Here is a 263,834-nt window from a genome sequence, read left to right as displayed (position 1 = left end):
TGTGTGTGTGTGTGCGTGTGTGTGTGTTGTGTGTGTGTGTGTGTGTGTGTGTGTCAGATATCAGCTAGAAAGAGAAGAAAGCCCAGGATACCCCAGTCAACACATTTTCTGCAGTTACTAAAACACAGCCTACTTCTCTCTCCCCAAAGCTAAATGGATACAGGAAGCCTGAGGTTAATGCATTCAACCCTGCTGCAACCACCTGTTTTTATAACAAACAGATAGTATTATTAAAGGTCCCATGGCATGAAAATTTCACTTTATGAGGTTTTTTTAACATTAATATGAATTCCCCCAGCCTGCCTATAGTCCCCCAGTGGCTAGAAATGGTGATAGGTGTAAACCGAGCCCTGGGTATGCTGCTCTGCCTTTGAGAAAATGAAAGCTCAGATGGGCCGATCTGGAATCTTGCTCCTTATGAGGTCATAAGGAGCAAGGTTACCTCCCCTTTCTCTGCTTTGCCCGCCCAGAGAATTTGGCCCACCCATGAGAGAGAGACATCATGGCTTTCAAACGAGCAAAGTGGCAGTTGGTCAAGGCCACACCCCCACCTTCCACCTCCCCTCCCCCCCTCTCCTCCTCAATAGCTACAGACACAGAAACATACTAAGGAAAGCTCATTGTGGGACTGGCTCTAGTGGCTGTAATTCTGCACTAAGGCAGAATTTCGGGAAAGAGTCTTCAGATACAGTATTAGGGGACCACTAAGGCCTATATAAAAGCATCCAAAGAGCACCTGTCATGGGACCTTTAAAAGCCAACGATCTAAATTAGGCAGATATATTAAATGTCTGCAGTGCCTGGTAATCCCTCTTGGTGCTGTTCTGGAACCAGGCGGTGAAGCTGCCTGTCAGGATGCTCTCTATGGTGCAGGTGTAGAAAGTCTTTTGCACCTTGAGGGGCAGCCTGAAGTCAAGAGACGCTGATGGGCTTTTTTCACCAAGGTGCTGACGCGACAGGACCACGGTAAATCTATCTGGTATCTGAAGCTGTCCACCCCCTCCACTGTGGTCTTGTTGATCCCGAGAGGTTGGTAGTTTCTCTCCTGCTTCTTCCCATAGTCCACTTTCAGCTCCTTAGTGTTGCTGACATTGACATTGTATGGAAATAGGGAAAGCAACCATTGCTAATAATTCATAGTATAGCTAGTCATTTAAAAAAAAGCTGAATATACCAAAGGGGAGAGAGAGGGGGAATGACAGCAAAGGGCCACAGGGCGGAATTGAACCTGCAGCAGCTGCGTCGAGGAGTAAACCTCTATATATGGGTGCCTGCTCTACCAGGTGAGCTACCCAGGCGCCCTAGCTAGTCATTTTTAATTTTGCAGTATTTTTCCTATTATAGATGATAGAAGAGTGTTTGAGTGTGATTCAGAATGTAGGCAGTAATGCAGTGCTGTACTGAGCCCATTTTTCAATGATCATTCTAAAGCCCAAAAGCTTTCAAAATAAGACCATATTTTAATATAATTCTAGAGAGTCTACAGTCATGCTTGTGGCTCTGTGAGGCTGCACTTTGAGGTAAATGCTAATGTCAGCATGCGGACATGCTCACAAGGACAATGCTAACATGCTAATGTTCAGCAAGTTAAGTCTTTACCATGTTCACCATCTTAATTTAGTGTGTTAGCATGCTAGCATTTGCGAATTAGCAATAAAGACAAAGTGCAGCAGAGGATTATGGGAATGTCAGTTTTGCAGGTATTTAGTCATTAGTGTAGTATTGGACAAATTGAAACTTAGACATGATGGTAGCGCTAGATAAAAAGTTGAGGAAAAGGGATTACATGTCCTCCTGAGGTGTACATGAATGCCAACAGATTAGACATATCACTAAAAACCACAAATTCAAATTCATAGCATTCCATTCAATAGTTGAGACATTTCACCAAAAGCCAAAAATGTGCTGTGTATGAAACCAATAGACCATCGCATTTTTACACACATTACAGATGATGTTGGAAAAAGTGACATGTGAATTATACCTGATCTGTCCCAAAATGTATATATATATATATATATATATATATATATATATATATATGTATATATATATATATACAGAGCAAGTAGGAACCATTACGTTGATAGATAAAATGTTTCTGCAGTATTTTACACCAGTGACAGGGACATTATGTCGTCTCCAGCTATTAACAGATGATTCGTTTCATTATTAAAGCTAAAAAGCAGAGTGGGAACTCCTCCTCTGCTGCCATCTATTCCCCATCTCTAATAATAACCATATTCATATATCTTCTCCCTGTTAAGTAGGGTGACCAAACGTCCTCTTTTGCCCGGACATGTCCACTTTTTACGTACAGTCCGGGGCGTCCGGGGGGGTTTTATAAATTCATGAAAATGTCCGGTTTTCACTGTTTTTCATGGGACCATTAAGCGTGTACTTAAATTGACTGGCGCTTTGCACACAATGCTACGGTACTTTGTTTTGTGACATAATTCCTGAGAGGCTGCTTTGTGGGCGGCTCTGCGACGCGCACATACACAGGGACCAGAGCAGACAGCGGAGCAGCATTGCACACAAGATGCCGAAGCATTGTCTGCTAAAGATTTCCCACCGTGGTCAGAAAACACAGGGGAGACACTTTGTTTGACTCTAAAGTCGTACTTACGAAAGAGGATTAGGGCCACTGGTGAAAAATGTATTTGAGTTCAGAATTCTGACTTTATTCTCAGAATTCTGACTTTAAACTCAGAATTCTGACTTTAAACTCAGAATTCGAGAATAAAGTCAGAATTCTGAGAATAAAGTCAGAATTCTGAGTTTAAAGTCAGAATTCTGAGATTAAAGTCAGAATTCTAAAGTCAGAATTCTGAGAATAAAGTCAGAATTCTGAGATTAAAGTCAGAATTCTAAGTTTAAAGTCAGAATTCTGAGAATAAAGTCAGAATTCTGAGAATAAAGTCAGAATTCTGAGTTTAAAGTCAGAATTCTGAGAATAAAGTCAGAATTCTGTGTTTAAAGTCAGAATTCTGAGAATAAAGTCAGAATTCTGAGATTAAAGTCAGAATTCTAAGTTTAAAGTCAGAATTCTGAGAATAAAGTCAGAATTCTGAGTTTAAAGTCAGAATTCTGAGTTTAAAGTCAGAATTCTGAGTTTAAAGTCGGAATTCTGAGAATAAAGTCAGAACTCAAATACATTTTTCAACAGTGGCCCTAATCCTCTTCCGTACGTACTTGCTCGCCGCCACTCTCTCACTTAATTCTCCCTCGCTCTATCACCCACTCCCCACACACACAGACTGCCGGCTCGACACACACACCAGCGCACAAGTATTAACATCAGGCTACGGCGAAAGCTCTGCGTGGAGCCGGCGTACAACCATAAAATAACTTGTCCGGTCCAGGCGGAGTGCACCATGTGCAAAGCTGGCACATACGTTTCAGTGTCTTTATTATTTATCTTATTACACTGAAAAGGTATTAAGAGATATTTTGTTGAAGCTGGATTTTCTAACACAGAAGAGGTCATATTTACAGCATTATTTCATATTATTTATTTATTTTAAAAGAGATATTATTTTGTTACAGGTTGTTACAGATTTTATTTTATTACAGAAGTTATTTTTGCACCATTGAGGGATGTTCATTAACCGTTAATTAAGCCTGTCTGAATTTGTGTCTCGAGGTCGGGCCGAGTGTCCTCTTTTTTTGGAATCAAAATATGGTCACCCTACTGTTAAGTATGGCTGCATAATATACACTACACTCTTACACACAATTACATTCAATTATAACTTCCAATGTTAATGCAACAGCATCTCTATTCATATTTACTCTCTGATCTTTTGTCTCAGTTGTGGCTGTCTATGAAACTGACCATCATCACGTTAAAGCCTCATCACAGAACCAATGCAAGACGTCGATACAGTCTGAGGCGGCAGAATCACACTGTGAATGATTTATGAGCAGTAACTCTAGAATAGCAAACAGAATTAGAGCAGTTAGAGTAGATTTTACCACTCAGGGATTTGTAATGTACCACTATAGAGGGTCTTGTTTAATACTGGCCATGTTCTCTTGTAGGCTGTAACCTTCCTCCTTTCTACCTGCTGCTGTTTCTGCTCATTACACAATTGATGTTTTATGTTTAATCAGTAGTATCTGTGTGCTGTATGTTTGTTAACATCCAATGTCATGGTTGTGTTTTAATGTTTTGGAGAAGCCGAAGACAAATTTCCACCAAGGTGGACAGTGAAGTCTAATTTAATCTAATCTAATCATTTTACAAGCACACAAATAATAAAAAGTAATTGTACTGTGGCAATAATGAGAGTAATGTAGGTCTTATAAACACAAATCTGATTGTGGTGCCATTATGCTCTTGGTCTACGTTAAGCAGTCATGTATCACTGTCAAGTTTCACTATTTGTTTCCATTTAAGAGATTATGTTCAACCCAGCTGCATGGATTCAAAAATACATTGTGACCAACTTTAAAAAGACAGAATTGTAGCTTAGTTCTGTTATTTACTGCACAATAATTTCATTTCAGGTAGGCTAAATTAATTTTAAACCTACTGGAGGCCAGTCGAAATACATGTATAGTCTACACCTCACCAACATTTCTATACCACTAACGAGGCTCAAAATAGCACCACACTTCCACTGTAGCATAATGAGGGTCCCTACATGTAAACCGAAGCATTGAGAACTTTGTAAGTGTACAGCTTATTAAAAAGATATTTTATAAAGACAGTACCGTTCATGTATACATGCGGGCGCCATCTTGGGAAAACACTCATGACCAGTCGAACGACGAATGCCGTACTTGAGCTATGTTACTGGTTACTGGTTGCAGGGCGTTCGTCGTTCGACTGGTCATGACTGTTTTCCCAAGATGGTGTCCGCATGTATACATGAACGGTATGAAAACATATCCCAGAGAACAGTCGACTTGGTACACGTGTTATTAACCCCTAGGTTCATTTTGCGCCGGATTTCTCCTTTAAAGGGGTGATAGAATGATTATATAGGGTATTTCACACTGTTCCTTAAGGTCTCCTAATAGGGTATGTAACATTGGTTGGGCTGAAAATGGCCCAAGTGATTTTCTGTGGGCCATTAATATGGCCCTATTTTGAACAAGACATTTTCTTCCAAATATGGTATGCTCATGAATATTTAGATGAGCTGCGCGCTGATTGGTTGAGCGACCCACATACGCATACATTGGAGTCTCATATTATACACACACACACACACACACACAGTCTGTGACATGCCCAGACGCAGCTGGCTGCAGCAGCTGTAGCTGCTGTAGCCGAGACAAAATGTTTCAACACTTTCATTATAACTAGTGTAGTTGTAACGTTACCTTTGGGACATAAAAAACGGCAGATTGTGGAGCTCGTGAAGTCGATACTGTCCTACCAAATTTGCAATTAGCCATCAATTTTTGTGAAACGGCCCCTATTTGAGCTTTACATAGTTACATGGTTAAAAAAGTCTCAGAAGTGAATTTAGTGGTAAAATAGCAGATGAACAATGTATACAATTTCAGAGATCTGCGTGGCCTAGATTCAGAAGACTAGCTGACCTCAGGTCAGTTGTGTAGCCTATGTAAATGTTGGGGTGTGACAAAGACTAGAGACTAGAGCCAAATGAGGAGGAGTTGAGAAGTTGACGTCAACTTTTAGCTTTGTTGAGATTCGCAAGGTTTCAGCAGCAGTTTCAAATTGTGAGATTTGCAGAGGAAAGAGGTGTCAATGGGATTTTGAGGTTCTATGTATGTCCTATTTACCCACCAAACTGTTGTTTTTCAACTATGACAGGGTAAAATCGGTTTTGCATTCTATCACCCCATTAAATCATTCAAGGCCAATGATCCTGCAGTGACAGGCACATAATCATATGTGATATACTGCACATCTTCTTTTACATCAGAAATACCAAATTACTGCCAATAAAAGGCTCACAGTGCTTTACATCTGTTGTTTTAAACACTTAAGTGTCTGGAATCCCTTTTATGAGGAAAATCCTCTTGTGCAGAGAAAGTGATGCATTTTACATTTCTGGTTTGTTTTGCCAATAAGAAAAAATAAGTGGCTTTGTGTAGTTAGCAGCTGAATGGTGACAGAATCAAACTGACAAAACCGACTGGAAAGAATAAGAAAAATATGTCACAGCAGTTTCTACTGTTCATTATTTGGAGAGACATCAAATTAAAAATACAATATTGCAAAGCACCACCATAGGATCACCTCTTGATTCATACAGTACATGTGGAAAAAAAGGCCTTTTTCAAAGCAGCCATTTACTAATGACATGAATGTGTTCCAGTGAGCCACGGCATTGTGACTGTGAGCCAGCATGCACAATACCACAACCCTGAAACTTAAGCAGCTAAATGGAATTCAGCCATCATTAATTTTATGATCTCTGATTCTGTGAAAACTGCCTATTTTTCAGAAATCCTGCAGTGTCCTGTGGTGATATTCCACAAAGCGTAATCCATGAGAGGTCCATAACAGTTATTTTGTTGCCCTTCTGTGCATTATAATTCTATGCTCAAATTGCACACTTATAAAGAATCCAATTCAACATCGAAATTGCAATTTGGAGTAGTAGAATGGATCTTTTAATCATTCATGAACAGGGTCATCCACTGTTCCATATGTGCAAGTGGTAAAAAGGCATTCATTAAATAATTAAGCAGAAACCCAAGTGCTACACAAACAGCCAGTCCCCCACCAGTCTATATCCACGATGTTCCACTTCCAGGATTGCTCTGTTGCCGACGGAAATTCCGCCGGATTTCATTCATTTAGGCCAAATATCCGTTGCCTTGGGCTTCCTTTGTGTCGGCATTTTAAACTCGTCGATTTATGAGGACTATGGTTAACCTTTTCTCAGATCGCTGCAGGGTAAATCCAGACAGCTAGCTAGACTATCTGTCCAATCTGAGTTTTCTGTTGCACGATTAAAACAACTTTTGAACACCGTTGCTCTGGACGGCACTTAGTGCCGCCGAACACGATCATGATTGGTTTAAAGAAATGCCAATAAACCAGAGCACATTTTTTTTTCCCATCCCGGAATGCTGTGTGGGCTCGTCAGACCTTCCTCCTCAGCGCTGTGGAGGTAGGTGTAGTCGAGACTAGTCCCCCACCAATAACCCCATACAAAACACAAGATTGTGGAGCAAAAGCAGTCTGCTTGTCTGGATGTAGAGTGGCTACCAGACCAAAGCTAGACCTACTTTACACACACACACACACACACACACACACACACACACACACACACACACACACACACACACACACACACACACACACACACACACAGTGTTGTTAGAAGGTGGAAATTGTGCAAAATGTGTCTAGGACAGTTTCACTGTTCTGGGCATCCCTGTGCTGTGGACACAGAGCGTTCTCTGTTAGAAACTAGACAGGCAACCAGCCAGCATGGCAGACTGAGAATTAACTGCCAATTAACCAGTCACTCATTTTTATTTTGCTTTGACACAACGAGTGAATCTGCTAAAAGTGGTTCCTGAGTTATTCAGTCAAGTAGATTCTTTCTCATGTATACATCTTACCTTAAAGGAACACGTCAACTTATTGGGACTTAGCTTATCTCCTCACCACGGGGCTTCTCAGGTGCTGCAAGCATATCAATCCACCTAAGTAGCAGAAGTAGCAGTGCTTCGCCTTTCTGAGAATATAGTTCCCAGTTTGTATACGGTTAGAAGATGGCTGTGTCTTATGTGACGTTGTATTTGTATACGCTGTGACTATACAAATCACAACATGGAAATAGGAAAATGTTGCCGTTATTTTGTCACTTATTGTGAGCATTAGGCTAGTTGGAGCAATACGCACAGAGGTGAGAAGGGTATGTATGGACTTTTCTAACTCTGGGGGATACGGAGAATAAGCTAAAGTCCGAATAAGTCGGCATGTTCCTTTAACTTGCATAGGTTTGTAACAAGGGTGTTTTCAGGATTGATATATTAATGTTGCTTCATTACTTGCTTCTTTGATGACAGTCATTGAAACAAGCAGCCATTCAGGCTCTCGTCAAGAATGCAAGTGTAAATGAGTTGATGAACACCACACTGGCACCATGACGCCTCACATCACCCCACTGTCGTTTAGGCCTCAATGGAAGACTGGAGGGAGGAAACCCAGCCGACCAACCAGCAAATAATCCTTAACAATGAACATATTTTCTTAATTATCTGTGGAAAAACACTCTGATGTGCCTTTCATTGCTGTCCAATCTGGGTATTAGAGTGCATGATTTCCAGTCTGCTTTGCTGAGAGGAAAAAAAGATAATAATAGAAAATTGCTGTCCTTGCAAGTTATCTTCAGTCCTGTAATTGCAAGGCAGTTGGTATATGTTGGTGGTTATGAAGACGAGCTGCATCAGCAGTGCCACTGCTACATTCTGCCTGCTGACATGAGGGGACAGACATATTATTTCTATTCTGTTCTCCTTTTATTTCATTGTTGTAGTATGTTTTTATATATATATATTATTCTATTGGAGTAATTAACCAAAAATTAAATCTCATCAGTAAAGTAATTTTTAAGGGGATGCTAAGCAGGTGATACAAATTCTATACCAGGATGGGACATTACTGTGTGGTGTCTCTGTTTCTCTGTGTATTTTCTTTAAAAAGTGTTCAGAGAAGTCTCCGCTTGTTAAATGAATAATTTGACATTTTGGTATTTCTTTTTACAGTCGATCAAAGCAATAGTAGCTGTTTCTCCCCGTGTTTATGCTAAATTGAGTTAGCGGCTTCTTGCTGTAGCTTTATATTTACCACACACCCATGAGAGCGATATCGATCTTCTCATCTAGCCCACAGCAAGACAGCTAATAAGCTTATTTTGCAAACTGTTCCTTTAAATGTTCTTTCAATTCTTTTTTTTCTTCAATTTTCTAAAACATGCAAGGTTATTTTTAGTCCCTAAAACAGTCTTAGAATATTTTTCATCTCTGCTGCTTTCATTATTACTGTGTATATATAATCACTTTTTCTCACTGTGCTATTGAAGTAGACTAACCCCTATGGGTCTTCCCTTAAAGACTGAAACTAGTGGTTGTGTTGTCAGCCTCAACCGATTATTTTGAATCCCTCTCCTAGAGTCAGAGGGGAATACTGTCTGAGTCTCATGTGTCCCGCTTTATCTGGAAGAACAAGTTTCTCCTCAGATCTCTCTCCCTGCTGGGTTCAGTAGATGGCCTATATATACTGTATAATGATATCGAATCAAAGACCTCCCGCTGACAGTGCTGGATCTCACCTGGGGCTCCTCAAAAGTGTGCAATGTATATACAGTATGTGTGCGTGTGTGTGTGTGTGTGTGTGTGTGTGTGTGTGTGTGCATGCATGCGTGCATGCCTTTCAATAACTACACATTCCTCTCACCAAAAGTCTATTTAAAGCGTTGTGTGACCTTATTGCATTATACCCAGTTTATATCAGAAAGGATTATGAAGAACCAGCTTTTACAGGACATCAACAAATAAAATATCACTTATCCAGATTCTGTTCCACATTGCTAGAGGACAGTGGTGAGTCGACCGTTTACAGGCAAAGTTTCTCTATCTTTTACCTCCATCTAGTGGTGCGCAGAGGAACATGCAGTAAGGACTGACAGTCATGAGGAAGAAAAGGCCCTTGCTAGGCCAGAAGTGTTTTTATGTTGAGAGGCAATTTGGCACACACAACAAACGAAAAGTAAACAATTCAAATGATTAATCTGGTGCAGAGGTTGACGTTGAAAGGCAGAGAAACTCATATGTTTTCCCAGCTGCTTTTCCTTGATGATGCACACCATCATAAAAGTAGAGAATGTGTTATTTGTCTTAGTAATGATAGTTTTGAACTTTTCAAGCATACATAAATGAGAACAGGTGTCATTTACATCTCCCTTTGTCCACTAAGCAGTGCATATAAAGTAGACAATTATTAGTAGTAATTATGTTGAGTCTCTGTTTAGCCTAAATGTAGCATCACTATTAACACATTCCTATTGTGCATGTTTGTGTGTTATATGCTTTTGTGAGCATTGGTATCTACAGTAGATGATTGTGTCTTTGTGTGTGGGTGGTTGTGTACAAGCAGGACTCTGTGTGCCACTGTGAGCCTGAATAGAGACCATTTTCTCTTCTGCGCCAATGTTCTTTGCATGCTCCCCCCCTCCTCCTGTTTTTTCTCATCCTATCCTCTATCCCCTATCCTATTCTGTTTTCTTTTCTTCTCATCCCACCATCATGGTTGTTATGTAATGATCGGAAAATAAATACACTGCTTGTCTGTCTGATGCTGCCCCACAACAGCAATTCATTATTGAAGATTTCGCTTTTTTGTGTGACGTCATGTGTAGAGTTCAGTTTTAACAGCAAGAAAAATGGCACTCTAATATTATTGTAATGCTGTCTCCACAAGATGATAGGAGGAACAAAGGAAGGATACTTATTAATACAGGAATCCCCAACATGACAAATCAACACATGAAGACTCATTTAGTAACTTACAAACACATCACAGAAAGACTGAGAGTGTATTGGAGATACTGTCAATATAGACCATATGCCTAATTCTTTGTCATGCTTGTGTTACTCTCAAAGCAGTTGGCCAGCTGTGTCATACATATCAATGACTGACAGGCTACATTATTGATGAGAGAGATAATATACACTTGACAAGCTGTCTCATAAACTTGGCCTGAAATGAACACAAGCTATCTAAAGGCCAAATATTATACCACAAGAACAGTGGAGTTGAAGAAAGTAGAATTTTCTTTGACAAAGTTAACAACTGAGCACACATAGAAAAGCAAATTGATTTGTTAATGCTAATCCTCTTCAAAAATATATAACATAATCAAACATCATCTCTTGATGTACTCAGACACGGAGAAAATGCCAAAATTAGGATATAAAGTAAATGTTAAAAGCTTTAATATGAACCGCTTTCTCTATTTTCTGGCAATAGATCACCACTGTTTTTTCAGTATCATTATCATCACTGACATAGTCTACTGCTGACATGAAACATCCACAAAGCCACTCAGGGCAGAGACAATAATTCCAGTCAATTTCACCATGTTTAGTTAATCTACTTAAGAGATAATGAGTGGAATGGCCGTCTGGTGGAATATGAAACCATAAGGGTGTGGTGTTTAGTGGCCACCTATGTTACACAATCCACATGGCCTTATGTTGGCCCCACAAATGTCCAATATCACCATTAAAACAAAAATAGTTTCAAAATATAGGTAGATCAAAGAATTGTAAATGAGATATGTGGTCGTGTGTCATGAATCCAGCTCAGATTGCAACATGATAAAATTCAAATTCAACATGTATTGTTATTGGGCAAGCATTTCGTGCCTTACACCTGATTGGCTGCGGACCATGTCTGTCATTCATCAACCACGCCCCCGCTGCCAGCGACTTCCGCTTCTGTGTCAATCCAATACGATTCTCTACTCATATCTCTGGAATTGTCAAAACATTCATTCTGCACACACTGCCAAGGTAAGACGACATACATTTTACTTCTCTGTTTATGGTCTCCTGTTGTGTTGTCAAGGCCGCAAATATAGCTCTGCATTTTGTATACAAGGAAGGTGGCTAACTAGCTAGCATAATTAACCACCTTTTATTTTTTTTTTAGCCAGCCCGCGAATGTTAATGCTAGCTGTCAAAAAGCTGCCTGACATCCTGTCAGAGTTGGAGCTGTCAGCTTGGTGTGTGTTGTTAAGAACAAGCAGTAACGTTACCCAATGTGCCCAATGTGAGCTCAGCTAGATTTGTCAAGCTAGATCAATTGCTATTTGCTAGACAGTAGCTATGTGCTAATGTTAGCGAGCAAACAGTTCACGGTAGCATAGCATATGGGATGGGTTCTCCTCTCGCACTTCTGTAGCGAGTGGGACGCTGTTAAGTTGCCACCGAAGATTGAATTAACAACACACAGCTCGACAGTTCAATTGTATATCGATGTCTTACTACTGTTAGTCATCGGGCTCCTTCCAACGTAACGTTATTATTTGCGAGCAGCACTATAGTGAGTTATCTGGTATGCTAAGTAGTGCGACTATCGTAGTCTGTCCAAGGTGAAATGTGAGGGAGACCCATAAAGCCCCCAAAAAATAAAAAGATATGCATGTTGCAAGAAGAGCACTGTGTGAAACCCGTCAGATAACCTTGTGTAAGGGGTCACCAGCAGCACTTATCTCAGGAGAGGCGTAGGTTAAAGTAGCCTCCTATCGTGTTTAACCGCCTCAGCAAACAGTGGGAATGTTTCCCTGCCTGTTTGGCTTCCTACTGGCTCCATCACCACGTAGATCCAACTCGCAGCAGAGACTAAACAAAGCTTTGTCTTTTAATGTTGGTGTGCTGCAGGTCATTGACACCGAGGTTTGCACTGACACAGCAGGCTGTTTTATCTGCTCTCTCTATAGCCATGTCCCTCAGAGGCTGAGAGAATGTATTGCTGCTGCATCAACTGGCTTGTGATGGTGATGATGCGGGGGGAAAAGTGATTAGACTGAGAGTCTGTTCTGATACATAGCAATATCATGTTGTTAAATATAGTGAAAATATTTTGACTACCCCATGGGAACCTTGCATTACAAAACAGACAAACATGCAGACACATTTTGGGTACTGGCATAAGGAACTGATACTGAGGTACTGACACTTTACCCTGTTCCCATCAACCAGATGTTGATTATTTATCTTTTGTAGATAAATCGGTACAAATTGTTGCCAGGCTGGCAATACGTTGAATGCTTCACTGCACTTTTTTTTTTCACTGTGTTTTTATAAATTAAAACACAGTTCAGTTTTACCAAAAATGATCTTAGCAGTTGATAAACTGAAATGTAATTTGGTAGGTAATTGATCATTTAAATACAAAGAATTTTCTTGTTGTTGCTTCTATAACAACATTACAGGTATTGAGTTTGAGCAGAGCCAGATATAATACATGACATGTATTATATCTGGCTACGTTAAAACTATGTTTTATGTTATATAAATCAGAACTTTTAGTAATCTAATAGATCTAAAGATTGATTTAAAATGTTTTCCAGTCCTAGAGAAATTGCACTTAACCTTTTTTTAATTTTATTATTCTTGTTTGAAATTATTTTTTGAAAAGCCACCTGCTGATTTTATTGCTAGTGGCATTTCAACTGTTATTTTGTTATTTGTCTTTTTCCCAAAGGTGCCTTAATAACCTTCTAAATTTGTTGCTATGGTGACGGTCTCCATTGGGGAGCATCACATTGTACCAACAGACTATCTTCCACCCTGCAGAAGAGCAGAAGGAGGCTAGATAGATAGATAGATAGATAGATATTTCTGTGTTTGGCTAGTTTAAGTGTTAAATCTGTGAATATCTTAAGATATATTTCAATAATGCAATGAATATTTTTTGTGTTCTGTGGTTAAATTTAAGGGAACAGGAAAGAGATTTTGCAAGGCATGTCCTAAAAGCCAAGTTTCAACACAGTTGAGCAGTTGGGTTGTCGAGGTCAAAACACTATATAGCAGCTGTGACTCAAATAAACGTATTATGAATAACATTATGTCATTGTTTTTACTCTTACACTGAATGTTTGCTGCTTCAATCCAGATGAGTAGCCTATTGAAAAGTAATTTCTGCGACTGAAAAAGGCACGTGTTGAGGATAAGGAACCCCCCCCCCCCACCCGCGCCACAAATTGCTTTTTAAGCTGTGGGAAACACTGGAGAGGAATATTGCTGTGAGGGCAGGACCAACGCACACTTGTTTATTTGGATTTGAAATGCATTTGTGGTCTTTCAGGAAGATTTTAGAAATTCAAATTCCCATTAACGTGTGTCCTACTATCTTGTAAATCATATTTGGATGTAAAATCAGCTACTGTGTGAATCATTTAATACAAAAGGCACTAACAATTGGTCTTTTATAACATTGGGCTTCATTTTGTTTTTGTTCGTCTTATTTCTGCAGTTTGTTGCAGCATGGGGATAAGGCAAAGTTTGAGCTAATGCTAGTCCAGGCAACCATCCAGGCAACAGGGAAACAATACTGTATGTATAATTAATGATAGAGCAGGGTAACGGGGAGCCAATCAGGAGTCTGTCTCATACACAGGCATTGTATTGTTTTGCTCTGCTTTGTTTGCCACACAGTCATAGGGAGTGCTTGCTGGTCAGCAGGGAGAAAAAACGATAGATAGATACACACACACACACACACACACACACACACACACACACACACACACACACACACACACACACACACACACACACACACACACACACACACACACACACACTTACTTTCCTTAATCATCCCGAAAGAAATGTTAGGCATCCAGTATAGACAACAAACACATATACACACATACGAATAAAAGTATATCAGCGTACGTTATTATTGGCCAATATTGGTGATAATAAGTGAAATATAGTTGATCTTTTATTAATTTCCTGATGGTATTACAGATTATTTTTTTTACTACATTATTTGTCACTAGTATGCCAGGGCAATGGGGGGGGACCATGTACCGACTGCAAGAAGTGTGATTGGGCAGCCAGCTTTTTCTTTTTCTCTTCCATCTTTCCTGTTCTTGTTTACTAATAGTAAAGACAACATCAACAAGCACTCATTTAGTAAGCTGAAGAAGGGCTCGGTAATGTTCATCTATTTAGTAACACAAGACAACAAAGTGTTTCGTGATCTGCACAAAATGACTGAAAGAATGTAGACACAATTATTGTAGATAGATACTATAAAATGAAAGTGTATCTTGTCCAGAGAATTGAAAACTTCTTAAGCAATCAACAGGTTAAACCCAGATCCCTACGCAGTAATCCTCTTCAGCAGGACCACCAGAACAACTCGACACATAACGCAGAAATCCAGCTAAACCAGTCACACCCCAGCACAGTCGTGAACAATGTTGATCACAAAACTTGCTTTTGTGTGCATGCTTTTTTTAAATGTCACAGCGGTTGCGTTTAAGGGTGGATCCATAAAAGAAGTTTCAATGCAAGATGCTGAGCAGACTTTCTATCTTTAAACCTGCGTGAAAGGAAGACTCATCCTAGCAGGTTTTACTTTCCACGCAGGTATCGCAGTGCTGACTCACACTGGTGTGTGACTGTGTGAGACTGTGTGTGTGTGTGTGAGACTGTGTGTGTGAGACTGTTGTCTGTGTGTGTGTGTGTGTGAGACTGTGTGTGTGAGACTGTGTGTGTGAGACTGTGTGTGTGTGTGTGTGAGACTGTGTGTGTGCTCAGAATGAGACAGTGTTTTGTTCCCAGAGGGTTTACACTGAGTTCTAGCAGGGAGAAACATGAAGAGGACAGACTCATCAGCTCAGTCAGAAGCAGAGATACATAGCAATTTGATGAACACTTTAGGATTGTCCTCTGCACAGGGATTAAGCCTAGTTTTCAAGTAAAACAAAAGTAATTTTCTGGGAAAACCAGGTCTTGAACTATTGTCGCCTATTTTCTTATCGTCTTAGTGCCCTTAGTTTGACTCATGCATCTGTGTAGTTTTTTCTGTTTCAGAAAGAGGTTCGCCGACCAGGTGAACCTCTTGTGTGTGGTTATTTATGTTAATCAATAATTAAGTTTTGCTTCCTGGCTTATATTTCTTAAACCATTCTTATGCACAAATAAATACATTTTAAAAAGGTTTTGTCTGATTTTAGAGTACACTGGCTCAAATCTCAAGTCGTCATCATCATCATCAAGTCTTGACTTTTCATATCCTTGTATTTCTTTGACTTCTAAGTTGTTCTGGATATGAATGCATTGCTAAACTGTTAATATCATGTTTGTATGCGTATGTTTGTTTGGGTGGGAGTGGGACATTGTTTATCGCATTTTGTGATTTACTTCCTGGGCTGATGTCCTAATCCAAGGCCCAATGACTGATGCAATCTAGAGGTTGCACCAGTCTCTCTCTTATTATCTTTGGTGGACATTTTTTGAGTAAAATTAATTTTTCCCCACCCAGTATCATCCTTTTATCCCTTTTTCATGCTGTTTTGCTTCAGTGGGAAGAGAAACAAACAGATTAACTAATTGACAATGGTGCATTTTCAGCCTCTGGTAAGGAGCCCTGTTTGCAGCCAGTACTTGCTTCTCATACAAGTTTTGTAGTCTCCAGCCCTCACACTTTCTTATTTATCATTTTTTCAGCTGCACCGGTTTGTGCTTTAAGCTGATTATGCACATTATATTGCTGTTGTATTTCCATTCTGCTGAGCAGTCGTTAATGTAGCCAGCAGTGCAAGTCCTCCCTCTGCAGACCAGGTAGATGTTGTTGACCTTAGCGCTTACAAATGGCTCCAGTCAGTGGTAGTACTAGGACAAGGTTAGTCTTGTGATTAAGGTCGAGTGAAATCGATTTCATACTCGCAGTAGTTAGTATTCTTATAAAAAGTCGTTTGTGGGATATTGACATTTAAATTCTCCCTTGGTAATGGTCTTGTGATATGTGCTATCATTTCCCTCCCCTCAGGCAGCACTGATGTGTCCTAGATGATATACAGTAGTATGTGGATAATGTTTTAAAGGAGCAGCTCATGAAGAAGAGAGCTGACATTTGCTTTCTGTATTGCTGTGATACAGTATGAACCAGTTGTTTTGGTTTCCTGCCTTTTTTTTAAGGTTTTTTTTTTCCCCCACATTGTCCAGATGTTTTTTTTTTTTTAAAGAAAACAAGAGTCTTGGACATAAAATGACTCCAAAGCGGGTTTAAAAAAAAAAAATGTTTTAATGTTTCCTTTTACTATGTTGTAATTAGATTTGTTTGTTTATCAGTTTTTTGTCTCACTGGAAAATAGTGTCATTTAGTCCAGCTGCGTTTTGCTGTAGGCCTACATGACAAATGCCAGGGTTTGGCTGGTTTGTTTGCCTTTCGTTACATGTAAATGTCACCAGGTCATAGAAATATATATATATATATATATATATATATATATATATATATATATATATATATATATATATATATATATATATATATATATATAGCAATCGATTTTTGGAATTCTATGAAACAAATGCAAAAGATAAAGATGTAGCTATGAAAGCACCTGCTTGGTGGATTTTAATCAAAGGCACAGTCTCTGCAAAATCTGTACCTCAGAAAACAATGTTTAGTGAGTTTAAAGCACAGGGAAGTTACCTGAATTCTCCCCATCTTGTTGTTTAGTTTGTGCACTAAAGAAAAGAAACTAAGTGCAAAGGTTTGTGTCTGTGTTGTCATACTGCAAAGAGCAGTATGACATTTGGGGATGTTGACAACTACGCCTATATTAGTATGATGCAGACTTTATGGATACCATAGAAATGCATTGCAGTGTCTGTTTATGATACTTTAGGCATTTGGCCCTTTTTGACAAAATAGAAACAGGAACTAAACAACCTTAGGATCTGAAGTTAAGGAGTCACAATAAAACAATTGCTAGCTTGCTCATTATTCGATTCATGTCCCAATATTGATACTAGTGACAACCAGTGTTTGTAACAATCTAAATGAACGTTGTACACTAGTTGCTGTAGTCTCAAGTATGGGTGTAAGAAGAATCGATCGATACACTTGAGTATCGTGATACTTTATTTTGCAATACTGTATTGATTTTCAAAAATGCAGTATCGATTTATTTATTTCAAGGAAAAGCAACTTGTAAAAGGCAATTGTCCGTTCTGAAAAGCCAGTCGCTCGTCTGGCCAGGCAGGATTCTGTTCAGATGAGACGCGTGCTAGTTACTGAACTCCATCAATCTTTCATTTGTTTCAGGCAACTTAGAATTGAATTGTTTCCCTTTCTACAGATGATATGCTCTTGTGGTATGTGTTTCACGCTCTGCAGAGGTGTGTCACCTATTGAGGTCGGTGTGTGTGTGTGTAAAGACAAAGAAAAAGGTGTGTGCGCTGTATCATTGCTCAGCACCGGGCTCGGTCTCGCGTGGCAACAGCTTTCGTCTCTTAACATCTTTCTCCTCGTCGCTCTCTCTCGGTCTGTCTTTCTCTGGTTCTTTCTCTCTTGTCCCTGCGGCTTTGGATGTTTTTGTCAGCCCTCGGAGGACAGCGGAGACAGGCGTTGCTAGGCTAGTATCTGTACACTGGACTTGAATGAATGGAACAGTCACATTGGTAGGTTTGTATTTAAGGTTTCGAATTATTGGCAGTAAAGTTATTTGTCTTTGGAAAGTTTAACAGGAGGGTTGCTACAGTAGCAAGCGTTTGTATTACATGTTTGTTTTGAAAGGGCAAAATGACAAGACGAGGCCCATGGGGTCAGTAGAATTTGGTAGATTGAAGGCTTTACTAATAATTTGGAATGACGAATCATTTAAATATGAGGGGGGACTTTACTCTTCTCCTTAATTTCGTGGAAGCTAAACTCTGAAATCGAGAGTCTTCCAATCTTTTGTTTCTTTAGCATGACTGGTGTTGTGTATCTTTTTTTTGTTTCTACGATTGCCGTGGGCTAATCCCTAGAATAGACTGATAGTCTGATGTAAACAAATGCGAGTGAGCAGCAACAACATCATTATAATAATAAATAATAATTCTTGGCTGAAGACCAGACCAGCAAAAGATGAACTCTGTTAACATGGTCAGGTTGTAGTCAGCAGTTTTGTGTTAAATTAATTACGTGCAGGAAACACTTAGATAAAAGAATAGATAATATTGCCAAGGTGAGGCTGCGCTCACCTTCTCTGTTACTAAACGTAATCTCCACAGCCATCATGTCAGACACAGGTTACTTCTGATAAGATATTGTCCAAGTATGTAGGAGTGTGTTTGAGGTGTGTGTACGGTGCCATGTCTGTCATGGTTACATAACTGCAACATGATCGGAGAACCTATTACAGAGAGCTCTCTCTGTGTGTCTGTGTGTGTGAGTTTGTGAGATAACGTTATGTATCTGCAGTTATGGAATAGAAAAGTGGGTTGAATAAAAACACATTACCAAAATAAATATAGATTGAATTGTATTTAATTTAACTTATCTAGAGTTGTTGGTGCTAGTATAATATTCAAATAAACATTTGTTCTGCAAAAATGAGAGTAATCGAGGTTAAAATCTTAGCCAAGATTCCTTCCCAGATATTGCACGGATTCTCAGTTCCTGTTTCTTTTCAAACCTTATTATTGAGGTCTCCAGAAAACACTTTGAAGAGCAGAATCGGTTTGCCATGTTAGAAAGGCCAAGTACAGCCTGAGGGTTGTAGTTCAACCAGTGGTTGTCATACTTTTTCTCAAGGCCACATAATCAAAAGAAATTTTCTTGTGATCTTGATTAGCTTCAGGATGAGCTCATTTGCACACCAACCTTAAAAATGTGTGCGCTTGTATTTAGTTGTAAACTAAGAGCAATCTAAAACATGAGCCGGGAGTTTTAAGTCAGTGTTGTGTTGACTGCAGGGACTTGGGACGTTGTCTGCAACCTGATGCTTCCTGTTACACAAAAATAGGAATTGTGTGGTGACTCCCAGGGGTGGGTTTTGGCTCATAACAGTAAGCAGTACTTTTTCAGATTAGGTTTTATTCATTTCTCAATTAAAGAGAAAGTGTAGACGTGCTTCCAGCCTTTTTTCAGAGTTTATTTTATTTTTTTTTACTTTTTGTGTGGTAAAATCATGATGAACAAAATTTATTTTAGTATTTTAACATACTTAAAAATATGTCTTGTGTGGGACTTTAAACAATATAAGGTACAGTATGGCGTCCTTATTCTTCGTATGAATGGATCCCACAGTTCAACACTTATAGGGTTGTAAAGTGATGAGAAAATGGTGAGGCTATAATAACTCATGCAAATCAGATTTTCAGCCATGTTTGCTTTATTCACAGACCTACAGGTAGACACATAACTCGCTTTTTGTCATACAGTGCCACATGTCATGTCAGGGCTTGAGATTAATGGTTGCCCTTGGCAACCAGATTGAGTCAGTTGGCAACCGTTTCGTGGCCTCTGGTTGCCCCCTTTGGCAATCACCTGTTAAATTTTTATTTTTAAGATTATTTTTTTGAATTGCTCCAAATACAAGCAGTTTAAAACATGGCAACCGTATTGTCAATTTCGGCAACCAAAAGCTGATGCCTGGTTGCCAAGCCGCTAACCACTTTAAAAAGTTAGCGTCGAGCCCTGCATGTTCTTGACTTCTTGGAGTCCACATACCCTCGTCTACCATTTTGGTTCTAAAGATGTAGTGTGGTCAAATGGAGCCTCAGTAGCTGCTGCACAAAGGCTTAAAGAGGATTTTCAGTGCTGACTTGAAATGAATAAAATAGCTGTTTTGGCATACCAAAGGGTTTACCTCACCCTGATATTATACAACAGTCAAACTATCCACAGAATAGTAGGATATCACTACTATTTGGAGAAAATTATTCGGGGCACTTTTGTTTCCTGTTAATTTATAAGTTGTGTATGTAAATAACTGTTGGATTGACGTCTGGTTTTATAGATTCTTGTGATTTGTGTTTGAAGGACATGGGTAGAACATTGAGTGCTGAAAAACGGATGAAATATTCGCGATAAGGGTTATCACTACTGTAGGCTGAAGACTGGGAAACCTTTGACAGATACATTTTTGACACTTCTAAAGTTAAATTGTCATATTTACTACAATCTGGAGTCAAAAAGGCACTACTGAAATTGTTGAACATTTTGAGAGTGCCCTGGTCTTTGGGTTTATGAGGCCACAAGAAATATCAGGCAGTTTTGCGTAGATTCTTTTGGCTGATTTGTAATTTGCTGATAAGCAGTCAACTCCCATTTTAGATCGCTTTACTCTTTTTGATTGTTTTGTAATTGGTTAGTATAAGTGCTTGCTACAATAGTACAGTAAGAAACAGTAGGTTTTTGATTTATTATTTTATTGAGCCAACAAACCACAAGAAATAAATGCAAGGTTGGACTTTAAATGAGCTGTTGGAACAACTGAATACCAGCTTGTCGTCCATTCTGCCACCTTATCGATCGTGGACACCTTGGCCAAAGTTCATATGTGTGCTGAAGGCGTTCCCTATCACTGGCAAAGGTAGAACCTTTCCATTGTAGAAAAAGGCAGAGCGAGAGGAAGGGAAAGAGAGAACAAGCACCGTTTCCCCCCTTATACAGCATTTCACCTTCAGAAATGACAGCCTGTACAGAAGTATTTGTCTCTTAGAATTTCACTGCAGGTACGTATGTAAATATTTTATAATGCTTACAAATTAAAAAATAGTGGATTAACAGTACTATTTCCATTTAAGGATAAAGTCATTTTGAGTAAAAGAGAGAGTGCAGATGACATTCAGTGATGTCTTAATTAAGAATGATGAACAGTGATGATGATGAACAAAACTATTCTATGAATAGTTTTTTCATGACTACATGGCCATGTATATAATGTCCTAAACTACATTCAGAAGCAACTTAGAACAACATTTGATGATTGCTTTTAACCGGTATTGGAAAGAGCCAAAAGACAATAGAACTGGAGAAAAAGGTAGGAATACGGACTAACCAATGCTCAGTAACCTTATATTTTAGACATATATCGTCCTCTAGCTCCCCTTTGACATCCGTCACTATCTTTCTCGCGTTGCAAAGAAATGGAATGCAAAGTATGTTAACCCTACGACTCCCTAAAATGTAAACATGAACATGAAGCTGTGATGAGAAGGGAGACTATTGAAACTTGATCAGCAGACCAATGAGATAACAAACCACATTTTACAGGTTTTGTTATTCACTTTACGTTGAAGTGGTCAGACAAACTTGATTACTTTAAAAACATAATTTGGCAGGGAAAATCTATGCAGTCTTCATTGGACAGTTTGAAAATAAGGAAACTTAAGGGAATATGAACATATCTTTTACCATTTTTTAAATGGTAAAAGTAAAAAAAAAAAAAAGCCCACCTGCTCAATGCATCAATGTTAAGTAAATAACTGTACAAATTAGCAACCATTCACTGCTAATGTTTGACACATTTTCGATACTCATTGGTACAGACACATCTTGGTCCTAAAATCTATTCGATATCCAGCTCTAGTCCTGATGTTTAGAGGCATGTATAACTGAAGATAAAGTACACAAAGAACTGGATTTAGCTTTACATTGTGGTAGCAAGGAGACCCCTGCTTTGTGTTTGAGCTTCACTAATGAGTCAAAGTGTAAGTCAACATTTGTCATATTTGCCATGTAGGCTGTGTCATTGCGATGAAACTGTTACATGCCAATTTGGTTTCCTTGTCGTTTTACTAACCTAAGGCATGGTGGCCATAGTGGTGAGAGAGACAAATAGATGTGTCATTAATCATGGATCGTATTCTGTGTCATGGTGAAGTGGGCAGTGATACTAAACGATGACTAAGTGATAGAAATGAGGAAACAACTTTTTGTACAGCAGAACATCTGCTGGCAGCACATCCAAAAGCTATTTGAGTTTTAAGGGTGATTAATTGACTGCTCAAGCTTAACTTCACCCTGTATAATGAGTTGAGGAATTAAACTGGAATATGGCTCCACCTAGTCTGGCTTTCACCAGACCAAGTTCAATCTTTTAAGATTGAACATTAGTCTGGGGAGTCTGTTCAGTACTTTCTACTGCACTAGAGGCGTGATTAACGGGCATAGTTCAAATGACTGTACGCAATTGGATAGTCCTTCAACCAATCAGACCAACGATCCGGGTGACGTAGCAGCGACAGCGGCATCAACGGGTTGCTGGGCTTCGGTGGCCATCATGTTGAATGTAAACCAAAAGCTGCTTGGTCGCTTCTCTATCGTCATCGTGTTAAACCCGCCAATAGCGCGCTAGGTGGATAAGCCGGTTTGTGATTGGTCCCCGCAAAACGGAAGCAGGATAGAAAGATGTACAGGTTTCCAGCCTGAGCTGCAGGGCAAAATCAAATCTCCGGCAGATCGGGCTGGGTTTACCCAGTCTGGCTCCACCTTCACTGATTATCATCCTGTCCACCTTTACTCATTGACAATCTACAGAATGAGAAAGTGTCATCTATGTATAGCACTATGACATACATTGCTAGAGCCAGTTCAATCAAAGGCTGAATGTTATGTTTTAAAGATAATTTAGCCAAGTACTAAGGGGATAAATGTACTATCACTATCTTAGTTACCAATTTCTGGTCAACTACAAAGAAAAGCCTGCATAGCTTTATCATTTATAAAAATGAGACTAAGGCTGTGATCCATATTTATTTTTGTAACTTGGAGCAAACGAAACAAGCGGCCAATCAGAAACTTGTTTCACGTCATTGTCTTGCAATGAACTGAATAGCGAGAGTGGAGAGTCGTAGAGAGTACGGTGTCCAACAAGGATGTCTAAAAAACTAAGGCATTCAAGTACCGTTTAAAGAGGAAATCAATTTGTCTTCCAAGCAAATTGTTCTAACAATTGTTGCTCAATGGACATTTTCAACCTGCTGTGTTACTGCCCTGATTTTTGAGATTATGCGGTTTGGTTTCGTAAGGAACCATTTGTAACTATAATGAAATTGGAACTTTTGGAATTTGAAAATGAAAGGTCATTTGGGGTCTTGGGTTTAAAATGATGAAGAGGCCAATGTTCCAAACAGAAGGTAACAAAGACCCAGACTGTGACAATTGTGTCCCGATTATGTAACTACTGGACTAGAAAACTCTCTGTTTGCACTCAGTGGGCCATGATGGACAAGACTGTCACTCAGCCAGACTAAGCAGATTTCCAGCTGGTAGCCTAGATAGCTGGGAATTACCCTTTTGTGTCATCTGAAAACTTTCAGTGAAATAACTAATAATATGGCTAGTAGTTGAAGCTTATGATGTCAACGTCTCCTGGTCCAACCAAATTAAACCCCTCCAGGATAAAAAGCAGACTATTTGTTTAGCTCTAATATACAGAATTGTTAAATGTGGGCTAATAAATAATGTTTTCCCATTGTGTATTTTCCTTCATTCTTTTTACAGATGTTTTGTAAAAAAAATCAAGGTGTGGAGATATGTTTTTTTTTTTTTTCACAATTCTGCTTAATAGACAGACTTGATTTGTGCAAAAATACAGTTTTCTGTCACACGCCGTCAGTCAGTCCAGGACAAGTCAGTCCTGACTTTGGCTCTTTGTAACACAAGTTTCATAGTAAAACACAAGAAACTCAAAACTTTATTTTTGTCTCTACAGGTCACAAAATTGCTTCTCTCGACAAAGCTAAAGAAACAACCTGAACTCAGAAGTCACGTCAGCTGTCCATGTGCTCTCTGTGAGTCAAACAGCAGATTTGCTGGTGTCGTTCTTCTGTGGTCAAACCATCTGCAAAGAAAACGGCATCATACTTTGGGACATTCCCTGGATATTGAAAGAATATTGTGCTGTTGCCGTAGTGACTCTCCAGAGGGACCTCGATTGACAGGTCTCCCTCCAGAGGAACTCTGAGGGGTCGCCACCGAAAGGAACATGTGCTAGAAGTTATACATCTGTCCTAAACGACTGGTCGGCTTTGACTCTAGAAGATGAACAATGAGGATGAATTCTACGATGCCGTCACAGGTGGGTATGCGTGTGCATGTGCATGTGTGTCAGTCTGAAGAAAAATCTTATTGTGCTGGCTTCTATTGGATGAAGTTATTTCACAGATGGTCTAAAGATCTTAAAGAAAAGCCAAAAAGTTGCAGCAGTTTGTACTGATTTTTCTGTGCAAGTTCAAAAATAGAAAGTTCTTCCTCAGTGAGACAAATCCCTCATGCTGTTAGTAGATCATATGCCCAAGTGATATACTGTATATGTATGGATTATGTTTATTAGGATCTTATTTTTTCATCAGGAATAGAAGCACCAATTTTGCTGCAAGAGGCTGTCTGCCCTAATTAGATGGTCTGTTTTGTTAGTCTCCATCATAGAATCATAATACCATCTAATGGAACCTGACCTGCCTTAGTCTGATGAATAGTTCAATAATTCAGAGGTCTGCTTGCGGTCATAAGTAATGTCAACGACACCCTATATTAGGGATGTTAATATTTAACCATTAACTGACAAAAATAATTTTGATCAAGTCATACTATCACTTAAACAGCAATATTAAAAATTTAAAGTTTGTTGCATGGTAGAAGACTAGGCTGCTATATAATCTATTCCTTAAAGGTCCCATGGCATGAAAATTTCACAGTTTTTTAACATTAATATGAGTTCCCCCAGCCTGCCTATGGTCCCCAATTGGCTTGAAATGGTGATAGGTGCAAACCGAGCCCTGGGTATCCTGCTCTGCCTTTGAGAAAATGAAAGCTCAGATGAGCTGTTCTGGAATCTTGCTTGTTATGAGGTCATAACAAGCGAGGTTACCTCCCCTTTCTCTGCTTTGCCCGCCCAGAGAATTTGGCCAACCCATGAGAGAGAGACATCATGGCTTTCAAACGAGAAAAGTGGCAGTTGGTCAAGGCCACACCCCCACTCTCCACCTTGCCCCGCCCTCTCTCCTCCTCAATAGCTACAGACACAGAAATGGCACATACTAAGGAAAGCTCATTATGGGACTGGCTCTAGTGGCTGTAATTCTGCACCAAGGCTGAATTTCGGGAAAGAGACTTCAGATACAGTATTAGGGGACCACTAAGGTCTATATAAAAGCATCCAAAGACCACCATGTCATGGGACCTTTAACTGCTAGTTAACTTTGTAGTGCTAACATTGCACTAGCAGGTTGCGTATTACTGTAAGCTATTTTTCTCTGCTCAAAGTAAAAAATTATGAGGACTTGTGGGTTAAATCGGCCGTCCTACACACAGAGTATGCCAGGCAGACACACATCTGACCACCTCGCAGGCGGATGTGGTGGAGACGAGCTCGGACATACATACGCTCCGCGGACAGCTGCGAAATTGTGTCGGTCACGCGAACGTGCATGCGGTTCCAGGAAAGTGGCTGCATGTGTCCACGGCAATGAAGCAACATCATAACAACATAACCTAAATTTGCATCTGTATGATTGTGTTTACGTTTGTGTGTTTTTTGTATTGTATTTGCAAAAATACAGAAATAGACAGAGGAAAAAGCCATTAGTTCAGTTTGAGTGACAAAGTGATGAACTGCAGTGTGAAACTTTTATTTTATTATATCTATCAGAGAAGGGACGGAGTGGGGGTATCAGTTGGGAAAATCAGCCCAAAATCTGAATTTAGCATTCTTATATCCATCTCGAGGAACGTTGTTACAGTTTTTCTCGATTGCTAAGACACATTTCTTGAAACCCTCACCCATTTCCTCAAAACTGTAAAAACAAAACCACATTTTCAAACTATATTCACAAAATACCTGAATCTGCTGGAAAAATCAAACCATGCTTTCAGATCATTCACACAGCCACTCAACAACTAAACACTACAGCGCACTCATTAGACATTCCCTCAAAAAATGTAGAAAAGGTCCAGGGCATGTTACAGTATTTCTTTTAATTTTATTTAATATAATCATATAACACATTTTGCAATGAAAACAAAAAGTATATTACAACCTGTACAGTGAATATATTGTACACTGCAAGTAGCAGTGCAAGTAATACAGTATTGAATGTCTGAAAAGAAAACAAAATGAAAAGCACATTACAGTACACAAAATAATACTGTGAAACCGCAATATCAAAGTCAGCGAAAGATGTCATGTAATTCTGCCTCAGCATCACGTCCGTGCACTCTGAACTGGCTTACATTCTCTACAACTGGTTTGATCACCTCATTAGAAACGCGTGTACAATTTTGTGTGTGTGTAAACGATGACAACTGTGTTGTAGTTGTGTTTAACTTTGGCTGCCCGTGTTTACGCTTTTGCAGCACAAGTGCATCACAGTGTGAAATGTGTTTTAGCGAGTGAGAATGCGTTTAGGGTTTTGCCAAAAGAGTGATTGATTCGACAAATGGGTTTTGGCCTTTGGTTCAGAAAATGGGTTTTAGTGTTCTTGATTTGAATCTTTGAGTTGTATTTATGATTAATTGGTTTCAGATTTCTGCTACTGTGGAGAGATCAGACAAGTAGTCATCCCAACACCAATGGGACGCTTATATGCTAACGTTATAGTTGCCATTAGTTGTCTGATATACGTGCATTAGCTATTTACTAAATTATACGGTTGCTTTGACTCACGAGGATGTTGTACATTAGTTCTGTGTCCCTCTATGTCATCGTGATTATTTACTATGAGAGTCATAGCTTGACTAGCATTCCAGGGGTCTGACTCGCCAGACTGTGGAGAGAGGAGCTTCGAACAGATGCAGTTTGTTTGGAGAGTGTTTTGATCCTTGTCATGGTTTTGAAACTTGCTTAAACACCCAGAAGTTGGAGTGACTTCACTCATTCTGAGAAATGTTGACTTGTGATGTTAGTCAAAGCTGTACATTGGTTTGAGCAGCAATGAATCCTGGGATATGATTAGGGTTGGGTACCTTTCGCATCTTAACCAATACCACTACCGATACCAGTACCTGGAATTCGGTTCCGTTACCCAACTGCACTTTTTTCGGTACTTTCCCTCTGTAATTACAAAAAAAATATTTCAGTTGTAAAAATAATTCCAAACCTATTTACTTAGAACATTATGTTATTTATTTAGAATAATCTACACTGACAGAAATTAAACACAAATAAAACCCCCTCCCTCTCTCCTCCCAAACCCGTAAATATTCAAGTTTTATTCTTGTATTTGTACATTATTCTATTTTAGCCTGTTTTATTTTCATCATGACCGTTTTTAACTGCTCTTTAATGTTTCATGTAATGCACTATGAATTGCCTTGTTGCTGGAAGGTGCCATAGAAATAAAGTTGCCTTGCCTTGCAACCTCAGCCTGTCAGTCAGTCCCCAGGGCACGGAAACCAGCGTTGTGCCTGCTCGGAGGAAGTGTAATGTACTGCGACCGCTTTTGGCTCTCCATTAATATCATACGCTGTCTGCGTGAAGTTTTAAAAAACTGTAACCACACTTGAAACCACTTTATCGGCATCGCCATGACTCACTGACTTCAACAAAACTGCAGAGCCGACGTAGTTTGCTCCGTCCGCACCTCTGCGCGCGTGTGTGTCGGACCTCTGCTCTCTGTCAACATGCAGAGAGGACAGATAAGCTTGTGCTTACTCTCAGGTACCGAAATTAGGCACCGTTTCATTTTACGTGAACCAATACTCGGTAGTACTGACGTGATTCGGTCGGTAACGGTAAAAATACCGGGTTCGGTACCCAACCCTAGATATGATTATGAGAAAAAAGAGCATGTAAACACCATGAATGTTGGTGCCGTTGAACATTTTACTGTGGTAGAAACATTATACCAGCCTTTTGTGTCCATTCAGTAGTTTGATTGTCCATGCTGGATTGAAGGGCAGGGCAAATAAGGGTGTTGTTCTCTGTCAGCAATTATTACCATCATTGTTTTTGTACCTTTTTTTTTTTTTTTATTGACAGTTGTGTCCTTGTTTGATCTTGTTAGGCGTCTATGTTGACGCACAGTCATTGGTCGCTATTATTATATCTTATGCAGGTTGTTGTTGTTTCCATGCAGATATAAATAAATAAAGAGTGTGTGTGTGTGTTTGTGTGTCTCCCCACCTGTCTTTGTGTCATTATGATCATCTTACTAATCTGAGACAGGTGCAGACAAGGGAAGATGTATTATTCATTGGTACAAATGCACAGGGTTAGCTGTGATCAGCACCAGGTGGCTTCCATCTAGTTCTTTTTAGTTCTTTAGATATAGGTAGTAGGGCTGGGCGATATGGACCAAAAGTCATATCCCGATATATTTTGGCTGAATATCGATATACGATATATATCCCGATATTTTTTTCCGCGAATTGAGAGCAAATGTTCAGTCAAAGCCCAAATCAAATATGACATGTCACAAGTAGTTTCATAGAAACAGTTGCAAAATCAAATAAATAATAAACCGGTTTCTTCACCTGGTTCATGATTAAATGCTCAGCTGTTCAAATAACAATAAAATGTAAACCTAAATACTGTATAACAGGAGTAACTTTTTTGAAATCAAAGCTCCATAGGCTATTTGTGATTCGTTCCAAAGGTCAATTAAGCTTTTGATATTAATATAATCTACTTTGTTCAAAATGTAATGCCTCATGCCTGTAAGCCTAGGTTATAGTCCCATTCTTCCACTTGATACTGCTTCCACTTAAGTAAACTAAAAGATGAACTATCGACTACAAAACAAAGAAACTAATTAATGTGTTAATACAAAGAATATTTATTATTATCGGTTCACAGATCTGAGTCCAAACGGAAACTTCACCCTTCTGAACTAAGAGTTTCTGCTTCAAGGTGAAGTTTAAACAGACTGAAATGTCCAGGCTCATTCCTCCACTATTTATTTCTGTATGTATTTATGTGGCGTTACATGTAATTTTAACGGGCACTGAGCTCCAGATCCTGCAGCCGCAGACGGTCGCTGCCCCGCTGTAGCTTCTTTCAGTCCGCGCCCCGCCGCAAACTTAGTGGAACTTTCCGCCCGATATCGACATACAGTTCGTCCTGGACTCGTGTAAGATCCTACCGATCACCACTCTGTCTTTGGCTGGTCCGATCTGGATCAGCGAGGCGGCGCCAGCGCAGGCGAAGCTGTGTTTTTGCCCCGGGGAAGAGACGCTGCGGCCGGCCACGGGCTCTCCCGCCACCGGCCGGAGCTCAGATTGCTGGTCGAAGGCGGCATATATAATCATAAAACACATTGTCACCTGTTAAATGTTATCCATTGCGGTTTGTTCTTTTCATTTCCTCTATCGAACATAATTAAGCAGTACAAAAGTCCGGCATCTTTAGCGTTGATCTGAATGCTTCGGACCCCTGTTCCAAGATGGCGGCGGGTTTTGACGTATGTTTAGAACCTCACGGCGACATATCTATGGGAGCAAGGATCACATTTGAACTATATCGATATATGCTATATGGTCTAATTCCATATCTCATTTAAAAATATATCGATATATTTGTTTATATCGATATATCGCCCAGCCCTAATAGGTAGCCTATACTTTAATTTAATAATAATGTCCTACATTTTCTTGGTGATTTTGTTTTTTTCAGAATAAATTTATATCCTTAAATTCTATCACTTTTTACAACGTTTAGGCCTAATTGTAGAAAGCAAGACTAAATTAGCTTTCATCACAGAGCACTGGTCGCTTATATTGTCAAATTACTGTATGTGTATATTACAAATGTGTAGCCTGGGAAAACCCTGACGAACTTCCGAAAATTGGAGATTTGCTCTGCAAGTCCATCTGGCCAAGAGCCCATTCAAGCCCATTTCCAATTTTTCCAAATCGAGGCACCAATCACAACCGTTGAGGCGGGCTTTACACGATGACGATAGCGCAGCGACGGGAAGCAGCTATTTGTTTACATTCAACATGACGGCCACCGAAGCGCAGCAACCCGTTGATGCCGATGTCGCTGCTACGTCAACCGGATCGTTGGTCTGATTGGTTGAAGGACTATCCAATTGCGCCCTTTGGAAATAGGCTGTGAATGAACTTTCTCCAGACCCACTCTCAGTTACAACTGGTCTGGTGTCAACCAGGCTAACAAATGTGTGTTTTACATTACCTTTTATTATATATTTGTACACATGTACGAATAACAATTGAAGACCCCTCATTTAACTGTTAAGCCCAATTTATGGTCCTGGGTTAAATTGACGCCGTGGGTACATGAGTATGTACGTGGAGATAATGGACCCTACGCCGTAGCCTGACATACCTCTTAAAAAATGTTAATCAACAATTGTGATCGGACCGTTTGGCCGTGGCTTGGTAGCGTTGCAATTCCCCCTACTCATTTCTGGGTTCTCCTTTTCCTCAAACAACATGAAATCAAGAAGAGGGTTAACTTTTCCTGCTACAGCTTTCTGACCGTGATCAGAAAGCACAGGGGAGACACTTTGTTTCTCTCACTATGCCTCAATAGTCGGTACTTGCTCCAAAGCTAATCCCCATCGCTCTCTTGCTTGCATAGATCCCACTTTGTGATGTAAAATGTAATTTTATGCCTGCCAGCTACCAGATTTTTAGCCAAATATGAATGAAACCTTTGTACTTATAATGACTAAGTGGGTAAAGGCAAATAATAGAACAGCTAGAACTGTCTGGTAAGTTCAGAAAATGACATAACTTTACTGTAATGCAGCCTTTAAAACCAGAAAAAGGCAACACTTATGCCATATTATCACATCCAAAATTTAAGACGATATGTAGTCTCATATCCCGATATCGATAGAATATCGATATATTGCCCAGCCCTACATAAACCTTAAGTAGAAGAAAAATTATGCTATTTATTATTTCTTCTAACTCAAACTCACTGGCCTTGGCTCATTTTCTGTAAAGAACCTAAAAATAACTTATTTTCAATGACTGCACACTGTACACCCCTCCTACACATAACTATTCCATATGAGATGTTCGAGTCTACTGGACCTGAGTGTAATTATTATTATAGTGTAATAATTGTAGGTGCTATGAAACTTAACTGTGTCGTCCACCTAAATAGGCCGTGTGTGTGTGTGTGTGTGTGGGTGTGGGTGTGGGTGTGTGTGTGGGTGTCGGTGTGTGTCTGTGTGTGTGTGGGTGTGGGTGTCGGTGTGTGTGAGTGTAGTCTTTCTGCACCTGCTATTCCTGCACAAAGTTACAACATTGTTACAATTCAAGCACTTTCACCTGTTCTGATTAAGTTTTAAGAAATAAGCACCAATAATGATCAAAAATCTTGTTTCTATTTTTTTTTTTTTAACCTTTTTCATAATTGAATTTCCTTGTTTTCTCACAAAAACGAAAATGATCATATGATCATAAATGTGATCTCACAGAGGTAAATGGCAAATATGAACCATAAAATGATGTATATATCATTGGTAATTGAGCTAAAGTAAACCTCTGTTAAGTATTTTTACATAAATTGTTATGGCTGTATTGATTTAAAAGCCTAATAATGTGGTGGGTCCACCAGACCCGGGAACATTAACTGTGTAACAAAAATATGAACAACATACAAGGGTTAAGGCCCCACCTCGAATTCCCCACAATTCCACCCTGCAGCACTAAATACTCACATTCCATGTTTATGTTCTGGCTACCACCCAGGTGTAGGTCCACCCCAGCACTTTGTCTCAAACAATTACTGCTAAATCCTAAACCCCACACTGTCTAAAAATCTGCCAGTCCATACTGTAGGTGTGTCTATTTATGACTGGTGTGGTTTTGCAGTAAGGAAGTCTTTCTATGCGATATCTCGCTCTAATTTGTCATTATGTAGCTTTTTGTGTTTTGTCTGGTATCTGCTTATGCTTTGAATTTAGATTTTTAGTTTTTTCACACTGCATGAGATTGTTGGGTATATAGTGTTTATTTAATTTCCAACATTTTACTGCAACTAATGCAATATTCAAACAAGGTGCCATGGTTCCATATGGCTGCACCATGACAGTTTAATAGTTTTTAAAGTGACACATTGCTGTGTCAATGAAGAAGTTAGTCAGCATTACCAGTTACAGGCAATCAATACAATTTGCCAGTCAAACACAGGCAGGAAGTTCCTGATGCAAAACGGCATGCAAATGTATTGAATTATCTGTTACTGTTTAATAGCAAACAAAATATTAATATTTGATTCCAAGTCAACTGCCAGAAAAATCATAGAGCCCAATGTGTCTCTAGGTATTTGACTTTCTTTTTTCTGTTGCTTTTTTACTGGTGAATGAGCAGGTATTCTACACAGAACATCGGCTGTTGCAAGATTTGTTCTTAGTGTAACCTTACGTCACGTTTTCTCTCCCACAGGCCTGGATTCGGACGAGTCGTATGAAGGGGTGTCGGAGGCCAGTTACAAAGATGCGGTGGTGTTTGATGGCAGCAGTCAGAAGAACAACGGATCGGTGCCACAGGAGAATGGCATCAAGAAACACAGGTACTGCTGCATTCCTGCACCACATTCCATCTACAGTGTGTTTGTATGATTGTAGCTTCTCCAGAAACTATGTGAAGCTTCCCACTGAAACCAGTACCAGTAATGTGTTGGGCAGGGTCAAAACTCTTACTCACTGGGGTTAAAGGTTTTTTGTGACCAGCTCTGTATTTTTTCAGATTTTCAAGTCCTTTTCATTGACATTTATTCTAAACTATCCTAACTGGAAGCTGCCATTTTTACGGGCAAATTAATTGGAAGCTGTAAGTAAGCTAAAAAGAAATTTGTGGTTTTGTAAATATAGCTTACTCACAGAATGTAGACTGTGGGTATAAGCCTGCCATTTGCCGCATATTTCACGCAGCATTCCCCCCCCCCCCAACCTACATGCTGAAAATGGCAAGTTTAGATTTAATTGGTGCAATAAGGCAGGCCTGCTTTGTTCTCTTAGTCAATAGTTGTAAAGAATATGTATATAATATATTTTTTGTTTTAATCCCAGGGCTCACCTCCCCACATGCAAATGTTCCACCAAAACAAGTTCCCTCCGAACATCTGGGGCATGGCGCTGCCCAAGAAGATTGCGATTGGTTTAAAGAAATACAAAAACGCCAGAACTTTTTTTTTTTCTCCCCCCTAGAGCAGAATGATAGTATGGAACAATGGGTGCAGCCAAACCCTTCTCTAGGGCGGACACAACGCTGTGATAGGTCTGGTGAGACTAGAGTACATATTATAATCTTCATCACATGCAAAGAAAGGCTCACTGGTATTGTAAATGCTGGGTTCACAGGGAAGAGGATCTCCTGCTAAATACCTTTTTTATTCCTAGGCTTCATCACCAAAGTGTGGTATGACTTCTTCTGCTCGTGCATTGTTCCAGATGTGGAATACGATCATGTCTCTACCAGATATAGCATAAAAGAAACAAGAGAAAACGATATCGCTTTAAGTGTGATACCTGCTTTGTTGACTCATACATAAAAGCATCTGACTTATGCTGCCAAATTACTTTTGTTCAATTGCAGTGATGACAGAGAAAATTACCACTTCTCCATTCACTTCTACTAGAGCCATTCTAGGAAAGCGTGCCTCAACGTTTTCATGTGAACAAATCTAGGGTCTGTCAACAATCATCAGAATACAATGTTAGATTATGAATGGTGAATTATTTTTCTGTCTTACATTTGTCCTTTGTTTTCCATACTGCATGTAGTATTTCTGTGTCTCGAGGCCTGCAAACAGACCTGACAGGCCACAGCTTATCTACACCCTTGGATATCATTCTGACCAGTTTTAGATCAGGGGTAGAATGGACAACATGTATGATACACAGTCATTTCTTATTTTCTTTCGTTCCAGGACGTCATTACCTGCGGTCATGTTTTCTAGAAACACTATCAGTGTCTGGAGCATCCTGAAGAAATGCATCGGACTGGTAAGGGCCTGCAGATTTCAGGACGCAAATTAAATGCTGCTTTTTGTACATACAGTTTTTATTTAAACTTCTATGCCAAACTTGATTGTGTGATATGTTTAATGATTAAGTCACACTGTCTCAGTCAAGACACCAGTCCATAGTATCACATTATGTTGTTTATTACATCAACAGTTCTCTTTGTATTTGTCAGGTTCTGTGGGCCCTATCTTGCACCTGGCGCAGCGCATCGCAAGGCCCGACGCAAGTCCCTTTGCTAGTTTAAGACCGACGCAGTTGTCAATTTGCCGTCCAGCGCCCACATTGTTTAAATAGAAAATGCGCCCATCTGTGCACCCATGGGCGTGTTGGTCTTACAGGGAGGTGTGTTCAGGTGTATTCTTGGCGTATTGCTATCTTGAGGCAGCGGAAAGTGATCGCGCCATTGACCAACAAAAACCTGGTCTAAAGTCAATAACGCAGCATTTCATTGTTATTTTAACAGCGCATTAGTAAAATGCTTGTACACAGCATGTGTATATGTATATATATATGTGTATATGTAGATGTATATGTGTATATATATATATGTGTATATATGTGTATATGTAGATGTATATGTGTATATATATATATGTGTATGTATGTGTATATATATATATATATATATATATATATATATATATATATATATATATATATATATACATACATACATACATACATACAAACACACACACACACACACACACACACACACACACACACACACACACACACACACACACACACACACACACACACACACACACACACACACACACACATATATACATATATATATATATATATATATATACACACATATACACATATACATCTACATATACACATATATATATATATACACATGCTGTGTACAAGCATTTTACTAATGCGCTGTTAAAATAACAATGAAATGCTGCGTTATTGACTTTAGACCAGGTTTTTGTTGGTCAATGGCGCGATCACTTTCCGCTGCCTCAAGATAGCAATACGCCAAGAATACACCTGAACACACCTCCCTGTAAGACCAACACGCCCATGGGTGTGTGTGTGTGTGTGTGTATATATATATATATATATATATATATATATATATATATATATATATATATATATATATATATATATATATATATATATATATATATAATATACATACACATACATTACATACCTCTTGGGACAGAAGATTGAGAGACGATGGAAAATCTCTCCTTCCTGCTTAGCAAATCCACCATCATAATAGCAATGCGCCAAGGTACAAACGCGCCTGACTTTAAAAGGAAATGGGAGATGACACTTTGATTGGTTTATTGGATGTTATGTAGGGCTGCTCGACTATGGAAAAAAATATAATCACGATTATTTCGGTCAATATTGAAATCACGATAATTTAACACGATTTCTCGTTGATATTCTGGAAAGATGTTGCAATTATTGAACTTAAAAAAAACTGGAAAAAGTTCAATAAAAATACTTTTCCTATATAAACTTTATTTTTAACACAAAAAAATAAGAGTTTACTTGCAAAACGTAATGAGCTAAATAATTGGTTTTCTCGATTATTCTGTTTTTGTGATCGTTGGGAGTAGAAATCATAATCACGATTACATTTCGATTAATTGCACAGCCCTAATGTTACGCCCAAAACACACCTACGATTAATTAAGATACTACCTTTCCAACCCTTTCCAACCATGCGCCTGACACACAGACCCTTTTTTCAGTCATTAAACTAGCAAAAGTGGATATTTGCACGCCCTAAACGCACCTGCGCCAGGTGCTTCACGCCGTGCGCTCCGAGAGCTTCTAAGACATCAAAATGATTTGGAACAAGTTCTGTTTAGTCAGGGTCGAATCTAAAAATACAGACTTCATTGTTTGCCTCTCACAGGAACTCTCTAAGATCACAATGCCCATCGTCTTCAACGAGCCTCTGAGCTTCCTGCAGAGAATTACAGAATACATGGAACACACTTACCTCATCAACAGAGCCTGCTCGCTGTCCAACTCCATAGAACGCATGCAGGTCAGACACACACACACACACACACACACACACACACACACACACACACACACACACACACACACACACACACACACACACACACACACACACACACACACACACATACACAGAAGTGATAGCAATAGTGCATCTCCTTCAGTTATCATGCATGTTTTAATATTCTTTTATGAGCGCTGACCACATTCTGACACACTTAATCACTTTTTTGTGTGCAATCCAATTAGCCAAAAACTACTCAAAAAATAAATAAAACATTTCATTATACAGTACAATAAATAATGTAGCCAAAATGAGCCCCACAAATAAATCCAAGTGTTTGGTGAGAAAGGTTCAGCAATTAGGGCTTTATAAGTTAACCTAAATTAGTTTATTTCACTTGCATGTTTGACTCTGACATGCTCAGTTCATCAGTGAATGGAAACCGTTGCACTGGTGGTGTAATTAAAGAAAAGCATGAGATACATCATATAACCAAGAGTCAAGGTTATTTCATTTGGCATGGTGGCCCACACTATATCCACTGATCTCCAGTGTATTTGATCAATCAACCAACTTGCATGAGAACCCTTACACACAACCACACACTTAATGTATAAACACAGCTCCAAATGATTGATACAGTATGAGACTGTGCAATGCACATAGAAATAGAAACACACATACACACGCATATAAACATTGTCATGACTCACACACTCACTAACATGATCTGTAAATTGTTTGTCTTCAGGCAGTAGCAGCTTTTGCTGTGTCAGCAGTTGCGTCTCAGTGGGACAGAACTGGGAAACCCTTTAACCCTCTGCTGGGAGAGACCTATGAACTCACCAGGTACACACACACACACACACACACACACACACACACACACACACACACACACACGACTGCAATAACGGTATTAACAGAGGTGTTGCTGATAGCGTCATTAAGCTAAGGGACGCAAACTGGTCCTCTGGTCTCATAAACGAGTTGACAGTTCAGTCTTTTTCTTCATTGGAGTTTTACAGCAGCCAGCATCCACAATGTTGCATTGCTGCCGCCTTCTGGAACTAGTCTATTATTGTAGCATGACAATTCAGTCTGATTTCTGGCAATATCTAGGCTATTTTGTGGGGTGGGGCACGGTGTGGTTATATGGCAAGCGCTGTAACCACTCTGATGCCAAGGTGCTCCAGGGTCACCCAGTTGTAACAGTTTTCTTGTCCTCCCTCTTCTCCACTGCCTTCTACAGGGAGGATCAGGGTTTCCGGCTGGTGTCGGAGCAGGTATCCCATCATCCCCCAGTCAGTGCCTTCCATGCAGAGAGTCTGGTCGGGGACTTTGTCTTCCACGGTTCCATCTACCCCAAACTCAAGTTCTGGGGAAAGAGCGTCGAGGCTGAGCCTAAAGGAACCATCACACTAGAGCTACTCAAGTGAGTCCAAAAGCGACACTGGTGAAAATGTTTGTGTGTGGTAATATCACAGTTTTCTGGTCCAAAATCAGTTCCTCATCTTCTCTTTTCTTTCCAATGTTCTGCCTCCCCCTCTTTCTGTTTTATCCCCCTATTCCCTCCTTTCTTTCTTTTCCTCTCCAGGCACAACGAGGGGTACACATGGAGTAACCCTTTCTGCTGTGTACACAATATCATCCTTGGCAAACTATGGATAGAGCAGTATGGCACAGTGGAAATAGTCAACCACAGGTAAACTATATGTAGTGACAAAGTCCTATACTTAGCCGCTACTGGTTGCTAATTGCGATATTGTTTCTAACGTGTATAGTTTGCGTTTTGCGTCGTTTATTTTCCGCGTCCTTACAGCGTTCATTTACAGTGAATAATAAGTCATATAAAGTCCCATAACATAAGCCGAGCACAGTTAAAAACTGTTTGCTCCTCTTCTTCAATTAACAACACCTGTTTGCATCAGTACAGGAACTTAAATGACCCAACCCAGTCTAGGCCTTGACAACACAAGGCAGTATCATGCCCCCTGTGGCTTGGAGGAAAACAACTCATATGGCTCCTACACTACACATGGGGAATATAGCTTGTGATTTATTTCCTTTTTATAGCCTGTCATTTGTAGGCATAACCGACATGGTAAACCAATGGCGACCCAAACACAATGTTTTATAATTAGACACAATAATATACAAACCCCAATTCAAATGAAGTTGGGACGTTGTGTAAAACGTAAATACAAGCAGAATACAATGATTTGCAAATGCTTTTCAACCTACATTCAATTGAATACACTACAAAGACAAGATATTTAATGTTCAAACTGATCAACTGTATTGTTTTTTTGCAAATATTCACTCACTTAGAATTTGATGCCTGCAACACGTTCCAAAAAAGCTGGGACAGGGTCATGTTTACCACTGTTTTAAGTCATCTTTCCTTTTAACAACCCTCAATAAGTGTTTGGGAATGTTTATACCCAATCATGACACTCTGTTTCCAATTAACCTGTTCACCTGTGGAATGTTCCAGACAAGTATTTTTTGAGCATTCCTCAACTTTCCCAGTCTTTTGTTGGAAAACAATATAAAGTAAAATAGAGCTGCAGCCAGGAATTATTTTCATTGATTAACCTGAGGATTGTTTATTTTAGTTTATAAAATGTCAGAAAGTAGTGACAAATTCTCATCATAATTTCCTAAAGCCCAAGGTGACTGCTGCAAATTGCTTGTTTTGTCCGACAAAACTGTCCGATCAGGAACAATATTAAATTTACAATGATATAAAACAAAGAAATTCTCACTTGAGAAGTTGGAAACAGAAAATGTATTGTCATTTTTGCTTGATAAGTTACTTAAACAAATATAATTATTACTTTCGTAATAAGTTAAGTGTAATCTATGGAGTTGATTGACCTTTTATCAAGAGTGGGTGTCCTTAAGAGCAACTACAACACCACTGAGCCTCACACACACACACTCTCTCTGGGGCATCACCCATGATTGTCCAGAGTTTTGACTCCACAGTTCCTACAGAGAAAAGTGAACCACAGTCAAGAGTTCAAATAAAGCACATTAAAACACACTGTTGTATCTGTTGTCTCACGGAGCTGTTCAGCATTCCTTTCAGTCAGACGCCTTCATTTACTTTGTCACAGTGTTTACTCTGATACTTAAAGACTGCAGCTTGTTTAATCTGTGTGTCTTCCTTAGGCAAACAATCCGTTGACAACTTTTTAAACCTTTTATTTATCCAGGGAAGCTCTGCAAGGCTTTTATTATCCCTGTTTCTGTCACGCGCTGTCATATTCACAGCACAGTTGCAAAGATTCACACATGAGCTGCGAAGCCGTCAAATCACAGTCTTGCACAGTTTGCTGGCGCTGAGCTTTACTGTTGCACGGATTGGATAAGTGTCTCGCACAGAAAACAGGAAAGGCTTGATTGACATTTTCTTTTTTTCTGCACTAATTTTCAGTTCAGTTTCGCTTTCTCAAACAAAGCTAGGAAAGAGATATTAACTGGTTCTTCTTCTCTCCTCTTTTCTTCTGCAGCACTGGAGACAAGTGTGTGTTGAATTTCAAGCCCTGTGGCATGTTTGGCAAAGAGCTTCACAAAGTGGAGGGATACATCCAGGATAAGAGGTTTGAGTATGCTCTTATAGTATATTGCTATGTCACTCACAGTATGCATATTGTATTATTATATAGAATGTCAAGTTTGGAAAGTTGTTAAACTAATCTCGTTATTTTTCCTTCTCTATTTGTACCACCTCTTCCTCTCTTCCCTCTGTGCCTATCCTTTCTTCTTTTTGTTGTCCTTCTTCACTCACATGCATTCTCTTTTCCTTGGTCTGCCTCTTTTCTATAACATTTTCTTCTTCCCCATACTGTTTCTCCATTCTGCCGTCTTCTCTTGCCTTTGTCCTTTCTCTCGTTTCCTCATCTTGCCGCTCTTCCTCCCATTACACCTCTACTTTCTCTTCTCCCTTCTGTGTTCGGTCTTTCTCTCTGTCCAGTAAAAAGAAGCACTGTGTAATCTATGGAAAGTGGACCGAGTGCATGTGGAGTGTCGACCCTCAGGCCTATGAGGCCCACAAGAAGTCAGAGAGGAAAGGAGACAACAGGAAGCACAAAAATGTGAGAACAAGTTAGAAATTCTGTGAATTGACACTGGCTGTTTATTTAATCTAAAACAGGAGTGTATTGCCTTTTTTAGCAATCATTATTTCTATAATTGTTGTCTTGTGATTTTGGTGTTAGTCGCAGTTATTGGTTATTTCCTGTTGGTGTCTACAACATTCTGTGTGGTCTAATCCAGGTTAACCAACAGGCTTGTGTAGGCTGGTGCTGAGGTCTTTAGCTATCTAGATTTAGTCTGCGTGGTTATTTGTAGTGTAGCGTAATAGCTGCAACATGCGTGTAGCTGTCCTGGTGGGTTTGGAAAGACCTCTCAGACAGTGGTCTCGCACAGCGCTGCGGAGGAGGGTCCAGCTAGTCCTCACAGCATTCTGGGATGGGAGAAAAACGTGTTCTGGTTTATTGGCATGTCCTTAAACCAATCACAATCGTCTTGGGCGGCGCTAAACGCAAAATAAGCGGAAGTTAACGGACATCCGGCAGTCAAAGAGTAACATGCAGTGGAATTTCCGGCGGCAACGGACCAATCCCGGAAGTTGAACGGCGTGGATATAGACTACACAGACCGTCCCTTCTAATAAGATGGAAGCTGCAATTTAACCCTGAACATATTAACAGCAGTTACAATAAAGTGTATTCTTTCCAGGAGGAGCAGGAGGGAGCAGAGAACGATGACGCAGACGACATGCCCGACGTCCAGGAGACGGTTTCTGTTGTACCAGGAAGCACTTTGCTGTGGCGGATAGAATCCAGACCAGCACACTCTGCTGTGGTATGAAAATAAAAATGCACACCATACAGTCTGATACAAAAAGGTTTAATGGACTCACAAAAATGCAGTTAATGGGCTATTTTAATCAATGGATTTATAGCAAAAGAATGTACTTTGGGATTTTAATTACAGTGGTTGAACAGATATTATATTTTATTTATATATATATATATATATATATATATATATATATATATATATATATATATATATATATATATATATATATACATATACATACATACATACATACATACATACATACATACATACATACATACATACATACATACATACCAGATAAATGTGTCTGAATTAAGCAAACATTTATATCATAACTAAATTTACAAATGCACATTTAATTATTCCTAATTCCCTCTCTTCCTTATATAGATGTACAACTTCACCAACTTTACAATGTCTCTCAATGAGCTGGAGCCTGGCATGGAGGCTATCTTGCCCCACACAGACTGTCGCTTCAGGCCTGACATCAGAGCCATGGAGAATGGCAACATGGGTAATTTGATTTAAATTTAAATAACACCTTATCAGTGTTCAGTGGATTTCTGTTTGACTGCACACAGTGAGTTGTTTGGCAGCAATGGCCTGCAGAAACCTACCAAGATAAAAACTTGATCAGACGTTACAGCTGACTGATGGTACATATCATTCTCTCAGTAACTGAACTTTCCTGTGATGCTACATTTCTGCTGCTGAATTAAACCTCTTAAAGTATGTTGTCTTAAATGACTTCTCATGGGACACAAAGAATAAATAATAAGACAATGCTGCCACCTGCTGGGAGTCTGTGTCACTGCCTCATGTCATCTTGTGGATCTATCTAATAGTGCGTTCCATTTACCTCGGAACTCGGAAGCCGAGGCAGGGAATGACGTCACACCCGAGTTGAATGTGTTCCATTAACAAGTCGGATTTTCATTGTTTTCATAAGCTCTAGCCAGGTTAGCCGTTGTTATCAATGGCAGTTTATAACAACGCATTACGCTGTTTTTGTGCACACAAACAGCGTAACAACATTGTCCGCAGATAGAATATGGACAGCGCTGTGTGTACGACTGATTTAGTGAGACACAAATAACACAGAAGTGCTTATAACTGTACTGTTACTGCAGCTTTCACAACGGTTGATGCGCTGAGCAGCCATGTTGGATTTTTAGATCAGGGTACTCGGTGGTTGCCCGAGTTCCGAGCTCAGAAATCCGAGGTCAGGGGGCGTGTTTCCGACTTTGACCTCGGAAAATCCGAGTTCCGAGTACAAATGGAACGCAGAATATGTGAGTTATCTATAAAGAAAGATGCAAACAACTTTACTACCTCGAAATTGTAAATGTATTCTAGCACAAATCTCTTTTACTGAGCTAAATGGTACAATCCACAGTTTGTGTGTGTTGTTCTTTTGCAGATGAGGCCACTAAGGAGAAGGAGAGACTGGAGGAGAAACAGAGAGCTGCCAGAAAGGAGAGAGCCAAGGATGAGGATGAGTGGTCCACTAGGTGGGAAAAACGCATACGTTTAAGTTCAATTAAACATACAGATAGTACAAGCATAGTCTCGCTTTGCCAGACCATCCACACGCTGCGGAGCGGAGGAGGGTCTGGCTAGTCCACACAGCATTCCGGGATGGGAGAAAAACATGCTCTGGTTTATTGGCATTTCTTTAAACCAATCACAATCATCATGGGTGGCGCTAAGCTCCGCTTGGAGCCGCTGTATAATAGTTGTGCGAGAGAAAACTCAGATTGGACAGATAGTCTAGCTAGCTGTCTCAATTTACCCTGCAGAGATCTGAGGAGCAGTTAACCATAGTAAAATAAAATTCCAATTCCAAGGAAACGGAAATACATGCACCCGGCGGAATTTCCTGCGGCACCGGAGCAATCCCGGAAGTGGAACCAGTACAAACAAAATAACTATATTGTTGTGAGCTTTCACAACAACTCCTTTGTAGTTTTATATTGGATCAAACTGATCACTGAGCAAGTGAGGTGTCGTCAAAAGATTTCCAGTTTTAAGCACATTAACATCGCCATTACCGGTCAAGAGCTTTGTTAATGGGATGTGAAAGATGATAATGTTTTTGATAGTTTTGTAAAGTAGTAATGGTCAATATTCTGATTCTCAGGAACAGCCATGTAAACAGAACAGATGAACAGTCAAGGTAGATACAGTATTAACAATGCCTTGTTGCTACTGAATATTTAAAATGAAATTTGAACAGATGACTTTTGCATTTGAAGCTGATTTAAAAACCTAAAATTATCAGCTCAGGTTTTCAACATTTCTTGTCAGTTTGGCTTTTTTTTTATTTTTTATTTGCATCCTAGATTTGCAGAGATTTCATCCTTCACTTGCTGGGCATTATATGAATTAATAATACATGTTGAAGTAAACATTAATTTAATTAATTAATAATCACACAATATAAATTAAACAAGACAACAATAGCTAAACATGTCCTGTTCTTTTTGGATCGCACTGCACATTTTGGGATGCATGAAGCAGGTACTTTGTGCAGCTGTGAATCTGTGTTTGTGTCTCTCAGGTGGTTCCAGATGGGCACCAACCCATACACCAACTCCCAGGGCTGGCTTTACACCGGTGGCTACTTCAATAGGAACTACCAGGACCTACCTGATATCTACTGATAGCCCGCTAGCCTTCATCCTCCTCCTCTTCCTCCTCTAGAACCTGCAATGACCTGCCTGTCAAGACATGGAGAGAAATGTTAAGACCTACCCTGCCCGTCTTCATCTCACTGCCTTCATCATCATCCTCATCCTGATCTTTAAAGTGACCAATACACACCCAGCGCAAATTGGAAAGACTTAAAAAGAGTCCAGATGCCCGTCACTTCTCTCAAACAGCGGCCTGCTTGATGTCGATGGAGTCTTCAGGCCTTCACTTCAGTTTTGTTCTCACCATGTGTGATTTTGTCACATAACGATCAGCAAACGTTTCCCATCTCTCTGCCCCGGCATTGTTTAGAGCACAAAAATCATTTTATTCCTGACCGAACGCGGCGGCAGAGAGGTGGTACGTGTGAAACGACCGTTAACGGCCGACTAACTCACAGATCCAATCTGAATGTTTTATGTCTTTACCAATCAAACTCTCTCCTCCGAGAACCCACCTGCCAAGCCTCTGGACGGCGACATTTAAAGCATGTCAAATGTGTCATTAATGAGTAAAATATGAGTAGAAACATGAAGTAAAACATAATAATCACATAGATGGATGTGTGGACATGGACGGACATCCAGTCAACATGGAAATCAGGGAAGCGAATGCTCCTTTGACTGAAGATGAATCTTGAGGAAGTGGTTTTTTTTTTTTTTTTCGTCTTCTTTTTTTAAACACTCAAAAAATAAATATAGGTGACATTGTACTCTTTAAGGAACAAAGTTATAAAGAAATACTGTTGCTCAAGATAAATTGAATGCATGAGCTCATTACTGTCCATGTGTCATATCCCTCAAATATTTAGGCAACGTTTACACTTCGTTTTGGTTTTTAAGCAGAGTTTTGAGCCACGCAAGTGTTTTTAGCATATCTCATCAACATTCTTGTTTACTGGACATACTCCGCTTGTTATTGGTAGTTGCCATGGGAACGTTAGTAGCTTAGTCTCAGAGACCGAGACGTCATGACCTGATCAGGCGATGACACGTTGGCGGTCAGTGTTGGCGTTGCCAAAGGTCTCTGTTTGCAGCTGTTGAGACTGCAACACAACCCCCGGAGACTCCAAACCAAAACGGGCTGAGAAGTTTTTCAAATTTCTCCGGTTTAGGGGCTCTAAAAACGCCAGAGCAGTGTGAATGCGGGTGTGAATGCAGCAAAAGATATTCGTTTTTAAACCAAAACGTAGCAGTGTTAATGTAGCCTTAGTGTCCACCTTTACTCTCCCATTAACCTTCTTCTTAAGGTTTATGTAGGGCTGGGCAATATATCGATATTCTATCGATATCGGGATATGAGACTACATATCGTCTTAGATTTTGGATGTGATAATATGGCATAAGTGTTGTCTTTTCCTGGTTTTAAGGCTGCATTACAGTAAAGTTATGTCATTTTCTGAACTTACCAGACAGTTCTAGCTGTTCTATTATTTGCCTTTACCCACTTAGTCATTATATCCACATTACCGATTATTTATCTAAAATCTAAGTGTGAAGATATTTTGTTAAAGCACCAATTGTCAACCCTAGAATATCGTCGCAATATCAATATTGAGGTTTTTGGTCAAGAATATCGTCATATCTGATTTTCGCCCAGCCCCAGGTTTATGTATGGAAATAAATCAATACAACTACTAGAATACGGTTTTCATGTTAGCAGATTGGAATGTGCAGCTTGAATGAGACCAGACCTGGGATCAGGAAAAAAAACAAAACACATGCGATCTGATGTTCTCCCACACGGCAACAGATGAATGAATAGAGCATCTGAGGGGCTGAACTATTATCTTAACTTAGCCTGTAGCTTCTGTATGTCTGTAAGAATAGCTGTTGGTTTTACCTCCAGTAAAAATGGACAGTATGATTAACATGAACAATCCACAGTGAATTCACTCCGTGCTGGCTCCTAAAAGAAAATGTACAGCAGCTGGAGGTCAGGCCCAGAGTTTAAGACCCACTGAGCTGAATGTGTATATGCAGCTTGGCTAACCGTGCTGGCTGCTGGGTCATAGCTGAGCTTCACTGATATTCAAAAACGGGCTTCACACAAGTCAGAGAAAATCAGACTTTTCATTCTCCGGTTTCGTACATCTTATCATTACAAGGCTGAGTAAATTGAAGAAAATCTTTTATGTTCAAAGCAAATTTTAAGGCCCATTTCTGTTTGCCCCTACACCGGCAGGTCAGAGGTCAGGATTTGGCAGCTCACATAGGTTCAGTCTCAACCATCAGATTTAAGTGTTAATGACGCGTTCTTACAGAAGCACCCTGCTGTCTGGTTCTTCCAATCTGTTGGTCAGTGCCTGCATGTAAATCTGACCCTGGAAGACTAAATTCACTTCTACAGAGTTAAATCTCTCACCCTATGAAATGAGTCTATTAGTAAATATTAAATTCCCAGATAAGACACAACCGACACCTGTGTTAAGTAATAGTGATGCAAGCCAAAATCACAATATCACCGTAAATGTAAGTAACAATACATGCACATTCATCGTGTGAATGACTGTATAAATATGTACAGACACTTAAAGCCATACTAACTACAAGAGAGAGGATTTGCTGCGTGAGCCTTCAAGATTGACATTAATAATCTCACTCATTATAGCATGATTAAAAAAAATATATCCTTATTCATGTCAGCATAATATAATGTAACACGCAGCGTTATGTATTCTGCTGTCTGGCTGGGTTGGATTTTGGATGGATTACCGAACGGCCACGGAGGTCACCTGCAAAATGTCACAAACCCAAAACGACTACAGGCGTAAAATGACCACAAACACGTTAGTCCTTTCTGGGTGTGTGGCCTTAAAATCCCTTTAACTGTTAATTTGCTCTTGTCGGTGTGTGGCTGGTTGATATTAAAACCCTTATTTGTCTCGCATCAGGGTTTCAGTTGTTTGGTGGACTCAGCTCTCCACACACACACTCTTCACATCGCCTGCAGACCTGTTTGCACCGATGAGAACGTGACCTTTTTGATAGAAAATGACGAGTTTTAAGAGCTATTGTTGAAAAGAAAAAAAGGAAAATGATCCTCTAGGTGTCACCCCTTTAAATAACATAATGGAGAAAGTGCAACAAATCTATTGCCCCTGTATTGTATGCGATCCTCAAAAAACAAATGTTAATTTTGAATATGTTACCATTTTCCTGCAGTTTAAAAATCACGTTTTTATCAGTGCATGTAGGAGCTGTGACGTGTTTCACGAAACCAACGCCATGCACTGTTTGCACCTCAACTTTACTACATGTCTCATAGGTTATTGTAAAATAGCTTTACATCCCCTCTCAACCGGAAAAGCACACGTACATCTTCAGCCTTCTCAGCTTCAATAGTCAGATGTATCTCCAAATAATGACTTTGCCTTCTTAGTTTATCTTAAGATATTCCAAATAATGGGAAGTTATAATAACCTTTGGGGACTACACATCTTGGACCAACTTAACGTTTCATTAGTGTGTGTCATGCGTAGTGCGTCCTTTCTTCATTCCTTTGTTTTTTGTGTGTTTTTTTTAATTTATGATTATTTATGTTTGAGGTTTTATGAAATAATTTTTCTTTTTTTCTTTTGCTTATGTAGCTAATCCAAACAGCAATTTCTCTCTTTCACTTAAACATGAATCTGAACTGTTTTATAGAGGAGCACAGCGTCATTGACCATCTTAATGCTTGTACATGTTACTCGCCCATGACATCAGTCAGATTTAACTAGCCGTTGCTGTGTGCAGGTCAACTTGTCAATAATATCAATCACACAAACACTACTTGAGTTGAACTTTACACTTGTCAAATGCTACAGAAGTAAATGAACCTAAACAGGAAAAAACTATTGTTTTTGACTGTAAAGTAATGCTGGTTAACATGGAGAGGTCACATTCACCAGTGCCGATTCAGACTCGAGACTGAAGTTCTGTCATTAAACTAGATCTTTGTTGCTTTGAATGTTGGTTCTGTCTGTAAACATGTCTTCTGTTGAGTTTGACCCTCTTTCCTGGACTGTATCATGGGGTTGTCAATGTTCTCTGTGTGTATAAGTGCTGCACAAGAGTAATCACAAGCAGAATGGCATATTTTGTGCAATTGATTTATTTTTATAGTATTTAAAACAGTTTTTGGTGAGAACATTGTACCAGATGTTTTATTTGGAGGTGGGAGGGGGACTGTAAGGGTTCATAGCCAATCTGTGGACAGCTTGGTAGATTAATGAACAGGGGAAATGTCTACTAATAAAATCCTAATTTCAGTTTATGACCACGTCTCCTCCTCCTTTTTAGAATGACCTATATTAATGAACCTGTTGGCACAATACTGAGTCAAAACACACTGCATAATCAGATCGTTTTCATTATTGACTCTGGATGACTGCAGTCTTCAGTGTGACAGCTATCCAAAAAGAAAATAAACCACTAGAGTAGACTAGAAAATGCATTTCCTGCAGAAAATGCTTGTGAATGCTAAATTGCTAAAGCTAAACTGGATTAATGTCTCAAATCTGTAAGAAGAAGGTGAAGTAGTGAAAATAGTTGAAAAAGTGGATAATATGATAGTATGAATTTCATTGAAAAGACCACTAATGTAAAGTTTTTTTTTTGAAAAGCTTTGAGTGTCGGTTAAACTGAATTATTGGCTTTAAAAGTTCAATAATGCCAAAAGATGTAGAACATTGTACGGTTTGAATTTATTTTCTAGTTGAAAGTATGAATAAGTAGCGAAGAGAGAGCTGTGAGAAACATTCATGAAAATGCAGAAATATGAAACCAATTGTTTGAAAAATCTCAAATACATTGCACTGTACTGCTAAAAACCGAAGTTGAAATGTCAAACTGTCAGAGTTGGAAGCTGAACTGTATTACCTAAATAAGCTAAGAGCTGAAATACATTGCTAGAAAAGCTAAAAAGCTAAACTGTAATACAAACCCCAATTCCAATGAAGTTGGGACATTGTGTAAAATGTTAATAAAAACAATACAGTGATTTACAAATTGTTTTCAACCTATATTCAGTTGATTACACTACAAAGACAAGATATTTAACGTTCAAACTGATCAACTTTGTTTTTTTTGCAAATATTCACTCATTTTGAATTTGATGCCTGCAACACTTTCCAAGACTGGGAAAGTTGAGTAATGCTCAAAAAGCAGCTGTTTGGAACATATACTGCCATCCAACCAAAGTCTTTTTTTCAGGGACTATCTGCTTATTTCAGGGACGTCCCTGCTATTTTTCAGCAAGACAATGCCAAGCCACATTCTGCACGTGACAACGTACAACTGCGTGGCTTCATAATAAAAGAGTGCGGGTTCTAGACTGGCCTGCCTGCAGTCCAGACCTGTCTCCCATTGAAAATGAGTGGCGAGTTATTAAGAGCAAAATAAGACAACAGAGATCCCGGACTGTTGAGCAACTGAAGTCGTACATCAAGCAAGAATGGGAAAGAATTCCACCTACAACGCTTCAACAATTAGTGTCCTCAGTTCCCAAACTCTTATCGAGTGTTGTTAAAAGGAAAAGGTGATGTAACACAGTGAGTGAATATTTGCTAAAAAAAAACAACAAAAAGTTGATCAGTTTGAACATTAAATATCTTGTCTTCGTAGTGTAGTCAATTGAATGTATGTTGAAAAGAATTTGCAAATCATTGTGTTCTGTTTTTATTTGCATTTTACACAACGTCCCAACTTCACTGGAGTTGGGGTTTGGACTCTCAAAAGTGGAATCTTGGAAGTGGAATGAATTGACTGAAAAGGCTGAAAGAAGAGAATACTTTGTATTATCAGACATATCCATTGCATAGAACCAAAAAGGGGGTGCCAAATTATTATTAATTTTTGAAAGTTTTTTCATAAATTAAAGTCTTAACATGAATCCAAATATATTATTAGCAAATATAAATCCCCACTGCTTACTAACCAATAGCGAAGGTAGTCTCTAAGATAGCTACCCACAGATACAGTTCATGCTAAGCATTCACTGTGCCACATGTATGTTAAACATTAAAACATTATTTATAAAATCATGCCAACAATTTTTATGTTAATAGCTTAATGCAAAATAGTTATGTATAAAGGCTTTAGGCTGCCCTACACATTGTTGTAGGCCCAGTTTAATTTTTACTTGTATGCAATATATGTAGTAGGGGGTCCCTGCTCCATCTCTCTTTCAGTTAAGTTAAGCCCCCTGCCCTAAAGAGCTGAGAGGTGAACTACATTGTCTGAAAAGAAGGGGGCTGAACAACATTGCATTGAAAAAGCTGCAAGACGAAATGCATGAATCACTAGCATGTTCACAAAAAATAGGATAAGATAAGTTCAGGCATGGAAAATGCAGATGGTTTTAAGTTTATATATGAACTCAAGTTTACTGAAAGGTACTTTTAATGAAAGTGTAAGGTATTTGAAGTAACTTACTTTGTCAGACATAGGTTTCTTTGACATACTATACTATGCTTTTTTTTATGACTTCTTTCAACATACTATACCATGACTTTTATTATTACTTGTCGACATACTATACTATGACTTTTTTATGACTTCTTTCAACATACTTTACTATGACCCTTTATCACTTTTTTTGACAAACTATACTTTTACTTTTTTCAAAATATTATACTATGACTTTATCATGTTTTTTGACATACTATACTATGACTTTTTTCAAAATATTATACTATGACTTTTTTATGACTTGTTTTAACATACTATACCATGACTTTTATTATTACTTGTCGACATACTATACTATGACTTTTTATGACTTTTTCGACATACTATACATTTTCTTTTCTATCACTTCGTTTGACATTATATGCTATGAATTTTTGACATACTATACTATGAATTTTTTCGATATACTATACTATGACTTTTTATGACTTCTTCGACATACTGTACTATGATTTTTTTATGACTTTTTTCGACATACTATACAATTACTTTTTTATTACTTTTTTCGACATATTATAATATGATTGTTTTTCGATATACTATACCATAACTTATTTATCACTTTTTTTCCGACATACTATACTATTACTATTTTATCACTTTTTTTGCAGTACTATACTATGACTTTTTCAAAATACTATACTATGACTTTTTTATGACTTCTTTCGACATACTTTATTACTTTTTAACACTTTATTCCGAAATACTATACTATTACTTTTTTTTAACATACCATACTATGACTTTTGTATGACATTTTCGACATGATTTTTTTTTTTTAGATATACTATACTATGATTAGGTAGGACTACTTTCAACATACCTTACTATGACTTTTTTATGACTTCTTTCGACAGACTTTACTATGACTTTTTATCACTTTTTGTCGACATACTATAATTTGACTTTTTTTAACATACCATACTATGACTTTATAATGACCTTTTTCGACATACTATACCATAAGTTATTTATCACTTTTTCAAACATACTATTACTTTTTATCACTTCTTATGACATACTATACATTGACTTTTTTTGACATGCTATACTATAACTTTTGTGTGACTCTTTTCGACATACTATACTATGATTTTTTTTTTCAATCTACTATACTATGACTTTTTAGGACTTCTTTCGACATTCTATACTATGACTTTTTTATCACTTTTTTCGACATACTACAACTGGACAGCTTAGATATGAAAGGGGAGAGAGAGGGGGAAGACATGCAGGAAATTGCCACAGGTCGGATTCGAACCCCATCACTTTTTTCCTACATCCTATACTATGACTTTTTTATGACTTTTTATAACATATTATACATTGACTTTTTTGACATACTATACAATTACCTTTTTATTACTTTATTTCAATATACTATACTATTACTTTTTTTAATCACTTTTTGTCAACATACTATACCATGAATTCTTTTTATGATTTTTTTCCGGACATACTATAGTAGGACTTTTTTATGACTTCTTTCAACATACTTTAATATTTCTTTTTTATCACTTCATTCGACATACTATGACTATTTTTTTTTTTTAATCACTTTTGTCGACATACTTTAATTGGACTTTTTTCAACATACCATACTATGATTTTTTAATGCAATTGCAAATATCTAAAAATGACATGAAATAAATGATTGTATATATATGCTATTTTTCTAAAATGAATGAAACTTCAACCGGATGCAGTTAAAAAAACTAAAACAAGAGAACACAACCATTTTTTTTATTTGTCTTTTATTTATTTTTCCTGATTGAAATGTATTGTAAGGTCATAATTTGTCATTCATCACATTACATGGCATGATGCACCAGGTCTACTACACCCATTTACAGGAGGAATACACGGAAACATACACAAGGTTTTACAATGGGGAAACAGGAAGTTTAGCTCATTGCACTTACAACAGTGAATGGAACACTTTGTAATCATTTTAGGCTCTCGACCTTTTTCTGTATTTTATTTTCACCCTCTTTTCTTCATTCAGTTGGGTTATTTTATGATTACTTTTTTTCTCACGTCTCCATCATCCAAATTGCTATCTCACCCTCTTTAATTTCATCTCTCAAAAAATGATCTGTCCACCCCAAAAATTACATGGAAGCCAGAATATTTTTCCCTTTTTTTGTTTCTGATGTCATCTCATTTTACAAACACAACATGTATAGAAAATCTACACAGACCAATATGTTTTTATTTTTTTTTTTTATATCCGAATACAACTTTTTAATGAGTTTTAAACAGTCCTCACGAGCCAGCCACATATGTATACAATGCAATTTTTGTCTTTTATTATTCAAATCAACAACTGTTCTTGTTTGTTATGTAGGTTTTGTTGTTTTTATCCACACAAAGCACAGGTTTGGGCAGGGAGGCTTGCATACGCTCCAGCTTGTGTCGCTGTGTAGTGTGCAAAGGCCTCTCTCATGCCTGTGTGTGTTGTGGTATGTTTGCATGTTCGAGATTTACATGTTGTACAGAACATGTCCTTCATGGCATTTACATGTTGTTATTTGTTCAAAGCGGACTCTGGTTCTCATCTGGTATTTACACTTGGAAAAGATGGCAGCCCGTGAGGTGGGAGGTCGAAGAGGTTGAAAAGGACTAGGGATGGGTGGTCGAGGGGGAGGAGAGGGGGGAGGTGTCCAGGTCATGCACTTGTAATTGTACTTTGATGATTCATTACAGGTGAAAGATGAATAAACGCTCCCTGATGGTTTTACAGTGAAAGATGGACTTTCTTTTTTGTTTCAGCATTCTCTCTCTTTACAACCTCTCACCTATGAAACATCTTTTATATATATATATATATATATATATATATATATATATATATATATATATATATATATATAACTAATATATATATATATAACTATATATATATATATGTGTGTGTTTTAAAATCGTTCTCCGGTCCTGCTATACACAACAACCGTTGTCTGCATGACCGACAGCAAGAGCAGTGGTGACAGTTACTACACTACGAACTTTACAAGCACTGTATGCTAGCTTTTTGGTTAGGAACACACAAACATACGCAGTCCGGGTTTCCCAAAAGCATTCTAAGCTGCATTTAAATACAGTCGACTCTTTTTAAGTCTGTGGCGCTAAGAGTTTGTCATTCCCTTTTTCATGGCTGTATAGCCAGAAAAATACCTCATTCTGATACCAGATCAGTGCCACAAAGGGTCAAAAATCTAAATGTCTGACTGTGTGTGTGTAAATGCAAACTTATTGCTAAGACTCTTGATCTCGGATTCAAAGGCGACTCAAGACTTTTGAGATTTGACTTCTTTTAAACACAGATCTGATGGATGCAACCTCTCTTGGCATTGTGTCTGGAAATCTGACCCTTTGTGTTCTATTGCAAACTTTTCCAAAACATAATTTGAAAGAATAAACGAGAATTTTAGCTCCTAATATTTCACTCAACAAAACTAGTTTCTGTTTTTTGGGGGGCTTAAAGAAGCTATTTCCGAGCAGATCTCACTGCAAATTTGTTAACATCTTGATTAGAAACACAACTCTAAGTTTTAACTTTAATTTTGTCAACATTTGTGCTTCAAACACCTCTGAAAAACCAGGCTGTGGCTTGGTGATTTTGCCCACTGGTGATTGCTGTGGTCTGACCTTGCTTTCCTGGATATAGACAGACACCATGCAGAGTATAGACAGAGACCACGACTGGCTAGAGGGCAGTAACAGGATGGCTTTCTTCAGTGACCAGTATTTCAGTATAAAAGCCCTTGCTGCTATGCATATTTAAGTCACCTTCGGTGGCTGTTTTCACACAGGAGCAACAAATTTGACTTTTTTTTTTTTTTTATAGACATTTTGACACAGATCTTGTTATTTATGTCTTCATGGTGATTGCTGAATCCCTCTTGTTAACAGCAGTCATGGGAAGATCACATCTGTGTCGTAAAGTGATGGAAATTTATTGCGCCTGCATAAATGCACCCATTATTTTCTATTGTCTATTGATCATCTCAGTTGCGATGCTGCATTTAGTGTGTGCTTTCCTGAGGCAAAAGTGATTGAGGAACATTTTATTGAACATTTAAATTTTTTACAAACTTCCAAAAACATATGACATACAATAGAGGAAGTTAGTATTAATTTGGGTATAACTTCAAACTCTCTCTCTCATATTATTTGTTCTACTTTGACACTAATTTTAAGTCACTGATCTGGTGGCAGTGTACCTGGGAAGTGATCTCTCCAGGCTCGGTGCGGTTTGTCAGGGCCACGGCCAGATCCAAACCGAACCAGAATAATCACACAGCTGAATTTAACTCTACGAAGACCCAAAAAAAAGCAACAACCATGATGACCTGTAATCTTGTACATAAAATAGAGAAAGGGAAACCTATGGAAGTATATTAAAACAACAAATCAATTGACAGCACATTACCAGAAAAGTACATTTTTAACAATTGATTATTGTGGTCGTGCATAAATCCAGCGATAGATAACATCTGTATAAACATAATTTCTCACTCTGTCTATAGATTTCAAACCTAAATCTCTCTTATTTCTTCGCTCCCAGACAGCTTTCTATCCCCTCTCACTATGATAAAATAAATTCTTACATAGATAAATCATTTTATAAATGTTTCACAAAAAATATATACTGACTTCTTTTACACAGTTTCAGTGACTTGAAGTAAAGTGAAGGAGTTGTAAAGGAGTTAGGCCTACTGTGCACCTTTAAACACACATACAAACTCGCTCTCACACCAGTTAATTAAATTTAGGAATACCTTGAATAGTACTTCACTAGTAGCCTACAGCAGTATTTTTAATCAAATATAATCTATAATTTATATATTATTATCAATAATATGCATATAAATATTTGTGTTTGAACTGGCTTTGTGTTTCACTTAGATATTCTTTAAATACTTCTCTCTCTGCAAAACAACAACAAGTGCACATTCAGGTAACCGAGTTTTGGGCCTTCGTCATCTAAACCAAAAAAAAATTATAATGTATATATGTAGTCTATTTTTATATAAATCTCTGGACAACTTTTCTGTATAGTCTGTTAACCCCTGCTTGAAGCAAAACAAAAAATGATGGCCGACAGCAGATGCTTTCATGACAGCTGGGATCTTTCAGTGCTTCCTCTAACCCATTTAAAATGCATTTTATTTCCTTGTTTTTCTGGGAAATACTTATCTAATAGAACAGCAAATTGACTATTTATAGTGTAGCATCTTTTGTGAGACTTTTGTTTTTGCTCATGAACATTTTAGGTTTATTTTTATGCAGTTTTCACAACATAGACTGATTACTAATTGACCATTGACATTTTCTTGTTGAATTATATTTTTATGGCAAATTTCTACTCCATGAAACATTTAAAAAACAGTGGTGGATATGTGGCAGGACCACTGCCGTTTCCTTACTCATCCTCTCAGCTCTGATTGCCATTTCCCAGCTGTCATAAAAACATCTTTATAGAGAGACTCTTTGGCAGAGACTCCCAGTGGCGGAGGACAGGGGACCCTGAACCATGTGCCAGGTTAACACAAGTAATACAAATACCCTTCTTGCTATTTCCTAGCTTACTGGTGACCTATATTATACAAACACACAAATTCACAGAATGTCCTTATTTTGATCTATGTGGGATGCCAAAACAAAGCAAACTTGATATTAGAATAACCAAGGTGTAATACATGATTGTGACTTTTTTTTTTAATTACTTGACCCATTCGTGTATTTTCACTTCCCTTTTCCTCCTCATGTTTCTATTTTTCCAAATATGATTCATTGCATAGAAGGACTGGAGATGAGAGGTTGCCTCTTCTGCCCACCATATTTGTTGTGGTTGAACTCGTGTTTGTCTTGTTTTCTTTTCTTTTTCCACATTGGATGATAGTTGTTAAATACACGCATACAGACCCCCACACATACATACAAACATTAGGAACAGAACAATATAGAGGTGACTTTAAGGTTTTCTGCGCCGGGCGGCATGCGAAGGTTCCCAGCGAGCGTTCACACAGACAATATACAGCAGAAGTTGGTTGGTTCGTTGGCTTTGCTGAAGGCCTCGCAATGTTTGGCCCGACAGAGTGGGTTTGAGTACCGAACCGCAGATTCCACAATGCACTGCAGGAGCAACAGCAGGGAGAACACTGACCTGAGAAGTTTCCATGACAACTGACAGTCTGAGAGAGAGGTTTTCGGGGGTTGGGTTACAGGTCTGGACGCCACCGTGATAGAAAATAAAAAATAAAGGCAAGTGACTTTGTGACACAACCAAGTGTGTTACTTTTGGTTCCTCAGTCACATGAGTGCGAATTTTTTTCTCCCTTTCGTTTGACACCATTTTTGAGTGTGCTTTCACGTGTGCTGTGCACATTTGACGGAGTGAAGACACATGCGGATACACACTGATGTGTAAGGAGCTTGGTGGGGCTCCCAATAAACATCCATCTTGGAGGGTCAGAAGAATCACATTGAAACCCGAACCCCCGCAGGTGACGATGTCAAGTCCAGTTCTGCCGCGACGTGTGACTGGTCTGCTTTTCAGTGCCTCTCTGCTGCCCTGCAGTGCTTTCAGATCAGACTCCAGCTGGCTAATACAAGCAGCGTATCACTTTGATCCACCGAGTGGCTGACTGAAGACATGATGTCTCACTGTTGGTTGGAGGAGAAGATCTGGGTGGTACCAAACTGTTGTTTATAGTTGAGCTCCTGCTCTCTGATGTATTAGTACAGCAGTAGTACGTTTGGTGGTACGTTTAAGTCAGACTTGAGCAGTACATCAGTGGTAAGTAAGACAGACGGAGGCAACATGTTTCTATTTCACCAACTTTTTAAATGACACAAGATTGTGCTCTTTACTTTCTTACCTCTAAAAGTATTAATAATAAATAAGAGTCAAACAATTGACGGAGGGCATGATGAAGGTAACAAAACTATACAAAACATAAATAAAATAAAATTAATATCACAAACAATTATCAAAAACAAAGTTAATTTAAAAAATAGAAATTAATCTCACTGTGGCCAGTGGTCCAGCTGATATTACTACATAAAAAAGGGTATGATTTAAATGTGTTTACAGGGTGTAATAAAAAAAGATCCCAGTTTTACTTTAAAATAAAATATTTAAGAATGATTAAGGCAAAATTGGTAACCTGCAACATAAAAACCAGGCAATAAACAAAACTAAATTATAAAAAAATGAAGAGAACACAAGAAATGATAACCACCAACAACAACATGAGACACAGCCAAGAGCCAAATGTTGTGGAGCAGTTGGAGAAACGCCATCACCACAAGCACTGCAGGTAAATGTTGTCTTAATGGCTTTGCAATGGCTGAAAAACAACCCGACCACATACGGCTTCACTCAAAATACCAATCAAATTTATTTTTTTTTACTTAAAAAAAACAAAAGGCTCCTCCTATTCCCGTGGCCCGATTCCTGTGAGTTGCTCCGGAAATCTCTCTTCTTTGTTATTGTTTACGTCATCTAGCTAAGATGTGTTTCCCAGTGTCTTTATGGCCTCTGTTAAGTAATGATGAACAGTGTAAGGTCTTGGATATAAAGTTCCATGCATTCCAAATTCCTACTTTTTTTATAATCCACTACACTTCTTGAAAGACATGGCAAGTTGAGGATCGTGGGGCGGGGATTACAAATAAAGAATCAGCATTCAAGAAACGCGGAGAGGTGAGGAAGAGGGGGAGCAAAAGGTTTCAATAGTTCCAATCTGGAATGTAGATAGAAACAAAACGTGGAAAGAAACGCTAGCCGACACACTGGTTCTCTGTGTCAGCTATGTCGTTAGCATTGTCTTATTCATTCAACGTGACATTTAAATTAATTTCCTTCCCACCAGGTGATTAACAAGAGGTCTTTAGTACCAGAAAAACCTGCAGTACCTCAGCAAGTTTTATAAGTTTATTTTCTCCACTCTTGTTTTACTAAGAGAAGAGATAGAAAAGAGGAGAGAGGCTGGTTTGTTTCTGTTATTCCTAGTTTGAGCACAGGACTGTGAAACCAAGGATCCTAGCATGCCACCATGCCTGTGGTAAAGCTACCATGTCCTGTAAGCAGGAAGAAGCAGCTCTCATATAAATGGTGAAGTCATCAGCATAGAGAAGTAGAATTGCACCTCCCTTTTATTTCCTTCCATTGAAGCTGCAGTGTAAAATCCACATGGAGGGCTGAGGTGGTACATGGCTTCCATTGGTTCTACTCATCCTCAACGGTTGTGTAGATCTCCAGTGATGCAAGTAGGCTCCCTCTACTGGCATGGAGGAAGAGCAGCAAAACCAAAAAAAAACTTCTTGAATTTTGCTGTCATGTTTGGCTGCCAGTTGCTCTTTTGTGATGAAGGAGCGGAGATGTGTCTAATTGCTACAGGTTGGTTCTAGGACTCTGTGGTAGTTTGGTGGAGACCAATTCTTTGGCTAGGGACACTGGATAGAGGGTAGTCCTTCTAAACACGGGTGTTGGCTTGGCATGATCTGTAAAAAAAAAAAAAAAGGTAATTTAGTCAAAACTATTTAACACAACCGTTTTGATACGGTATGCTTAAAAAAGATATGTGTATATTACAGTGACAACAGTTGTCACTCCATCAAAATGACCACCTGTAACTGTTGTTCACCTTGTTTACTATATATATATATATAAAATACAGAGAGAATACATAAGACTTGAATATTTCTCATATATGAACACCATAGTTTAGTACACAGCAACTGCTGTGCTTCGAAATATTTTTAGAATAATTTATAGAATAAAAAATTGTAGCACAGGAGTTCAATAAATGAACGATGTCTGGGTGCACAAACCATTAATGTTGATAATGCATTGGGCTGACACTAGCCTCACATTGCCAGACCTTCCTCCACAGTGCTGCGAAGAAGGGTCTGGCTAGTCCACACACATTCTGGGATAGGAGAAAACGTGCTTTGGTTTATTGGCATTCTTTTAAACCAATCAGAATAGTCTTAGGCAGCACTGGACGGATAACGGTGCCTCTGCAAAAGAGCCCCGGGATGGAACTTGTTTTGGTGGATGCGTACGTTTAAAAGTTGTTTTAGTCGTGCAAGAGTAAACAGATTCAACAGATAGTCTAGCTAGCTGTCTGGATTTACCCTGCAGAGACCCCGCGGAAGGTGACGGACATCCGACCAGAAATGAGGGACATCTGGCAGAAACTCCGGCACTGAAACAATTCCGTAAATGAAACGTTGTCGATATAGACTAGGCCGACACCTATTCAATTGATAGCAACACCGAATAGAATAGGCAGGACAGGGGAGAATACACAAAATGAATGATCTGATTTAGCACTGTGAGTCTGAATATGCCAGGTTGTCTTAAAGCTGCTTGTAAGTTATATGTAGTCAAAGAATGTAGTTTGGGGTCCTGTTTTTTTGAATGCCAAAAACACTTAGGGAGCCTCTCTACTCAAATGAAGGTGAATGCTGTATAGAGTTGTAAAACTGTAAAAAATAAAGTTGGCCACTAGATGGTGGATAAGCCTAGGAAATCTATATAGTATACCGTACTGACATTTAAATCAAGTTTTGGCGAAATAAAACCATGCCTTCTCTTGAGTTTTCCCTTAAAGTCCATTTTATTTTCCAATTTATCATGTAGATCTGACAAAGATTTTGTTGAATCAACATTTTTCTGTTCAATTAAATCAGCAATGTCAATGATTTGTGTTTAGGAACCCCAAATCACGCTGGTATCTGTATGTCATGCATCTTTGTACTATATGTGAGCATCCAGTCAGTGTATTTCATTTATCCATTACAGGAAGGTTCAATCCTCAGATCTTCCTACATCTCACTACAAGGAGCAGTAATGATAGTGGAAGCAGAAGCAAGAGTAAAAAGTGTTTTTTTAGTCAAGAAAATAGTGTGAAAATCCTGTTGCAACAAAACGGTTGCAAAAAAATGGACTCAAAATGAGTGCGTTGTTTTACTAAGTATTTCAAGCATGAACCAGCTGTACCAGGCAGCGGTGTATATACTATGTGCAGTAAGGGTAAGCAGCCTCATCAACCTAAAGTCATGATAACAATAAAAATGTTTAGTACTTTGCTGCCCTTAAATGACACAAGAGTGAAGTCACTTGTATAATCTGGTACTTCAAATTTTCTGCACACCCCTGAGGTAGAGGCCTTTCATTGTTCAAACTAGTAATGCTTTAGTGTTTTTTGTCTTTGTATTGGTCAAATATAACTCATTCTGCAAACTGGGAGCTGCACACTCTTTCTTTTTCTTTCTTGTGTTTGGTCATACACCTACACCCTGCATCAGGCTAACAGGGCAAACAGAGTGAGAGAGCACCTCAGTGTATATATAGACACTGCAGTAATTAGGCCCAATGCAAAACACCTGTGTACCCCAGACACTAGCATCACCTGTGTCCTGTAAATTACATTTAAATGCAAATATGCTGCATGTTGATTTAGGTTCAGCATCCATTGCCAATGCAGGATGTAGTTTCCATTGCCTAAACCTGTAAAACTCACTGGTACACACATTTATTTAGTAATATTTGGGTGATTTGCGTGTAACTAACATTTGTAAATAACCATAAAATACACACTATTTATTAATTATTTGCCAAATGTTTTATTTTTATAACCATGTTTAAAATTATGTATCAGACCTTTAAAGCTTTGGGAGTCTATTCATATTTACCGGTTGTTTTCGCCCCCCTCCATGAACTCCTGTTTCCTAGTAGGTCCAGTATGTTTCCCAAATGAATATACACTGTATACATCTTTTTTAGAATCACTGCCTTCTGGTTTTCTCTCCCACTGTGCCTGACCCAGATTAACTGCTCCAAACATGCTGTATATTATTGTGCCCAGAACTAGACTTAATCTGGTATAGTGAACACAAAGGGCTGGTATGCAACAAGCAGCTAGCTGACTCACAGAGAGATGGAGGGAGGGGGAAAAACATCATGTGGCCAAAAGGACACACAGTATGGACACATGTTTGTGTACTGGGATTTTTTTTTTTTTTTAAGCTACAGCATATAATGGGTGGGGGAATGAAAGTAGAAATGGCAGAAACAGAGAACAAAAAAGGGGGAGATCCTTTACAGTGTAGAAGAAACAAGACAAGACGTGCAGAGAGAGAAAGCGAATGAGAAAGTGAAATTCTACAGAGAGAGGAGAGATAGCAGGAAAGTGAGAAAGTGAGAGCAAAAGAAGAAGAGGAAAAAAAGCAGTGATGTTTGACAGCAGCGGTAGAGTGTGGGAGGAGAGAGAGTCACATGAGGCACTTAGTCAGCGCATGGCTGCACAGCACACAGAAACACACAGAGTCCAGGCTCAGTACATTATCTTTTATGGCACATGTGCATGCTCTGAAATACAGCAGCAACATCAATGCCTGCTGATCTCCCCATTGTGCATCAAAAGCTTCAAAACCCACTGCACCAAGGCTAAGATTTCCAATGAAAAATAACAATAGATTTTCCTATTGCTGATTCTATTTTTACTGCCCCAACTCACAAAAAACACATCTACACCCTGTGTCAGAGCCACATGGCATGAAATGACCTGACATTCCCTCAAACCTGCCTCCTAAACATTACAATCATAGATGACTAATTTGCAATATGTTTTGTATTAGCTAATGCCTGTTCATGTTGAACGTGTCTGCAAAACATTCACTGTCAACTTATTTTATTTACTGCCCTACAAAACCTGCTCTTGGCAAATAATGCATGATTACCACTTGATGATTAGTAAGCTAACTAATGTTGTAGCAACTGTCGTAGCAACCGTGACTTAAATAGTTGACTGTAATCACACAAGGACATCACAACATTTTTCAGAGATATACAAAAGATAAATATGTGATACATTAAACCTCTACTTCTGAACCTTTATGCAACAAATACTGTATTTGTAACACTCATTAAGGTGTTGAAGCTAATTCACGTGAATAGCAAATTATAGCCAATACTCAAGCACGGTTTGACGAAGTTGGCATAACCACTTAGGAGGAGTTTTTTTCTTCATATTTTCAGTGTTGTTTATAGGATTTTGTCTCACAGATTTATATTTAGGTTGTGAGATCTTTAGGTGTTCGTCACAATAATTCTGACTTCTGTGATGTTGTTATCAACGTGAATATAAATAAACCCTTAAATATACCTTGAAGACACTGATGCTAGTTTCATTTCTGACCAGTGTTTTACATTACTTTGATACTTTGGTTCATTAAAAGAGCTACAAGCCTGATTCTGAACCTCTTTGTTTGATGTTACATTGTCAATTTACTCTAATAGGTTAAAGTCAGACAGTGGTTCATAAATCCTTGGCATGCATTTGGAAAAAATAATGACTTTTGTGGATTTATTTCTGGCCAAGCTGAATGCAGGCTTTTAAACTCTTTCAGGAGCAGGCCACAACACAACAGCTGCAAAAACACAGAAGCAGCGACAAAACTGGCTTCAGTCTGATCTGGAGGAACAAGCAACACAGGCAGCTTGTCTCCACATGATGTGCCCTGAAGACAAAGTGATACGTAAATTAAAATGGTGCTTTGTGCTCAGAGTACAAGATTTGTTTCATAAGGGGGAGATTAATATTGCTGTTGTTTTTAAAGGTGCCCTGTGGAGTTTTCTCATAAACAAACAAGTTATATTTACTCACTGACATGCATTGTGTGTATCTAACAAATGTGTTGAATATATTTCCTCATTAAACATTTGCAAAGCTAAGATTTAAAGTATAATAAATCCAGCATTGTTTACATCTAACGTGTACTAGCTTGAAGTATTCTTCTCTGCATTTGTTGGCACACTGCAGCATATATTAGCGTGCTACCAACACCCGTTGATCAGTGGGATAGTGTGACACCATTGGCAGGACTGTGTACTGCATGTGGAGGTCAAAAACTCAACAGGAGACTTCTGTCGTTTGCCACACTGATAGCCCGACGACAAATCTTGATCAGGTGGAAAGATTGTAATCCCCCAACATTTGCGCAGTGGGTAAGGGACATGCTGTATTTTATTAAATTAGAGAAAATAAGGTATTCTGTCAAGGGGTCAGCTGACAAATTTATGTTGATATGGCAACCTTTCCTTAGTCGCCTTGATGCTTTGGCCCCTGATGACTTTATGGCTGAGTGAAGATTTCGGTACGTGGCTAGCAGTGTTGGACGTGTAGTACTGAACGGTCTGCTGATTATATCATGGCATTGTTTATTGATCTTATATTTTTATATCCTGTGCTGTCCATATGCATGTTAGTGCCCCGGATATCAATGTGAATAACTTGAGTTCTGTAGATCTTGGTTTGTTTATTTTCTTTTGTTACCTTATTTTATTTATTATTTCTTTATTGTTGTTTTAATTTTTTCAATATTGCTTAAGTTGATCACCCTCTAATATTTTCATGGGTGGGGGGAGGGGGGTGGGTGTATACAAGCCCAATGTGTCCTTATGGTGAATTGTTAATTTGTTGTAACAAAACTTAAAAAAAAAAAAAACTCAACAGGAAACCTTCAATTTCTCTAAATAATTTCCTGTGTTGGTGTTTGTTCAAAGATTGTATATCAACCAATCATGTGGTACACATCTGGATCCAAACTACAGAAAAGTGTGTAACTATAACAAGTCATATAGGTTTTTAGAGCTAAATCCTTCACTTAAAAGCAATCATTTTCCACATTCTGCAAGATCATTTGATCCGGATGACGCAAAACCTACATACACATAAATTGTGGGTTTCAGTTGAGAGCTTTAGTGTCCAATGATGTTCTAAATTATGTTTTAATAGCTTATTCATCAGCCTTGAAAATAAATAATTTGTCAGTGCTAGCTAACTTTCCAGTTTTGCAGCCGATCACTTCACACAGCATTACAAAGTATAAAAGTGTAATTCTTTTAAAGTGCCTATGTTCTTTGAACATCTCCGGCTTTTAGATGCCTCCTAGTGGTAGTATTAAGAAGGACACTGTGGCATACAGCAATATGTGGGAAATAAAATCATTATTATCCTAACAGTTAAACACACACTACAAAGTAAATGTTTAGAATTTTACACTAAAAATGTACAGTGTGGTTTAAGACCACAATAAGTTAGGCAAAGTTAAAAGTAACTTACTGTCTGGCCTGCCAGAGAAAGCAGCATGTTCTCTCTGCCAGTGTGTGCTCAGGCCTGAGACATGAAGTGTCCAGAGGATTCCAGTCCTTGTTGGCTGCAAGAGGAAGCATCAGCATTATGACAAGTTTTTTTTCTTAATCGAAACATCAACCTCCTGAAACATAGTTGGACAATATTGGACCAGACATAAACTCCACTGTTTCCCAATGTGCCCACAGGATATGTTGTTAATCCCAGAGTGCTGCATAAAGTTATATGGATATATTTACCATTATTTTTGGTAGACTATTTGCAAATTATCCAACATGCGATAAAGTTAAATGTCAAAACCATAGACTGTAAATATAACGGATGGAGCGTCCGGGTCTGAAAAGTAAAGCCAATGTGGAAGTGCCTTAAACCTGCATTCAATCTAATTTCCAACAGGGGGAGACTCCACTGGTTGCAAAAATAAGTCAGTTTCTATAGAAGTCTATGGGGAAATGCCCCTACTTCTCATTAGATTTATTACCTCAGTAAATATTTTCATAATGGGTTTATGGTCTCAATTACAAGTTTTAAGTTCTTCCTTAATACAGCATGATGTTAATTTTTTCATAATGATGTTCCAGTTGTTTTTTTAAATGACAATAAAGCAGGGCATACTTTAAGGTGTGGCAACATGCTAACCTGTCAAGATAATCTTACTTGAAGGGCAATGATACAGTAGTGCTGGAAAAGCAAACAAACATGGATGCCTTATGTCAGCTTAACCCTTGTGTTGACCCGTTTTAAATTTTTGTTTTATATCAGAAAATATGGGACGTAGAAATAAGCGCTGAAAATGTGTAGAAGAAAAATGTAACAATTTAAAACGTTGGAAAAAGCAAAAACAAACTGTGAAAAAAAGGCGTCAAAAACGTTTTTTTCAAGGTTGACGGGAAGACAACACAAGGGTTAAGCCTGTTCAAGGTAATTAAACCCAACTTTAATAGATATATTGATACATTTTCAAACTGCAATGACCAACTCCCATATGACATAAGCATGCTATTGAACCAGGCTCTGGCCAAAGGCTCAAAGGTTTCTGCAACCAAACATGGATTTCAACCACTGCAGCAGCTGATTTTAATAATCTGCTGGTTGATGGTCATTAGTGAAAACAGCTGGTGAATGAAAAGCTGCAGACTGTTGGTTGGCCACAGTTCCTAGCCTGAAACTGTGGTAGAAGATACAATTACCTACTAAGACTTAAAGTGTTTGCAGGTTAAATGCAGGGGTGGAAGTAACAAAATAAAACTTTAAAAACTTTCACAAAGTTGTTTTTGTGTGTACTTACTTTTTAAAAATCTGTAATTTTACTTTTACTTAAGTACTTTTTATCACAAGTATCGTACTTTCCTAAATTTTAAGTTGCATCCATTACAGAGTAAAAACAAGAGTCACATGAGATAAATCAGCAGCTGCAGCAAAGAACAAGCTGCAGGTGTGTCTGCGGCTGAACTCTCTACACTCAGCTGACACAGATACATGTTGTAAACGTTTACGTTCATTGTCCAAGGGTCAGCCGCCAGCGGGTGGGAAGGGTGCAGAACGACGGTTGCACCCGGGTGGGGCCTAGTATTTAGGGAGCAGTACAAATGCATAACAATGCCATCAAATTAAGGATCACAGCCTTTTGGGATATGGTAAGCATTGTTGCAACTCGGCGTAGTTAACATGAGGGGTCATGTTGCTGATATTGTTCCACTAGTGTGTACGTGTAGCCACCCCCCTCCCCCCTTTCCCATCCCCCCTGCTCCTTTAAAAAATGTAATGCAATAACGTTTACTAAGAGTACATTTTATTGACCTACTTTTTACTTTTAATTGAGTAATATAAAGTACAATGTTCTAGTAATCTTTCCACCTCTGGTTAAATAACAATGTAAGTACTCACCAGTATGCTCAGCTCTCCTCTCTGTTCCCCTCTCTCTCTCTCTCTCTCTCTCTCTCTCTCTCTCCTTCCTCTCTTTCTTAGTAAAAGAAAAGCAGGGGGAATTTCACAGGTTTTTCTGGTACGGGGCCTCGTGACTCTGTCATTCGACATTTACATAGTCCTGCAAATACATAGAGACATTCAGTCAGTTTATTTAATATTATTTTTCATTTCATGTTAAAAAAACGTACTTAATTAAAGCAGCGTTGTTGCTGGACCTCAAAAACACAGCAGGTAGGTTATTTTCATATTCAGGGTAGGATTCTCCATTTAAAGAAGTCTCCCCTTATTTGAGAATGGTCTTTAAAAATGTGTTAATAAGCAAAATGCACGTCAAGCTGGAAATTGTTCACATCCCTTAATGTGGTCCATGTAAATAACATGATACAACATGGGCATTTTCACTGCACAGGCCCAATAATAAAATATATTTGAAATGTGCAGGGAGGCAAGGCTTGTCTGTCGCTGTCTTATTTTGAAAAACATCAAAACTTGACTTATTTTTGGTTTCTTGATTCCAGTCAGAAGTCCAGTCTCAAGTAAATCAAATTTCAAAGCAGTCAAGTCCACAGCTCTGGTAGTGGTAGTGTGTACAGTATATGTACTCTTGACTTAACGCCGCTACGTCACATCTATGTGTATTTAGCTGTGATAACCTGCTGTGTAAACACTCATTCTGCTTGATGTAGACAGTGCGTCATAGCAGGAATAAGTTGCCACTGTCAATATAAAATGTTCACCCTGCACATTCAGAGCAGAGCAGCTAGAGGACCACAAACAAGAAACTCAGACAGAGAAGAAAACACACAAACACTCAGACATAGACACACTGCTTTTAGGAACACACTGCCTGTTCTGAGTAAACCACTTTAAGCCACCCACTCTCTGCTGCCTATAAGAGTCAAAACACAACACGCTGTAGCTATCTGTCAACATCCCAGTAGACTTTGAACAAGCTGCATCTCAGAGATTTATTTTAATACCTAATGTTGAGATGCACTTGTTCACTGAAGGAAAAAAATAATAATTTCAGCTCCTTGTACATGAATTATTGACCAAAAATACTGCGATTGTCTGATGATTACCCTGTATCTTGTGATTCTTTTCATATGTACAGTCATGCTGTTGGGTAGATTTTATAAACTGAATTATGACTTCTGTGTTAAGGGAGTTCTACATAAAAGATCTACGAGAAGTTTATAAATAATGAAAACAATCTTCAACTCAGGGAAAAACAAGACAATAAATTAAATAGAGTTAAATGGCAAACTGATGCTTTTAAACAGCTTGAGGTAAGCTGATTTGAATGAAACAACCTCAGCTACAAGTTTTCCCATAAAATAAAAGCCCAAGTAGATAATAAATCACCTTATAGTTTCCTAGTGTGTTTTCAGTGCTGCTTCTTTTATGAAGGAGTTGTCTTGTCTTGTCTTGTCTTATTGGGATACATAGGACTTATTGGGATATGGATTCCTTATGTTTTCTTGCCTCGCAGTTTTCCTTGGATTAGGGTGGCACCTAAAAAATGGTTGCAGCTGCTGCCGTGGTCCTGCTCGGCACCCTGCTACACTCCCTGCTACACTCCCTACTATGCCCTGATCTGCTACAACTACTACTGTATTTCTAGTCATAGTTCCATTATCTCTATTGTTACTATAATTGCCACTGTTCACCATACCCCCAACCGGCAGCGGCAGATGCCCGCCTACCAAGAGCCTGGGTCTGTCCAAGGTTTCTGCCTAAAAGGACGTTTTTCCTCACCACTCGAGGTTTCTGCCTAAAAGGAAGTTTTTTTCTCGCCACTGTTGCACTACATGCTGGCACTTGGGGAAATTATTGGAATTGTTGGGTCTTTGTAAATTATAGAGTGTGGTCTAGACATGCTCTATCTGTAAAGTGTCTTGAGATAACTCTTGTTATGATTTGATATTATAAATACAATTGAATTGAATTGAATAGGAGAAAGGAACAAAGGTAAATACGTACCTTAATCTTAGCACCTCAGAATAAAGAGGTGAACTTCTTGCCAAAACCGGTGATAGCTGGAGAAAAGTGGACAAGACAAAAGAGGTTAAATATATGTTAACTCAGGGGTAAGAACAAAGCGACTTAGTAGTAAAACTCACATCTCACGAAGGTAAAATTATGTTTGCATTCTTAATGATCAAGTTAATGATGGGCAGTACATTGTAGGATGAAGGCATGTAATTTTTTTGTTTGGTTGTTGTGCAACTTGATAGCACTCTAATGAGTTACTATTAAGACGGGCTTTGCAATGTCATGGTCATTACATGGATGTGGCAGTCGTTTTGTGTCTCTTTGTAGTTGTCTAGTGTCTTGTCTCTAGTGTCACCTTTTTGTGTCTCTGGCATCATTTTTGGTCTCTCTGTAGGCATTTGTGTATCTTTGTAGTCATTTTGTATCTCTTTCTAGTCACGTTTTATCTCTTTGTAGTCACTTTTGTCTCTCTGTAGTCGTTTTGTGTCTCTGTTGTCACTTTTTGTCTCTCTGTAGTCATTTGTGTCTCTTTGTCGTTACTTTTTGTCTGTTTGTAGTTGAATTTTATCTCTTTTGTACTTCCTCAGTAGTCATTTGTGTCTTTTTGTAGTCAGTTTTTGTCTCTCTGTAGATGTTTGTCTCTTTGAAGTTGGTTTTTGTCCCTCTGTAGTCATTTTGTGTCTCTTTCTAGTCACTTTTTGTCTCTCTGTGGTCATTTTGTCTGTCTTTGTAATTACGTTTGGTCTCTCTGCAGTCATTTTGTGTCTCCTTGTAGTTTTGCTTGTCTCTGCAGTCATTTTGTGTCTATTTGTAGTCATATGGACTCTCTGTAGTCCATTGCATGTCTGTGTTTGATTGACTATCCAAAAAAAAAACGTTAACAGTCACCAGGTGCCCGGTGAACCATTGGGCCCCTGTGACCACTAGGCCAGTTCAGTAATGTATCCATGGGTTATTATTCAGGGAAAGTAATTAAGTAAAGTAACTATCTAGTTTGGAAAGTGCCTTTCTCCAAAAAGTATGAGATTATTAACATGGTGATTATTAATAGTAATAGTCATGTTTTCAACATGATTGATGTCTTTCATTATATCATGGCCCAATTACTTTTAATCACGTTTAAAGTGTGCTGTAATTAAGTGATTTGTTTGATGTACCTTCTCCCAGTTTTCCGGCTTGCTCAGCAGCAGATCCAGGGAGGATCTTGGACAACATCCCTTCTCCCTCCATGCCAGGCTGACCTGCTGCTGCACTGCCAATACCTCCTGGCCTAGGAACTGCCTTGGAGCCTGGACAGAAAAACAGAGAGATGAAGAGTTGACGACAGACTAATATGTATACAGAGGACAAGAGATGTCAGTATCTGTGCAGGTCTAATATTATGGGGCGTCTGTCTTTGTGCATATTTTTTCTTTCTTTCTTTGGTGTCAAGTGCTTTTCATAAAGATAGAAAAGATGTCTCAACCTTCAGTTGCATTAGTTGCCCTTGTTGAATCTTTCCTGCCCTGCCAGTCTACTGATTCAGCCACTTACCTCCAGCCTGTACCCCTCTTACTGATTAGGTCTCCTATGTATAGAGTTAAGTGGGCTTCCTGTGTTTAGTTGGCAGATTGTCTGTATAGATCTGCTGCTGTAGTCTTCAGTCATTACTTGAGATCTCCTCCTTGTTTGCTGTCCATCTAATTAACTTATTTACTATTAATTACTTATAAACTATTTACCAACAAACCCACATGAAAAGATAGACTGTACAGTACACAGTGATCATCAAGACTACACAGTGATATCAAAACACTGCAACAGACATTTGGACAGACAATAAGCCACATTTCATTTTTTATTGCAAACCTTCAATAACACACCCAATAAGAGTTTGAGAAGAGAAACTACAGTATGGTTAAAGTAAGGTTAACTAACTAAAAAACACATGCTTAAAGGAATAGTTCAGGTTTTTAATAAATGGCATTAAGCAGAGCGGTGCAAAAAGACATTGACGCATGCGTGCGCATGCATGCACACGCATGCATAACAAATTAATTCACGGGAAACGCATTGTTTAGCAATAGTTTAGCAAAAACAGTTGTGTTTGGATTTCCATGAGCCCACTAATGGATACAAGACACTTAGATAATGCTGCACAGGAATTTTTAGATTCAAGATTTTCAGACGTTGAATAACCTTTTTTTTGCTATCTTTCGTTCAGACTCCATCAAAGTCTGTATGCACTGATATACTTTCATTTGTCATTCCATAGAAAACCTTTTCTGGGACCATAGAGAACCTAGGGAGATGAGTATAAAATTGATATTGTTCTTGGGTGAACTATTCCTTTAAGGTAAGAGAAAGATTTATAGGCTGCATTTTCAATAAAATGCAGCAATCTCCTAAATTGACATATTCAAACATCTTTTATTGTCCAACAAATGCTCCAAAATCACAGGGGATTCAGAATATTCAGATGAATCCAGCAAATATTCATACATGAGTAGTTGTTTATTAGTAATTTTGTTTGCTTTTTTGCATCATTTGTCAGAATTGTTGCCTTTTATCTGTTGATCAAATCTGTTTGTGACTCCATGTAGGACTCGAGATCCATCCATTTACCAACCACACTGCATAAAAGACAAACTTCTTCCTGCATCAGCATTGGATTTGGGTATTTGATATGAAAGTAAAGAAACTTACTACCTACTCAACAAATTAACTTAACTGTTAACACCAAATCAACTAACTGACCAACTCACTACGTAGTGACTTTGTACACTCAGGCTGTTCTGCTGCCATGAAGTAAAACCCCTCCTGTCTGTTTTCCACTGTGGGATTATCTGCAGATTAATCTCAGATTAGATGTGACAGCACACACCAGTTACATAATACAGAGACAGTGGGCAGCAGCTGGCAGATGTGAGAGAGGTTGGAGTCTCTGTGTGATGATTATACTGTACCTATGCCTGTAAGTGGGGGCTGTGCGGCTTTTGTGGCCATGACAGGCGCTGCCTTTGCTCCAATAGCTGTTACAGGAGGCGTGTCGATTTTGGCCTGCAGAGACAGAGAGAGGGAGAGAGATGGCGAGAATGATAAGACAAAACAGCAGGAGTCCACGGAGGGAAAGCACAAAGCTAATCATTTAGTAACACAAACATCTCAGTAGTACTATACCTTTTTTTACAGTAAAACTGTGGTTGAGAAATACAGGTAACTCTTAGATATTCACAATACAGAAGACACAAATTGTGTTCTGTTGTGACATCTTACTGAATGACACTAATGATGACTGACTGAATGAATGAATGATGAGTTTCAACATCGTCAACACAGTCAACTGTCAGTTATCTACCTTTGCTTGGGGGTCCATTCAGAATTTATGATTGAAGAAAAACTAGTTGATCACATTTGCTTTCTTGTCCAGGCAAAGAATAATTTATAATAAGAATATAATAACTTTTGGAAAACATCTCCTAACAGGGGAGACATATTTCATCATTGTAATTATATTGTTGTTATTGTTAAAAAAGGGCCGATAGATAATTGCAATACACACATGAAATGGGACACTAATCACTGATCATACAAAGCAATTGATGTACAGCAGAAAATCAGAGGAAAGCTGAAAACATGTTGATTGTAAATGTAAGCTCAAAACATATTAAACAACTTTTCCCACTGGCCTTTGCTGATAGATTTTCTGTTGTTAGTCATTTTTATTTTTATTTTGGTGGAACTTCTGTCCCTGAATTAAGATAATTTTTCTCATTGTTGTATTATTTTACATAACTTTTTAACCTCTTTTACTTAACTTTTATTCCTTTATCTTCATACTGACAATTTGAATATATTAATTACATGTTTTGAGAATTTCAATCAAGGAAGGGCGTAACTTTGGGTTCAACATTGGAGGGGTTGAGATCTCCACTTTTGAGCAAAACTTTTCTGCATTGTTGTGAATTTTTCTGCAACAGTGTGTGTGTCAGGGTCCCACCGTCACCAGCACTCACTCCTCCCCCGTCACTCACTCCCCTCAGCCGCTCACAATCTCCTCAGTACTGATTACACACACCTGCATCTCATTACACCACATCATCAGTCCACCACCTGCACCTCATTAGTCCACCACCTTTATAAGCAGCACACACACATTCACGCCTTGTCTGGTCTCGATTGTATCATGACACTTAGACTCGCGCTTGCCAACTATCTGATTCTACTGAGTACTTACCTGTCGGAGATCTGCCTGTTTGTTCCTGCACTCTGTTCCTCGTGTTGGATTTTGCAATAAAACTCAACTTCACTCACCTCCAGTCTGACTCCTGGTCATTCCGTGACAGAAGACCAGACCGTCATGCAAAACCCAACGGAACCCGTGGAGAATCCAGTTCGAGACCTGTTCGCAGAGCTGGTGCAGGCGGTGCGTCAGTCACTCCTTCCTTCACCGCCTGTTAATCCACCCACCGTTCCCGAAGAGATTCTCCTCTCAGCACAGCGGCATCTACTTCCGCAAACACCCGCTGCTTTGGCTGCTGCTGCTGCCGCGGCGAGTCCCATTGCCCGACCAGCGACGTCCTCTGGAGAAGCGGAGGATTGCAGCGGCTTCCTGCTCCAAGTGTCGCTGTATTTCTAGATGCAAGCTCATCTATTCAACAACGATACGGCCCAAGTGGCTTTCGTGATCTCCCTGTTGTCGGGCCGAGCACTCCAGTGGGCCCAGTCGCTGTGGAATTCGAAGTCCCACGTGGTGACATCCCTGTCGAACTTTATTCAACACTTCAAAGAAGTTTTCGGGCAGGTGGCGGCAGATCTCACCGTTCATGACCAACTCTATCGGCTTCGCCAAGGACAATCTTCAGTGAGTACCTATGCTCTTCAGTTTCGCACTCTGGCGGCAGCTAGTGGCTGGAATCACTGCCTTCAGACATGGTCTCAACCCTGATGTCCGCCAACTAGTGGTGGTATATGATGACACGATGGGACTGGAAAGCCTTATTCAAAAGACTGTTCGTGTTTCCCAACATTTGTCTGCCTGCGAGGACTCTTGCCACTGCTGTTTCTCCTTCGCCAGCGGTGCCGACAGTCATTTCCCCAGCCACTGAGCCCATGCAGATTGATTCCAACCGTCTGTCACCTACTGAGCATCAGTGCCGTAGACGACTCAGACTCTGTCTATACTGTGGAGACAACAAACACTTCATCGGAGACTGCCCCGTTCGACCCCAGCGGTGAGTTCCATTCAACTCCCTCCAAGGATAGAAACTCTGATTCATACTCCAGTACAAGTGTTGACTGCGCGTATCTGTGTTACAGCGCAAGCCCTCATTGACTCTGGCTCAGCGGGGAACTTCATCGCCACTCCACTCCTACAAACGTTAGGGGTCCGTAAACGTCGGAGCAGTCAGGAGTTGAAAGTCCACACCATCCGCGGAAAACCGCTGGGCAAGGGACAGATTCGCCACTTCTCCCCCACACTGACGCTCCGTGTAGGCAGCATGCACTCTGAAGAAATCACGTTTATGGTACTGGAGGACTCCACTGCTGAGCTCTTCTTGGGACTGCGCCATCGACCTACAACCTGGAGCTATTCCTCTTAGGGGCCGGGTCTATCCCCTCTCCATTCCAGAACAGAGAGCCATGGAAGAGTATGTGAAGGAAGCACTTCAGCAGCAGTTCATTCGCCCGTCTACCTCTCCTGCTGCTTCCAGCTTCTTCTTTGTGGCCAAGAAGGACGGGGGTTTGAGGCCGTGCATAGACTACAGATCACTCAACTCACAAACGGTAAAGTTTAGATATCCCCTTCCTCTGGTCCCTGCTGCAGTGGAGCAGCTGCGTGGAGCTCACATCTTCACCAAACTAGACCTACGCAGTGCATACAATCTGGTCCGCATTCGTCGAGGAGACGAATGGAAGACGCCATTTGTCACACCCTCTGGACACTATGAATACCAGGTTATGCCCTTCGGACTGGCCAACGCTGCAGCTGTCTTCCAGGGGTTCATGAATGAAGTTCTCCGGGAGTTTCTCAACAAATTTGTAGTGGTCTACATAGACGACATCCTCGTCTATTCCTCCTCCCTCTCTGAACATCGACGACACGTCCGTCTGGTTCTGGGGAAACTCAGAGAATACGAACTATACCTGAAACTGGAGAAATGTGAGTTCCACACCCCCTCTGTGCAGTTCCTGGGTTACATCATTGACCAACACAGGGTCCAGATGGATCAGAGGAAGGTGGACACCATTCAAAACTGGCCTCATCCCTCTACTGTAAAGGACCTCCAGCGGTTTCTTGGATTCGGCAACTTCTATAGAAGATTCCTCAACAACTACAGTCTCATCTGCGCGCCTGACCTCAGCCCTCAAGGGGCAGCCCAAATCCCTGTCCCTGTCTCCAGAGGCCATCACCGCCTTTACACGCCTCAAGGACGCCTTTGTGACTGCCCCTATCCTGGCTCATCCCAACCCAGAACTACCCTTTGTTGTCGAGGTCGACGCGTCCTCCACCGGTGTTGGTGCGGTGCTTTCTCAGCGCCAGGGGACACCTCCCAGACTCCATCCATGTGCCTTCTTTTCCAAGAAGCTTTCCCCGGCAGAGCAGAAGTACGATATTGGAAATCGGGAGCTGCTGGCCATAAAACTGGCCCTAGATGAATGGAGGCATTGGTTGGAGGGAGCCAATCACCAGTTTGAAGTCATAACTGATCATCGTAACCTGGAATACATCAGAGGCAAAACGGTTAAATCCCCGCCAAGCTCGTTGGGCCCTCTTCTTCACTCGCTTCGACTTCCACATCACCTACCGACCAGGCAGTAAGAACGGCAAAGCGGATGCCCTCTCTCGTCTTCACCAGTCAGCATCAGAGGAGCTCCAACCTGAACCCATCCTCCCTCCAACCATGTTCGTCAGCCCAATCATCTGGGACATTGACGAGCAGATCTCTCAGGTGAACCTTCTCCATCCCGCTCCGCCGGGTGGCCCCGAAGGGCTAACCTTAGTCCCTCGTCAGTTTCGGACCACCCTACTAGACTCTGCTCACACTGCTCTGGGTTCAGGACATCCAGGTATCAGGCGCACCCTCTCGCTCCTCAGCCAACGGTACTGGTGGCCGTCTATCTCCCAGGTTGTGTCTCGGTATGTCTCAGTTTGCGCCATAACCAACACCCCCAGAAGGCTACCAGCAGGCAAGCTCATGCCACTCCCTATTCCACGGCGCCCATGGTCCCATCTTGGGATTGACTTCATGACCGATCTCCCCCGATCCAACGGCCACACCTGTATCCTTGTTGTAGTGGACAGATTCTCCAAGGGGTGTAAGCTGATTCCCCTACCCGGGCTCCCTACTGCTCTCGTGACCGCAGAGGCCCTCTTCAGCCATGTTTCGAAACTTCAGCATTCCAGAGGACATTGTATCAGACAGAGGACCGCAATTCATCTCCAGAGTTTGGCAAGCTTTCTTCAAGCTTCTCGGGGTTACAGTCAGCCTGTCTTCAGGATATCATCCCCAGACTAATGGACAAACTGAACAGAAGATTCAGGAAATTGGACTGTATCTACGGACATACTGCCACCAGAACCAGGACAGCTGGAGTCGTTTCCTCCCCTGGGCAGAATACGCCCAAAACTCCCTTCGTCAGACCACTACAGGACTCGCCCCGTTTCAGTGCATCCTGGGATACCAACCTCCTCTCTTCCCCTGGTCGGGTGAGCCCTCAGAGGTGCCTGCCGTTAACTACTGGTTCCAGAACAGTGAGAAGGTGTGGGATTCGGCTCACGTACATCTCCAACAAACAGTACGTCGGCATAAGACACAAGCAGACCGACGTCAGTCCGAAACCCCTCAATATCAACCTGGCCAAAAGGTGTGGCTTTCTACTTGGGACCTCCGCCTGCCTTGCCGTAAGCTGAGTCCTCGATACAACGGACCCGTCACTATACAGAAGCAGCTGAACGACGTCACCTACAGGCTAAACCTTCCACCTCATTACAGAATCTCACCATCATTCCATGTCTCTCTTCTAAAGCCTTTCACTGACCCTGTCTCTCCTCCTTCCGCAGACCCTGACACCGAGGTGCCTCCTCCTCCCGTTCCCGTCGACGAGGAGGCAATCTATCGAGTCCGCACCATCATGGGCTCGCGGCGGCGAGGTCCTCAGCTCGAGTACCTGGTCGACTGGGAGGACTACAGTCCTGAGGAGCGGTCGTGGGGACCACGTGACGACATCTTGGACCCCGCTCTCCTCGCCCAGTCCATGCTGACCATCCTGATCGCCCCACCCCCAGGGGTCGGGGAAGACCTCATCGCTGTGTTCGCCCCTCATCTCAGTCGTCGGGAGCCTCCTTGGGAGGGGGGGTACTGTCAGGGTCCCACCGTCACCAGCATTCACTCCTCCCCCGTCACTCACTCCCCTCAGCTGCTCACAATCTCCTCAGTACTGATTACACACACCTGCATCTCATTACACCACATCATCAGTCCACCACCTGCACCTCATTAGTCCACCACCTTTTATAAGCAACACACATTCACTCCTTGTCTGGTCTCGATTGTATCACGACACTTAGACTCGCTCTCGCCAACTATCTGATTCTACTGAGTACTTACCTGTCGGAGATCTGCCTGTTTGTTCCTGCACTCTGTTCCTCGTGTTGGATTTTGCAATAAAACTCAACTTCACTCACCTCCAGTCTGGTTCCTGGTCATTCTGTGACAGTGTGCCTTTTCTGCCTCAATTTATGGTGCAAATGTCGTTATGTATAGGAAATTAGATAATTTTTTTTTTTGGGGGGTTGTACTGGCCACCTTTGATCATTGGGGGGTTGTAACCCCCCATCCCCCCTGTAAATATGGCCCTGTGTTTTCTTTTAGTTGCGTGCTGTGGCCTCTCAGGGCCACCGTACTACGTAGGTGTTTTCTGAGTTATGATTATTTTAATTACTGTTCCAAAGGTTAAGAGTGAACTTTCATGCACACATACTTGTAGTATTCTTTTTTTTGTATGGAGCTCTGCTGTTGTCAGTGAAGTTTGGATTGAAGCACTTTAAATGACCGAAAGGCGGCGAGTAAGTACAGTGTAATTGATTGGTGTTTGTCTTAACTTCCAGTAAAAAAATTACAAATGTTGCCGCTGTAGAAGTCCCACATTTGCCTGCATCATAGCCCCATCTCATCTCTTTGTCTGAGTGGACTGGTTTGGACATTTTTATATTTGCTGAGTCACTATGAGAAGTTAGAAAGCTTTTGTGTCGCTGTGTTTCTTTCCAGCTTTGCCCTCATTTAAGGACTAAACTACAGTGGCTGCTGCACAAACAACAGAATAGCTTCAGGAAAGACGCAGACCAGACCTTTTCTGTTAGCCATCACTATAATATGTACTTATCAGTAACAAGTACATGTTACTGATAATAACATGTACTTGGATCAACATATTAAATCTCTGACCCGCACATGTTTCTTTCAGTTAAGAAACATTTCCAAAATTAGAGGAGCTGTTTCACATTCTGAGCTTGAGATGATTATTCATGCTTTTATTTCATCTCGGCTTGATTACTGCAACTCTATTTTCACCTGTCTCAGCAAATCGTCCCAGGACCGTTTACAACTAGTCCAGAATCCTGCTGCTAACCAGGTCTAGCAGGATGTCGCACATCACTCCGATTTTATACTCATTACATTGGCTTCCGATTAACTTCAGGATCAAATTTAAAGTTTTGGTTTGCATGATCAGGCTCCGGCGTATATCTCGGACCTGCTCCATTCATACACTACGAATAGGCCCCTCAGGTCTTCTAACCAGGGATTACTGGTTGTCCCACGCACCCGTTTAAAGACTAGAGGTGACCGTTCCTTTGAAGCGGTGGCTCCAAACCTGTGGAATGCTCTTCCTATTGTCTTACGTTCTGCAGTCTCTGTTGAAGCTTTTAAAAAGCAGCTGAAGACGCACTTGTTTAAATTTGCTTTTGATTCCTGTATGTAAAATGTCTTTTAATTACTTCTTTTAGTTGTATAACTTATTATGTTTTGTACAAATTTTTATCATGTGAAGCACTTTGTGACCCTGTCTGTGAAAGGTGCTATATCAAATAAACTTATTATTATTATTATTATTATTATTATTATTATTATTATTATAACAGTTGGTACTATCTGAACAGGATATTTGGCCCTGTTTTGATCTCTCTCATTTTATGGTCTTACTTTGTGTCCTCTGTTTTCTGTCAAGCTCTTTGTGTCACTCCTGTTTTAAAAACACTCCATAAAAACACTTGACTTGACAGACACTGGACTGATGCAAAACCATGACATAATATTATCTAGTTTTTTCCCCACTGACACCAGTTTAGCTGCAGCAAGGCAGAGGTGGTGCATTATAATGCACCATGCAGTATACAGCATTTCATTACTCATTACAGCAACTCAATCAATGATTTAATTACACAATGGACCGAACATCAGAGTGTAAGTGTATGAGTTTGCGGACTGAATAATGACGAACTGACAACCACTATTTACTGTTTATGGCTTCCTGTCGGAGCTATTCCACAGCAGAGCGTTCAGAATAATTTCCAAGACAAATTCCTGCATAATTTGATATCAAACCATATTAAATATTTCACTTTGCTTTCCTGCTGATAGTACAACAATGCAGCAGTATGAATATCAAACACCTTTCAGCAGTGAAAACCTATCGTGAATAGTTTTGAGACATGCTGACAGTTCAACTTAATTGGCAACACATATGTATTTACTAGAAACAATGAATTCAGGAAAAGAATCAAACAATTTGAAATCTTCACGTTAAATGTCCTAATCACATTTCTAGACTCCAATACATTTGCATGGATTTATCATTATGGAGTAAATGCAGGGTGCAACATATTTTTGTAGGGAGACATTTTGAGTGCCAATTTCTTGAGTGTCTAGCAGACAGTGAATGAACATTCAGTTATCAGCTGCCTCTGTGTTAATCACAGTGTTAGATAAGGTCTGCCAACAGAGGCACATCAGAATTTAAATAAACCATCTGAACTGGGAGGAGATGGACCAGCTCTTATCTTTTGGAGCATGGAGGGACACAGGGGGATAAAGGGAAAGCAAGGGAAAGCAAGGGCTGAGGGTGAAGACTGGCTTAAAAATCGGAAAAGGTGAAAGGAACAGCTGGTGCAAAGAAAATAAATGACTGGGAGGAAGTGTAGGATGGAGGTTGGAGGGATAAATGATTATAATCTGAAGGATTGAAAGGTGCACTAGGATGAAGTAGCTGGCAACTGGGTGTTAGAAAATGTTAAATTATTAGGAGCAGGATGGAGAGAAAGATATATATATATATATATATATATAAATTTCCTGATCGAAATGGTTAGTTATATCAAGATGACAAAATATTAAAAGATAGTTTTGTCAATCATGAAACACGTCTTTTGTGACTTTAGGAAACAAGAAAAATATATGTGTGTGTGTGTGTGTGAAATGCCACTGAACAGCATTTTAATGGTTCTGAAAGTGTTATTTTTTTTCAAACAGAAAAAAATTACTACATCCTTTTTATCATTATCATACCATCTCTTTATCATATAAAATGGAAACCACCACAAGTCTTGTTACGATTATCATTTTCTAGTAGTACTACTAGTCTTCTCTCTCTTTACTCACCATGGTGGGTGCTGTGGTACCTGTGGGACCTGTCTGCCTGGCCTGCCCCATGGGTCCACCCACTGGTCCCATCTGCCCTGGCTTGGCCTGGCCCTGCCCCATGCCCATGCCCATGCCCATGCCCATGCCCATTCCCATGCCTTGTCCCTGGGTTGGGGGCTGCTGCTGAGGGCCGGTGGTTGCTGCGACACCAGGCTGCCCTGGCCTGGCTGCTGATGTCTGGGCTTGTTGTTGGAGCTGGGTCCTCTGTCCTGGAGCTCCATCTGTCTGGGAACCTGGACCACCCTGTCGCCCTGACCCAGTAGGCCCGCCAGAGGGGCCCTGAGCCCGGGCAGAGCTGCTGCCAGACCTGGAGGAGCCTGAGTGGAAAGAGGGAGGTCGACATTTTTTTTTAAATGAAAGGTTTGTGCTCATTGTTCCATAATTGACTCATCGTACCACAAGAACTAGAAAAAGTTTTTTTTTTTAAATGCAGTTCCTAGATGGAAAAAATCAACTGATGGGCTCCATTCAGTAAGGTAAGGTCTAATTTATCCAATGAGACTATTACTGCCTCTGAGAAAGTTTTGCTTTTGTGAACCTAAAACTCCAATTTGCTGATTAGGAAACTGCAGTATTATTATAATGGCATTTCAGTTTGTATTACATTGTCTACAATAGCAACTGACAAGTAAAGCAGCAATGAAAGAGAGAATGACGCAATAAATGTTGTGAACAAAGATCAAACCAGCGATTTAATAAGTACACTGCTAAGAACACAGCCACAGTGCTGCCCTGGGAGAAAACATTTCCTTTGGAAAGTTACGCTTGATATAGTTAATTAAAAACTGTTGATCCCTGAGGGGACAGTTGGTTGTAAAAAAGCATCAAACGCACACTGAACAACAAGCTGTATTAAATATTTCTGCCTCAGACCTAAATAGGAATTCACAGGGATCTTATCCAATGATAACGTTGAACGTTGATAACGTTTATTATTGCTCCAATAATTATTTGAGAACCTACCACTTAGATCTGTAAGATACATTTAAAAAAATGTCACTTCATTCATTCTATATGGTTCATGGTCTTATTTATCCAGGATGACTCAACAATGTATGGAGTAGCTCACTGAACATTTAGATCATAAATGAAAAAAAGGAACAAACTTTTATTAAACTGTGATGGCTGTCACATGGTTGAAGTCTTACCTATCTGAAAGAACACCGAACACCTAACTACATCAAACGTTTCTTATGTGAAATGTGGAGTACCTTAGGGTTGGCCCTTTGCTTTTCTCTTATTCTATTCCACCTCTTGGCCAAATTTTTCATAGTCATGGAATTAATTTCCACTGTTCTCCACTATCAGAATACAGGGCTCCTGTCTGTCACCAGAGTTAAAAATGTCAGCAGGCTGCAGGGCCTTTTCCTACCGTGCCCCCTTCCTCTGAAAAACCTTCCTGCTGATATCAGACAGTCTGACTCTATTTGAGGCCTTTGAATCCAAACTTAAATTTTTTTAAAGAATCAATATGAATTATTAAGCCCCGTACTATAGTCCGTGTTTGACCTGTTAATGAGAATACTGTAAAATTTCTGGACCATCGGCCATCCTGGGACCTCTCTTCCTTGGTTGTCGGTGCCTCAATCCAGATGTTTGGGATAAGGATCTTTGTCCTTGTCTCTCTCTCATTTTCTGTGTTTGTGTAGAAGTGTTGGGGAAGTTACTTTTAAAAAGTAGTGTTTGCTCGTTACTCATTACTTCTTAAAGGTCCCATGACATGGTGCTCTTTCGATGCTTTTATATAGACCTTAGTGGTCCCCTAATACTATCTGAAGTCTCTTTCCCAAAATCATCAGCCTTGGTGCAGAATTACAGCCACTAGAGCCAGTCTCACAATGAGCTTTCCTTATTATGTGCCATTTCTGGGTCTGTAGCTATTTAGGAGGAGAGGGGGGGCAAGATGGAGGGTGGGGTTGTGGCCTTGACCAACTGCCACTTTGCTCGTTTGAAAGCCATGATGTCTCTCTCTCATGGGTGGGCCAAATTCTCTGGGCGGGCAAAGCAGAGAAAGGGGAGGTAACCGTCCTCCTTATGACCTATGAACCCTGAAAGATTCCAGATCGGCCCATCTGAGCTTTCATTTTCTCAAAGGCAGAGCAGGATACCCAGGGCTCGGTTTACACCTATCGCCATTTCTAGCCACTGGGGGACCATAGGCAGGCTGGGGGAACGCATATTAATGTTAAAAAACCTCATAAAGTGAAATTTTCATGCCATGGGACCTTTTTAATCCGTTACTTTACTTAGTTACCCCCTATGGAAAGTAACTTTTTACTTTACTCGTTACTTTTATGTTACTTTTAAAAGCAGGCGTCTCTGGCAGAGACTGAAGTTAATTATACAAAAACTATCTTTGACCATGAAGCCAATCTATGGTTTATCAGTGAAGCGTCTGAACTACACTGCAGACTGGATTCTCTACTCACAGAGTGACGGCTGATTCATTATGAACGAGTCCAGCACGGGTTGAATGCACATCACCAGGTCATTCGCGTTACATGGTGTTACGGTACAGATCCATTTGTCCGACACGACTGAAGCATGGTGTCGCGACGTCATACAGCCATGGTTGATGCTCCACGCCCCTGACCAGCAGCTGATTGGACGAACGCGTGACGTGGGTCTGGCTACTCGAGAATTTCAACAGAGTGTCATGGCGGCTTGTTGAGAATACAATCTCGTATTTTACAAAAACATTTTTCCAGCTCTCCATAGTGGAAATAATGTATTCTACATATGTTTACAAATTCACTATGATTTTGTCCTGATTGCCCATTTGTGTAATAAAAACATTGGTTTGTCTATTCTCCATACACACCATCCCTCCTCTGCTGTTCCTGAAGTTCCTTCCCTTTATTCCAGTTAAAGTTGCTCTGGGTTAGTTTTTCCTTATCCAAATAATGGGTCTAAGGACAGAGGGTATTGTATGCTGTATAGATTTTAATGCTCCTTGAGGCAAATGATGTGATTGTGATTTGTGATAAAGAGGCTGTATAACTAAAATGGACTTGATTCATATGTGAATTAGAAATGTGCCTGCTAATTATCAAGTCACAGACATTTAATTTGTTTTAAATGGAGACATTTTGGCACAACTGTTCATTCTGGACAGGCGCCAGACTGCCTACACTGGCTGAAATATGAATGAGGAATATTGCCCTAGTCATAAAATTCGATGAGCAAACTACTTTTGAATGATGCCTTTTTACTACTGAACTACTAAATGTACCAATCAGTCAATTGATAATTTGGCTAAATAATCACACAATTAGCTAGACAGCATCTTTTTCTATTCTGTTAAATGTGTTAAGATATAATGGACATGAAGGGGTATACATTGTGAACTTCTTCACTAAAGTGCAAATGTAATGCCATTACACTTGACATAGAAAAGTCAGGTTCCCAGTATTTACCTGGTTGGCCCTGCATGTCCAGTGGCGGCTGGGACTTGCTGCGAGAGGAGCGGTGCGGGTCCCCCTGTCTGGAGGAGCGCTGTCCGTGGTGATGCGCAGACGGATCTCGGGAGTAGTCTGAAGAGTGGTACCCTCCAGACCTTGACTCGCCACGCCTTCCTGAAGATGAGGATCGTGCTGAAGGGTCTTGGCGCATTGATGGGTCTTTGGGGTGCCCCTTAGATGACCTTGAGGACCTCTGCTCATCTGAATGACGTGATGCGGATGAGTGTCGGCTAGAGCTGCCATGCTGCCTGTGATCACGGGTTGAAGTTGAGTGTCGCCCCCCGTGGCCGTACTCATCCTGAGGCCATAGGTCCTCTTCAGGAGGCTCATCGTAATCGTGGTAGGTGTGTTTGACACCGTGACGGCTCCTCCCAGATGAGTGGCTGCTGCCGTAGTGTCGAGAACTGGCGCGTGGCTTCTCAAACCAGTCAGTTTCTTCTTGGCCCAGATGGTAGGCTTTGGAAACCGAGAGCAGATCACAGTCAATCTCCATGTCGTTTGGAGACAGCGGCATGCAGGCTGAGAGAAGGAAGGAGGCAGGAAGAAGACCAACCGCATGCCAAAGAAAATAATAGGAGGAAGAAGACACAGAAAGAAAGGCAGAAAATAAAAATAAAAGTTTTACATCCATGCAGTATACACCTCACGTCGCCTTCACATTACAAGACAATATGAACAGGATAAAACAAACATTGCAAAACGGTCCATTTTGGCAGCTGTTTCTGTGTTTAAATGTTTGAGCTTCAAATTGAAAGCCAATGACATGGTAAATAATTTTTGGCTGCACAAACATACTTTAAACACTGCCTTGCAAATTGTTGGTATGGGTTAAATGTTGCAAGGAGACAACAATACTGGCCATCTTTGAAGGATAAGGTTTAAATGTAGAAATTATTGTGAGGGACTGTTTTGCAGTGTAGACAAATAATTCACAAATCAAAACACATATAAACATAACCTCAAAGCCAATGACAATAAAAATGAAAACCCTGTAAAGAAAAACAATCCATCTGTGTCGTGCAAATAAGACCTTTCAAGTGAATCAGAGTGTAGCGAACGAAGAAAACGACTACGCCGTAGAACCATGCGAGTATTGGACAGACAGACGACTGGACGAACAGGCGGAAGGATGGACAGGCAGGCAGACAGACAGCAGTCCACTGATAAGAGAGCTCCAAGTGACTCTCAGGAAGAAGAAAACATCAGCATGCAACGGCTATCTCTGTCTCTCTTTTTCTTTCTCTTTGCTAAGCCTAGCCTCTGGGTGGGTGGGGGACGTTTAGATAAACGGCGGGGGCAGTAGTAGGTATTGAGACTGTGTGGGCATTGCTCCCACAATTACCTTCGCTGTCTGACACAGCGCAATGATAATCGTCTATAATGTATGTATCATCCGATTTGTAGACATGCGTCCGGGGAAGGTCCCGTATGTGGTCTTGTACGTCTGGCAGCGAGTGGCTGGAACCATACTGGCCATAATAGTATTGATATCTACTGCTGCGCCTGTCGTATGGGTCAGGGCCTAAGCTTGATGATCGCCCAGAACCCATTAACCTCCCCAGGGGACTGAGTGGGCTCTCCTCTTCAGAGTACTGCCGGGTTGGGTGGCGCCCCCGGCTGAAGCCAGATCGGTAGGAGCGGTCGTCCCTCTCATAGGATCGGCTGCGATACCCAGAGTAGTCTCTGGCTGAGATCTTGTCCATGCCGTAGCCGGTAGAACGGGAGCGGCCGTTGGAGGTGTAGTAAATCCGATCATCCTCCTCCACCGTTGAACCATAGTATCGACTACCATGAGTGGTGCCCGCCTCGTAAGTATTCCTCTTGAAGCCGTAATCCTCAATCAGCTTGCGCCCTCGAATGTGAGAGGAGGGGTAAGCCCCAACTGTTGCTGAGGAATAGGAGGCCAGGTCTGCCTCCACATCCCGAGCCTCCTCAATTGGGGAAAACTTGGAGATTTTTTGCTCCATACTCCCCAGTTTTCTGTGCTTGCTGCGCTTGGAGGACATGACAGCAGGAGCCAGAAGACTTCTGGAGGACAACGAAGGTTTCTGTACCCCAGGGCGAATGCTGCCATGTTTGTAGTCGTAGTCATAGTAATAGGAGGATCCCCCACCCATGCTAGCGCTCACGCTGCTGCTGCTGCCCCCTAGAGGTCCGTGCCTGTAGCTGCTCTTACCCCTGCCGTGGTGGTCGTACAGCTCTTCCTGCATCGCTGCTTCCTCTTCAGGTGCCCTGCCGTACGAGGAGCTGCCAGTTCCCCCACGCGTTGTGCTGCCAATGGTGCTGCTGTGGCCGTGGATGTCGCCCGGGTAACGCCCACCGCCGCCATGATGCATCATGTCCCCTGTCGACGTGCCCAGCCCGTCTTTTGCCGTCAGCTCGCTTACATCATCAATCATCATGTAGTTCCTTGGGATGTTCTGCTCTAAGCCAGGGGCCCCATACATCCCATCTGCAGAGCTATATGTGGAGGGACTGTCTACAGAGTGCCCATAGGCATTGGAGACTGTAGAAGTGTACTGTCCGTAAGAGCTGGCTGTGGTTGTGGTGTAGCCATAAGTATTGGCAGTGGTTGTGGTGTACTGGCCATATGAATTAGCTGCTGTTGAAGTATAATGGCCATAAGTGCTAGGTGGCATAGTAGAGTACCCACCGTAGCTGCTGGACACTGGTGCTGAGCCATATGGCCCATAGGAGCTGGCCATAGTTGTTGATCCAGTGTACTGACCATAAGAGGGGGCTGCACTGGAATAGGAAGCATCCTGGGCCGTGGTGGTGACCACAACTGTGGGGTTGCTGATCGTCTCGTAATTAGTGGGCATCTTGTGCTCCAGATCGGCCAGTGAAGTCTGCCTTGGTCGTCCCGGGTGGACTGTCAGGATATCAGCTTGGGGTTGCCCAGGGTATGGGGGGGTCTGGCTAGGGTAGGAGGACACAGCGCTGGGATAGGGTGAGCTGTGGGTGGGGTATGGGGGCTGACCAGGTGGTGCTGGCCCGAAACCTGTATGCCCCGACTGGGGTTGAGGCTGAGGTACAGCTGTTAACCCCATGTCTGTCTGGGGGTATGGGGGCTGAGTCTGGGGATAGGTGTGGGAAGGGTAGGAGTTTTGAGACTGGTAAGAAGGTCCGGGAGGGTGGACATGGCTCTGCAGGGGCGTGGGCTGTGGCAGTGCCTGGGACTGAGACACTGTTGGATAGGGAGGCTGGTTAAATGTCGAAGACTGGTACTGCACACTTGATTGCTGAATTGGTGCTGCCGGTTGGCTCTGGGGGTACTGACAGGAGAGGAAGGATGAGGCGGGTGGGTATTGGGCTGCTGTGTTTAGGTCGCTGGTGAACTGACTCATAGGGGCGGTGCTAGGCCTCGTTGACAGTAGCCCATTGGTCTCATGTGATGCAGCTGCAGCTGCTAAACGTAGGTTATTCAACTCACTGTCAGACATGTAGTCCCTAGTGTCCCCCATACACCTCAGGTAGGCAATATCCCTCCTCTCCCTCTCCTTGACCAGTGTCTCTTTCCTTTGGTGGATCCCCAGCTCTAGGTATCTCAGTTTAGCATCAATTTCTTTCTCTTCCTCTTCCAGTTCAGCTTGCTGCTTTCTTAGCTTGGTCGACTCTTGCTCCACGGCCTTCAGCTCGTGGGTGAGGTCTTTGAGGAGGCTGGCTTTGGCAGCAAGGCCAGACCTGGAGCTGGGCTTGAGGCTGGGCACGGAGGGCAGGTAGACCTGTTGGAGGGCAGGTGCCATCATGGGCAGGTGACCTGATGTGGTAGTCTCCTCCGGAGGAGGGCTGGGCAGGGTTCGCTTCACCTTACGGAGCAGTGAGCTCTGCTGTAGGGCTGCCAGCTGGAGAGAGAGAGAGAGAGAGGGAGGGAGGGATGGAAGAGCAGGAGAATATGGCGAGACAAAGAAGCATGGAAAGAATCGGAGAGGTAAAACAGAAGAACAGGGGAGTGTGGAGAATAATGGGATAGGATGGTAAACAAGTTAAATGGACAGGGATGGGAGATGGGAAATTTGTAAAAAAAAAAAAAAAAAAAAAAGAATTTGAGATGGACAGGGACATGGGAGGGTAAGAAACAAAGGAGATAATTTAGAAGTGGTAAAAGGAGATCCATTGGGAGGGATCATAGAGGGAGGAGAAAGTTGAAGGAGATGGGAGGACAGACGGTGTGTGCACAACAGATGAATAAAACAGGAGGAAGAGCAGGGAGGAAAACTCAAAAAGATAAAAAGGTCAAGAAACAGAAAAAAGACGCAGGACGCAGCAACAGGGACAAACAAGAGAGAGAAAGGAGACACATATAGACACAGAGACAAGAACAACAGGAAACAAGAGTGGAGTTTGTATTAGAGGACATACAAAATTATTAAAATTAGTTCCAATTGTGGTGCAGTATTCTGCTAATCAACATCTAATGCAAACAACTTTTTTGGAAACATGTTGATGGGTTGTTGCTTAAAGTGCTCATATTATGCTCATTTTCAGGTTCATAATTGTATTTAGAGGTTGTACCAGAATAGGTTTATGTGGTTTAATTTTCAGAAAACACCATATATTTGTTGTACTGCACAGCAGCTCCTCTTTTCACCCTGTGTGTTGAGCTCTCTGTTTTAGCTACAGAGTGAGACATCTCACTTCTGTACCATCATTGTTGGGGGTCACACATGCGCAGTAAGTACTGCTAGCTTGTCAGTTGCAGAGTACGAGGGCGTGCCACGCTAGCAGCTAGGCGAGCATTATAACGTGTGTTACAAAGTGACGCACGTTCGTCACAGAAGTAAAGGCTGGACTACAATTGAGCTGTTTGGAGCAGTTGGTGAACAGCGTTTTCTCTGGAAGATGGAATAGGGCTTTTTCACTTTGTAAACCTATAATGTGCACAAAAAGATATATATAACACAATAAAGGAAAGGGGAAAAGCCAAAAAGCACAATATGAGCACTTTAAGGATTTTGTGATTCAACTAAGTTAGCATGTCAAACACAACTATCTGTCCCATATTATGTAATAGAGTACACTTTCCTTTCATTCAAAATGTTGGGTAAAATATTTTATATTCAGAAGGATGTGAGGGAATGACCAAACCAATTATCTTTTAAAGGCTGGGTTCACTGCAGGCGGTGGGTCTTGGTCTGCTTCATACTGAGTGTGACTGTGTGGCATTTGTATGAATAGAAAGGCTTAGTTAAACAGATTTTGGAAATGAATCGCCTTGCAACTGTCAAGGAATAAATCTACTGGATCGGGAGGTTGGCAGCAATGAATTTATGGCCAATATATAGAAAATGCTATTGAGTCTGTACAGATTTAAAGCCATAAGGGATGTTACCAACACCCTCTTGAATCCATTAATTTTGAATTCATGCTGTTCTGAAGACAAAACGGGGTACTACCACTTAGGCAGGTATACTGTACAGAATAAAGCAGACACAGAGGTTTTGTACATTTTCCACATGTTGAATGTTTCCAAATGACTATTGGATAGTTTCTGATAGCATCATGCTGCAAACTGAAACTCCAAATCTTAAGACCACGCCTACTGCATTGTGTTCCCCTGTAAAACCCAGGAAAAAAGAAAGAAAGAACAAAAGACAGAAATTTCAGTGTATTTGAATATCATTTTAGCTAATTTGACTGTACAATATAGAACAAAAAATACCAAATAGAGTTCAAACCAGCCAAGCACTTTTATCTTGTTCAGGAGTCAATGTTTCCCCATGGCTAAACAATATCATGAATTACATGAAAATCTGAATGATTGTTGGTTCATCTTTGTTTTTTTAATATGCAAATACTGTACCCTATCAAACATGTTAACTGCATTTTTAATTTGTATATAGATAACACAGTGTGTTGTTTATCATGTCAATCTGTGTGGGGGTGGCAAGATAAAAAAATCCCTGTTGGGACTTATTAATCATAAAATCTTAGCACGTGGGCAGTGAAAACATACTCCCAACACCTCAGAAGAATAGGCGAGAAAATACGGTGCCATGTGAAACATCTATACATAACAAAGGGGTTGTTCATCACAACATTCACATAAAAACTGCTATAAGTCAATAATTTTGAGGGAAGGTGGACCATTCTTAAGAAAAGAAATTTTTAAATAATTTAAGTAATTTTATATGCAGGTCGTAGAGCAGCTTTGTTTTGTTTATATTGCCATATGCTGCAGACACTGCAAGACACCAGCCAATGATGTGGAAGTGAATTAGTCTTGATGGGAGTATGCTTTTTAATTGGGTGACTCAAATCCAATGCACATCCTACATCAGTACTATAGGCTTGCATAAGATTTGGTAACAAAACATATCAAGTATCTTTGGCCATAAACTGCTTCTTTATTTCTTCTTTTTATAGGCACTCTTTTTATATCACTGTCTTTTGTTACCTAAAAGTTGGTCATTAACAAGATTTTAATTTGCTGCCTTGTGCATATTGCAACTTCTGTTTTAAAAAGTGCTCTATAAACCAGGATCATCATTATTATTAAGTATTCATTCTCTAGCTTTCAATTGGATATTTTTGAATTGTTCTTAAGGAATGAAGTCATTCACTCCAAAATATGTATTGTTAGAGCACTCTGCCACCTGCCGTGTACCTTGTAAGAAGGGTAAAGCATACAGGTTAAATTTTTAGAGTTATTGCTCCTGGTTTGTAAGCATTATGACATTGAACTACTTATTAATGCAAATGAATGGCAGTTTTGTCACTTGTGCCATTATCCAATGCAAGTATTTTGTAGATCCACAAATCACAGTTAAAAAGAGATATTACATATGTTAATGAATATGAGAGAGAACTTCAGACTGTCCTATCATAATACATCTATAGGAAGTAAAATAACAGGCAGAAACATTCACTAGATACCTAGTTTAGTATCAAATTGAGTTAGTTAATGGGCGAGCTGTTGAAAACCTTCCTTCACCAGAGGTTTCTATAATAACCTCAAGAAAGCATAACAGTGGATTCCACTTTAGCTCACTTTCGTGGCAGCTATTGTTTCATAAGAGTAGGTGTCACTTGTTTCAAATTGGGGATGGGATAGACTTGATAAAGTCTCTATGCCCTAAAGAACGTAGAAAACAAAACTGTAACATCTGAAAAATCCAAAACAAAGGGAATTAGTCATCATAACATTCATGTAAAACATTCATAGCACTCACAAAATAAAAACAGGGGCAAAGTGGAATAAAAGGAATGATTTCAATTAAAGTTATATGAATGCCATTCAGTATTGATGCCTTTGGCAAGTTTTGACCCCACTGAACAACATAAAAGTGAGTCAAACTATTGACTAGAACAAAGATAATGAACCTTTGCTGGGGCCCTGCCCAAGGTTTTACATTTTGCCTAATAATCAGTTGTTTGTATTCCGTTGATGATATTTCTATATTGGTTTATCATTATGTATTTTATTGTATGTATTATTGTGATCGATATTTTGTCACATGATTTACTGCAAGAAGGCCCTGAACATCTGACCTCTCTTTGACGGTGGCATTAGGCAGCATTACTAGCATTAGCATGAAGCTATAGAGAGCAACACACACAATCTGTTTGCTAGTGTGGCAGATGCATCAATTCCATCAAAACTCTAAGCAACACTACCAAATTGTGTTCAATATCAGTGGTAGTTGTGCAGCTATGACGATGATTTTTACTGTTAACCTGAACACTTTCTTTTTAACATAATTGTTAGTGATGCAATGCTCTATAACCACTTTGGCTACATACAGTAAGATACCATCAAGTTGTTGCTTTGATTTTTACACTGAGGATGGCTTACAGCTGAAATATCGCTGAGGTGTTGTGTGTAGTCCAAAAGATGTTTTGTTCTACACGTTATTTTGAGTGCAGGTCTCAAGAGGTGTTTTTTTTAATCAAATTTAATTAAATATTTAAGTGTGCCCTGAATCAATTTGTATTGCTTTCATTGTGTGCTAATGCGTGTGTCAGCATGGTTTGAGTGACTTTACCTGGCTCTGGAGTGCTTGTTGTTGGTAGAGGGACAGCCTGGCCTTGGTGTGCTCGTCTGTGGTGGGGCTGAGGGGCTTGGGGTCTGACATGGACCTCTGGGTGCTCTTGATGGGTCGGGGCATAGAGGGGTGTCTCTGGGGGGACTCGGCTGTGTAGGACTTCTGCTGAGGTGTGACATGGGCCTTGTTCAGCCTCTCACTGGAAAGAGATGTTTCCAGCAGGCGGTGAGGGGACATCGGGGAGACAGGGGAGTAGAGGACTTGTGGGGATTTTGGGGTCTGCTGCTGCCGGATAATGCTGGAGATGGACTCATTGTGGAGGTGGTTATGAGGCTGGTAGTTGATGTCAAGTGGGTCGGGGCGGCGTCGCTCAAACTTGGCTGCGTTTGCTGCAATGTGCTGCTGCTGGCGCTGCTGCGTCAGGTGGTCGACAGAACCAGATTGTTGTGTACCGGTACTGGTAGAAGAAGAATATGGACTGACTGTGGTTGGTACACTGAGCTGGGGAGCTACAACACCCTGTGACTGGGCTTCCTGGTCAGTCTGGCATGCTAGAGACTGTCCTTTTTGGGTCCGCTCAGGCCCGGAGATGTAGTGCACAATCTCTACTTTATTTGGGTCTGGTACTGTCACATGGATTGCCGGGGAAACTCTTCCTAGGTGCTCCACTTCCGTCTGGCAAGACATTTCCCTAATGGTCTGAATGGCGATACTGGAGGACACCATCTTGGGAGTGTCGCTCTTGGTGTCAGTGGTTGTGGTGGACGTGGTGGCAGTGCTGCTGGACTCAGTGTGCCGGGAGAAACGGGAACGTCTTCGGCGGACCGGCTGCTCAGTCTCAGCCTTGTCCTCGTCGTCATCCGTCTGGACGGAGCAGTCAACACTACGACCACGCCTTCTAGTGCGATGACGCATCATGTACCTGGTGATGGAGGGAAGAGTAGAAGGAAAGACACAATGTGCAATGTACAAGCATATTAAAATAGATGTATTATGAAGTGCTAACATAGAAACACATATCATAGAAAAACGTAGAAAAAAGTCTGACAAGTTTGAACATTTACCAATACTGGATGTCGTATCAGCTGTTTGTGTTGCACAATGGTTTATGCCTTTGAAACTCTAAGAAATGTGACATCTTTAGTCCGTGTGAAATTGTTTATAAATTATTCATAAAGCCTGCATCGGCATCTCAGTAAATAGGATAACTGTCAAGGTAATTCTTGCCTAATACGCACACGTGCACGCACATGCACGCACGCACACACGCCATACGCACACACACACACACACACACACACACACACACACACACACACACACACACACACACACACACACACACATCTCTACCTCTCCTCTCTGTCTTCATCGTCCGTCTGCACACAACTGTCCACGATCCTGCGAGGGGAGCCGTAAAACACCACGCCGTCTCCATCCAAGCTGTCCCTGCTCAGCCTAGTCATTGAGCTGTGTTTCCTCATGTTGCTCCTGGTCTCCATGTGTTCCTGCTGGCTCCTCAAGCACATCTCTGACGAGGAGTTGGGGAGAGAACGGGAGCCCATCTAAAGAAAAGAAAAAAGTTTTTTTTAACGTTGTCAGTTGTCACCCATTATTGATTCAATTGAGACTGAAAAGGCTTTGCATATTGCACCCCATAATACAACCATAGTGGTCCATAAAATAATTTCCTGAGTGCAGACGTACATAGAAACATTATGAGTTGTAGCTTGATAAGTCAATTCAGTTAACAGTTACAGTGATCATTTTTAGAAAGCACATTATAATTATTTTGCGCACTGAACTTCAAGCTTCATGCACAATTGATTTATAAGCAAGTTTTTCTTTGCCAGACCAGTTAATTCACAAGTTGTCAAAATATGTTTGTGGCTTAAATCAACACTATGTAACTTTTCCCACTTCGGTCCCCCTACAGGTTGTCTCATTGGAACTACAGATGCAGCTAAATGCTTTAATGAACCTTTTGAGATCAATTATGCTTTAGAAAATATACTACCATAGAAAAATTTATTTCAGGTAGGTAAGTTCATGCCAGGGTTCTGGCATGTGTAGACAGGTGTCAAGCAGGCCAAAAATGTATTAGTGATAGCTCCTCGAAGCATGCTGTACTTTCGCACTTTCTATGCCCTACATTTTCTGCCTCTGCTGCCTAAGAACTGACGTCTTCAACATCAATCCTCAATACCATCCGATAAGTAGCATACAGTATGTCACATCACTTATTGCCATCTGCAAGTGTTCCTTCACTTCCCTTCCCTTACCTGAGCTGCAGCTGTTTTCTGTCTTTTCTGCTCTACAAGCTGCTGCTGGAGCTGATTCTGTAAAGACTGGATTTGGTCTAGCTGGGACTTCTGCTGGGCCAACTGCTCCCTCTGGAGAACAAGTTGTTTCTCGCGTTCTTGTTGCTGCTGCTGTAGAACCTAACAAAATGTTGGTGGAACAGAAAGAAGCACACATCGGCCAAAACACAGAGATAGTACAAGACAAAAAAAATATGGAGAAGCGTAGCACAAGAGAGAGGTAAGAGTGGATGGGTTGAGCGGAGAATAAATTATCAAACAAGAACAATAAATTATGGGAAAAAAAATGAAAAAAGAGAGAAACAGAGAGAGAGAGAGAAAGAGAGACAGTAAAGACAGAAGAGGACAAGGTTGCTGAGTTTTGGCACATCTGGTTGTATAAAATATGATCAAAGACTCCTGATACTGAATGTGACATGGAGTTATTCTTGTGTTGATGGGTTAGTTTTAAAAATGGTTCCAAGTTAGTCAAACCCTTTACATATTGCAAAAACCAATAATGGAAGCGCAACATAAATGAAGTGCAGCATGTACTGGTTATTGCTGGTGCCAGTCATATAATTCTCATAAGAAAATATGTAATGCATTTTCTTTGTTGCATACTGTAAATGACAAGCTAGTGCAAAAAAGGATTTTTTCCCGCTTACACTGTAGGTTATGAGATGCATATTAAACATTCCATCTCTAGTTCATTCTCATTAAGGAAGGCTTCCACACCTGTTTAACCGAGTTAACTTGAAAGATTTTCAACTGCTTGTTCTATTAAAAAAGAAGAAAATTGTCATGTTAGCCCTTCTTTTAACTGTTAAAACATCTGCACAAGGCTATTAGGAGCTGAGTAAAGTGGTATATTCAAATGTGTACTTGCTATATTAGAAGAATACAACATAAAGGGATTCATATTTCTTTTGCATATAAATCAAACCAACAAAATGGCACATGAAGCCCAAATCTGAGCATCATTAGTTTCTATCACACATACATACTACAGGCATGTTCATGCACACTTCACATATAGTAAATGTCCAGTAAAGTGAACTACATAGCATGCAGACTATAAAACTATATTTTTGTAAGGCTGTCTGGATGGAAACATTTCTTTGAACAAAGCCATCAATCATTACATTAAATAACGTTTTCACTAACAATGATAGAATTTTAACACAATCTTCTGAAGAGATATTTAATGGTCTCACTGGCAACAAATATTCAATTAATCCGTCACAGTTTGTTACATGTACTTCTTTGAGGAATTGATAGGAAACGTGCATTGCATACATGCATGTATTTTATACTGTATATAGAATTTGTTTGTTTAAAAAAAAATATTTCAGGGAATGATGCACTGTGTCTTGCAAGTCAATTTACTGGTTGCACATCAAAGATGTGACACTGAAAGAACAAAACAATTTAAATTATATAAAATGATAATAACACAATAAGATACACCACAAATAACACCACCACAAAAACAACAAAACACAAACCAACATCCATAGCAAAACCGACAACCAAAAAACAAGACACCAACTATAAAACTCTCCAATCTGCCTCCTGTTTCTCCCTCTACCTGTTCCTTGATGTTCTGCAGCTCATGCAACTCTCTCTGCACCAGCATCTGCTCCTTCTCCCTGTGCAGCTTCAGCTCTATCCTTTCTCGTTCGAGCTCCTCTTGTAGGCGCAGTTGCCGGAGTTTCTCCAGCTCCACACGCTCCCTCTCCATCTGCAGAAGTTGCTCCTGCTGCCGATGCAGCCTGTCTGCCTCAGTTTCACCTTCCTTGTGTATGGCACCTGGTGGAGGGAAGGGAGGAAGTCCTCCTGGAATGGGTAAGCCACTAGTGGGGCCAGATGGGCCGACTGGAGGTTGGGTGTAGCCATGAGTGTGTGAAGAAGCTGATGGTGGGTAGGCATGGGCTGCTGGAGGAGGCTGTTGGGGCTGCTGAGCAGTTGCCAATTGTTGCTGTTGCTGTTGATGTTGCTGTTGCTGTTGCTGTTGACTGTTCAGGTGGGCCTGGGACAGGTTTATTGGCTGCTGCTGTGGGTCCATTGGTATGACTGTTCCTTGTACTGGGGTGACCTCTGTTGATGAGGATGCACCTTTACCAAGATAAACTGGTTCATCCTGGACTGTAGAACTAGTAGGTGTCATGGAAACAGACATTGGGGCACCTACTGGTGCTGAAGTTGTTGCAGCACCAGCAGTAGTGGTAGTGGTTGACGTTGTTTGGAGAAGACCTGGTGCTGGGTAACGGACTGGAGCTTGTCCAGTTAAGGGTATTCTGGCGCTCATTGGAAGTCTGCTAAGACTGGATAGGGGCACAGGTGTCATGTTGGCAGACGGGTATGGCCTGTAGACCCCCCTCAGTAGTGGGCGAAGAACAGAAGCAGGCTGAGTTGTGATGGGAAGTGTAGAAGCGATGGGGGTCTGAATGGTGGAGTAGATCATCCCATCAGCAGACCTAATAGCAGCAGGGTACATGGCTCTGAGACTGGCCTGCCTGGCATTGATAAGGTTGGTTAGTGCTTGACTATGGGAGATTGGCTTCCCATCTAGTCCAAATAGGAGGTTTTGTCTCATGCCAAGACCTGCTACAAGTCTGGAGGCCCCAGGCCCGGTTCCTCTTCCCAAACTACCAAACTGCATCAAGTCTGGATTGCTTCCATATCGATCTATGGAATTGAGTGCTGCACACATGCGGCTGATCTCCCTGGCAGTTGTAGCACTGTACTGAGCCAAGTTAGCTTCTTGGAAGCTAGCAATGTCACGAGCAGAGTAGCCATAGTCTGAACTGATGTTAGACAAGGAATTATATCTCCTTATAGGCAGTGTTTGGGCTGTGATGTCCCCTCCATGCCGTAAATCTGTATAGGAGCCATACTGCATCCCCATATACCCTCCATAACCCTGTTTCATAGCAGTTAGATCTACGGCAAGATCTCCTGAGGCTTGGATGTGTGGTTCTAGTTTAGAATGGTAGGACTGAAGCCCTGCTTCAGCTAGGTTTGTATCAGACATCGAAGGCTGAAGCCTACCAGGGAAAGGTAATGTGTAGGCCTTGCCTTCATCCACTGGATATTCATGGTACCCTCCAGGTTGTCTTTCTTGGTCAGACTCATAGGTGAGAGGTGGGGCAGATGGAGGCCTTATGCCCTCTTTCTCACCCCCAACACAGCTTCCACCGAATGGAAGTCGATAAACAACATCACAGCAAGCTGGTTGGTTATCAGGTTTAATTTGGCCTCCTGTCAGATCCATAGCATCCTGTCCTTCTTCCACCTTCATTAGCTGAGTCACTGCCCTGGCCTGCTCTGGCTCTCCATCCATCTGTACTACCATGCTATGTGGTAATTTACCTCCTGATATCACACCAGGAGGACTGGGCTTCCCTTTCAGCTCAATGGGACCAGTGCCATACAGCTCAGGGTTAATGACTGGTGATATAGCACTGACCACTGCTGAGGCAGCACTACTCTGACTGACTAGCAAATCTTTTTTCAGTAAAGGTGAGATCTGGCCAGTAAGGCTGTACCTGGCCAAAGCAGATGCCTGTTGCTGTTGATGTTGCATCTGATGATGTTGCTGCAACTGCTGTTCAAGGAGCTGTTGTTGCTTCTGTAACTTCTCTTGCTGTATTTGTAGCTCTCTCTGTTGGATACTGAGGTCTTCCAGTTTGGCATCAATTTTTGGTATTGTTGGGTCAGTTGGAGGTGACATTGGTGCTTTGTTCTGGGAAAGACACACAGCCGAACCCATGCCCTGACCCAGATCTACTCTGTTTTGATGTGGATCACCATAGACTGCTGGCTGTTTGGGCTGGGTCATGAACATGGAAGCAGCCACAGTGACACTCACAGTGGTTGGTGTAGTGATCTCCTGGGTGTTCAGGTTCATAATCAATGGCTGCACAATTGTTGAGTGTCTACTACCCTCTGATCCACCATGGTATTTCCTGCTTTCACTTGCCAAGGAGGTAAGATCCATTCCCTGGTCAGTCATGATAATAGGAGCTGGTTTGGTGGCTGTTCTGAGGTCCACAACACTTCCACCTTGAATCATATGGCCCTGCTCTACCCTAGAAGTGCCTGGGACAGTAGATATTCGACAGAGAGAGATGTTGTCCATTGACATGGACCCTCTGGTGTAAGTGCTGGCTGTGGTGACCATACTTGTTCCCACATTTACTTTCTCAACTCTTTGTGTTTGATAGAAGCTACGTGTAGGAGACTGTTGGTAAGGTGGCGTGTCTGGAGGGCTGCCACATGGGGAGTAATTGTCAAATGTTGATTGCCGGCTAAATCGGGTAGGTGAAGACAGGGGAGAAGTAGCAGTGTTGACTGTCATTGGCCTAGCTGGGCTTGGAGGTGGGGAGTATGGGGTATCCTGGGAAGACTGCTGACGATAGAGCCGTGGGGAAACTGATTGATGTGAAGTTTGGGTTCCCTGAGCTGTCACTGGTGATGTAGGTCCAGAGCCAGCTGACTCTGACATTCGTAATGCTGAACTGAAAGTCTGTGTAGAGAACTCAGCTGTATTTCTCCTGGAAGGTGAACGGGTTGGACTCTGTGGTGGTGGTGATGGAGAAAGAGGAGGACTGGTGCTCCTGTAATAAGTAGTATACTTGGGAGAACGTGGCTCAATAATTCTCTCAGTGGAAGATGTTGAGCTGTCTCGCATATCCCTGGTCTCCCCTACCCTTCTGGTGATCACTTCTCTTTGACTGTAGGCCTGGGTAATCTCTGCAATTTTGCTGCATACACTTGAGACTGTAGCTGAAGATGTGGCAGGACTTGCCATGTGCCGGCCATATATACCAGACTGAGTAGACGTCATAGTGTGGCTTGAACTAGTCTGAGAAATAGTTACTGCATCTCTGGCATAAACACCATAAGCTGCAATAGTTGTGGCAGCCACTGCTGGAGTTATTCCATTCTTTCCTGCTTGGGTTTTGATCCTGTCTTTGTGTCCATCCTTTGCAGAGAAGTGCTGTGTCACTCGGACATCAGGAATCCGTCCTCCAGTCTCAGCAAAGGAGACAGGAGCTGAGATCTGGGTGGGGCTGGTCCCTGGAGTAAGTAGAGCATTGCTTTGCTCCAGAAGCTTAGCAAAGGCTGAGCCTGTGTCTAGGAGCTGTTTGTCTGGGTAGGAGCTTTCAATCTCAATCTCTACTTGCTCATCTGTGGCCTGCTGCATTTTGGTGATGTTCTGAGATGTTTGTCGGATCTCCTCATAAATATCTGTTTCTGTCTCTGCTGCCTCATTGTCATATCCTACCTGATCTTGTTCATATTCATACTCGTCATCATAACCCTGACCATTAACATCCTCCTCGTAGTACTGCCCATGTCTTCCATGTTGCTGCTGTTGCTGCTGTTGTTTCTGAAGCATCTCTGCCTTCCTCATCATCTCCTCATAAACCTCCTCAGCGCTCTTTAACGGTTTTGAAGTTGAAGATGGTGCTGTGGTGGTTGTTGTAGTTGATGATTTCTCTACTGGTGAGTAGAGAGACATAAAGGTAGGCAAGTTGTATTCACTGCCTGACTTGTAAAGTTTGGACTCGTATCCCTCAGCCTCTGAGTCCAGACTCTGAGGGGAATATTCAGAAGCAGAAGAACGATGGAGCTCTTCCATTTCTGCAGCTTGTCTCAGCTCTTCTGTAGGAGAAGCATCCTCAATGGGTGAGAGATTACTAGGTGGTGTCTTGGACCTCTCTCTGCGTCTCTGAGCCCTCAGCTCCTCCTTATCCCTCTTGGTCTTTCGTGCTGTGCTCCTTATTCTCTGTTGTTCCACCTCCCTCATTTTCTCCTGCTCTCTCAGAAGTTCTTCTTCCTCTCTCAGCTCGTCCTCTTCTGAAGAGTCTTCAATGGTGGGAAGGAGAGGGCCATGGGAGCGGTGGCGTGCTTTCCTCTGCTGCTTGGCCTCTTCCAGCCTTTGCCTCCTGCTGGGGCTACTATCACTGTCCTCCTCCATTGATGAGATGGAAGTAGGAGACTGGCCTGAGCCATATGAGGATGAAGTGGCTGGCAGAGTGGAGGAGTAGTCACCCCGAGAACGCTCCTCGGGAGATCCTGTCAGGCTCTCCATCTCTAGCTCTGGTTCACGATCAAGGCTCAAGTCATTTTCATTGCCCAGCTCCATGTCTCGGTTGTAGCTATTGGTGTTATTTAGTTCAATAGTTTTGAAGCGCCTCAAGCCACCTTGTGATGCCATCACATCTTCTTCACCCTCCTCCAATGAGCCTTTATAAACATCGGTAGAGCTCTTAGTTTCCTCCTCGAAACTGCTGGAGTGGTGCTGAAGACGTCTTTTCTCTTTCCCTGAGTCAGAGATTATGTGTTTATGGTGGCTTTTCTTGGGTTTCTGGTAGCCATATCCTTCATCTTCCTCATCTTCCTCTTCCTCCATCTCTTCCTCCTCCTCATTTTCTTCATCAGCGCTCATCTCCATAATTTGTCTCCTCATGAACTCCTCATCTGTCATCTCTGTGGGCTCAGCCTCTTTTTCCTTCTTTTTCTTCCCATTCTTCTCCTCCTTCCCTTCCTTCCGTTTACCCTCCCAGTCTCCTCCATCTTCTTCTTCCTCTAGTATATCTTCTAGTTCCTCATCAGAGTCGTATGCATCTGGTGGAATTGAAAGGGAGCGTGGCCGCTGCTTCCCTCTGTCATCCAAGTCTCTGTGCTTCCTTCCCCTTCTGTCCACCTTCTCTTCAGAAAGGCTCTTCTCCAGCAAAGGTCTCATGGAGCTTTCTAGCTTTGTAATTTCAGAAGGGCTTGGTGGGGAGCCACGCCCACTGATCCCCCTCTCACTTAGCTTCATCTCCTCTTCTTGGATTAGACCTGTGATTTCACTGTGGGAGCTGGAAATGCCATCAGAGGAGTAGCCGGTGTCACTGAGGCTTTGAGGGCTGCGTGACAAGTCATGGGTGCTGTTGTTTTTTGTGTCCTAAAGAGAGCAGAAGAAAAAAATAAATATATATTAGATTTGGGGAATGTAGGGTTTTTAATTTAAATCATAATTTATGCAAAGTGTGAGAATGTGTTGATGCTGGATAAGCACATTGGTTTGCATACAATTTTAACCCGCATATATTCAGATTCAGATTTTTTAAATGAAATAAATGGTTTCTGTCTAATTTTAATATTTATCTATGAACAAATTTAAGTTGTTTTTTGAAAATCAAAGATTGAAGTGATATATCTCACCAATGCCTGTGCAATACTGGACCTAGATGTAACGCTTAAATATTTTTCAGATAACAAGATAGTTACAAATGTTTCATGTTTCATTTTTAAAATATGTTATAATCCTGCCTTAACAGGCATGCTAAAACTGCAGTCCTCAACTTTTAATAAAAAGATAGTTGTAAATATGCCATTGGACTAAACTGTGATCTTAGCATTTCAAGAAGAGATTAAGCAATGATCGTGAAAGCTCTCTTGAACGCTACACCTAAAAATATATGGATAAATACAAACTGCAGTGAATTTGGTTAAAAGCTCATTCAAATAGCTTTTCCAGAGGTTTGCGTACATTTGGTGATTTAATAGGTTTTTAATGGCATATGGTTAATGTGAATTATCCATTATTTTTGGAACATTAGCTACCAAGTATATATATATATATATATATTCATTTGAAACAAGAATGCATGAAAGTAGGGTTCTCTTCATTAGGTTTGAAAGATTGGAGGTCTATACAAAACATTTCTTGCTCTATTGTGATGCAATTTGTCTAGGGAATTTCGCTGAATAACAAAGTCTTTTTTTAATCAACAACATCTAATTTGGTTCTTATAAACCTTAAAATCCCATTACAGAAATTACACTTTATTTGATAAAGACTTTCTTTTATTAGAGTTGTTAATTAACTCATATGTGGGCCAAAATTGAATGCTTGAAAGTTATCTCATAAAAAGTTGCTAAATTGCACAAAGAAGAAAGAAAATGAGACAGGAATTACATTTAGAGAGAACATGTAAGAGAATAGGCTTGAGGTTGTTACTCAATTTCACCATGGATGTAGAATTATAATGAAAAACACTGAACAGTTAGATTTAATTAATGTCCAAAATGCAGCGATTTGTCCTTCCTATTTCCAAAACTGAATAAACCGTATTGCATATCATATCCACTATCAGCTATGTCAGCCCTTTGAACAAAATCCTAAATGTTTCTTTCATTACAATGTAGTTACTATTCAAATATGTAACAAAGATAAAGTATTATGCAACAATAAAACTTCAGGGTATGGTCTGATTTTTTTTAGAAGTAAATCTCCAATAATATAATAAATGACAGTATGAAGACAAATCACATAATTATACAGTTATCATGAAGTGGCTTATATTTGTTAGGTTTGTTAACAATTGTCTGAGCCATTGATGGAAAGAGGTTAGTCAAACTGTGTCTTTTAGGAGTTAGAACATTTTAGTTTTTTGATGAGCGATTGTGGAGTTAACATCATAAAAACTATTCAAAACTCATTCATCAATGGCTCTGTCTCAGATGTCTTTTAATAAATCATAATACCAAAGGGACTAACCTGGTGAATGAAAGGGGGGTGGAGGACAGAATACAAAATAGATACAAAATTATGGAAATGTTTTCTAGAAAACCTCCTACAATACTTCAGAGGAGACTTTACTTTGAGTTCTCTGCATTTTAGATTTCTAGCAGCTCCCTAGATGAGAAAGGACTAATTTGCCTTCGAAAAGGCCCAAAGCAGCCAATCTTTATAAATATTTCAGCAGGAGGGATGGTTGCTGCTGAGCAAGAAAAGGCATTATTTCACTCCATCTGTGTTTCTCTCTCACTCTCACTCCCACTCCCCAAGGTAGTCCATGTATGCTGCCACTTGCATTCTTAGCATTCTGTGAGGAGGGAATCAATGACATGCTTTCCAAACAGCTTCAGGAGAAAGTAATTGCTTCAACTTACAATTTTAAATAACCAGGCTCCGCAGAAAATCTTAGTCATGACATACCACAACTATATTTTGTGGTGTCAAATTTTCACTTTGTAGTATAACAAAGGAAAAACTTGGCTGGGTGTGATCACCAAACTGAATCGAAATATAATTCACATGAAATATTAGTGGCATTTTTATACATTGAGATATTTTGTACAAGAAGTTCAAAAAAACAATACAGCTTTAAATAAAAAGGAGTTCAAGAGTCGACTCTGAGTGATTATGGAAGGCAGAAATGCTACAGAGAAAAATAAAAACATGGGAACAAATTTTTCTTCTCAAAGAAAAGATATTTTAAACAAATAGCGAAAATATGGACAGGGTAAATACAATACATCTGATAATGTGTTTTCCTAAACCCAAAACCATCCCATTCCAATGTAAATACATGAAGGCTCTCAGTGCCAATAGAAACCTTGAGGCATCTCACTTGTCATTGTAATTATGAATTTGATCTTTGATCTAAAAAACTGAGTTGAATGTAATTGGAAATAAAAGGCATATCGGTAAGAGCACATTGTATTGCAATTGTGTGTGCCTTTCATTTTAGCTTAAGAAGAAAATGACTTTTTCTGGAGTTACAAAATTTGATTACTTTTAAAATTATAACAGCATGTAGCAGCTGAGAAACATGCAGGAAAATAAAAACATTCATAAGAAAATAATTGGAGATTTGAGTTGAAAACATACACTTCAAAGACATGTCTTACTTACTACTTACTTACCAGGAGAAAAGGGAGTCAAGCAAGAACTCTTTTAAAAGATGCCATTGTCATAAAAATGGCAACATTGGTTTGGTGTTGCATTTACTCACTGTGCTGTGAGAAACAGTGACACTTGGCCAACTTCACGCCAAACTAATATCACATCTGTTCAAAGTGACCTTTATTAACCTTTACAAGTGCTTATCTGTGAGCACAAGAATAAAAAATAAGCCATATTCATGATAGTAGTACTGTCATTCATTTACTTATCTTCTCTAAACACAGAATTCAAAACCGTGAAAGAAACATTGAAGGAAATCTAATGTGATAACAGGCAACTGGTTGATGGCAGGTGTATAAGTGTAAAAAGTTAACAACCATTTCTCAGGTGTCAGACACCTACAAACTTCCCAGGTCCATTGGTAACATGCACTTTTAAATCATAGGTCTGATTCTGCTGGGGACAGCAATGTTTGCCACTTTTGAAATGTACAAGTGGGTTGTAATAATGAAGTCAAGTCAAGTGTTTGGTCTGGTGCTGAGTTTAGTTTTTAGGGACCTGAAGTTCTTCCCCCCCTCATATTTAGCCTTAGTCTGGTTCCAGACCTTAATTGCCAACCACATCTCAGATTTCAATGTCCGTGTCTGTCAGTATTCAGATGTGAAAAAAATAGGTACTTGTTATTGCATGCATCCTAGGTTAACGGTATCAGCATAGTAACACATTTCTGCCATGCTTAAAGTACCTCTGCCGCCTTAGAACAAAATGTGTCTGGTCGTTTTCTTTTGGTTTAGTCGTAAGTGAAAAAGCTGTCATTTCAGTGTGTGATGCCTAGGAAGTAATTGTTATAACCTTTCAAATACGTCTAGTTTTATGCTCACTGATGGCTGTTTTCACCAGTTGGAGAAACAACTGACCAGTCAAAGCTTAGTAGAATTTAGAATTGGGATGTCATCTTCCTACATAGCTAGCTAGCTAGCTAGCTACTTAACAACATTCATGAAAAACAGCAAGAGAAATATGGCAACAATAGTGAATGAAATTGATACCGCTGTACAGTACAAGTTGTTATAAGTCGACTTACAGAGAGAATCTTAAATCAGCACATTACAAAACATTGAATTAAGTGCTCCTAGCAACTGCTATCGCGGCTTCCGTTTCAACTAAAAATGACATCAGTGTGAAGGACAACTTACATCACTCACTAATGCTTAGTTATGGCAAAATTAAACTAAATACCCCCACCTCCCAACAAGAAATCAGCTAACGTGAACACAGTGTCGGACTGAATGGATGAGGTGAAACAATATGCCAATTCAGTTTGATTATCAAGCTAATCTAGCTCTGTTTCTCTAGCTTTAGTAACTCAGTCAGTCTTTCTGAAAAGATAAAACGTTCCTGGGGTCATTTTCATATTGTAAGATAAATAGGTATTTCTTGCTGTTGCTACTAGATATTAAAATTGAACACCTTGTACTTTTAGCAGGGACAAAATAATGTTTTCTCCCAACAGGCTTTGAAAGTGTCCCAAAAGCGAAGCCATGTGGTAAACATTTTTATTGGATGCTAACAAAATACATGTAATTATAGCTTTCCTCAATTTACAAAGTGTTCAAATTTGACAATAGAATATTCACAGAACATCTGAGCTGGTGGACCATATCTAGCTAGGAAGGGGAGCGGGACTTAGGCTCTTTAAATTCTAAAGGAAGCCATTTCATCAGGTCCTGCCTTCAACCAGCCGCCTGCTCAGGTTTTACAGTGAGTTACAATAAATATATCTTGGGGCTGTACATATCAGCAAATGTACATTTAAACACAAATATGCAGTGCAGTCCCAAAGGACCAGATGTTGCTGTCACTCCAATAACTGTTTGTGTAAGAGGTCACTGTGTGCTCTCTCCCTGTCGTGTGTGAGTTGTTAGGAGGTCCAACGTGGGCAAAATCCTGTAGACTACATATATCTGGTGCTGAACAAGAGCTTTCATTAAGCTCATTAAGTGTAATGAAAAAAACTGTATGAATGTGAAGCAAAGCCACGCTGAAACAGCCATGCATCACATAACTTAACCTGCATACATGCTCTAAAAGTTTAAAATGCCACACAACAATAGCCATTCTTGGTAATAGGCCTGTATGTTACACTATGGTTTTCACAAAATATTCACTGAAAATCAGCTTAAAGGTCCCATGACATGGTGCTCTTTGGATGCTTTTATATAGGTATATTACTATATTTTATATAGGTATATTATATATATCTATCCCCTAATACTGTATCTGAAGTCTCTTTCCCCAAAATTCAGCCTTGGTGCAGAACTACAGCCACTAGAGCCAGTCCCACAATGAGCTTTCCTTAGTATGTGCCATTTCTGTGTCTGTAGCTATTGAGGAGGAGAGAGGGGGGGCAAGGTGGAGGGTGGGGGTGTGGCCTTGACCAACTGCTACATTGCTCGTTTGAAAGCCATGATGTCTCTCTCTCATGGGTGGGCCAAATTCTCTGGGCGGGCAAAGCAGAGAAAGGGGAGGTAACCTTCCAGATCGGCCCATCTGAGCTTTCATTTTCTCAAAGGCAGAGCAGGATACCCAGGGCTCGGTTTACACCTATCACCATTTCTAGCCACTGGGGGACCATAGGCAGGCTGGGGGAACGCATATTAATGTTAAAAAAAACTCATAAAGTGAAATTTTCATGTCACGGGACCTTTAATGTTTTTGGTAATTGGTACAACTTCTTTTTTACTTGGTTTACTTTTTACAAGCCGTAAAAAATTTTGGTAGTATCAACATTCGTCCTTTTCCATAGCTTAACATACAGAGTAGTACACTGGGCTAAAGCAATGTTACTAAAAAGAATAAGACTTACATCATAGTGCCTGGACTTCTTGATTTCCTTGATCGGTGTGATCTGCTCTCCTTTCTTCTGGGAAGGTTTGGTGTCTTTGGCAGTTTGGTTCTCAGGCTCAGTTTTGGGTTTCTCCTCTGTGGGTTTAGGATGTTTCTGGGTCTCTGTGGTTGATATTGGTGCCGGAGCTGGTGTCGTGGTCTTGGTGTCAGTCGGTTGTTTGGCAGCAGTGGGCGCAAAAGGGCCGCTACTACCAGTTCCCGCCTGTGCTTTCTGCGTCTGGGGTTGGGCTGGCCTGGGCCCCTGCTGATTGGTGGATTTGTGGATAGGGCTTTGCTGACTGGTTGGAGCCTGGTGACGGGGCGAGCCCATTGGCTGGTGCTTGGGAGACGGATGAGGAACAGGAAGTGGAGGTTCGTCGAGACCGCCTCCGGACATCAGCCGCTGGGTCTGGCAGTTGAGACATAACCACTCCTTTTTCTGAAACACAGGACAAAGACCAAACACAGTTAGTGACAACTAACCTGTTTTCTACAATAGTAAATATGGCATATTGAATATTTATATGTATTTATATTCAATATTTATATTTGTATTTATATCCGTTTTTATGACGTGATGATGATGTTTTGTGTATCTTTGTGTATCTACACCTTGACCACCCGAATTTCCCTTTTTTTGGGGATAATAAAGTTTACCTTGACCTTGTTGGAGGAAAGGCAATATTTGGCACTTTAAAACAATCAGCTATATGTTTCATAAAAATTACAAAGACTTAATAAAGTGACATGTTGAATGAAATGTCGCTGGCTAGAATACCAGGACTGTCAACAAGTCAACAGGTAGGTTAGATCCACGGTTTAATGTACTGATCAATAAAATTACAGCCACACACACAGCCACACACAGCCACACACACACACACACACACACACACACACACACACACACACACACACACACACACACACACACACACACACACACACACACACACACAAACTGTATACACTCACTCTGTCAGAGATGCAGCAGGTTAAGCTTAGCTGATGTACGTTTCTAAAAGGCCAAGTCACACTGACAGCTACACCCTATTTTCCTCCCATCGACTCCACTCACTTCTTACGCTGTGAGGCTGACTGATTAAAAAAATTATGCGTGCACACAAACAGACCCGCACACATGTACACACACTGGCACATCTTTTGTCCCTAACTAACTAAAACAAAATATGCAGAAGAGATTTGACTTAGTATGAGCATCGATAGCCACCATGACTGAAAAGACTTGTCACAGTGTTTGATTGACAGGTGATCTCTGGGAAGTGCAAATAGAGAAGCCAGAAGGGTGTGTTCAGCAACACAGTGACAAAAAAAGAGTTATCGCTTTATGTGTAATGTTTATGTTTAATTTATTTTTATTTTTTAAAAACTAGAAGATTTATCTCTTATTTTGTAATATTCATTATCTCTTCAGTATGTCTACAGCACACACCTTCTGTTTACCCCCTCTCTCTACTGATGCTGTTTTGAACTAAAGAGCGGCCATATTACTCATGCTATGAATAACTGACAGATGCAGCCCTCCCTACTGAACACTTATCTTCCATCTTTGTTCTTTTCCACCCACTCATGAAATCCTCTATACACAAAACTCACCAAACCTTTCTTACTCCCCTCCTCTCCTCACTCTTTTCTCTTTATCTCTCTTTCTCTGAATCCCTTTGAGTGTGTGTGTGTGTGTGTGTGTGTGTGTGTGTGTGTGTGTGTGTGTGTGTGTGTGTGTGTGTGTGTGTGTGTGTGTGTGTGTGTGTGTGAGCAAAGCAAGTAAGTACAGTAAGTGTGTGTGTGGTCCCACAGAGTAGCCCATTGCTGCACAGCACTGCACCACTTAACCTGAATAGCACACACAATCTGGCCTTTTCTCCTGCTGTCAATAACGTTCCCTAAAATGTTCCATCAGTTCTAATTCTGCCTTCAGACTCTCTCTCTCTCTCTCTCTCTCTCTCTGTCTCTCTCTCTCTATGTCTCTCTTTCTAATTGTCTCTGTCCTTTCAAAAATCTGTTTGGCGTTGCATTGTATTGTTCTGTATTTTATTTTTACACTACCTTCCAGCTCTCTCTCTCTTTTTTTTTTATTTTTTTTTTTGCTTTCTTTCTTTTTTTTTTTTTAATTTTTTTTTTTTTTTTTTTTTTTTTTTTTTTTTTTTTTTTTTTTTTTTTTTTTTTTTTTTTTTCTTTCTTCCATTTCTTTCTACATATCATTATAGAAGCATTTCCCTATTTATGTGTCCATTGCACACTATATCTCTAACACCACTGGATTTGATTTATGACAAATCTCTGTAAATAACTCTCCACTCCCCCATTTCACCCCTCTGCCAAAGGGAGGCCTTCCAATTACTCATCAATAAAGGAGACATATTTGTCATATTTGGCCCTGAAGGAAACTGCATCCTCTATAGGGAATGTGTGTGGTATTGCCTTGTTTTCCCTCTCTGTCTCTTTTTATTTCTCTTTTTATACTACTACTACTACTACTACTACTACTACTACTACTACTACTACTATTACTACTACTACTACTACTACTACTACTACGATATCTGTGAGTAGATGTGTTGGCACCTGTAAACATCATCTAATGGTTTCAGAAACACACTTATCCAGTATTGGAGAAACCTGGGTTAAGCGTGATTTATGGTTCTGCGGAGGCTCCACGCAGAGCTTTCGCCATAGCCTACGTAAATGGCCTGATGTTTATACTTGTTGGTGTGTGCGTCGAGCCAGCGTGTGTGTGTGTGTGGGGAGCGTGTGGTAGAGAGAGGGTGAAGTGAGTGAGTGACGGCGATTATCTTATCGGCGAGTACCGACTCTACAGGCATAGTGAGAGAAACAAAGTCTTTCCCCTGTTCTTTCTGACCATGGAGGGGAATCTGTAGCAGGAAAAGTTAACCCTCTCCTTGATTTCATGTTGTTTATGGAGAAGGAGAACAGGAAATGAGTAGCGGAAAATGCAACGCTACCAAGCCCCGACGTGAGTCGCCGCGACGTGTAGTTACATTTTTCGAGAGGTGCACGTCAGGCTACGTAAGGCGTTGATTTTACACAGAAGTACAAATCATGCTGTACTCCCTTAGATGGTGCTTCCTAACTTTAATCACATAGTCAGGAAAACAACGGATATGATGAGAAATGATGTAATGATAATCTACACATTGAAATGAAAGTATATTCCATTACTGGGAGAAGAAAACAGCTCTGTAATAAAACTGGGTGGATTGTATATGTTCTTTTTGCATACATTTACCATATTGTATTATATGTACATGGAAAATGTTTATGTTAATACATTTTTTTCAGTCATATTGCCCAGGCCTAGTCAATCATATCCCATATATAATCCAAAGTTAAATTTAGACTCCATGGCAAACATACTAAACCAGAGGCACTTGCTCAATTTACAATACTGAGTCTCTCTGCTTTTCTCACTTTCAGTTCACTTCTAGTCTGACTCATTCTTATCCTTTTTTCTTTGTGTTTTACTTTTCATATGTTTGCAACTGCAGCTTCTTTATTTTCTTTCTTCACTACATGATCATTACACTTCCATCTTCCCCCCTCTCAGCTCTTACCCCTGTCACCCCTGTCTCCTTTTCTCTCCTTCCAACAGAGCAAGGGCTATTTTTACCCAGAATGCCATTGTTCTGCTCGAGCGCACACTTCCCTAGCACTGGCTGCTGCTTTAGGCTGCACTCTACTGCACCACACACACACACTCTCATACTTACACAAGCACACATGTAGTCACACAGCTCACATCAACGCAAAATGGAGGAGGCCTGTGTAGCTGAAGGCTTACCAGAAGGAGAGCGAGATGACAAGCACAAGGAGGAAGAGGAGCCCACTGGGCGGAGGAGAGGAGAAGTGGGGAAGTGAGTGACACCACACGTGCACATAAGTGCGTGTGCGGCGCGCACACACACACACACACACACACACTGTACTTCAGCTTAGTCTCTAGTAATGTGGATCCCTGCTGAGTCTAATGACTGGCTTGAAGTGGGGGCAGAGGAGAGAGGAAACGGACAATGAAAGAGGAAGAACCAGAGGAGGTGTTGAAGTGGACAGGTGATGATGATGATGATGATGATGATGATGATGATGATGATGATGATGATGAAAAATTGTAGGACTTGACAAATCAATGATGTTACAATGAGAAAAAACACTTGAATTTTCTGTTTTTGTTATTTTATAATGTTTTTGTTCAGTGTGGAATGAATACAATTCAAGGCAGATAAATCAGTGACCAATGATTTTAAAATCGTAGAGAGCCAGTTCCTAACTTAAAGGAGAACTCCGGGCAATTTTTACGTTAATCTTGATCGCTATATGTATATGAGTACTGTCCAAAGCAAAAAAAACGAGCCAAATCGGTGCTAGCAACACGGAGCTGCTGCAGCTAATTCCGAGAGCTCCCACTCAGCTAAAACGGCAGTTATGGGGGCATAAGATAAAGAGTGTCTTTCTGCCTCTTAACAGACACAAAATGCAATTAAAATGTCTGTGCAACATGAACAGGGCCCTTACATGACAACAAGATGCGTTTAGCAACTTAGCCGTTGTTTAAATTCACCTATACCTCTTAGCTGCTAGCTGCCGTCTGGGATGAGTGAGTGTGTTCAGCCAGGCTCCGGTAATAATCATCACGCAGCAGTTCCATGTGTATTTGTAGCATATATATCCATTTTGTGTGCTGTCGTTGGTGAATATGAGTCTCTACAGTGGCGAATTGTGTGGTAGTTTCCTTAGCCAGGCATCCTTCTACTTCCTCCCCGCCTCCCTTGCCTGCCGCGGCCGACAATAATCCACAGGCGCCCGCTGGTCTGGTGGATGTCATCCAGAGGACAGTTCATGCTTTCACGGCGAAATTTTTAAGTTTATTCCCCCCTCATAAATAGGTAAATGAGCACTGTAGTGGTTATGATCATATCAGTGACTATGTAACTTCATGGAAACAGACCAAATGATGCCTGTTTCTTGTAAAGTAAGCTCTCGGCATTAGTTGCAGCAACTCCATGTTGCTAACACCGATTCGGCTCGTTTTTTTTGCTATCGACAGTACTCATATACATATAGCGATCAAGATTAACGTAAAACTTGCCCGGAGTTCTCCTTTAATCGCAGCAGTATCTAGCCATGCAGATTTTTGCCCACAGCATTGGGAAATGAAGTTCTTCTGCTAAAGGCATAGTCCATATGAAAAGTTAATATCTCTTTAAACCCTTTAATGTTAAGCCAATATTCCACATATCGCCACTATATTACACTTACACTCACTAACAACAAGTCACGGCTACATAAACTACTTCATCATCAACACCACAACCTCACAGTAAATCAACTTAATATGACCCTTTCCTCCAACGGTACCTCTTAACCCAATCAGGGTGCAGACGGGTTATGATTGAGGGCTGACTGGACCTATCAATTCATGTCAAAACATAGCTGCAGTATCTGCTGGGCTGTGCATTTCCTCTGATTCTGGAAATATAGCAGACTGCCAATGTACAGCAGAGTGCCCCCACTAAAGTGACACGAGTCACATCATCCTGCATAGAAAATAAAATTATATAAAATATATTATTTTAAAGAAAGTATTATTCCTACCAATCAAATACTGAGCATTTTTATATACAATTTAATTTGAACATATCATTTCCATCTTCCCATGGTTGTTTCCTGTTCCCTGACTTGCTTACTATTTTCACAGTTATGAACCCAAACGACATCGTGTGAGTTTTGGGGCAGGTTTCACGGCTCGGTGGCCAGGTTGCATCAGTTATCGTACGTAAGGAGACTTACTTTTACATGACAACAAAGAGCAAATTTCATAGGAGCTCTCCCACATAAACTCTATTAATTCCTGCCTCTTGAGCTCCATCTCCTCTTAACACTTTTGTTTCCTCTCTCTACTTTTGTCCATTGAGATACATTTTTAATTTTTTACTCTTTTCGATTTATCACCCACTCATCGTTCTCTCCTCCTTCGCTCCCAATCTGCTGTCCCTTAATAGTTTGTGCGTTGGAAATACTGTGCACAAAATGAAGGTAAGAAAAAAAGAGGAAAGGACTAAAACTGAAAATAGAGTGACAAAGAAAAACCGATAACCAGGAGGTGAGAGAAACTGTAATGGGAAACACATATTTTTCATTATCTACGGCTATGCAGTGGTTTAAAGTAACTACGGTATATACATTTACTTAAAGGGATACTTCGCCAACTTTAATACATCTTTGTGTCATGGCAGTGTGTGCAGATAAACGGTGTGTGGCTTCCCTCTGTGGTGCCAGTGCACAGAGCTTGGAGCAGCCGAGGTCTGCCGTGCGCTGCGGCCACACCGTTCATCTGCTCACACAGCCATAATGCCATGACACAGAGCTGGATTTAAATCAGCAATCAGCATATGTATTTAAGTCTACTACACCAGGTTTTAGAGTGAATTAGTGTACTTTTTACTTGACTACATTTATCTGCCAGCTGTAGGTACTAGTTACTTTTCAGATTAAGATTTAGATTACCTTAAAAAAAAAAAACCCCGCAATGATTAGAGAAACACCCAACACCTCTTCTTTCCTCCCTCATTTCTCATCTCTGGAGGGGGCCAGACCCCCAAGTTAGGAACGACTGGATTAAACTGCAGTTTATATAATACCCTGGATACAAATACACCAGCTACAGCAGTAAAATGTTACTTACACATTGATGCATTAGTATTAATAATCTAATAATGAGATATATGACATTATATTGTAACAGGGGCGATTTATTCTGCAAGTACTTTAACTTTTAATACTTTGTGTGAAGTATTTTAGTTTTTACATTGTTGCATTGGTACTTTTACCCCCCTCTACACACACACACACACACACACACACACACACACACACACACACACACACACACACACACACAGGTTGGATTTAAGGTGGAGGATTAAATCTGACTCCTTTTGCGCTGTAAGAAGGAAGAGAGGCAGGTATAGCGAGAATAAGAGGAAGAGATGGGAATAAAATGTAGGAGAGGAGCCAAGGCATTAAAAGCAGGAGGAAAAGTAAGTAAAAGGAGGAGAAGACAACAAGAGCCAGGGAGGAAGAGGAGGAGAGAAAAAAGAAGATAAATCAAGCTTGAGGAGGAGAGAGGAGAGAATTAACTAAAGAATAAGGAGGTGAGGAAGGAAACAGAGAAATAAATTAGAAAAAGGGAGGAAGTATAGAGGAGGAGGAGAGATGCTGGGGAAAGATAGGAGGGGATGAATTATAGGAGTGGAAAACCAGTGAAGGAGAGAATAACTACTAAGAGATACATTAGAGGGGGTGAAGAAGAAAGGTAGAGGAGAGAAACAAGTGGCAAAGGAAGCAGAAACAAATTAGAGGAGATGAAAATAGGAGTAAAAAGAAGAGGAAAGGAGGCAGAGAAAGAGTGGAGGAGTAACGAAGAAGAAGAGAGGACTGAAAAAAACCTGGTTATAAAACCGAAACAGGTTTGATTTTTTTTTTTTTACATCAAACCATTTTACAGATAATTTAAAATCTCCTCTTCTCATTTGATCACCCCAATGGAGCCTCTTTAATTATGTAACCCTGATGTGAGAGGTGAAAGAAGTGGGCAAAAGGCTATATACAGTATGTATGTGTGTGTGTGTGTGTGTGTGTGTGTGTGTGTTTGTGTTAATGCGTACACATCATGTTTTATTGCCCACATTAAACCGTCACCTCTTTCACTTCCTACCTATTTCCTGTCTCCGGCCGGCCAGCCAGAAATTTTCACAGAGCCGACATCAAACAGATGAGCTCAAACTGCCCACCTCTTTTCCTTGCTGATACTGTAGGAGGACCTCATTAGCATACAGTATATTGTGACTTTATAGCAACCATGATGATGAATTCTGACATTAGCCAAAACTACAACTGTGAGTATTATACTCTGATTTCAGATTAAATCTTTAAAGAGGAAGTTCCATCATATGCCTTAAATAGCTTGATCACAAAGAAGCAGTGAGTCTGAATTAGAAGCAAATTAGCCAAACATTAGAACGAGCAGGCTGAAAGACGGATCAGATGTTCAAGAGATAGGCTTAAGACTAGCTTAGCCTAGCGTAGCAGAAACACAAATGTTGCACCAACTCAAAATTAACTTGGATATTGTATCTTGTGTACTAAATGTGTAGAAATACGAAAATACATGTTTGAGGAGACAGTCCTCACAAGAAAACCCACAACATTTGTCCAAAAAAAGCCTTAAACAACGTTTGTTGACATTTAATTGACAAGGACCTTTAGCAGCCGTGTGAATTATGACTTGTCTGCCAGGAAAATATTGTGTCAAAAGAAACTGCTTTCTGTCATTTTCTGCCAACAGTCAGTGTTTAACTGTGACCATAATCTTTCCCCTTAACCAAGTAGTTTTTATTACTAAACCTAACCGACCTTCATTCATAGAGGACGCAATTCAGAAGAGGGTCATTTTCATCATTTTTGGACATTTATAAAGATTTTGGAAGGCATTAAATGGGTAAGACCTTTATAGGACTTTACCTATCTTTTATTAGAAAGAGGTGGGCAGAGATAAATCAAAATCAATAAATCAAACTAAGGCTACTGGAAGAAGAATAAACACTTAAAGGAGAATTCCGGTCGATTTCAACACGTAGCTCTGTTGTTTGTAAATTTGGAGTGCTGTCAGTAGCGAGAAAAACGAAAACAATCGGTGCTGCCTACACCGTGTTGTCCTCCTGCTAGCGTTAGCACCCAGGAGGCTGAAACAGGGCAAATTTTAAACGTGCTTTTAGCCTCCTAACATGTTTGAAATGTCATTAAAAGGGTCTACTACCCATGTGAAGTGATTACTTCCGATGGAACACAGTGAATATGACTGCAGTAGATGTGAAAGAAATGCATGAAAGTCGTGCTAATTCAGCTCTGTTTAGTTCCGGTGTTGAGAAGGCAGTAAGACGAGTGCTTAGGGACCGTCTACAACCTACAACACCGAAAAGAGATACAACAAAAATATCTATTAATTTAATGATTAAATAAGGTAGTGTCTCCAAACGTACCTCAATTATAAATTGTCTCCTGCTAGTTGTACTACAGCACATACTTTAAAAAAATAAGCATATACATAAAATATTTTTGTATCTCTTTTCGGTGTTGTAGTTTGTAGACGGTACCGAAGCACTCTCTTGCCGTATCAACAGAGCTGAATTAGCACAACTTTCATGCATTTCTTTCACATCTACTGCAGTCAGATTCACTGTTCACTCGGAAGGAATCACTTCACATGGGTAGGCACTTTTAATGACATTTCGAACATGTTAGGAGGCTAAAAGCACGTTTAAAATGCCCTGTTTCAGTCTCCTGGGTGCTAACGCTAGCAGGAGCATAACACGGTGTAGGCAGCACCGATTGTTTTCGTTTTTCTCGCTACTGACAGCACTCCAAATTTACAAACAACAGAGCTACATGTTGAAATCGACCGGAATTCTCCTTTAACTAATTGAATTTCACACTGATTTATTTATTCACCGGAGATAGTTTTTATTTTTTTACTTTTAGCCCTTGAGCAGCTCCACTGCAGTGGGTAGAAGTGAAGTGCCTTGCTCAACATCATTTTGACATTAGCTTTTGAAGGAGAGTTTTCTTGCCCAGATCAGACAGAGTGGGGATTTGAACCTGACTGTGACAAGCAGGCTTAAAGGAGGAAGCCTTTGTGGTTGAGAGACAGAAACAGACTAAAGGCACGCCACGGTTTGTTGAGAGTCTCAGTGGGACTGACTGAGGCATAAAGACATAATCACACACAAAAAACGTGCACACAAATAAACACCAATCAAGCACAGGGGACAACAGTACAATCTTCGCAGTGCATGGGTGTGTATCCCTGCAAGAGTTTGTGCATGCAGTTGTGTGTGTAACGTTTGTGTGTGTTTGTAGGCTGCAGGGATGAGAGGATTCTGACTCCTACAGTAATAGGATGGCATCTGGCCAGCAGCAAAACAGGGCAGCGCTACAGTGGGCCTCAGCGCTGGGTCAACTAACTTCCACTACTGCTTTATCCTACATATGACTTTGTCATTGAAACAAATGAACACTTTAAAACTGATTTATCATAGTGTACATTGTACAAGCTTTGTCCTACATTGCTGGAAAATCCACTGATCATGATTTCCTGTATTAGCAATGAATCAAATTACGATGTTTGATGTGAAAATGGTCACTGAGAATTATCACTAACCAACAGAGTTTTTTTTTTGTTTTTAGCTTCTTTTAGCTCATTGTTTTGATTTTGCTGTACATTTACTGTTTGGTTCAGTCAAACTGTTTTCAGCAAATCAAGCTCTGATAAGGTCAGTGTATGTAAAGTTAGCTAGCTGGCACATTTAGCAGCTAAAAAGCCAGATATTTTTTCTCAGGTGGACAAAAAGTCCAACAGAATGTTAATGTTGCTCTGTGTGGGCAGCTGTTTGCAAACGTGTTAACCATTACAACTTCATGCTTCAAAGCTTTAAAGAGGAAAACCATCCAGAGAGACTGCTGGCAGAAATAAGCCCCATATGGAGCTACATCATGAAATATATAAGTTTGCTAACTCTCTCTGAACTTGAGGCTTCTACTTATTACACCCAAACACTGACTGACTGATTCTTTGCTGCTGAAAAACCTGCTGTGTTATATAAAACTATATGTAAGCTGTAATACCTAGCAACCTGCTCTCTATCTTCCTGCCTAATAATGTAACTTCACCAACATTTCCAAAACTGCACTTCTATTCTTAGACATATTAAAGATACTAGTACTCAGTGGCGGATCTAGGAAATTTTACATGGGGTGGCAAAGGGGTAGCGAGAGATCTTGGCAGGATGGCAGGGGAAGACGGTACATAGGAACCCCCATATGTAAACGCACTATGCCCTACTATACCCCGCAACACCCTGCTATGCCCTGAACTGCTACAACTATTATTTCTAGTCATAGTTCCATTAACCTTATTGTTACTATAACTGTCACCGTTCATCATACCAACTGCTATAATTATTATGAATCATAATTCTCTATATCTGTATCCGTCTCTGTGTCCCAACCGGCAGCTGCAGATGCCCGCCCACCAAGAGCCTGGGTCTGTCTGAGGTTTCTGCCCAAAAGGAAGTTTTTCCTCGCCACTGTTGCACCAAATGCTTGCTCTTGGGGGAATTGTTGGGTCTTTGTAAATTATAGAGTGTGGTCTAGACCTACTCTATCTGTAAAGTGTCTCGAGAAGAGTGAACTCTTACGATTTGATACTATAAATAAAATTGAATTTAGCTGAAATTGAATTAAATGGCTTGGTCATATTTACTGATACTGACAAATAGAATGAATCAGTAAATTATGATCAAACAAAAGGTCAAACAAATCTTTACATATCTAACCCTATAACATATACAACCGAATGGAAATTGAACTGAAAACATGTCATGCCACTGAGTGACAAGACATTTTATGCTACTGTACTGCAATTTATATGGAAGGAGAATATAAACAAACCATATGGTCCAGGGGTAACTGCAGGCCTCTTCCTCCCTGTCATCTTCATCTGCCTCCTCCTGATCACTCCCTGCCTCTGTCCCTCTCTCTGAATCTGTAGCCTCCTCTTCATCTCTCACAGTCAATTCTTCCTTTCCCTCTTCTGTTTCACTTATTTATGCATCTCCGTCTATGGTCTTCTCCTGCTCTGACCTGAGCCTGGTCTCTCCAGTTTACTGCCTTCTCCTTCTTCATTTCCCTCCTTCTCTTCCTCCTGTGCACTACTCAGAATTTTCTTGGCTGGCAATATCCCCACTTTTACGCTTCAGCTAATATCTCCAGCTACTCTGGCCTGCAAAAGTCAAGATGTGAAAAGCATTTATTACAAATGTAACTTTAAATTAAACGTGTGTTTAAACTTCACCTGGGGAAACTGACTTCACCTTCAGAGGCTCGGGGGGGGGGGGGCAGCTCAGTTGCTCCAATCTTTGTCGGGATGCAGGGCCACCACATCGCAGCAGAAGCGCTGTGTGCGGGCCAGAGTGTGCGAACGCCGCTCTGCACGTTTGATGCATGGACGAAGCTTTTGAGGGACAGGGGGCTAAGATTACATCTACAATTATTATTTATTATTAATAAATATAATTTAATTGTTTCAATGCTTTAAGAAGCTTGTGGACATAGTGGCAGTTTGTTCTTACAAGCACAGTTTTTTGAACACCAAAGTAAGGGGGGGCAGCTGGGGGGGGGGGCAAGGCCCTACAGTGGGGGGGCAGCTGCCCCGCCTTTCCCCCCTGTAGATCCGCCCCTGCTAGTACTACTTTCTTGTTTTTATCTGCAGAGCTGCAACACAAACTCTGTGGAGACAAAAAAGTTTACAGAGTTGAAGTTCTTGCCTCACTGTGTGTACCCAGATTTGAACCTCATCATCAGTGGTGGTGCTGGTGGTGGGAGGGGCGGGGGGTATGCTGGGTATTATTAGGATTTAATTGATCTGGCCTTGGTTTTAGTATGAGAGAGACTGCAGCCCTTTGAAGTGCTGAAATGTGTACTTTGAAGTGCAGGAGGCAGTCCTAAATTGGACAGGAGCATTATGGGTAGGGGAGATTGCTGGCTCATCCCGCAGGGCGAAGAAAGAGACATGATCAGACAGATGCTAGAAAGGAAGTTGGAGGGAGAAATCTTGAGGAAAGTTTAACCGAGAGCTTAGAGCAAGGAGAGGGGAAGTCTTCCACTGTGAGATGTGTGAGTGAGATGGAAGGGGAGGGATGAGGAGGCTGAGAAATGGAAAATAAGTAGAGGTGGGGGTGGGGGTGGACGTCAGAGAAGATGGAATGTTGCAGGGAGAGAAAAACATGGAAAAAAGAGAGAATGATTGCAGAGAACTAAATGAGAGGGTGTTGAGGGTGAAATGAGAGGGAGAGAAAAATAAGAATGCAGCTTTGGTTTCTTCCTGTTTATTCCGCCACACTAGAGATGAATCAATCCAGGCACAATACGAACAATACGGACCCAACAGTCAAATGTTTTAAAGACTGAAATGGAATTTACTTATAAGCTGGATTTTGGTGGAATAGAATAGATAAAATACAGTGTTTGTGATGGAACGAAGCAAGATCTCACTTTGTTTAGTAAATCCAACAGCTAAGAAAAGGTTGAACAACTTGTGTTGAAGAAAGGGAAATGTAGTTTGGTTATTGCACATATCAGTATCTGACACAAATATTGGCAATTCTGTATTAAACCGGGGCACTTCCCACTTGCACCAGAATGATTATACATTGCCAAAACCCCCAAAATAGACCCAAGCGGAACCAAGGAGATGCTTGGTATTTGATAGTACACAGTTATACACAGCCACTTAGCCGCAAGTAGACCAGTCCCTGTTTTAAGAATTAAAGTAGGGAGTGAGAGGTGTAATAAAGGTTAGACTAGATGGAACGGCAGACACTGAACTGATTACATTAAGTAATAGAATGAAAGTACAGAAGATGTAGCTGTTAAATCACAACCCAAACATCTTTCTAAATTACCAGTTCACAAGTTTCCCAATGCTGTTTTATGTTTGCATGTTTTACTCTGCAATAATATAGGGTTTTCTGACAGTTTCAGTGGCTTGGGTGAACTGCAAGTCAATGTCCATCAAATGCTTGCAGGAAGGGAATAAGGGAATTGGGGTAGCACAAGAAGGGCCAAGGGAGTAATGCTGAAAACAGGATTGAAAGAGAGAAGAAGTTAGGAAAGTCTGAGGACGTATGAGGAGATGGGTAAAATGGAGGACAGAACAAAAAGGAGAGGAGGGAGAAGAGAATGAGAGAAACAGGCAAAATGTCAGAGCGAAAGAGGCAGAGGATAAGGATATAAGCGAATTAGAAAGAGAGATGAGAGGAGGATGAGGGGATAGAGAAGAAACGAGAGGAGAGGAAGAAGAGAGAAAAGAGAAAAGAGAGGCGGATTCCAAAAATGTAAAGTGAATTAGTTCTGCCTCATGGAACTGGCAGTTCTGGCTGAGAAATGCTTTGGGGCCGGGATTTCTGTATGTGTGTGTGTGTGTGTGTGTGTGTGTGTGTGTGTGTGTGTGTGTGTGTGTGTGTGTGTGTGTGTGTGTGTGTGTGTGTGTGTGTGTGTGTGTGTGCAAAGAGCATCACTGCCTCCCCAGAACAAAGCTGATGCCGTGTTGACATTTAGACAAAAACACAAGCGTTGTCTTTTTAAAAGAGCAACTGTGAGAGTGAAGCTCGCAGAGATCTGACAGGGTCAGACGTGACTGAGTACAAAACAGAGAGGGGAAAAACAACATAAACTGTACCTGTCACGTCACTACACGTCATTTAATCTTCAACTAATTCCTTAAAGCTACCCAGGCAAAGATTTTTAATGCAAAAACACATTATTGTATTAGCGTAATAGCGTTATTGGCCCTTATCAGAAACTGGGACCAATTTCTTGTGTGGAACATGATTCAGAAGCAATGAATTGAAGCATAATTAACAAATGGAGTTTCTCCTAATCAGCAGTGAGTTATTGCTTTACTACCAACAAGTCATCCTACAACAAGAACGTCATTTTTCACCATCAACTCCTCTACCGGGCACTAAGAAGAAAAAATAAAGAGGGAATATGCATTGTTTACTGATGCAATATTACCTGCTAATATACAAAATTAGCATGAACATAATTTGAAGAATTTCTGTACACTCACACAATATGTTGGAAAAGTGTGTGTATCCCATTTTTGGCTGCAGTAGTTTTGATATATATGCTGCTTTTTGGGTTAATTATAAGAACAACTGAGTATCACAATACCTAAGCTGTCAGGATAAACAGTGTCTAAATAGATTAATTATTAGAATGAAAATGAAAATGTACTAATTATGAGTTGAATATGTTCTCATATGACTTAAAGGTTGACTTTTGTAAAGGTCCACCTGGCTCCCAGCAGTAATAAATGCACGCACACACACACACACACACACACACACACACACACACACACACACACACACAGAAACGTGTATAAAGGTCAATGTCGTCTGTCCTTCACTGTCTCACTTTCTCTCTCTCGCTCTCTCTCTGTGTGTGTGTGTGTGTGTGTGTGTGTGTGTGTGTGTGTGTGTGTGTGTGTGTGTGTGTTTTGACCCTGGCTAACAGCATGCTGAGTCAGCCTCTAAAATTGCACACACTGTGCAGCCAAACAAAATTTGGGTCAGTCGGCACTGTACTATTTATGGGACTCTGTGTCTTGCTCAAGGGCACTTCAACAGGTACAGCTTCAGTTGATCCTTCTGCTTGGTTGGGGGTGCCTGCAGGGAAGGATGGGTGCACCTTCTGCTTTTGTGGCTGCTCATTGGGAGTTAGCCACACGCTAAGACAAGTACTAACAAGCTATTATTTCACTGTGCTTATTGTCGGCCTTGACTACTTAACGCGCGTGTATTGCCTGTGATCTATGTATTAGTACAACTTTATCTTGTAGATCACCATTTGCTGTGGGTTTGATTCATCCATCCATCCATCTTCGTCCGCTTATCCGGTGTCGGGTCGCGGGGGGAGTAGCTCCAGCAGGGGACCCCAAACTTCCCTTTCCCGAGCAACATTAACCAGCTCCGACTGGGGGATCCCGAGGCGTTCCCAGGCCAGGTTGGAGATATAATCCCTCCACCTAGTCCTGGGTCTTCCCCGAGGCCTCCTCCCAGCTGGACGTGCCTGGAACACCTCCCTAGGGGAGCGCGCCCAGGGGCATCCTCACCAGATGCCCGAACCACCTCAACTGGCTCCTTTCGACGCAAAGGAGCAGCGGCTCTACTCCGAGCTCCTCACGGATGACTGAGCTTCTCACCCTATCTCTAAGGGAGACGCCAGCCACCCTCCTGAGGAAACCCATTTCGGCCGCTTGCACCCTGGATCTCGTTCTTTCGGTCATGACCCAGCCTTCATGACCATAGGTGAGGGTAGGAACGAAAACTGACCGGTAGATCGAGAGCTTTGCCTTCTGGCTCAGCTCTCTTTTCGTCACAACGGTGCGATAGATGGAATGTAATACCGCACCCGCTGCACCGATTCTCCGACCAATCTCCCGCTCCATTGTCCCCTCACTCGCGAACAAAACCCCAAGGTACTTGAACTCCTTCACTTGGGGTAAGGACTCATTCCCTACCTGGAGAAGGCATTCCATCGGGTTTCCTGCTGAGAACCATGGCCTCCGATTTAGAGGTGCTGATCCTCATCCCAACCGCTTCACACTCGGCTGCGAACCGATCCAGTGAGTGCTGAAGGTCGCGGGCCCGATGATGCCATCAGGACCACATCATCTGCAAAAAGCAGCGATGAGATCCCCAGCCCACCGAACTGCAACCCCTCCCCACCCCGCTACGCCTCGATATCCTGTCCATAAATATTACAAACAGGATTGGTGACAAAGCGCAGCCCTGGCGGAGGCCAACCCTCACCTGAAACGAATCCGACTTACTGCCGAGAACCCGGACACACGCTCACTTTGGTCGTACAGGGATTGGATGGCCCTGAGTAGAGACCCCTCACCCCATACTCCCGCAGCACCTCCCACAGTATTCTCTCCTCGGGGGACCCGGTCATACGCCTTCTCCAAATCCACAAAACACATGTAGACCGGTTGGGCATACTCCCAGGCCCCCGTCCAGGATCCTGCGAGAGTGAAGAGCTGGTCCGTTGTTCCACGACCAGGACGGAATCCGCATTGTTCCTCCTCAACCTGAGGTTCGACTATCGGCCGAACCCTCCTTTCCAGCACCTTGGAGTAGACTTTACCAGGGAGGCTGAGAAGTGTGATACCCCGTATAATTGGCACACACCCTCTGGTCCCCTTTTAAAAAGGGGAACCACCACCCCCGTCTGCCACTCCTTTGGCACTGTTCCAGACTTCCATGCAATGTTGAAGAGACGTGTCAACCAGGACAGCCCCTCCACACCCAGAGCCGTAAGCATTTCTGGACGGATCTCATCAATCCCCGGGGCTTTGCCACTGTGGAGTTGTTTGACTACATCAGTGACTTCCGCCCGGAAATCGACGCCAATCCCCGTCATCCTCCAGCTCGGCCTCTAACATAGAGGCGTATTAGTCGGATTCAGGAGTTCCTCAAAATGCTCCTTCCACCGCCCTATTACCTCCTCAGTTGAGGTCAACAGTGTCCCATCCTTACTGTACACAGCTTGGATGGTTCCCCGCTTCCCCCTCCTGAGGTGGCGAACAGTTTTCCAGAAGCACTTTGGTGCCGACCGAAAGTCCTTCTCCATGTCTTCTCCAAACTTCTCCCACACCCGCTGCTTTGCCTCTTTCACGGCAGAGGCTGCAGCCCTTCGGGCCCTTCGGTACCCTGCAACTGCCTCCGGAGTCCTCTGGGATAACATATCCCGGAAAGACTCCTTCTTCAGTCGGACGGCTTCCCTGACCACCGGTGTCCACCACGGTGTTCGTGGGTTACCGCCCCTTGAGGCACCTAAGACCCTAAGACCACAGCTCCTCGCCGCAGCTTCAGCAATGGAAACTTTGAACATTGTCCACTCTGGTTCAATGCCCCCAGCCTCCACAGGGATGCACGAAAAGCTCCGCCGGAGGTGCGAGTTGAAAGTCCGTTGGACAGGGGCCTCCTCCAGACGTTCCCAATTTACCCGCACTACACGTTTGGGCTTACCAGGTCTGTCCAGAGTCTTCCCCCACCCCCTGACCCAACTCACCACCAGATGGTGATCGGTTGACAGCTCTGCCCCTCTCTTCACCCGAGTGTCCAAAACATACGGCCTCAGATCAGATGAAACGATTATAAAATCGATCATTGACCTTCGGCCTAGGGTGCTCTGGTACCAGGTACACTTATGAGCATCCCTATGTTCGAACATGGTGTTCGTTATAGACAATCCATGACTAGCACAGAAGTCCAACAACAAACAACCACTCTGGTTTAGATCAGGGAGGCCGTTCCTCCCAATCACGCCTCTCCAGGTGTCTCCATCATTGCCCACGTGTGCGTTGAAGTCCCCCAGCAGAACAATGGAGTCCCCCACTGCGCCCCCCATGCAGGACTCCACTCAAGGTCTCCAAGAAGGCCGAATACTCCGAACTCCTGTTTGGTGCATATGCACAAACAACAGTCAGAGTTTTCCCCACAACCCGCAGGCGTAGGGAGGCGACCCTCGTCGCCACCCCGGGTAAACTCCAACGTAAGCGCGGCCCAGCCGGGGCTTGTTAGTATCCCACACACCGCCCGGCGCCGCACACCCTGAGCAACTCCGAGAAGAAAAGAGTCCAACCCTATCCAGGAGTACAGTTCCAGAACCGGACTGTGCGTGAAGGTAAGCCCCACCAGATCCAACCGGTGGCGCTCCACCTCCCGCACCAATTCCGGCTCCTTCCCCACAGAGAGGTGACGTTCCACGTCCCCAGAGCCAGCGTCTGCTGCCCGGCGGGTCTGTCCGTGGGGCCCTGACCTTCACTGCCACCCATGTGGCAGCGCACCCGACCCCAGCGGTTCCTCCCACAGGTGGTGGGCCCATGGGCTGGAGAGATGGGAGCCACGTAGCTTGTTCGGGCTGTGCCCGGCCGGGCTCCGTGGCAAACCCGGCCACCAGGCGCTCGCCGACGAGCCCGCCGTCTGGGCCTGGCTCCAGACGGGGGCCCCGGGCTTCCTCCGGGCAGGGTCACTCCATTTCTACCTTGTTTTTCTTGGGTTTGATTCAGTTTTTGTAAAGATTGTTTTGGTATAAAAGAATAAACTACTTCTTATAGGACATGTTTAACTAGCTAGCAAGGCTACAGAAAAGTAACCTAGTGATTCCATTGGCTGGCCTGGAGTCTCCTGAGGAGGCCTGTAGCTGTTAGCACTGACAATACACAGTGCTGAGCAACTGGCCCCATCAAATTAGAAAATCTGTTAGAAAAAGAAGAAAAGAAATCTGTGGTTCTTTCCCAAAATAATGTACATGTGGTTTTTCAGATGCTGAGCTGCAGAAATGTTAAGACCTCAGTCGAGATTCGAGCTGCATTAAAGCCCAGGAGTCCTTGTAAAAAGACCACTGTCTGAACAGTGAAATCCCTGTTACTGTACACAGCAGGCGTCCATTGTGTGTATCTGCGTGTGTACACTGCAGCTGCAGGGTGATGTTTGTGCAGCATTTGACCCCCCAACCTCACTAATACTGTGCCATACCGCATAGAACACACACTTCCATCACCAACACCAATACATACACGCATGCAGAAACATACATATTTAAACATCAGCAAACACACAATCTTGCACACAGTGTATGCGCACTCACACAAAAACACCCTTATCCTCCCATCCAATCAGATCTCTCTGTAGGAGCGTGCTCACACTGTGCTGTGGAATGATCCACCTGCTCTGAGAGACGGGGGCTCCAGATGAATCAAACTGCAGCTGTTTGTCTATTTTTATTGTCCTTTATTTTATTATCCTTTCAAATTCAGTGTCCCTTAAATTGTTTCTTGTCTCTATGTCTACCTCCTTTCTGTTTCTCTAAACTATTTCCATCATCTTTCTCTTTTCCCCCCTTTTCTCTCTTTTTCTCTACTGCACAAAATGTCTCTTTCCCCATTTCTCTGAATCTATTTTTCCATGCAACACTGGGCATATTTAAATTCAAAAGAGTAAAATGTTAAGTGCAGCCTCCATCACCATATTGATCTATATATATTTCTTAGAATATACATAATTTTTTTTCACGTAACAGTTGGCATATTAAAGCAGCTATAAAATTGAGGAACGTTCAATTTAGCTTTTATAATTTGATACATTAGGAAGAAATACTACCCATCGAGTTTGTGTTAATGTATGCACATTTTACATTATGCAAATGTGAGACAGAGATAATGAGAAAGATAGATTAGGTTTAAAAATGGGGGCTGCAAAAGGGATTTAAGGAATAGTAGAAGAGCTTTAGACAAAAAAAACACAACAAAGAATCATGATTGTTGGCTAATGCTAATGTTGATAATATGTAATCCTGTCTACTTATTTATTTTTTCCTACAGTGCAGTTGACTATTATGGGCTTTTTAACAGGAATGTTTAAAGGTGCAGTAGGTAAGACTTATAAAACTAACTTTCTGTCATATTTGCTGAAACTGACCCTATGTTCCAGTAGAACTACATGAAGCAGGTCATTTAAACAAAAAATCCGGCTCCTCTGGCGGCCTGTAGTGCGATTTGCAAAAATCCACAGCTCCCTGTTCAGATGCACCAATCATGCCCATGGGGGTGTCTAACTGTGTGTCAATCACTGCTCATGCACACACATTCATTCTCCCTTGTGGGGCGAGGGGCTTAGGAGACCGTTTTGGGCTTTAGCAGAAAGGGGGGAGGGACTGAGAAGTTGTTGATGTTCAAATTTTGGATCTTCCCAATCCTACCTAAAGCACCTTTAAGAATATTTACCAGGAGTATCATGCATTTGTTTGTATGTCCATGCAGGGCAGTGTGCATTCAGTGCCTGATTGTTGGAGGATCTGCAGTAGCTGCAGGGACAACACAATGACTACACAGCGATTATTTGTCATCTCTGGGCACTGATGACACACTGCCTATCTGCCGCTGCAGCAGAGATAGGCATTGATTAGGTGTCAGTGTGAATGCTCTGCCCCATAATTTTATCATTTTACACAGAGCACGACAGAGAGGCCTAACGAGAAACTGCTGTTCCACTACTGCGAGGGCAACCAAACGTGAAGACAGAAATCACAGAGGAAAAGACAAAGACTGTCATTTTGACAAGCCATCACATTATCTAAACTCAATGGTCAAAGCAAATGAAGGTTTTTCAAAATTATTTTATTGACAAAACTCCTAAGATTGTGTAAAGGTGTGTTTATGTTAAATTAAGTCTATTTGTGTTTTGCTATGCTCTAAAGAACTGAAATAAAGAAGAAGCGGCTGTTCACAGATCAATAACCAATAACCATTAATTCCCACACATGGCTAGGAAGACCCCTGACAGTGCAATCAGTAGAGAGAAAATGGGAAAAGGAGGCATGGAAGAACAGGAGCAGCATCCACATTTCTGAAACTGCACACTGAGGAGAAACAAACAGGTAGACTGCATTGCAAACACGTAGTTGCAAACACGTTATATATAAAAGGAGGAGAGAGAGCCATTTTTCATTATCCAAACATTAGATGGTGACAAGATTTCGCTGAGCACGCAAATACACAGAGAAGTCACCCTTAAGTCCCTGCGGTCTGTTTTCATGTAGCTCATAATAATTAATGAGTGACAGCACAGCTTTAAAATGCAGTGAGGAGTCAAAGGTGAGATGAAGTAAAAAAAAAGCAGAGAGGGGAGGGGATGGATGGAAAAAGGGAGGGGGGAATTGAGAGATGGACTGGGTGCAGGAATAAAAAAAAAAAAGGATAAGTGCAGTAGGAGGAGATTGTTTGGATTTAGGCTTCAGTTCAACATCTGTTGTTTTGAAATGCAGGAAAACTGAGGAAAAGGGGAACTGGATGAGAGGAGAGTGAAGAAAGATAGAAGGTGACAGCTCTTTTGTAATGACATCATGGTTAGTAAAACCCCAAACACAACCTGCACTAATTCTAGGATTTAAAAAACAAAATGAGTTTTATTCCATATACAGACACAAATGTCTATACTTGTGAGGACCTTCACTGACCGTCTATTGGCGTTTTTCCACTACATGGTACCTGCTCGACTCGCCTTGACTCTACTCGCCTTTTTTGGTTTTCCATTACGAAAAAAAGTCATAAGGGGAAATGTTTCTTCCCCCTTTCTCTGCTTTGCCCGCTCAGAGAATTTGGCCCACCCATGAGAAAGAGAGAGACGTGGCTGGGTTGGCTCGGTGGATAGAGCAGGCGCACATACGTACTGAGATGTTTATGCCTTGACACAGAGGTCCTGGGTTCGAATCCGACCTGTGATGATTTCCTGCATATCTTCCCCCTCTCTCTCCCCTTTCTCACCTACATGTCCTGTCAAAGATGAAAGGTGGAAAAAACCCCAAAAATAATCGTAAAAAAAAAAAAAAGATAAGAACGAGAGAGACATCATGGCTTGCATGCTTGTTGGTCGAGGCCACACCCCCCCCCCCCCCCCCCCCCCCCCCCCCCCCCTTTAAAACAAAAAAACACACACAAACCCCCTCCTATACATATCTTTTTTTTTTTTTTTTTTTTTTTTTAAAAAAAAAACACATATATTTTTTATTAAGAACAATGAATTTTTTATATACATACCAAAACCCCCCTTTTTTTTTTTTTTTTTTTTTTTTTTTTTTTTTTTTTTTTTTTTTTTTTTTTTTTTTTTTTTTTTAAAAAAAAAATAAAAACAACCCCCCCTCTCTCCTTCCTTTTTTTCTATTTATTCATAAAAAAAAAACAAATAACAACTTTTTTTTTTTTTTTTTTTTTAATTTTTTAATATTTTAAAACATGATTTACCATGTTAATTACCAAGCTTTAGAGGTGTTGGTCGGCAGATATTTGTACCTTTGGACAGACAGGAATCAGTCTTCTCATCTAACTCACAGAAAGAAAGCAAATAAGCATACTTCCCAAAATGTCAAACTATTCCTTTAACCCTTAATCAGCTCTGTAAGAGCCCTCACTTTCAAGGTCTAAAACTGGCCCTTACAGAGACAGATGTGAAAGGTACACACAGACACACACACAACTCAGATGTTGACAGTTCACTCAGTTGCATTGGACTGAGTCAGTCAATCAACGGAATAAAAATGTTTCTTTGACCAAGAGGCATTGCCAGCTTGAATAGACCATGAGCAGCTATTGTCAGATCCCAAGCCCTATGTTTTACTGCTACTATACTGTTATAGTAGCGTGCCACACACACACACACACACACACACACACACACATACACACACACACACAGCGTTACACTACACTGTTTGCCCCATTTCTCCATTGGGACAACTTAGTGTTAAAACTACCTTCAACTTCACAAGAAGTGTACTGCCTTCCAATGCTCGTGGACAAACAAACGCACACAAACACACTCCGGTACAAGAAGTTTTTTTATCCAAGAGAGCTGATTGGTCAGTCTTCTCCAATTGGATTCATGAAGCCTGGACTGTAATTTGATCCGCCAAAGTGCTCCAAGGGGGGTTTTCTTATTGTTTTATGCATGTGTGCACAGGAGTAAGTATGCTTGTGTGTGTGTGTGTGTGTGTGTGTGTGTGTGTGTGTGTGTGTGTGTGCGTGTGCATGTGCGTGTGTATGTGCGTGTGTGTGCAGGCATGTTAGGATGTGGATGTGCTTTGCATGTGTGCTAACTGGTTTCCCTCTCAGTCACAGACAGTACACCTGCTCTTCTCTCTTCCTCGCTTTCTGTTTGCCATAAAACTCTCTCCGTCATTCTGCTTTATTTTCATACTTGATTTCATTAAAACACATGCATTTGTTGTAATATTTTACACTATACGTAAATGATTGATGACTTCTTAACTTTAGCTATCATTGCCGTATGGGGGATGTTATATGAAAACAAACAATGGGAAAATAACCAAAACCACATACAGTATATGAATGCCCTTTTCCCTTAAAATGACATATTTATGTATAAATTACAGTAGATCTAGCAGATTAGAGTTACTGTGGCAGACAGTGAAGAATTACATCACAGAGAGTTGAATTAACCTAAAATGGTGGCTAACATTACACATCCACATAACTGTTCTACATTACTGGTTAATATTGTGAATACAGACATAAAGTAATGAGACTCATCGCACTTATTTTATGTGTATGTGTGTTTATTTTCTTCCCTTACAGCTCTCTGGGCTTTTTCAACATTTAAAAAGGTCTAGTTGAGACAGTTATTCAACATCCATTATACTTCAGAAACAACAGACATCGCATGGCTACCGACACTATTAACATAATAAAGTGGAGGAAAGCACAGTATCTATTTGTGAAGATGGTAATTTGAAGGAGAAAAGTGGAGATGACATTCTGCTGAAGAGATGTGTCCCTAAATATAGTGATCTATTATAAATATGAGGTTACAGCAGGCATTTGACAGCTGCACACACACCATGCTGAGATACAGTTTTCACTCTCATCATGTTTTTCTTTTATCTTGTTCTCGTTTTCTAATGTCTCTCCCTCTTGATCTCATCCCTCTTATTTCCCCATCACTGTCATCTCTTTTACTTCACAGAGACACTGACTTTGGAATACAGTGCTAGGGTGTGATTCTTCCAATATTTATTTAGCAGTTGGCCAGAGGTTAGAAAACTCAAAAACATGTATAATTTGATTTGGCCATGTTTTTAGGTATTTGTGGGAGAGTCAAAGTCAAGTTTCGAGTCTGTCAGTGTTAATCTCAATCCTTGGGGGCAAATCTAAATTAACTCATAGTCACAAGTCGTTAAAAGCAAATTGCAAGTGTGTGGCTGTGCAAAGCCTTCCTGTCACTATCTCTAGTGTAGAGCTTAGTTGTTAACAAGTTAAAATAGGCAACCTTGACCAAAGCCATTGCTGATTGTGTAATTTAATTAATGAGGACAACTATGGCTTCTTTTGTTATGTTTTCAAAATTGTCCCTCCACAGTATTACAGTAATGATGACAAATTGCGCTATATATCAGTTAGTATCAAGGCATCTTATTAAAATCGATCCATTGAGAACATGATACTACAGTATATGTTCATGCACGCAGCTGTCCAGAAACAGCTGAGATCAGCACCACGGACAGAGGCAACATCCATGTGCAATACCCACAACTCCCCAGCAGGGGGACAGACAACTGTTGTTGGTATGAGAGCTGTGTTTCTGATTTACTGTAGTCTGAATAATGGAAATTACTATACAGAGTAATGTGGTGCTAGTTAGTCTGTCAGAAAGGGAAACAAGTAGTGTATTAGCATTTCAAAATCACAAAGAGAAATTATGCAGAGGGAGATAGAGGAAGGGAAGAGAGTGGAACAGAGAATAATAGAGAGAGAGAGAGAGAGAGAGAGAGAGAGAGAGAGAGAGAGAGAGAGAGAGAGAGAGAGAAGCAGAATGCAAACCACTGAGCTGCTGGTTGCAGCTGGATGTTTCTAGTTCCACACACACTATTGAAGTCCAGAGATGAAAAGCACCAATCAGAGGAAACCATTCCAGTGCATCTGGCCACGGTTTTCATGTCTGTGGTGTATTTTAGCTAATAGTATGTTAGATCCCATTCAGTGGTTTTGATGGTTGGCTGTCACAAACAAGAATCCTGTCATCATGCACATTTATACATACTTTTTATTACAAATGAGCTAATAAATCATCATCGAATTCAAATGTAAAAGTCCTGTTTGCTATTTTTATTTTTTAAAGTTTAGTTTGCACATTGTCTGCCAACTTAAAAAGGAAAGTGTCCATCCAAAACACAGCAACATTTGTCCAGCAACTGTACACAAACTGACACATATATTGATCCAATCACTAGTACGATACAACACATTTAGGTACACACAAACATATACAGTAAAAAGGAACTGTTAACAAAATATATTGAGTCAAGTCTGTCTTTTTAGTGTATTCTCAGTCCCTGTCTCTCTATACTTTCCTTTCTCTATCATTTCTCTCTCTTTCTCACCCCCACTCTGCATCCTGGTACAGTCCAATCCTAACCTTTTTGCTTGTTCCCACCTCACTCTACTTAAGCCATCCATCACTTTCTCTCCCTCTCTCCTCTATGTGTTTCTTGCTCACTCTCTCATAGTGTTTTAGAGGACCATTATTGCTCAGATTTAGTACTATGAATGCAATAACCATGTAGGCGTGAGTGTGTGTGTGTGTGTGTGTGTGTGTGTGTGTGTGTGTGTGTGTGTGTGTGTGTGTAGGCATGTTAGGATGTGGATGTGCTTTGCATGCGGTGCTAACTGGTTTTTCTCTCTTTTTTTCTTTCTACCTGGCTCGCTCTCTGAGAGCTTTTATTGACGAGCTTTGTCACTGTGTACAATGAGATAAAGGCAGTGTGTGTGTGTGTGTGTGTGTGTGTGTGTGTGTGTGTGTGTGTGTGTGTGTGTGTGTGTGTGTGTGTGCGTGTGTGTCTTTCCACACTGCCATTGCTCATCTTGTCTCCCACTGAGCTGAGCAGATGAACAACATGCTACTGACAGAACTAATTGAACACCCACACCTGAATTACACAAGGACATCATTTATCTGAGCATGTGCATATGAGAGAGAGAGAGAGAGAGAGAGAGAGAGAGAGAGAGAGAGAGAGAGAGAGAGAGAGAGTGTGTGTGTGTTTTCCTGAGTGGTGCTTAAAATGTAACGCAGCAACTCAAAATAGGACTGTGATGGCTGCTTAGCAAGTCTGAAATCACTCTCCATTTGCTTCTTTTTGCCTTCTGCTTGCACTATCAAACTAAAACTAGATATAGGCCCAGATTTCTTTTATCATTTGGTGCATAAAGGTTATCATTACTTACTAAGTACAATCATGAAATACATTCTGCTTAGATATTATTGTTGCAGAACTTGTACTAAATATAAAAAAGTCATGGTACTTTGATAATACTAAATTGAGACACCTAGCTGGACTATATGTACAGGTTTCTCTCACACGAATATTTTGCAGTGGCTCTGTGCGGAGCTTAGCACTGCCTATGATGCTTCTGATTGGTTTAAAGAAATGCCAATAAACCAGAGCACGTTTTCCTCCTATCCCCAAATGCTATGTGGAGTAGCCAGACCCTCTTTCAACGCAATTTGGATTTTTCTGGTTCCACACACACTATTGAAGTCCAGAGATGAAAAGCACCAATCAGAGGAAACCATTCCAGTGCATCTGGCCACGGTTTTCATGTCTGTGGTGTATTTTAGCTAATAGTATGTTAGATCCCATTCAGTGGTTTTGATGGTTGGCTGTCACAAACGAGAATCCTGTCATCATGCACATTTCTACATACTTTTTATTACAAATGAGCTAATAAATCATCGGTGAATTCAAATGTAAAAGTCCTGTTTGCTATTTTTATTTTTTATTTTTTTAAGTTTAGTTTGCACATTGTCTGCCAACTTAAAAATGAAAGTGTCCATCCAAAACACAGCAACAGGAGGGTCTGGCAAAGCGAGACTAATACAAAGCTAATGTGGATGCGCCGACAGTGTTGTTGCCATTACATAGAATTCCTCCTGGGGGCGACAGAAACTACGAACTATAGCTTTAACTAGAGATGCACCGATTACAACTTTCTAGGCTGATTCCGATTTCCGATTTTCATTGAGGCCAGCCTATACCGATTTTAGCCGATTACATTTTTTCTAACCACTGAACAGATAATGGATCACTATAAAATAGAACTATATAAATGACTCCTGGTGTGGGAAATTCACACACATCTAAAGTGCAATGTTGAATGAACCATTTTCACATCCAATATCCAACTAAAAAAATGTGAGTGGGTACGCGCGACACACAGCGGAAAAGTTGAGAGAAAGGAAAAAGAGACTGTGCTGTCGCGTTCATGTGTGCATCCTTGAGAACTGCAACTCGTAGAACTTATGTTGTCAGTTAATTGTAGCGTTGACCGGCCAATTCCAGTCACCGGCCGGTCTGCAATAACAGTGATAGAAATGAAAGTTAAAGACTGAAATAGTATGAGTGTCTGTTATACTGAACAGGTTTTGGCGCAGTAAATGTGGTCCACCTCCAATACGATGGAGGCTTCCTGACCAAAGCTGCTGAATGTGTTTTTATTGTTAGTTGTATATCAAGTGGACAAACGGACAAACCATCGCAGTGTTGAGTGGGAGGGTTTTACTCACAACAGCTCCAGGGGTGCCAGTCTGTAAAAACTGTAATGAAATCTGGCTCACACTGCCTTAAAATCCTTCCTCAAAGAGGTTCATTAGTCAGGATGAAATTCTCAGCGATTTTTACTGACTCCTTACAAATGTAAGTGATGGGTATCATATTTATGTACTTTTAAGATCTCCCTGTTTCCTGATCCTGTTGTGTTTTAAAAGGTGCTCTAAGCAATGTTGGGTGACGTTACTTCTTGTTGACGTTCAAAGTATTTTCAAACAAAACGAGACTAGCTCGCTCCTCCCTCCTCCTCATCCCGTCCCCTCCCCCTCCCTTTCGTGTATCCGCGCACTAACCCCCAACCCCCACCCCCAAAATCCTTCTTGTCCATTATTGGCTGGAACGCTGGAATACAGTTTGTTATGTTTCGTGGTGCAGGTTGGCCCAGTTTGTTTTTGTTCCCGTTTGTGGAGCCTGGGCTGTCTACAGAGACCGCGTTTTTTTACAGTGTGTTCAGGGGACAGGCAGATCGCGGATAGTGAGGAGATGTTTGCTGTATGTGACAAAAAAAATTTGTAGCCTAAAAAAACACGTGACATCGTTTAGAGCACCTTTAATTTACTGTTGATGTCATTAATATAAACTCAACACCGCACTCAACTTTGTTCATCGCTTTTAAGCTCCGTAATACTCGACACCTCCTGCACCTATTTCAGATTCAAATCTAGTGGCACAAAGGACATTGTCCCTCTATTTCCTGCTGGGCTTTCAATGTGAAATATACAAAGGAAGTGTTGATGTTCATTGAAAGTAACGTAACAATTAGAGTTGAAATTATTTAGAGACAGAATTAGTGATTGGCTTTTATTTGTTTGCTCTTGCTAATGCTCTTAACGACTTTTATTTAATGGTACACAGTAACTAGTTTTCTCATCTCACTTATAGACATGTAATTTATTCAGGGCTTTAAATTATGTGTCTGATGGTACTTGGAAAATATATTTTGAGTCCGATATCCACATCAGCATGCATAAACCCGTAAATCAGAACGCCAATGAAGCAACAGAAAATATAGGCAGAGGGGAAAAGAGTAGACAGAAGGAGAGAATGTCTGAGTGGTAGAGGAGAACAGCTGGAAGGAAGGATGGAGGGACGAATGTAGGAGGTAATGGAGCACAAACATATCAGGCTTCAGTCTTGAGGGCAGGATAGCCAGCAGAGAAAAAACACCCCCCACAAACACCAACAGAATGGCACAGCCCGCCTGAGAATCATCCATTCAGTAAGCAGCACAGGGGAGGAGAACACAGTAAATGGATCTGGCTGGGTACACCCCTCACCCTCTCTCTCTTTCTCTCTCTCTCTCTCTCTATCTCTCTCTTATGAGACCCGTGCCTCTCTTGCTCAGTATCGTGACCTCTGACCCTTTCTCTCTCTCTGGTTAATTCTCTTGCTCGCTCTGTCAGATTTGCTCCCTGCTTCACGGCTGAGTCATCATCCAGTCATTCCCTTGAATTCTCTCTTCTCTCAATCCTTCACTTTCAATCTCTCCCCGCTCGTCTCCATTCGTGGCTGTCTGGTGCTTCCCATCTTTTCTCTCTGTCCTTTTTTCCATTCTCCCTCTTCTTCTGACTGTCCCGTCAGTCTCTCTGTCTTTCTTTTTGTCTTTCCCTCTCAAGTGTAGATATTTAAGCAAAAAAAATGCCATTAGTTGCTTTACAGAGCAACAAAGATTTGACTTTGTTACACTCCATGTCTTATCTGTGTATGTCTATGTGAGTTGTTATCTAGGAAAAATTAATTGCCTGTATACTAATGCATGTGTGTCTGTGTGTATGTGCATCTTGGATGTAAATGTGTACAGAGCTTACAAGTCAAGTCACACAGTTATCTGTATCTACATAGACATATGCTTGAGTGATGGCCTGTTCATATGCACACAAATGTTTATACACTGTGTGTGTGTCTGTCACATCTTGGTAACTGTCAGTGTCAACAACGGGCAGCCACACATACAGGATATGACAGCTGATTGGCAGACGGACCACCAACATCAGTCATGGCAACCACAGAGGACATTGCCAGGCTGTCAGGGGGAGTTATACAGAAAAGTGGAGATATTAAGTTTTGAAATTTTTTATTATGTGGACTTTAAGCAAAACAATGAATCCCTATCAGCTAGTGACCCTGTGTCTATACAAAAACATTCATTTATTCTTTGGGTATGATGTTTCACATTATAAATTAAGATTGCCCCATTGCAGAATTTCTGCGGGATGGAATGATTTTTGCAATGATAGGTACTATTTCCCTCAGTGTAACCTGTGGAGGATCCATTTAATCATTCAGCACCTCCAGCTTTTGGATCTCATACCATTCTATGACAATTGTGTCCATAGCTGGTGGTCGCAAGCTTTGATAGAACATTTAATACTCATTCAACGGGTACATATTGCTTTGTCACATTGAAACTGCCCCTTAATAGAACTGTCTCATTCATAGAATCACTCATTACAGTATATGACTCAAAATTTGCGAAAAGATTGTTTGGCATCTGTTTTATCCTTTGTTGGTCTGCTGCTGTATGAGAAATGTATGATTAGGCTTGGAAATATGGATAGAAAGACAAGTGAAGACAGAAAAGGACTGATAAGAAGAGGAGAAAGTGAGTGAAGAAAGGAATGGTTTTTGACAACCCCCTAAACAGGAAACAATACTTCTGATTGAAATTTGAATGAAAGAAAGTAATTAAAAGACTTTAGACTGAATGGAGTTCAATTATCCTCATCACTGTGGATCTTGCACAGTGGCAACATGAGTCCGGTCTGATCTTGTGACATTTCTCTACTGTCACTTTACAGTAGGTTATGTAAGGTTTGATCTGATATAGGGAGCACGTTGGCTCAGTGGTTAGCACTTCTGCCTATCATTGGGAAGGTTCTGGGTTTGAACCCAGGTCGTATCAGACCTTTCTTTGTGGAGTTTGCATGTTCTTCATGTGCTTGCATGGGTTTCCTCTGGGTGCTCTGGCTTCTTCCCACCATTACTAGACAACTAGGACTACAGTTGCAAATTAACATGGGAGCATTTACAGAAATGTTCATTAATGTGCATTGTCCTAATCAAGTAAATAAAAAAGCGAGTGTAGCACAGGCCAAGGAAGAACCCATTGCACAGACTACTTTTGGGGGGTGGTGATGGCGCAGTGGGTATGACACATACCTTTGGTGTTGGAGACCTGGGTTCGATTCCCACTGCGATACACCAACCTCAGTGTCCCTGAGCAAGACACTTAACCCCTAGTTGCTCCAGAGGCGTGCGACCTCTGACATATAGAGCAATTGTAAGTCGCTTTGGATAAAAGCGTCAGCTAAAATGACATGTAATGTAATATTTTGTAGACTGGACTTTGGAACAGCCTCCTGCAAAGTCTAAGGGCTATTTTCAAAATATTACAACTTTACATTTTGTGAACACTTTGTGTCCATGATTTTATTAATTGGCTTGCCCATCTCTTTTATTAATAACAACAACAATAATAACAATAATAATAATAATAATAATAATAATAATAATAATAATAATAATAATAATAATAAATATGCTTGCATGTTAATATGGATCTTTTTTGTTGACATATCAGTCTATAACCTTTAGCAATTCCCATGTTGAAGCTTTGTGTTCCACTTCTAGCAGTTTAGATACTACACACTTTTACAGATGGATGAATGGACCCTGGTGGAGAGCAGAGAGAGGTGTGACTCATTCATCTGCTGTGCTTCCCTCCTGAGATACAGACAGGGAGCGACCCCAAAACACACACACACACACACACACACACACACACACACACACACACACACACACACACACACACACACAGGAAGTGTGGTAGTTTAAAAGGTGCATTGACTGAACAAGTGGAACTGGTGGTACCATGAAAGAAAGAAAAAGAAAGACAGAAAAAGGACAGGAAGTGTGTCTGAGTGATTCACCCTTTTCTCTCAATACTCAATGTGAGTCATGATGACTGTGTGTGTGTGTGTGTGTGTGTGTGTGTGTGTGTGTGTGTGTGTGTGTGTGTGTGTGTGTGTGTGTGTGTGTGTGTGTGTGTGTGTGTGTGTGTGTGTGTGTAGTGGGTTTCCTTTAAACAGCACATTCTCCTTTTATGATGTAAAACGATGTAAAGTATTATGTGTGGCATTGTATGATCCCTCTTTCACACAAAAATAAACACACATAAAAACAGTAAAAAAATGGTGTGTAAGAGAGAGATAACATGTAAAGGGAGTTCAAGGTGTTTATCTTTGATATGAAAACAAGAGAAACAGAGAGATGTAAAAAGAGACATTGCTCTTACCCACGCAGTATGGTATGTCCCTCAGTTACGACGGCTGCCAAGTTTCCTGCTGACGTCAGAGCTTAGAATGTTGCTCCAAGAAAAACGTATGCTGTGTTCAAAGATCCTGGGAAATCTTTGTGTCAAAAGGAAAAGACGGGATAATGTTTTTTACCTAAACTAAAAAAGTGGGAACGAGGCACTTTTAAAAAAAATCATTTTTACCATTCACCTTTTGCAACGCTACATTTTTAGCTTTTTATTTTGTCCTGGTGTAACACACAGGCCATACCTGCCACCGTTCAGGTGCCTCGACCGACCAGTGCCCTCTGAACCTTAGCCACCCACGCTCCCTGTCACGAAGACACATATATATATATAGCATGTCACACGGGGGTGAAGAAAATGTTGATGGAGCCTTTTTTTCTTTCCTGTTTTTCTGTGGTTGTAATGACCACCTGCCACCAGTGACTTCCTACTTTAAAGAGACGCAGTATCAAACTGCATTTCCTCTCGTCAGCTGTTACAGCTCAAGATCCAGTTTAAAGTCGACATATTTCTCAAACAGAAACCTCTGGCTCCCGCGGCTACCTTTAGGGAAAACAAGCTCTATGTCACGCTATTACTCCAGTCAGCCATATTGACTCAAGTAGATCGAGCCTCTACACTGCATAATGTGACTTTTTTCTTTCTCTTGACACCGACGTGAGAGGACGCTGGCGCTGGTTATTCGCCGCTTCTCCGTCTGCTATTCATCTGCTATTCTCTTGTGTTTGTGTTCGCTGTACCCCCTACCTCTGGACAGCCTCTGTACCTCTGGACAGTCTCTCTGCTGGTTCCCGAAGCCGCCTGGGGCTCCTTGACCGGACTCTTGCCTCGTCGGTTAGCCGCTAGCTGCCCCCGTTCACCAAACGGCGTGGCGGCAATTCCTAGCTGCTTTCGGCGGCTAACCCGATTGCTGACCTCCTCCTCATAGGCAACCTCCACCAGATGCGAGGCACGACCAAGACTAGACATTCCTCTCCTTCGGTCATGCTGTGGATCATTTTGGCAATCACCTCATTCATCCATCTCCACCTCCACCTCTGTGCTCCTAGCCCACGGCTAACCACTATTACGGAGCTCTCCGTCCCTCCGCTTCGCAGCATCATGATCAAATATTCAACTCTGCAACTGGTCCACTTCCCAACTACTCCATTCCATCCTGCATCCCAGTCATCAAACAGCTCGGACTTCTACGTCGACGTTACATCCACAGAAGCTCTGCCCCGCAAGTTTGTTTTCTTTCCACCACGGACAATCCATTCCATCCATCTGGTCACCTGCACGCTCTGTTGCACCTGTCCCACGTCATCTGAATGCTTCACCCACTGGTTCACATAGGGCTGAACGCATCATCAGGCTACAGAAAACCGGACCGGACTACAGTGCTTTCCCCACTTCACATACACTCAATCATACTCTCCAATCATTTGCTAATCGGCTCACTGTCCCCCCTCAACTGCATTACCCCCACACCCCAACGACCACACGCACTGCTAACCGGGACAACCTCAGATCTCTCCAGCCTGCCCCCATCCCACCACCCTCTCACCATGCCAACTTTGCCCTCCTCAACACCCGATCGCTCAACAATAAAGCCCCTGCCCTCCATGAACTAATCCTCGACAACACTCTTGACTTCCTTCTGCTCACCGAAACCTGGCAACAACCCAACGACTTCTTCTCCCTCAACCAAGCATCCCCCCCTGGCTACAACTACATCTGCAAACCCCGCCCCTCCCACCGTGGAGGTGGCCTCGCCGTCATTTTCAATCAGAACTTCCGGATCACAGAACTCACCCTCCCCTCAGTATCATCGTTTTGAATATCTCGCCTTCAAAACTCTTTCCTCCATGACAGTCATCCTCATTTACCGGCCACCTAAACCAAATCCCTCCTTCCTCTCTGATTTTACTGAACTCCTCACACTAGCCTCATCTCTCTCTCCACGTCTGCTGCTACTCGGTGACTTAAACATCCACATGGACTCCCCCACCTGCAAGCTCTCATCAGAATTCAAAATTTTACTGGATAACTTCTCTCTCACCCAACATGTATCATTCCCCACCCATGAAAAGGTCACATCCTCGACCTGGTCTGCTCCACCAACCAACCAGTGCTCGACCTCCATCCATGCCTCTTTCCCCTCTCTGATCACAAACTGATACGGTTCACCATCCCTTCTCCAACCGCCACCCGCCTCCTCAGAGAAATCACCTTCCGCAACCTCAAATCTATCAATCCCCACCATCTCTCTGACCTGCTCTCCACCACTCTCCACCTGGACTCAACCCTCACCTCACCCGATGACCTCACAGACCACCTCAACTCCACCTTGTCTACCTCCCCCAACACCCTGGCCCCCCTAAAACAAAACCGTCACTTTTAACACCTCTTCACCCTGGTACACACCTGCACTCCGGAAAATGAAACAAACTGGCCGCCAACTTGAACGTCTGACAAAGAAATCATCCCTCACAGTCCATCATGAAGCCTATAAATCCCATCTCTCATCGCCAACAAAGATGCCCCTCATTGCTGCCAAATCTGCCTACCTCTCCACCATCCTCACCGACCCCTGCCAAAACCCCAGAACCCTCTTCTCCACATTGAACAACCTTATCAAGCCTCGGACCAACAGCCTCCTTACCTCTACCTCCGGATCTCTGCAACTCATTCCTCCACTTTTTCACTGACAAAATCAATCTCATTTACAAATCCCTATCCCCTGTATCTGACCTTCCAGGATCTACTCCAGCACCTACCTTGGACCCTCCTCTCTCCATCCCTCCAGACCTCCCCGGCCCTCCTCCACACTTCCTCCTCTCCCAGTTTAACCCAGTCACTCCTCCTGAAATCTCCAAACTCATCAGCTCTTCCAAACCCACTACCTGCTCCCTTGACCCCCTCCCTACTCCACTTCTGAAGTCCTGCCTCCCGGTCCTATGCCCCTACATCACTAACCTCTTCAACTCCTCACTGTCCCTTGGAACTGTCCCCTCTGCTTTCAAAACTGCCGCTGTCACCCCAATCCTTAAAAACCTGGTCTGGATCCCTCCTCTCACAACAACTACCGCCCAATATCCAACCTCCCCTTTCTGTCTAAAACCCTGGAACGCATAGTCGCGCCTCCCAACTACAAACCCATCTTCTTGCCAATAACCTATTCGAACCTCTCCAATCTGGTTTTCGGCCCCTACACAGCACAGAAACCGCTCTCCTCAAAGTCCTCAACGCCCTCACCTTTGCTGACACCGTTCTCCTCAACATCCTCATCCTCCCTCGACCTGAGTGCAGCCTTCGATACTGTGAGCCATAACATCCTGCTCACCAGACTCAAAGACCTCGGTATCGACGGTACTGCACTCAGCTGGCTCCACTCCTACCTTTCCAACAGATCCCATTTCATCTCTCTCCACAACCACACCTCTGCCACAGCCACAGTCACTCAAGGTGTTCCCCAGGCTGCCCGTAATTGGCCCCTCCTCTTTTCATCATCTACATCCTCCCTCTTGGTCAGATACTCCGCCACTTCAACCTGGACTTCCACTGCTATGCTGACGACACCCAGATCTACCTCAGCACCAAATCCCCCCACAATCCTCCCCTCTCCCACATCAACTCCTGTCTGTCAGCTATTAAAACCTGGATGCAACACAACTTCCTCAAACTCAACAGCGACAAAACAGAATTCCTTCTGATCGGCTCCAAATCCACACTCAGCAAAACCAATAACCCCACTCTCACCATCGACGGCACCATTGTCTCCCCATCTCCCCAGGCCCGCAACCTTGGCGTTATCTTTGATTCCACCCTCTCCCTTGAGCCTCACATCCGTCAAGTCATTAAAACCTCCTTCTTTCACCTCCGCAACATCGCCAAAATCAGACCCTCTCTCACACCCCCGCTGCTGAAAGACTCATTCACGCCTTCATCTCCTTCCCGACTGGACTACTGCAACTCACTTCTCCTCGGCATCAGCTCTACCAACATCAACCGACTCCAACTGGTCCAGAACTCAGCCGCCCGCCTCATTACCTGCTCCAAATCCTGGCACCACATCACTCCAGTCCTAAAACAACTCCACTGGCTTCCCATTTCCCACCGGATCACCTACAAAATCCTGGTCCTCACCTATAAAGCCCTCCACCATCTGGCCCCCTCATACCTCACTGACCTCCTCTCCCCTTACCAACCCTCACGGTCCCTCAGATCCACCTCAGCCGGTCTCCTCTCCATCCAAAAGTCCAACCTGCGCTGTTTTGGGGACAAAGCCTTCTCCAGAGCAGCTCCCAGGCTCTGGAACTCCCTCCCCCAAGAGATCCGCACCTCTGAGTCCCTCACCATCTTCCAGTCCCGCCTCAAGACCCATCTCTTCACCTCAGCCTACCCATAGTCCACCTGCCCCCCTCCCTTTTTCATCTGTATCTTGTTTTGTTCTACTTGTTTTGTTTGCTCGTTTTGTTTTGTTATGTTTTTATAATCTACCCTGCCCTGTAAAGCGACTTTGAGTCCATGAAAAGCGCTATATAAATTCAATTTATTATTATTATTATTACTGCTCAAAGAGAATCTTTCATTATGGCTCAGCAGCGGACTCAGTTCCATTCATAGTCATTTTTTTTTTCTTCTTCATCTCATCTGTGCCCTCAGGCTTCATCTTGGTAAAACAGGGCTTATCTTGTTTTCCATCACTGGCAATTGGCAAAACTGTTACTGCGGTCCATCTTAACACCACACTGGATCTCCATTACAGCTCTTATTCAGTGGTTTTGATGTGCACCGAGTCTCATTTTGACTCACCAGCTGCATTCAGTATGTCTCTCAAACAACAAACAACAGAGATCTACCTCACTCTACCATCACTGTTCTCCATTTAGTTTTTCTGTGAGTAATTTTTCCATGTCACTGGTAATGTTATGCAGGTGTATAACCATAGGGAAGGATGTTTTTTCTTCTACTCTGCCACTATGGCACCAGATGCACAGGTTTGCAATTAAACAGTTTTACATATTGAGTTATCAACAGTCTGTTTGTTTTTTTCCTCCAAAATTCAGTTGTAAACGCAGATTTATTTAAAATGTCAAACAATAATGGAACTTTAACACAAACAAATACAAAGCTGATGCTCAGTGTGATGAACTACACAACTCCAGCAACTTCCAAGAGTCTGCTAATAGATTTTCAGAAACATGTTATGAACGCATAATTTGTAGTATCTGTATATCTGTATATGGCCAAAAGTCCTGTCCATTAACTTTTGCACTTTTATTTATATCTCAGGTTTTTTTTCATTGTTTGAGCTACAGTAGGCCCCTTGTTCTTTTCAGGGAAATCTTAATGCCACAGCATACATTAGCTGTGTTTCCATTCAATTGTCAAGCGCAAAAAGAAATGCGAATTAGGTATGTGTCCATCAGCTGGTTTGGATCGAACAAACTAGAGTACAGCGTAGTTTTGTCAGACGTTGGCGCAAAGCAGAGCTGTATAGTAACGAAGTATAACTACTTTACTACTATACTTAAGTACTAAAAGGCTGTATCTGTACTCTACTGAAGTATTATTTTTTTTTCCTACCTCCACTTTTACTTGAGTACATATTTTCGATGAGTTTAATATTTTTACTCCGATACATTTTTTATGTGCTGCATCGTTACTCGTTACTGTTGTGAATTCCTCATGCTACGGAGACTGTGTAGGTTACAGTGTGTGTAGTTACGGCTACGTTAGTTACGTACGATAATTACATAAGTTACGTAATAAAACGTTTCTTTTCATTACGGCGATCGCCTGTTCAGAAGTCAGAGACGATGTAAGTTTGTATTCCTGTATGAGTTGTTTGAGTCTGCTATGAGTACTGAATGTTAACCGTTTGACCCTGTGATGTGAAGCTGCTAGTTTATCTGTATTTTGCTAGCTTGCTAACTTTCCACTACATCACACATTTTATTTCAGTATTTGTTAATAAGTGATTAATAACCCACTGTTATTTCAGATAATAGTAGTTATAACAGCTGTGACATTAATGTACCTTTTGGGGTTTATTTCAGAAACTTCCTTCATATCCAGCAATGTACAGCTTGTGACTGCCTTAATACCAAGTAAAAAGTTCCACTCAACAATATGATATTCAATCTTTTGACTGCTTTCTTTAATAACTACATAACACAATACTTTTACTTTTACTTTTACTTTTAGTACTTGAGTAGTACATTTTAAAATAAACTACTTGCAATACTTAAGTACAAAAAATGTTGAATACTTTAGTTCTTCTACTTAAGTGGGGTGCTTAAAGAGCACTTCTACTTCTACTCAAGTCACTTTTTTTGATGGACCACTTGTACTTTTACTCAAGTATGTGTCTCTAGTACTTTATACACCTCTGGCGCTAAGTGCATGGCTGTAATCCCCCCATTTGGTTCAATTGGGCAAGTTTGAATTGTTCTTTAATGTCACCGAGTATTGGCCATCTTTCATGCTGTCCGCAGATGAAGACACATTATGGGAATATCCGGGAAGACACAGCGGAAACAGCTGATCAGTCCTGTGAGGTTAAATGTTCTCTACGTCAGAACTAATTCGGCAAAGGCATTTTCATATACCATTTAGTTCATCAACTCTTTTTCGACAAAGGCAAATAACACCTCAGCAGGCGTATAAACCTTTTTTACAGAATTGAGAAAGTTTCATCAAATATATCAAAATGCACATAAAATATATGAATGGAAAACACAGCTAATAATATTGTTCACTTCGTGGCAACAGCGTTGGGAAGAATCTTTCCTGTTTCAATCTGACGCATCTGAATGCATTTCTAGGTGAGTGATGACCCCATTGAATTATTCCTTCCCACCTCTACACCTAAATAAAAAATGTAGTCTTTCATTGCCTCCCAGCAGATGTTCTTTCGCTCTTCACCCTGATGAAGGAATTCCCCTCTTCTCCTCCGCTATACTGCCCCTTTACCTTTGGCTTTTAACAGTTTTCAGAATCACACATTGCGCTTCTGTAGGAGTCTCTTTGTGTGAGTGGTGCTGCTAATCAGCTGTGTAGCCCAGGGAGGGGAACAGCTCTCCTCACTGACCCATTTAAAGGCAACATGGTGGAGAGAGTACTGAAAGTAGGACAGGAAAAATACAGAACTTAAAAGGGACCTACACAGAAACTCACAGGCTAACAGACAGCACACACACACACACACACACACACACACACCTCTTCTCAACTCCCTCGAGATCTGCTGTTTTTTGCACCAACGATACACATATCGATCTGTCTCTCTCTGTCTCTTCCCCCACACATTATGCCTTTACGTCAAAAGTGTCTTCACATAAGTGCCCTCGAGAGATCGTAAACTGGCTCCATTATTCTTGTAGAGAGATGTTTTTGTTCCCAAATATATCCCCCCATTGTGGACGGCGTAGTAGTACGTCTCTGATGCTGAGGCTCTCTGAGGGCAGCGCGATTTGACGTTTACAAGGAGAGCCGTTCAGCCTCTCTTACGGCCTCCACTTCCAAATAACACCACTACCACTGACTGCAGGGTTCCCACACACAAGTCAAGTCAAGTTTATTTCATCCATAAAAATGGAAATTACAGTGCTCATACCCGCCTTAATGCCGATAAAAAGATAGAGCATATACAATACAATACAATAAATACAGTACAAAAATTATAAAAATGTACGTTTAAAGTGCTTGTTGTGCTGTCTGATAGTCTGAGGTATAAAAGAGAGAGCACACCGCTTAGTTCGTGTTACAGGAGGCCTGAGCCTACCTTTACGTTCCATAAGCCTGCCAGTCAAATTACCATGAAGAGGGTGATCCGGGTCCCTTGTTATTTTCTGTGTCATTTTTGCCAGGCGGTCATCATATACTTTATCCACTGTATTCCTTAAGTCTTTGTTTTACATCAGAGAAGTCTATTTTATCAAATCTATTATATAAATGATTTAGGTTAGGTTAATGTTAGGTAAGGTTAAGATTTAGACTCACCTTCCCTTTCCCTGCATATCCACTCATTAACCGCATTCCTTCCCAGACTTTCTTCATATCATTCTCTTTAAAATAATTTTCTATTCCGCATTTATGCCGACGTTTCTCTTTATTTATTTCCCTTTAAAGTTCTTTATGGATCTTTTTTAGTGTATCCTTGTCTCCCCTAGCAAAGGATTTCCTTTTGTCGTTAATTAACCTTTTAATTTCAGCATTCATCCAGGGTTTACAATTTGCATATACCTTAACCATCTTTTCCTGTACAACCACACCATTGCAAAAATGTATATACCCACAGACAGGCTCAGAAAATCTGTCCATGGCACTATTCCGCCCAGTCCGTTTTTTTTTCTTCTCTCAATCGAGTCTTTGGTCATCTTTTTCACCGTGATCTTTTCCTTTTTTTGCCTCTTTACGAGTGGGATGTATTTGGGACAGGGCAGGATCAGATTATTGTCCGCCTTGCCCAAACTTGGCAGACTTCTGGACATATACACATCCTTGACCTTGGTGTAACAGTGATCGAGGACCGTTTCCCTCCTTGTGTTGCAATTGACATGTTGGTAGTAGTGTGACCCACTTGTCTTTACGATGCAATGGTTAAAATCCCCAGTTATCACAACAAACGCGTCAGGCAATGCAGACTCAATCCTGTGCACGGCTGCTTGTATCTCCTCGGCCGCCTCCTATGTGGCACACAAACTGCCATCACAACCACGTGTGAAAATTTGCGGGGGATATAATATGGGCGAACACTGACAGTCAGTATCTCAGGGTTTGGGGTACGAGTATGCGTCTTAATGGATATATTATTTGGGTGACAATATCCCTTATTCACATACACCATAAGTCCGCCGCCTCCTTTCTTCCCCAAATCCACTGTTCTATCCCTTCGAAAAGCTTTAAATCCATCCACCGCCACTAGTTCTTCAGTGTGATTTCTGTTGAGTCAAGTTTTGGTAAAGACCATCAAACTTATTGATCTATATTCGTGGAGGAACAGTGCACTGGCTCTCAGTTTGTCCATTTTGTTCCCAATCGACTGCACGTTGTGCATGATCATAGACAGAATGTAGGGCCGACATCTCCGTGATTTAAGTCTCTTTAAAACTCTGCCAGATTTACCTCTCCTGCGTCTTGTTATCTCTTTCGGAAACTCTTGGAAATCCGCCATGGTAGCCAGTGATCCGCTCCGCCATTGTTCCAGGCCCGCTCCAATCCCTTTCAATTCAGCAAACGAGTAACAAACTCTCACAGCATAACACCCTCGATTGTCCAAAGACTGCAAGAGGTATGTGCAAAACAGCAACAACCAGCACTTTTTGACATCCATCGCAGATAAAAAGTCAAAAAAATATAAAAAGTCTAAAAATAGATGGGGGGTAGCGTGGTCTGCCACGGGAGCAGCGACCTGTGCCTGCACACATGCAAGGGGAAAACAACACAGACATAGGACAAGAAAATACTCTCATAGGATACACTCCTTTATTTTCTTGACTTATGTTACATGCACAAAGTGTTTTTTAAGATGAAAATAAAAAGCTGCTCGGATGCAGTGACTAAAAAGGGAGCCGTAGCTCAGCAACAACACATGTTTTAGTTAAAGCCAACATAATTACTGCTTGTGATGAAGGATTATTTTCACAGATAACTATCTGTATAGAACTATTTATAGAGGATGTGCTCACCTGCACTCCTGAAAATTTTAGCAGGACACATTTTGGAACAGTATGTTTCCTTGCAAGCATCCCCAGCCCCTCCTCTGTGGTCACGAAGAGGGAACAAACTCACTGCCCTCCTTCTCATCGACTTCTCCTGCCACTGATGTCTTTCTTTATGAGTTTATCTGTTGCACCACTGCCACTCACTGTATATCTGCATATCCAACTATAATTACTAAACAAAGTAAGTCACTGAACATTTTTCAGATGATGCTGCAACACACAATGCCTTTAAATCAAAGGTAAAACGCTCTCTTGCTTTTTGAATGTTGTTTTGCAGTGCTTTTAGTTCTGCGCTTTAAATATTATTCTTTCATCACAAATTCACAGATATACAAATCTAACCACATTTCATTTTCTTTACTTCTACACACTGTTGTTGGTACATTTAAAATAAGTCAAACTTAAGTGTTTAGACATTTACACAAACGATTCTGTCTGTCATTTAGCTCACAGATCTCTATCACTGCAAAGTGTTTCCGCCGTTTATTTGCTGCAATTTGAATGAAGTTTGATGAAAAGAGTAGAACCTTCATCTTATATGAAAAAAATATTGTGTCTTTTATGATTTACTACCTAATTTGCTGTCACAAAAGGTAGTAGCAATAGCAATATATTACAACATACACATCGGTGAAAAATTAAAGGAGAAAAAAAAGTGTCTTAAATTCTTGCTTTATAGCACAGCCTTTTATTCTGGCAGGGAGCTTTATAGTCGCAGAAACAAAACACAAAAAGAACAAAAGTGCCAGAGATAGAGCTGTAACTCATCCAAACAACAAGAGCTGCACACAACAAGAATGTAATGAGGAAGAGAAGAGGCAAATATAGGGGAAAAGGATGGAGAGATGAGAAGATGAAAGAGTAGAGCAAGGGGAGACAGATTGAGGGGTGGAGGCAGACTGAAGAGGGAGGACAGAAGGATGAACATGGGTAGAAGAGGAAAGGGAAAGATGCAGGAGCGGGATGAGTGAGGGAGGAGGGGATAGAGGATGATGTGGAGGAGAAAAAGAAAGTATAGGCCTGCAGAACAGGAGAGGAGGAGGACACAAACAGTGATGTTGTCAGACTAAGGAAGAGGAGAGACGACTAGAATAGAAGAGATGAAAGGCAGAGGGATACAATTAGAGGAAAAGGAAAGGGATGAGAAATAGGAGTAAATGGAAGTAAACACTAAGGACAGGGGGAGAAGAAGGAGTGATCGGAGGGGGTTAAGGTGAGGTGGAAAACAACACAAAACAACTCCATCAGAAAGTGTGTGTGATTGATGAGGGTGGATAAACGGAGCAATAGAAGTTAAAAATGATTTTACATTGGTAAGGTAACCACCCCCATTCTCATCAACGGGACTGAGGTGGAAGCGTCTGGGTGTCAAGTGTCTGGGTGTCCACATCTCTGAGGACCTCTCTTGGACCCTCAACACCTCTACCCTGATCAAGAAGGCTCACCAGCGTCTCTTCTTTGTCAGGAGACTCAAGAAGGTCCACCTGTCTCCTCAGATCCTGGTGAACTTCTACCGCTGCACCATGGAGAGCATCCTCATCCAACTGTGTCACAGGTTGGTATGGCTCTGCCTTCCGACCAGAAAGCACTGCAGAGGGTGGTGAAAACTGCCCAACGCATCACCGGTTCCTCACTCCCTTCCATCGAGGCCATCCAGGGCAAGCGATGCTTGCGTAAGGCGCGCAGCATCATCAAAGACTGTTCTCACCCCAACCACAGACTGTTCACCCCCCCTCCCCTCCACGAGGCGTTTCAGGGCTCTCCGCACCCGAACCAGCAGGTTCAGAGGAAGCTTCTTTCCTGCGGCTGTCACCCTACTGAACTCTAGCTCTGCATCCCGGTGACAATTAACCTACTAAGCCCCCCCCACCCCCCCACCCCCACACCCCGGACAATTTGCACTACCCTACCCCACCCATACTGTTCTATTTATTTACAAATGTACATACTACACCTATACACAGCCATATTCTACTGCTCTTCATACTATTCATCCTGCACATACACATATTCTTACTACTCTTATAATGTTACCACACTGCACATAGCCGTACATACTATACATATCTGTGTATATGGTTCATACAGAATATCCATATTTATTCAGTTTTTCTTATTATATATTCAGCTAATACACTGCATGTATCTATATTATTCTTACTACTATTATAATGTCACTGCTACTACATTGCACATATCTGTACATGTTGTTCATACAGTGTTCATATTACATAGCCATATTTATTCTGCTCTTATAACTCTGCAATATATTTCTTGTCCTGCCTATGCACCACCTGTCTATACTTGAATATCACATTGCACTTTTCTGTTGTTTTTTTTACTTCTGGTTGGACGCAAACTGCATTTCATTGTCTTTGTACTTGTACTCTGCACATAAAGTTGAATCTAATCTAATCTAATTTTAGGAACCATAAAATAACAATAATCACTGTCAGTTTTTTTAAGTTTATGTCACAACAAATGAATGTCGGCCAGGTCTTTGGCAGTCTTTGGCATCATCACACTAACAGAAACATCTTAAAATAACACTTGCAACACCCGCCTGACTAAACTAAGTGAGACAAACCCAGCGCACTGTCTCAGTATACGTCATCTGCAGGTATTTAAAGAACAGAGAAATCAAGTAAGCACGCGATGCCAGGCACAGACGTCAGTCTAAAAGGAAAGTCTGCATGGGAGATGTAGATTAAAAAAAAGGGGGATTCATGGTACATACATATGGTTTGAGATTCAGGACAGAAATATGTAAGCACAAAAGTTTTAGGTCACTAAACTAACATCAAACAGTCGACTAAAATGTTCAAGATACATTCAAATATTAAAGGCGTTCCTTGGCCATCACAGTGAATCAGTTTAATCTCACTCATGGAGAAGATTTGGTTGGAAACCTGTTGGGAGTATTTGGGGTCTCGATTTATTATTTATTATAAGTTTGAGAAACGTCAGCCTAAATGACTTTGAAATTAGCAGTTCAAATACTTAGTGACGCTTTCCCGAAAGCAATAATGGTATCTATTTTCATTTCACTGCTTTGGCAACGACTTGTTTGAATACAGTAAATAGTTTTCAACTACATCAAACACTTAATATATCCCCTTGAACAACTTCTGTTAGAATTTCTTTCCACAATGTAATGCCATGTTACATAATATAGCATATTTTGCATCAGCTCATTCATCACTGAAGCTACATAAGATTATTGAGTGATCATCACTCAATCAAGGTCAATCTCTAAAATACATATGAGGAATTTTCAAGCTTTGACATCTTGACTACTGTAGACTTTAAAACACAACAGATGCCTGCGTATTTTCTGAAGACAACATTTCCAATCGTGAATATGTTAAATTACCACCTTTGCAAGTTCAGTGCCCTTCAGAAACCAACGCATCCACTTCAGTGAGGAGAGTTTACAGTTAAGACTTACTGTCAGACTACCAGATGGTTATCTTTTTTCTGTGTCGTGATTTTGATGACCAATTCGTTAAGTAACTGGCTGAGAAAAAAGAAGAAAAAAAGCCAACAACACACACAGAAAAGGTTACTTGTCTTGCAGGTTTCGCAATGCATATTGTATGAATTCTTACAAAAAGGGGAAAGCAGTTTGGTGTACTGAATAAGTTAACAGCTCTAAGAGAGAAAGAGAGAAGGAGAGAGAGAGCTGCGGAAGACTTAAAGGTCCCATGACATGGTGCTCTTTGGATGCTTTTATATAGACCTTAGTGGTCCCCTAATACTGTATCTGAAGTCTCTTTCCCGAAATTCAGCCTTGGTGCAGAATTACAGCCACTAGAGCCAGTCCCACAATGAGCTTTCCTTAGTATGTGCCATTTCTGCTATTGAGGAGGAGAGGGGTAAGGTGGAGGGTGGGGGTATGGCCTTGACCAACTGCCACTTTGCTCCTTTGAAAGCCATGATGTCTCTCTCTCATGGGTGGGCCAAATTCTCTGGGTGGGCAAAGCAGCTTGCTCCTTATGACCTCATAAGGAGAAGATTCCAGATCGGCCCATCTGAGCTTTCATTTTCTCAAAGGCAGAGCAGGATACCCAGGGCTCGGTTTACACCTATCGCCATTTCTAGCCACTGGGGGACCATAGGCAGGCTGGGGGAACGCACATTAATGTAAAAAAAACTCATAAAGTGAAATTTTCATGCCATGGGACCTTTAAGAAAAAGAGTAAATGAAAGAGAAGCTGAAATGAAGTTTCCTGTAAAGATGTAAGAACAAAGGAGGACAATTTGTAAAAAAGAGAGAAAAAAGAAAAATGGAAATAAAAGGAGAAATGTAATAGAAAGAGGAAAAAAGGATGAAGATATGTAGAAAGTGGGAAGACTATACTGTATTTACACTCCAAGCAGGACGGTGATCAGAAAGTTGCCAGTTTGAATCCCACCTGGGAAAATCTGGGTGGGAGAGAGAGGATGAAAAAGGAGGCAGAGAGGACAAGATGAAAGGAACAGATGGAGAGGAGGCGGGTGGACAGAGGCAGGAAGAGGAGAAAGAGGAGAGAAGGAGAAGGAGAGAAGGGGACGGCGAGCCGTTGTATTATTAATTGTAGTGAGATGTCCTGAAGTGCAGGAGCGAACCATACTTCCATTAGGAGCTCTGTCGCTCCTGCTGCTGCTCTCCTCTATTTTTGTTCTGATTTCTTTCTAAATAGAGAAGCATGACTCACTCCATCCTTATTTGCTACCTTTGACTCCTCTCTCATTGTCACCTCTCCTCGTTTCTGGCCCTCGTTTTGAATGCATGTCAGTAGTTGTGGACTGACACAAATTCTTGAAGGCCAATGCTGATACATTTATTTATATATTTTTGGATCATTTTGATCTGCAAAAATACAGTTTTTACCTATTTTAAACATGTGATCAGTCCCCCAGAAAGACTCACATTTCTTTGATTTGAACAGTAGCACTCATCTCCACATCTTTAGTGAAAACGGCTAAATTGGAAATCAGGTTTAACACACATCCAACCAACAGTCACAGTGAAGCAGTGAACACAATTAGGAGCCAAAGAAAGATATAGCATAGAGGGAAGGAGTAAAAGATTAGGAAACAAATACAAATAACAAAAAATTCAGTTTGTACTATTTTGAGAGGCTGACCAGCACAGCTGACCGGAACTTGTTTTGAGACACACACACACACACACACACACACACACACACACACACACACACACACACACACACACACACACACACACACACACACACACACACACACACAGACACACACACACACACACACACACACGCACACACACAAACACACACACACACACATACATTTCCTATTTTACCAACAGTGGACTATCATTATACACTGACCAAGTGTGGACCACAATTTATAGTTATTAAAATAGAATAGTATTCATTATAAATAGGACTACCTTTGTCCCTTGGATTACATCTAACTGTGTACTTGGCTAAATGTTTAATACATTTATGATAGGGTCATCAGCATGACCTACAGTGGAGCTCCAAAATGTCCCCTGTTTACTGTTGGATAAGTATGCAAGTGTGCATACAAAAACACGAACACAGCAGAGCCACAGGGAAGTGGATTATTGAGACTTGGACATCACAAGCTGATAATAAGGATGATTAGAATCTAGTTACACTACGTGATGTGTGTGTGTGTGTGTGTGTGTGTGTGTGTGTGTGTGTGTGTGTGTGTGTGTGTGTGTGTGTGTGTGTGTGTGTGTGTGTGTGTGTGTGATAAATCAGGCTTGGTCATCATCTTTCAGATGCATACGTTGGTTTATAGCGTGTATTTGTTTGGTCTCCATTAGTTGGTTTCTCTCTGGGTGTTCTGCCCTCTATTTACCAATTTACAGCTTCTTATTCTTTTATTGTTTTTTTCGCTAGTGGAATTGAAAGCAGTGGGGGACAATAAGTGAACACAACAGAGAGCAGTTAGATGCAGGGAAAAGGGGGACAGAAGAAGAAAATAATCAAAAACTAGCTCTACTCCATTAACCTTAATGTGCTGATAGCATCCTTGAGGATGACCAATCAGTGGTTTCGGGGAACTTGTATGTACACACACATAATTAAAACACAGACACAGAGAAACTCATCGAATTACCCGCGTTAACTTTTTGGCCACTGTGGCATTTTCCTGAGTGTGAGTGAGCAGACTTTGCAAACAGATAGTTACTAAAGCAGTCTCCTGTAAAAATAAACTCCTTTCACTGTGAAAACCACTGTGAAAACCATGGAAGCTGCTCTAGATTGCTCTAGATATTGGGGGGATAATGTGTTTTTTCAATAATACAAGTCCAAGAGTTGTGGGGGCAGCACTACTCTGTCAGAAATGCAACTGGTGTGTATGTTGCTGTTCTGCCTCACTTTTTTTTTTTTATCAAAGAAGTCAGTCAACAATCAGCTCTTTTCCATCATGCTGTGAGCAAACTCGATCTGATTTCATGGTAAGAATAGTTTTCCACACAACACCAGGGAGAAGTAAAAGGAGTTGGTGAAAAATAACTTGCATTGCTTGTAGTTGCTTCACAATAAAAGCCATTTTGTGTTTCGACAGTTGAACGCTTTTGTTGTGAAGCAGCAGCAGCAGTAACTTACAGTTTTTTTCGATTGCTAAACGACAGTGGGCACAACTGGAGTCACATGTGCAAAACTCTAACTACAGTCTGCACAGCAGCAGTTCATGTGGACCAAACTCTAGTTCATTTTTCATTGCTTGAACACAGTTTTCAAAACTGTACACACTTATCCCATGACTTTAACCACAACGTGCACAACACTGTAGATTTACAGCACTTTGTTCAAATGCTAACACACTGCTGTCAAAACTGTAAACCACACATTCAAAACAGAATAGATTTCAGTCTGGTGCCTATCAAACACTGCTGATTGCAATTTTAGCTGAAAGCCTAAGCAGGTGTCTTGTTTTAGACTAGTTAGTGAACATATATGGTATTTATACAGAGAAAGCTCAGAAAGTCTTTTTTTGTATACAAACACCAAATAAGAATGAAACAATTCTACACTGTATTGTTTGAGAGAAACGGGTAAAAGAGCAAAGATACCAATATGTCCTGGTAAGATGTCTGAGGTTATGTACGCAGCTATAAAAAAAAGTGAAAAACACTATATCTTTACAATAGTAACACTGTGTTCTTACTGTTTTTCAGAAAGTAATGGAGGTGAAAGCAATAGAAACACCACATTAATTTGTATTTAGAGATGATGCAGACATCCAATGTGATGAAGAGAACTTGCCACATGATGTTGGAGAGAGGCAGGATTAGTCACACTATTCGTTGGTACTGTGTATTGAAGAAAACTGATGATTTTCATTCCTTCTTGTTTACCTTATGTAAAAATTGGCATGCTATACAATCTATATTTTTTCCTTAAATAAACTGTTGAGTAGTGTCAAGTCACTCAAATTGTTCAAACTGTAAAGATGAGAAAGTTTGTAATTTCTGTATTGGTGTTTGATGCTAGTGTTTTTACCCTCAGTGTGTTCTGAGTGACAGTGTGTGTTATCTCAGTGAGGCCTGTGCATACTGTTTGAGACGTGTGTTAAGAGTTGTGTTGCTTTGAATGAGTTTTGCAGGTGATGTGAACACATCTGTAAGAGTACCACTTCAGTTACAGGGAAAATCCAATGTTTTTCAAAATTCTAAATGGGTTTTATTATAATTATAATAATTATAGCCATTCTGACTTTGGGTAATGCCAACTTTGCACTAACCACCTACATTGTAGATATTCAGGAAATGTGACACCAGCAAAACCACAACCAGACAAACCAAACACCATCAATATTGGCCTGTTTGTGGCAGTAAAACATTGCTTTACCAGTTCATGTTACACTGAGTACCTGAACGCACAATCAACTTTGGTTTCTTCGAGTTTAGGCAGTCTCATGTGGGGAGAAGGAGCAGTTTCAGTCTAGCATTCTGGTCCTTTGAAGGACAAATCTTCATGGAGTGTGTCCTTCGCAGATTCCAGCCTCTCAATTGGAATCTTACTCATATAATGGTAACACACAAACACACACACACACCACATGTACAAACACACCAATGCAGATTAAATGTCACAATCCCTAATCAGTTTCCTTCAGATGTGCAGACTCACAAACACACACACACCACACACACACACACACACACACACACACACACACACACACACACACACACATACACACACATACACATACACACACACACACACACACACACACTACACTATATAACCAGGTGTTAGTGAATGAGTGAATGAGGCCATTTCTCTGTCCAGTCTGTCATTCAGGCTTTCACAGCTGTCATCACTGCTGCCGGAACAATTATTAGGATTACTGCACCCAGTCCACCTGGATGTGTGTCTAAATGTGTCTAAGTGTGTGTGTGTGTGTGTGTGTGTGTGTGTGTGTGTGTGTGTGTGTGTGTGTGTGTGTGTGTGTGTGTGTGTGTGTGTGTTTGTGTGCGTGTGTGCGTGTGTGCGTGTGTGTCATTATATTCAGACCTCATGAGGAGGCTGTTTTACCAGACACTAAGTTATTCTGTTTAATATATTTTCATGTTGAATTCTGAGCTCAGACTGTTGCTTATATATACACAGCATACACCACAGATTCTCAGACACTCCCTGTCCCTTTCAAGCTCCATTAGATAGACAGGACTGATAAGAATAAATGTTATATGGAAAAGGGAAAGAACGAAGGGATGAAGGATACAAGTAGAGAAGCAAAGAGGACAGAGAGGCACAGAAGGGACAGGATAAACCGAGTGACTTCTTACTTTTCTGTTCCAGTAGACACTGCCTCCCCCTTACATATTTTATCGCTCCCGCTATTTATATATATAAAAAACCTTTGCTGAATTATTGATAAATCAAGTGAGCGCTACCCTCCGTGTCTCTCTATCACACAGTGTCCCTGTCATTCTCAAACAATAACACTCATCTGCACCACTTTGTCAGACACATTCATTTTCAGTAAAGGCACAAGGTTGTATTCTGTTTTTTTTGCATGGACGCTTAGCGAGTTTACTAAGCACAAAAACTATAAAGGCAGAGAATAACTTCCTGAAGAAAAGTAGAATTTTTTGGGTGAAAATGTCACTTCTGAGATGACTTAGAGGTTTAAATAGTACCTACTAAAGCCCTAGTAATTTGTAATAATTGCGGAGGTAGTCTGTGATCTTAATCCCATGCAAATCTGCCATGTCTTTGATTTGTCAAGTCAAAATTCCACCGCAAATGACCTACCATATTTCGCCAAACGGGGTTGTGCAATAATATTAGTCCAGTGCGAATCGGTATCTCTGCGATACGGGGTTGTATTGGCCGCGTAGGCAATTATAAAGGAAAGCCTTGACAACATATGTGGGGGATAATGTCAGTAAATTTGAGTAAAACACAGACTTCACTTATCCCGTGCGAATGCACCGCACAAACACGATGTCTATAGCCGTAGCAGCTCTGTGAGGCTGTACTACTTAGGCACAGTAGTACAAATGAATAAATTAGATTAAATGCTAACATCATCATGCTCACAATGACTAAAAATGACTACCATCTTAGTGTAGCATGCAAACTACAATGTCAACTTCATAAACGGGAAACGAGAATGTCAAAAAAGAATCCATCCAATGGTTGCTGATATATTTCAGTCTGAACTACAGTGGTGGATGGACCAACTGATTGACAGGCCGTTGTTTCTATACCTAGAGTGGCTAAGAAAACCAAGGCCTTTACAATTCAGATGAGCAAAATCAGTCAAAACTCCTCAGCAAAAAAACATACTTCCGTGATCTCATTGCGCCTTTGACGTCATCTTTCCCATCCTTTCTTTACTTCCCTCATTTGATTTTTCCTACTGTTCTACTTACTGTCTTAGTTGTGTATGTGTGTGTGTGTGTGTGTGTGTGTGTGTGTGTGTGTGTGTGTGTGTGTGTGTGTGTGTGTGTGTGTGTGTGTGTGTGTGTGTGTGTGTGTCCCTCTGGACCGAAGGCTGCACGTGATTCAGCTCTACATGTCTGGTTAATACTTTTCCTCTCTTAGTTAGTTTACCATTTCTTTTTCTTCTTCCGATTCCTTTTTCTTTATGTCTCTAGTGATCCATCCTCCTCATCATCTCTGTGTATGGTCTCCATCTTCCCCAGTCTTAATCAACCATTTTTCCTGGCTTTACTAGGACTCAAAAGTTAGTAGTTAACAAATCATCATCTGATCTAGTTTCTAATTTACTGAAAGAAAGAATTTGATCTGCCATTATATTCATTTTTAATCTCTCTGACATTTCTCTCGCCTCCTCTTTTCCTACTGTCTATTTCTCTTTTCTGTTTCATTCACTTCTTCTGGAGAGCTGCAGGCCTTAACCCACATTAACCACACACACACACACACACACACACACACACACACACACACACACACACTCTTTATATAATATGTCTTCTTTATATCTGCATGTACAGTATGTAACAGTTAATTGAGTTGATTTCTTACGGTCTAAATAACATTTTGAACCACTCTTTATTTTGTGTGTGTGTGTGTGTGTGTGTGTGTGTGTGTGTGTGTGTGTGTGTGTGTGTGTGTGTGTGTGTGTGTGTGTGTGTGTGTGTGTGTGTTTATCATTGTCCTGCACTTGTATATAACTGTGTATATTATCTCTAGGTCTATCTTGAGGCTGTGACAGTACATTACAGTACAGTACTATTAACAACAGTACTCCCCAGAGACCCTGAAGGCATCATGCTGCCTAAAAAGTAAATGCAACACGAGTCATTCTCAATCTGCCTGACGGACTGACTGATTTACATGCATCCTTGCTTCTTTCTGTCTTTTCTTTCATCTATTTCTTCTCTCAATTTTTTTTTTCTACCCTTTTTTTCTCCCTCTTTCTTTTTTTTTTTTTTTTTTTTTTTTTTTTTTTTTTTTTTTTTTTTTTTTTTTTTTTTTTTTTTTTTTTTTTCTCTTTTTTTTTTTTTTTTTTTTTTTTTTTTTTTTTTTTTTTTTTTTTTTTTTTTTTTTTTTTTTTCTTTTTTTTTCCCTTTTTTTACATACATCCATCCCTTCTTCCCCTACATCCTGAATTCTTTATTTTCTTCTTCCCCTTCTAAGTTCCTTACTCATTTGTCTTCCTATCTTTTCTGTTGCTTCCTTTCTTCCTTCTTTTCACCTCTAAACCTGTGTCTGGATCGATAAAGGGGAGACGAGAGAGCAGTCGGCCTTTACACCCGTTTCATTGTGGCATGAGCGGAATCACTTTGGAGGAAAGAAAGAAAGCATAATTGAAAAGGATGTCTGTTTTGTGATTCTCTCGAAACCATCATTTCCTCTCATCCTTTGCCTTTTTGCACTTGCTTGGTCTTTATCTTTATTTTTCTATCTCTCTTTCCCTTCGTCTGTTGCCTTTTCTCAACCTTCCAATCTCTCATGCTTTCTTCTCCTCATCTATCTCCATTTCTTGCTTTTTTTATGTCCAGCTAAGAGTATTGGCCTTTTTTTATTTCACCCTTTATCTTTCCTTTATGCTCTTTCTTTGCCCTACTCTTATGGAGTTTACCATGAAAAAAAGCTTGTTTTGCCTCTCTTAACATTTATAAAAAACGAGCCTTCATTAATTTAACAGCTATTGGAGGCCAATTCATCCTTTTGGTTGATTTGTTTACTTGGGTAACTTCTAGCGGATTTTTTCCCAATTTTAGTGGATGCTATGACATGGGTTTGTTAGCATGTAGCATATAGCATTCTATCTGACAAAGCAAGTTGGTTTGTTTCTGTCTGTCTATCGGTTTGCCAGATTTGTGACCCAATCGTCGTTATCACCCATGGGTTAGTACATTGTTCTCTCAGCAGTTGAACTGAGCTTCAGTATGGTCACCTTAGAATAAGCCATGGAGGTATACAACATGAACTCCTGTGTTGTTACAATTTGTACCAGGTGTTTCTTTTGAATCTATGTTCCAAATAGGCAAAATTACTAATCTGTAAACGTCAATTGTTACCAACATGTAAATGTCAAATACAGGCCACTGTAGCTCAAAGGGATGGCAGAGAAGAGAGGAGGCAATGGTCTTCCATTTCCCTCTTGTCACTAAAAGTGTTTTTAGTCATTTCTACACTCCCTTATCACAGGTATTTATTATTTAAGTAAACAAATTAGGTATGGAGGAGGCAGAGAGGTATAGAAAGAGAGAGAAAAAACAGACAACTTACAGCTATCACAGCAGGACAGAAAGACGAAAGAGTTTGTAAAAGAACAGAAAACAGAAAATTGGAAATGAAATATAGGCCTATAAACACTAGGGATAGGAAACAAAATCAGAAATCGTATGTATCGGGATTTTTTAATAATTTTTTTAATGAATTATTTTACTTTGTTTATACGCCAATGGCGACTACATCATATCTGTTTCCAGCAAAACAGAGCAAAAGCAGAAAATGCATATTATGTACTTCTTTACAAATTAAATAAATGTCAGACTGACTGACTGACATGTGATGCGCATTCTTCACATCAGTTGCAGTTGCAGTTCATGCAGTTTTTTGAAATTTCTCATGATATATTGATCTAGAAGTGTATTATTCAACTTTTGTTTTTGTTAAAGAAAAGAAAATCGCAATACTCAATACTATCGAATCGCAATACTTCTAGAATCGCAATAAATGAAAACCGCAATACAAATTAAATCAGCACCCATGTATCGTGAAAGAATCAAATCGGGACAAAAGCATATCGTCCCAGCCCTAATAAACACTGACAATTTTAAAAGCAAGAAAATGGAAAAAAGACTCTTTCCTCAGAGGAAAGATGAGAGGTTCAGGTGTAACTGCACTCACACAGCGAATTGAAAGATTCAAACAGTGAAATGAAAAGCATTTTCTATTAGTGCTGAATGGTATCGATTGTCTGGGAGGAGATGATTCTGATGTGTGTGTGTGTGGGAGTACAGTTCTTGTTCTTAAATATGTATGTGTAGTGGAAGACTATAGGCGACAGGCCATTCGGTGCAAGTGGGGCAAAGACCCACCTGATGATTAGGTGGTACTGAGCAGAGAATGTGAGTGTAGCGGGGAGCGCGAGCCTTAAGGGTTTTGGATGGAGCACAGAGTGGATTTTTTAAATGTTTGAGTCTAGTCTTATCTCAAGCTCCATCCCACTCCAATGTCTCTCTGGTATTGCTCACACCATGAGTTTGAAGCATGTCTCTGTGTTACTGCAGCAAAGTACATGCAGATGAACGGCACCCTCCCTCCAGTGCCTGTCACCCGGCTGACTTTTTGCTGGATTTTCGGGCTTAAAATGAGGATGGTCACTGTTCATCTGATACGACAGCTTTTTTTTCCTTTTTTTGAGTGATTTGAGTAGAGGGTGTGAAATCTGAGTTGAGCAATATTGAACTGAGTAGCCGGGAGCAACTTTGATTGGGGGGAGCGGAGGGAAAGAATAGCTCCGTAAAGGAGGAGCGGAAATTGTCATCGCTCCACTCTGATCACATGCTCTGGTCCTTAACATAAAACTTAAATACATAAAAGCAGCACGACAACACAGTAAAATTAGGCAACATAGCTGCCCAAAATGACAAATGGTGAGTGGGGAGTATTACAGCAACTTTAGGAAAACAGGTATGTGTCCAGTCACATTATCACCTGTGTTAAACTGTGGAAAATGTGAAATAGCGTATTATGTCAAATGTCATTTTCTGGTTTTGCATCTGTTCAAAGTATTTTTTCCTCCTCAAACGGCACTGTGTACGACAATAAGTTGTCAAACATGTTTTGCTTGCATTCATATATATGTATTTGTGTGTGAGAGACTTTGCGTGTACATTGTACAGCATGTATGTGTAACACTCATCTTACCTCCACCAGATGCGGCGTGGGGTTGAAGCCACACAGGTTACACACTTGGCTGTGACACTGCGTACAGCTGTTGTAGTTGGGCGGGTCGGAGCTGCCAATGTTCAGTTCCGTTTTACAAAGAGGACAGTTCACTTTAGGCTTCACAGGCTCCGGAGCAGGCACAGGGGCTGCCATGGGCTCCTGCTTCTGCAGCACTTTCTGCAGATGAGCAGGTGTTTGCTGATGTTGTTGTCCTTGCTGCCCTTTTTGATGATGAACAGGCGACTGCTGTTGCGCCATTCCTTGTTGATGGGGCTTGGTCGGCTGCTTCTGGGTTGTTGCATGTGGGCCACCCATTTGTGGACTGCCCATTTGTGAACCGCCTATCTGGGGACCGCCCATTTGAGTACCACCTATTTGGGTACCGCCCATTTGGGGACCACCCATTTGGCTAGGTGTATGAGGACCTCCCATTTGGCTCGGCGTATGAGGACCCCCCATTTGGCTCTGCGTATAAGGACCACCCATTTGGCTCTGCATATGAGGACCTCCGATTTGGCTCGGCACATGAGCACCCCCCATTTGGCTCACTGCATGAGGACCCCCCATTTGGCTTGGCGCATTAGGACCCCCTATTTGGCTTGGTGCATACGGGCCACCCATTTGAGTTGGAGCATGAGGGCCCCCCGTTTGGCTCGGCGCATGAGGGCCACCCATTTGAGTTGGAGCATGAGGGCCCCCCGTACTGAATGGTTTGGTGCCAGGGGCCCCTTGTTGTTGCTGCTTGATGTCAGTAGTTGCATTACTAAACACCACTTTGCCTCGTGCAGGACTTGGCTGGGTGGAGGTGGTGGCTAGAGGGTCAACATTGATCAGGGTACTCGCCTGATTGAGCAGCGATGCTCCGAAACCAAACAGTTTGGTCAGGCCGTCCTGGGCAGGAGGAGGAGCCTGACTCTGAGGTCTGTGGGCTGGGGAGGAGCCGGCGCTTCTGGTCTGGTCATGGTGCCGTGCCATTGACTGGTGCATCGGGGAACCGCGACCCAAATCAGGCTGGGACGGAGCCTTGGTCAAGCCAGGGAGAGGCACAGCACCAGGGTGGGGAATCCGTGGACCCCCTGGCTGGTTGGGGCCACCTACGGGACCTCCAACAGCTCCTGGAGCCCCGGGACCTCTCTGGGAGTACTGGTCAGACCTCATGCCTTGCTGAAAGGACCCTGGTTGAGTCTGGGGTCCGCCAGGGCCTGGGTGTCTCTGCAAGCCTGGTGAGGTATGAGGCTGAGTTTGGGGCCCTGTCTTGGATGCAGGGTATGAGTGGGGCTGAGACTGGGGATACTGCTGGGACTGGGAGTATGGCTGGGACTGGGAGTATGGCTGGGACTGGGGGAATGGCTGGGTTTGGGAGTGTGGCTGGGTCTGGGAATAGGGTTGAGTCTGGCCGTAGGGCTGAGACTTAGGCTGAGACTGAGGTGGCTGCTGCTGCTGCTGCCGTTGAGTGGACTGACTCTGTGCCAAAGGTTTGGGCTGTGCTGCTGCTGCCGGCTGTATTGGCTGAGGTGCGGGCTGCTGAGGCTGGACGATTGGTTTGGCTTGGTGAGACGGAGAGTGAATCTGCTGTTGGCTCATAGAGCGAGGCGTGGTCATATCAATGCCAAGAGCTCTCTGCATCTGACAATTCAGACACAGCCACTCCTGGACCTGCAGACAGAGAAGAGACAGGTTTCATGTTATTTAACCTTTCCCTCGGAAAAAGTCATCTTAGCTCGTCTATTTGACAATATCACACATGTTCTGTACATATCAGCTTGTTTCAACTCTTCGTTGAAGCTACATATCTATACTGAGTGAAATATTTTCAATCCATCAAAATGGAAATATTCTATAAATATAAAAAATTCTAGATGTATTGTGGATCATCTTATACATATTTGGTATCCTTCGGCTCTCCACTGGAATTTAAAATTAGGTTCTGCTTGGCAGCACAATCATGTGTTTTAACTGACTGGGTCTGTGAGGTCATTAAACACAGGTCGATGATGCCGTTTGCTTTAGTGATGTAAGAAAAGTCTAAGGGCTGAAACCAGGTAAAAGAAAGCAAATAAAATGAAAGAAAAGGAGGAAAAGGAAGATAATAAATGAAGACAGAGGACAGTGTAGATATAAAACATCACTATGAGTAATTGATTTTCCCTTTCAAAGCTGATTGCTATTGATTACTTTAAAATATCATCGCTGACTCAGAGAGGGTGCAACAGTGTCTCATCTATTAATTCAGCCAACTTCAAAGCTGCAGATGATAGAGAGAGTGCATTTGGATGGCTACACATAGAATATGGTCCATCTTTCTTCCCGTGGAAAACAGAAGTGCAGAGAGAATAGTTGTAATCAACCAGAAATAGAGGGAGAGAGAGGTAAATCAACCACAAATTGACTGCAGCGCTGGGTGATTGCTGAGCCGAAACCGCAACCGGAGTGAAAAATCTCTCACGGACACACACATAAATCCACATGTGTACACAGGTATGCACATTAAGTGACACGAGCGAGACACAAACAAATATAATAAGAGACGCATACAGTCAAATGAAATTGATATGAAACACCCCTCAGCATCTAAAAATAGAAATAAAAACATCACCCCACCTCCTCCTCTTCTCCATGTCTTCCTCCTTCATTCTCTTCTTCCTCCAGATGAGAGCTGATACTCCCTTGTGTCCAGACCTTGCTTGGGTCTCTAATTTCTTCCGACTGCAAAAAACACACAGCTCCTCTCTGAACTGTGTCAACCTACTGCTCTCATCCTGTCTGTCCTACTGTAGCTTTGCATCCAACACAGCCACCCAGCTGCCATAAATAGTGCAATTATAGCTCCTCTGCAACCAGAGCAATGCTAGTAAATCTGTGCACGTTTCAAGCGTTTCTCCCATCCCCTTTCCTTCCCACAATGCAATGCGCAAATGAATGGTATCACCCCGCCCACTATTCACTGAACCCCCCCCCCCCAAGGTTTTTTTGCTAAAGGACAAGTTGGCTCCTTGAATTTGAAGGGAAAATATGGGGAGAAAAAATCTGTCACGTAGCCTAACTAAGCACTTCCTCCCACTGTGCTGTCCCAGCATGCTTTTCTGTCTGGCATTTTCTAGCTTGACAGCATTACTGATCCCATGTTCTGTTAACTCAGCGACTACAGCCACTGCTACAGCCTGACATCCTCCTTTCCTCCTTAACATATTCTCTTTGTAGCCGTCTTTCCTCTCCTCCCTGCTTCTCTTCTGCCTGTTTTTTTCTTTTCTGTTTTTTTCTTTTCTTCACATGCCCCCTGCACTTTCCCATTTTTCTTGTTTTCCATCTTCACCCCCATTTTTCTGTTCTCTTTCTGATCAGCTTGAAAATGTAGGTCTCGCTCCTTGAATAGCTGAAGCGGAAGGAGATTTGAAAGTATAATTTTGCTGTGCAGGCTCCTCCCACGTTGTGCAGCCATAATTACATCTGATGAAGATGGCAAGAGGGAGATGAAGAGAGGTAGATAGGGAGAAAAAGAAAGAAGGGGGGCTGACTTTAATGAGTCCCTGTCTATCCTTCTGCTTTATAAGCAACATCACAAGAGACACTTGAATGAATGAGGGATAAAGCGAGGGATGGAGCGATGGGAAAGAGCAGGGAGGAGATGGAGAGGGAGAGGAGTCAGCAGTTTTTTAATCCAGGCAGCTCTTCAGCTCTCATCATGTCAAGCTTAATCAACAGCACAGCAGCACAGAATATTCACTTCTGCTTCACTGTGGTTAAAACCCGTGAATCATTTAAGCACCTGTGTCATGTTCATATGATGTTCATATGTGTTTCTCACAGCACTGAAATATAATATTGACTGTTCCCAATTCAAAAGCAACTAGCCTTTCCAGTGTACCACTTACTCTGTGATAATCTGTGAACGGTTTTCATATAGACACTACTTCTTTGATAAAAAGGAGTTCCAAAAGACATGGAAATATAAAACTAGACAAACAAAACCAAAACTATCTGGATACCACTAATTTGGTAATTTGTGTGAACTGGCCATTTAATGCAGCTGCAAGCATACGAGTGGCCTAAGCTGATTTTTGAATTAATAGTAATAGTGGGGCGGCATAGGTCAATAAATTGTAACAATTGTTCATTTTGTGATAAAAGCACCACAATTGGCAGATGTGTTGATACATTGGGAACAAAACTGGATATTGGGACTTCGCAAACTCACACCCTGGTTGCAGTGGAAGCCCTTTTTCAAAATGTCTGCCAGCAGTTTATCAAAATGTCCTATCCCATTGGACCCACTTGCAATAACGTACATAATTTAGATCCTAGTAAGCCTGAGAACCAAATGAATACATGCATATACTTCCATAATCAACACTAAGCTCATCATAAGCAAGTATGAGATAAAAAAATATAGATTCAGGTTATGACATCCCTATGACACCGTATGCAGTGAACCAAGAAGGTAAGTAAAATGACATAGTGTTCTGAGATGAATAATGATAAGATGATAAAAATCTGATGGATAGTTTGTAATTGTTATATATTAATATACATCGAGGAAGCACGCCTTAATGACAGTACTGCATCAGTCTTCAAGCTGGCTGATCTGGCTCATCTGTACAGGTCAAGGATGGAGCATCTTGGTTTTAGGCTTGATGCTAGAGCTAGCTAGCTACAAGATTGAAGGAAAGACTCGTGGCTCAGATCCCTGACCTGCAAGGTTAGACCCAGGGCAGGGATGCCCTTCTTGCATTCTCTGATGATATTGGTGCAGCACTGACCAAGGAATTTGAATGGGACAGTGACAGTGATGCCGTACATCTCACCCATGCTGCGAAAATTGTGCGTCATCATATGTTTGAAGAGCAGAAACCATTCACTGGGTTCCAAAAAGGCTGCAAACAAGATTCCAAACCTACTGTTGGCATTGGTAAACATGGTCCTTAATGGGCCAAGCATCAGAGACCAGAGTGAATATCCAGCAACGCCTGCAGCCCTAACTATCGCATAACTGCTGAAGTTTAACAGCGTCGTGCACAGGCGGGTTGAAGGACCCACAACCACGGCCAATAAGAGACACCTCAGGAAACACCTGTACCGTTGTATATACAGTAGGCCTGATGGTCCATGCCCAAAAGAGGAAGAGGGAACTTGTGGACCGGCTTTCACATATGGGTGTCAGTATCACGTACAACTGTGTGCTTTTATCTGTCAAACCAGCAAGGAGAAACTGTCATCCAGCAGTTTCACAAGGAACAGGTGGTTTGCCCTCCTAAAATGGGTGGTGATCTCTTCACAACTGCTGTGTTTGATAATAGCAGCCTGTTCTCTTGAACCATTTGTTCAAAAAGCTAAGAAAAGTTAAGCACTGTAATTTGTAAGCATTCAACGGTTTATTTTTTCTTTCTGTATGCACTACATTGTCTGCCACTGTATAAGAACACAGCTGGCCGCTTAATGAAGAGGTTGGGATGGGTGGGTCATTAAACACAGGACTTTCAAGCCAGGGAGCGGAGGTCACTTCCCCCGGGAAGACTTTCACCCAAGAAATGTGTGTTCCTTAGGAGTGCTGTAATCCAAACCACAATCTTTTTCCTTAACTTAACTAAAAGCCCAAAAATGTAGTCAATATTAAGTGGTGGTGGAATATTAAAACAGGTTGCGTCTTTGCTATCACTAGCTAACTCACGTCTTTAACATTACTGGTTTGTGTCAACACATTTTTTTCACAGCAGACATTCTGACTTGTCATAGTAGGACAAGCCCAGGTGTAACTAATAACAATAACTCAGTTATAAGTGTCCCAATAAGCCAGGGGTCGGCAACCTTTTTGATATGAATTGCCCTTTTCAAATTTTCTTGTTTATGTGCCATGTCAACATTAAGTTTAATTATGACATCACATCAAAATGTAATATCCAGGGAATCTGTAATTTTATTCCATAGCAACATTTGATAACATTTATTTCTCATAATCAGGACCTCGTAATTATTATTATTGTATATTATTATTATTATGATTATGGAAACATGGTTTTAGTATGCAGCGTCCTGATTGGTGGAAAATGGGCTGACAAAAATATCACTGTCAAAGAGCCTGAAGCGAAAAGCCCAGCTTTAATGATGAATGGACTGATAAGCAGGTCCTGTATGCCTCATTTTCAATGAAACGATGCTGTGGCAAAATAATAATAACACAACCAGCATCATTATCAAGAATGAAGAACACAAACATAATGACTGCGTCATTCACGTGCATATTAAGCAGCCAGATGTATTTGTTTTGGTCTTACAATGCATCCATATTTACCGCTCCAGTGGAGAGGATGGTTTCTTCAGCCAGCTTAAGTTCATAAGAATTATAAAAAAATGTCAAGATTCCCTGCAAACTAATATAAACAGTTAGACTACAAACCGACAGCCTTTGTTTTAGCTTGTTTTGTAAAAATTTACTATTTGCAGAGTAGAGCTGTGTTTGCGTAAAACAGCGCTGTGGACAAGAGGGGACTGAGCAGACAGAGCAGATTGAAATATCGCCTCCTACATGTTTATGCCGGTCTACACAGGTGCGTGCATTGATAAGTATTGACTTTTAACTCACGAAGGTTTTAATGTAGCCTATTTACAGTAACGAGACTAGCGTTAGTTCATCTGCCCCAGCGGCCGTTGGTAATCCTCTTTGTATTGTTCCCAGTCAGAGATATGAGTCAATCAAATTACCGTAAATAACAGGTCGCGCAACTGTGAACGTTGTAATTTGGCATGCGGATGAGAGAGTAATTCAGCATTTCAACCATGATTTCAACACATCAATAACTCTCTTGCACACATATTGCCAGCGTGCCATTGGTTAATGTCCCTAATGTGCCTAAGGTTGCCGACCCCTGCAGTAAGCCATTGAGTGTGACCCTGAATCTGAAGCAGAAGTACAATTGTTTTAGAATTAAACATTTTCAGTTCTCCTTTTATGGTTTGGTCCTAAAGTACATCTATTTCTTGTATACTGACTTCTAAAACATAAAATAAAGATTAGTATGGAGTCATTATGTAGTATAGATTTTGGACACAGTAGTTCTGTTTGCAGGTAGAGGTCAATAAAGATCACATAATAAAACACTAGCCTGCAGCAAGAGACAAAATGCAGACAGACAACATTCAACCTTGTTTATGAGCAATAACGATCATCTGACCCTGAAAAACTGCCTCAGGCCTCAATCACAGCTCTGACGGAGACTGATAAGGTAGTCAAAGGACAGCTTTGACAGGTGTCTTAGGTAAGCATTACAGTACAGGTGACACCTCATGTTATAACCTACTTTCTGTGTATGGTTCACAAACCAGTCAGTTTGCATATGGTGTGCCGGCCAGCTCAGGCAATTATCAGCCCTGTGGAAGTTATTATATGAATAAGTGGCTCAGAAATGTCTTTTCTGAAAGGAGGAAAATGAGCCCTGACAATCTGTAATGATGCTGACTCGGCACTCTAACCTAGGTAGAAAAAAGGCAGGTAATGTTCGACAAAGCTCATTTCTACAGAAGAAATTTGCACCTATTTCCGCCTGTTTTTGTATAATTTATTTAACGTTTCATAATGATCCATGCTTAAATCACAAAACTATGGTTAATGGCTTAAAATAAAGAAAAAACTGTAATTGCTGAATTTAATATTTTTTCATTAAAATAAATGGGAGTAAATAAACACATACACACGGGAGACAATTCCCTGGAACTGACTTGTGTTATATATTACTTGATTAGCATTTTATCATTTAACAGATCCTCTAAAGTCTGAGTTGCCAAAATCTTCAAAATGTAATTTTTCTTGTTTGCAAACTGAATGTTCCCATGTTTATCATATTCAAGGTTTATATGTAGAAGCACTCAGGCTTAAGGAGGCCCTTAGTATACAGTGTTTTTTGGCATTAGTTTGTGTGCCAACTTATCCTAAAATTTTCAAATGGCTTAAATGTGCTTCTCAACATTTTAAGAGATAATCCATTTTTTCAACAGAGCTGAAAAATTTACCCCACAAAACACATTCAAATCCTTTTGGTATTTCAAAGGCAGCAATATGCTGTATTTATATCAAAGAATCCTATTACCTACTGACAACATTACCCATATTTCCATTATAAATATGATGCAAAGGAGTATTTTCTGATTTGCCACTTTAAAGTCCAATTGAATTGAATTTGCATGTTTTATTTCTGCTACAGTATGCATGTCTGCTCTGTACATCTCATGTCCTGTGTTCTCCTAAAAAATCAGAAACCAAACGGGAGACATTTGTAGTTTTTGATTTCATGATGGGGCCATCTAGTTTTGCATTAATCGCTCAGAATACTGTTAGTTCTCCATCTAGATTTGTTTCCATACGTCAATACATTTGCTTAATTTTAAACCATATCTGCATAAGGCAGTAATGTCACTGTGTCACCATAGTCACACTGACGAACAGCCATATTTCTTATATTTCCCCAACAGACATTTATTTCCCACTTCGAATGTTATTAGCCGATTGAATGGGCGTTATCAGTTGTTTATCACTACCATAAGTATGAGGCGGTAGGGCCCTACTCTACCTCCTAGTTAGCTCAGTAGTTATCATCTATTAGTAAGCTGGATCACCCATCTGCGTCAATATTAGACACTCAGCAACTGCGCGACCGCGTCACTTTAAAATGATGTACGAAGAGCGACAATGGTAGGCAGTAGTATAAAGACATGCATTATAAGTATTTTAACCCAAACCGCGATCTCTTCTTAAACCTAACCAAGTAACGTTAGTTTTGTTCAAATTCACCACGGGACTCCCAGAGCATTAAAGACGGACGCCAAGCTAACGCATCCATTACCATGTGAATAGATGATAAGGGCCTTCTGAAATTTCTAGTAGGTGTAGTGTTCTAACCCATATCTATGAGGCTGCTAACAACTGATAATTAATAGATAAACTAATGTTGCATGTTGGTTTGAGACAGGATTGAGCAATGATGAATCAGACACTTTGTAACAACATAACACGTTATAATGTTTGTATGATACAGTGATAAGTACTTTGGTTTAATGAGCTACTTGTAATGTCCCTATACAAAGGGTCAAACAGTAGAGCAGCAAAATGCAAACTACTTGAATCGACTTAAAAAAATGTAGCTCCTTAATGTAACATAGAAGGAGGTAGTGTCAGGTTACCGACGAAAATGATGGCAAACACACACACACACACACACACCACAAGCTGCAGCCTCTCATCCCCAGCTTATACTAAGTAGCTCAGCTCTCTTCAAACCTGCAAGACTCTGATTTCCTCGATCACATGTCTGTCTTTTTTCTTTGTTGCCGTCACTTATTTCTTTGCAGACACCTCTGCATTCACTCATCCACGAACAAAAACATTCCCTCCTCCAGACACACACACGCACACGCACACGCACGCACACACATACACACACACGTCTGAGCTCCTCTTGTAACAAACTTGGAGGTCAGGTCTATCTATTCAAGAGGCTGAACTCTGTCAGTATTGAGTCAAACACACACACTAAAAATAACCTTCAATTTGATTCATTTCACCAGGTCTACAAGCGTTGAACAGTTGAACAGATGTTGAAACACAGACTGGGAAATGCATTTTTTTTAAAGAATGAGTGCACTTTAAAGCTTCCTGATGTAAAAAAAAAAAAATACTGCTATTACTACCCTTTACTTGAATGACAAAAAACTGTTGTAGTAATAGAGAGACTGGACTATATTGTGGATCATTTGTTGTACTGTTAGACTAAAGAATGTGAAGCTACTTTATCAGGATATGCAGTTTCAAAACATCAAGTCATAATCTACAACTTCCTGTTCTGCCATCTTTGGTGCACCAGTGTGGAGTTTGTGTGGCACTTCTTGGAGATCACCTGTCAATCAAAAAGGGGGCAGGTCCTGGCATGTGCCACTTTCCTAAAGCCAAGTGGCGTGTTATCGCGAGGCTACATGTTTTATCGCGAGGCTACGTCACACGCGGGTTGCCTTCAGGAAAAAAATAAATGGTTCGCTCCCCGCTCTCCTGGGTGAAAGTCCTGTGTTTTACCCATCCTCCACCCCGACCGATCTCCCTATGTAGATTTTCGCCCTTTAATACTACTCGCTACGGCATCAATTCACACGCAATCACAATTAGCGTACAGAAGTACCGGAAGTACATGCCACTGGCACGTGTCACATGTCACTTAAAAATCAAACTCCCTCTCCAAAAAAATCAAACTTAAAAGATTCCATAAACGTAATTTAAAATACAAACTTTTTTTTCTACTTTTGGTCGTCTTTTTCGACACTTATGTCGCTTTTCCTGATGCTTTTGTCACTTTTTTTTGTCGTTTTTGTCACTTTTCTTGATGTTTTTGAAGCTTTTCCCAATGTTTTTGTCACTTTTTTCCAATTTTTTGTAACTATTTCCATTTTTTGTCAACATTCTTTGTTAAATTTCTTTGTCTAATTGTTTTGTCCAATCTTTTTGTCCAATTTTTCTGCGCTTTTTGATGTTTTTTTTTTTTTTTTTTTCAAATGCTATAAAATTGAAAAAACAAAACAAAAGTAGTGAACTGATCATTTATTTTACTTGTGAAGAGCGTTGTGGGGAACCATCCAAGTTATTTATTTTTTGACAATTTGGTATCTGATATAGAAGCTTTTTGAAAATGGGTCAAATTTGACCCGAGGACAACAGGAGGGTTAACAGATCAGCAGAGTGGAGAGCAGAACTCCGCCAACTGCAGTATCTGTCAAAACAGTTGGAGTATGTTACTTAGCCCATATCATGCAGCAGTGGAAGATGCATGGAGCAGAGTTCACTGTGACTCTAATCTAATTTGTCATTAATTACCCTGGAGACACAGAGATAGGAGCGGAGAAGAGTTGGGAGGACCGAGAACTGAGATCCAATCTAAGAGTTAAAACAGCATATAGAGGAGATAATTGATGAGGTCTCCTTCCCTTACATCTCCCTATCTCTGTTGTTTTTTTTCTGCTACTCTCTACTAATTAAGAAAATAGCTAATAGGACGTTAACTGAGCCACCAGGTAACATGTGTTCAAGCAATAATAATAAAAACAATAAAAACAATATTAAAGCGCCCATATTATGCGCATTTTCAGGTTCATAATTGTATTTAGAGGTTGTACCAGATTAGATTTGCATGGTTTAATTTTCAAAAAACACCATATTGTTGTTGCACTGCACATTGCTGCAGCTCCTCTTTTTACCCTGTGTGTTCAGGTCTCTGCTTTAGCTACAGAGTGAGACATCTTACTTCTGTATCATCTTTGTTGGCACTCGCACATGCACAGTAGCTAGGTAAGGATCATATATCATATAGACAGTAAAAAAAAGGTTTCTCCAACTTCGGTCAGAACAAGGCAGGATTAGCCAGGAGACTTCTTCTAAACGAGTGTGCACATCCAACTTTGCGTGGAATACCTGCAGAACAGAGACATGTAAGTAGTTCTTTTGTAGATTATGGTGAACTTGTGTGTGTTGTAGCAGTGTTTTGCCATTGAGAACAAGGTAGCATGTCAGCGCTAGCATGCTACGGTTAGTCACCTCATCTCGGTTACTGACGTAGAAAGCCCTGCAGATTTTGAACAGCTCACCCGGAGACTGAAGGCAGGACACATTCAGAAACCCGTATCTCACTCAAAACAGCATGGAGGGTTGTTTTTCCAAGTTTGTATGCGTGTGGAAGCACCTGAGACACAAAATAACACCCTAAATCCCAGAAAAAGTGTTTTTTTCATAATATGGGCACTTGTTGTGGTCCAATATTGTTGTGCAGGTAGATAATACCTGACAAACAGTATGCATACAGTATGCATACCATTATCTTTACACTTTTGATTGGTGGCTTTATCTCACTCACACACACTCACTAGTGTATCCCTGTAAACCCTACTCAAACAACACAAACACACACACACACACATACAGATACTAACCTTTGAAAAGAAGCCACAGTTCTGTCATTAGGCCAGAGAAAAAAAAGAAAGTCTGATGACAGTTTGAGCTATTTCCTGTGGCTGTTGCACGCAAAGTGTGACATGGATACAGACCCAGTAATACTCAAAAACACACTCACATACAGTACACACACACACACACACACACACACACACACACTGACCATCTGTCAACATAAAATATTCACGTCACAGATCTCCAAACACTACAAGTACTGGGCAGGTGTTAACACAGTTTCACAGAGAAAACTTGAGGTGGGATTCGAAACATCAACAGACAATTTCCCTTTGCATTTCATGCAACACAATAAAAACAAACTACATTCCAATAACATTCTCATTTTGTATTTCATTTTGAAAATGCCTCTATTTCCAGGAAGTTGTTTTGGTGAACATGTATGCAGTGTTCCTTCACTATGCTGCTGCATGCATGCCGTCATACATAATCTGGGAACTATCCAGTGCAACCAGCCACAGTCGTGTACTGCTGGCAGCTCCACTGGGCCATTTGGATAAGAAATGCCTCATTCAAGGGCACCTCAACAGATGTAATGGATCACCACACATGTAGAAGCCCCATCACTATCAACCATCTTTCAGTGGTTTCTCTTTTAATTTGACCACCTTAGTGTCACAAAGAGGCTTGAGTCTCACCATGTAAGTACTGCAAATTAATAGTTTATGTTCAAGCTGAAGGTGAGACCGATATAGAATACTGTATACACCGAAGCGTATACTTTATTGTGAAATAGGGCTGAAACAAACACTAGTGTTCCAGCCTTCTGTTTGACTCCATTGCACAGGGGCACAGGGTTTTTCAAAGTAAAGCCCAAACAAAACAATTTTTTTTTTTTATCATATTCATTATACATGAAAATTATATACATCTGTTTTAAATTGTATGGGAATGTCCCTGTAAGCTGCAACAACGGTAGGGCCTACAAGGCATTCTCATTAACAGGTTTGTATGATATCGAACCAAAAAGTAACACGACTTTCACCCGGGAAACCCAAGAGTTTGTGTCCCGTGTCAATCCAAAAGTCAACGAATTTTTTTTAAATGACGTAGTCTACGTAAGTAAACTAAAGTTCTTAACTGATGCCACAACCTAAGTAATATTAGTTTTGTTTGAATTCACAACAGGATTCCCAGAGTGTTAAAAAATGACACCAAGGGGTCCTGACCAAGCTATGTGACGGCCAAATCAAATAGATGATAATGGCCTTAATGGCCTAAACTAGTAGCAGGCCCCTATATGGCAGCTGTTGCTCAGGTGGTAGAGCGGTCGTCTACCTAACCGAAAGTCCTTGGGCAAGAAACTGAACCTCAAATTGCTCCAATGCTGCGCCATCGGTGTGTGAATGTGTATGAAGGTTTATCTGATGAGCAGGTGGCACCCTGTATGGCAGCCTCGGCCACCAGTGTATGAATGTGTGTGGTTCCTGTAATGTGTTAAAGCGCCCATATTATACTCATTTTCAGGTTCATAATTGTATTTTAAGGTTGTACCAGAATAGGTTTACATGGTTTAATTTTCAAAAAACACCATATTTTTGTTGTACTGCACAGCTCTCTCTCACTGCTGCAGATCCTCTTTTCACCTGGTCTCTGTTTTAACTACAGTGAGACCTCTTTTCTTCTTCTTCTTCTGTACTATCTTTGATTGCATTCGCACATGCTCAGTAGCTCAGATGTAGATCATGTCAGCTAGCTAGCTCCATAGAAGTAAAAGACTTTGTTTTTTCTCCAACTTCAGTCAGTTACAAGGCAGGATTAGCTGGGAGACTTCTAAATGAGGGCGCACATGTAAGTAGTTCTTTTGTAGATTATGGTGAACTTGTGTGTGTTGTAGCAGTGCTTTGCTATTGAGAACAAGGTACCATGCTAGTGTTAGCATTAGCGTTAGCATGCTAATGCTAACGCTACGAGCTAACGGTTGCGGTTAGCCAGCTCATTTCAGATTGTGATGTCACAGTCCGAGCCGATTTTGAACAGCTCACCAGGAGACTGAAGGCAGGACACATTCAGAAACCGTATCTCACTCAAAACAGCATGGATGGATTTTTTTCAAAGTTTGTATGTGTGTGGAAGCACCAGAGACACAAAAGAACACCCCAAATACCAGAAAAAGTGTTTTTTTTATAATATGGGCACTTTAAGTGCATTGAGTAGTCGTTAAGACTAGAAAAGTGCTCTATGAATGCAATCCACTCTATCCCATATATGAGGCTGACAGTTTTTATACTTTTGACATTAAGCATCAGATATGGACACTTCATGTTACAAGAATTGAGAAACTGAAATATGAGCTATTTCATGAAGCATGCCTCCTAAGTTCAAGCTGTTGTCTTTGTGACGGTCTCAGCAGAATTGTATCTATCAAAACAAGCTCTAGAAAACAGTGGGGGAGTGAAACAGCACAGTTGGAGTAGCAGAGAATAACAGCTGCTTCCAAAAATGACAGTCGCTGAGATTTTTCATTGCACAATTTCCCTCACTATTGAGAAACAGTGGGAGGTCTATTATAAAAAATAAAAGTTTCTTTCCTTTTCTGTTGTAATTTTTCCTGTTTTATTGTGTATATTTATTCTCTGTTTTGTTTGTTTGTGTACAGCAGATTTGTGCGTCTGATGATAACAATAATGACATTTGGCACACCGTCAAAGCTGGCTAGCTAAACATTGTGCCGTTGGCAGGGTTCAGGTTAGGCTAAACTAACGTTAACGTTAGCTAGCGCTAGCTGATAATAGCGATTTCTAGTCGGCGACATATTTTGGGCTTCATTTGATAAACATAACCTGAAGTAGTACGCAATCGTATGTGTATTGTTTTGATTACAATGTGCGGAATTACTTTACATTGCCTATTTATGTCTATTTATTTCTATTTCTCACCGTTAATCACCGGCGTCTGTACAGCATCAACAGGGGTCGCCATTGTTGTTTATGTGTGTGTGACGTCAAAAACTGTAACTGGGAGTACAACGATCTGGTACGAGTTCACGGGTAGTAAGTTACGGGTTTGACTGCCGTTCCAGGGCACTTTCACGGGTAAAAAGTTGTGAAAACACGGGTTACAGGTTGCCTGGAACGCAGCATTAGTCCTTGTGCTTTCTTTGTCTCTTGTCGGTTCATCGTCTTCCCTCCCCTTCATTCCCTGCATCGCTCCTTCCTGGTGGTTTTCTCCCTTCCATGTCTTCAGTTTTTTTTTTTCTTGTGGTTTGTGTTTTTTGGATTTTTGGTTAGTCTTCGTTTTGCCTGCCTGCCTCAGGACACCTTCTGTTGTAGTCTTGTATTAATAAATCCTTGATCTGCATTTTTGGGTCCGAGCCTCGTTTTCCCTGACAAAAAGTACAAAATAGTTACAGGTGCCTTTATTACATCAAAGTGAGGGTGAATAAAGTTGCCATGAGCTGTAATTGGCTCAGAGTGGCTGGAAATGTCACATGTAATGTAAAGTAAATGAAGCCCACCACAGGCATTAGAAGATGTTTGTGGTTTGGTGGTCTGGCCTGAGCAGCTCACTTTCTCTCTCTCTTTCTGTCGTGGGAACAGACTACACACACATTAACGCATAGACTGTACACACATATACCCACATGCAGTACATTACACAGCCTTCCATGCTCCTGCAGAATGCACTGTACATTCTGTACTGAGGACATCAGACAGTATGAGTTGCTGCATGAAAATGTTAGAATAAATATTAGATTCATAATGATGAGGAATATATTATATGAGGAAGGCCAATATGGGAAATGTAACATTAGCGGGTCTGCAGGGGCACATGCTGTATGTTTCACATTTATCTTGACTGTCAGTCAAGATAAATACTGAGTGGAGGCTCTTATACAGAGTGACTCCTGTGAGTGAACAGTGTCTGGCCACTCATAGTCATGGCAGCAGACTAATGTACTGATCAATATTCCACACAAAGAGAGGATGTTACAGGAAGTATTCCCATGACAAAGCACTGAGATTCTACAGCTAATTATGGAAACACTCACCAACACACACACACACGCATACGCACATCACACATTTCAAATTTCTATTCTTTCTACATATTTGTAAGTTTGACATAATGCATCCTCCAGCCAGTGAACCAGGCTCTTGGTTACCAGGGGTCATTCTGCGACAAATATTCTCTCCAAAACTTCAAGAGATATTTTGCAGATTTGAATCTGGTTCTGTGTCATCTTTTTGTGGGCAGTGTGTCTAGATGAACGGTGTTTGGCTTCCCTCTGCCGCCAGTGCACAGAGCTCGGAGCAACCAAGGTCGGCCTAGATAGGAAGCGCTTTGCGTCGTCCTTGCGTCTTGGCTCACCTGGGAGCTCTGTGCACTGGCGCAATGGAGGGACGCCACAATCCGTTAATCTGCACACACTGCCATGACACAGAGATGGAATTAAATCAAGAAAATATCCTATTATAATCAATATTATCGGACATTTGTCAGCTGCAGAAAACTGAACCAAATCTGATGCCACTTCTTGTAACTCTGTCCGTACTTCTCTGGTGTTCATAACACAAAGGAAACAGCATAATAAGAGCCTCAGTGGTTTTCATCTTGAGTTCATTTTGTTATGCTCATGTTGCCAAACTGGAGGAAATGGTGGCTATCACATGTCAACACCCATGTTCTTATAGCTCTGAAACCTTGTGTCCTGAGGTTTTCTTAAACCTATAATGATTCACATCACCTCTAGTTTTTTAAAATATCTAATACTACATGTTAGGTATCTATGTGCACTTACTGGACCTCCTGAGCAAATGAGAAAAAAAATGAAGGAGTAAAAATTCTAGAGTTCGAGCATGCTCTACATAGTGCATTTCTTTCATTTCATATAACCAACTAATACTTCTGGAAAACAGGCCACTGTAATAGAGAGACAAGTCTGAACCTTTAAATGTAACATCCAAAGACGCAGAGAAAGACCTTCATTCAAGACCCAATAGCACCTCTGCTGACAGTTCGTCTCTCCTTTGTCCTGATGAATGAACTACACACACACACACACACACACACCCCACAAAGGTCTATCTCAGCATGATTACCATCAGCAAGCTCCTGGCCAAGAGAAAGTCATAAAACACGCTCACCTCTCACTTCTGAGGCTATGCACCAACACACACACTCACACACAGTTCAACATCCGTTCCAATTTCATAAATCCTGTTCTTATCATGTCATCTCAGTCTACACTCTGTCGCCATAGTCTCGCATGAAAAAAAAACCATTCCCATCCTCAGTGTCATCCACACACACACACACACACACACACACACCACCTGTGCCATTCATCCATTGCCTCCCTTGACTGAATAACCCCAACTGGTCGATTATATTGACCACTATCGCACTATAATGCATGTTTCTTAATTAAAATCTGCCTCAGCACTTTGAGCCCAGTCCAAAATGATACAGCCTATATGTGAGTTCTGTGTGAGGAAGTTTGTGTGTGTGTGTGTGTTTGTGTGTGTGTGTGTGTGTGTGTGTGTCTGCGCAGCTTGTGATTAAAGCCTGTGTCTAAGCCGGTGCTGTTAGATCAATAGTAGATTTGAGTCAGACAGAAAAGCAATAACATGAGGTAGTGCAAAGGATGGATGGATGAATGGATGGATGGATGGATGGATGGATGGATGGATGGATGGATGGATGGATGGATGGATGGATGGATGGATGGATGGATGGATGGATGAAGAATTCATAAAACGTTCGGAAGCATTTGGAAATGAAAATGGTTAGAGTGAGCAACGATAGATATTGAATAGGCACGTGTTCATGCCTATGATAGAACGCTACTGCTCTACATTAGATATGATTGGCCGGAAATAAGGTGTCCATCTAAGTAGACAAATTCCATTGAAGTAATGCAAAACTAGGGAGCACCATCATGAAACTAAAAAATATAAATGATAAATGTCTCCCTTGTAGTTCCTGATTTTTTTTTTTTTTTATCAAATGAGAACACAGGATGTTAGTCCTGAAAAGTCCTTAGAAGTTATTTACATAGCAGATATGTATGCTGTTGCAAACAAACAAAAAATGCTATTTTATCTCAGCTGGAGTGTGAAAAGCTGAATTTAAAGTTTACTACAGCATTAAAGTTTACTACAGCATCAGTGTTATACATGACATCTAATGTGCTGACTATTTAAGTGGGTTTCCCTGGCCTTACCGCTACGAAACAAGCATGGCCAGTAATAGCCAATGAAAAAGACAATACAAATGGTTTCCCCGGATCCATTGCCAATTGTTGGTGGTTGCTTCTCCTGAAAAGCACTTCAGCATAATCTGAAGAATGAATATGAGGCATTCACCATTGTGACCATGCATATGTTTGGCTAGTTAAGGGTGTGTTGGAGGTAAAGATTAAAAGAAAAGTGGAAAGTTGGACACACTTAAGTTTTTCAGACTTTTTTTTTTTAAGAGGTGACCCACTAGCAAAGTTTGATTAATTGATTTAACATTTTAATTTTCTGCTTTGATTAGATTCTTTTGATGACTTGAACAACCCCATGAGGCAGTCATGATATTGAGGACATTGCACCAAAAGGTGTCTGCAGTCATCAAGAGGAAGAGGCTGATAAGACACATACCCACCCAGGAAGCCTTCCAGACAGCGCAGACCAGTTTGCAGAGGTGCAAGAGTGTGAATGAGTCGCATCACTTCCACCTCAAACAGTCTCATCACGCAGGGACAGCACCCAGTCAGCCTTTTAAAAACCTCCTACGGCCAGTCTCTTCCTCTCCATCAAAAAGCGTTCTCCCTCCTTCTCTCCTCTTATCTTCTTATCTCCAACAAATTCCTCCCCTTTGGTGTGTGCATGTGTGATAGGGGTGGACATCAGTGGCATCTGCATGTGTTTGAGTCTGTTTCAGAAGGGGGAGGACGATCAAAAGTGTGCGGACATGCACAAATATGCATGAAAGATCAGTGAAAGAGAGGAAGTGTATGAAGGCTGTGTCCTTAAAGTGGTGGTTCGGAGTAATTTCACCCTAGGGTCCTTTGCACCATGACCTCGAGCCAAACACCCCCCCAGAAGCTTTTTTCACATGGGTCTAACATTGGACGAGTTAGCGTAGCGTAGCGTTAGCCGCTGAATAGCTTAGCGCAGAGGCTAATGGATCCAAAGTGTCTCTTAACATTACCCCTACTAATAATGCCCGAAATGATACCAAAGGTCTACACTAGTATATATAGGTTATGCACTCATAAAACGATGGATTGTAAAGTTTGTAGGTACACCAGAAGGTTATGTAAATAACACTTGCCTGCTGGCTTCTGCTCTCTGCTGTTGTTGTTGCTGCTGTAAGACGAGTGCTTAGGGACATCTACAAATTACAACACCGAAAAGAGATGCAACAAAAATATTTTTAATTTAACAAATTTTTTTAAAGTAAGTGCTGTAATATAACTAGCAGGAGACAAGTAATAATTGAGGTAAGTTTGGAGACATTACCTTATTTAATCATTAAATTAATAAATTTTTTGTTGCATGTCTTTTCAGTGTTGTAATTTGTAGATGTCCCTAAGCACTCTTACTGCCTGGTAGTAACAGCAGCAGCAGCAGCAGAGAGCAGAAGCCAGCAGGCAAGTGTTATTTACATAAACTTCTGGTGTACTTACAAATTTTACAATCCATCGTTTTATGAGTGCATAACCTATTTGTACTACTGTAGACGTTTGGTATCATTTCGGGCATTATTAGTGGGGTAATGTTAAGAGACACTTCGGATCCATTAGCCTCTGCGCTAAGCTATTCAGCTGGTAACGCTACGCTACGCTAACGCTCCCAATGTTCGACCCAGGTGAAAAAAGCTTCTGGGGGGGTGTTTGGCTCGAGATCATGGTGCAAAGGACCCTAGAGTGAAATTACTCCGAACCATCACTTTAAACAAGGTCTCAAAGCTGACAGGTGGTTGACTGACTGATATGACAAGGCTGTCCTCCCAAAGAAAAACGAGAGAATCAGTCGTCTCAGCAAATCCCCCAAAACACCGTTTGTTTATGTTGAAGCAACAAAGCCGATAGCGGCTGTAGAAATTATGACTCAAAACAATAGACGCCGAAACTAAAACCAAGTTGCATGTGTTTAAACTTGACCAAACTTTAACCATGGCAGGTTTTGAAGACAGCGACAAATGGTGTTGCTCTTCCGATAGTGGTGTCAGATCAGTCACTTCGATGTGTCATTCTTTAGAGTACAGGTACAAACGACATGCAGAATTTGGAGGATTTTATTGACCCAGGATTTGTTCAAAATATAGCCACACACCAGAACGACAACATCAAGAGGGGAAATAAGGTGGGGTCATTGTTGACATGCACATCACATTCACTTTTCCTTGTAAACAGACAAGCCCTTTGCTGGACAGACTAATTATAAAATTACAAAAAAAAGGAATAAGACCCACTGAGCAATATTTGTTGCATTAACATTGAATCAAGAGACTCCAGGTTTTGTGAAATTGTCACATCTAACACCCTTCTCTACATTTTTTTTTCTTCTTTTCAGTTAGTTTTTCTCAGCGTAGGTGCTGTCTGTCTGTCTGTCTGTCTCCCTTTCCATCTGCAGGCATCTGTGTGTGCCAGCAAAAGGCATTAATCATTTAAAACAACTCATTATAAATTCCTGCGCCTGAACTACTGGGCTTGCAGCTGCACTCTCTCTGTCTGTGTGTGTGCATGCGTGTGTGTGTGTGTGTGTGTGTGTGTGTGTGTGTGTGTGTGTGTGTGTGTGTGTGTGTGTGTGTGTGTGTGTGTGTGTGTGTGTGTGTGTGTCCAGGTGTGTGCTGCATGCCTGGAGCCTCTCTGCTGCTCTGCTCTCATGGTTAATGCATGTGGAGAGAGAATCCTCGTCCCTCCAGTTTTCTCCCTTTCTACCTCCCCCATACCACCCTACTTCCCCAGAATAGACCTGATCCTCACCATACTTCCATGCAAAAGATAACTCCCCATCCCCATTTCTGCTGCACACTCACACTCAGACGACAAGTCAGAAAAGCACAGAGAGAGAGATAAGGTGAGAAAAGGCAGAAAGATAAGATGGGAAAAAGAGTGAGAAGGGGGTGATAAGAAGACGTGGGCATATATTAAAGGTAAGATGAGGAGACGGAGTAAAAGGAGGTACAGCAGAGGGGAGAAAAGCCTACTTTTAAAGAAGGCAGCAGAGAAATTCCCTCAGATTAACAATCATAATGGTAAATACTGAAGTTAGAATTACTGTCTAAGTAAAATTCTATGAGTTCTGTGCTTCAGACTTTTCCTCAGACGAAATATAAAAATTCCCACCCATAACTGCAAAGACGTTAGCGTTGCATAGGGGTCTTAAATTTAGCCATACAAGGCGGGCTCAGTTGGGTCGGGTCTGAAAGGTGCGGTTTGGGTCCGGGTATCTGTTTTAGGCCTGTGCACAACTCTAACAAAAGGTTCAGCTCCGATAGCAGAACTGGGAAAAACAACAATAACAATACATAGAATAGAAAATAAAAAAGCCAACATTTTACGATCGCCAAAGTGTTCAAAATAATTATTTTAATATTATCATAGTATTATTTTTATGTTAATATATGTACAGGAATAGTCAAAATCACATGATAAAAATCCATATTCATCTCATGGTCAAATTGTATTGCTATTTAAACTTTATTCTTTAGAAATATATAACTTAACAATTTTACACATATTATGCATATATGCATCTCTGTTGGCCAGATTCCAAATCTAATTGCAATCCGTCTTGTTTTATGCGGGCTACATGCTAATCATCAGAGTGAGACCTCCTCTAGTCCAGAAGAAGGTGGTAATGTACCTGAACCTGATGGGTAACTGCTTAACTTGCCAGGAAAAAAAATAAACTATATATATATATATATATATATATATGTATATATATATATATATATATATATATATATATATGTAGATGTAGATGTAGATATACATATACATATATATATATATATATATATATATATATATATATATATATATATATATATATATATATATATATGTAAAAACCCCAACAGCCTCTCCTCCAGGACCATAAACATTTACTGATAGTAAAAACCACAAATATCAGGCTTACTAACTGCAGTTAAAGGCATTCACGTTTTGCTTCACGCATCACATTGCATTAAAAACCACACCTTCTAGGTAACAGTTTGCTCGCTAGCTGACCATAAATAAGTGCATAAAGCCACATTTTACAAGCTGTTGGCTATTAGTTAAACCACATACAAAGTAATTTACAGTAAAGGCTCTGGCGCCCTGCTAGCTAATAACACACCGATTTCTTTCACGCTGTACATTCAATTCATTAGTCTGTAGGCAACAACCACAGTCAGGTTATTTGTTGATGTTCTGTAGAAATCAGCTGTTCTGTAAGCTCATGCCCCCATTGCTTAAAACCCAACGTGTGGGCAGAGTTGTTTATATTGATGCAACACGTGAAATAAGGCACAGTATTGGCCTGCATCTGATGATCTCCACTGCAAAACATGTAGGTCTACTAATGTAGCTCAGCGTAAATTCAGTCAGGTAGACTCCTATTACGTTGTCTCTCTTCTCTTTAACTGATCAGCTGGGCAGTGGGTGTTTCGGTTCTGTATACCAATTAGAATCTGGCACTTATGTTCTAACCAATCACAGCAGTCTACCTTGTTTTAAATCTCTTCTCTCTCCTGCTTCTGTCAGTTGTGTTTTCAGACGAGTGCGACCCGCCTCCTCCCCTTCCACCTCCGGGCCTTTTCGGCCGTGTTCTCGGTCTTCTCCCGGCTGGCGGCTCGTGTTCCGTCTTTGGATTCTTCTCACCACCACCAGTGTCTAGTTTCCATTGGGGGATGTGTTTGGTTTTCCTACACATTAGATTTGTATAGATACCCCTTTACAATGGAGACTAATCTCCAAATAATTGTTTGTACCTACGTGGTTATATCTTAGTAATAAATGTTTGCATATCTGCAACGGAGTCTCTCCTGATTGAATTACTATTACTCAAGTGTAACTAAAACATAAATGAATATACCTACTACTCTAAAAAAACAGGAATTTACGTTTTCTTGTGACTGCAGTTTTACAAGTAGGTACTGTATCTGTTGTGAATATGTTCCATTCCATTCCGTGAGAACTCTGAACTAAGCCTCTCTCATCTGTTTTGAATGGTACCATAAATGTGCATCATAAATTGTTACGCTGTTTTCCTTCCAGAAGATTTATTTGCGTGAACCTACATTGAATCAATTTTCCCTTCCTCTGATGCCTCTTTCTTATCTATCTACTCTCACATTATCTAAGCGAATGGAGCGATTGTTAGAAAATGTATATATCCTTGTGTGACTAAACCTTTAGAACACTGTGAACTGACCTCTGCTTCGTGTCACTTTGTTCTCTGAGCGCTCGTAACTGCTTTTAGAGTCAACTCACACAGGTTAAGCCAGTAGGTGATAGTAGAGCAGGGCAATATCATATTGATATCGTGAAATGAGACTAGATATCGTCTTAGATTTTGGATATCGTAATATCGTAATATGGCATAAGTGTTGTCTTTTCCTGGTTTTAAAGGCTGCATTACAGTAAAGTGATGTCATTTTCTGAACTTACCAGACTGTTGTAACTGTTCTATTATTTGCCTTTACCCACTTAGTCATTATATCCACATTACTGATGATTATTTATCTAAAATCTCATTGTGTAAATATTTTGTGAAAGCACCAATAGTCAACACTACAATATCGTTGCGGTATTGAGGTATCTGGTAAAAAATATCGTGATATTTGATTTTCTCCATATCGCCCGGCCCTAGGTGATAGTATACGAACCACAAAACAATCGTGATTGGACTGTTTCGTAACAGTCCAAAATAGGATGGGATAGGAAATAGGAACAGAAAGTGATCATCTCTAGGATGTGTCATTCATACCCATAACATCTCGAAACAACGGACTCAGTGACTAGGCAGCAATACGATACAAAGTGAGCAGAAATGAAGAGATCAAAGACAAAAGAAAAGAGACAGACGGTAAATGTTCTCATTCAGTTTACGTGTGTCATAGTGTTGTCGTGCCTGATTTTGCTTCTGTGTTTGCGTGTACAGTACGTGTCCCCTGGTGACTCACATAATGCTGTTACCATCACAGTCACTCTCAGCAGATGTCCCGACATGCCCACAGAGCTTCACACGTGGAAACATAGAAATACCCGCCATCCCTGCATACATATAGTAGATACACAGGTGACCTTCGCCGTTGATGACTCAGTTTCCGTGGCAACAGTCTTGTTCGACTGTCCAGGTGTGAAAATTATTGACAGCCAGGAGTGAGTCAAGTAGAGGGAAAGTATAAAGTTGTCAGGAAAGAATGACAGGAAGAAAAATAAGAGGAAATAGGATAGGCAAAAAAAAAAAAAAAAGGTGAGAAAGAGTGAGACTGGGGCGGACAGAGGGGAAATAGAAGTATGTCGAGTGGAGATTTAAAAAAGTGTGCTTCTGTGTGACTAATTGGAAAGAACAGGGCAGTGACACACGCAGGGGGAGAGGTGTTATTCCTACTGGGGCCACTCATAGTCAGAAAGAGTCTGGTAAAGATGAACGTGTCCTTGGGCGCCCAGTTAGCTCAGTTGGTAGAGCGGGGCGCCCATATATAGAGGTTTACTCCTCGACGCAGCGGGCCTGGGCTTTACTCCAACCTCGGCCCTTTGCTACATGTCAGTCCCCCTCTCTCTCTCTCTCTCTCTCTCTCTCTCTCTCTCTCTCTCTCTCTCTCTCTCTCTCTCTCTCTCTCCCCTTTCATGTCTGTAGCTGTCCTGTCAAGAAAGGCCTAAAATGCCCAAAAAATTATATAAAAAGAAAAGAAAAGAATGTGTCCTCCAAAATTGTAAATGGGATCATTTTCTGTATGCCTTTGTGATTCTGTCAGGAAGAAAACTAATCTGCTGCTGTTAGTGCTCCAACCATGAGCATGATTTTAGCGATTGCTCAGAAAACACCAAAGATTTGTCATGACAAAGTGAGGAAAATAGGTGGGCTAGACAGGAGTAGAATTATTAACAGTAAATTATAGTATTATGTAACTAGCCAGCAGAGGCGGGCTGTCTAAGTTAGCGAATACTGCATAATAAATTCACCTCTCCTAACCCCTTTTTTAGACATAGCATACGTAACATTGCTGGCTTCATCTGTGTGTTAAAGTGATGTCTTTTTGTCATTCAGACATGAAAGAGTCACAATGATTGTGCGATCTTGGTCACCTAGTGCACACGAGGGAGCAGAGGGAGAGAAAGCAGTGGGGAGTCTAAAAATGCTATGATAAGGAGTGGTTTCTGTTCTCACACAGGCTGCATCACTTATTGGAATATGTAAGCCTTAATTAATGACCATTGTGAGCTTAAGGGGACGCTCGCCCTCGCTTCTCAGTGAATCCCCAATTTTGTGTTAGTTTTTCCTTGTGTTGCTGCAGCCTTTAGTCAATCTGCTATTCAGTTCAGACCTGTGTAAAAGTTATATGGAAACATTACTAGGTCTGACCTAGTAGGATTGCATTTGTCACTTTTACGTAAAAGTGACTCAGGTGCTTATTCAGACATGAGACCAACATGTTTCATTGCCATCAGATTAACAGGTGCACGTCTGAAAGAGTCTTTAGAAGAAGGAGATCCTTACGATGTTGTATTTATTCTGCATTTCGAACAATTTTAGAGCACTTTCTGCTCGGTCTAGTCTCGCTTTGCCAGACCATCCACACGCTGTGGAGGAGGGTCTGGCTAGTCCACACAGCATTCCGGGATGGGAGAAAAACGTGCTCTGGTTTATTGGCATTTCTTTAAACCAATCACAATCGTCATGGGCAGCCCTAAGCTCAGCACAGAGCCGCTGTGAAATAGTCGTGCGAGAGAAAACTCAGATTTGACAGATAGTCTAGCTAGCTGTCTCAATTTACCCTGCAGAGATCTGAGGAGCAGTTAACCATAGTCCTCAAATCCACTGGAGTTTAAAATTCCAATACAAAGAAAGCGGAAGGAAACAGACATCGGCGAAAATACGTGCATCCGGTGGAATTTCCTGGGGCACCGGAGCAATGGAAGGTCATTTGGACTATGTTGTGTTTAACACTGAAGAGAACTACACCAGACCTTTTGTAAATCTTTTGGCAAAATTTGAGATGTACGGTTGGTCAAGGCCAGAGCAAAATGTCCCTTCTCAATTTTTTATGCATTGACAGCTAGTCATAGGCAGTACATACAATTATCAGGAGAGGCAAACCAGGCAAATGCTTGTTGTTACATAAGTTGTAATGACAACTATTAACAAAGAAGGCCTGCTTCTCGCTAGCTGGGTATAAATCATGTGCAAATAACACCAGCTTTTTCCAAATGTGTGTGTGTGACAGAGTTCCAACGGGCATTGTTGTGAGTTGATATTTGTTACATATTTACATGTTGCTCCTCCTTTGTTGTTCAAATACTTATATTGGTGTTTTATTATTTTTAACAGCTGAGGCCTGTACTACGAAGCAAGATCAACTTGTCCTGGATCTCTTTCAGTTATCCGGCTTCACCTAACCTAACAACCGCAGTTCCGCATAATTTGTATCACGACGCTGGTTATCAACTAGTTCAGTCAACTCAGGGTTTCCCAATCCAGCAGCGCGCGCGTTCACATAAAAGAGGCGGTGTTTGCACAGCACGACCAATCGCAAACATCTACCAGAGCTGCATATTTTACATAAGAAGAGCAAATTATAATTCTACATAAATATGAAGAACACAGACACGGTTTTACAGGGAACACGCAATGCAGTCGCTGCTTCTTAAAACAGGAGGAAAGCTGGCAAAATGTAGATGCGTAAATCACAACTCTTATCAATATCACTTCCCCATCAGTCAGGCACAAGATCTGACCATAATTACACTTGTGCTTTCCATAAACTGTCATTGCTGTAGCCTTTTATTTCAGTTGAAACCCTGGCAGTGGGAAGCGATCGTTAGAGTAAATAAAAAAATATCAAAACATAATTCAAACCAATGTGCGCATTGGCAACACACGGCTGAAGAAGCCAACAAATAGCCTATATGTAATTACCTCCTCTTAAAATCTATATCTTTCATAAATATAGCCATCAGTGAATGTTAACGCGATTGTCGGTCTCTAAATGTTTTAACTTTTATGAGCGAACCCCGCTCTCCCCATCTCTCTCGCTCTCTTTCTCTCTCCTCGCACCAAGTTCCGCCTGCAGTCTTCTTACGGTGACGCCGTTATCAACCGAGTATTGATTGGTCAGTAGGCGGTGCTTTAACACCGGGTGATCTCTGATCTCCAACTTAACCTGATGATCTTAGGTTAGGTGATGAAACTTAGGTTAGGTGATGAAACTTAGATGATCAGCATGAGTTACCACGGCGATTGAACCCGATAACAACTGATCCACCTTCGTAGTACAGAAAATCCTGGGTTGAGCCTTAAGTTAGCTCGTTAACGCCAAATCCTGCTTCGTAGTACAGGCCTCTGGTGTTATTTGCACACGATTTATACACAGCTAGAAAAGCTTGATGGGCTTCTTTTGTCAGGATTCATGTCAGGAAGGCGAGGTTGGACCCAGATGCAGAGTTGACGTAATTTATTAAACAAAAACAGTCTCACAAAATAAGGTGTCCTCAAAAAAGGCAAGCAGTCAGGAACAAACAAAGAATAACCAAAAGACAAGACAGGGAACAAAACGAACCAGGAAGCGCAACACAGGGACAACCGACAAGAAGAACAACAATCTGACACCAGACAGAGAAAGAACAAGGACTAAAATACACACGGTAACGAGGACTAACAAGACAAGGTGACACAACAGGTGGAACACGTCAGGACGGGGCAGAACAGTCAAACAGGCCGCAAAAAACAAGACAGGAAGTAAAACCAGACAAGATAGGGAGACAAGAACAGACTTCAAAACAAAACAGGAAACAGATCATATGCACACAACACTCACAACGTGACATCTTTGCCATAAAAAGTGTAAACTGTACACGCATTCTGTTGTGCTGAATCAATATGCATGTAAGATATAATATAATATAATAATATATAATATGCATTGCGGTGCTTTACATACAGCATGCACACATTTCTAGATTTGTTTATAAGCATACTGTGTATGTGCCTCCATATATGTGTGTGTGCTTCTCCACTGAGCTGTCAGTGCATCTGGAGACTTTCAAATAGGATTTCTGCTGCTCAGCGGAGGTTTATGCCGACACTGGGGCTTTTGATTCGCCGCTCACTCACGGACAGCCATGCATGACAGACTGCTTCCTCCACCGCAGAGAAGGAGAGAGGGAAAGAGGGGAGAGACCAACTGGAGACGAGCAGATGGAGAAAGTGAGAGGCAGACAGAAAAGAGGAGGAGGTGGATAAAAGGTAGAGGGTGTTAGAAAGAGAAAGTGAAGGAAGAAATGTGGACCTAAAAAATGCTAAGAATGAGGGAAGAAGGAAAATACGGAGAATGATGGACAGAAAGAAAAAAAGTCTGTGCTCTGTAGTTAGTTTGGAGAAGAGAGGAAAAGGGATATTTCCAACACTGCTTGGAAAATGCTTTACCCACATTTCAGCGAAGTTGAAAGGTGATTACTTTCACCACTTAAAATGAAACTTAATTACATGTCAGGATTCAGGCAATCGCTTTAAATTCTAACTGGCAGCAACAACCCGCTAATGAGTAATGCAAGTTATTTGCGACTGCTTTATGGGTCTGCTGTATGATTTCACCTAAGCCAGTGTTTCTGCATCTCAATTAGGATTAAAGGTATTGGAAGGAAGCTTCCAGACGGTTCAAACTGTGTGAAGAGTTTGCCAATAATGATTTGCAGTGGAACAGGCCAGCTTTTTTTTTTTTTTTTTGGAACTGAAGTAACATTTGGCTTGGTTTCAACTGGGGGAACTATCCTGGAGCTATTGAGTTAGGACTTCCTTAGGAGCCATTTAGTTAGTAACTGATAATATGGTGATCGGATTTTTGTGCAAAATCTTGTCCAAACAAAACCACTGTTAAAGGCTTTGTTTCTGTTACAACACATCCTGCCTAGTTCTTCCGTTTGTAAAATCGACGTACTGTAAGGCCTTTTATATAAAGATAAGTTTGTTCGTAAACATTACATAAAGACGTGGGCAGCAGTCGGTACTCAAACAACAGACGAAAAGCTAGAGACAATGGAGCTGATGAGCCGACACCAGCCACTATATTTATCTCAGTTCTAGGTGTCGTCTAAATTATGATCATTATCCTCTGTCTGCGGTGATAAAAATATATCCTCTCATTTAGGTCAAGGCGATTACACAGAAAACCGTCATTGTTTTTTGGCCCTTATTAGCGACCGGTTCCATTCCTCTCGAGTGAAAATGGCCATTAGGGTTATAAATAGATTACATCGTAAGTGAGAAATGTAAGAGGTAATTACCAAAGTGCCATTCCTGTAACCTGTGTCATTAGCGTTATTATTATTATTATGATCATCAGCAGGACTGCTCTCAGAGATAGGACAGCCAGCATTGGGGCAACACACACGGTTGAGATGGGTGCACTCATTACATACTGGGGTTTTGAGTTTGTCTAACGGCCAAGTAGGCAACTATTTATACCGTACTATTGAATTAGATATAGACAGGACATTTTTACATGATGACACCTGAGTCAGTTCTTTTCACTGAAGAAAGATGTGATTGCTCCAAACAAAAGCATGGGCCTTAAGTTAATATTCTTCATTCATGAGATTGTATCTATTGGCTATATTCTTATTTTGTATATTCTATTCTATTCATGTTTTTCTATAATCTTTTTTACTGAAACAACCCAAAGTCCCCACAGTGATTCTAATTTTAAAATGATAAAAATAGAACCTTCTGGTAATGATGATGATGTTGCCTTTCTCAGTGAGTGTGAGTGTGTGTAATTAGCCGTGATGAAGTATTGCAATGGCTCAAAGGTGAAATGGGCTGGAATGTTCTCCATATCAGACGTCAGCAGTGGTGATAACATCCTCGGACATATCATCATAAATTTGTCTATATTCGTGTACCTGTCTATCGCCTGGGCCTTTTTTCTTCTAAACCTTGATCCAACACTTTCTCACTCTTTTCCTGTCCCTTCTCCTGATTTGTTCTCTCACTTCCTCTCTCTCACTGTAACTGTCTCCACGGTGCTCTCGCACTGTGACACCTTTTCTCTCCTTTTCTTTCTCTCTTATTCATTTATACATAGTTTGAAAAGTTACGGTGGAAATAAAAGAGTGAGAGATTGGGACATCTGTGACAAATATGGCAGAACTGACAACACGATATCACTAACTTCACAAACAGCATGATATTCATTCTACAAATAATATAATGAAGTCGCCCATATATTTTGGAACAGCAGTAATGTTTTCAAAGAAATATAATGCTCTCTGCATGATGTTTTTTTATCAACTGAATGAGATAATGTTTTAATGAATTTATCTGCAAGTCGCAAAAATGTTCAAACTGAATATACTGTACCTGCAAAATGTTCAATGACAACGGATTTAATTAGGTTTCCCTAGCCGCTCGAAGCAACTTAAGTATGATTTACCTTTTCATGGTTATGTTTCGACACCCTTAAGACCAGTCATCAAACCATTCTGTTGCTTCTGATGTAAAAGAGCTCTAAAATTACACAAATAAAATCTTAATATAATAACCCTCTTGTGACTTCGAATTCTGTAAATACAGAGTGTAGTACAGAACAATCACATTTACATGATAATTAAATGAAATGATAGTATCATAATGATAATTAGAATAAGATGAATGTAAAGCAAAACTTTAAAATGGTCACATTGTGTATGTGTGTTACTGGACACAATGGAGTCTCACACATTTACATAAATGGAGCGTGTGACAGGCAAGAGCTAAGATTTGAGAGGAGGGAACCGAAAAGCACAATCTGCAGATTTCTACAGAAACTAATTAGTCCAGCACAAACACACACACACACACACACACACACGTCTATTAGCAGCCCTACGTGCACGCCGAGTCTAAAATTAGCACGCAGTCTGTTGAACAACAAACAGGCTACAGGGAGGAAGACGTGCTGCCAGAAGGCTGAGAGACAATAGAGAGATGAATATATGTAGCCGAGACCAAGTCGGTGTTAAATTAAAAAAATATCATCAAACATTCATAAACGTTTACTATATTGTTTTTCTTTGTTTTGTTTATTGGCATTAACCGTAACCCTCTAGTCAGGGTGTAGTGGCTCAAAAGGTCATTTCCCGGGAGTTAAAGGTCCAGTGTGTAACGTGTTTAGTTGTTCATTATCAAAATCTGTGTTGTCCGTTCACAAACTTGTCCTTTTTCATGAATATTTACCACCACCATCAATTCCAAGTATTCCTTTTGGGTGGAAATTTTACATTTGCATTTGCATGAACTGGGGTAGAACCAACATATTCATGCGCCATGCGCCAGTAAGGGACATACAGGATATACTGCTCCGCCTTTCGTGTTTTCGCTGTCACATGATAAACTCACAGGTGCTGCTAATGCTGCTAATGGGTATCGTAGCTTCCCGGCCCCGGCAAGTTTAAAGAAGGAAACATGGAGGACCACACGTATTCATAATCCACATTTCAGGAACAGGAGTCTTCTTCTTCGCCCAGAAAAAGAAAAAGGATATGGAAAAGAGCAAGAGACCAGCTTTTTGAAGCGTGAAGGCTACCGTAGCTGTAATACGTACTTTGATCTGCGTGGTGCGAGAGAGTTGATTTACGATATATGATCTCAACGCTAGATGGGAGAAATTCCCACACATTGGACCTTTAAACAGGTGCAGTCAGCCTACAAACACAGGTACAGGGAATCACTATGTGAAAAAACCTGAGAGAAATCAACTATATCAAATCATTCAATTTTCATAAAAACAAATGTCTATTTTACCACTTTCATTCTATTGTACCGCGTATCCATGTAACTGCGACAATACCAACCTCATTAATTGTTTTACATTTGCAGTTTGAAACATTGTTTGATACACAGAAGGTGTTAAAGTTTGTGGCAGTAGACAATTTTGATTTTAAGGAGGAAATTAAGAGTAAATATACTTTAGTGGACAATTTAAACAGTAGCAAAGATTAGCATAATGCCACACTGAATTCAAGATCTTGGAAAAAAAAATCCTAATTGTTTTGTTTCTCATATCAGTTTGTTTGTTACTTGTTATTTGGTTGTCATTAGACAGACAAAGTTAAAGTTTCCATTTCCACTGCACCGCCCACTGAAGGCACTTTGGATAAAAGCCTGCACAAAACTGCATGCATTACATTCCTCTCACTAATAGCTTATACAGTCCCTTTTATCAACATATTTGCATTAAGGTTCACACTTTGCATGATGCTCTGTAGCTATGTTTGCTAAAAAAAACGGTGGGATTGATGCATCAAAAGAAAAGAAAAGAAAGTGCATAATGTTGCTAGTTCTAGACTTAACTTAAAGATAAGTTAAACTTATTTGTTAATGAAAATTAAACTTTAAGACACATTACATTTCTTAAAGTAAGTCAGATATTGTAAAAAAAAAAAAAAAGGAAGAAAAAAAAGTGGTATCGTATTGGTAAAATCAAAATATTCAAATTAAACTCAGTGAACTGCAGTTCACTAGGCCCTTTTCACTGCAGCCATTTTGACATGTCAATGCAGGGCAAACAGGTTTAAGTAATAACATTAATTATTGGCTCTGTTCCATTTAGGTGGGCCAGGGCCCTGGTATGAGCTAGCATGCAGGCCTTGCTCATTGGAATGGCTATGACCATAATTAATTTCTTTGATTGATTGATTGATTGATTGATTGATTGATTGATTGATTGATTGATTGATTGATTGATTGATTGATTGATTGATTGATTTCTGGATCAAGACGATAAAATAGTAATCCAAAGGATAACATGCTAATGTAAAATACGTATTTCCAGCACAGTCCTTGGTGTTACACACAGGAAACAATAGACAAGAAGCAGGCAAGCTCAGACTAAAAATACATACAGTATTAGGAGGGGGAGGGGAGGGGGGACATCACATAAAACAAACTAAATAAGTAACAAAAATGCTGTAAAAAGTATCCAATTTATCAATATATAAATTGTGTGTTTGCCCTGCTATGACATGTCAAAATGGCTGCTGTGAAAAGGGCCTATTCAATATTTGAAATGTTAATTAGAGGTGCTCCATTGCTTCCTTGCCTATAATCTTCACCTTAAAACACAGGGCAATTCTTTGTTATAGCAATAAATGCCTTACAGTACAATTTCAAACCAAAAGGTAATAGAGGGGGAAGCTAATTATATGAAGCTAGTTAGCCAAATGGCTTGGGAAGATATTACTGTATATTTATTTATTTATATTGGATTATTAGTTATCATTAGTTTCTGTTGTGAAAAATGTATTGTCACTTTGCCACTTGGAAATCAGTACTGCTATGCAAGTGAGGGAAGGTGAGCAAATGGTTGCTGGTTCAAACTCAAGCTGTTAGCGTGTGACTGCAGAGTGGTAATGAACAGCTGTGGTGGACAATTTAACATTTAAAGGCCATGGTTGATTGTTGAAATTGTTTTCACAATTCCAGGACATCTGGAATAGGTGCACGACCTGCAACCAATCTAGATGTCATTTTCACGCCCGGTATAAAGATATAAACCGCCACAGAGAGTATTTCAGCATGTTTCCCAGGTGTACTTTTTCAAGGATTGAATAACTCACATAAATGAGTTGCAAATACATGGCATGTGGGTGTTTCAATATCCCTCATCCATATTCATAAGAGCTGCAACACTCAGGTTTTATCCTTTTAAGGTGCTACTGACAATGCCAGCACACGACACACATCACACATGAAAAAATCAAATGAAAAGGGGTTCATTTGGCTCATTCCAAGATACTACTTATCCATTTTAGAATGAAAAATGCTACCTATAATTTTTGCAGTAGACATTTCTAAATTTTGTCTTAACATGAATCCAACATATTATTAGCAAATATAAATCCCCACTGATGATAGGCTGGCAAATAGGTAAGGTAGTCTCTAAGATAGCCATCCAAAGATACAGTTAATCCTAAGGATTCACTGTGCCACATGTATGTGTAACAATTAAAGGTGATTTATAAAACCATGCCGACAATTATTATTTTAATAGCTTAGTATTCTATGCACTAAAAAGGTGTGTATAAAGGCTTTAGGCCGCCCTACACGTTATTTTAGGCCCAGTTTAATATGCAACTTCATTTTATACAATATTAGTAGTAGGGGGTCCCTGCTCTGTCTCTCTTTCAGTTAAGGGGTCCTTGGTTTAAAAAACGTTGAAGGCTTTAGAGTAACAAGACTGGTGGTCTATAGCCATGCTAATGGTTCTGTGAGGCTGTACTTAGGCACAGCAGTGCTCTACACTAGCATGCTACCATAGTCACAATGATAATGCTAACATGCCGATGTTAAGCAGATATAATGTATATACCATGTTCACCATCCTAGTTTAGCATTTGCTAATTAGCAATAAACACAGAGTGAAGCTGAGGCCGATGGGAATCTCCAATCCAAATCCAGTCACTCATCATTAGGTCACAAAGATCAATTAATAAACTGAAAGCCACCCTTCCAGAATCAGATACATGGACAATAATCTCTCTCTGATCCTCTTTGGTCAGATAATTGGTGTCACTCTCCTGGTTTAGTCTTCTAAATGTTATCTGATGCAAAAGGCGTCGGAACGTAACAAGATATGGATGCTGGCAGTGCTTATTAGATTACCAGAACAGAGAGTGCCATCAATTAAATTAAATAATGATCTGTGATTCTAGACAGAACAGGGTGGTCGACCCCCAACACAGAGCTGTAATGGAACTGAAGAAACGTTATCATTATGTGCTTAAGATAACATTTTTAAACATGAAGAAGACATTTTAATTTTGATGGCATGACAGGACTTCATGTGTGGCTTTGTTCTTGTTAAATAGTCATAATAATAGTCACAGTCATACCTGACATGTTTATATAAAATAATCACTTCGGCTTGCCTGGCTAAGTCTGCTAACTGTTAACTGATGGAAATGGAATCAGAGCGTAGTACAACGGATATGGAGCCTGGCACTGCTTATTAGATTACCAGAACACACAGTACAATGATTAGGTGTGATAATAATGGATAATGTTGAGTTTAAGTATTAATCCATAGCTGCAGACATAACATGGCTTGAGCTCTGCCACATAGAGCTGATGGGATATGGAAGGATAGTGTGTGACTTAAAAAAAAATGTTTTAATTAGTTTGAATAATTATGGATAATATTTCATTCTAAAGAGGGTAAAAAACATCTAAGGGACTGTACATTGTATATGCACATTCCCATGATATTTCATCACTGTGAACATGAACGTGTCAAATTGTCTGGGTAGATATCCTCTGAATAAAACAAAATCCTAAAAATAGGTTTAAGAGATTGTGTTTCTATTAAATATTGTAAACCCAGTGAAGTAAATAAGCGTATGTTGCATGCTAATGTGTAACAATCTCGCCGCGGGGCTAAATTACCCTAATGTTAACTGCATCAGTTTGCAGGGTGGTACTGTTTATTAGATTATCAGGATTAAGGGAACATTGATTAGTAGGGATAATAACGGAGAAGATAGTAACTGTTTATAGGAACAGGGAGCTAATCCATAATTCATGGGAACACAAACAATGGCAGGACCAGTGTATTAATTTGTATAAGATGGAGAAGTGAGAGTCAAATTCAGCAGAGCTTTATGTGCAATTCACATTTGTGTGTTTCAAACATGTAGATGAGTGTATGTTTTGAGGAAATATTAAATTACATAAGCATGAAGTACCCAACAATCTTTCTGCTATACATATATGTGCGGCAGGAACAGAGAACAGTTTTCTTTTTTTAACTAGGGTGGTAGTTGGATTTTATGCTGTTGTGTCATGTTTTCCAGTTTGCACTACAGGAAATCCCTGTGGGTTCCTTCAATTAATTAACATCACAATTTATTGCACATGCTTCCTGCATGAATTATGTTGAGGCAAGTAGGAGTGACTGTAGTGTGTGTGTGTGTGTGTATTTTGTGTGTGTTAATCTATCACAAATGCAGTCCAAATCCCTAAATCAGAGGCTTATCAACTTCTTCCTCCTTCCACTTCATTAGCATTATCATTAACCTGTAGTACTCACTCTGACTCTTGCGCTCTCTCTCTCACAGACACACACACACACACACACACACACACACACACAAACAGAGGACCACATGTACAAGCATGTGTACCTGAGCAGAGATCAAAGCTTGGTTTAAAAAATAATCGCACATGAGCCAGACAGAAGCTGCTGTACTACATACACAAGGCAAATTTGAAAATCACAACCAGTAAAACCGTCATGACATGCCATGCAAAGAACGACTAAGACTTAGTTAAAGGTGCAGTAGGTAAAACTTATAAAACTAACTTTCTGTCATATTTGCTGAAACTGACCTTATGTTCCAGTAGAACTACATGAAGCAGGTCATTAAAAAAATATGCTGCTCCTCTGACACCACCTACAGCCTGTAGTGTGATTTGCAAAAATCCACCGCTCCCTGTTCAGATGCACCAATCAGGGCCAGGGGGCAGAGGGAGGGGGGGGTCTAACTGCGTGTCAATCACTGCTCATGCACACGCATTCATTCTCCCTTGTGGGGGGAGGGGCTTAGGAGACCGTTTTGGACTTTAGCAGAAAGGGGGGAGGGACTGAGAAGTTGTCGATGTTCAAATTTTGTGGCTAAGTCCTGGATCTTTGCAATCCTACCTACGGCACCTTTAAAATTGACTACTGTTCTCTGGAAATTGACATCCTGCTTTTCTTGCTTGGATTTGGGTTTTAAAAGTAAACTTGTCATAAAAATTATTATTGGCAGTTTGTGTTTAGATTGCACTGTACAAAATCAAGCACTCCTGTTTGACAGGTAGACTGAACAAATCATACACCAACTTGCCTCATACACATTTGCTACACAGGTAACCTTTAAAGGTAAACTATTATGTTTTTCCTTATCTTCTGTCACATCTATACGGAGCCCCCCTGGGGTCAGCTGATAAAAAAAAAAAACTAAACCGTGCACACAGATTCATAATCTGTGCTCTCGGTTTTATAAACGTAAGCAAAATTAGAAAGATTGACAGATTTGAACTTCTGAGATCAATTCTCTATAGCGAAATGTTATTAAATCACAAACAACACATCTTTCCTAAAGTAGTAAGGTTAACAACGAGCTACAAACTCATGTTCATCAAAACGAGCCATCCTGCAACCTGGAGATATAACATTATTGGTCTCTATGAGCAGCCGGCAGTGAGACGGCAGTCAGTCAGACCGGGCGTGTTTAGGGACCATCTACAAACTCCAACACCGACACAAAAATATCTATTAATTTAATGATTAAATAAGGCAGTGTCTCCAAACTTATTTTTTTAAAGTAAGTGCTGTAGTACAACTACAAGGAGACAAGTTATAATTGAAGTAAGTTTAGAGACACTACATTATTTAAACATTAAAGTTGTAAACATTGTAGTTTGTAGATGGTCCCTGAGCACTCGTCTCACTGCTGTCTCACTAGATACATGATTGTGTCATGTTGATATTTTATTGGCCCTTATGCATCCCTGTGTTTTGGCCCTATTTGTAACAAGAGCTTTTCTTCCAAATATGGTATGCTCATGAATATTTAGATGAGCTGCGCGCTGATTGGTTGAGCGAATCCCCATACACACACATTAGAGACAGACAGCAGGTGTCATATTCCAGACACTGCAATGTTTCGTTACCAAATTCACTTCTGAGACTTTATTATGCAAGAAATCAACTATATAAAGCTCAAATATGGGCCGTTTTACGAAAATTGATGGCTAATTGCAAATTTGGTAAGACGTGTCGGACTTTAGGAGCTCCACACAGTCTGACGAGAAAGTGGCAGGCTGCTGGGCTCCATACCCAGGGCAAAGTCACCCTTTGTGGATTACTGCACTAACGGGGCTCCGCGGCCGGCTGCCGGCATAACTATAATATATTTACAGTTTGAATTTCGTAACGGCACTTATATCACAGCTACCCCAAGGTCTTACAAAGCTAACCGTTGTGTCCGATTTCAATTTAAGGCGTTTTTGTGAACGTCGGGGTCTTGTTAGGAGGAGCAGCTAGCTAGCTATGTGTCCCATTCAATACAATGGGGAAAGATCGCAGCTAGCTAGCTACACTTTTGGCATAACTATAGTATATTTACAGATTGAATTTCGTCACATTACATTACATGTCATTTAGCTGACGCTTTTATCCAAAGCGACTTACAATTGCTATATATATCAGAGGTCGCACGCCTCTGGAGCAACTGGGGGTTAAGTGTCTTGCTCAGGGGCTCATTGGTTGATGTATCGCAGTGGGATTCAAACCCTGGTCTCCCGCACCAAAGGCATGTGTCAAATCCACTGCGCCATCACCTCCCCCGTCACGGCACTTACAGTGCCTTGCGAAAGTATTCGGCCCCCTTGAACTTTTCGACCTTTTGCCACATTTCAGGCTTCAAACATAAAGATATAAAACTGTAATTTTTTGTGAAGAATCAAAAACAAGTGGGACACAATCATGAAGTGGAACGACATTTATTGGATATTTCAAACCTTTTTAACAAATAAAAAACTGAAAAATTGGGCGTGCAAAATTATTCAGCCCCCTTAAGTTAATACTTTGTAGCGCCACCTTTTGCTGCGATTACAGCTGTAACTCGCTTGGGGTATGTCTCAGTTTTGCACATAGAGAGACTGAAATTTTTGCCCATTCCTCCTTGCATAACAGCTCGAGCTCAGTGAGGTTGGATGGAGAGCGTTTGTGAACAGCAGTTTTCAGTTCTTTCCACAGATTCTCAATTGGATTCAGGTCTGGACTTTGACTTGGCTATTCTAACACCTGGATATGTTTATTTGTGAACCATTCCATTGTAGATTTTGCTTTATGTTTTGGATCATTGTCTTCTTGGAAGACAAATCTCCGTCCCAGTCTCAGGTCTTTTGCAGACTCCATCAGGTTTTCTTCCAGAATGGTCCTGTATTTGGCTCCATCCATCTTCCCATCAATTTTAACCATCTTCCCTGTCCCTGCTGAAGAAAAGCAGGCCCAAACCATGATGCTGCCACCACCATGTTTGACAGTGGGGATGGTGTGTTCAGGGTGATGAGCTGTGTTGCTTTTACGCCAAACATAACGTTTTGAATTGTTGCCAAAAAGTTCGATTTTGGTTTCATCTGACCAGAGCACCTTCTTCCACATGTTTGGTATGTCTCCCAGGTGGCTTTTGGCAAACTTTAAACGACACTTTTTATGGATATCTTTAAGAAATGGCTTTCTTCTTGCCACTCTTCCATAAAGGCCAGATTTGTGCAGTATACGACTGATTGTTGTCCTATGGACAGAGTCTCCCACCTCAGCTGTAGATCTCTGCAGTTCATCCAGAGTGATCATGGGCCTCCTGGCTGCATCTCTGATCAGTCTTCTCCTTGTATGAGCTGAAAGTTTAGAGGGACGGCCGGGTCTTCGTAGATTTGCAGTGGTCTGATACTCCTTCCATTTCAATATTATCGCTTGCACAGTGCTCCTTGGGATGTTTAAAGCTTGGGAAATCTCTTTGTATCCAAATCCGGCTTTAAACTTCTCCACAACAGTATCTCGGACCTGCCTGGTGTGTTCCTTGTTCTTCATGATGCTCTCTGCGCTTTAAACGGACCTCTGAGACTATCACAGAGCAGGTGCATTTATACGGAGACTTGATTACACACAGCTGGATTCTATTTATCATCATTAGTCATTTAGGTCAACATTGGATCATTCAGAGATCCTCACTGAACTTCTGGAGAGAGTTTGCTGCACTGAAAGTAAGGGGGCTGAATAATTTTGCACGCCCAATTTTTCAGTTTTTTATTTGTTAAAAAAGTTTGAAATATCCAATGAATTTCGTTCCACTTCATAATTGTGTCCCACTTGTTGTTGATTCTTCACAAAAAATTACAGTTTTATATCTTTATGTTTGAGGCCTGCAATGTGGCAAAAGGTCGAAAAGTTCAAGGGGGCCGAATACTTTCGCAAGGCACTGTATATTACAGGTTCCCCAATGTCTTATAAAGCTAACAGTTGTGTCCGATTTCAAATTAAGGCATTTTTGTGAACGTCAGGGGTCTTGTTAGGAGGAGCAGCTAGCTAGCTATGTGTCCCATTCAGTACAATGGGGAAAGATCGCAGCTAGCTAGCTACACTTTCAGCATAACCATAGTATATTTACAGTTTGAATTTCGTCACGGCACTTATATTACAGGTTCCCCAAGGTCTTACAAAGCTTAGTTAACACTTGTCCGATTTCAATTTAATGCATTTTTGTGAATTTCAGAGATCTCGTTAGGATGGACTCCAGCTCACCGCGGGCTCTATCAATGAGACTCACGGACAAGAGGCGTTTATTTCCCCGATCGTTGGTTTAAATAACTCAACACACATATCCATTATAAGATTTACTGGAACCTGCAGTAAGAGATTGCGGGCGTAACAAGCTCGCTGACCGCGCTCTCAGTCACACACCGGCCATTTAGCAGGAAGAGGGGAGGGAGAACAGCAAGCTGCAGGCCCTGGAGCTCTGTCAGGGCAGCGGCGTTTGGTAGTCCAGTCACCCAGAAAGGGTGAGTTTGCGTGGGTATTGAGCAGGGCTGCAGGGCTGCAGGGCTGCAGGGCTGCAGGGCTGCAGGGCTGCAGGGCTGCAGGGCGCAGGGCTGCAGGCTGCCGGGCTGCAGGGCTGCCGGGTTGCCGGCCGTGACGGCGCTCAATCGAGCTCACGGCAGGCCGGGGTCTGTGAAGGAGGACAGGCAGGGCGGCGATGTAGCAACCCAGCCAACACCGGCCGCTGAACTCCGACACACAGTCGGACGAAATTTGCAATTAGCCATCAATTTTCGTGAAACGGCCCATATTTTAGCTTTACATAGTTGATTTCTCACATAAAAAAGTTTCAGAAGTGAATTTTGTAATGGAATAGCAGAGACCTGCGCGACCTAGATTCAGAAGACTTCCTGATCTCAGGTCAGTTGTGTAGCCTATGTAAATGTTGTGGCGTGATAAAGAGAGAGACTAGAGCCAAATGAGGAGGAGCCGCCAAGTTGACGTGAACTAGGCGGCTCGTTGAGATTTGCCCGTTTTCAGAGGCAGTTTCAAATTGTGAGATTTGCAGAGGAAAGAGGTGTCAATGGGATTTTGAGGTTCTATGTATGTCCTATTTACCCACCAAACTGTCATTTTTCAACTATGACAAGGTAAAATCGGTTTTGCATTCTATCACCCCTTTAAAAGTTTAAATCCATCTTTAAGAGACACTGCATTTGTTGGCTGACTGTGTCAGAGAGCGGTGGATTTAACTGTATTCTTATTTTGGTGGTGAATCTGCATAATACCACTGAAAAAAAATAAATACAAAAAAGCACTTCTAATTACCACTACAGCTTATCGGTGTTGTTATCTCTAATAATATTATTCATTTACCCTCGCTCGGCAGTGGATGCTAATTTGTTAGCATGGATCAACAGGGTGAATGATGTAACAGGTACACATGGATGATTCTGGTGCCAATGTTCTTTCCCACAAAAGCAAAGGAAAAATGAGACACAACAACTCAACCGCAGTTTGTTTAATCCAGCAGAGTGTTTATTGTGCTGTCTGCCAATTATATGCCCCTGACCTGTGGGAATAAATGGGTGCCAGCATGGCTAACATATCAGACGTGGCCTCGTGCTTCTGATTGTGTCTTTCCTGTCTGCCCAGGGAGGCTGTGATTTGATATTTGTCACCAGTCGCTGACGCCGGGGCTGATAGTTTGAACCCATCACCAAAGGCAAGCATAAACCTCCTCTCAATCAAAGATGGCCTCTTAACCTCCTCTCTTCTCCTCATCCCTCAACCCACCTCTGAATAACTTTAGTCGCATTAATCTGTCCTTTTTTTCTTTGCCTCTTAGTCTCTTATCCCTCCATCTCTTTCTAAATGCAAAATACTGCAACATTTTGCTTCCTGTCTTTACATTACACCTGTGAAGAGTACAATGAACTTAAACACACACACACACTCACACACACACACACACACACACACACACAATGCCACGACCCATGTGTCTTGCCTCTGCACATTAATGGAGATTCCGTCAGCGCCTCAGGTAGGAATTACTGGCACTTGCTGAGCCCTTAAACTCACTAGCTATGTCTCCATCCACTACGTCAATCAAATGATCTGAAGTTCGCTAAAAACATTGAGGTGAATAAAGCCGGTGAAAGTGTTTAAACGGCGTTAAAGTGAATAAAAACCTGTGCATATTGACGTCACATGCTGTTTTGCGGTCAAATTGGTATAGCGAATAGATTTGAGACATGTTAAGGTATTTCCATTCATGTTCGCACTCAATCACACAACATTCAAGCTAACATTTGCGAACAAAGTTTTGCTAGCCAAAATGGATCGCGCCTTCTACCTACAAATGATTAATATTGCACAAGTTGTAATAGTGCTTAGTGCCAGCTGATAGTGACATATTAAGCTATAATAAGACAACAACGGCGCTATCAAAACATCGCTATAATGATGCAGATGCAGATGCACGTTATGGCATTTCATTTTTGCTATCAAAAATGTTTGTTATATGTCGCTCGTAAATTAAATTGAAATAGTCCCTCGTCTCCTCGTTTGTCCACTTATATCTGTCTTTGTTGACACCTGCCATGTCTGCAAAAAAGTGGAAATACGTGGCGGAAATTACCTAAAACTACTTTCTTTTATGGCGGGTTGCAACTATAAAATGACATAAAACGTAATTATTTATTCGGCACATAACGTTTCCATCAGCGTTTATTGCATAAGCCGTTCACCAATTAAGAGAAAATCCATTGAGATGATCTTTTCCATACTCAAACTTATGTGAGTTGGAATGAACTTTTTGTTTCTGTTTTTTATCATCTAAACCTGAAACATTAATCAAATGTGACTTCTCTCCACCTACAGGATTAAATTATTCATACTCAAATGCTTAGTCCCTGACTATGACAAAAAATCGGCATTATTTAATTATTGATTCCATTTATGTCACCAGATAACTACAACAATCTTCTCTTGTTGCACAAATTCACAGTGGCAAAGTAAGGACAGGCATAAAAAGAAGAAAAAAATATTAAATCATTATGACCACACACACACACACACACACACACACACACGTGATCATATCTCCTTGTCAAACCTGACCTACCTCAGTGAGGTGCGGGTTGGGGTTGAATCCACACTGGTTACAGACGGTGGCCTTACACTGGGTGCAGGTGTTGTAGTTGGGTACAGCCGGTGGGTTGGACAGCTCTGTGCTTGTGCACACTGGGCACAGTTTGCTGCTCGGCATTGGTGCGATCTGCGGCACCGAGTAGGGCGAGGTGGGCGTCAGGCCGCGGTCAGGAGACACAGAGGGAGACCGGCCTGTCCTGGAGCCGCCCGAACCGCTGAAGTCGACTTGGAGGTTTCGACGGGAGGCATGCTGACCAGGACTTGGCTGACCTGCATGGCCTCCCATGCTGGACCCAGCTGGACCGTGAACCATCCCATGGCCAGACCCGGGGCCATGCCCCATGCCGGGCCCCTGGCTTGACTGCATATGTCGGGGGGAAGTCGGAGTCTCGTGAGTGGCCAGGCGGTAGGGCTCGACAGCTCTGGACCCTAGTCCTCCACCTCCGCCCATTCCTACTCCCCCTATTCCTCCCATTCCTCCTCCTCCCATACCTCCTCCTCCTATTCCTCCCATTCCTCCTCCTCCCATACCACCTCCACCTACTCCTCCCATTCCTCCTCCTCCATGGCCTCCTTGTTGCATGCCAGGCTTGGGGCTGCCCATCGGACCCCTGGAAGAGAGGGACAAAGCAAAATAAAAGAGATTAACATCAACTCTTTTAATTACTATTATAGGGTCAGGTTAGATTTCTGCTATCACCCCAATATTATAGAAAGAAACTGAATTCGGGTCAGTCCTTGACAAAGGACAATGTCTGTTCTGTTTCAAAGTAGTTCTGATAAATATTGTTCACAGCAAGATCCTTAAATCATCCAGAGTAAGCGGGACAAAAAGAGATTTTGTTAATGAAATGAGTGTTTGCTAAACTGAGGCAGGGCAGGCCTGACAATCTCTGGATTTCTCCACGTTGTTGAAGCGTTGTGCATGGGACTGGTGTAAGTACCTACTCCATTTACAAGGATTTTGCATGGTGTTTTCTTTTTTTAACTTTTCCCCAAAACCAAGAATACAGGGCCCCTGGTTAGCTCACCTGTTAGAGGGGGCGCCCATAGAGGTTTACTCCTCAACGCAGCGGCCGCAGGTTCAAATGCGACCTGCAGCCCTTTGCTGCAGGTCATTCCCTTCTCTCTCCCCCTTTCAAGTCTAAGCTGTCCTATCCAAATAAAGGCCTAAAAATGGCCAAAAAAGAATCTTAAAAAAAAGAATAGAAGAGCAAAAGTGTAAGGAATGGAATAAACATGGGTTTTCCTGCTCTTATGAAGCTGACTAGCTTATGTAACCTCCAGTAGTAACGCAGCGTTATTTCCCAGGCCAGAGGCATTTTATACTGCATTATTGCGTGGGGTTACAAGTTAATTGTTTTTTAAATCACTCAAAGCAGCACACACTTAAAGCCATAGTGCGTAGTTTCTGTCGCCCCCATGAGGAATTCTAAGTAATGACAACAACACTGTCGGCGCATCCACATGATACAAGCCTTCCGTGATCGTGCACGCGCCCCCACCCCTCCTCAACGCAGTTGCTTGTAGCCAAGTAGGATACGGAGGATTTAAAAAACATGACGGACTCTTCAGAAGAGGTAGGCTAATTATCTTCACTTTAGTTTCTGCGCACGAAAATCGCCCGACGCCACAATCTTCTGAACATAGTCCTACTGAGAAACACAGAGAGAGTTGTGTGGAGCTGATAGTCTTAGTTAGCTTTGTATCAACTCATTAGGCAATAGCTTGAATGTTACGGACGTTCATTAATATCAAAAAGTTACGCACTAAAGCTTTAATTATGCATAACTTGAACCGTAATATATAAAATTAACAAACTCACTGAACTACTCCAAACTAAAACAGATTGACTCGCTATTTAGGCAAGTTAATAAATCCTTTCTAACCCATAAAACTACCTTTAAAATAGTCTGTGTTGGTGTTCATTCAAATTGTATAACAGATGAATTGCTGAATACAATTATAGTATTGATATTTTTTCTGCTGCAAGAGCAGAGTGAATGTAATAAGCAGCGTTGGTTAATGCCACCCCAGTATTAAATGAAAAAAATATCTTATTTTATTGAATGCATTATTGATTGAATGAGCATTCAGCCTGGTAATTGTCACTGTATTCCAACAAATTCAATTATCTTCTCACTGCCAGGGAACCAGCAGCAGAAACAACATAAAAAAACTGGCAAAATAATAACTGATTAATTTACTAGTAGCTGCTGAAAGCTGTGGAAGGACCTCTGAACATCCACAGGCATCAACAAATTAAAATGGAAAGTAACAGGCTGCACACACACTCACAGTACGCATCTGTGTGTCAAAGGCAACATGCACACATATATTTCAGTCAGAAAATAACACACATAAAGTACATACACCTAGACAATATTAAATGTGTGTACACTTCAGGCAGGAGACACAAACACACGCCTGAGAGGAAACAAATTGGTACAAAACCGAGGACACATATATTATTACCAAATTGAATAAAAGAGACACGGAGTATAATAAGCTGTACATATACAGTAAACTATCGAAAGGAAGAACTACAACCCCATGAAATAAAAAAAAATTTCAATAGGAAAATTTTAGAACAGTTTACAGTAAAATTATTTAAGACCTAGAACACAATACTTCAGCGAATTTAAAGGTCCCATGACATGGTGGTCTTTGGATGCTTTTATATAGGCCTTAGTGGTCCCCTAATACTGTATCTGAAGTCTCTTCCCGAAATTCAGCCTTGGTGCAGAATTACAGCCACTAGAGCCAGTCCCACAATGAGCTTTCCTTAGTATGTGCCATTTCTGTGTCTGTAGCTATTAAGGAGGAGAGGGGGGCAAGGTGGAGGGCGGGGGAGGGGGCCTTGACCAACTGCCACTTTACTAGTTTGAAAGCCATGATGTCTCTCTCTCATGGGTGCGCCAAATTCTCTGGGCGGGCAAAGCAGAGAAAGGGGAGGTAACCTTGCTCCTTATGACCTCATAAGGAGCAAGATTCCAGATCGGCCCATATGAGCTTTCATTTTCTCAAAATTACCATTTCTAGCCACTGGGGGACCTAGGCAGGCTATGGGGACGCATATTAATGTTTAAAAACCTCATAAAGTGAAATTGTCATGCCATGGGACCTTTAAGACTTTTTAAGGCCTAGAATTTTTATTTAGAAATTTTAGACTTTTTAAGACCCTGAGGAAACCCTGGTAGAAAGGCATTCTCTATGGGCCCCTCCCCACATCCACAGCTATTCATTCTAGCATCTTACTACTACTACTCAGTCCCCCCGTCCAACCAGCATTGACTGTTTTAGGACAGGGTGCAAACTGTGTGTTGAAGTCACACACAGGCCATTGGGATGACTCCCAATGGCCCAATCACTATTCTATTATATTCTATAATACTCTATTCTTTTATATTATATTGCCTGTGCTGTCACTGATTGAATGGGTCTAGGTTTGGTGTATTACCAACTTTAAAGGTTAATGCACCCAGAAATTGGAAATGTTGATTTACTGAACTCCCATGTCACAATGTTCCAGTCTGCCTCTCCTTTAACTAAAAGGTTTTCTTCTAGTGGACAGTCTGGTCGTGACAAAATCTCTCTTGTCTGTGTCTCTACTTTTTCTCCTTTTTGTTCTCTTTATCTGTCTCCTCTGTAATCTGTCTCTCTATAAACTTTTCTTTTTCTACATCAAACCCTCTCTCTTTGCTCAATCACCTCTCTTCATTGCCTCTCGGTCTCTCACTATCTTTTCAGTGGGCACTGACCATGGCCTCACTTGCCCAATGTTTTCTTTTTTCATTTGTTGAATCTTTCAAAAAAATTATTTCCACTCTCACAAAGAAGTGGACCTTTGGCAACAGTTTGTCTTTCTTATACATTATATAAGTCTACCATAGAAAAACGCTCTTGTAGGTCAAAATCAGAGACTGTTAAACTTTATCTGTGTACACATTCTGTATTTATTCAGCGATAGTAATTTCAAAATATGTTCAAATGTTAAATGAAATTCGTGCAGTGTTTAACAGTGTTGACTCATTTTGTTATCATTTTGGTTGAAAAGATTCACCTGCGGCAAGCATTTAAAGTGGATCAAGTAAAGCCTTGATTATACTCCAATCTGGACGCTGACCCTCACAGACATGGGCGGATGACGACATTTACGTCACACAGACTGAACCGGACCCTCGCAGACACGCACACGATGAAGGTATAAATTGAGATTAAAGGCTAGCAGTTGGCTTTGTAGGGCCAGAGTGACACAAAACTACTGATTATAATGACTGTACACTTCAAAGTCTGTCTTGCTAATAAGAGACTACACATCCTTCAGTCACAAATCTACAGTAGCTCTGCATATTTTCCGGCCATCACAGAGCAGCAAACCAATCAAAAACTAATCACTGTGCACACACACTACAACACACACAGCCGGAGTTGCTGTGCGGTGCATGTGTGCGTGTTTGAAGGGGAGTGGGGTGACTCAACAAAAACCTCGAAGTTTCCCTGATTCACGCAGCAGAGACATTGAAGGAGACAGGATAAGAGACTTAAAGCCGATGGGGAAACGGATGATGGGAAAGGAGGTTGAAAGAGAAAACGAGAGGCAAAGGAACATGAGCTACAGTACACTCGCAGCAAAATTGGTTCTATATTTCACCAAAAATGATTCGCCTGGTGTCAGTTGGTTATTCTGTTGCTATAGCAACCCCTACTGGCATAGTTCTAAAGCAGTAGTTTATCCGGCATTGTTACATCCAGCCTTTCTTTTAGATCTGTGACCAAACAAATGCTGACAAAAGCATCGTTCAACTGCTCCTCAAATTTTACGACTTCAAATTATTATTCAAGTGTCTACATTTTGAGATTATATATCGTATACTAAATATCATGGACTAGCTGATTGCTTGACCAATTAACCGGTTCTAAAATATGGTTGATTAGATCATTGCGCTGAGAATGAAGGAGGGAGTGAACTGTAGTCTGCTGCTTGACTGCAGGTTTTCATTTGCAATCCCAGAAACTCCCCGGAGGAGGTGCTTTCAGTTTTTATTGATGTTAGCCTTAATATTCTTCTCTTCCAGTTGATACACAGAGCAAACAGAGGTTTGGGTAGGATTTACCTGATCATGTTCCCCTAGCCGGGTACATTCCTTATCCCACCTCTAGACCTGCAGCAAAACAAGTCTATTTAGGTTATTGGTGGACCCAAACTAAACATCTATTTCCTCCCCCTCCTCCATTGCCTCCATTTCTTCCCACTCTGGGCTGTTGACAGAATTGCTTTTGTACGGCCCATTTATTTCCATCTGCCTCCCCTCTCTTTCTCCTTTCTCTCCACTTCGCCTCCCATTTTTTTCTGTCTTCTCTTCATTTCCTCTGTCCCCTCTATTTTCTTTCCATTTCTTAATTCCCTGTCTCTCGGTTCTTCGGAGTTGCGCAAATTAAGTTTGGGGAGCACAGATTTGCTAGTTAACCTACCTTTCATGCATTCGTGCCCATGGCATTCATGATCTTGGAAGGTCAGCAGACTAGCTAGCTAGCTACAAACAGAGTTCACTCTGCAAATTTAAATAAGCTTTGACAAATGGTTTGCATGTTGTTAACTTAATGAAGTGCTAGGTTTGTGTTAGCTCCTAAAGACAGGCTAAGGCAATCTAATGTATTTGACAGAAAAAGTGTTGAACTGTGTTAGACAGGAAAACTTCTGTGGTTTCGCCAACAGCCTCCTCTTATCTCCCTTTTTCCTTTCCTCCCTGTCTTCTATTATTTATTCCCCTTTCCTCATCCCTTTCTTTCAAATCTTGCTATGCCACAGACTTTTGGAGCACACTAGCTAACTAGTCTGAATAAAACATGAATGAACTGTATAACAATAAAAAGGTAACAGTTTGGCTATAGCATGATGCTGACTTAGGGGACCACTAACCCTCGTAACATCAGCTCCGGGAGACGAGCAGTGACAAACCTACTTTTAAATTTTATTTTTAAAAACTGTGGTTCCACTATTAGTAACACGGTCCCTCTTACTTCTCCCCCTACTTTGTCTCCCACTAGTTTCTGTCATTTCTTCTCCGGTCTCCTTTTTTAATTTTCCTTTCCTCATCCCCTTTTTTTCATATCTTGTTTACAGGTACCACAGTTTTCCAGGGCACAGGTTAGCTAACTTGCATGAATACAAAAAAAGGTACTATAAACTAACTACTATTAAATTAAATGTTTTCACACTTGTACATGACAGTCATGTTCTTGAAAGGTCAGCAGACTAGCTTACTAGCCTACTATCTATCCAGCCCAGTCTCACTGAAAAGCGTACAAATACCACGGGTTTCCACCTGTGAAATACGTGCAATGTGTACGCGAAATTGAAATTGTGCGTACAGCAGATACGCGGAGCGCTCCAATTACTACGGTGGCCGGGAAGTGCAATGCAACATTACAAAGAATGAAACACTTTTACATTTTGGAAAACAAATTTACATTTTGGAAAACAAAATAACATTTTAGAAAACAAATTTACATTTTGGAAAACAAAATAACATTTTAGAAAACAAATTTACATTTTAGAAAACAAATTTACATTTTGGAAAACAAAATAACATTTTAGAAAACAAATTTACATTTTGGAAAACAAAATAACATTTTAGAAAACAAATTTACATTTTGGAAAACAAAATAACATTTTCGAAAACAAATTTACATTTTCGAAAACAAATTTACATTTTCGAAAACAAATTAACAAGATGCAAAACACTTTTACCAGTCCCGAAACAAATTTACAAATGACAGATTCTTCACGGAAAGGGAATGTACCACATACCGGAAGTGATGAGGTTTTGTATACATGTCGCCTTGACTACGGCAGTTATGGATCGAATGCGTCAATAGAGCCGCCATCTTGGAACAAGGGAGGCACTGCCTTGTATACTGTCTATGGGCCGTCCTTAATGCATCAGCGTCAATGTAGGCAAAGGTCTAACGGAAATAAAATCACTATAAATCGTCAAAATCTCATGCGATGTTCTAGTTTTTTTAAACAAAAAGACAAAGAGACTAATTAATGTGTTAATACAAAGAATATTTATTATAATCAGTTCACAGATATGAGTACAAACGGAAACTTCACCCTTCTGAACTAAGAGGTTCTGCTTCAAAGTGAAGTTTAAACAGACTGAAATGTCCAGGCTCACTCCCCCACTAATGATTCATTTATTTCTGCATGTATTTATTTATTTAACGAGACTTTAAGTCGTGTTTCGTCGTCCACAGTCCGAGTCCCGCCAGACTCCCTTTAGGAAACCTGTGATTTAAACTTCAGCAGGCTGTGACAGTCCGCTCCGTTTAGTCCTGGATCTGATTCTCCCGGGCTTCCCTTCCCTCCAGCGGGCCCAGCAATACGGCCTGGGTCTCCAGCTGCGTGGTGTCGGTTTTGGCTCCCAGGAATGGGCAGTGAACTCCAGGTCCTGCAGCTGCAGACGGACTCAGCTGCCCCCCTGCTGTAGCTTCGATCCGGCCGCGGCTGTCGATACGTTCCCCGTTTTTCCAATGTTTCCGTCAGGTCTGCGTCATATAAAAACTCCAAACACCGACCACACGTAAAGTCACCATAAACTTCATTCACGCCATATACTCACTCACAACAACACAAATTGACTGCGCTCACCAACAACACCTCATCACTTCCGGTATGTTTTTTTGGTATACATTCCCTTTCGTTAAAAAATTTTTTTTTTTTTAATTTTTTTTGGGGGTTAAAAAAATTTTTTTTTTTTTTTTTTTTTTTTTTTTTAAAATATTTATTTTTTTTTGTAAATTTGCTTTTTTAAAAAAATGTTATTTTGTTTTCCAAAATGTAAATTTGTTTTCTAAAACGTAAATTTGTTTTCGAAAATGTTATTTTGTTTTCCAAAATGTAAATTTGTTTTCTAAAATGTTATTTTGTTTTCCAAAATGTAAATTTGTTTTCTAAAATGTTATTTTGTTTTCCAAAATGTAAATTTGTTTTCCAAAATGTAAATTTGTTTTCCAAAATGTAAATTTGTCTCGAGCTTTGTAAAAGTGTTTCATTCTTTGTAATGTTGCATTGCACTTCCCGGCCACCGTAAATTACAGTAATGGAAACCACTGCGTTTATAGTATGAAGGGACGTGTGGCCGCGTAAGGAGGTTGGTTGGGGTGGTGGATGGGTAAAACACAGGACTTTCACCCAGGAGACCGGGGTTCGCGTCCCGTGTTTGGCGATTTTAGGCCGTTTATTAGCGTGTTTATGTGGCACGTTTTTGCGACTTTGTAGTGTTTTTTTGTTAAGCCTTTCCCAATGTTTCTTCCCTAAACCCAACCGTTTATTAGTGTGTTTTTGTGATTTTCTTGTGTTATTAAAGCCTTTCCCTGCATTCTTTCTCTAAACCCAACCATATCTATGTTTTTGTGTGTGATGCTGTTCTCGCGATAACACACAACGTGGTAACGCGAGCTGCGTGCATATAAAACGCACCGGTCCCCATGACTTCAATTGGAGCGCTCCGCGTATGTAATGCACGTAGAATTTCACTTTCTCGTACACATTGCACGGTAGAAACCCGTGTTATTTGTACGCTTTTGAGTGATCTATCAGTTTGGTTAGCTTGTTTTTGGGCTAACTGAGTGCTAGCCTGTATAACATTAGCTACCAGAACACTTCTCTGGGCTTAACATTTTTAGGCAGGGAAAGTGTAGTGTATCCTTGCTACCACACTGGCTCAGCTACTGTTAAAACGTGTTGGTGGAGCTAAACTCCTGTCTTCCCTTCCTACCTTAAGCTGGTTGCAGGACTGAGTCTATTCCCTCTCTGCTAAGTGCTAACCTTCAGTGACTTTCTCATTCGTCTGAGAACAGCAGAGTCACTCCTCAGCTCAGGGAGGAAACCAGGAGGTCACTTTCTGAATCATATCTCATATCTCTGCCGTTCTTACCTCTTTCCTTAGTTCTTCACTCTGTAGTCACAGGAATATTTTCAGGCTCTGACTTTCAGATATCTGAATTTAAACGTGAAGCCAACCCATTATCAACACTGTTTAATATTTTCACCTGGGCCTGAGTGCTGATAGGCTTGCAGCCGATGCTCTTTTCTCCTCCTTGCTCCTCTATCAGATGATTCAACACAACACACCCTGCTGTTACTATGGGCACCAGGTCTATTGGGTACATGAATGCATGCACAAGTGGAGGCAATGAATAAACATATTTAAGCACATGCATACATTTTGCATACCGTATATTTGGAATGAAAAATAAAGCTTTATGGGGAAACTGGGCCCTTGCAGCAGCAACGTATAACAGGAAAACTAGATTTTTGGAAGTGGGAAACAGGACTTGACAATATGTGACAATATGCACATATATTCTCACTAGTGCGTGGCACTGTTTTAAAGGTCCAGTGTGTAACATGTTTAGTTGTTCATTATCAAAATCTGTTTTGCCCGTTCACAAACTTGTCCTTTTTCATGAATATTTACCACCACCATCAATTCCAAGTATTCCTTTTGGCTTGAAAATTTACATTTGCATTCGCATGAACTGGGGTAGACCATAGACAGTATATGGGGTAGACGCTCCATATTCATGCGCCATCTTGAAATACGTTAGCCGGTAAGGGACATACAGGACATAGACTGCTCCGCCTTTTCGCTGTCACATGATAAACTCACAGGTGCTGCTAATGCTGCTAATGGGTATCATAGCTTCCCGGCCCCGGCAAGTTTGAGGAAGGACACATTGAGGACCACACGTATTCATAATCCAAAATTCAGGAACAGGAGTCTTCTTCTTCGCCCAGAAAAAGAAATGCCAAAATGCCAGCCATGTGCTTGTCATTCAGAGGCTGTTATTGTGGAGCTGCAGGGCTTTCATTTCTTTTTTGTCAATCAAACCAAAGACTACACCAGGTGATTTCAACAATTTACTCTGTTAAAGAGGAAGACAAATTAATTGATTAATTCATTAAATCAGGCTGTTATTGGCATGAAAACCTGTCTCGTCCCAGCTCTCTGTGGCACAATTTGACACATCTAAACTATGATGTAGGAGATGATGATGCCCTCCTACCTTCTCCCGTCTAGCAGAAATGTACCTTGAAAAGTACCTTCAAAGCAAAAACACTGAATGCCAAAAACAGCAATACAAGAACAAATCTTACAGTGATACTGTGATCTCAAGCATGTCACTTTGGTGTTTGATTCATATTGCTTAACGTTATATAACATCTGTGTCTGTTCCACACATTTAAGCTCAAAATTACATAATCTCTTCCTTTAGTTGAGGGTGAAAATGCTGTGGTGTGATATAAATGTGTCATTAATAAATGAGTAAGAAGATCGACATAATAGTAAACAATAATAATACAATATAAATGTCTGTTTTTTGTGAAACATCAGTCCTCTCTCATGCAAAAACGCGATAGCATCACAGCATGAGTACTTTCAAGACTGACAGTCCTAATTATGGTAGCCTATATGAAATAGCTTGGAGCTTGACCATGTTTGATGATCTTCTGCCTTAAAAGTAATTAAAGCTTTCATACCATGGAGCTAGAGGTGATATTGTTCATCAGCTGATGAACTTAGCAGTAATTCAACATTAGAGATGCAAAGTTTTAATCACATTATTACAGTAGGCTATGTAAGCACGTGGTAAAGCTTTGTTATGTAATCAGTTATGTCAACAGTTGTATGGCAGTGCAGTGTAAGGGCTTTGCTGCAAATGACTGTAATGATACCACATGGTGCTGAGTAAAGGCCACAAACACTGACATGGATTTAAATTGAGACACATCCTAAAAGGCTGAATAATGAATTTTGTTCCCAAATGTGGAAGTGATATCTACCCATGCCCCCAAAAAACGGACACACTCTCTAAATGGCTTTAAGCTAAATTAAAGAAGGGTAGCGGATAGAGGATACCGGCTGCAAACAAGCCTTTCTTTCTAATAGAATAGAAAAAAGTTATGGACGATGTCTTCAGTGTCACCACAGCTACAATATTATTTCTCATTTTAATCACCTTCAGTGGGATGCATAGTAGGTCCACCACACCAGGTGCTTGATGGTTGCTGTTTGATTTACAGCCAGAGAGGCTGGAGACTGAGAGAACTAACTGTATTCTACGATCCCCAGTTGCCTGTCTACGCACGGGCACATGCACAAACACACACACACACACACACACACACACACGCACACATACATTTACTGTATTTTGCAGCACTGATACTCTGTCAACCAGATGTCTAATGTACCTCTCCATCTATTTACTCTATGTCTTTAGCCCATATCTTTGTAACCTTCTGATGCGTTCTCAGCAGATGGCTGCTATAAATGACAACCACTGTTCCATAATTTAAACGTTTATTTAAATGTTTTTGTTCGTGTGGAAAAATTATATATGCATTCATGTACATGCAGAGTGTGTACACTGTTTGTTTGTGTGTGTCCTTTTTATTGTCATGTACGTTTCTTTCTGTGCTGAATGTGTCTCCAGCAGATGTCCTAATATTCCACGTGAACAGTATGATAGGATGGCAGTAACCTGCACTCAGACACCAGTCTACATTTACCTCTCTGTGTGCAGGCTCACTGTGTTTTCAGCTGTTAGACATGCCATTAACACCCCAGTGCGTAACAGACTGTTCATTATGAACCATACAAACACAAACACACACACACAACACACACACGTATATGTCTGCACCTACAGTATGCATAGAGCTTGCAATCACATTGAATAGGATATACAAATTTACCCAAACAACCTCTCTTTCTCATGCATACTCACACACACAGCAGCAGAGACTGATTGAGATGTACTGTATAATGCCTCATCAACTCTTCTTTAAGTCAAACCAAGTCCCCAAGACAGAAAAGGCTAGAAAAGAAATTGGATTTAGAAAATGATGATGCAGAAATGATGATGTCTGATGTCTGTCTGACTGATTACTTGTTAGCTGGTCTCTCTGACAGGCTGCCTACATGGCTCACCCTGCTGGTTGACAGGCTGTCTATTTTCTGATTGGCCAGCTTATTGACTAATTGACTGAGCGATTATCGCTGTCTGACTACAGGCGCTGCCTCAATCGGCTCAGACGCTGAAATGAAAGCAGCCAAATTCTGACAAATGGAGGCAGGTGTAAAAATTATCAAAGTGAAAAAGCAGTAAGATGTAGGAGAGAGGAGAGGGGAGAGCGAAGGTCTCAGGGAAGAATTACTCTGCTTAGCATGCTGCTCCACACCTGGAAACCTATCCTTCACCCTCTCTTTCTCTCTCATCCCCACATTTATACATATTTATGCCTGCAGACACACGCACACACCAATGGAAATCCATTTCAAGGTGTTTCCCTTCCTGCCGCACCTGCTCACTGAATTCAATCTGACTCTACGACATTATGAATCAATATCTAACAATCTGAATCTGTATAGGTTGAATCAGTCCATAAAACGGGCCTGGTTCTAGGCAGGGGCACGTGGGGGGAGGGGGGGGGGGCAGTATCCCCCCTTCATCCCATATTTAAAAAAGATGTATTTTATTTTGTCCTCGTCGATTCAACCAATCATAAAAATGCGCCACGGAAATACTATGTATTTCCAAATATATAAAACATGGAGACGCAACAAGAGAGCGTGACACTTTGATAATCTGTGTAACTTTGGCCAGACTGCGCACACTTTCCACCCGAGCAGGTTCGGTGGGAGACCGTCAGACTGGAGTATTCGATTGCAAAGCTAGTTTCATGTTTCTGTTTCCCCTGTCACAAATTCGGCGCATCTAATGAGATATAGTGTTTACCAGGCAAGGATTTAATAATTTGAAAACCGCATTGGCGAAAGAAAAGGGATAGTGAGCTGAAGCTCTGCTCCTGGCGGGAGGCGCTGCTGTTGGGCGCGGAGCTCTCCGCCTCCCTCTGGAGCTCCAACCACAGGTCGAAGGTGACAGCGAAGCGGATCTGGGGTTGCATCTCATAAAACTTAAAGGCTGCAGCTCATAGCCCTTAAATTGCCTCCTTGAGTCCTCCACTTGCCTCCCTTCCTCGCATCTTAGTCCCTCGAGCAAACGACGAGCAAATGTGTTTCAGAGGGATGAGACGTCCTTTCCTCTGAAGCGTCACATGAATTTGTCAGCTGTGTGGGCGGAGTTAATAACTCCTTCAGCTGCACGGCTTCCGGGAAGGTTGCTCCCGTGTATCCTCGCCTATTGCTCCTCGATGAGCCCTCCTCGAAGATCCCTACTCGTGGATCTCGTGAATAAGAACATTGAGACGGCCTTCACCGAGGAGGGACAGAACAACTTCAGGTTCAGCCGAGGACCGAGGAGTCGAGGAGCTATCAAATAAGGGCCATGAGATGCAGCCTGGGTCTGTCCTCAGCGGGCTGTGCTGCCGTCTGATATCGTGGCATCAAAATTAAATTGAGACAGTTTTATAACGTCTTGTAGTCGCAGTAAATAGCAGTCCATTTCCATGATTTGGTACAGTTGTTTTTTTCACCTGTTGCGAACCGTACAGGAAATGTACAGTTCAAGAGCACCTTTTCAAGTGCACTTGGACACGGGTCATGTTCAAACTAGTCTATATCCTTGACATTCCTCTTCCGTGATTGCTCCGGTGCCGCAGGAAATTCCGCCCGATGCATGTATTTTTGCCGATGTCCGTTTACTTCTGCTTTTTTGTGTTGAAATTTTAAACTCCAGTGGATTCATGAGGACTATGGTTGACTGCTCCTCAGCTCTCTGCAGATTAAATTGACACAGCTAGCTAGAATATCTGTCCAATCTGAGTTTTCTCTCGCACGACTATTTCACAGCGGCTCCGTGTGGAGTTTAGCACCGCCCATGATGATTGTGATTGGTTTAAAGAAATGCCAATAAACAAGAGCACGTTTTTCTCCCATCCCAGAATGCAGTGTGGACTAGCCAGACCCTCCTCTGCTTCGCAGCGTGTGGATGGTCTGGCAAAGCGAGACTATGTTCACACTAACTAACTATGTTCACATGCTCTCCATGTGTTTTTATAATTTTTAGCACTATCATGTAGCACTTTGAGATTTGCTTAAATATAAAGTGCATTACAAATTAAATGTATTATTATTATTATTGTATTATTAACCAAACAAATTTGACATTGGGGTCAAGTATAGTCAGAGCTGACCCAGGTCCCTGATGTAAAAGCCCCCTTACTGTCATATTACATATTCTTTTTATATTTTGAATTGTCACTTGTATTTTAATAAATAAATAATTAAATAAAAAAATTTCCACCATAAATTGGTGCAAAAAAATGCCTCAGAATGCAGCAAATGAAGTGTTTGACGCTCAAAATTCCCCTACTTAATGTGTCCCCCCAAAGGCTCATTCTGAGACAGGAAACCCTGTGAATTACCTCTAGTCATTGGTGACTAACAACATCTCTTACTGCCCCGCCCCCATTCAAAGCAGTCTAGAATTGGCCCTGCCATAAAACATCACATTATGAAGAGATAAACACAAAGAACAGCAAATTAAAGTGAAAACGCTACTTCATATATTGAAATGTAAGCACAGATGTCTGTCTCTTACACACTGTAGATGGTATATCATTTGTCACAAGCCACATCAAAATGGAAAATGGAACAGTACCAGACAAAGAAAAAACTTCTTAGCACGTTACATTTATTTTAATACATTTTGGAATAGGAAATCAGAGCATCAGCATGGGATCAAAGAAGTTTCCCTCGCACTGCATTGTGAACTTTAACACCCCTCTACCATCTCCCCTGCACTTGAAATTCCTATCAGTGGTTTGTCCCCAGGAGAGGTGAATAAATGCAATTTAACAGAGGAGAGCAAAAACCAAAGGGAGAGGACAAACGGTGCAAGTGTAAACACAGAGGAATAAGCAAGTGTGAAGATGCATGTAGAAGAAATAAACAGGCGAGCATGTTGCTGTCAGTTTCAAATGAATAGACTTTAACAGTAACACTAAAAGTAAAATATACATGCAAATATATGCATTGAAAAGAGTGTGCAGTCGTGCTTGCTTGTGTGCATGCATGTTTGTGCAGGATGATGCAAGTTTTTGGTCAGTGTAAGTTAGAGCATTTTTACTTTTAGCAATGTGACGTCTTTCAGAGTGAATAGTTATAAGGGAGATTTAAATCACATCCTACAGATTTGATTGGATCAACCCGTTCTCACTCCCAACTCGTAAAATACTGACGCTTGGTCAAGTCAAGTCAAGTCAAGTTTATTTATATAGCACATTTAAAACAACCAAAGTTGACCAAAGTGCTGTACAAAATGAAGTGCACAACACAAGCACTAAAATCAAGCAATCAAAAAACAATCCAAAAACAATAAATGCAAAAAATACAGTACAATATCATATGGTCAGTGGCTCTCAGCGTCCAGTACCGACGCAAAAATCACCCTTTAGCGTCTGTACAGGACGCACCGGGCAGAGCAGCAGCTCGGCCGCAGCGCTGTAAGATTACGTAGTATTAAGAGAGACAACGGTAGCGAGTAGTATAAAAGACCCGTTCTTGTCCCGTGTGTCACTGAAACGTACATTTTGTAACCCCACCACCACCCACAATCTTTTCCTAAACCTAATTGTCCAGTTCTCATGCCCCATGTCAGTTAAACGTACATCCCGACCCAGAGCGTCAAAATGTGACACCAATAGTCCCGACCCCGAGCGTTAAAAAGTGACAACAAAAGTCCCGACCAAGCGCGTCTAAATATGACCCTAAAGGAAACTTTTTGCGTCAATAACAAACGCCAAAGGCACCTGACCAAGCATCGCTATTTGTCGCGATGGGAGTGAGAATGTGTTGATTGGATGACTCTAAAGTGGGTGTGGTTTAACGAATACTGAGCAAAGGAGCTGTAGACTAGGACTGTTGGCCTCCACCCAGACCTCACTCACCCACAAATTAATAAACTAAAGTTAAACCACACTCTTTTGAGATTTAAAAAGTTTTTGCTGAATAAAACCTAAGCACACACCTCCTACCATGATATCGCTCGCTACAGTAGCTCCCATGTCAAGCTAGCGTTCAACGCAGGTTTATGTGATGGGTGGTTTATTAAGCTGGTCACCAAAAATCATATTTGAGTGGATAAATGTATGCATATGCCCCAAAATTCTAAATCAGCCACTATATTGCAACGTTTTACAGGAAGAGAAACGAGTACAAACTGAACAATTACAACAAGGACGCAGGATTAGAATTTGTAAAGATAAAAAAACAACTTGTATTAGTGGTTAAGCTCGTCTTAAGTATAAAGTATTGTCTAGAACAAAACCTGTCTCACTTACTGCTGGTATATATTTGATCAAACATTTCAATAATAAACAAAAAGAAGGCATATTTTCTTGAAAATCTTTTTTTAAAAAGAACATAGACTTTCATTTATCCTCACAAATATAAAACTACAAAAATGTGTGTCCAAGGCTCAGTTTGTCTCAATCTATCTCCGGTGTAATGGCATAATCCTGATTGGTGGAATCTCTCTCAAACAATCTCCTTCCACTTCAGTCTGATGTATTTTATCAGTAGGAAACAGGAGGACAAAACTACAAAACACAAGATCCAATTGAATTTCCTCTTAAATAGCATCTGTCTTTTCTCCATGTTGAACACACCCAACTTTCTCCCTCCCTTTTCCCCAGTCTCTCCTCTCCTCTCGCTCCCTCCATGATCTTTGTTTACAGAGTGACTTGTTTAGGCTTAATAAGAGTCATTTTCTAATTACTCTCATTAAGTTAACCAACAGGCCCACGAGCGGATCAACAAGAACAAAGGCAGCATTGTGCTGCGGGTAAGAGAGCAAAAAGAAGGAACAACATATTTCCACCTCACAAAATTAGAGACGCACCTGAGTGGAAGAAGTTTAAGTAAGAATACACGATTGAAGTTAAAATGCACTCAGATTATCTGTTTAGACTTCAATTTGATTTTGTGGACATACAAGGGCAGAAGCCCCAGATCAATCAAAACGTAAGCCTTGTTAACATTAAAACAAGCATTAATAACCCTAATATTAGCCTTAATAACACAGAACTTTGGTAGACAAGCCCGGGAGAAGCTTAAAACTTTGTGCTAAATATACTTTCACAGATGTCTTCTAAAAGCGGCACAGCTCCATAAATTCTTTAAAATGAAGAAGAAAGAGAGAAAAGAGAAAAAAATAGAAGAGATGAAGGTGTCTAAAATTACTTGCATTTCTGTGAGAGTTTTTTGTCCATACAGTTTTTGTAAAAAAAGAAAGGAGAAAATAAAAGAAAAAAAAAAAAAAAAAAAAAAAAAAAAAATATATATATATATATATATATATATATATATATCTGTGGGCTCTGGACAGTACCTCACATGAAAAAAGGACACATTTCAAAAGATCAGATTATGTGAGTTAGGGGTGTACTTGTTTGTAATGTATTTTGGTACAGACACACACACACACACACAGTGTATTTTTGGGCACTTGAGTGTAGCAGGAGGTAAATCCTTCACCGGACTTCTGAGAGAACACTCTTTCCAACAGGCTACTGACCACTGATCACTGACTGTGTGTGTGTGTGTGTGTGTGTGTGTGTGTGTGTGTGTGTGTGTGTGTGTGTGTGTGTGTGTGTGTGTGTGTGTGTGTGTGTGTGTGTGTGTGTGTGTGTGTGTGTGCGTGTGTGTGCGTGCATGCGTGCATGTGCCATTTGTGAAAACTTACTAGGCTAACACAAATGTTCAAACTGTTCCTCATTATGAGAAAGTCCAACAGATGATAGTGAGAATTGACACTAAGTTGTTGCCATCTTTTGTAATAATCAATAACTACTAGTGTAAATTAATTTAGAGTAACCCTTGTTTTTATTGTAGCAATTTGGATGCCCAACAAGTTGGCTGTTTCTATAGCCTCACACTTATGCTGCTCTCAGATAACAATTGTATACCTGTTCAGTGTTTTTGGTAAGGTACGTATTACACTATTGGAAATGCATTTTGTTTTTCTTTACACCTGACGTAAATTCATCTCTGTCTAATTCTCTCTTCCCTCCTCACTTTTAAATATTATTTCCCCCAATCAGCCATCTTTTTGCTCCACTAGCAGCAGCAGCAGCAGGCTATTTCATGCTGTGTGTGTAATAAAAGGATTAATTTGTGCTGCTCAGACTCAGAATGGGCAGTAAATGGGACAGAAGGGTATAAATAGAAACTACCTCACTCAACACTTTATATTTCCTGAAACAGATTGCCGCAAAAGAGGCAAAAAAAACTAAAACATATTTTCTCAGCAATCATCATCATCATCATCATCATTGTCACTTGTGTGCTGTTCCTAATCATGCATCTTTGTTTTTTGCCTCCTGTTGCTGTCTGTAAATCAGAATGGACCAGAATAATAACTGTGCGATGACATGTTGAAAATGAATGTAGAAACATGGCTTAGCATGATACATTGACAACAGGTTAAGAGGAGAGTGTACAAGTTACATGAAACAGGCTGCGCAAATGACTCCACAGCAAAGTTCCCAGTTGACCTTTAGTCAAGATTATTTTCTCAGACTACTGCTGTATGTCCACATCCAAGTATGAGCTTCCACGCTCAATGATTTGAATTATTCTATATTATTATAGTATCTTCATTAAAGGTACCTTGTGGAGTTTCTGACTAGTTGTACTATGGAGTAGGTCCCTGTTTTCTTTCTATAATGTATGCTCACGAGGACACATGAGAGCACATGGACGGTACAGTTTATATTCCTGCTGCTGGTTTTATGCTATTCCACTGATTGACACATGGCAGCAAAGAAACATAGCAACACGCCAACAAAGGTAGTGAAGAAGAAAACTGCACGCTACCAAACTTTTTAAATTAATTTAAACAATGCACGATTTTAAAAGGTCCCATGGCATGAAAATTTCACTTTATGAGGTTTTTAACATTAATATGAGTTCCCCCCGCCTGCCTATGGTCCCCCAGTGGCTAGAAATGGCGATAGGTGTAAACCGAGCCCTGGGTATCCTGCTCTGCCTTTGAGAAAATGAAAGCTCAGATGGGCCGATCTGGAATCTTGCTCCTTATGAGGTCATAAGGAGCAAAGGTTACTCTCTTTGCTGCTTCTGCCCGCCCAGAGAATTTGGCCCACCCATGAGAGAGAGACATCATGGCGCTCAAACGAGCAAAGTGGCAGTTGGTCAAGGCCACACCCTCCACCTTGCCCCCTCTCTCCTCCTCAATAGCTACAGACACAGAAATGGCACATACTAAGGAAAGCTCATTGTGGGACTGGCTCTAGTGGCTGTAATTCTGCACCAAGGCTGAATTTCGGGAAAGAGACTTCAGATACAGTATTAGGGGACCACTAAGGTCTATATAAAAGCATCCAAAGAGCACCATGTCATGGGACCTTTAAATGTTCCAAAATTGGGCTTTGAAACGTTTTATGACAAAGGTAATGCATTTAACACTTTTAATTTAATTTATTTATTTTTTTGATTATTTTTTGGGGCATTTGTTTTTATATAGGAAAGCTTAAGACATGAAAGGGGACACAGAGGGGGAATGACATGCAGCAAAGGGCCGCTGGTCGGAGTCGAGCCCACGGCCACTGGGTCGAAGACTGAACCTCTACTGCAGTGGTCTTCACTATTTGTTTCATGAGAGCCACACTGATAGGACAAAGTCCTTAGGAGAACCACTTTTACTTCTTTTAAAAGTTACATCCAGTCATAAATAGCATGTCTGTTTATCAATTTGTCATCCCTGAACATACAATATGCAATTTTTTTACTTCTACATTAGCCCATCATGTATTTAACCATCCAAGAGCACATTCAGCGTTAAGAGCTGGAAAGACCGCCCAAACTGGCATTTCTATTTTGTAATGCTGCTGTTTTGGATATTTTTTAACTAACTTAACTCAAAATTATTTGTAACAGAGCAGACTTAGGGTTATGTTAAAGCCCTGCTTGTTTTGAATGTTTTTATAAATTATCTGTATTGACAGCATGATCATATTTACTGCCGTGTGAGCCACAAATTAAAGCTTGGCTTGTTTTCTCTGCTGTATCTGCTGGAGACAACCATAGCATAGATGTTTTGGTTTTTAGTATGTAAGTTTATTCTTGATGTTGGGATAACAATATATCATAATTATCCCAATTTAAGGTGCACCTAGTTAACCCTCGTATCGTCTTCCCGTCGACCATGCACTTGTTCTCCGGTTTGGTTTGCCTGTTTATAAAGCATAAAGTAGCCTATAAATGATTACCCAATTCTGTGTTACATCTTTTTGGCCAACTTCATAACTTATTACCACTAGTTTTACACTTCTTTATGGAAATGATTGTGAATAAATCTCATTTACATGAAATTACGCCTAATTATTGAGTAAAATAAGCAGCAATTAGGAATTATCTTGACTAATAGTTAAGGTCAGAAAATCAATTATGTTAATGGCTGATCACAGATTTTCTCCCGGGTAGACCTGACCATAAAAGTAGTGATCATCAATTAGCATATGGAACCATCCATGTTTTTTTTAGGAAATTTGGTTGAAAAGAAAGCCATGTTTCTGACATAGAAACTTTGAAAACGGGTCAAATTTGACCCGAGGACAACCGGACGGTTAAGATTAAAAAAAGTCAATTCTGACTTGAAGCATGAGAGGGGACATGAACTTCAGTCTCCTTTGTCAAAGTAATAAGAATTACCCAGAAACTTTCCCTGACCTCTTCCTACGTTTTCGCTTTTCTACATAACATCACACTGTTGGGGACCAAGAGTCTGGTTAAACCCAATTTTAACCAAAAGGCCTCAGATTAAACTGACCTCTGGATACAAGACACATATGTGCTCAGAGACAAGGGGACATGTGGCCAAGACAAAGGAATCTTGGCCTGTATGTAAACTTCAAAGCCTGGTTAATTCACACCTCTATGTGAAAATGCCAGCCAGAAGGGAAACGCCTCACAACTGGCAGGAAGTCAAAGGACTACAAGGCTGTAGTTTTTCACCCTTTCAAGAGTTTCGGGTCTTCCTATTGGTTCAGCGGGACCATAAACACAGCAGGGGGTCTGAACCTATAAATAACCTGACCCTAGGAAACCCCCTCGTCTTCACCTGCAACTCCCGTTGCTGACAGAAGACGCGCAAGCGCTTGTGCTCAACTTCTATTTTCTGGAGAAAGTGGATTTAATTTCGGAGGATCCTATGAAAAACGCACCAGTGTTTTTCATAACTGCAGTGAGAAGGAAACAACTTTTTCCTTCTCAAAGTCGACCAAACTCTTCCCCTCACTGCCTTTTTGGAGGGAGTTTCTCCGTGGCTGCTGACGAGCGCCCGGGATTCGTTCTGTTTCATTTCTGTGGAAATCTATCGACAGGAACAAACGGACTGAACACAACCGTAAAAAGGCTGACGTCTGGGCAGAGATAAGTAGTGTGTTTACTAATGAGCAAAAGGGTTCACTACCATTGTTGCCATTAATGTGATCTGATTTAATCATGTACTGGTCCATATGTGATTATTAATCTGTGCTGTGAATGTATAAATGATCAATTATACCGTTGATTTATGTTGTGTTTAAGTAGCTGGGTATAACTGTAATCGCTACCTGCTAATTCATTCCTTTCATGGAATTTACTGTCTGCGATAGAATCGCGAAAATCAGCTGCTAGCTACTGGAGTGGTTATAGTGACATTTCCCTCAGCAAAACCAAAAGTCTCAGTCTGTAGGACAGTGGCTGAGGGGAACTAGGTCATTATCGATAATTAAGATCAAAGTGCCTCTTTTCTTTACTCTTCTTCTCTTTCTCCTCTTACTAACATATACACACACACATACACACACACACACACACACACACGACACAAGCTAGCCGCGTATCTCCCGAGCTAACGCTGTAGGCTAGCTTCACACGTGGAGTCGGCATCACCTTGTACAGAGCTAACACATGACCTAGCATACTAGGTTAAGCGTGCGCGTTACCCAGCAACCCCCTCGGCTTCTTCAGCCGCTCCCCGTGCACGCAGCACCACTACCGCCCTCTTGAGGCTAAATAGTTTTGTGCAGCTCACAGGAGTAGCCAGTTTGGTTGTTGTGTTAGGCCTACATTTTGACACCGCCCCTCCTCCTTCGCTCACACACACACACACACACACACACACACACACACACACACACACACACACACACAGACGTGTCCATGACACATGCTGCTTTGTTTTGGCTTTGTTTTGGTTGTGATATGGTACAAGATATATAAGTTTATTATTGAAGGATTATTGTTTAGCTACTGATAATTGTGACGTTAATAAATCTTATTATACTTAATTAGCAGTTGCTTGTGATTGTTTGTGTACTTGTTGTAATAATCGCTGGTCGATCAGGTCCGTGCTTGGATTCACCCCTTCCTTTATTTCCTTTTTAAAGGATTACCACAGAAATGAGACTGTTCCACAGTTTGATTATTGGTCCCTGATTAGCAGGGTGGTGCCCCGTTTTGATTGTGTCGATTTGATAAAGTTATTAATAACCATATTCATAACTTTATTGATATTGATAAAACATCTTTGATAATTTGCCAATGATCAAATCTGTACCCTACGAGAATCCTACAACACTATTTCCTGCACCAGGAAAAAAACATTGCCACTGAAGGTGTAGATTAGTTTACGAACGGAACTTGTAGAAGATGGAGTGCAGTAACAGGCTGAGTTGTTGTTTTTCCACTGCTGTTGAAAAGAGAGATTGTGTTTTTGTCTATTAATTATTCAACTGTTTGTTCTTGTTTCTTGATGGTGAAACATTTTTCAGTTTAGACTTCATAGTCTGTTTTTTTTTTCAATACAAGACTTATTTTAAATAGGTTTCCATTTAATTACGTAACATTATGTTTGTGTGCCTTGCTAACTGGATGTCAGCAGTAACATAGATCATTTCTAGCCTTGGCATTGTTTTTTCAATCATTTTCCTTCCTTCTTTTTTTCAGTTAGTTGTCTGAATGTCTGCAACTACAGTCCTATCAGGCTGGTGGATTAAATTAGAAAAAAAAAATGTTGCTCTACAGAAACAGATGGGAAAAATTTGTGCCAGGCTGAAAATGCTGCCATTAGGCTTTAGGTTGTAGTTGTAAAGTATTTGCTGCTGATTTGATTTTATCACATTATCAGCCAAGAGGATCACAGCTGGCAAGCACAAATTAGCACTAAGCTAATTTCACTTGAAATCAGACTCGTTGATTAAAGGCTGTGGTGAGACATTGATCATGTGTGGTGTTTATAATGCATCAACCTGGTGGTTTCAATCCCAGAATGCCAGGTGACCATGTCTGAAACGAGATCGTGGGTTTTAATTGGGCCGCTGAGGCCTGAAGGTCATGAAACGCAGTGAGCACACAGAGGACTCACTTCTCAAGTGAGGATGAAATCAATACGGGCGAGACTGGAGTTATGAGGTTGCTGTGTGACGGTGACGATATGCAGCCTGTCCTTGGCAGAGCCACAACGCAACAGAACTGCTGAGCCACATGTGTCCTGCTGGATTTACCTCTCTCTCTCTCTCTCTCTCTCTCTCTCTCTCTCTCTCTCTCTCTCTCTCTCTCTCTATCTTCTCTCTCACTCTTTATACTGCTCATTAACTGTCATACAGGACTGTCAAACTGAATCAGAGACAAGCAGACGACTGCTCATCGAGGCCTTCAGAGACATGGAGGTGTTGCACCAAAAGTAGAGCTGCAGGGATCGCAGACAGCTGCTCACTTCACAGCACAAACACGCCTCACATTTGTCACTTGTAATTTTTTTAACGCTATATATATTACTATAAACCCGCAAGTCTGATCCTGAAATACAGGCAGAACAACCCGAACCAGCTTCACAACCTAGACTGGAGCAAGATTTTTCAGAGTGGAAAGTTATTTAAATCGATAACAAATTAGTCTTTCATACGTAACGTTTTAATTCTGCACTATCTCCAGGACATGGCGATACAACTATCTGAACTCTTCAGGCCTCCGCTCTAACTAGCTTGGTTTGAGGGCGTGCCGCACTAGCAGCTAGTTGAGCATTATAACGTGTGTCACGGAAGTAAAGGCTGGACTACAATAGAGCTGTTTCGAGCAGTTTGTGAACAGTGTTTTCTGTTGGAGATGCTAAGCCCCTTTTGGGTGGACTTTGGGCTTTATCACTTTCTAAACCTATTACATGCATAAAAAAGATATATAAAACAACAAAGGAAAAGGAAAAAGACAAAAAAGCAAAATATGAGCACTTTAACACATGGGGTTCACGCTCAACCAGGTGAACTATCCAGGCACCCCATAAAAAATACTTTTTATCAAATATTTGTTTTACACAGCTGCTCATCCTTACCACTGGTGATTAAACCAGGAGAGTTTTGTGTCCACCCAAGCCTCCAACAGTCAGTCAGATCAGGCATGGTTGATTTAAGAAAAGTTCTATTTTAGTGAGTAACTTAGTAGTTGACAGAGATTTTAGGAAAAGACCATGAAAGGAGTTATTTTATACAGTACCTTCTGAAAGCTGTAAAATATTACGGTACGGTATTACTGCTTTTTGTGACAACTTTGCATTGGACCCACTCCCAAATGATATGTTATGTCTCTCTGACATCCTACTTTCTCATCTTTCTTCTGTTTAATCTATTCCCTTTCTTTCTCCAACTCTCTTTATATTTTCAGCTCTATTTACTTTCTTTATTCTGTATAAAAACCGACTGTTCACCAACCAACTGCATCTTCATTTTTCTGTGACATATTTAAAATGCTTCTAAAAGTGGAGACTTTGAGACTATGAGAGTCTTTGTTTTCCCACACTGGAACGGGGTTGGCTCGTTATTGGATTTAGGTTCAAAATCAGACAAGTCGGCATGATAACAGGAAACAGAAGCTGCAGCTCCTTTTGAAGCTGCTGGAAAACTGCTCGCAAACCTTTGAACACATCGGCCAAAGTGACCTAAATTCAAAAATCCCATTTTTTTTCCTAATTTCATGCTGATAACAGAAAACATCCGATTTAAGTGTCTCTCGCTGTGCCAACCCTCCCCCACTAAGTCCAAATGACTGTAGGAACACGACTGTGCTGAAAATGAGACCATCATCCAGAGGAAACTTTCGCTTCACTCCATCATGGGGTGGCAGTAGCTCAGTCCGTAGGGACTTGGGTTGGGAACCGGAGGTTCAAGTCCCAGTGCGGACCAAAGTACAGAGTGTGGATTGGTAGCTGGGGAGATACCTGTTCACCTCCTGGGCACTGCCAGGTGCTCTTGAGCAAGTCACCGTACCCTCCCCCCCCAACCGCTCAGGGCGCTGGTCCAGCACTGGCAGCACCACTCACTCTGACATCTCTCCATTTGTGCATGAATAGGTCCTGAGCATGTGTGTAGTGATTTCTAACAAACTAAAGTAAATTGTAATTGTAATTTCCCCACTGGGGAATGGAGAAATTAGTGATTTTTTAGTTTAAATCTTACTTAACATTCATTAAACTCTTCATGTTGTCAGCATGTTTTACTCACATAAAATCACTGATTTGGAATTATGGGTTTGTGTTTATGCAACGTGACATCATGACTTTGCGTGAGGGGGCGGTTCAACTTTTGGGAACTTTGACTGGCAAAATCCCAGCCTCAACCAAAAGCAAACCGTGTGTGGTTGACCCGCTTGGCTGTAGTTCTCTGAGTGAGCCCGGACGGAGGAGAAGCTGATCGTTGCTGTGTCTAAGCAGCCGATATTGCCTCTGCAGAGGATGGTCACTCACCTGCATTTACTTACATGTGACCGTGCCCTAAGGAAGGGAGCGTTATCAAGGGTCCAGACCAAAATGTCTTTGGATGTAATTAAATAGATCTACAACCAATCAGAGCAATGAAACGACGTAGCACTGAGCGACACATGCAAGTTGGAGCGGTGCTTGGTCGATTTGGGGGGGCAAGGTGGAGGGTGCGGGTGTGGCCTTGACCAACTGCCACTTTGCTCATTTGAAAGCCATGATGTCTCTCTCTCATGGGTGGGCCAAATTCTCTGGGTGGGCAAAGCAGAGAAAGGGGAGGTAACCTTGCCGATCTTGAATCTTGCTCCTTATGAGGTCATAAGGAGCAAGATTCCAGATCGGCCCATCTGAGCTTTCATTTTCTCAATGGCAGAGCAGGATACCCAGGGCTCGGTTTACACCTATCACCATTTCTAGCCACAGGGGGACCATGGGCAGGCTGGGGGAATGCAAATTAATGTTAAAAAAAACCCTCATAAAGTGAAATGTTCATGCCATGGGACCTTTAAAGCATCAAGCTGCTCTTTCAGTCATAGTCTTAAACCCGCCCAATGTGAGATAAAAGGTTGTGATTGGTCCGTCGAGGTTCTCTTTGGCTGGAAATCTGTTTGAATGGGAGAGGGGCCAGACGTATCTGCAAGATGAAACATGAACTGGCAGATTCGGCTGGTTTCCAGGTTAGATTTTTATTGAGCTTGCAGCAAAAAAAACAACCCTTTTTTATCCACCATCTTTGATTAAACCACAGTAAAGGATAAAGCAAGGAGCAGTAAATCAGTTTAAAGTTCTGTAACAAACAAAAGGTTTAAACGTATTGAATATGAAAAAACACCCATTCATCAATGGGCTTCACAATACAATACAATACAAGAGGAAATGGCTAATGTGAGTTGATGCAAAAAAAAAAAACATACACAAACGTACTACTGTAGTTTGTTCCAGGTGGGGCTGTGTCTGCTTTAACACACACACACACACACACACACACACACACACACACACACACAATGCATGCACACAAACTATATAGCCTAACACAACATATCAATACAGGTAACATTTACTGTCAGTTGGCGACAACATAATGAAAACAGTGTGACCTTCGCTAGTGCAGTGGCGGGAAAATGGCAGAGCACAGCACAATATTCTCTGACAAACAAATGAAAGTCAGAGAAAATGTATCCCCCGACCGAACAAACGAACAGCAAGTGAAAGGTGCCATTCACTCACAGGCATCATCACAGAAAAACAGAAATATCTTCAGTGCGTTTACATGCACACCAATATTCCACTATTATTCCGAATACGACAATATTCCGAACTACAGGTCATGTAAACAGCATATTCTGTTTGGATATTCTGAATAAGGCCTTTTTACGAATATAGCATTTTCCGATTAAGACGTGGGATATACCGGTATTATTTGGGTCTTAGAGGCATTCTTTGGACATGTACCAGAAAATGCCCCTCAATCAGGAGTTTTACCGGAGTTTTTGGCCTCTTGCCTGTTTAAGGCTTATGGTCAGCTCTGTGCGTTCTTATGGTTGTTGCACACAAATCAACCAGCCAGCAGTTTGCGAGGCTGTGGACCTGATAAGAAGGAGAAACACAGCTACTTTTAAACATTATAAAAGACATCAACACAGTTTTTGGATATGCGCGCACATTGCTACGCCAACCTTTTCAAGAAGGTGGTTGAAGGAATAAAAGAGGGAAGCTGTGTTTTGCATGGCTGAACAAGTCCGCCACCGGTGGAACACTTTGAAAAATACCTATTTTGCACGGCTGCATGTAAACGGGAATATAAGTGGAATATTGACTTTCATTAGCCATGTAAATGTCTTTTTCAGAAGAAGGGCAAAACCCGGAATATTATGTGCATGTTAACTTAGTCATTGAGAAATCATACCTGATGTGTTTAAGCAAAGAATATCATATTTAGTCAAAATTAACATGTGGCACATTAAGCTGGAAGAAAGTGAAAGTGTTGTCGTTGGTGCGACAGCTCAGAAATAAGAGGTAAAACGTTTAAGTGCAAAATCATTTCAAAAACATTTATCTTCTTTTGGACACAGCATAGGTTGCAGTCTATCTGATCAGTTTATAAAAAATGCTGGTTGTAAAAAAATTTACAGAACAGTGCAGATTTCTGTTTTATCCTGTGCATACTGGGATACTTGATATAGAATTGAGACAAAACTAACATTTTTCAGTCACTTATAGAGTGGCCTCTTAATGGCCACTAGGGGGCAGATTGGCATATAACAAGTGAATGAATGACAACAACTGTACTGATTTGACAGACATAGTATCAGCTATTAACTGCATTCAAACACTCTGGAGTCTCTAAATTAATCAATTGCATTAGGGATCAATAGATGCTCTTTTCGAAGTCACATATTTTTCATTACATTTGACAAATCTTCTTGCTAAAAATATAAAATTATTTGGTTTATTTCAGGCAGGATGACCACTGCATGGTAAGGAATTGCCTTTAAATTAAGAACTGGTAAGACATGAAAGGTGTGGAAAAAAATGTAATCGATGATTGCTCAACATTGTCAGGAAGGAACCTCCACCTTTGGTAGTGCACAACACTGGAAGAATATCTATGCTTATAATGACTTTCAACATAAATACAAACATATTTTTTAGATCTTAATCATACAAAATCCAACTTGTGATTGTGCCTGTACTGTGTTTCTGATGTTTATGTTTGCATATTAAGTTTGAGATTAGTCTCGCTTTGCCAGACCTTCCTCCACAGCGCTGCGGAGGAGGGTCTGGCTAGTCCGAACAGCATCCCAGGATCGGAGAAAAACGTGATCTGGTTTATTGGCATTCCTTTAAACCAATCACACTCATCATGGGCAGTGCTAAGCATCGGGAAAAGAAACGCTTCCGCAGCAAAATAGCCTCATGAAGGAACTTGTTTTGGTAGAACGTGTATGTTCAAAAGTTGTTTTAGTTGGGCAACAGAAAACTCAGATTGGACAGATAGTCTAGCTAGCTGTCTGGATTTACCCTGCAGAAATCTGAGGAGCAGTTAAAGGTGCTGTAGGTAAGACTTATGAAACTAACTTTCTGTCATATTTGCTGAAACTGACCCTATGTTCCAGTAGAACTACATGAAGCAGGTCATTTAAAAAAAGGGGGGAAGGATTGAGAAGTTGTCGATGTTCAAATTTTTTGGCTAAGTCCTGGATCTTCGCAATCCTATCTACAGCACCTTTAACCATAGTCCTCATAAATCGACCAGAGTTTAAAATTTCAACACAAACAACTGAAAGTAACATCCGGCTACGGAGCAATCCCAGAATTGGAACACTAGTCCTGGATATAGACTAGTGTGAGATAAGTATGTTTGTACCAATATGCATGAGTGTGATCTTTACAACGGGGGTGAAGTGGAGGCCAGATGTCTTGGTTCAGACACAAATAAGGTGCTTCTCACTTCCCTTAAATTGCATCCCTGGCTCCTCCACTTACCTCCCTTCCTCGCGTCTTAGTCCATCCCACCAAGGAAGCACGGGAGAGACGCGAGGAAAACATGAGATGAAATGTGTTTTAGAGGGATGGGACGTCCTTTCCTCTGAAGCGTCACAAGAATTTGTCAGCTGTATGGGCAGAGTTAGCTGCCTATACACTACTGACACAACCAGATATATTGAGCACTGTTTGTCATTGTCATTGTGCACAGAATGTATTTTAGAAGTGCTATTATTTATTACTGCTTTGTGCAGAGCAAACATCCTGTACTGTCTCAATGCTTCATTCTAGGTCAGTTATTACGAGAGGTGGCTTATTCGTTAATTGTTTTCAATGCCAGGTTTGCATGAATTAAAGCTCTTCGATCCAAGCCTGCAATGTTGGATTGAAAATGGTAAATACAAGCCAAAGGGAGACTGAGCACCTGTATCCAGGTAAATGTCAGGGCAGGCTGCTGTGTGTCGGTCTCTGTCTCAGTGTCTGCAGAGTTCGTCCTGGCCAGAGCCGGCTTATTAATTGTCCCCTGTTGTATTGGTTTTCTGGCAGAGACGGAGGAGCTGTGCAGTTTTGCAGTTGACCCTGCATATTTTTAGCAGTGCGTTGGGTCACAGCTTGCCTCAGAGCCGATCAATTTGTTAACACCAGAGCTTTAGCCGGACAGGATTTCTTGGCAGGGTGAGAGGACCCCTCAACCCACAGTTGGATCACACGACACTGAAACGCTCTGTGTGAAACAAATAGTTGTGAAATACCTTCGGGGGCAGCGGACATTCATGTAAAGCAACACACAACTAAAGCTTCTACTGTATATAATACAAACCTCTGTCTGTCACAGGAGAAACATAGTCGTGTACCCTTTTTAGTGCTATGTGGGTCAGCAGGGAGGATGAAAATACATTTCATTGCCCTTGTCAACTTGAGTTTTACAGTAACGGTCTGCAAAAAGTGTCCCTTTGTGCATTTATTCTGTATTTTGACTTTGGAGTACAGGAGAACTCTTTTTTTCCTAGTCCCAATAGAACCAACTTAGCATACAGCACCAACGCCTAGTTGGCAATATATCGAAAAATACTCAATCAGTGCTTATTAGGAGGATTTATCATAACGTTTTCCTGTTGGAGCTTGTTTATAATTAAAAATGAATATTTTTATATAATCAGGAAAAGATGTAACTGATACAAAAATATTATTCAAAAAGCCTAAATCATCAAACATAATGTCTATTTTATCTAATAGCTCAACAAACAAATGGTTTCGGACAGTAAGGTATGATCTTAGTTTTGTGGTTTGGTGGTTATTAAAGAACGTGAATAATAATTGGGTTTTGATTAGCTCTTTTCTGCCCTTGAAGGGCTAATCAGTAAACTGTGGAGATTTACTAGTTTCTAGTCTTTTCTTTCTTTGTCTTTCTTTCTTTGTCCTAAAGGAACAAAGTAAACTATTTCCTTAAATAAAACCACAGTAATGTTTTGTGAGCTCTGTTTGGCCTTATAGTGGAGACCAAATTAACAATCTCAAAGTCCTCGAAGGCTCCGGTAGACACAGGACTAATACTATTTAAGGTCTGATACGCCTCCCTGGCATCATCGTGGAAACTGGCAGTGCTGGCTGAGGTGGTTGAGGCAGCGCTGCACTCTGCTCACTACATGAGGTCAGAGTGTCTGTTACAAATCCCTGCTGAGCCCTGGAAGGGGAACGACAGCCAAAATCAGGAAGCCTCCGTAATCTGGACTTTTGATCCTTCCATTCGCAGAGATGTAAAGGGCGTGGCATGTTCCAACCTGATTCCAACCCATCTGCGGTATGAGCTAGAAAAGCAATATTACATTAATTTTTCATGCTGCAACCTTGGAACAAATTCCTAGATGAAATATCATGGGCGTTATAAACTTTACTTTGCCCTGTGGTTCATTGTGAGCCCTGTCATTTATTTTAAAGTGATATTCCACCCTAAACATTTGAGTATCAAACACCATACACATGCTAGACGCAAACTGGTTTGCACTCAAAGTTTCCAAAACTTTTAGGAGTTCTTATTTGTTGTATATTTATTCATTTACAGTGCAGAATAATAATTTAGCCAACACAGAGGCTGTGGTAACGGTTGCTATAGGAGCTTTAGGTTTTTCACAACAATTAAAGACACTTAGAGTCGGAGAGTTACTTCTGTAAATTGACTTACAACAACCTGCACAGCTGTGTCTGTGTCAACTCTTCCACGCTTGTTGCCATTTCTGTGACTGATTTTCTGTTTGATATGTTTCACAGATGTGAGCTATGCAGGAAAATGAAATCGACATTCTTAACCCCGCCTACAAAGCTCTGACTGGTTGATTATTTTTCCAACCAGCACAGACATAACGACAAAGGGCAGTTCAGAGGTCTGGAACCAGGCTAGCTAAATATGCTGTTTCAGTCTCAGTTCTGTCATGCATGACTTCAGGTTTGTCATGCTACAATAGAGTAGTACTGACCAACAGAATGGCAGGAAGCTCTTGGCGGGATTGTTTGTGTTTGACTGTAATAATTTGCATAACGTAGCCTGTATGCTTAGTTTGAGTTTTACCAATATTGGCATGAAGGAGGTTAGAAAAAGCCTTTTCTTTTGGACATTTGTCTCCTGCTTGTGTTCTAGCATGCGTTGCATTTACTTTTTAGGTGAAGTCCATCCCTGTCTACATATACCAGGACAAATTCCTACAGATTCACTTAGCGACTGCAGGAGTTTACATTCTTATGGTTAAAGAATCCAACAGATAATCCAATAACCACCAATGTCTTCACTGTGATTACGCAGATTTCAGATTTCCCTCCTCGTCCTGTTCAGATGGCCGTATCATTTCTGTTCAGTCTATTTCTGTGTTTCACTCATAAGCTCCAGCGACAGCATCTATTTGCGAAAACCAATACTGTCTTGGGCTGTGATATTGTGCTTATTGCCATCTTATCTCCTGATGCAGCCACCCAAACACATTTAGTATTTGGAGGCTCCCGCAAACATGTCCTCCTGATAACAGGGCGTGTAAATATATAGAGAGCCTCTGTCTGTGTCTCGCCCACTCTGTCACACTTCCACAAACACACAATTTGTTAAAAACAAATCTCACTTTTCAAGCTCACACACTAACACGCCCACAGAGAGAAACACATTCTCTCTTATGTTGGTTCACAATCGCTGTCTAACACATCCATGTGAACTTTTGGTGGTCATTTTGAGATGAGGTCACGCAGCGGTTTGTGAACCAGGCGGTTAAAGATGGTGACTATGAACCTGCTCACTGCCTTTCCGGGTAAGAGTCAGAAACATTCTCAGCCCAAGATAGTGTTTTCCAACTGTATGTTTTGAAATCCCACACAAAATCACTGAGAAGACAGAATTTACAGTGACAAGATCATGTTAGAGAGAGAGTGCTTGAGATCAAATGGGCTGTGTTTTATTTTAGTTTAGTAAGGTAAAGCCAAACTGCAGCTAAGTCGTTTGTTGTCTCTGTGCATTGTCATCAACATATCTGTTGTGTTTAAAGTGCTATATTAATAAAGTTGAGTTGAATTAAGAGACTTCTCTGAAATGTTTCCCTGTTGGTGCATTCAGGTTTTGGCTGAACAAACAACAACCTTTAATAATCCATTCAACCATTCATTATTACGATGTCATTTAGCTCCACTTATCAATTTGTTTATTGACAATGAATCAAGTCAATGTGTAACATGAACATATTTTGCTTGTACAGATGAAACCACAAATATCTATCACCCAACCCTGCAGCTCTACCAAGCTTTTAAGCCTCTTTCATCTCACTGCTTTGGTTTAATGGCATATTTACTGTACTGTATGGTTTAGTCAATTTAACCTCTTACCCAGCAGCAGGCAGCTATAATAATCAACCTCTGATAAAACCCACTGTACAGTATGTTAGCTGCCCAGCACCAAACAGCAGCATCTGGCAGCTAAAAAGCCAGATATTTTGAAAGGAGAGGGAATATCAGACTTACATTCATCAGTGCTTCTGTACTAGCTACAGCCTGACGTTATTAAACTGAAATGTTGGCCTACATCTACTCAGCTTCCCAAATGATATTTTTCAACCTCACCATCGATTTTACCAACTAAAGGCTAAATGAAGGGCGGTAACCAGCCCACTCAGTGGATCAGAAACTGAAACGTATCAGCGTTTGTTTCTCTGCTGCTGTGAGAAATTCACTAAAAAAAGCCTAAATAACAAATTCAATTGCACTGCACATTCACACTGAACACTGCAGTGACAGGCTGCTGATTTTCTTCAAGAGGTGAAAAAACAGAGTCACACTTAAACATGCACACACACTCATGTACACACACAAAACACACACATGCATGCCTCTCTAGAAAGTGAAAATTGGTCTCAAGGGTGTCAGAGAAAGAAAAAATAAACTTAATTTTTACAGTTTTTTTCTTTCCATCATACTCATATATTCACACTCTCCTACACTAATCTCTCTCTCTCTCTCTCTCTCTCTCTCTCTCTTACACACAGCTTGATGAGTGCGTATAGGGAATAAATTGCAATGTCGCAAGTCATTGAGCAGCTCTTCACAGTTACTGATTATATACATACACACACAACAGTGTGCGTAACACACAGACACACACATTTACACATATACACACAAATGTAGACACAGCGTCAACTGTATGTGACAAATAAGTCTGCAAACATGATACCACAAAAAGGGAGTGGTTTGTTCTTTATGTGGTGAATATGTATGTATGAATATGTATTTGCTATACTCTCTCATTCCTTTCTACCTCCTTTATCGTTAGCCATCTGGATATCCATACTATTTTTTTTATTCTTTCTTCCCTTATACATATGTGCGCTCTCCCTAATTATCTCTCTCTGTCTCTCTTAGGCTGTAAATTAGGCCCTGTGTATTTCCTCTATGAAGTCTGCCTTCAACTTGCACTGTCCTGTCCAATTTCAATTCTTCTCAAATTCAAATGTACTTTATTTATGCAATTACATATATCATTTAATACAATTTTATTGTACGAAACATGCTGTAAAACATCTGGTATAATGCACATTACATCACAAGAATCTGATTGAACTCTTTTCCTGGCAATATAATATATTTTTGTTTATAGTGCTGGTTGTTCCTGGGTGATCCCTGACTGGAGGTAACAGTTTTAAACACCTTTTAATCTTTAACTACTGCATCACTCTTTCCCCCTTTCTGTGTCCCGTCAGGTTTTATCCCATTGTACACTACACTTGATCTATTTCCACCAGCTTCTGTTCCCTCCTTTTCGCTATTCTCTCCCCTTTCGCCTCCTTCAGCTCTCTTTCTACTTTCCACTTTCCCCTTACCCTATCTCTCTTTCTCCTTATCTGTACTCCCATCCCCTATATATCACTACAGTTGTATCCCATTGTAAAGGCAGAACCATTTATAGGCTGCTAGTTATTGGTTGAGAAGGGGGTGGAGAGGAAGAGAGAGTGAGATAGAGAGAGAGGGGGGAGGGAAATGTACAGTATATTTGCAGAGACTGTGCTGTCAAGAAGAGCGACAGTATTACTTGTTTAAGCAAATGCCCCAAAGCAACATATGTTTAAGTTCAAGTGACAAAGCTCTTTCACGACCGTATTAATTATGGGAGCAAAGGAAGACGTGAGCTGAGTGAGATTTGAAGGAACATGGTAATGTGCAAGGAGAAGAAAGATGTGAGTGAATAAGAAAGACAAAAGCAATAAAATAAGAGGGATAGGAAGAAAGGGGGACAGAAGGGAACTGAAAGAGAACAACATCCTTGCTCCTATATAAAGACTGCAAGTGTGCACAGGATATAGAGAGACCGAGAAAAAGGGAGAAGGAAAAGAGAGTAGCAAGGCATGTGAGTGTGCAGAGGAGACAGGGAGAGGGAGAGAGAGAGTGATAGGAACAGGCAGTCAGGCAGAGCAGTGCAGAAGAGGGAGGGAGTGTGTGAGAGTGTGTGTGTGTGGAGGGGGCGGGGGCCCGCTCTGCACGTGATTCAATCTGTTCACATGGCCTTGCATTACGCCGTTATAAATACTTAATGTGAGGTGCTTCATGCCGCAAAACCCCTCACCTTTTATTCAGGATTTGAAATGTGGGCGCCAATTTTGAGGTCTGCAACCAGGAGTGCAGAAACCTGCAGATATATTATATCTTAAATATTTAATAAAAGCAACAAAGATGAACACTACATTACTGGGAATACCCTAAACTGGATTGGAAGAATGCATCAGAGCATTTTCACCTCTGTTGTCGTTCATTGAAAGGGAGCTGAAGCTGTCATCTGCTCTGAGTCCCTGTGTTATATAATGATGGATAGGCCCGTGCAGCTCCACTCTGCTCTTCTCTCCTGCAGAGGCATGAATCAAACCCGGACTGTGTCCTAATTATAACGTGCACGCACACACACACCCTGGTATGTTTGTAGGCCAGCTGTAGCCCTACCGTGGCATTATTTCCACAAAACGTCAACTTGATTAGGTCTCTGTACAACAGCCTGGCTGCAGAATGCATGGATGAGGAGGTAGCCAGTAAACTGGAATTCCTGGCTTGTGGCAAAGACAAAAGATTGTAGCATATGAATGTGTTGAATGAGCTAAGGAGAGATCAGAGCTGTAGGGGAGAAAGTGAACCTACCAAAATCGATAGAAAAGCTGCTACTTTGTATGTAGGCCTTTGCTATACATAGGCTATGTGGTTTGATGTGTGTCCATTGTGCAGCTTTTGTACCGATGTTCTGGTCAGGGTTATGTCATTGCATGCTATGGTGTAGTATGGTAAAACAACTTCTAACCAGGGTACTCCATTAGACGTTAAAGAGATTTTCGTATAGGCCTATATAATGTCCTTAAAAAAGTCGGACAGTCGTATTATGAGAACAGGGTTGCACGTTTGGATTAGAAAGTCCAAAATGGCCCACAATTTCTCATACATAGGCGATAGATGTCAAATGAAAATTGTAATACATACAAGCACACATTTCCTATAAGATGTGGTTGTAGATGTGTAAGGAATATCATGATTTAGTGGAATATGACACACGTTATAGTGCTGTCGATGTCATGCCATAGTATGGTTATTTTATAGTCTCCAGTCATCCAGTCAATGCTGAACTGGGTGACACTGTTTGTTGATAATATCAGTATTGTGAGAAGATATTAGACATGTAATTTTGGTTATTGGAATTGTGATATAACTTACATATTGTGTGGAATTATGTATATGTCACAGTAATAGGCTTTGATTTGACAAGGTTTGGTTTGACATGGTATGGTAAGGTATGTCGGTAAGCACCATCTGTCAGACGCTTCTATGTCTTTAACGGAAACGTTGGCGTTGCCGAGAGTAGGCTACCACACACACACACACACACACACACACACACACACACAGGCAAGCCCCTTCACGTACGTAAATACACTCACGTACACATGCACAAACACACACATTCAGCAGCACTCCTCTCGCCCATGCGGAAACAAGCGAGAGTATGAAGACGCTTAAGCATCCAGCTGCATCACATCTACATCACAAACCACAAAAACGTCCAAATGATCACGTTTCTAAAATGATAATGAAGAAAAACGGGGGCTTGGTTGTGTATTTTTCAGCAGCTGTCAAAGACACGTCCCATTCAACACAATACGCCAAAGCACAACCCGAGCTGGAGGAAGGAGGAAATACTATTACGGCACATGCCACCGCGGAATAAAACCACAATCTTAGACCCGAACAGCTCTAAATGCTCGCTGATGATAACCGTAACAAAGAGCACAGGGGCACGGTGGTTGTGAACCACCTTAACATGCAATGTCAAACCATATTTTGGGAAACACTATAAAATGAGGCATTCAGGCTCAGCGGCGCAGCTGTAGCGTTTCAGCACCGCGGACAGCTCTCGGGTTTTCAGCATCCAGAGATCGGCGCGGGATTTCACTCCTCTCCTGTAATAACACACCATCAGCTCATATGTCCTCCTTAAAATAATACACGAGAGAGGGAAACAATTTGTGACACCCTGTTAACCCCATCTCTCTAAAACCTGAAGAAAATGACACCCGGTCTTTTATTCATCAGCCGTTTCCGTGGTAAAACAAACATTGAGATGTAGTAAACCCACAGTACTTCAGCGAGACCCGTTTAGTCGAAACAGCATCACTACTGCTGCTCCTACCTTGTCATTCCTATCCCGGGGCCTCCGATCCCCATCCCTCCACCGGTAGCGGTTCCGTTGACCGGCTTCACGTGCTGTCCTGCCCCCGGTCCTGTTGCGGGTCCTCCGGGCATCACCGACCCCATCATCCCGACGGCTCCTGGCTCACCGGGCTGCCCGCCGCCCTCCATGCTCGCTTCGTTCCCCATCTCTGTCTCGGCTCGGGAGACGGGAGGGAGGGAGGTGGAGAAAGGTATTCGGTAAAATCGGTGGTGTCTCCTCTATGACGCTATGTTGTCTTTTTTTTTTATATAGTCAGAAAATAATGAATGGAAAAGGGGGAGCGAAAACTGGGAGAGCGAACTCAGCGTTGCTCCTCCATCACCGCCATCATCCTCATCAGCTTCAGGACCAGTGGGCTGCCTCCTGACGTGATGAAGGGAGCGCGCCGCGCGGCCACGGCAACTGCGAGGGGAAATAAAAGCGCGAGAGAGGCGAGAGAAACCGAGATTAGATCAGATCAAAGTTAAATGAGCCCAGTGGGCGAAATTAGGTCTCAGCAGCAGCAATATTATAATACAACGAGCAATATGGAGTAAAATGAAAAGAACATACGGTTGGCGATAATCATAAAGAAACCGCTACAAATAGAAAAACAATTCAATTAGCCTATATTTCTCAGGGTGGTATTCATTTGGGTTGTTTTATTTCTGAGCATTGCCTCCCCTCTGTTCATAAGTCGAATGAGTTTGTTTTTCTTTACTGTAATGTCTTCTATGAATCTACCACATTCAGATCTATGCTGTCATTTATAATCGGCAAACTGATTACAGGCTCCTCATCTCTGAATGAAGCGATGCAATTCAACTAAATTGTAAATAAGACATAAGACGATAAGAAAAAATATATAGCCTAATATGTACGCCTAAACAGAATGGAAACATTGCAATGTGAATTTTCAGTATACAGCATGCATGGTGTAAAAATGTGCATGTTTGTCTCAAAGTACTGTTGATTGGCCACAAATGAGCGTCCATCTAGAGCACAAGGTCTGCATGATCGAATTATTGGATTTACAAAACTACTATTTGAAGAGCAAAAGTGGGCAACCATAAGACGCAGGCATGCGTTTTCTGGCTGTTGATGCTGCGGATGCTGGGAAGACGAAAGTGAAGAGAGGGAGGGAGCTACAGTATACGTGCGCGTTCACATTACCCTTTTTTAAAGATTTTTTGGGGCTTTATCCTTTATTTGATAGCGACAGTGGATAGATGTGAGAGAGATGGGGGGATGAAACGCAGCAAAGGGCCGCAGGTCGGACTCGAGACGCTGCAAAGGACTCAGCCTACACGGGGCGCACGCTCTTAGTGGGTGAGCTAGAGGTCGCACCGTTTACGTGACACTTCCTCACTTAAAGAAGGGCATGAGGAGTGACATGAACGCGCATATGCGTCAGGATCGACTGCACCGGAGCATCACGTGTCCAAAAACACTCTGTGTTACACACCTGCTGGTAGCCTACTCACTATTTATCCCGAATTATTTCCTGCTGCTCGTACACAGTAAAGCTCCGGAAAACATTTGTTGAATTTGATAAATTGGAGATTGACTACATCTGGACATGCTACTGTGGGCTTTGTGTGTGTATACTAAAAGTTATAGGAGATGAAAGAAATAAAAAGAAAAGAATGTAGCCTATTTAAAGTATTACAAGTAAAAGTACTCAGTGTCAAGATTAAACTCAAAATGACATTTTTGCAACAAAATGATATACACATGAACCACTTGAATTACTCTTTCAGAGCAGCAACAACACACTGAGTAGGGGAGAGCGGGGTAAGTTGTCACACAGCTCATAACTCCACCACTAGAAGCTCTATCTCAAAAATCAAATAGCCACTTTGTGTGACTTCTTCTTCTAAAATCAACTTCCTGTTCACATGTGGTCAAGGTCGCTTTAATCTGAGGTTAGCACAATTTTCTTATTTTTCTGCTACGAAGAATAAGGTAGCTAAAAGAAGAAAAATTATACAAGAGTCATCATCAGATGATAAAGAGTGCTTCTGCCTCGTCTGTGTGGAGCCATTTCCATACAGTCGTCCAAAAGAGACCTGGGTAAAATGTGTAAAATGCAACAAATGGGCCCATAATGCTTGCACCTTAGGCCAGGCAATTTATGTGTGCCAGAATTGTGACTCTAAAGATGAGCCTGATTAGTCAAATACAGGCCAGGGCATCTGTTTAGTTCAGGTTAAACATGTTAAGTTAAGCAAGTTATCTGCAGCTTTCCATTCAGTTATCATGAATCTATGTGCAAGCCAGAGAACGTTAGAGTTTGAAGTTCAAAGTTCAAAGTAAAGTGGTCTTGCCACTTAATGTGTTTTGATTGAAATGTGTATTGTTTTTTCCAGATTCTCTAGGCATGATAAATTATATTTCCAGTTCTGGAAATCAATATTCACAAATTAGTTGTGTTCTTATTTTTAGATAATCTAGTGTGACAACTTACCCGCCGATGGGGCAAATTGTGTGTGCAAGTGCACATTCTCTATTTAACAGTCTACAACTCCGTAATGAGATAACATATGGAAATGTTATGAATACAATATATGTTCCCAAGACTTCCTTCTTTCATTTGGTATGACATTTATACTATTGTGATGTATGGTGCTCAGTAAATGTTAGTGTGAAAAGTGTGACAACATACCCCGCTCTCCCCTACGTTTACATGCACACCAATATTCCACTATAATTCCGATTAAGACATGTGGGATATTCCGGTATAATTCAGGTTTTAGAGGCATTCTTTGGACATGTATACAGCGCATTCAGACTATTCGTCTCAATCGGGTTATTTTACCGCAGTTTAATGTTCAGTTTACGGCCCCTTGCCTGTTTACGGCTTATGGTCAGCTCTGTGTGTTGCTATGGTTGTTGTACACAAACCAACCAGTCAGCAGTTTGCAAGGCTGCAGACCCGATAAGAAGGAGAAACACAGCTACTTTTAAACATTATCAAAGACTTGGATATCAACAGCTTTTTGGATATGTGCACACAAATTGTATTTGGCACGGCTACATGTAAACGGGAATATTAGTGGAATATTCACTTTCATTAGCCATGTAGGCCTAAACAGCTTAGTCGGAATATCGTCTTTTTCGGAATAAGGGCAAAACCCGGAATATTATGTGCATGTAAACGTAGTCACTGATGTAGCTAGCCTACTTTATACAAAACACTGCTCTCTTTAGTACTTTGTATACCTATTTTCTCATACAGGTTTCTGTGACAGGTTGTTCCAGTACAGAACATCTACTTAATTTCAATGAACACAAAAATAGAAGGCATCAGAAAAAATACATAGTTTATTTTTTCACAAAGAAAAGTAGAATTACAGTGCAGAAATTGATACAATATGTTACTGTAAACAAAAAACAAAAATAACTGCACTAAAATTACAGTGCAATGATCAACAAAATTGTTTTGTAAATGATGGGGCGGATGGTTTATGGATCCCACCTTCTGTTGGGGTCTGGCCACATCACCTCATTCACATCCAGTAGCGGAGTGGCAATCGGGAGAGTCGGGGCCGGTAGTGTTTCGATGCTGCGGTCTGATAATAGTTATACATTGCAAGTTCTTAGCAACACCATCCGGCGGCCTGGTGTGCGGCCACTGCCTGCTGGTCAAACTGTGCAGCCTCTGCTCAACCCGTACGGCGGGTCGCAGCAGCCTGTGTGTAGCCTACTGTCTTGAGCAACCAAAGCTAGTAGTACACATTGGGTTATGAAAACATTACACCTAATCAGTTTAAAAGTCGGACCCTCCACTCGCCTTGTCTGGAACCTGTGAGGTAGGTCAGTGACTTTGCTTTTCTCAATTTGGCCGGCTGTGGCATAAGTTAGCTTGGCAGTCAGTTCCAATGTGCTACTTGTATTGGGCACCAGTAGATTTTTTGGTCACACTCCGCCCCTGTTCACATCATAAGCAATATCATCCCTGGCCAGGCAACGGGGGAAATGAGGCCTTGTGTGCCGTATCCAACCCTGGACTGACCCCACCGCAATGACTATGTTTACAAGTTGTCAATATTCGGGTTAAGGTCGGGTTAAGGTCACTATTCGGGTTTCTGAAACATACGGAATAACCCGTTTACATGCGTGAGCAGAGAGAGAGTTACTCCTACATGGAATTTGTAATCAATTGCCAATATCCCGACGTAAACGGCGACGCACGGTTAGCGTCAGGACGTAGCCTACGGACAACTTTAAGACGCAATAACTTTTCGGTTACCTTCTTATAAATCTCACTATCTCGGTACTTTCTACCGTCAACAAAAGACATTATATTCATGGTTTTCACCACACTAATAAAGAAATTGGTTTCCTCCTCGCTCCAAAAGTGTGGTGCTGTGCTGCGTCTCGCCATGTTTACCTCGACTTCTTGTTTACTTCCGGTATACTGCGCGCAGGTTTTCTGCATTGACATATATATAACTATATTATTATAGTATATAATTATTATTATAACTATGTTTTCTGGCGCATACAAGAAGGGTTTTTGCCGGTGTTTACATGGCCGTGCGCGACCGGGTTATTGCTAATATTCCGGTTTTTAACGGGTTATTGGCTGCATGTAAACGTAGTCATTGTCTCTGCATGCCTTTTCCATCGATTGCAGAAGAGGCATGCAGGCATGTGGTTGGCTTTGGTCACTTTTTTTTCACTTTGATGTTGGTGAAGAATGTTAAATATTAAATAGAAACATAACTGAAGGTTATTTCTTTAGACAGATTTGTTGCTTTGTTATTAACCAGGATGTGTCAAAATTTACTGCAACTTTCAAATGACATTTTGTTTATTTAGGCCAAGAGCCTTTGGGGTTTTCCTTTGCTGCAGCATGCAGGTCTTTGGGTGGGTAAAGGTGCAGGTGCAAATATAGTATTTGTTTTAAACATGATATGGCATTTTAAAACTTTTTTAAACCACTGCACTTATTTAATGGAAAAACATGGTGTATGAATGTTTGATATGATCGTCTGCCACTGACCCTAGACACTTAGAGGGCCAATATTCATTGGGTGTCTGTTGATTTGTGGTCATTTCATTAATTGAAAAATGTGTTGTACTGAATCAACTGATGAAGGACTTAAGGCAGTCCCTGTATTATGTCTACATGTGTTCAGGACCGTAGCCAAACATTTGTGACTCTATCTAGTCTAATGTAACTACTAAATAGTTAATTTATTAATTTAATTGTTAAACTATCACTATGTTTTTGTGCCAGGTATGTTATTCTGATAGGGAATACTAAATAAATTTAACTCAATTTCTTTGCATAAACAATCAAATTTAGTCAACAAAAAATATAGAATACACCTTAAAAAAAACAAGTATAATGTGTGTGAAACGGTGGAATGTAAATTCCTCCTCATGATGTCAAAATCCCCAAATTAACTTTGGAATGTTTTCGGTTCAGTTCTCCAAATTCAAATACTAGGAAGACTGTTACCTTTGTCATATTTCATTTGACTTGTCGAGAATCATTATTAGTTAGAGCAGCAACAAGAACCACAACACCAACGAGGACAAAACGGCAACAACACCAACAGCAGCAACTATTTAACAGAAACAAAATCATGTTTAAGAGAAAGGGAGAGTGTGAAATGAGAAAAAAGGGCATTAAATCCATCCCATACATCAATAACAACAAAGTCCCTCAGATAACAGCCTCCGAGCAGCGTCTCACCCCCTCAGCCACTGGGAGAAGGTCCACTCTCTGTTCCAATGCCAAGTGTCCCTCTCTCTGAGGCCAGACTTTATAGAGATGAATAAACCCTGCCAGCTAACTTCAGCGCAGCATGTTTACTGTGCAGTGTCTCTCTCAGTGTAGAGGAGAGAGACAAAGTGGGGCTGGTGCTACAGCTACAAAAGATATAGAGGAAACAATTCTCCTCTAAGCTTCTTTCAGCTTTCAAATTTCACAAATAATGCTATTAGTTTTCATTTTCACACATTTTTTTCCCCCCTTTTGGTCATAGTTTTGGTTCAGTCCAGGGCTAACATGGTTAAAAACGGGCATGGCCATTTAAAAAATGTCAAGTGATTGTGTTTTCAACATAAACAACTTTTAACAGGGTTACACCAGGAACAAGGACAAAGTAGACAAGAGAAGAAATTAATGTTGAGATATTTTAAGTAACGTACGGAGGTTAACTTGTAAGTCAAGTTACGTAAGTAAGTTTAAGTAACGTAACCAACTTACTTATTTTAACCTAAACCTTGATCTTCACCTAAACTTAACCAAGTAGTTTTGTTGCCTAAAGGTAACCAAACTGCAACTGTTTCACAGCATTAACAGCATGTTTAAAACTCTGACCGTTACGTTTAGGTATGTGGATGGGTTGATCGGCTTCCACCGGTAGGGATGCCAAATTATGAAAAACGCTCCTGCAGGTTGTACAAGAGGGTAGGAACAAACAACCTATGTGGTCGTATGTGTGGAGGATTTGTTGAAACAGAGACAGGTTTGAATAAAAATGGGACAAAACACATAATTCTGAAGAACTTGGAGACAGAACAAAGCTCTCTGTCGAGAAATTAGAGAGTTAAAGAGAGAACTGAGCCACTTAAATGCAATGATGTAATGCAATGCAAATGGAAAGTGAGCACTCCACAGGGACAAGCCAGCTAAGTGCCAAACATAGTCAGATACTGGCTTTGTACCAGCACAGGCATAATGTAATTGTGCATCTACCGAGCACTCTCCATACTCTACTAAGAGTTATTTAGAAATGCTTGTTAGATCATACCTGTTTGTTAATAATGCCCATGCTGTCTAATTTAAACACTTCAGTGAATATACAACAACAAGGTAAAAAGGCACAAGTGTGACTATTGGTGCTCCACCATCTTTGCTATGTGTGTAAGACACATAAATCACAAAACCAGTCATGCAGATACTTTTGGCAGGGGGCTGGTCTGAGTCAAAAGTCCAGAGCCTTTTTTCATTTTCAGTGTGTGTTCCTGTTTGACGGAGAGATCTGTTGATTATGGCAAGTGTCTTGGACATTTGAGCATAGATATTCATTCTTGTCCTTTGGGAACAGGATACTGTGAAGACAATCTAACCACAAAAAGTCAGCCTACTACTGTAGCTTCAGAGCATTCATCCGCATGAGTTTTAAACCATAGACTGTACATAAGAAGTGGACGTAACCTCCGGGGTCAGAAAAGTGAATCCAATGTGGAAGTGCACTGACCCTGCATTCTTTCCACTGGTTGCAAAAAAAAAAAAGAGTCAGAATGGAAAGCAAATGGCCTATGAGAAAATGACTCTACTTCTCACTTGATTTATAACCTCCGTAAACATTTTCATTGTCTATATACACACAACGTTCAACTTCCGGGATTGCTCCGGTGCCGCCGGAAATTCCACCAGATGTTCCTCATTTAGGCCAGATGTCCGTTACCTTTGTGTTGGTATTATAAACTCCAGTGGATTTCTGAGGACTGATGGTTAACTGCTCCTCAGATCTCTGCAGGGTAAATCCAGACAGCTAGCTAGACTATCTGTCCAATCTGAGTTTTCTGGTGCACGACTAAAACAACCTTTGAACGTACACATGTTCCACCAAAAGAAGTTCCTTCCCGAGGCTATTCTGAAGAGGCGCTGTTGCTCCGTACGGCGCTTAGCGCTGCCCAAGATGATTGTGATTGGTTTACAGAAATGCCAATAAACCAGAGCATGTTTTTCTTCTGTCCCGGAATGCTATGTGGACTCCTTTGCAACACTGTGGAGGAAGGTACGGTGGCCGGGAAGTGCAATGCAACATTACAAAGAATGAAACACTTTTACAAAGCTTGAGACAAATTTACATTTTGGAAAACAAATTTACATTTTAGAAAACAAATTTACATTTTGGAAAACAAATTTACATTTTAGAAAACAAATTTACATTTTGGAAAACAAATTTACATTTTGGAAAACAAATTTACATTTTAGAAAACAAATTTACATTTTGGAAAACAAAATAACATTTTAGAAAACAAATTTACATTTTGGAAAACAAAATAACATTTTCGAAAACAAATTTACATTTTAGAAAACAAATTTACATTTTGGAAAACAAAATAACATTTTAGAAAACAAATTTACATTTTCGAAAACAAATTTACATTTTAGAAAACAAATTAACAAGATGCAAAACACTTTTACCAGTCCCGAAACAAATTTACAAATGACAGATTCTTCACGGAAAGGGAATGTACCACATACCGGAAGTGATGAGGTGTTGTTGGTGAGCGCAGTCAATTTGTGTTGTTGTGAGTGAGTATATGGCGTGAATGAAGTTTATGGTGACTTTACGTGTGGTCGGTGTTTGGAGTTTTTATATGGCCGGACCTGACGGAAACACAGGGAACGTATCGACAGCCGCGGCCGGATCGAAGCTACAGCAGGGGGCAGCTGAGTCCGTCTGCAGCTGCAGGACCTGGAGCTCACTGCCCATTCCTGGGAGCCAAAACCGACACCACGCAGCTGGAGACCCAGGCCGTATTGCTGGGCCCGCTGGAGGAAAGGGAAGCCCGAAGAATCAGATCCAGGACTGAACGGAGCGGACTGTCACAGCCTGCTGAAGTTTAAATCACAGGTTTCCTAAAGGGAGTCTGGCGGGACTCGGACTGTGGGAACGCGAAACACGACTTAAAGTCTCGTTAAATAAATAAATACATGCAGAAATAAATGAATCATTAGTGGGGGAGTGAGCCTGGACATTTCAGTCTGTTTAAACTTCACTTTGAAGCAGAACCTCTTAGTTCAGAAGGGTGAAGTTTCCGTTTGTACTCATATCTGTGAACTGATTATAATAAATATTCTTTGTATTAACACATTAATTAGTCTCTTTGTCTTTTTGTTTAAAAAACTAGAACATCACATGAGATTTTGACGATTTATAGTGATTTTATTTCCGTTAGACCTTTGCCTACATTGACGCTGATGCATTAAGGACGGCCCATAGACAGTATATAAGGCAGTGCCTCCCCTGTTCCAAGATGGCGGCTCTATTGACGCATTCGATCCATAACTGCCGTAGTCAAGGCGACATGTATACAAAACCTCATCACTTCCGGTATGTGGTACATTCCCTTTCCGTGAAGAATCTGTCATTTGTAAATTTGTTTCGGGACTGGTAAAAGTGTTTTGCATCTTGTTAATTTGTTTTCGAAAATGTAAATTTGTTTTCGAAAATGTTATTTTGTTTTCCAAAATGTAAATTTGTTTTCTAAAATGTAAATTTGTTTTCGAAAATGTTATTTTTTTTTCCAAAATGTAAATTTGTTTTCTAAAATGTTATTTTGTTTTCCAAAATGTAAATTTGTTTTTCTAAAATGTTATTTTGTTTTTCAAAATGTAAATTTGTTTACGAAAATTAAAATTTGTTTTCTAAAATGTAAATTTGTTTTCTAAAATGTTATTTTGTTTTCCAAAATGTAAATTTGTTTTCTAAAATGTTATTTTGTTTTCCAAAATGTAAATTTGTTTTCCAAAATGTTATTTTGTTTTCCAAAATGTAAAAGTGTTTCATTCTTTGTAATGTTGCATTGCACTTCCCGGCCACCGTAGGAAGGTCTGGCAATGCGAGAATAACATTTTCATAATAAGTTTATGGTCTCAATCGCTAGTTTCAAGTCTTCAATGTAGCATGATGTTCATTCAGTAAATTATGGTCCCATTTAGAGTACAATAGATGATAAAGCAGGGTATGCATTAGGGCGTGGCTACCTTGTGATTGACAAGCTGCTACCACGGCGACCCGAAAATCAGGATAGAGGTTTACCAATGCGTAACCATAGCACTGTGTAGATTTAAATAGCTGTGAACTTGTTTTTGGGTGCTGTCCATGTTTTTGTCTTAGAACTTTGACCCTTTCACAGTGTGTTTTTAGTTCATGAAAGTTAATAGTAACACTATGGTCGCCTAAAAACGTCTTCAGTGTTCAGTTGTTCTAAAAGACAACATAAGGAGTCGCCTGTAAATTCTTTCTGGTATGTACATTTTGTTTTAATCCTGTTTTTGCTAGCCAAAATTATCATCCCAATTAATATCACAGTTAACATGAATTAAGGATGCACCTTGCTAACCAAGCTATCTAGCTAGCATCACTGTTAGCTGATAACTTGGCTCCACCCTCTCATCCAAATATGGTCACTTTGACCACATTGATGGATAGTAGAGTTAATTTAGATTTTTGATTTTTGGTCAGTTTTGATCTCTACCTATTCCTTGGGTTGGGTATTGTTTGGATTTTTACAATTCCGATGCCGAACCGGTACCGATTCTGATTCCTCAACCGATTCTTCAAAAACTGAAAAATGACATCAAAGATGTAATATGTTTACTAACGATCACGTGCGGTGAATGGTTAATATGCTTTTAAGTCCGTTTTGGTGAGCCCAGAGGGAAAATATGGCATTTTAAAAGTAGCCTACATTTACGGTAGCCAGCTAACGGTAGACTACAGAGAAAGTGTGATATTTTTACGTCCATTTTGGAGGGACAGAGGGAAAATATTTCAGTCAACACATTAAGTGGAACCGAAATGAGGATCCGAAATTTGCGTTCTAATCATACCGGTCGCGTAGAAACCGGTTCCATAGTGGAACCGGGTTTCAGTACCCAACCCTACCTATTCCTGAGGAAAACAGTTGTCTATTTAGCTGCTACATGCTCAACTATGTTCATCTATGTGCTGACTTTGTCTGTCTGCTGTTTGGTGCTGAGCAGGTAGCTTAAGGTTATTTATTTAGAGCTTTTTTGCAGAAAATACCTGTGCTGCCAAAAACAACACTAATGAGAGCGGCGAGAGTGAACCCAAACAGTACATTTGTGGGCTGTAGAACAGTGAGCTGGAAGCAGCTTCAATACTCTGTAGAGCTGAGGGGAAGTACTCAAACAGGTGATAATTCTCTGTGGGTTCCCACAAGTAGTCAGTTATGGATTGTTAATATAATCAAGCAAGCAACAATTCAAGCAGCTTTAAACTTTTAGAGCTAGTAAGTTCATCTTTCTACTTATATTCTCTTCCACATACATTGTGGATATATGTTGCTGTTGAGTTTTTCAAATGTCTTTTTTTCAATACTTAAATGTGAATATAAATATTGATTCCTCTTGAATCGGATTTCATGAAACCACCAAATTAAGTAAGTGATAATGGAATTCTTTTTGTGCATGTAATTTGGGCAAACAGACACAGAACACACAAGTGTGCAGGAGTAATGCATGGTCTTTGAATGTAACACCTTATTTAATGTGTAGCCTTGCTCTGATTGGTCAAAGATTCTAATCACCTATCAAAGTGGCTGAGATCACACTACTTGTCCCCTTAAACCAGTCGTTTGATGTTGCACAGTTAATCGCTACCAGTCTTATGCATTCCTTGTTTTAGCTTTATTTCCATCATATCTGTAACTTCTTACTGACATTGACTATCCCAGATTTGTTTGTATTTAGTATTATATGTAGTTACACTTAAGATTCATAATTTGGTTAAAATAAAACACACACCTAGTGATGTTGGGTTCTGTACCGAGGCTTCGAAGCGTGTGTCAGGGAAATCCCGGAAGTTTTCTGTGAAGTGCGTATCGATGCTTGTATCGTTTTAGACAAAAGACGTCATTGATGACAACCGAAGCCTCGCTGTCCGTACATACAACATGACTTGTTTGGAAAGTGGTTTGAATCTACATTGTTTTATATACATCCAGGAGCTACACAAGCACATTCACTGCCCTCTGCCTGGTTAAACCACTTTCCAGTTTAAGAATACTAATATTGCTCCTCCTGCTATTATTATATTACGACCAAAGGATTGATTTACACACATTTGATAGCCACATACCTCTCAAGGCAATCCATTTACTAACCAGTTATGTTATACAATTTTGTTTTACACTCTGACCAACAGGTGGTATTGTGAGCACACAAAAAAAAGAAGAAGAAAGAAAGCTTCCTTGCTTCATGAGGCCTGATGAGAAGGCCTATTTAAGCAGTTGGCTTTGAGTGGCTCAGGGGTTAAGATGGCTTGAAGGTGTAGAAGTGTGCACTTTATGTTTTGTTTAAGGTAATCTAGATTTCCTTGGTTATGAGTTGTGTTTAGGCAAAGTTATTTAGTTTATTTTTTTTGTAGATTGCTTTTGGTTATACCTGTAAATAAACCAGTTTGGGGATGAAATGGACAGTTTCTCGAGTCTGCCTTCTACATCGTTAACTACTCCGATCAGACATCCTAAAAATAGGAAATAACAAAAATAAGCACTGGCTTTATACAAGACAAATGCTTGCCAGTCTTACCACAATAAGCAAAGGATACTTAAAAATTGGCCTTGTGAGGCAATAAAATAGCCACCAACATCTGTCATTTCTACAGTACCAGACTGTAATGGCAGGACTCCAAGCAGTCTCTTTTCAATCTGCTATCATGAAGTGGCTGATGAATTGTGGAATCCAACATGCAGTTTGTTATCCAGCGAACTGTTTCCTGCTCCAGCAGAAACTCCTGACTGCTCAGGAAACCTGCAACACCGGAATCGATCACTGTGACAGACGGACTCATTGACTCTACTGTGTGGCGAATACTTAAGGAGATTAAAATGAGCAACGTGCCAGCACTTCACTTCACTCCAAGCAACAGGCCAAGGCAGGGAAACCCTATTGGTCAGCTGTGAATGGTTGATTGAATGACTGATAGGTGGGGTAGACCTCAATCAGCACTTTTACTGCCCAAGTCCAAACGCAGCAACAGAGGAGACTGTTCTTGTCATTTATCTCCAGGGTGTCTGCCCTTCCTTTGACTTCACCTCTTCTCCCCAAACAAGTCAGGAAAAAGACACTAATAGCAGTTTTTACTCCTCTCATTGACTAGTTAAAGGACCATACCACTGTTTTGGCCATTTTCCTGAATATCATATACAATAACTGACCAATTTCCAAATGTTGGGTTTTTGAATGATTGTGTTTCCCAAGCTCCTGAGGAGCATTACACTGCCGTGCAGACTTTACCTTCTTTGTGTTTGCCAAGCAGCCATTGAATTCCATTCATTCTTCTACACTATGAAAATCAGTGATTTAAATATAGAAATAGAAAATTTAAATTCTTTAAAAATAGTTCTTCTAAAAAGTTTACCATTATTAGTACTGACAATTTAATTACGGTAGTTTTTTAATAATTCACTCTTAACAAACATCCACAGATTTTTCAAACAGGCCTCTTCTGCAAACCAACGTTATGGCTAGTAGTACCCACCTTTTATCTTTTTAGCTTATTATTAGTCTTATAATGGTTACCAATAAGGTTTATGTTGATATTCAAGAGCTAAAGTTAGCAACAAATTGTATGGTCTCATATTAGTGGCCAAAGAGCACACATCAGTCGCAGATCAGTAACTTATGTCTTTCTCTTTCTATAAAATGAAGAGTTACAAGCAGAGGTCTTTCTTTTATTCCTAAGGCCATGCAAAAAAAAGGTCAATGTGTCATGGGTTTGAAAATATGTTGCCCAGAACCACCTAATGATCCTGTTGAAGAACAAACACATTTATTTCCCTGTGATGTCGCACTTCTATTCCATCTTTGTTGGGAGTCGCACATGCGCAGTATCTAGGTAAGGACAACTAGCCATTAAGAAGCAGAGTATGATGGCGTGCCTCGCACGTTTGTCACGGACATCAAAGCTGGACTACAATAGAGCTGTTTGGAGCAGTTTGTGAACAGTGTTTTCTGTTGGAGATGGTATGTCCCTTTGGGGTGGACTTTATAAAGGGAAGGGAAAAGGCCAAAAAGCATAATATGAGCACTTTAAAGATATGCAAACAACCCAGGCGTTTTTTTTTCTCCCATCCAGGAGTGTAGGTGTGGAGGGGCCAGACCTTACTCCGCAGCACTGTGGAGATAGGTCTGACAAGCAAGAATACCTTTCACACAACACATGCTGGGTTTTAAAATAAAGCTATAAGAGAGAAAGTCTGGGTTTTGATTTGTTTGTTCCTCGGAGTGCTTGGAGCAAGTCTTAATGAGTTGAAGGGAATAATAGAAAAGGCTTCTGGTAGTTTTTTTTTTTCTTTCCTTCCCCTGACTATGGAGAAACTAATCGGAGCTTTTATTCCATATCACAATCATTCAGGGGGAAAAATAAATATGTGCACTGTTAAATTTTGCCAGAACCACAGGTGATTTCTCTTCCTGTGACTGCTTCATAAATACAGATAGCATAATGCAATTATTTACTGCTATACTAAATAGTACTCTCGCATCTTTCTCCTTTCATTAATTCTCTTTCTTCTCAGTTACTTTTTGCCCTGTGGAAGTCATGATGGAAAAAAATCAAACAGCCCTTTCAACTCATCTGAATGTGAACATGAACTGAATAATTTATTTAACTTAAAGCTAGAAATGAGTTTATATTTCTGATCCCCATAGAATTTATAGCCTGATACCTAAAAGAGAGTGCAACAGTCATCAACTCTTGCTTTCATTTTTCGCAAATTATCAATGCCACACAAAAGAGTTGCTCCACCTTTTTCATCCTCTGAATGCAGAGTTAATTACTTTAATGTGTGTGACGGGAAAGATTGGGTCTATGTCAGCATTCTGTTTGGGCAGCAGCCCAGCGTGTCCTGCAGCAGAGCAGACTGAGTGAAATCTGTGGTGATGATGATGATGATGATGATGATGATGATGATGATGATGATGATGATGATGATGGTGAAGAAAAAGTTGGCATTATTTGGGTTATTTTAATTGTAAACTGAATAATGAATATTGGTTTAAAATTGCACTGTTGGCAGCTTTGCTATTGTAAGACTGCCAGAAATAAAAAGCTATAAACTGGTTACCTGTTTGCCTCCAAGTCACAGATTTTTTTGTGTGCTTTCTTACCTTATGGTGAATCAGTGAAAGAAAATGAAGAAAAAAGAATACTTAACTAGGCTACTGTATGTAATTTACACACTTGCACAGTATACACTGTATATATATATTTTTTTAAAGATAATTTTTTTGGGGCATTTTTAAGCCTTTATTTATAGAGGACAGCTGAAGACATGAAAGGTGAGAGAGAGAGGGAATGACATGCAGCAAAGGGCCGCAGGCTGGAGCCAAATCTGTAGCCGCTGCGTCGAGGAGTAAACCTCTATATATGGGCGCCTGCTCTACCAGGTGAGCTACCCAGGCGCCCTATACTGTATATTTTTTTAGAGATCTTAAATGCTGAACACAATTTTTTTTCATATATTTATCTTCCAAAGTTGATGGAAAGTGATTTGTTCTTGATCAGCTCATTTTTCTTGGACCGCTCCCAAGGAAATTGTCCAGCCATCTGAAGAGTTTGGAATGTTAATATACTATCGGTGCCAGAGAAATCCTCTTTATAGATGATTCCCACAGCTTACTAAAGGAGAGCAATAAGGTAGTGTTGGCAAACACACATTTCCTTCCATGGTGAACTTAAACAACAGGAAACAAAATAACACCTACTCATTTAAATGTGGGTTACTATTACTGCAGCATTATGTTTAAGCCAGTATAGGGGGGAAAAGAAGTTGACAGACACACAGCCCTGACATCAATTTTAAAGTTGCAATGGCCAACATGTTGGCACACTCTCCTCTGTGCAGCATGGCATGTGCTTCATATCAGATCAACAGGCTGCAGTCATGTACTGTTTAGGTAGACAAGAATCTGCCAAGCTGGGTCAGAGCATACAGTCCTTTCCCATTATATGACAACCTATCAGAGAGAGATACTTAGTTGAACAGATGGCTGACCGGAAGAGAAAATAAGTAGAAGCAGTAGAGCAAAAGAAACAAAGAGGAACTGGTTGGAAAACAAAGGCAAAACATGCAATCTAAGACAGTGAGTCTCAAAGTGGGATCTGTGGCACTCAGCCAGGGAGTCAGTGAAACGTTTTCAGATTCATTCATTTAAATGATCATGGCATTTAAATTTTTTACAAAAGTCTTTATAATTCAACAAATAATATTTGAATTTTTTAATCTATAATAGGTCATAGATTACGTTGTAATCTAACAAATCTATAACTCTTAGAATCTGCAAACAAATATGTTTAATGCATTTTTATTGTTTGTGTTTATTATTGTTCTAATACAGTTCTCTTGTGTTGTTCTTTCACATTACTAAGACTATAGAAGTGTAAAAAAAAAAAAGGCCACGTCAAATTATTCCAAGGGACATAAGGGGGTCCCCGGTATAGCTTCTATCTTGTAAGGGGTCTTTGGCTGGAAGAAAAAAAAAAGAGAACCTCTGATCTAAGAGACTAGAGAGAATAGAATGACACAGGGAGAACACAGGTACACCAATACAAAAACATCCACCTACAGCTCCGCCTTGTTGCTCTCTGTAGACATGGTGCTGTGTTAACAGTGGGGGAGGACATGGTGCTTTACAGACAGTAAAGATACTGAAAAGGGGATGTCTTGAAATAATGGTGGCAATAAATCTACAATTAGCATATGCATATTGTTTTGAAGTTAAGGCTGAGGTAAAAAGTACAATTTTTTCACTGTAGCTTCATCAGTTTATTGCTCCTATTGAATATGACATAAGGCCTCTCAACAAGACTGTTTTACATAAAGCAGCATATGGCAGAGCTGATAAGTGAGCAACCAAGCCGACACGTGATTTCCTCTCTGCTGCACCACACACACACACACACACACACACACACACACACACACACAAACACACACACTCACACTCACATACTCACATGCACACACATATACACACACACACACACACACACACACAGGTGAAGAGAAAAGCAAGCATAGACCTTGAAACAATGGATGATACAGATGGTGAGATAATAAGCACACAATCCAAGTTTAAAGTGAGTGATTAAACTAACCATTTTGAAAAAAAAAGCACAGGTCCAACTACTTACATTAATGAATGCCTCGGTAACTCATACCACTAAGCCACTAAACCAGCATGCACAATACCAGGACCCTGACCATAGACTGTATAAAACAGACCCTGACCCTAAAGCTTTTTTTTTTTACATGAATTATATTTTTTAACTTTAGTGATTAAGGAACCAAACAGGTGGATGTGAGACAATTAAGTAAGGTAAGACTTTACTGACAGCTTTAGTTAGTATAGTTACTTTACAAATTGAGATTCTTTGCACACACACAACACATGTAGTTTATAAAATATGATGTTTTATTATGAATTAAACTACCCAACAATATATAAACCTACAAGTACAGCTGAAATAATTAGCCCATCAAACACTTAGTTGGTTTACAGAACTGTTTTGATCATTTCCAGTTTCTAAAATGTGAGAATTTTTCTGCATTGAGTACTTTTACTTTTAATAGTTTGATACATTTTCCTGGTGATACTTACATACTTTTACTTAAGTAACATTTTCCCTGCAGGACCTTAACTTGTATTAGTACTTTTACTTAAGTAAAGAATCTGAATACTTCTTCCACCACTGAATTGGGACATACTACTATAGATATAAATCGGTTTTATATCTGCATATGCATACTACTTTGTCATAACATTGCACCTTAAACTTTGACCCTCTTGCTCATATATGCTGCACAAAGGATTGCAGGTCAGAATAGCCAGAAAAGCATGCTGGCTTGTATGCTGCAAAATGTGGACGGATGCAGTAAGACATCCTGGTATTTTTGGCATACTGCATGTGACATACTATGTATTGGGACCTACTAAATCTTTTTCTGATATACTAGATAGTATGATGTATGGGTATTGGAACACAGAGATTGTTTCTTTTGTCTATTTCTACAAATTCCACTGTTTTAAGCTCCCAAAGCTGGGCATTGTGTGTTTTTCCCTTAAAGTGGCTACGAGGAACTTTCAGTTTGTGTTAATTCTAGCTGCCCCTTTGCACAAGAGCGGTAGTGTTTTTACCACACCTGCTGTCGTAAAGATTTTTAAGAGTTAGCGTTACCAGGAGATCATACAGTTGCAATGAATGTTTTGCTCAGACAGACAATCATTACAATAAGAAAATACGTTACCCGTTACCAAAGCATTAGCAAGAGTTTTTTGTAGCAACTAACCTTATAATAATAATAATAATAATAATAATAACTTAGATTTATATAGCACCTTTCATGAAACCCAACGTTCCTCCAACTGGCCGCTAAACGGGTGGAGTTGTATTTTCATGTAGGCTTCTGACGTTATGTACAACCACGTCAAGTTATTTTATGAATGGAAGAGACATATTACATGCCTGTCTAGGAGGAAGAGGGCTAGGGTGACTTGGGTTTTTGCCGGTCGTCTGTCACTCTCCCTTTTAGCTTTAATTTGTTCTTCGTTCAATTTTCTTTTTGTATGTGATGGCCCTGCCCCCTTATCAGCCATAACTACAACAGATACCTTCTAAAATAAAATGAAAATACAATTAGGCCTTTGTGAAGAAATCTCCGGCTACCTTTTACCTGGCTGGATACTCAAACACGGGCTTTTACCCTGAAAACTGTGACCCATCAGAATGTGTTACAGTAGTGTAGGTCTGCCTGCCGTAAATCATTTTGTGACTTCGCAAGAAAAATCTGATTAACAAAAACTGTATCAAAATAGCGTTCTTTTAGTTAGTTAGTTAGTCTCGTTTGCTGTTACAGGTCATTTATGATCATCAAATGGAAAATTTAATTTATTATTATTATTTATTAAATTAAATAAGATGCGTTGAGCTATCATTTTTTTGGTCGCGTTGATCCAGCTAGCCACATTTTCTTCTGTCTCCCAAGTAGGTGTAATTTAGATTCATCATTAAGTAACAAAAACAATCGGGTCAGTAGGTATTCGACAACCTATCACATCAGATATTATTGATGTTGTTTTATTCCAAAACTCATGCACCTGTTCACACTCCCCACTCCTCCGTTTCTAATGAAGAGATGCATTGTGGGACAGTAGTGTCAGTCAACAGAACACTGAATAATCAGGCAGATTCTGTGTGCAAACTAACATGTTTGAGCATGTGCACTTGTCACTCAAGTGTGAACACACTACATACTAAAAACCGGCTTTAGAAATGAAAAAGACCAGTGCGGTGTGGTATTACATGGTAAGTGGCTCCATCTAGTGTATTTATGAGGTCAACGCAGGTGAAGATTCACACCAACTCTGTGCCTGATTGTCTTTCTGTCTCTCTGATTGCATTTGATTGCGGTCCCCATCTTGAGCTGTCGCATGACATTAACAAGTTGTAACCCCAGGAATATTTCCTGTCTTCACTGTTCATCCCACAATATGTGAATGCTGCATGACAGCCATTTAGTCCAGTCATTTTAAGCCAAAATTGGGGTCAACCTTGGACAAATTGCAACAGAAGCAAACTCAACTGATTTTGTATTGTCAATATGTCCTGAGTAAGGAAAAAAAAACCCGAAGAATTCCATTAGGGGAAAGCCTATTCATACACCTATTCCTTCTTTTTCTCATGTGAATAGGCTAAAAATGTTAACCTTTAGATATCACCATGAAAATTACTGAGTTGATTACTTACATTAAGACAAACAAAAAATGTAATACACTTTTTTGAAATGTTTTGGTAACATGAGCAAATGATGCATAATAAAGTATGCGCTAATTTGCATAAATACCACAACAGATCTAAACATTGGATATAGCCAGGTGAAAATGTCTTGTAGAATATTATTGACATCTTACAGTAAAAGACTATAGAGGCAAACAAATGTCACCATAAGGGGTAGAGATTCAGTCATTCTTTCAAGGTCCACTCAACTGTCAATCAACTGTCACTAAACTGTCACTCAGGTAAGAAAGATTTCCTGTTGTTTCTCCTACATGGTAGCCTAAATGGGTTCCATTCAGACCTTAACATTAAGTCTTTTACTGTTATATGTCAACAAGATTCAACAAGACATTTTCACCTGGCTATACCCAATGTTTAGCTCTGTTGTGGTATTTATGCAAATTAGCACATACGTAATTAGATTATGCACCGTTTGCCCATGTTAACCAAACAATTTCAAAAGACTTGTAATACATTTTTTGTTTGTCTTAATGTAAGTAATCAACTCAGTAATTTGCATGGTGATAGCTAAAGGTTAAAATTTGGACTCTATTCACGTGAGAAAAAGAATGAATAGGTGTATTGTACATATTGAGGATACACAATCAGTTGAGTTTGCTTCTGTTGCAATTTATCCTACCTTTTGTCATAAAATGACTGGACTACAGTGTGTGCACTTTGGGCCCAGCTGGGTCCTTGAGTCCAGTATGAGTTACCCCTTACTTGTTTGTGTAATCTTCAACTATGCTACAAGAGGACCTTCTCCCACCTACCACTAAATTAATTTATTAAGCAAATTTAAATTAAATTAAGTGTTAAATCAAATGATACTGAATAAAGTATCCTTATTCATCAAGATAATTAAAACAGAATATATATACACACTATTTTGGCTGCATCACATGAAGATTAACGTGTTGCTACCCTGTGCTGCTGCTAGTTTGCTAGTTTGTGAGAGAGGTGTGTGTGCGCGGGGATCTGAACAAAGCCATGCTCGGGGGAGGAAAGATCGGCTGAAACTGCCTTTAGACAGGAAGAAAGTGTGAGAAAATGAAAGAAAAAGGAAGATGGCCGAGCCTTAGAGCTTGTTCCAATTTCCTGAGC

The 263,834-nt window shown here is 40.9% G+C and overlaps 2 protein-coding genes across 9 annotated transcripts; one reads left to right on the top strand and one right to left on the bottom strand.

Moving 5' to 3' along the window:
• The first annotated feature begins 11,409 nt into the window (after positions 1 to 11,409).
• Positions 11,410 to 44,755, top strand: LOC120559779 (oxysterol-binding protein-related protein 2-like). 5 transcript variants are annotated; one of them, XM_039801789.1, is made up of 15 exons: positions 11,410 to 11,517; positions 24,183 to 24,548; positions 32,831 to 32,957; positions 34,317 to 34,392; positions 36,311 to 36,445; positions 37,179 to 37,276; positions 37,680 to 37,862; positions 38,025 to 38,132; positions 39,946 to 40,035; positions 40,410 to 40,530; positions 41,177 to 41,302; positions 41,696 to 41,819; positions 42,726 to 42,816; positions 43,446 to 43,481; positions 43,866 to 44,755. In XM_039801789.1, the coding sequence occupies exons 2-15, from the start codon at positions 24,512 to 24,514 to the stop codon at positions 43,966 to 43,968; spliced, it is 1,455 nt and encodes a 484-aa protein (XP_039657723.1). In that variant the 5' UTR covers positions 11,410 to 11,517; positions 24,183 to 24,511; the 3' UTR covers positions 43,969 to 44,755. The 5 variants fall into 5 exon arrangements, with proteins under 5 accessions (XP_039657723.1, XP_039657727.1, XP_039657725.1 ...); XM_039801791.1 differs by lacking the exon at positions 11,410 to 11,517 and adding an exon at positions 15,092 to 15,111; XM_039801790.1 differs by lacking the exon at positions 11,410 to 11,517 and adding an exon at positions 18,040 to 18,156.
• A 9,380-nt stretch (positions 44,756 to 54,135) lies between these two features.
• On the bottom strand, positions 54,136 to 243,538 carry bsna (bassoon presynaptic cytomatrix protein a). Of its 4 annotated transcripts, none has more exons than XM_039801784.1 (18): positions 243,145 to 243,538; positions 205,654 to 206,290; positions 162,302 to 163,978; positions 106,531 to 106,989; positions 95,565 to 100,934; positions 94,712 to 94,753; positions 93,956 to 94,114; positions 93,027 to 93,238; positions 91,674 to 92,595; positions 85,031 to 87,533; positions 83,644 to 84,144; positions 80,186 to 80,544; positions 71,492 to 71,585; positions 69,704 to 69,835; positions 68,535 to 68,590; positions 66,510 to 66,669; positions 64,593 to 64,686; positions 54,136 to 58,962 (listed from the first exon to the last, which is right to left on the bottom strand). In XM_039801784.1, exons 1-15 carry the CDS (start codon positions 243,330 to 243,332, stop codon positions 68,550 to 68,552), a joined length of 13,296 nt encoding a protein of 4,431 aa, XP_039657718.1. In that variant the 5' UTR covers positions 243,333 to 243,538; the 3' UTR covers positions 54,136 to 58,962; positions 64,593 to 64,686; positions 66,510 to 66,669; positions 68,535 to 68,549. The 4 variants fall into 4 exon arrangements, with proteins under 4 accessions (XP_039657718.1, XP_039657722.1, XP_039657719.1 ...); XM_039801788.1 differs by having other exon boundaries at positions 85,865 to 87,533; XM_039801785.1 differs by lacking the exon at positions 64,593 to 64,686.
• Positions 243,539 to 263,834: the final 20,296 nt, after the last annotated feature.

Source organism: Perca fluviatilis, chromosome 5, assembly GCF_010015445.1.
Source record: "Perca fluviatilis chromosome 5, GENO_Pfluv_1.0, whole genome shotgun sequence".
Taxonomy (NCBI): domain Eukaryota; kingdom Metazoa; phylum Chordata; class Actinopteri; order Perciformes; family Percidae; genus Perca; species Perca fluviatilis.
Note: the sequence above shows the minus strand (reverse complement) of the source record. Positions and strands in the feature narration are given on the sequence as shown.

What these genes read in the sequence shown, in the direction of transcription:
- LOC120559779 (XM_039801789.1), top strand. Translation starts at nt 24,512, where the DNA reads ATGAACAATGAGGATGAATTCTACGATGCCGTCACAG. An exon ending in ACTCCATAGAACGCATGCAG is followed by an intron (nt 36,446 to 37,178) that starts GTCAGACACACA and finishes GTTTGTCTTCAG; the next exon opens with GCAGTAGCAGCTTTTGCTGT. An exon ending in GACCAGCACACTCTGCTGTG is followed by an intron (nt 41,303 to 41,695) that starts GTATGAAAATAA and finishes TTCCTTATATAG; the next exon opens with ATGTACAACTTCACCAACTT.
- bsna (XM_039801784.1), bottom strand. Translation starts at nt 243,332, where the DNA reads ATGGGGAACGAAGCGAGCATGGAGGGCGGCGGGCAGCCCGGTGAGCCA. An exon ending in GATGAAGACAGAGAGGAGAG is followed by an intron (nt 92,596 to 93,026) that starts GTAGAGATGTGT and finishes CTCCATCACCAG; the next exon opens with GTACATGATGCGTCATCGCA. An exon ending in CGCTGTGTCAGACAGCGAAG is followed by an intron (nt 84,145 to 85,030) that starts GTAATTGTGGGA and finishes CGGTTTCCAAAG; the next exon opens with CCTACCATCTGGGCCAAGAA.